Below are 288,358 nucleotides of genomic sequence, written 5' to 3'. Positions count from 1 at the left end.
AGCCACTGACACCCCTGGCAGAAGCGAACCAAAACCAGCTCGGAGGATGTCCCTCAGCCTAGGTCTGACAGGAGTCTTTTCTTAGTATATATATTTTAGTAAGTAAACTATTTGCATGATTAAAAACCATTTAAAAGGCTGTGGTGGTATAGGTTCCGGCATACGGACTAGAGGGGGGTAGAAAGTAGGAGATGGATTCCAGAGATTTTGGAGGGATAACCAATAGGCTTTGATGACTGATTTGGAGGGGGTAAGTGAAGGATGACTTCTGGCCTCTAACTTGCAAACCTGAGTGAAATCACCTTGCCCTTGACTGAAAGGGCACAGAGGAGCAGCCACAGGTCTGTAGGGTTAGGGAGTTTGCTCAGCTTGGCATGTGTTGAGTTGGAGTCCCCTGTAGAGGATCCACACCCATCAGCAGGGAGCCTATTCCAGTCTGGAGCTGCAGATAAAACCTCGAATGCTGTCCTTGTATGTAAATGAAATTCTAGCCATAGCAATGGATTAAAAGGCCCAGGAGGCATATAGAGTGACACAGGCGTGGGACAGAGCCTGAAGAACAACAGCTTTAAGAGGATGATGGGTGGAGAAACAGGCCAGACAACTCTAGGGTCACAGAGGCTAAACGTCAGTAAATATCAAGTGCAAGTGGTATTGACAGAGGTCAACAGCCAGTTTCCTTCAGTCATCCTCACACAAAGCACCGCTTGTCCAAACACTCCAACACTGCTGAGCCACACCCCTGCTCAGTCTTCATTCATGAGAGAACAAATAAACTTAAGGCACCCAACACAGCAACGCGGTATTTGCACAGTTGACCACACTTACTTGGGACATTTATTTGTCTTCTTTCTTGGTGTCGTATTTCACTATTTCAGTAAAACAATATGCAGAGCAGAAGTTGCATATGAGAGCAATAAATCCTCTACACTAGGAAATGCTCTGATATGATCTCCTCTCAACCCACTAAAATGAGAACCCCTGGTTTATCTAAACGATAAACTGTATAATGGTGTTTTCTCCAAGGAGACCGTCGGGGATCCAGAGACTCAGAGGCTCTCGCTGCTGGTCTCACTGGTGTCTGTCCTAGATGCATCACACATTCTTCACCACTGACTGGCTCAGTTCAAATGCTGGGCTACCAAATTTGGGGTCAAGAAACTAGTTAGTCCATGTCTCATTCTGTAGCTGTGTCTTGGCTACTTCCCTTTGTACTTGATGTGTGACTTCTGCCTGTTACTCAGCCTTCTCAGATTTGGCTGCTATCACAAACCTTTCCTTGAGCATTTCAGCCTATGGATCTTTCACCTTCCTGTGAACTCTTACCACATTTTCTGTCACTCACCTGGTTCTTGCTAATGTCTGGTTTGAAATTAACTTCACTGGATCTTATATTTCCTCTGTGTTATTTGCTGTCATTAGGAATGGTGTTGAAAGACTCGACACCTTTTATTCATTCCCCTGGAAGCTCAGACCCTCCTTTATCCTTGGCATGGGTATTACTAACAACTAAAACTAACTACTAGTTATATATAAAATATGGACATATCTATAATCACATATAAGCCTGATTATGGCATGGTTCATTGTGAAATGATTCATTAGTTATTGCGGACCAGAGATGAGGGAGGCATAGAATAAGCTAGGATCATGTCTAGGCTAGGTACAATACAAGTGATTCATTTATTTCATATTGACTTATTTTAATTTTAATGTTAAAATTGAGTGAATCAAAAACTGTATGTTATAGAATGAGAGTGTGTCAGTTACTGATCCGTTGCTTCTCATCTCCAAGTCTGCCCGTCATTGCCAGTGTGTCACGCTAAAACCAGAGCTGGCTCTGTAACCATTCCTCTTCACCTGGTGGCATCGCTAAGCTTTGTCAGTAGAGGGTTCTGGAGGGCACTGCAGGCCAGCAGGAGAAAGGGAGTTATCTTCCAGTCCTGGTGTGCTTCTTACCCCCATGGCTTTTCTGCGGCAGAGGACAAGCTGGGGGACACACTCACCTCAAGCGAGTTTCACCCACGCCCCACAGGCAGCCTCTGTGGAGTCCGCAAGCATCTGTGCTGCTTCCAGTGAGACCAGCAGGGCTCCCGCGGGCAACTTCTCAACAACTCTTTCCAACGCCCTGGTGGATGACTCCCAGCTTGCCAGTCCCAGCCTGCAACCCCTCCGAGAATTTTTGTACCATTCATGGAGTCATGGTTGTAAGGTCTTTGTTTCAGTCTTGGGGGCAGGGGCTCTTTGAATTGGTCCCTTCCTTGAGCTTTCTGTCTCAGCCCTAGGGTAGGCCCTAGGCTGCTATACCTGCTATTCCAATATTCTTCAGAGTTCACATTACCCCTGAGCAGTCAGTGCTCTGTTATCAATTCCAAATGCTGGGTGGTTTCTCCTATTTGGACCCTGAATAATACAGACAGAATGAAATGAGATCATTTCATCCAACTTCCTTACTTTAGAGCTGAGGAGGTTGGGCCAGAGAGACCAGGAGAGGGACCAGGAAAGGAAATGCCTTTTCCAAGCCACAGTGTTACAGAAAACAACACAGCCACTTTTGGGTGTATGGAGTGGAACTTTATTTTAAGTGTGCGGACCCAGAGGAGTCAATATCCAAATTCTGGGCCCTGAGCATCAGGGGAGCAGTTATTTTTATAGAGCAAGGGAGGGCCCATCCTTCAGGCCGTTACTTCTGGCGCGAAAGCAGGAGGCAGTTACAGAAGCAGAAGGAGCAGTGCGTTATCTCTGGCATGCAGACGATAAGCAGTCCAAAAAAGCCAAAAGAAAAACAAGCCACTGGGCTGCAAAATAACTGGGCTGCAAAAACAAATCACTCTGTAGTCGCTGTGTTGTATCTTAAAGTAGCTATCAATTTCCCCCAACAACAGTTGGTGAGCAGTGGAGTTAGAGGTGGAAGTCACATCACCTACTGGTCATTTTAAGTAGTGATTGCACTATATTAACCCTGGATGATACATAGGTGTTGAAAGAATGGATTAATGACTGTAGGCTCTGAAAGCAGGGCTTCACTGGGAAGGCCCAGGAGTCTTTGAGAGTGGTGATGAAAGTTGTCACAGAGAGTAGAAAAGCACACAGTTAGGAGAGGCCAAGACCTCTTAGCCAACTAAAGAAATTGCCAACTATATCACAATGAAACAGGCTAAACCAATAGCTCAACTTCAGCCCTCAGATGGCATCTCCCCCACAGGTTGGGGAGATGGGGGGTAACATCTAGTAGCATTTGCTTTCCAGGTGCCTGAGCCTTGAGCATCTTTGACCAGAAAACATGTCTGTGTATCCCAGTGCCCACCCACCGACACTTCAGATCACCCAGGCTGCCCAAATATTCACCAGATGGTGGCAGCTTGTCTGGAAGGGTCCCAGTGTAATTGTGGCCTCCAGAGGAGGGAGCTCTTTGTTGTGGCTGAAAACTAATGGCAGTGGAGAGGACGCCTCCTAAACAACCCCCATCACCCACCCACATTCATGAAAGTCCCACAACCCACAAAGCAATGGTTTGGATTTTGTAATTAATAGCTTTTCTTTTACTAGGATGGTTTTGGCACATGGGGCGCCAATATACAGTCTCTTTGAAGCGCTGGCCTGGGCCCAGCAGTTGCTTCTGATTTCTAATTAGGGCATGTTTACATAGCACGAGGAGAAAGGCCAGTCTAGCTGTAGGGATTAGAAGTAGAAAGACGGTGGGTGGTTAGCCTCAGGCAAACCCACTTTAGACAAGTTCATTAATGGAGAGGGAATTTTAGCCACCGAAGATAGAGTAGAAAGAATACTTTCTACTTGAAGTCCAGCACCCAGAGGTCAAGTCCAGCTCTGCTACCAGTAGTTGTTATGATTCTGGACCCCAGTAATGACATTCCAAGAGTTGGGGAAGGAACTAGGAAAGCACCTCTCCTCCTTGCCCACTGCTCCCTTCAAGAAATTGACTCCTATATGTTTCAGAAAAAAAATATTATTCTTTAAAAGAATGGGGGTTTCACTTTGTACCTCTCTGGGGACAAATGGCCCAAAGTGCATTTCTGCGCACCTTCCAGGTCTGACAGAAACAGCCTAGCCCGGCCGTCTTTCAAGGGCCTTCCTCTGCGGGGCTTCCCCGCTCGCTGGCACACCTGAACTCCTTTCAACTAATTTCACAATTACTCCTACAACCGGTAGACCTTAGCCAATAAGTTGTTACTTTATTTCATAAGACTTACTCTCAGAGACTTAATTCATTAATCCATTAACCTGTTTCTTGCCCATAGATTTATAGGCAAATCTACCAATTTGCTGTGTCTCTATAACCAGGCTGTGGGCTCTCAAGGGTAGGAACTGGCCCTTACACTTTGTACCTCCCACAGATTCAAGTACACTGTCCTGCACATGTTCATGTTCCATTAATGATCCTTAATCCATTGGCCCATTAGCACTGTGGTTGTACAAAGGCATGGAAGTGAACGTTCTTGTCCTCAGGAAGGATTCAATCTGAATGAGGGATGCAATCCAACTTAAAGAGTTAAGGGGCAATGTAAGAAGTAGCCCTGACCTGTGATTCACTGTAAGTAAACGCAATAAGCCAGTGGGTCCCAAACTTTGGGCCTTGGGTCCTTTCTTGTCCATGAGTTGTACTAAGTATCACAAATCCTTATATCTATAGGATGACTCAGCCAATCCCAGAAGATGCATATACTTATTTTTCAAATGTATATTGTGAACTCCACTTAAAAGCCTAGGAGTTCATGCTTTTCTTTGATCATCATGAAATTTTAAAATAGGTACTAAAAAATAATTATGTCATGTGGGTTCTGTGAACATTTTTTGAAGTTAAAAATTATCATAATCAAATAGGGTTATTCAAACAGCTGGCATAAACAGCTAAAAGTAGAAAAGAAAGTAAACACTTTAGCCTAGATAAGCCAAAGGATTTTTTTTTTCCTTAAAGAGATCAGATTTGAATTGAGCTTTGAGTAATAAGTTCTTAACAGCCAGTCAGATCTGCAGTTCAACTCATTTCAGGTGTTTCAATGTATTTGACAGGACAAAGGCCGCAAGACTCATACCTTCATGCCAGCATTCTCTCCGTGAAGTGTCACGATATTTCAAAAGCAGACGGTACGCAGATGAATTGGGGCACAGGTGGAAGGAATCCTCAGGTTAATTAGCTTCCTTCACAAGCATCCAGGTTATTCGCAAAGACTTGAGAAACCATTCACCCTACGAATGTGTACCAATCAGTCGAGAGACTCTGAAACTTATTTGATCCGTTTTTCTTAATGTCTTCTGAACACTACATCAACTGTGAACATCTGCCATGCCCTCAAAACTGAGCAAAACGTGTGTCTAAGCATGCATGTGTACGAGGAATCATGTATGTGAGCACTGTGCGTTCAGATGACGTGCAATGGTTTTTACTTGTCACATGACGTGGATGGAGATGTGGACATTAGTCCAAGATGGGCCACACACTCGCCCGACACAACTTCTTGGGCAAGTCGCTTAATTTTTTTCTAGGCTTTGATCAGGAAATAAGGAGTTGGAGCAAAAGAATGCGTAAGGTCTCCTCTACTGGCATGTTTCTGCTTTATGGATGGTTGCTGTGGTGGGAGGAGCCCCACCTCTGACCCCACCCAGGGGCCTGGCTGGTACCGCAGCTCAGCCCTCTGACCCAGGGGCCGGGGGAGAGCGGAGGGAAAGCGGATGACTTCCCCAGTGGATCTAGAAAAAGTCCCGACAGGTTGTCGTTCCTGAAACCCTTCTGCAAAAGTAACAACTCTGCAGAGAGGTGGCGCTTCACTCTCTCTCTGGTTCTGACCTTTTCCTTTAGGCTCAAATTTGTCAGTGAATCAAGTTGCTGTCTTTCTTTGAACTTGAATTCACTCACATAAAAACCGCTGCCTATGCACTCCACTGTGCTGCCTGGGAGAGATCGTGTAAGATGTAGGTGGCAAACACACGGCCCTGTGGGCTGAATCTGGCCCTCCACCTCGTTTTATCTGGCCCAGCACCTTGTTTCTACCCGTTGGCAGCGTCCATCTCCTTGCCCCTAGTTAGGGAGTAATTACATTTATATAATCCGAAAATTACATTTGGCCCTTTGGAGGCAACCGCAAGGCTGATGTGGCCCCCAGTGAACATGAGTTTGACACCCCTGATAAGATGACACAGCTCCTTTGCATAAACATTTTGGCATGGAGGATCACAATGCTTCAAAAGATTCATACCCTTTTATCTTATAATTTCTTCCAGAAATCTACCTTAAGGAAGTAATTCTAACCATTTAAAACTCAGTCATAAAGATGTTCACCTTCAAGTTATATAGTTTATAATTGCAAAAAATGGAAGCAAACTAAATGCCTGAAATAAGGGAATGGTTAAGTAAGTCATAGTGTATGAAAACAGTGAAATGTTGTGTTAACAAATGGCCTTAAAGAGTTTGAAATAACAACTTGGAGACTGCTTAGTTTATAAAATGATAAATAGAGATACAAAGCTGGTTAACAAAATATAAATTGAAAACTATTGAAAAGCAATACAGTAAAATGTTAACAGTGATATTTCTGAATGCTGGGATCCTTTGTTGCTCATGTTCCTCTATTTTTATTGATAAGCTTTTATTATTATCAAAATAAAAATATGGTTTAGATATAAAGGAACACACCTGAACAAAACATTAACAATAGAACCTCTCTCTGAAGGAACACAAATGTTATTTTCTTCTTTATGTTTTTCTTCATTTTCCAAATGATGTACTATTTATATAACCAAAGCAAACAATTTCAGGAAGCCCACAGTTCAGGAGATCATACCAGGACAACTGTCATGGGTTTCCCATGCACCCCTGCCCCCGGGTGGCCCTGATGAGTTGGTGCAGCTCAGTAGCCTGCCAATGTGACCCAGTCCAACGGTGCTCTACTGTGTTTGCTGCTAAATTTAGACTACAGGTGGCAGGAGGAAGGAGAATAATCCAGGGGGCAGTTGCCTAGGACATCTTGGGAATTCCAATCCGGGTTGTACTATTGAATGCTAACACCACCTTTAAATGTCCTAAGCAGCCATCGCTGCACTGTTTGTCCTGAGAACTGAGGGCACACTCATTTGTCCCCACAAATGCTCAGCCCATGCACCACCAGCAGGAGATAGTCGGGGCAGGGAGCCAACTGAGCAGGTGACCGCACTAGAGGCTTCAGGGTGTGGTCCACTGCCTCCCTCTGCTGCCCCAAAGGCTGGCAGACTCCAGCTGCTGGGAGGTCAGATTCTAGCAGATTGCAGGCTGGAAAAATCCCAGGAAACAACTAGGAGTCCTTCCCTTCATCTCAAACATTTGGCCGTGAGACGAAGCATGAGAATAACATTGTCTTCCAGCTCTTCCACTCACCAGCTGAGGAGCCTTGGACAAGCTGCTTGACCTGTGCCTCAGTTTCCCCATTTAGCATTGCTCATAGGACATGGGTGCTGGATACATGGTGTTGAATGAAGGGCAAAGATCAGGATGAGGAGGGTTTCACGAAGCATGCCCAGGAAGGCTCACAGGGACTTGTCCCCTTTGGGAAGAAACAAGTGGTACCCCCTCCCCTCCCATGCCCCACTTATCTAAGACAAACTGACTTCTGCCTAGTGCAGGCTTTTCCTTGCTTTCCTCCTGGTTGGGGACACAAATCCAGTCCACAATTAGGCATTACTCAGTCTCATCTCTAATTCGAGACAATTTCATTCAATGTCTGTTTAAATGCTTGTTAAAGAAATCGGTAATATCTGCCCTTCCGTTCTAAGTGAGAGCTTTGCTGGGTAGAGCAATCTTGGATGTAGGTCCTTGCCTTTCATGACTTATAATACTTCTTTCCAGCCCCTTCTTCCCTGTAAGGTTTCCCCATTATATGAAATGTTAAATGGACTTATCTAAGAAAAAGAAGGTCAAAACTATGAACAGTAAAATGACAGCAAACTCACAGCTATTAACAACTGAACCTAAAAATAACAAAAACAAACTAAGCAAACAACTGGAACAGGAACAGAATCATAGATATGGAGATCACATGGAGGGTTATCAGTGGGGAGTGGGAGGAGGAAAGAGGGGGAGAATGTGCAGGGAATAAGTAGCATAATATAGGTAGAAAATAGGGGGAGGTTTAGAGTAGTATAAGAAATGAAGAAGCCAAAGAACTTATATGTACAACCCATGGACATGAACTAAATATAAAGCAGGGGAAAGCGGGTGTGAGGGGTGTGCAGAGCAGAGAGGAATGAGGAGGGTGGGGAAATGGGACAACTGTAATAGCATAATCAATAAAATATTTTAAAAAAAGAAATAGGTAATAAGTGGAGCTAGAAACAGACATTGAAGACCAAGTTCACTGTTAAGCCAGACAAGAGAGAACTGGTTGTGATTCAAAACGCTAGATGTCAAGTAGAAATCTGTATCAAGTGCTTCCTGGGGCCTCAGATTAGGGAGCCCAGGGAAAAGATGGGGAGGGTGAGGCAAATCTTCACCTTTGAACTGATGCTGAGGAGGAACAACTTGCCTGATGGATGGTAGGTGTTTGGAGTTGAATGAGAGCCGAAGAGAGAACAGGTGCCCAGGCTTCAGAGGAAGGGGTGAGTCTGCTGCATCTGAGAAATGGGAAAGTGGGTCCTGGCTGGTATAGCTCAGTGAATTGAGTGGGGGCCTGTGAACCACACGATCACGGTTCGATTCCCAGTCAGGGCACATGCCTGGGTTGCAGGCCAGTTCCCAGCAGGGGACACAAGAGGCAACCATACATTGATATGTCTCTCTCCTTCCCTTCCCCTCTAAAGATAAGTAAATAAAAATTTTTAAAAAAGAAATGGGAAAGTGAAAAGATGTGGGGGTAGGATCAGAGGCTCCTCAAAGTCAGCAGGAGAGTGTGTTCAGCAGGAGAGTGTGTGGTGGGTGGGAAGGGGAATCCTGGGAACAGCGCCTGCCCAGGAGATCGGCGCCCCACCCAGCTCCTTATCGCAGAGATGCTGTTCGGAGTGATGGAGGGCTGAGCTTAGCCTCTGTGCTGCCATGGGTTAAACTGAGACACAAGACAAGAAGGACTGCAGGTGCTGGGAACAGCAGCAATCTGTGGGAAATCAGCCCCTGGACTGGAGAAATCACAGAGGGCGCGTTGTCACACAGGCGGGGATGGGGTGGGTGGGTAGGGTGTTAAGGGCTAAGCCGGGGAGTGCCTAGTAGCAGCGTCCCACCATTGGCTGGTGGGGTAGTGGGAGCCGCTTTCTCCGTCTGTCTCACAGTCGAGCTTCCTCTAACATATTTCTATATTAGTCTTAACCATGATTGTATATTATCTTTAAAAATACGGAAAAGCCGCGACCCCCCATTTCCCAGCACCCTGCTGCACTGCTGTGGTCACACACAGTGGAGTCCAGGCTGGAGCCCAGCATAGCCAGCCCGCAAGGGTCGAGGGCGCCCCAGGAGAATCTCAAACATAAAAGGGAAAATAACAGCGCATCAAGGCACTCCCAAAGGGCCAGCCAAGTGAATGTTGAAGCCCACGCACACTCCTCTTAATGCTGAGAGGGAGGAAGAGCTGCCCGTGGGTGGGTCCCGGGGAAAGATAAACAAAGGAAAGTCGGCTTTCAGAGGAGAGGGGGAGAATGGAGGCCCCCAAGTGCAGCTAGTGTGAGTACCAGTGCAAAACAGGGTTTGATCGGCCCAACTGCTGCTCCCACAGCTGGGGACTTGGGGTGTCCTCTGAGAGGCCAGGGGAGCTAATTTAAGTCATCTGTCTGCTGGAACTTATTTGAAATGGGGTTTTAGTAGGATTCTTCCTGTGGGTACTGTGGTTAAACAGAAATTCCTTTTAAATGATGCCTGAAGAGTGAGTCAAAATGAAGCCAGGAAGCTCGACATGAGTAACTCCGGGCTGGAGCACGCAGGAGCTGGGCTGAGAGTGGATTTACCGAAGCGCAGGAGCGCCCAGGGGAGAAGCCTTCAGAGGGACAGGCTGCTTCCCCAGCTCTGGACTCTCACCCTGGGCGTGGCCCTCCAGCTCCTCCCATCTCACCTGGGTTTTAGGAGGAGCAGCTTTTCCTTACAGAATTCTTTAGCATTATTGAACTTCAAGAAACATAGTCAACCCCACTTTATTTTTTCAAAATAAAGTTTCTTTTATTGCTTTTTCTTATTAAAAAGCACCACTGTTCATTACAGGAAAACTAGTATATATAGGTCAGTACAAAGAACAAATAGCAAAATATTCATAATCTCATCTACTTTATAGAATCACTGCTAACATCATGTTAGATCATTAAAATACCTTCCTAAGTAAATGTATATTTATTATAAACAATATATTATACATAATAGAACACACATGATACCTATCATATATATTACATATACACAAATGTACCTTTCTTCAAACAAAAATGGGTACTCCTGTATATATCTTGTGATTTCTTTCCTTCTTTTTCTGTGGCTTTGGCTACATTTCTCAACATCATTTTGAGGCCTGCATAACCATCCTATTACCCGAAGTACTAAGTTTATTTAACCAGTCCCCTGTTGCTGGGCACTTAGGTTATTACAACTTTTTCTCTGTTAATAATAGTGTTGGAATGAACATCCATGCAGCTAAGTAATTGCATGAATTCTTAACGCTTTTTTGGTGGGGATACATTCCCAGAAGCCAAATGGCTTGCAGTTTCTTGATTTTCAGGTGTTAGGAAAATGAACTCCAGAGACTGGCGCGAGGACTACGCAGACAGTAAAAGTTGGTGGGGCAGGGGAATGGACAGCCCGCAGCCAGACCCCAGGCCTGCTGGCTGAGGTGCAGTGCTCCTTGCATTGTGCAAGGCGAGGAAGGGACTCACCAGACTCTCTGACCATTGGAAACACCAGCTGTGAATATGGGAGTCACAATTATAATACAACTTCTTGTCAAAGCCAGGACTCTTAGGTCAAAGTCATCTATGAGAGTTACTCATGTCCTGGAGCTTCACGTCTGGGGCACAACTGGAGCACGTGCTGCATGCATCAGCCCTGTTGGTGAGAGTACCTGTCTTTAGCATGCTTGGACATTGCTTGTCTATGCCTCTCTCTTCTCCCGGCCACAGGTGAATTGGTATATAAATGTTTTTTGAAGTTCTATAAGAATGTCCCAGACCATTATTACATGGTGCTTACTTCTCACTTAACATCTCTACCCTGAGCACTTTTGGAGAACATTCCAAAGGCCTCAGAAGAGAAACACAAATTGCTGTATTTATTAGAAAGCAGGGCAGAACTGCACCCACCCACCATGCCCCACCCTGTAGTACCATTTAAATTCAGCCACCTAGTGGCTGAATCTGTTTACTAATAATCTGCACCCAAGGAGGTAGTGTCTGGATGGGGAAGGGGTGCTGGGACAGGCGATAGATTTATAGAGGAATACAAGTTGGGGGTGTAGAAGTAAGGGGAGGGTGTACAGTGAAGGTCAAAGCATGTTGGCCTGGGAGTAAGGAGACTGGGCTCCAGCTGTGCCACTGTGCTGTTTGGTTTTGAGGAAGTTGCTCTCCTACTCTGGTCCTGTTTCTTCATCAGTTAGTCAGGGCACCAAACCAGATGAGCTCCGCTGTCTCTTTCTACCTCCACTGCCCTGCTGTTTGCCTCACTCATTTGATAAGTTCATTGTGTAACACGGTTCAGAGCATTCTTTTTGTGACTTTTGATACTCTTTTTTGCTTTTTTGAGTATTATAGACAAGTTGCCCATAATTGATGCTATGTTAATGCCTTAAAAAACCCTCTAAGGCAAGTTTTGATGTGCCCATCGACACATCAAAGGCTTTGATGTTTCACCAGTGTCAAAGGCTTTCAGTCACCTCCTCCGTAGCAACAAGCTCTCGTTTATAGTTGTCCATGCCACTTGTGTTTTTTTAAGCCCTCTGTTTTTTAAAAAATTATTTTTAATTACAGTTAATATACAATACTATATTAGCTTCAGGTGTCCAACCCAGTGATTAGACATTACATAACTTACAATGTGATCACCCAAAAATCTGGTACCCATATGGCACCATACACAGTTATTACATTATCATTGACTATATTCCCTAGGCTGAACTTTACATCTCCGTGACTGTTCCAAAACTGCCAACTTAATCCTTTCACTTTTTTTAGCCATCCTTCCCAACCTTCCTCCCATCTGGAAACCATCAATAAGTTCTCTGTATCTAGGAGTCTGTTTCTGTTTTGCTTGTTTGTTTATTTTGTTCTTTAGATTATACATATAAGTGAAATCATATGGTATTTGTCTTTCTTCATCTGACTTATTTCATTCAGCATCCACTAGGTCCATTCATGTTGTTGCCAATGGCAAGATTTCTTTCATTTTATGGCTGAGTCGTATTCTGTTGTACATTTGTACCACTTCTTCTTTATCCATTTGTCTATTGATGGACACTTAAATTACTTCATTATCTTGGCTATTGTAAATAATGCTGAAATGAACATATGGATGCATATGTCTTTTTGATTTAATGTTCTGATTTCTTCAAATATATACCCAGAAATGGAATTGTTGTGTTATTTTCTGTTTTTTTTTTGTTACAGCCTTTGTTTTGCTACCCCAGCTTTCTTTGTTGTTTTGATCTTAATGAAATAGCTTTTTCCATTCCTTTACTTTTAATTTGTGTGTGTCTTTCAGTCTGAAGTGAGTCCCTTGTAGACAACAAATACATATGGGTTCTGTTTTTTAAAAAATCCACACAACCACTCTGTCTTTTGACTGGAGCATTTAATCCATTTATATTTAAAGTAATTTTTGATAGAGATGTAATTATTGCCATTTTATTATTTATATTTTTTATCTTTTTTCTTCTTCTTAAAGATGACCCTTTAACATTTTTTGTAATTCTGATTTAGTGATGATAAACTCCTTTAGCTTTTTCTTGTATGGGAAGCTCTTTATCTCTCCTTTGATTTTAAATAATAGCTTTGCTGGAGAGTAATATTGGTTGTGGGTCCTTGCTTTTCATCACTTTGAATATTTCATGCCAATCCTTTCTGGACTGCAAAGTTTTTGTTGAGAAATCAATTAGTAGTCTTATGGGAGCTCCCTTGTAGGTAACTAACTGCTTTCCTCTTGCTGCCTTTAGGATTCTCTCTTTGTCTTTAACCTTGGCATTTTAATTGTGATGTATGTTGGTGTGAGCCTCTTTAGATTCATCTTGTTTGGGACTCTGAGCTTCCTGCCCTTGTGTGTCTATTTCTTTTGCCAGGTTGTAACTTTTCTGACATTATTTTTTTCAAATAAGTTTTCAATTCCTTGCTCCCTCTCTTCTTCTGGCACCTCACTGATGTGAATGTTTGTACATTTGGTACTATCCCAGATGCCACTTAAACTATCCCCATTTTTGTGAATTCTATTCTCTTTTTGCTGTTCTGATTGGGTATTTTCTGCTACCATCTAAATCACTGGTTTGATCATCTACTTCACCTAATGTACTGTTGATTTATTCTAGTGTATTCTTCATCACAGTTATTCATTTCTGACTGGCCCCCTTTTTTAAGGTTTCTGTATTTATTTTTATGTTTCCTATCTCTTTATTGAAGTTCTCACTGAGTTGATCTGTTCCTTTTCTAAGTTTATTGAGCATCCTTAAAACCAGTGTTTTAAACTCTGGTAGATAACTTGTTTCCATTTTGTTTAAATTCTTTTTTCAGTTGGGACATGTTTTTATCTCCTTATTTTGGCTGCTTCCCTGCTTCTGTGTATTGGGTAGAGCTCCTACATCTCCCAGTCTTGGTAGAGTGTCCTTACTTAGTGACTGTCCTGTGGAACCCAGTGGCACAGCCTCCCTAGACACCCAAGAGGGATGATCCAGGTGCATTGTTCCCCCCACACACTGGTGTGGGCTGTGTGCATACTCCTACTGTAGTTGAGCCTTGACTGCTATTGGCATATCACTGAGAAAGATAAACCCTCAGGCCCATCAACTTGAGGACTAGCTGAGACAATAGTAGAGGAGCTGCAGGGGCCCACCCCATGGAGCAGGAATCAGTTCAGTGAGGCTCTGGTGCCTACTGAGTCTACCTCTTGAGTGTGTTGCTCATAGAGAAGGTTGGGTGGTGCTTCCACATGGTCTGTAGCTGTCCAGGCCAGTGCTCTGGGGCCTCCTGAGAGGTGCAGGAAAAGTAAGCTGCTGCCTGTGCCCTGCCCAGGGCCAGCCAGTATGAGCTACAGAGCTATCTGCATATGGTTGCCTCTTGTCCTGGGCTTGGAGATGCCCAGGAGGGCATGCTGAGTCCAGGTGCTTTTTGTTTATGACTTTGGGGCCTTTGAGAAATTGTTAGGAAAGTCCAAAGCATGAGCCAAGACAGGCCTTTTGTATGGGAATGGTACTGGAAGTGGCTTGGGAGGGCTTGAAATTTGGGTGGGGCAGGGTCTCAGAGAATCACTAAGGCTGGGTGAATGGTGTTAGCCAGGTTGATGGAGACTCAGATACGGTGACCACCTGTGCCAGAAATGGGAGGGCTCATCAATGGGACAATAGCCTCTGCCAGCGCTTCTCTCTGAGAAGAAAGCTGCCCCCCAGCTCTCACCCTGATGCCAGACAATTCAGTTTTTCCCCGTATATCTCTAGTTCCTTTCAAGCTGCTGCCCCAGTGCTGAAGCTCAGGGCAAGTGAGTCTCAGTAAGTCTGTGCATGGGCCCTTTAAGAGGAATGCCTGGAACTCCAGAAGCCCTTTGTCTCAGTTAGCCTCATTCCTGGTTGGTTTTCACAATCAGAAGTTTTGGGAACTTCTCTTGCTAATATTGGAATCCTGGGATGGGGAACTAGTGTGGGGTTTGGACCAGTCACTCTTCAAGGGAGACCTCTGCAGCCCAGATATTCCTCCTGATTTTTAACCACACCATGTGGGTGTGGGCCCAGCTTATTCCCATCGCTGCCCCTCCTACCAGTTACCACATGGCTTCTTCTGTTATATCCTTAGCTATAGGACTTCTGTTCAGCTAGACTTCATGTGGTTCTCAATGATGGTTGCTTTTTAACTTAGTTGTGATTTTCATGTGCTTGTAGGAAGAGGTGAGTAGTGCATTTGCCTTCTCTGCCCTCTGATCAGAAGCCCATGCCCCATTGTATTTGAAGCCTAGAAGACAGAGGCCTCCAGTAGCCAGGAATGCCCAGCTCATACATGCCTGGAACATTCTGCATTTCTGCCTCCTCCTCGTAGGTCTTTGGGTCAGCAGGGACTACAGAGTGGGCAGGGAGATTTTGTCCAGCATGCCAGCCTAATGCCAGCCCAAGTGATGGTAGCTGCCTCGAGGGTTATAGTAAAAAGGACTCTAGGCCACTGCCATTCTCAACCAGAAAGAGTGTCATGCTTACCACAAGCAAGAAATGTGGGACAGCATCACCATTTCTCACTCTCTGTGGCCCACACTATGAGAATCAAGATGTTTGCTCTAGTTCCAGCTTTCCAATGGGTTCTTATGCACAAGGGTAGTGATACAGAAAATCAGCTCTCTCCAGGAAGATGAGTCAGGGTAGAAGGAGCTGCATCTCACTTCAAACCTTACAGCAGCGTGGAGGCAGGGCGTCTCCTGTCATTCATACACAGGAGCTCCTCAGATTGCATTCTCCTCTCAGGTGGTAGCTTATCCTCTCCAAGACTTTTCTTGACATGAACTTTAAATTTTCTCCTGTAACACATTTTTGTTTGGAGGGGGTACACTGGGTACTTACAGGGAAATTATCGCTGGGCCTTGCACTGGCCGGGTGGCTGAGCTGGTTGGAGTGCCATCCTGTACACCAAAAGGATGCAGGTTCAATTCCCGGGCAGGGCACCTGTCTAGGTTGTGGGTTCAATCTCTGGTCATGGCGTGTGCAGGAGGCAACCAGTCAATGTTTCTCTTTCATGTTGATGTTTCTCTCCCTTCCTTCCTCTCTCTCTAAAATCAATAAGCATATCTTTGGATGAGGACTAAAAAATCAGCTCTGGGCCTCTGTTTTCCATCAGGAGAACGCTGACTGGCTTATTTATGGGTTGGAAGTGGGAACTTCAAAGAGAATCCACTATCTTCTAGCAACAAGAGACTTAGAAACCAGCACCCAGGGAAATAGTTGATGTTTCTCCTCATTCTTTTCAAGTGAATGCAAAATACAGCAAGTTTAAAATGGTCATTAGTGGAACTGTAAGGTGGGGGATAGCAAACCCCAGAAGAGTTTTAAAAGCAGGCTTCCTAGAACTGGGGGGGACAGCACGCAACTCTGTCTGTGGCAGTATGGTCTCCTGGAGGAGGCAGGATCTGGAATCAGGAAGCTGGAGCTCTGCTTTCAGCCTTATCACTCACTGGGAAATCACTTCTCCTCTCTGGGCCTCAGTTTCCCCACCTGTTACCTGCCCTGCCCACCAAGAAAGGATTTGGGGATAATCCAATGAGAGAAAGATGTGAATATACCTTGAAAAGAAGTCTCAAGAGCTGTGTAAATGGAAGGAATGATTGTTTGTTTTCATAAGTGGAGCTGTCTCTTTGCCATCGCTGCTGGAGAGGCTGTTTGGACAGTAAGTATTTGCCCTCTGAACTTTCACTCTGGACGGGAGCAGCTGTGGGTGGCAGGAATGCGGGGCGGGAGGAAATATCAGAGCTAGCAAGCGTGGGCCTGAGTCTCAGAACTGGCCAGGTTTCTAGGGGGAAAAAAAAACTCAAGTAGCTCTTTGTGGTCATGAAGAATACACTTATGTGATTATTTTGAATGTTTCAGAGTCTGAAGAAAAGCTTTAAGGGACACATCACAACGGATAACAACAGAGTTACCTGTTCAACTTAGGCTGCACAAATCTACAAGAAGTGGAGAATAAATAATTCAACATCCCTCCTCCTTTCTCACATGAACACCCACACACGTACACACCGAATCATCCAGTGATTCAGATACTGGTTTCAATTCTCCTCTCTCTGTACCTAAGTAGAGCCTTTCCGATCTTCAAAGTTCTTCCCAGTTCCTTTGTCATTTTACACTCAGTGCTAGGCATAGTATCTGGCTCCTAATAGATACTCAGGAAGGTTCTGATCGATGAAATACCACCTAATCTGGAGTATACTGTTATAGAAATGGCTGCACATGAATCATGCTTTTGTGTATCCATGTCCTTGTACAGCCCCTTTCACGTTGACTCTGGACTTGTCACATTTGCTTTGGCTAAAGGGACCTTAGCAGGGGCTTGAAAACCACTTCAGACCATGTACTCCATACATAGTCACCTGGGCCAGCCTGCTGAAGACTGTGATATAGTCAACAGCCAACTCCGCCTGCCAGTCACTGGAGTGACGTCATTTTAGCCCTTCTAGCCCCTTCAAGCCACCCAGTGACTGCAGCCAGCCAAAGTCAGCAGAATTGTCCAACTTAGCTCAGCCCAACCTATTGGCCCATGGAATCATGAAAAAATGTAATTGTAGTTTTAAGCCACTGAACTTTGGGTTGACATGTTATACAGTAATAGATCATTGAGATTCTACTCCTTTTTAAAAAAATGTGTAGACTCCTTTAGTCCAGGAATAACAAATATGTTACATTTTGTCTGTCAACTTTAATTGATTGGCAGAGTCCTCCTGGGAAGCTGTGTTGAAAAGAATCTGGACGTCACATTAATGGAAAAGAAAGCCATAATTCGTCAGTACTGTATGCAGAGAACATGGGTAGGAATAGTGGCAATATGTTGCCTTATATTTGCCATCCTTTCTTCCATCTTATCAATTAGGGGTCAATGAACAAGAAAAGCAGAATCATTAAATGTTAAATGAGCCAGTTGGTGAACGGGTTTTCCCAAGAGTTAGGTGACATTTCCCAGGAAAAAATATAGTGAGGGAAAGAACTCCTTCGGTGAACTCAACCAGCCATTATTCATGTCCCTGGGGAGCACAGTCCTGGGACTGAGGAATCCTACAACTTAGAACTCCAGTTGGCTCCCCAGGCTCATACGAGACAGTGCCCAGTGGGCTTGCTGTGGTCACAGATCTGGCCTTCAGCTTCATAGGTCGAGAAGCCCAGTGCGGTTGGTGCACCCAGAGCCGACTGGGCTCTCGGGAATGGATGTACGAGAGCCACATTCATGAGATACTGACAGCAAAATAAGATCTGAGGGCTGTCCAAGGATACAGCCAGTCTTATCTGCTCCCTAGACTAACTTCGTCATTAAAAAGCCTTAATCCCGTGAAGAGGATGGAATAAAAGGAAAGGAAGTAGAAAGGTTCAGAAAGAATATTTTACGCGAGTCGGAAAAGGCAGATAAAAACTCTCTGTCTGACAACAGTGCCCTCTCTCCAGGAACCCCTGACCTCAGGCCCAGCACATGTCTCCCTTGGGGAGAACTTGAGGCCCACTGACCACTAATGGACATCGATTCTTCTTCTAACGTCCCTGCCAAACCCATTTCTTCTAGGAGATGTGCTTCCTCGGATACATTAATATAATTGATTAGGCCATTGTTACTTTTCTGCTCAGATGCACTCCTGGGGATTTCACCTTAATAAGAGTTTGTTTCCCCAAGCTCCTGACTGTCCATTACCACTTGACTTACACGACATTTTATCCTTTCAAAGATTTCTACACAACGTATTGATGTCTATCCACCCATCTACCACCCACCCACCTACCCATCCACCATTTCACCTATTTATTCTGTAAATACCTATTCACTCAGTTGGTGCTAGCAGACACAAAGAGAAATAAGGCATGGGTTCCGTCCTTAAGGAGGCTCAAAAGTAAGAAAGGAGATAAGATTCCAAGTGGGAAACCAGCCCTAGACACGTCTGGGGAAGAAATAAGAGGGCTCTGACTAAGGTTGAACAGAGGTGTTGGGGAAGAAGGGGTAGATATCAGAGCAAGAGACTATTAAAGAAATAAAACGGACTATGATTGCCTATTGGGTGGGTAGTCAGGGAGAAGGAGGAGACCAGGATAGGAAAACGACCATTAGCTAATATTCATTAGTGTCCTCATCATTTTTACTAATAGCTGGCATTTACTGAGCACACCCACCATGTCAGTATTATTCCAAGCCCTTTGTATGCCTGAATTCATTTCATTCTCAAAACCCAGAATGTCTGATACTGCCATTATACTAATATTTCAGGTGAGGAAGTGAAGACACAGAGAGATAAGTAACGTCCAAGGTGACACAGCTAGGGAGTGACAAGAGTTGATTGATCCTCAGGTGTCCAGTTCAGTGTCTAAGTTGGTGCCTCCCACAAAGATGGGAAATGTAGAAGAAAGATACACAGCACAGTTTTAGAACTGTACAATTTGAGGTGCCTGGGACCATCCCAGGAGACCACCCCAGGAGACCACCTCAGGGGACCACTCCAGTGGGAGCTTCAGGAGGGAGCTGTAGGTATGGGACGGAGGCCAAGGAGAATGCCCATGCTGGAAACATCGGCTTAGACCCCACCGTGTCCATAGGTGGTGGTGAGAGCCACAGGCCTGGTGTGGAAGGTCAAGGGCAGGACCAAGGTCAGGACCTGGGAGAAGACCCAAGAGTGAGGGGCATTTGGAGAAAGAGGAGCCACTTAAGGAGTATAGAAATGAGTGATTTGGAGAGGTAGGAGCCGGGAGCACGTGTCACAGAGGGTCTCACAAAGGGGGCTGCTCTGGTGGGAGCGTCCCACATACCACCAAAGGGAGCAAATGAACGAGACCTACAAGCAGCCACTTGGGAAGTAGACATTCGGGAAGTTTGACAACCAGAGACTTTGACAAGCACAGTGTGGGTGGCATGAACTCCCGCTCCCAAAGTGCCTGGGTCAGTGGTTCTCAGACCCTGATGCAGAAGAATCTCTGATAGTTTATTAAAATATAGGTCCCTGGAACTGCCTCCAGGACCAGCGTGATAAAGCCTGAGTTGGGGCCCAGAAACCTGAATTTTTAACAAGCCCCCTCTTCACTCACGTGATTCTGATGCAGGCGGTTCACAAACTATGTTATGATAAGCAATGCCCTGAAGACACGAGCATTTCCTTTCCCACTTGCCCCGGGTTCTGGTTCCCTGTTACGTGATCCACAACCTCCTGTGGGAAATCAACACGGTGAGTGACCAACCTTTCCAGTCTCCCGTCCTGCCTCTGGCCCTGGTGATTCAATCATATTTTAATACAATTAGTAAAACGTTCATATAGGCCACACACACCATGTACCCACAGAATAGGAGAGAAAGCCATTCATCCCAGAGAGAAACCCCAGAAGAATAATATAAATGCACATGACTAATTCAGTAAGGGAAAAAAAGACTAGAATAATACAAAAGAAGGCAACGCACAGAGTGGGTCAAATAGCACTGGAGAGAGCACGTAAGTGAGGTTCTGAACCATGAAGAGTAAATATAAATACACTGTATTTACCCTAAGGAAAAAAGTACAAAGGAACACAGAGGAAGGAGTAACCAATTCAGGTTTGAGGCATCGGTGAAGGCATCCCCCAGAAAGTTATGTCAGAGACATTCACATAAGAGTTCCCCGAGGTGGAGAAAGGGAAAAGAGGAGCCGCAGTGTCAGAGTGCAGAGGCGCAGGAGCCCAGTGTTTCCAGGACCGAGGAGACGTGTAGCGGGACTGGTACAGAGGAAGTGGGGTGGAGGGAGGTGGTAGCAGATGGAATAACGGCTTGGAGAGCTGCCTCGGGGAGTCGCTGATGCATGTGGAGGGATTTGGACTTGTTCCTGAAGCAGTAGAGCCAGTGTGGGCTTTGAGTGTGGGCTGCGGCGTCTTCTGTTTCAGGGAGCCCAGGATGGGACAGTGGGGAAGCTGGCAGGTCGCTTCCCCTCAATGACACAGCACCCCGGAGACTGGGAACCTTCAGCAGAGACAGACCCTGAATGCACTTGGTGTTTGCAGACACAGCTTTTGAGATTTTCTTCTAAGCTGTGGGAGCTGAAGACTGTCATTTGGGAACTTAGCCACACGGAATGAGTGGGGAGAGGGAGAGGGAGAGATGACGCTCAAATGAACGAAGGGGTGTAACATCTCCCTGTCTCAACATGGATTTAAAACAGGTACAAAAAATCAAGTTTTGTTTTTGCAGGGTGGACTAGGGGAAGAGAACCAAAACCCACCAAAGGACAACAAAGGAGAGAAAACAGCGTTGGAGAAAAGAATAGAAAAACAGGAAGTCAGCAGGCAGCAGTTCCCCATGAGGTCACTGGCAAATAATGCCCCAGGGGCCGATTCTTTGCAGGTCATGGGGGTGGGGGAGGGAGAGCTGGGGAACAGCCCTGGGCACTAGCAGGAGGTCAATGCCAGGAACTTCGGAAATGGTTTCTATGTGGGATTGGGAGGGGCTGGGCTGCCCAGCAGGACCCTGGGGGCGAAGTACCATGCAGCAGCTAATTCTGAGGCCTGCTTCTGGGTCTGTGCGACTCTGCCCAACAGCCTCTGCCTCTCCGGGCCTGTTTGCTCATGTGGGATTTGGTGCTGTTGGCCAGGCCTCCGTGCCTGCGTGGCCAAGGGGAACATCAACGTCCAGCTGTGCACTCTGGCACGAGTGGTGACCAGGAAGAAAGAATGCTTTATTTTTCAAATTTTCACCAGAATATTTTTCTGCCAGCCAAACCCAGAGCCCACAGGACCATGACCTCTTAGAGAGGTGCATTTTTCTTATCCATACACAGGAGCTCCATGGGCTAACGGGGGGCCTTGTAGGGGGACTATGGCAGTGCGGTGGACTAGGTTGAAAAAATAGGCTTAGGCCGCCCCATGGAGAGTCTTGGATGCTAAGTTAAGGAACCTGGACTTGACCTTGAAGGAAATGGAAAGTCAGACACACTTGAGCCCACTTGCTTCCCCCCATGCTCTTGTCCTGGACCTGCCCAATGGAGAGCCTCCACGGCCCTGCTGCCCCCCTCCTGACACAGCAGGCTGTCTCAGCCGCCCTGGGGAGAGTGCTGACTTTGGCACGACCTTTATTATGCCCCTGTGGTCAGAGGGACTGAAACAGCTCTGGCACCTGCGTCCAACCCAACCTGGACCCACTGAGGCTGGCCCCGTTGCTGCCCCGAGAGCCCAGATACACCCAGAAGTATGAGGGAGTACATGTCCCACGGGGTGAATGTTGACCGACTTCACTTCCCCTTTCTCTCTCTGTCACTGCCCCAGGACTGACTTCGCCTCCCATTTGGCTTGCCTCTTGTTTTTTAGGGAGGCGGGGCTAAGACAGAGTGTTCTCAGTAACAACTGACTCTGGCCATCCTGCCGACTCTGGCAAGTGAGAGCTCACCACATTGGTAAAAGGACTTTTCTTGCCTTGGCCAGAGTGACTCTGTTGGTTGGGTGTTGTTCTGCAGACCAAAAGGTCACAGGTTCGATTCCTGGTCAGGGCACATGCCTGGTTTGCAGGTTCTGTCCCCATCTGGGGCACGTGCAGGAGGCAACTGATCAATGGTTCTCTCTCACATTGATGTTTTTCTCCCTCTCCTTTTCCTCCCCTTCCCTTCTTTCTAGAATCAATAAAAAATTTTTTTTAATTAAAAAGGATTTTCTTGCTCCTGAGTGTGTTGGAACAAACTTATCCTTGCCAGAGACATTTGGGCAATGGGATCAAGAGGGCATGGAGTCATACAGGCCAGGGCTCAAATCATGACCCCCATCCCTCACTGGCTGGGGGAACCTGGCCAATGACTTGACTTCGCAACGTCTTGGTGTCCACTGTGAGATAGCGATAGTAAAACTTACTTTGTGGAGTTGGTGATGATGGAATGAAATGAGATGATGTATGCAGAAGAGTTAGCAGATTTCTGGACACACAGGATGAACTCAGACAATGCCGTTTTGTTGTGATGATTAGGAGAAATGAAGAGTCGGCACCTGGGAGGCCTTTGAGTCAGCGCCTTGTAACGGCATCTGCAGAGAGGAGACATCAGCGGCCCGTGGGAGGGGCCGGTCTGGAAAATGGCCTGGGCTAGATTGTGAGCACGGAGAGGGCCATGGACACTAGCCCAGCCCCTGCCCTGTGCCCCAGTCATTCATTCCGCCCCCAGGCCACACGGACCCACACCATTCAGACCCGCAGTCTGCTCTCAGCCCAGACCTGCCCACCACCCACTCACAAGTGCTCTGTCCACTGTTGCTCCTGCCCCCATTTCATCCGCAGAAAGGGCAGGCTTCCTGCCTGGCTCCTTTCCATTCTGGCCTTGTCTTGAAGACTGAAGGTGAGATCTGGCAGGAGGTGAGGCCCAGGGCAAAGTAGAACAGAGGCTATCACTGCCCACAGCCACAGCAGCCTGCGGAAGACTCTGATGCCAGCTCAGATGTCAGCCACCTGACCTCAAGGCCATTGTTGCATTCCCACCGCAGGCTGGGGCTGGGGCCCTGGGGTTACTTCCACTGCTCCACTTCTGAGCGATAACAGACCACTGGCAGGGCAGGCTGGAGAAAAGGGGGGAAGCGGCTCCTGACTCCTTCTCATCCCCTGGGTTTCTACCCTGCACCGTATCTGAAGCTGAGCCCTTGGGTAGGAGGCAACGGAGGCAGGCTTGAAAATGTGCTACTTGGGTCTCACAGAGGCTTCAGTTTGTTCTGTTTCACTTTTGATGATGAGGGAGGGAGAGAGAGAGGGAGATAGAGAGGGGGGAAAGCTGGTAGAACAAAGACCCAGAGGCAGGCTGGGAAGGAGGTGGAAGGCTGTGGAATCCAGGACACAGGTGAGGAGATTCTGGTCTCTCTATGACTGGGACACCTCCACTCTCTAACATCGGCGAGAGGGTGCGGTGGCAGCAGACAAGAGTTTGTAGAAGGGATCCTGGAAGTTGAGGGATTTCATGCTGTGAGCTCTCAATGTCCCCTGGGACCTAGGAGGCACAGCCGCTTGTCGAGAGGGGAGTTGAACTGAAGATGGAATTAGAGAGCAGTGGTGAAGACAGCCACCATGGGGAAGGGACAAGATGCTCTCTAGAGATATGGCAAAGGATGGCCCACAGGCACCAAGGACTGTGACTTTATGATTTCCTCTTTAGCAGTTCCCAGCTCTAAAGACCCGGGGACCGAGAGAGCAGAGGTGGGTTAGTCCAGAGTTACTCCCTATGCATGGGACTAAAGCACATCGTTATGGGAAGCATCTTGCCCAACGCCTGGAGTCCAAATAGTTATTAAGTCCAGATCGGCCCTGTCCCTCTCCTGAGATCAGTCAAAAGATAGGTGGCTCAGAGATACTTTGGTCATCATCAGATCATCCTAACCTCACCCTGTGTGTCCTCTCCTCCTCACCTCTAGGGTCAAGTGACCAGCCTTAGGGACAGCCCAGGTGCAATGGGGCAGATGGCCAGGTAGGTGCCCTGCCTCTCTGGCAATGATTGATCTCCCCATGCCGAGGGTTTCATGGACAGCACACAGCTAAGACAGGGTAGGACTCTGATGTCCAGGGTTCACCGGGGCCAGTGTACCCTAGATCTCAGCCCATCAGTCAAAAACTGCTCGTCAGCTGTCACTCTGCCTTTTCTCCTAGGACCCAACGGACAGACAAGAAATCCCTCTCACCTTTCCTGGTGCCCAGGCCTTTTTTTTTTAAAAAAAAGAGGCTGTTCTCAGGTCTCACTATAACCAACTCTGTGTTTCCATAGATTAGCTGTTTTCCCACATTCCCCATTGTGGGTTCGAAGAGCCAGAGACCAGCATGACCTAGAAATATGTTTTTCGGCAGAGGATTTATGGGCGGAGCAACCACATTGGCACCAATTATTGTCCTTGTGTGTAAAATAGCTTAGTGCTCAGCCCTGGCCTACCTCCCTGAGAAGCACACAGATATCAACCCAAAGGCCTAGCCTTCTAGGAGAGAGATGAGCCAAGCATCTGACCTTTTTTCTAAACCACTTTCAGTTTTGTTGATCCACTTACATAAAAGGATAGAGGACCAAAAAGCAACAACCAAAAAAAAAAAAAAAACCCCAAAACTTCCACTTAGACTACATCTTTTATCTCCAGGTTCAAGTTCTCATCCCTTCCCATTTCAGCAGTCAAGATTTTGTTCTATAGTGATGCTTGGTGTGTCGCCATCTTGTGGTAGAAGAGGATAACTGCCTATTTACACTCTGGGATTGTACTCATTATTTCAGTAAGCATTGTTTTGTTGAGGGTCCACTACTGTATGGTCACCGTACTCATCTATGGTAGAAATCTGCCCCTGGGATTGGTGGCAACTGCCATTCCAGACCTTCCATAGCAGCCATGTCATAGGGATCCAATAGCCTCACTCTCCAGTCTCTGAGGTTACACCCAGAATCGTAAGGTGCTGAAGGAGCCTGATGGAATAAGGATGCCTGGGGCTGCAGAATTCACTTCGGGCACAACCAAATGTGACCCTGTCCAGCTGTGGTAATTCCCCATCCCTCACATCAATCGCTCTTGGCCCTAGCTGCGTGTTAGAGTCACCTAGCAGGGGTTGCCAACCTTTTGGCGACTCTGGACCACACCGGAAGAAGAAGCGTTGTCTTGGGCCAATCTTAGTACATACATTGTGACATGTATGTATTTCATAATGTTTTAAGTAAATTTACTATTTTGTGCTGGGCCACATTCATAGCCATCCTGGGCGATGTGTGGCCTGTGGGCCACAGGTTGGACACCCCTGAATCCTATAGGCTTTTAAAAACAATAATGCCAGATCTCACCCCCAGCGTCTGATTTAATGGTTCAGAGATGAGGCACTGAAAACTTAAACCTCTCCAGGAGATTCTAACGTGCTGTCAGGATTGGGAGATGCTGTAAAAACTGGCAAGCATGGGCCAGACCTTGCCCTCTTTATTGCTATTCTAACTGGAAGGATTTCTCCCTCACAGTCACACACACCCACACTCAGACAGAAGCTGACGCGCAGCATGGCCCCATCGTCTAAGAACTTCGTCTGTTACAAGGAATATCTTCCAAGTTTCCAGGGGTCTTTGAGAAGCTCCACGGGCTACTGTTAAAGGGTCTATGACCCATAGGCTCCTTTCTGGTGCTCCTCCAGACTGGGAGCACCGTGAAAGTAGAACGGGTGGGAGAAGGGCTGAGCAAAGGAACATGTTCTGGTCAGAATGTAAAGTAAAACTCCAAGGAGCGGCCTTGCAAAGTATAAGAAGTTAGAGGGTGAATGAGTCTGTTTTGTTTTCTTCCTAAGGGTATAAAGTTGGTCTGTACTATCTCTGGGGACTCAAGTTTGTCACCGACAAATTAAAGTGTGTCAACTCTTAGTCCATGGGTATCCGGAAGACTAAAGAGGTCTGTTTTCAGTTCACAGAGGAGGGGCACCTGAAACAGGACCAGATCTGGGGCCCCCACACTCCCCACAGCTTACCTGGCTCAGAAGGACTTGGACAGCTCAAGTCCATCTCGGACCATTTGTGGAGACATTTGGGGAGGAATAATTAAGACTTGGCTGAATGAACGTCTGGGGAGTTGGTGGGGGTGGGGAATTCTCGTGTGGCAGGCCAGTGCCTATGGGTGGGAGATGGAGTTTCTCAAACACAGCGGGGCAGCGGGGATGTCCGTCCCAGAGCCATGGGCTGGCAGGGGACAGGGTGGGGGACGGATTGAAGGCTGCTGTCCAGGAGGAAGCAGAGGGGAGGTCAAGGGAACATGATTAGGTTCGGGAAAGCACCCACCTGAAGAGGTTCCTCCTGTGAAACCTAATTTCTTTAATATTTTCCCACATCTTAGATGTTTTCCAAGGAAAATGATACCTTGTGGCCCTTTAAATTTTTCTCTCTTATATATTGTAACTTTAATGTTTCAGTCTTTAGTAAAATCTGATACATTTATTTGCATTATGTTGACAACTTTGTGAGGAGGAAGACAAGCAGTTGCCCGGCCTTCCCCTGAACGGAGCCCGTGACTCAGGAAGCCGTGATGCTGGGCTGCCTGCCCCGGTCAAACTGAGTCTCGGCCACGGAGCCCAGAGCCACCAGGAGGAGGACAAAACTCAGAGGACGGAAGCCAGGAAAACCCAGACACAGGGGAGGGTGGCAATCCCCACTTCTCTCCCAAATTTAGAGGAAGGGGACCCGTATGAAGGAGGGGGATACTGTCATTTGGATTATACCAAATATCCTCCCTTTTTAAAAAAATATTTTATTTATTTATATTTAGAGGGGAAGGGAAGGAGAGAGGGAGAGAAATATCAATGTATGGCTGCCTCTCGTGAGTCCCCTGCTGGGAACTGGCCTGCAACCCAGGCATGTGCCCCAACTGGGAATCGAACTGCGGTCGTGTGGTTCGCAGGCTCACGCTCAATCCACTGAGCTACACCAGCCAGGGCTATCCTCCCTTTTTTTAAATGACAAAACTTTTTTGGTCATTTGAAATTTTTTGTCATTTGTCATTTAAAATTTATTGAAAATGAATTTTAATGGACTCTTCAGTCTACCACCCGCAGTCACACTTACTGTTTTCCTTACACAACCGTGAGAACACTGACTCTGGCCTATCCCCCCGCTTTTTCGTGCATTTTCCCCATTACCTTTATCCCCCCACAGCCTCTTCCCACTCTACCCACTTCCTCCCCACCCCACAATCCTCACACTGTTGTCTGTGTCCAGGAGCTCTTTCTCTTTCTCTTCTGTCTTTTTTCGCTGTATCCCTCCACCCCCAAGCCCCACCCCCAGAGCTCTCGGCATGCTCTCTGGGAGTCTGTCTCTGTTTCCCCTGTTAATCCAGTTTATTTGTTACATTCCACTTATGAGTGAAATCATGTGGTGTTTGTCTTTCTCTGACTGGCTGATTTCACTTCGCATAATGTCCTCCAGGTCCATCCATACTGTCACAAAGGGTAAAATTTTCTTCTTTTTTATGGCCGAGTAGTATTCCATTGTGTAAATATCCCATAGTTGTTTTATCTATTCACCTACTGATGCACACTTGGGCTGCTTCCAAATCTTGGGTTACACCATATACCCCTTCATTGCTGAAATGAAGGGGAAAGAGAAAGTTGGGCGACTGAGAGAGCTGAGCTAGAGATGGAATTTTTACTTCATTAGTCTGGGGTAGCAGCCGGACGTTCAGGTAGAGACCTCCCCTAGGCATGGGGTCATATATGGTAAAGACAAAGTGAAAAATGTAAGACTAAAGGTGAGAATTGGGAAGTCTAAGCTCTATGAAAACCGTCTGGGTGTAACAGGTTTTGGAGACACAGAGAATCTTAGCCCTCAACTTCCTGCATGAGGAGACTGAGACCCCAAGGGAGACCAGGGTTGCCCCTGTGCCCACGGCCATGGAGCTCTTGGGCTCTGCCTCTCCTGACTCCCAGTGAGGGCTCATTTGCATTTTCTCGTTCCCCAGGTGTCATCGTGACCCTGGTCATCTGAACATCAACAATGGCGGACACACAAAGGCACAGGTGGGACGTTGTGGGGAGCTCACCGACCTGTTCTCTTTCACTGGGTTTTGTGGTGCTGATCGAGGGTGAATTTAATTTCAATTTTCTAGAAATCTGTTTTTGTTGTGCTTTGTTTTTAGTAGAGTAATTACCCGAGTTTGTGTGGGCAGGGAGTCAAATACCCGGGCCAGCACTCTCCCTTTTGTTTTTGGGACACTCAGACTTTAGAACTGCATGGGCCAAGTGCACCGAATGGTTTTCATTTACAGGGGAACTTGAACTTGAGCCACAGGGCTTGGCTGCAGTCCCCAGGCTAAGTGGTTCCAACGAGGGCAGGCCTAACACTTTTGGAGAGGAGACACTTGCCCATGACGGGGACTCTGAAGAGAAAACAAGAAAACAAGAAACACCTTAGGAACCCAGTGAGCTTAGGAACTCCTTGAGTGAGAATTGGCTACCCTGGGACAGCGAAAAGGGGGAGGTCCATGATCCTTAGAACTCAGACTTAACAAATTCTCTCTCCCTCTCTCTTTCTCATGGGTGCGTGCACACATACAGAGAGCATTAATGTCCATATAGTCATTTTGTCACCTGGACTTGGGGGTTTGGGTTGGGATTTTTGCTCCCAGTCAGAAAGAGGGTCCACAAACAGAGACCTGTAGTAGCCCTCAAGTATCTTTTTTTCTGCATTAAATGAGAAACCCCCTCAAGTGGTGACTCACAGGCCTCCCAACAGCCTTGACCACCCTCATTTTCTGAGGCCCGAGGCGCTAGCCCTTCCCGTGATGGGCTGTTCTCCATGGTTGAGCCCCCTTGTCCGTGAGGCATTGGGACGGCACCGAAAGTAGTTCCGGGGGTTGTTCACACTTGCCCAGGCCTCCCGAGCGCCATGTTCATAGAGACAGGACCCAAGCCTTGAGCTGGAGGAAGCTGGCAGTGAGGTGTGCGTGATCTGAATTGGGTAATTCTCTGCCCAGGACCCTCTAAAAGCCTGCAGACACACTCGTTTATTTTGAGGCAGAAGGCCAACAAAATACTTTGGAAGAAGCCCTGCCCCTCCATCATTGAAGCCAGCCAGACGGAAATTCTCTCTAACCACAAGACCACACCACATTTTAAAAGCAAACTGATCTCTTGTTCCTATCCATCCTCAGTTTTAGTAAAATGTTCTAATTATCTGGACCTCTCTTCTCAAGGTATGATTACTCTTCTCTTTAACTAATCATTTTTTTTAAAAAACTGCAAAAGCCCTTTTCCGTAATTCATTGTTAGACATCCATTCTCCACCGGACAGCCAGGATGATTTTGAAGAAGTACAGGACCCTTCCCAACTGTGTCTGTGGCTCTGCCTGGGCTGCCTGCCCTTCTCCCTGCCTTCACTGTGCCTCCCCCAGCGATCAGCTTCCAACGCACGGCCTCGGGCTGTTCACCAAGCAGGTGGCCTGTGAGACACCGAAAAGGAAGAATCAGGCTGCAGACACGGTTGCCACCACTCCCCATCAGTCAGTTTTACTACTTTTTAAAAGTTTTAGTGCCATGGACTTCACTTTTGTTGTTGTGTAGTCCTATGAGGTTTAATAGTTCCGTGTAATCACTACTGTAAACGGGACACAAAATGACTCCAGTGTCCAAAAGAATTCCCTCCTGCTGCCCAGTTTAATCTGTTCCTGTCCCCACGCCTGGACCCCACGGATCTGTCCCTGTAGTTTTGCCTTTTGTAGACAGTCACGTGAAGTGAATGATACAGTAGCTAACCTTTTGAAACTGGCTTCTTTCACTTTGTGTAATGCTTTTCAGAGCCATCCACGTTGTTCTATGTGACAATAGCCCATTCCTTTTTGTTGCTGAGTAGTGCTCCATTTTGTGGATGACCCACAGCTTTTTGCCCTGGCTGGCATAGCCCAGTGGATTGAGCGTGGGCCTGCGAACCAAAGGATTGCGGTTCGATTCCCAGTCAGGGCACATGCCTGGGTTGCAGGCCAGTTCCCAGCAGGGGACTCACGAGAGGCAGCCATACATTGATATTTCTCTCCCTCTCTCCTTCCCTTCCCCTCTAAAGATAAATAAATAAAATATTTTAAAAAGCTTTTTAAATCCATTTACTCATGGAAGAATATTTAAATTTTTTATATTGGAGGAAATTATGAATAATGCTGCTATTTAAACATTCGTGTATAGGTTTTTGTGTGAACACGTTTTCACTTCTCAATAGTATGTACAGGTAAGATTGCTGGGCCAAACAGTAATTATGCATTTAACTTTGTAAGGAAATATTAAACTGTTCTCTGGAGTGCCTGTCTGATCCCACACTGCATTTCCACCAGTCCCCTGCAAGGTTCCAACTGCCCCATATCCTTGTCAGCGCTTCGTATTATCAGATTTTTTTAAAACTCCTCATAGTTTATTACTTTAGCACATGAAGTGTGTAGATAAGCAGTTCAAGGCTGGTATGGTGGACGTGGCTCCTCATAGTTCTTAGGGAGCCAGTCATTTCTCTTCGTTTTCTTCTTTACAGGGTCACCTCTAGCCTCACATGGCATGTTCTCTTCTCACTCTGGCCGTCATGACCCCTTACCAGTCATTAGAACAGAAGAGGAAACTGAGGGTGTATGCGCCAAGGCTTCTTAAAGAAAGTTCCCAGCCACTGTCATTCATCATTTCTGCTTTCATTCCATTGGCCAGAACTTGATCACATGACCCTACCCTCGGGCAAGGGAAAGGAAGCATGTAAGCTGTATTCTGGGCAGCTGTCAGACCAGCTGGGACTTGGAGATTCTATAGCAAAGAGTAACCAGAGAGAGAATGGGTATTGGTAACCATTTTTGCCTGGGGCCAATCATCTAAATGTCTCTCCTGCCTCCTAGTCTCTCCTCTTATCTTTCTCATGGCCCTACTTTCTTTTTTATTAAATTAAATTATATTGTATTGATTATGCCACTACAGCTGTCCCAATTTTTCCCCCCTCCACCCAGCAACCCCCACTCTCTCAGGCAATCCCCACACCATTGTTCATGTCCATAGGTCATGGGTAGAAGTTCTTTGGCTACTCCACTTCCTACACTGTACTTTACATCCCCATGGCTTTTCCGTAACTACCTATTTGTACTTAATCCCCTCACTTCACCCGTTCCATCCCGCACCCCTCCCATCTGGCCACCATCAAAACTCTCTCCATATCCATGATTCTGTCTCTGTTTTTCTTGTTTGCTTAGTTTTTTAGGTTCAATTGATGATAGATGTTTTTATTGCCATTTTATTGTTCAGAGTTTTGATCTTCTTTTTCTTGAATAAGTCCCTTTAACATTTCATGTAATAACGCCCTGGTGATGATGAACTCCTTTAGATTTATCTTGTCTGGGAAGCACTTTATCTGCCGTTCAACTCTAAATGACATCTCTGCTGGAGAGAGCAATCTGGGCTGTAGGTTCCTGCTTTTCCTATTTCTTGCCAATCCCTTCTAGCATGCAGTTTCTTTTGAGAAATCAGCTGACAGTCTTATAGGAACTCCCCCATAGGTAACTAACTGCTTTTCTCTTGATGCTTTTAAGGTCCTCTCTTTGCTGTGGCTGGTATGGCTCAGAGGATTGAGTGCAGGCCTGCAAACCAAAGGGTCACTGGTTTGATTCTTAGTCAGGGCACATGCATGGTTTGCAGGCCAGGTCACCAGTAGGGAGGTGTGGGAGGCAACCACACATTGATGTTTCATTCCCTCTCTTTTTCCTTCCTTTCCCCTCTCTCTAAAAATAAATAAATAAAATCTTCTTTAAAAAGATTCCCTCTTTATTTTTAAGCGTTAGCATTTTAATTATGATGTGTCTTGGAGTGGGCCTCTTTCCATCAGTCTTAAAGGGGACTCTCTGTGCTTCCTGGAATTGCATGTCTATTTCCTTTAGAAATCAGCAAAAGTTTTATTTCATAATTTTTTTCCAATAGATTTGCAACTTTTTGTTCTTTCTCTTCCCTTCTTGTACCCCTATGATACAAATGTTAGAACACTTGAAGTTGTCCCAGAGGCTGCTTACACTATCCCTTTTTTAAAAATTCTTTTATCTTCTTGTTGTTTTGATTGGTTGTTTTTTGCTTCCTTCTGTTCCAAATTATTGATTTGGTTCTTGGCTTCATCCACTCTACTGTTCTTTCCCTGTAAATTGTTCTTTATTTCAATGAGTGTATCCTTCATTTCTGACTGGATCTTTTTGTGCTGTTGAGGTCCTCACTACATTCCTTGAATATCCTTATAGCTAGTGTTTTGAACTCTGCATCTCATAGATTGATCATCTCCATTTTGTTTAGGTCTTTTTCTGGAGCTTTGATATGTTCTTTCATTTGGGCCATTGGAGGGTAAGTGGAGGCAGTCTGGCTTCCTCCCCCATGTGTCCGGGTAGCTAAGGGGAGCAGTGTTCCCATAGCCCTGGAGGGACCTGATAACTAGTGTTTTCATAGCCCTGAGACTGGGTCCATTAAACTGTTCCCATAACATGAAGTGGGCTTGTACAAACAGAATTATGTTAATGTTATGTAATGTTTTCATAGCTTGCTGGTTTCATTGCCCTCTAGTACTTAAACAAGGAGGGACTCCCTGCTGGGGGCAATGACAGGAGATGCACCAGGGGACAGGTGCCACGCTGGATGACATGGTGGGGACCAAGGGCCATGATGTGTGACATGCAGGGAGACATGCAGCTTGTAGTGTATGTGGCTAGCCAACCCATGAATAAAGGCACGCCAGACATCCCAACGGCTCCGTGAATATTATTCTGTCTGAAAGAATACCATGGACCTGCCCGGCCTTGAAGGGTCGCCACAACACAGCCATATTTCCTTGTCTCCTCATTTTGGCAGTTTCCCTGTGTTTGTTTCTATGTATTAGGTAGAGCTGCAATGATCCCCTGTCTTGGTTGTGTGGCCTCCTAATATGGTAGGTACCTTGTAGGGTCCAGTGGCACAGCCTCCCCTATCACCCAAGCTGGGTACTGGAGGTGTGCCCTTTGTGTGGGCTGAGTATACCCTCCTCTTGTAATTGAGTCTCGGTTGCTGTTGGGAAATCAATGGGAGGGATTTACCCAGGCCAGTCAGCTGGGAGGACTGGCTGTGACCACTCACCACAAACCTCCATCGTCCATGGAGGGTCAGCTGTGCAGGGGCAGGTTGGTGATGCTCCAACATGGTCTGTAGCTATCCACTGGGTGCACAGATCTTGGGGTTTCCTGGGTGGTGCAGGCCAAGGTCAGCCCCAACCTGTATTCTGCTCAGGGCCACCCTGCATGAGCTATAAAGCAATCTGAGATGCTGCTACTTGTGCTGGGCTTGGAGATTCCCAGGCGAAGCCAAGCTGTGAATCTAGGCTGGCTGCTGCTAGTGTCAGGCCTGGGGACACTTAGCAAGAAGTATGAGGGGATGGGAGCTTACTCTGGCCTGCTGTTGCTTGTTTGGTAGGATTTAGGAAGTTGTGAATCATGAACCAAAATTAGCTATTCATATGGAAAAGGAGCTGAGGTGGACCCAGAAGTTGGGTGGGACAGAATTTCTGGGGATCTTCACGTCAACGAAGAGTGTTAGCCAGAGGCTTGGCTGGTGTAGCTCAGTGGACTGAGCACGGGCCTGCGAACCAAACAACCACAGTTTGGTTCCCAGTCAGGGCACATGCCTGGGTTGCAGGCCAGTTCCCAGCAGGGGAAGCACAAGAGGCAACCATTCACTGATGTTTCTCTCTCCCTCTCTCCTTCTCTTCCCCTCTAAAGATAAATAAACCTCTTTAAAAAAGAGTGTTAGCCAGGTTGATGGAGTCTCAGACATAGCACCAGCCTGACAGCCCTGTGATCTGTGGGGGGGAGAGTTCATAAGAGAGACAATAGCTTCTGCTTGCCTTTCTGTCTGAAAGAAAGCTCTCCCCCAGCTCTCACCTTGATGCCAGACACTTCAGTTCCTCCCTGTATGTCCCTGGTGCGTTTTAAGATGCTATCCCACTTCTGGAGCTCAGAGGGAATGAGTCTGAGTAAGTCCATGTGAGGATTCTTTAAATTGCCTGGGGCTCCAGAAGTTTCTTCCATCAACTCAATCCTTGCTGGGTTTTGTAGCCAGAACTTACGGGGACTTATTTTCTTGGCACTGGAACCCTGGGCTAGGATCTTGGTCTGGAAATGGGACTCCTCACGCCTGAGATATCCCTTACAAATTTTTATTCACCACATGTGGATGTGAAACCAGCCTGTTCCACATCTCTACCCCTCCTACCAATCTGGATGGATATAGTTTCATTCATTCTGTAGTTGTCAGACTTCCATTCAACTCAATTTCTGACAGTTCTGAGTGATGGTTGTTTATATTTCAGTTGTAATTTTGATGTGGTTGTGTGAGGAGAAATGTGGTGTTTACCTGTGCTGCCATCTTGACCAGAAGTCAGAATTTTTTGTATTAGCTATTCTAATAGGTATGTAATGATATCTTATTCTGACTTTTAATTTGCAACTCCCTGGTGACTAATGATGTGAACAGCTATTCATATGTGTATTTGCCATCTGTGTATTTTCTTTGGGAGGTATGTGTTCAAGTCTTTTGCCCATTAAGAAAAATCAGGACAGGAGCAAGTATAAAAGACAAATGGACAAAAACTAGGGGGGGTGGAAATGGGAGGGGGGGAGGGCTGGGGGGGTGGGCTGGGATGGGAGTAAAAGACAGAAAACTGTACTTGAACAATAATTTTAAAAATTGGGTTGCTTGCTTTCTTGTTGTGAGTTGTGTATATATACATATTCCAAACTCAAGTCCTTTGTTGTATATGTGATATGAAAATATTTTCTTCCAGTCTGTGGTTTTTTTCATTCTCTTAGTGTCTTTCAGAGAGAAAAAGTTCTTAATGCAGTGAATTCCAATTTATCAGTTTTTTAAAGGATTTTGTTTTGTGATCCAATAGCACAAGATTTTTCTCTGATTTTTTAATCTGAGGGTTATTTTTTAAAATTTCACAATTAGGTCTGTGACTGATTTTTATTTAGTTTTTGCATTTGATTCGAGGTATAGGTTGAGGTTCCAACTTTGTATGTGAATATTCAATTGTTCCACCACCATTTGTTGACAGTTTGTCGAATTGCTCTCATACTTTTGTCGAAACTTTGAGTGGATACTTCATAAAAGACGTTATGTAAATGGCAAATATGCACACGAAAGCGTGTTCAACTAAGGAAAAGATCTTCAGTGTTAGAGAAATGCAAGTTAAAACCACAATGAGTTATCCTCACACACCTTTTAGACTGGCTAAAAGTAAGTGTTGCTGAAGGTGTGTCAAAGTTGCAACTCCCAGACACTGCGGATGGGAACATAAAATGGTACAAACAGCTTGACAACAGTTTGACAATATCTTTAAAATTAAACACACAATTACCGCTTCATCCAACCATTCTAGTCCTAGGGATTTACTAGACAGGAATGAAAACATATGTCCATACACATGTCCAAATCTCATACGTGAATGCTCTCGGCAGCTGTGTGTGTGATAGCCAAAACATGATACAACCTGAATTATAAGTTATAAAAGAATTACAAAATATGATAAAGACCACATTAAAAATAAAATTATACAAACAGCCAAAATCTAATCACCTGAACTCACTGTTTTAATTTAGGGTCTTTTTCTTTCATCTTTCAGAAAACATTTTTATTACACTAGAACAGTTGAAAAGAGCATAGCTTGGTAAAGTGTCATAAAGTGAACTCATCTGTGAACTTACCACGCTGGCACTCCAGGGGTTTTTCTTATTTTCACATCCATCATCAAGTCTGTGGATAAGCAAATGGATACAGTAGAGTACTGCACAGCAATAAAAAAGAATGGACTATTAACCCTGGCTGGTATAGCTCAGTGGATTGAGCATGGGCCTGCAAACCACATGATCACGGTTCGATTCCCAGTCAGGGCACATGCCTGGGTTGCAAGCCAGTTCCCAGCAGGGGACTCACGAGAGGCAACCATACATTGATATTTCTCTCCCTCTCTCCGTCCCTTCCTCTCTAAAGATACATAAATTAAAAGTCTTAAAAAAAAAGAATGAACTATTGATACATGCTACAGCATGGATCATTCTCAAAATAATTATGTCAAATTCAAGAAGCAAGACAACAAAGTACCTCTGTATGGGTCTATGAATATTAGGTTTCAAGAAATGTAAACTAACATAAATGATAAAAAGTACATCAGTGATTGCCAGGAGATAAAATAGGTAGGTGGTGAGGAGCGGGAAGACAGGATCACCAAAAGACAAAAGGAAACCTTGGGGAGAATGGATATGTTTACTATCTTGATTTAGGTGTTGGTTTTATAAATGTATACTTATGTCAAAATTTATCATCTGCACACTTTCATATGTGCAGTTTGTTGTAAGTCCGTTATACCTCAACCAAACACTTTAAAATTGACTATATTTTATGGATATTGTTCTGGAGTCTCTATGCTGTTCCACTTAATCCATGTGTCTATTTTTTCGTCCATACCACCCTGTTTTTATCGCTGCAGTTCTATTTTATAGTATATATTAAAATCAGGAAGTGTGAGTCTTACAACTTGTGTTTCAAAATTGTTCTGGGTGTCCTAGTTCCTTGACATGTAAATTTTGTCATGAGTTCACCTGTATCTACAAAGAGGCACAGTGGGATTTGCATGGGATTGCCTTTAATCTACAAATCAACTGGGTGACTTTGACATTTTAACTATAGAGAGAATATTCTCATACACAAACAGAATATGTCTCCTCATTTATTTAGATTTTCTTTGATTTCTTTTATCAGTGATTCGTAGCGTTCACCATTTACCTCCTGCGTATATTTCATTAAAATTATAGCGAAGTATATCATATTCTTTTTGGAGCTATTACAAATAGTAACAGTTTTTGACTTTCAGTTTCCAATCAATGGAGCATTTGTAGGTTTAGAAAAACAATTGATTTTTGGATGTTGACCTGTTCCGTGACCTTGTTGTCCACACTTAGTTCTGGAGCTTTTTTTTTGGTAGCTTCCCAGGGATTTTCTACGTGTCATCCACAATGGAGGCATTTTATTCCTTCCTAATCTTTGAAGCCTTTTCTATCTTCTCTAATTATACTTGCTAGGATACTTACTGCAATTTTGAAGAGTAAGAGTCTGAGCCAACATTCTCCACAGACCACTCTTTTTTTAAGTGTATTTTATTGATTATGCTATTACAGTTGTCCCATTTTTTTCTCTCCTTTATCTCCCTCTGCCAGATACCCCCATTCCCTCTACCATTTCCCCTGCTTCATGTCCATGAGTCATACATATAAGTTCTTGGGCTTCTCCATTTCCTACACTATTTTTAACCTCCCCCCATCTATTTTGTACCTACCAATTACGCTTCTCATTCCCTGTGCATTTTCCCCCATTCTCCCCTAACCACCTCCCCACTGATGACCCTCCATGTGATCCCCATTTCTGTGATTCTGTTCCTGTTCTAGTTGTTTGCTTAGTTTGTTTTTGTTTAGGTTCAGTTGTCGATAGTTGTGAGTTTATTGTCATTTTACCGTTCACGGTTTTGATCTTTTTCTTAAATAAGTCTTTTTAACATTTCATATAGTAAAGCCTTGGTTGTGGTGAACTCCTTGAACTATACCTTATTTGGGAAGCACTTTATCTGCCCTTCCATTCTAAGTGATAGCTTTGATGGACAGAGCAATCTTGGATGCGTAGGTCCTTGCCTTTCATGACTTCAAACACTTCTTTCCAGCCCCTTCTTGCCTGCAAGGTTTGTTTTGAGAAATCACCTGATAATCTAATGGGCACTCCTTTGTAGGTAACGGTCTCCTTTTCTCTTGCTGCTTTTAAGATTCTCTCTTTGTCTTTAACCTTAGGTAATTTAATTATGATGTGTCTTGGTGTGTTCCTCCTTGGATCCAACTTCTTTGGGACTCTCTGAGCTTCCTGGACTTCCTGGAAGTCTATTTCCTTTGCCAGATTGGGGAAGTTCTCCTTCATTATTTTTTCAAATAAATTTTTAATTTCTTGTTCTTCTTCTTTTCCTTCTGGTACCCCTACGATTTGGATGTTGGAATGTTTAAAGTTATCCCAGAGGTTCCTAAGTCTCTCCTCATTTTCTTGAATTCTTTTTGTTCATTCTGTTCTGGTTGAAAGTTTATTTCTTTATTTTGTTCCAGATCATTGATTTAAATCCTGGTTTCCTTCCCTTCACTGTTGGTTTCCTGCATATCTTTCTTTATTTCCCTTTGCATAGCTTTCACTTCTTCCTTTGTTTTGTGGCCATACTCAATCATTTCTGTGAGCATCTTGATTACCAGTGTTTTGAATTTTGCATCTGATAGGTTGGCTATCTCCTTATTGCTTAGTTCTCTTCCTGGAGAACTAAGAACTCTCTTCCTGGAGTTTTGATTTATTCTTTCAATTAGGCCATATTTCTTTGCCTTGGTACACCTGTTACATTGTAAAGGGTGAAGCCTTAGGTTTCTGCCAGGGTGGGGCAACCCATTTCCCAGAGCTGTAGTTCTGTATGTGGGGGAGGGGTCAGAGAGGGGACAATGCCTCTTATTCCCCTTTCAGTCACTTCCCTGCTTCTTACCAGCGAATTATGCCCTTTTACATGCTATTCCAGTGCTGATTCCCAGATGGGCGGGTTTGTGTACATTCTAGGATCCCATGGACATCCTCCAGTGGACTCTCCTGTGAGACTGGCAGTTTCTCCCACTGCCACAACCCCCACAGGTTTTTATAGCCAGAGGCTTTGAGGTTTTATTTTCTTGCACTGGAAACCCTGGGTTGCGTGGCTGCCTTGCTACCCAGTTGTTCCTCCTGGCTTATCTGCATATGAATGTGGGATTGCCCCATCCACCAGCCACTGCTTTGCCACAGAAAACTAACATTTCAGTATAGTATTTTAAAAAATAAAAATTAATGGAAAAATTCACGACGCACTAAATGTCAACATTTTAAGTAATGGCAGGATCACTATGACTGATTTTTCCTTTGCGTCAGGCTCCATTAGGGCTGTGCACTATTCCTGAACTCAACCTGTTATGAAATGATCATTTTACAGAAAACATGGGGATAGAAGAAATGTTGAACGGATCCAGTATGTGAGAAACCACAGAACAATGACAAGCTTCTTCAGTAAATAAGAAAAACCCCTGAGTGCCAGAGTTGTAAGTTCACAGATGCATTCACTTTATGATGCTTTAGCAAGCCACACCCTTTTCAACTGTTCTAATGTAATAAAAATGTTTTCTAAAAAGATGGAAGAAAAAGCACCTAAATCAAAACAGTTAATTAGTTCAGGTGATTAGGTTTTGGCTGTTTGTATAATTTTATTCTTAATGTTTTATAATGTTTGGTAATTCTTTTATAATTCATCGTTTTATAATGATGTGTTATATAATTCATATAACTATAATTACTATTAAATGTCTGGTTATACTGTCATATAATTTATAGTTTTATAATTTATACAATATAACTTAATGAATCATAAATGTAAGCAAAAGTTTTAAAAATGCTTCTCTAGCCCATAAGTATTAGAGATGCATACTGATGTTTGTAGGGGTGAATTGAATAAACAATGGGATCTATTTTTAAATATTTTAGCAATTAAGTCCAGAAAATTTGCCCTAAAAATTACCAAAAAACCTGCCTGAGCCAGTGTAGCTCAGTTGGTTGGGCATTGTCCCGAAAATTGAAAGGTTGCCAGTTGGATTCTGGGTCAGGACACATACCTGACTTGCACATCGAATCCCCAGTAAAGGCACATACAGTCAGGGCACGTACAAGATGCAACCAATTGATATTTCTCTCTTTCATGGCATTCCTCTCCATCTCCATTCCCCGCCCCCCCCCCCCACTTCCTCTCTGTCTAGAAGCAATGAAAAAAATTTTCCTCCAGTAAGGGGGAAAGAAAACAGAAGGAAGGAAGGAAGGAAGGAGGGAAGGAAGGAAGGAAGGAAGGAAGGAAGGAAGGAAGGAAGGGAGGGTTGGTTCTAATGAAGTGAATGTGGGAAAAATGGAGAATTGTTGAGTCTGGAGAACATATTAACGTTTCTTATGCTCTCTACTTTTGGGTTTGCTTGAAATTTTTTATCATAGAATTAAAAATAAGTAAAATAACCTTTCAGCCCCTCCCCCCCGCTGTCATTTTCTACCTTATTACAGTGTTTTGTTTCTTTTAAACTATCATCTGATATTGTCTTGTGTATGGGTGTGTTACCGGCCTCCTCCACAAGAGCAGGAGGTATGTACCTGAGTCTTGTTCGTTTCTTTATACCCAGCAAGGAAAAGAGTTAAAACAATGAAATTCATCAGCATCTTACATCTAACACAATTTCTCAAACAGGTAATGTGTCTTAGTTGATGGGCATTTTGTTTTTTATGTGATTTAAAGAATTAAATCTCAGTATGGCCTCACCTTTTCTCTCAAAGGGACCCCAGCCCCTCACATAGGTGCCCCGGATTCTTTTTCTCTGGAAGATCAGTAAGGTCTTGATGGACACAGAACTAAATCCCCTCCCAGAGTGCTTCGCAATTATTTCCCAGCCCTGGAATCTGGTCGTTTTCCGTCTGTAAGGACTACAAGGCCCAGCACTTTCATTTGACCTACTGTTAAGTTCCGCTGTGAAGCCATTCATTTCCAAGAACTCTGGGGTTTTATAGAACCCATCTTCCTTCAATTACTGCAAGTACCAATTTTTAGAAAGGTTTCAATGTCAAAGTCAGCTCCCCTGTCTTTGAAGAGGCTGTATGTCTCTGAATAAGCACGCTTCTCTTCCAAAATTTAGCTCCTTAAAAGTAAAAACAGTTGAAATTTCTAAGGTGATGTTTCTTGTATTTAAAAACAGAACATCCTTGAACAAGAATTAAATAATTTAAAAAAAACACAGAACAAATCTACCTGTCTTTCTTGTTTATTTTCTGTTCTTCATTGTGGGTTTGTAGACTTAAGATATTAGTAGAATCACTTTAGGATAATAAAATAAAGAAATAAAATATTTATTTATGCTTGTTCTTCTTCTGAAGTCTGCCCTATGGTCATTTGAGATGACATTTTGCAGGGGTGTCCAGCCTTTTGGCATCTCTGGGCCACCCTGGAAGAAGAGTTGTCTTGGGCCACACACATTAAATATACAAACTAACAAAAACTGATGAGGGGAAGAAAAGAGGTTTTAAGTAAATTTACAATTTTGTATTAAGTCGCATTCATAGACATCCTGGCCACATGTGGCCTGTGGGTGGTGGGTTGGACACCTGTGCTACAGCCTCAAGTACATTTGTGCAATTGAATTCATCTGGGTACCTGTTAATTGAGTTGATCCTTCAGAGCAGGGGTGTCAAACTTATTTTCACTGGGGGCCACATCAGCCTTGTGGTCACCTTCAGAGGGCTGAAATAATTTTAAGGCTGTATAAATGTAACTACTCCTTAACTATTAAGAAGTTAACATTACATTTGGCCCTTTGAAAGCAACCATGGGGCTGATGTGGCCCCCAGTGAAAATGAGTTTGACACCCCTGCTTCAGAGTATATTCCAAGTGCTTCAGGATGGGACTGTTACAGGACAGGGACTGGGCTGGGAGTGGGTCTGCCTCCGACTGGCCTGTAGTGAGTGTTCTTGACTCTATGCAGGAAAGATCTCGCAACTCGAGCCCAGGTGATTTTTAGAGTACGTTTGTTAAAGCTAGGAACAGAGTAACAAGGAAGGGGTTAGGGATAGAAAAGGCAATGGAAGAGAGCCCAGGTGGGCCTGCTTTGCCTCACTGAGAAATGGGAGTCACAGAAAAGGAAGTGCACTCACTGGGAAGTGAGCAAAAGGAGGCCTTGGAGACAAGTCCAGGGGTGAGCCCAGCGCGAGCTGCCGCCGCCCACTGCTTCCCTGGTTGCAAGTCGCACAGGTTCTCTCAGAGTTCAGGAGAAAGAGAGCAGAGACACAAGGTGTAGGTGTGTTCTAGCAAGAATGCATCGTGGGTCCTTTGTCTTGAGGCTTTTTGTCTTTTTTTTTAAGCTGGTTGGAATTTTAGGGGAGTTCTCAGGGGAGGTCTTAACAGAATATGCATTACCTTTCCAGGTGTGTCCTTCAATATGCTGACTCATCAAAATGTGTGTTTGGGAGTCAGGGTTATTTTCTGCTTAGTTTCATTTTTTAAAGAATATTATTGGAAAGCAACTGGGACTGAAGCTATTCTGTCTTGGAACATTCTGGCATATGTAAATCATTTGCTCCTAAGTGTCCTTGGTTAGGGAAGATACAAACTGATGAATGATTGGTTGGCTGTAAATTGCCCAAATTGTTCGGCCTTGTTTAGCTTCTTACTGTGCTGCCTCAGGACCATCAGCGGCCTCTCAGTGCAGACCTGGCTCCATCCCTTCGTTCCTCCCATCTCCCCTGGGAACTCACACTCCTTTTCAGATTCCTCGGGCACCAGAGCTCAGGAGTCCCCCTCCCAGGCTTAATAACACAGAATATCCTTTTCCATACATTACTATGGGAAGTTACAGATGCTCCAAGGTGCTTTCCAGGGCCAGATTGTTTCAGACAAGAGTTTTCACGAAGCCATTGGAATGTGTGTGGCCTCTGAGAGGGTCTGCTTATGTGTTTGGAACCACTGAATTTATACTACACTGTAAAAGTACACTGCATAGCATAGTGGGCTGTATAATGTGGTGCACTGTATAGCATAGTGCACTGCGCTGTATAGTGTAGTGCACTGTATGGTATAGTGTATGTGTTGTATAGTATATGTGCTGTCTAGTGTAGTGCACTGTCTAGTGTACACTGTATAGTACAGTATGCTGTATAGCACAGTGCACTGTATTTGTAAAGGTGAGGAAGACAAATTTTTATTCAGGATCCATGAAAAACGTACTCCCTGATCTCTAGCCATGGGTCAGACTTAGATGGGTTGAGATACCTCGCATCTCATAATCCAGCAAAGAAATGGTGCAGGAGTAATTGATTACAGTGCAAAGTGATTAGTGCGCTAAATAAGTCTGTTCTGTACTTCTCAGGATGAGTTTATGGATGAGAGTTTTAATAATGACATGTGGGGTTTTTTTTGAGCAATTTCTTTAAGGTAGTATTTTGTGTAGTATTTTCCATACATTACCCTCTTTAAAACTTACTAGAACACTGATGTGTAGGTATATACCATCATTTTAAAGCTTTGAGAGGTGGGACAGGACTCATAGTATGACAAATAATGACATGTGGGGGGTTTTTTTGAGCAATTTCTTTAAGGTAGTATTTTGTGTAGTATTTTCCATACATTATCCTCTTTAAAACTTACTAGAACACTGATGTGTAGGTATATACCATCATTTTACAGCTTTGAGAGGTGGGACAGGACTCATAGTATGACAAATAGTGCTTCACAAATCATGAAGCAGGAATTTCATCATCCACCTGGAATTTAGACTGTTTCTTATTCCCCAACTCATGAAAGTGTAAATTGGACTCTATGCAGGGGTCGGATTGTAGTCCATTTAGATTGGGTTATGTCACACGTTGGACACTAGAGGGCGCAAAGAGAGCAAACCAGTGAGAGGAATTTGCCTCCAGGGTCTACCAGTCCGAGAAGCTCTAACAAATTGACTTTCTCAAATCCATCTTTGAAAGTGAGTCAATTATAAGCTCATTGTTGAAAAACCAGGTCTGAATCTACTGCACATTCCAGTTACAGATAAGGGAAAGGATCACTCAGGCTACATCTTTCAACCAAAGCACTTCAGCCCGCTGTTTTTCCCCCATAGCATAGAATGCCTAAGGATCTTAATTAGATGTCTGTGTACAGTAACAAGACACAGGTCTCTCTTGCTTCTGCTCTTCCCATAGCTGATTTCAAATCAGGAGTGTTGTGCACACAGCTGCTCAACTTGAAACTGGTCCAGGTGAAAATTGCTCAGCTTACCCCGTTGGGCTGCACGCACGCCCCAGACGTGACCCCACCGCCCTTGTTTCTGCTCCCAGAGCAACAAGGTCCCAGCCTGACTCCTGCTGCACTGATGATGTCACAAAGGACTGCCCATCGCCCATCGCTGTGAGGGGTGCTTCCTGTGGTGAAGTACTCAGGCTCTGGCCTACAGGATCATGTTTCTATTAGGCAGTGGGCATGCACCAGGGTGGAAGGTGGTGCTGGGAGCCAGAAGTCAGCATTCCCTAGCATTCCCTCCTTTCTTCCTAGAGCATTGCCGTTACTCTGGGCGCTTTGCCATCTTCTTTACCACTCACCGGGATAGACTGTGCAGCTGAGTACTGTTGGGAAAAGTGAGTTTGCATTTTGGGGGAAGCAGTCAAAAATAATCCGTGACCAACGTGTTTTCAAAGAGTCCTTTCTCGTGTGTTTCAGCCTGTGTCGCAGAAAGAAAACAGAGCCCTTTGCAGCCCGGGCACACCCTGGAGTGATGCAATGGCAAAGGACACACAGGCAGGGACATGCTTCTGGATCAGCTGAGCTCACGTTCAGAGGGCCTTCCCCTGACGATGTGCAGCACGGGGCATCAGGGCAGCCTGGCCCTTATTCTGTGTTTAGGGAAGGGGCAGCCAGCAAGTTTTTTTTACTAAGAAAGTTATGAGAACAAAATGTAAGATGGGTTTGGGGGAATTATGAGGGAGGTTAAAGGGCACAAGAAACTGGAAGGTCTTGGGAGAAGGGTGTAAGGACTTGGGGGGGAGGGAGCACGTAAGAAACATTCCAGGGACAGAACCAACAGCTCTGAGTCATCCACTGAAGTTGGAAAATGGTGAAGGAAAAGGAATAAATATGAGACCCTCACATTCTCTGAGTGTCCGCCATGTGCAAGTCAGTGAGCATTTTAGATAGTAACTCACTGAATAATCACAAATCATGAAGCAGGAATTTCATCATCCACCTTTAGGGGAGAGGAAATGGAGACACAGAGAGGCTAAGCCACGTGTCAAAGGTCATAGGACTTGAACCTGGTGATTGACCCCCCAAATCTGCATTCTTCATATATGCCATACAATCTCTTTTCCAGTCCAGGGACATGAAGGACAGTGACTCCCTGGCTGGGTTGGGAAGTCAGGAGGCACAGGCTGTGTGTGTGGGGGTGGGTGTGGGTGTGTGTGTAAGGCGGGGTTGGAAGAGGGCATTTGGACATGTGTGTGTGGAGTTTGAATGTTCTGCCAGCACCTCATGGGGAGATATCCAGCAAGTTTTGGGTCCCGATATGGAGAAAAAGCTGGTTTTAATTAAAAACAATGAAACATCTGTAAAAATACTGTTGGCTGAGTTTCCCAGTCAAGTTATTCAAGAAAGTCCTGCTCTGCTAATAAACAGGAAGCCCACGCTCCTGACGAAGGGTTGGCCAGAGCTTCAGAAAGATCGGGTTCTTCAGCCAGGTGCTCAGCGTCTCTGGGGGTAGAGGTCTGCAAGGTCTACAAAGGCCGAGCCTTGACAGGGGAGCAGGGGATGGACGTGTGGAAGGCCCCTCGATCGTTCAGAGTGCCCTCCTCACTCTAACGCGTCAGTGCTTCTCAGAACTAATTGAATCAGACTGTCTCAGGGCAGATGCAGGCCATTTTGAAGAGCTCTCTAGGGGATGCTAATGCGAGGCTGGGGTGAGCACAGGGAAGAGGACTAGGAGAGAAGAGGGCAATGACTAACATCTCCAAAGGACCTTTCGGTTCACGAAGCACTTGCCCATACATGGCCTTGATAAGGAGCACCTTATTATTGTCCGCTGGTTGGGTGGGGAAACTCTGAATCACAAAGAGAGGTGACTTGCTCAAGGTCAAACAGTTACTTACTGGAACAGCTAGAGCCCGTATCTGCTGGGTTAATTTAGGGGTACTTCATAAGGTCATACAGGGCAATGTTACAAACAGAAGGCCAAGGTCATCTGCATTCACATAGAAAGGTGAGGGTATAGGTATTTTTCAAAGAAAGTATGACCCACAGGATTGAATCTAAAAATAGAGCTGTAGCTTGTGAACATAAAGGAGTGGAAGAATCTGAAGGTCACCAGGCCAGGCGCTGCTGAAGTCCAGAGGGCTGTGGCCAGGAGCAGGCAGGCGAGTGGAGGCAGAGTCAAGAGGTGAAGCTCAGAGAGGCCTGGAGTGGGCTGGGCGCCGCCCAGGGTCAAGCAGCTGCTGTGCCACCTACACCTGGCAGTGGTGGAAATGGCAGATCTGAGTAATTCCTGGAGGCATTTACCGATTTGTAGGACTTCTTCTGGGTCTTCAAAGGAACGTGCTGTCTTACTAACCAGATAAGAACCACCCATTAACTGGTGTAGAGCTGTGTCATTTAAAAGGCACTGTCTTCTCCCACTTTCGTAATGGTGCCACACAGCCCCGCCCCGCAGCTCCCTGGGTAAAATGGGCATAACAACACCTCACGGGGAACTGAGAGGAAAACCCGAAGAATGTTACTAGTGAAATTTCTAGCACGTAGGAGGTGCTGAATAAATATGCACACCTTTTGTGGGTTTTATTTTTAATGTGGATGGCGAGGTTCAGCGATGCTAGGTCCCTCCTGGCGGTGAGAGGGTGGGCTCTGGAGGCATACTGCTGGGCTCAAGGCAGCTCCAGCTGTCCGGACGGGCCAGTTACTTCCCCACATAGTGTTTCCACCGGTGTATAACAGAGGCGGCACCCAAGCCTTTCTTGTGCGACTGCTGGGAAAATTAAATGAGATAATGCATGGAAAACTCTTAGCATAGTTCCTGGCACCTAATCAGTATTCAATAATTATTAACAAAATCCATGAAGTGACTTGCCTCGAATCTCTCCAACTAGCAAATGGAGAAGCCAACACTGAAATCTTGGCCAGTGCTCGTTCTGTGACATCAAAGCGGCTTCTACTGATAATGGACATTAACCCCAGGAAAAGGAGCTACCACTTATGAAGGGCCAACTGCATTTCAGACACTGACATTAAGACAAAGCACCTTGCAGGGATACAATGAGGCTGGGCGGGGCTCCGAACTGTCCTAAGGTCACAGAGCTAGGCAGTGGGGTCTGGGACGTGGGAGTTGCTCTGTGTGACATCTAGTCCCACAGCTTTGTTCTCAGAATCACCAGGCTGGCTTGTGAAAATACAGATTCCAGGCCCTTCTCCCAGAGTTTCTGATTCAGTGGGCCCGAGCATTTGCATTTCTAACAGGTCCCCAGGTGATGTCACCGCTGTGGGTCAGGGCGCACACTGGGGACCTTACTCTGCACTGAGCTCTCTCCTGCTCTGTGACTCACTGTGATGACAGGTGTGGCGCTCTAACATCTGCACAAATTCTGCCCTCCTCAGGCAGTCGGGAGCCCTGGGGCTGCCCTGGGGCACATTCAAGAAATGTGTTTTGGTTAAGTTCCCCAGGGCCTCATGACACGCTAACCCCAGCTGCATTGGACTGGCAGACTTTCGTCAAGCGCGCAGTCTATAACTTCAGAGCCAGCACTCCCAGTTGGGTGTTTTATTATTTATTCACTCGACAGGAAACATACATTAGGTCCTGGGAGATATCATGCTACGGGCTTAAAGTAGTTGCCACTGCACGAATTCCTCTGCGCGCCCGGGAAGCCCCGGCACAGCCAACTGAGGACCGCGAAGTTACCGCAGAGAGCAGGCCCGCTGCAGACTGGCTCTGGGGAGCCCCGCCCCACAGCCGCACTGGGCGGTGACTTTCGCACACACTGGGCGGAGTCAGAGCAGCGGGCACGCCGGGAGGAGGGGCGTCCTGAACTAGAAGAGGGTCTTAAAACCAGAGCGTACCAGACAGTTCATATACATTACAAATATATAAATTAAGAGGTTTATATGTGTACAAATATCTCTGAAAGGGGACTTCCTTTCATTCTACGTCATGCCAGGTATTTGTCAGAACCTTGAAGACGGAGGCAGTTTGTAATGGAGCTGGTATCAAAAATAGAAGGCATTTATTTATACGTGGGCCCTGCTCCTCTCATGTCCAGCATGGAATCCTCTGGTGTTGTCGGGGCCTCGGGGCAACCTCAGCACGCCCACAGGTAACCCATCTGCAGTCTGCATCTTCCGAGACAGCAGGGGACTCGCCCGGGGGCTCCTCTCCTGCGTCCCCATCTCGGCTTGGCGGCGCCTCCGGATCCAGGGGCTGCCAGAGGGAGTGACGCTGCTGTCGGAGGAGTAGTCTGTGCACTTTCGAAAGACCTCGGGGCTGGTGCTCGAATTCAGCCTGCCTTCCTCGGCCAGTGGGGATTTTCTGGAAACGCCTTTGCGTTGAGCCAAGGGGCTGCTCCAAGGACTTGAGCACGGGGAGGCATTCGGGCTCAGAAAGAGGTTCTGGTGGCCAGAAGGGCTGAGCTTGCTGGCCCCCGCATGCCGCCGACCAGCCATAGGGGACGTGGGATTGCTCTCGGGGTCGGAGGAGCTGTTAGCGGAAGACTCGTCACCCATGTACTGAAGCTCCTCAACTCTCTTGTTCAGGGATTTGCTCCAGGGGATGCTGGCACTGTGCTCCTCGTCCTGGTTCTTGTCTTTGGGAGGCTTCTTTTTGGGTGGCTTCATACCGATCAGGACCGCTTTCATGTTCTCCTTGCCCTGAGATTCCATGACCATGAATTCGTGGGCTTTGATGGCTGCTTCCACCTCCTCGAATTCCACGATGGCACACTCTTGGGTCCCCACCTGGCTGTACCGGCTACTGATCCTCCGGATATCAGGGGGCAGCTCTCTCCCAGGCTTGAGGATCCGTACCGAGGAGATGACGCCAAAGGTCCCGAAGAGCTTGAGCAGCTGTTCCATCACCTTCTCCTGCACCCTCCCGTTCTTCTGGGGGCTGCCCAGGGCCCACAGCCTGGGGGACAAGTAGAGATCATAGACCAGGAGCATCTTGCTGGGGAGGTTCTCATTGGGGAAGACTGGGACAGGGGTGGTCCTCCTCACTTTCCGGTGGTCCTCGTTCAACTCCAGGGCCACCGAGTACTTCAAGGCATGTGCTGTGGTTCTCCAGTCCCGTGTAAGGTGTTTCACCTGAAGAACACAAAGCAAATCTGAAGTGGTACCTCATGCCTCCGTCCACCCGTGTCCCCTGTAATCTCCCTCCCACCTTTCCTTACTCCGGAACACTGGTATCTAGAATCATACCTGGTGCGGACAGGCCCTCGAAAACCTAGTGAATGACTGAGTGAACACACACACTTCATACGAAGTCAAGGGAGGCAGCAGATTAAAGTTGTGCAGTCAGCCCCACAGAACGTTCCATGGTGCAGCAGATATTCGATCCTGCACAAGTTCAGAGGCCAAACCTGCAGGCTTCGGGCCAAGGCCCTATTCAGCGGCTCAGTGCCCCGATTTCCTCATCTGTGACATGGAGATGTTAATACGCCTACCCCACAAAGCAGGTCAGAGGATTAAATGAATAAATACATATGTATGTACATATGTACATCCAGACACACACACACATACACACACAACTTAAAATAGGGCCTGGCTCTCAGTGACTACTCAATAAATATTAGATGCTGTCATTATTTCAAATGTTACATGCTATAGTTTTGACAGGACTCAGAGAATTTAACATTCCAGTGCCTCCCCCAAGTTGTATTTCTGCGTGTACATATTTGCTACACAGGAGGCTCCAAAAGATGTTCATATTTCACTGCAATATCTCCTGGAAATAACGTGTCCTGTTTCAACCTGGAATTAAATCCAACTTGGGCCTCACGGAGCATGAGGAAATAGATCCCTCCCCACTTAGTGGAAATCGTGTGTATCAGGGTTGCCGTACGTGAAAGCTGTATTGATATCATAAAGCAGTAATTTTCATGAGGCCCACTTCCAGTGAAGGGAATGGCAGGGAGAATGAGTCACCCCGAAGAGGTGGACGAGGCGGGTGGGGTAGGGGGCCTGATCCAACAATGGCGAGATCACCCCGAGTCCTCCCAGGCCAGACCAGGGCAGCTGCTCTGCAGAGGAACCCTGAGACCAAACCAGACGCTCCCCAGGACCCAAGAAGGGAATGCTCCCTCCCAGGGCAGTGCCATCCGTCGTACAGGCCACTCCGGGAGAGAGGACACTGTCCACTCTAGCCTACAGCCTCCGGATGATGTGGCCCCAATCTAGGCTTTGAGTGTGGGAACCACACAGAGACTCAGTGTGCTGATCACCATGACCCAGACGAAGGGCAGAGAGAAGTGGGTGCGGGGAAACGGCTGGACTTGGGCTGAACTGACACAGTTCGGGATCCAGGAAGGGTGAAGACCGCAGATCGGTGCCAGGCTGCGGGAGGGCCGAGCAGAGGTTCTCCAGGGGGCAGAACCTGGGGGCCTTCTCCAAGCCTGGTCAGCGAGGGAGCACTCAGGAGAGAGGGCCATTCCACTGCCTGAGCCGGAGCCTGAAGCCCGAGACAGGTGTCTAGGCCGGGGCAGGGAGGTGGGGCTGCCTTACTCACAGGGCTGCGGAGGCTGAGGGGGTGGGGCACGTCCAGTCAAGAGAAAAGTGGGCTGTGGCCGGGACCCAGCAGCCCCCCAGCAGCCCCCTGCAGCCAGGCCCACTGGGGGGGTCTCAGTCTGAGTGTGGAGGCCTGTGCCCGTGAGCTTCAGAAGGAGCACATGCATAGGTACCAGCTAAGAAGAGGAACCAGGGCGCTGTGGGCTTTGTTTTACTACAAGAAGTTGGTGACATTTTCAGAAACTGTCACTTCCCTGTTTGTTACCTCTGTCATACAGGTTTCCCATTGCGATTACCAGGAAACCCTTTAAAAAGAAAGGGTCCCTGCTGTCACTCTGGAGGGACTGGACAGTCTGTGTCCACTCTGAAACCGGCGTGCAGCAAAGAAGACCCCTCCTAAACAGACCCATAAGTGAGAGCTTGAAAAGGAGTGAAAATCAGGGTGACTCCTCGGGTCCCTGGGGAGGGAAGAGAAGAGCATAAGATGATTCCCCGAGCTACAACATTTTGGGGTCCCCCACAGCCACTTTGCATGTGAGGGCTTGCTCACTGTCCTCTGCACATGTGCGATATTGTGATTTATAAAAAGAAATATATATATTTGGTCTTCGCCCCCATTCCCGGCACTGAGTTCCCCAAACCTTTGTAAATTCCTTGGGGACAAGAGCACCAGGGGCATCTTTTGTTCTGATGAGGTGACTCTGGGCAGGCTCCGAAGGCTCCTGGAATAGCTCTGGTCACCAGAAAGACCAAGCCATGGTCAGTAGCTTGGACTTTCACCAGCCCCCATGTCCTCCAGAGAGGGGAAAGAGGGTGGAAATGAAGTTAATAATTGATCATGTCTATGTGAAGAAGCCTCCAAAAACCCCACAGTAGTGGGGTCTCGGAAAGCTGGCAGGTGGGTGAACACACCACCTACCTGGTGGACGGGGCACCCCACCTCCACTGGGACAGAAGTTCCTGTGCTGGGAACCCTTCCTGTCCTTGGTCTGTGCACCTCTTCACCTGGCTGTCCATCTGCATCTTTTATTATGCCCTTTAATGATCTGGTAAATGTAAACATTCCCCCGAGTTCTATGAGCCATTTAGCAAACAATTGAATGCAAGGGGAAGAGGTCACAGAAACCTCTGACTTGCAGCCAAGTTGGACAGAAGCTGTGGGTAACCTGGGACCTACTACTTGTGACTGTCATCTGAAGTGGGGCAGTCTCATGGGGCGGAGCCCTAACCCCGTGAGGTCTGATGCCGTCTCCACGTAGACAGTGTCAGGGCTGAGTCAGACTGTAGGGCACCCAGCTGGCATCGGAAATGCCCGGTGAGGGAGTCCCCGCCTCACACCTGGCAGCAGCAGTGTCACTGAGGCAACAGCGTGACATAAAGGAGACCCAGAGGAAGGGTTGGTTTTTCCCTTTGTAACATGAAATGCCCTCCCCACTCCTGTGCCTTGAAAACTCCTGCTCATCCTCCAAGATCCAACTTGAGTGCCCTCACTTCTGGGAAGACCTCAGCTCTCCAGGCAGGGTGAGTTGCTCCAACCAACTCACCCCAGCAGCGCTTTGTCCTCTCTTTGGTGCTGCTGCAGATGGCCACACTGTAATTCTCCACTGATCTCTCTCCTTCAGTGGACTCGGGAAAGGCAGGGGGACACCCAATTCCTTTGCATTCCTGGGCTAACACAGTACTCGGCATTGATGAATGAATACGAGAAAGAGAGCAGCAGGAGAGGGCAGAGAACCCCCGGAGGTGAGGCCAGGAAGAGCTCTGGGAGAAAGCTCCCCCACTCCGTGCTCCCTGACAGTGTGGCCACGACCCACTCGTCACACATCTCATTACACAACAGGCACGTCATGCTTTCCATTCTACAAACACACTTCCCCCAGGAGGCACAGACTTCTCAGGCCAACTGGTCTGCAAGCTCTTTGAGAAGCAGCAGGCACACAATCCAGCCGCCAGATGTGCATGCGGTGGGGTCACGCGGCCTGCTGCCCGGACAGCAGCCCCAGGGAGACACCCCACGCCTCACCCCGACAAGGGTGCTGGCACTGTACAACCAAGGCTGCTGAAGTCCTGGAGGAGACCCATCTCCCGGAGGTCTGAGCATTCCGTCCTCTTCTTTACTCAGCTGGACAAAACACTTGAATTTCATATAACTCTAGGCCTAGTAGGAGTCTCACAAGACCATTGCTGAGATATGTCCCAAACACCCAGGACCTTTTATGGGAGTGGGACAATATTTCTAGTAACAATTCTAAATTCCTTCTCTGGATCGTTTTCCTCTTTTCACCCCTGAGAGGAAGTAAAAAATCACTAGTCATTGGGTTTCAAAAGCGTAAACAATATTTAGACCTATAACCCACAGTGCCCTTGAAATCCCGGAGGCAGCCCTGCCGAGGAAGCCTCACCTTTTTGAAGGATGTAAGTAGTTTGACGCTCACGTAACCCAGCTTGTTCCTCCTCACGTGCTTCAGTAGGAAGGCGTCCTTCTCCAGATTCTCATCAGAAAAGTAGAATTCAATCTGATCCACCAGCTTCTTGATTAACTCCTCATCTGGGGGCTTCCACTCCTGCTCCAGGTCCTCACGCTCATTCTCGCCCCCACTCGTCCTGGCGCCACTGCGACCGGAAGGACACACTGGGTGTTACGAGCTGAACTGTTTCCCCTGCCCGCCCCCCCCCGCCCTCACCACCACCCCCAACCCTGAACTCTCATGTTCAAGTCCCAGAATGCGAGCTTATTTGGAAAGGGTGTTATAGGTGCCATTAGGTGAAGATAGGGCCGCACTCGAGTAGGAAGGTCCCTGATCTAGCAGGGCCAGTGTCTTGAAAAGGGAATCTGGACGCATGCATACAGGGAGAAGGCCTTGTGAAGGTGAAGGCGGAGACGGGGATGTGGAAGGCGGGGTACAGTGGAGACTGCCAGCAAACCGCCAGGAATGAGGGGAGAGGCCACAGCGGCGGATCCTTCCACCACACCTTGAGAGGGAGCAGGCCCCTTGACACCTGGACTGTGGACATCTGGCCTCCAGAACTATGAGGCCATCCATTTTTGCTGCTCTGGGACCTCTGGTTTGTGGTGCTTGCTTCCAGCGGCCCCTGGACACTGCACTGGGTCATGCCGGGCTCCCCAGAGGTGCTGGTCACATGGCCACACGGGAATTGATTTTGCTTCCAAAGAGCTAAGAAAGCACAGTTTTGTTTTTAAAAAGGAGGGAGGATCATTAAAACACCCTCAACTAACCTTTATGGGCTGCTCTGCCATCCCAGGGTTTCCACAGTCTTTCTATTCTTCCCTCCCCACTTCCCCCCACAAATCGCGATTTCCACAGGACTGTGCAGTGGAGTAGCTGAGAGTCCCAGTTCTAGAGGTGGACCGCCTGAGTTTGAAGCTTGACACCACCATTTATGAACTGCGTCCGCTCTGGCTGGGAGCCCCACAGCCACGCCGAAGTCTGCTGTCCCTGAATCGGGATGTCACTCTCCTGTCACAACTCCCCAGGCTGGTTGTGCAGATTAAACGAATTAAGACATGCCATACCCAGAAGAGTTCCTGGCAAACCCTTAGAGCTCAGTGGCAGACACACTCACTTGCACACTCAAAAGAGGCAGATCTCGGATTCAAACTCAAACTTTGTGGCTCACACACAGAGCCAACACACACACTACCTTCCAGGGTTTGTTGAGTGGGAGCCTGTCATGGAATCCGGAAAATAATCCTGTTCACCGGGGCCTCCTGAATGAAACAAACCTGCACCCAGCTCTGCCTGGATGGCCTTCCCCTTCCCGAGAATATTGGGACAGGAGAACAAGCCGAAGAAATCCTGGGGAACGCTTCTTTAGGGAGGCCGACCTTTCGCGAAGAGATTGTTAAAAACTTCAAAGCCATATGTAATTAGGAAACCTGTGATTATCTACATCACAGTGAACACCATTATTAGAAGCCATCAAAGGTGATTCTCCTTTGTATATGTATTACCAAATTAAATTATGTACTGCAAATTATACAATGAAAAGGATTAGTTAAAAATTACTTCCAGAAGAAAATAACTGCTTTCCTCTGTGGTAGTGCGACGTCTCACAACATGCCCAGCAGACGCGGAGCCGGCACGGACAGGTCCCCAGCAGGCAGCGCTCCTCCCGGCACAGATACGCGCACCTCAGGGGCCCACGGCCGCAGGCCGCAGCGAGCTCCGCTCTGCGGGGAAGACTCGCCTGGCTCCCAAAGTGCACAGCCCAAAGGCGAAGCAACTCAAGAGTCCGCTGATGGATAAATGGATTAATAAGCTGCGGTACGTATATACAGTGAAATATATTTCAGCCCCAGAAAGAACATTCTGACACCTGTTACAACACGGATGAACCTTGAGGACATTACGCTAAGTGAAGTAGGCCCGTCACAAAATGACAAATGCTGTATGATATCACTCGTATGAGGTCCCCAGAATAATCAAATTCATAGAGACAGAAAGTAGACTGGTGGGGGAGGGGGAGGGGGAATGGGTTGGTGGGAGTTACTGTTTAATGGACACAGTTTCTGCTGGAAAAGAGAAAAGTTCTGGAGATGGAAGGTAGTGACGGCTGCACAATGTGAATGTGTTTAATGCCACTTAAAAAGGGTTAAAATGATAAATTTTGTTATGTGTATTTTACAATTAGTTTTTTTTAAAGGAGGCCTCCAACACAAAGAAGCATGAGTGTTTACATGCACATTATATTTCCTTTACAAAGAAGCGAACAGTTAACATTTCCTTTGGGTCAGGATTAAGTTCTTAAATAATCAACCAACGAGAAAAGGGGGGTGGGACCGAAACTAAAAGAACTGTCACCCATTACTGTGACAGTTTAAAGCTGTCCTTCGACTCTAAGTTTTCACTGGCTCTCACGGGGAAAGCAACCATGGAAGAGTCAAAATGAGAATAAAATTGGAATATTCTGTCAGTGGAAGAAAAATTAAATCCATCTCGCAATTTTTCAAATTCGGAAATTAGAATTAGCATAAAGATAGGCATTGGTTCATTTTGAAAATGAAGAGTTTAGTTATTTGCCTGTAGAAAATCTGGGAGTGGTTCCCTAAAATACCCCCCTACTGTCCCGAGACAAATGTGTATGAAGGAAAAAAAACTTCCTGGGAGACTAACCTTAAAAATATCCTTTAAAAAATGTCTTTTAAAAATGAAATGATAAACAAGGAAATGTATTAATGCAACTCCTAGGAATAACGGGTCAAATGCAACTTAAACACTAGATAAGCTGACTATTCTAGAAGTCTGTAAGGGGAAGCCATGACAGACCCTAGTCTGACTCACCCAACACCTAGCAGCAGAATCTTCCCCACTTGCTTTCCGTTACAATGCAGGGGTGTCCAACCTTTTGGCGTCTCTGCGCCACACTAGAAGAAGAAGAGTTGTCTTGGGCCACACATTCAATACACAAACACTAAGGAAAAGAAAAAAATCTCATAATGTTTTAAGTAAAGTTATGATTTTGTGTTGGGCCACATTCATAGCCATTCTAGGCTGCATGTGGCCAGTAGGCTGTGGGTGGGACACCCAGAGGTTATAAAAAAATATATACATTTTCCCAGCTTCTCTTACAGGTAGTAGCCATTTGTCACGTTATGGCCAATGACACACAGTGCACATTTTTGGCCCCGCCCCTTCCGCTTTTCTCTGTGTGATGCATGGATGTGGTGGTTGGAATTTATTTAGCAAGCCTTTTACTGCCATAAGGAAAAGACCAAAAGAGTTGGCTTCGTCTGACTTATTGATACGTTCCTGAGTTCCTGAGTTCCTGAGTTGCTGAACCAATGCCTATAACTACCTACCTGAATAATTACGTGAGAAAGATAATATCTTATTTATTTATTCACTTGTTAGTTGGGTTTTCTATTGCTTATAGCCAAATTTTAGGGTAGTAACACTGCAGTGAGAAAGGAGGTCTTCCAAACGTGCCAAAGAAAAATGGCAGTGGGACCATCAGCAGAATGAAAAAGGAAACGCAAGATGGACAGAACAAATTTTCACTTTCTCGGAGAAAATGTATATACCAAGTAGTAGTTAAAACAGATAGGCTAATTATACGAGATAAAATGACTACAAATGCACAGGAAATTCTAAGTGCCACTGACAAGGGATGAGGTGAGATGTGTGATGATGATCAACGAAGAATTCTGGGTAGGCTCAGGGGTTTTAGCAAATGGTCTAAGTCACTCTAAGTGGCTAGTATACCAGAGGTGACCAGATCATTGAGGGGACTTACAAACCAGAGCAGGGGACTTAAATCCTACTCCCAAACCAGAGCAGTTGATGCTCTTATAAAAACTGCACTGGTAAACAAAGCATAATGGAAGGAAGGCGATGTAGGTTTTCAATTTCTCCATTCTAGAGTCTCCTGTCCTTCCCAAGGTCTCCCCTGGGAAGACCTTATTCACTGTGGATGACCTTTTGGGGGCTCAGTTGAGAAGATGGAGTGCATCCGATCAGACTTGCCCAGACCTCCCTTGAGCCATGCCTTCCCACCCCCAAGTCTGTTCTGAGTCTGGACATCCACCCCAAACCCCATCTGCCATGTCCAGGTGGCCTCTCTCCACCCTGGTCTTCGTGCTCTGAGGCAGGTTGGTGCACTGCTGAGCACCTTCTTGCTACTCTTCCCCTTGGGCTTAAATGACNTGATGATCAACGAAGAATTCTGGGTAGGCTCAGGGGTATTAGCAAATGGTCTAAGTCACTCTAAGTGGCTAGTATACCAGAGGTGACCAGATCATTGAGGGGACTTACAAACCAGTAAATCCTACTCCCAAACCAGAGCAGTTGATGCTCTTATAAAAACTGTACTGGTAAACAAAACATAATGGAAGGAAGGCGATGTAGGTTTTCAATTTCTCCAGTGGCCATTCGAGAGTCTCCTGTCCTTCCCCAGGTCTCCCCTGGGAAGACCTTACTCACTGTGGATGACCTTTTGGGGGCTCATTTGAGAAGACGGAGTGCATCCGATCAGACTTGCCCAGACCTCCCTTGAGCCATGCCTTCCCACCCCCAAGTCTGTTCTGAGTCTGGACATCCACCCCAAACCCCATCTGCCATGTCCAGGTGGCCTCTCTCCACCCTGGTCCTCGTGCTCTGAGGCAGGTTGGTGCACTGCTGAGCACCTTCTTGCTACTCTTCCCCTTGGGCTTAAATGACTGGTTCTTTTCTAATTCTTCTCATCCCTTTAATTGCCCCGCCCCCAATCTCCTCTTTCTTCTCCCATTCCTGAATGTACGTATTCCCCAAGGATCTGTCCTTCACTCTTTACCCCTCAGCAGCCTGTACACTTCTGCCCCTGGTTGCTCATCCAATTCAGATCAGCCTTCCCCCATGCCTCTGTCCTCCTCCCACTCCTGAGCCCCAGTCCTCAATTCCTACCTACGTGCCTAACAGTTCCACTTAGAGAGCCCAATACTGCTTCCAATACGGCAAGTCCAGGATCGAACTATCACCTTCTATAGAACTCAGTCTCAGGTAGGATTGAAGCCTGGACCTATCATGAGACATTCTGCCTGGGAAGCTCACCTTCCTTTCACAGTCTCACGGTACACAATTCACACTGTGTTCAGGGATAACTGCATCAGTTACTTGCACCCAGGGAGAGGACGCAGGTAGGCGAGATTCTGAATAGGTGGGCAGTCCTGGGGAGGTGTATAAAACACCTGTGCTGGTGCAGAGGTGAGTTTCTTGCAAACAGGAGCCCTCCTTCTGCACGGGTACTCTCAGCAGCGGCTGTGTTTCTCCAGAGGGGCATCTTGGAAGAACAGGATGGCCTGTTTTATATCTGGAAGTACACGCACTGTTTCCTGGTTCATGCAACAACCTTTTAACAGAAAAGCCCCTGGCACTGGCTGGTGTGGCTCAGTTGGCTGGAGCATCATCCCGTGCATGGAAAGGTCACGGGTTCGACTCCCCGTCAGGGCACGTGCCTAGACTGCGGGTTCTGTCCCTGGTTGGGTGGGTACTGGAGGCAACTGATGGATATTTCTCTTGCATCAGTGTTTCTCTCCCCCCTCTCTCTACCTTCCTCTTTCTCTAGAATCAATAAATATGTCCTCAGATGAGGATTAAAAAGTAAAAAAAAATTAAAAGAACCTATATCCTTTATGAACATTAAAAACATTCATATCCTTCAAATATGAATATTGGCAACTTTTTGTCAATTACAGCCTCCTTGTAAAAACCATATATTGTCTCTCCCCAAAAGTCCCACCAACTACTCTGCCTATTCACTCTTCTCTGCATTAGGGGCCAAGTGTTGGTTTTGTTCCACAGTGTCTCCCATCTGCTCTCTTTTCCATTCCAACTGTCCTTGAAGAATATTAATAGCTTATCAAAAATAACTCTTAAAAATTAGAAAAATACATATGCATAGTGAAAACAAAAATAAAATAGTAGAGAATTTGTACAAGCAACAATTTCCTGCTCCACTTCTTCTCCCCAGAGGCAAGTTCTCTCAGTAAAATCATTTAGTTCTTTTGACAGTTCCCTTATAAGTCAATAAAATTGCTCACAGCTCTATTTCTCACTTGTCAATTACAGACATTCTCCATTTACGTCCTATTATATAAGGCGAGGGTTTGAGGTTGCTCAGCTCCCAAAGCCTCTTCTTCCAATTTTAAAAATTTTATATTATTTTTATTTTTCTACTTGTGTTTTTAAATTGTGCACTTAAAATTCTGTTTCTAACTCTATCAACCTTAAATATTATTTCTCAATTGCTCACTCCATGGTGTGTATATTACCCTACCTTTCCTATTACCTCTCCTTCCATTTCCAGCCATCCTAACTCTCTCCAATGTACCTTTATTTCATTTTGTCGTGGTTCATACTGTTTACATTCTATTCTGTAACTGCTTTTCCATGTTCTGTCTATAGATGGATAAAGGTAAAAGTTATATGTATTTTGTGCTTATGTAAGCATGGGCAAGGCGTTTGCTGAGGTCACTTCTGTTTTTGGAAGTCCTGGTGGCTGGCCGGTCACCTGGGCTGACCCTCTGCCTGTCTCTTCTCTCATGCCGTCTGTCTGTACCTTCGTTTTTGATTCACATGGTAAGAGATTTCTTTGTCTTTACCTTCCAACCTTTCCCAGTAAGTGTTTTAATTTCAGTAATTATTTACTTATTCTCTAAGAACTCTTCTGTATCTTCAGATTTTTCCTTTTTCAGAGCATCTCATTCTTGTTTTTTGGGGTGCAATATTTTAAATTCCCTCTCAGGGTACTACCTGGAGTGTATCTTTTTAGTCTTTTTGTTTCCAAAAATGTCATTCCTGTATCCTCTGGAGTCGGTTTTTCCATTTAACTTTCACATCATTGATTTTCTTCATGTGACTGGCAAACCAGTCATCTTTTTCTTTATAAACATTTTTAAACTAAATTTATTTTGGAATAGTTTTAGATTTATAGAAAATTTGTGAATATAGTAGAGTTCCCATATACCCTACAGCAGGCTGCTTCTATTATTAATAGATTACATTACTAATGTACATTTAATGAATATTGATACATCACTATTAGCTAAGGTCCATACTTTATTCAGATTGCCTTGGTTTTGACCTAATGTCCTTTTTCTGTGGCAGGATCCCATCTGGGATACCATGTTACCTCTAGTCGTCATGTCTCCCCAGGTGCCTCTGGGCTGTGACAGTTTCTCACTCTCCTTGTTTGTGATGACCTTGACAGTGTTGAAGAGGGCTGCTCAGTGAGTTGTAGAGTGTCCCTCTTCGTGACTTATCTGGTATTTTTCCCATGATTGGGCCAGGAGTGTGTATTTGGGGAGGACAGCAGCAGTTACTTCCATTCTCTCACTTTACATCAAGGGTGTGTATTGTCAATGTGACTGGTCACTGTAGGGGTTGACCCTGATCACCTGGCTAAGGTAGTTTGTTTCTGCTGCAAAGTGACTCCTTTTCCCTGCTTCCCATACTATACACTGTGGAAGGTAGTCACTGAACACAGCTCACACTTGAGGAGTGGAGAGTTAGCCTGCACTGCTATTCATTTGGAGGAGTGAAGGTATGGATTGCTTTTTCTTGGTGGGTTGTGGGGATTCCCCCTACAGATGTATACTTTTCGAAAAAAATTTTTACTTATTTATTTTTAGAGAGAGGGGAAGGGAGGGAGAAAGAGAGGGAGAGAAACATCAATGTGTGGTTGCCTCTCAAGTGTCCTCTACTGGGGATCGGGGCCACAACCCAGACATGTGCCCTGACTGGGAATCGAACCGATGACCCTTTGGTTCGCAGGCCAGCACTCAATCCACTGAGCCACATCGGCCAGGGTGAGCAGTATACTCTTACTGGTTTTCCTCTTAGGTGGCTGTATATGCATGGGTGGGGCATGCCAACTTTACTTTAAGGGGAACAGGCAGGGAATCATTACTTAAGGGCTTTCTATGGAGAAAGCTCTACACTGCAGGTGCTGGCTTTACTTCAGCAGCCCCAGATCACCAGTTAGTTCATTTGATATCCTTTAGAAAATAGTTTTGGTTCTTCTTTTCCCCCCTGGAAATAAACAGTATGTTGTCCTCTACTTTTCAGTGTCAGGGAGAGGGCCTGGGCAGTTGTTCTACAGGGAGAATTTAAATGACCTCTCAGATATTAGCATCCTTCACATATTTCCTAAGCACAGTCTTTCCAGGGTTCTGTCTTCCCACCTCCTGCCACCTGCCCTGGCCCCCTTCCCCACTCCAGCTGTATTTTGGGTTAAGCCTCTTCCACTCTGTGCCTTATTACATGTTTGGAAGAACAGCTATGTCACTGGTCTAATGATGATGTAAAAACAACAATAATGTTTTCTACTCTATATGAAACAAAACCCAAAGTCCTTATTAGCTTTTTATTGAGATTCATTACAAATCTGGCTATAACCAGCTTCCAAACTTATTTCTATATATTTCTTTTCAGATCCTTTGCTCCAAGCAAATAAGAGACTTATAGTTCCTTGTAAGGGTCACAGGTTTCTGGACTCTCTGCCTTTCAGCATGCTATTCCCACCTCCTAGCTACATCTCGCCATCCATCTCCAATGCAATGCTCCCAGGAAGGAAATCACTTCAACTTTCAACTAACATTTGTCTGTACTTGTATCAGAGCTGCTCGTGTGCACATCTCTTGATGCCTTGAAACCCTAACTGTCTGGAGAGCAGGATTCATATTGGTTTCTCTCACTCTAGCGTCAACCCAGAGCCTTGCACACAGTAGGAATTTAAAGGGTACCACCAACGTGAAGCGAATCACTTTGGTGAGGGCAAATCATGCCTATCAGGATTCTTTGAGACTAAAAGTATGGTTACTGGTGAATATCTTGTTAGTGGCCTTTCAAAAGGACTTCGAAAAAGTTTTATGTTTACACTAGTGTTTAATATTAAATAACGCATTGCACTTGGGAGTGGTGATACATTTTTTGGTTGCAGCTGTAAACCTGCTGGAAATGGAAACAGGGTAGAAATAAGGGGGCGCATTTCAAAATAGATGACCAGGCTCCAAAAGCCAGTATTGAAATTTTTATCATGTTTGTAAATAATTTGGAGAAACAAGTGCAGCACAAAACCTCTAAGGCTTTTATTATAAAATCTCAAGCTAATTTGGATATGTTAATTGAGTAATTAATCAAATGATACCTTACAGAAGGAAACTATCCTCACTGAAATGGTGGAGTAATGAGCTCCCTCACTGTGGCTTTGCACACAGGAAAGATTTCCTGGACTCATCTATCTTTGCAGACAGTCTAATATGGCACTTTGACCACCAAGACCAGGAAAATGCTGGACAGCAACAAGAAGAGTATTGAGAAAATATCATTTATGAAAAACACTAGGGTTCAGTCCCATCCGTGTGAAGTTTCTTCTGCTTTGCCTCCAGAAAAAGATAATGAATCTGAAAAGGTCCAAAAAGGTAACCAAATTGATGACACAATATAAAAACTTGAGGACATCCCTGACCAGGTGGCTCAGTTGGTTGGAACGTCATCCTGTACACTCTCCCCAGTCCCTCTCTCCCCCTCCCCCCGACTCTCTCTCTAAAATAAAAAAAAAACATATCCCTGGGCAAGGATAAAAAAAAATGAGGGCAGAATCAAAAGATAAAGGTTCTTCATGGAGACGGATTGATAATATACAAGTATGTTTCCAACTTGGGAAAAGGCACTTTGGGAACAACTTTGGATGCCGCTAGCAGAGGCCACATCCTGTGTTTGGTATGGCCACACGTTCTTATATATTTATTAGAGATCATGACCTGTCTTCAGACATGATGTTCTGATATGTTTCTCAGTGCCTGGGAAAAGGGTACAAGTAGCGGATGTCTCTGCTGACTGAATAATACTTTGTGACGTGGAGCAGAGAGGAGGTATACAAAGTTCTTAGCTCCATGTCTGGCACAAGCCGGCACTGATAGAGGCGTTCATTATCACCATCCAGAACAGGTGAATGACAGCTGCAGCAATGTCCCTCAACATCACGGAGAGAAGGAAACCCAGCTGCTGCTTTTGCTAAATGAAAAGCAGTTGTGCTCAGTGGTTTATTACTTATACTAATATTCAGTATTATGATTTTAAGTCATTTTATACGATGTAAGACAAAGCAAACAAGTAAACAGGTTAATGTTATTAGAAATGGAGACTTTATTGTAAAAATAAAAGCAGCGAAGCATAGCCTATAATATTAAATTTGAATTAGCAATATAAAATTTTTAAAAATACCTTTCCTAGTTCTGTCCATTGAAAGGACCTAAAAGCATAACGCCCCCGTAGAAATCAGCACTCTTCATACAAGCCTTGGTTTCTAAATACCTTTCCACTAGTAGCTGAAAACCCAGGGACTCCTGTGGAAATAGCTGGGTCCCATGACTGAAATAGGAAACATACAAATTAAGCCTAGAATATCTAGTATCAGAAAACAAGGAAGAGCTCAAAGAAAGGGGAAATAATTGACTTTTTCTGCTTGCTTCTTAGTGGGGAATTCTTGTTCAACCCCAGGTGATGAAGCAAAACTCTCTTTTACAGCAGAATGCTGGCTAATAAATGTACTATGGTTAATAAAATTAAGAAATCAGCCCTGGCTGGTGTAGCTCAGTGGATTGAGTGCAGGCCTGCGAACCAGAGGATCGTGGTACGATTCCCAGTCGGGGCACATGCCTGGGTTGCAGGCCAGTTCCCACCAGGGGACGAACAAGAGGCAACCATACACTGATATTTCTTTCCCTCTCTCCTTCCCTTCCCCTCTAAAGATAAATAAATAAAAATCTTTAAAAAATCACCAATTTGTAATGCCCAATAAACTGACTAAAGCAAGGATCATCAATGAATGCTAAAGCCATTACCGGAAAATCTTCGGTGAATGAATATCCACAAGAAAGCCACCTATTACTTGTTCACGGCAATGGAGAGACCACCTTAACCAACAGGTTAAATTTAGCATCACTAACGGTGGATTCTGTCTAAGGTGATGCAATGAAAACTCCACAGCGTTGCTTATGAAGTGTTCTTCCCAACAAGTTTAATCTGAATCTAATCAAGCCTTTAGCTCCCACTTCCAGTTTCCGGGAAACACACGGCACAAAGGAGAAAGTTAAACCAGATGATGAGAACAGAACCCGAATAATTCAAACTGTGAAACATTCAATACGACATCTGGCCTCTTAGTTCCAAACCAGAAAAGCATTAAAAAAATGGTAATGTTCTAAATTAAAATATTCTCAAGAGACATCACAGGCAAGTGCCTCAAACTGGATTGGATTCTGGTGAAGGGGGGAAATAAACAGCTATAACAGACAATATGGACCAACTGGGGGAATCCTAAATATGGAACTTGACTATTAGAACATTTTAGGGATTATACTGGGAAATTGTTCATTTTCAAAGTTGCAATAATAGTATTATGGTTTTATAAGAGAATGGCATTATTAAGAGCTTTAAAATAACGTACAAAGCGAGTAGGTCTTATGTAACAGATATTTTCAAGTGCTTTAGGAAAAACCACATGCACTGTATTTCCATCAAATAAATATGGCAAAATATTTACAACTGTCCTGTTTGTTCACATTTATGTTTGAAATTTTTATGTTAAAATAAAATAGTGATCAAGCTGTGAGAAGAAGGCTAATGAATATGTGGAGGTGACAAAGATTTTTCCTTACTTCCACTTTTCCCTTGTCCCCCTGGGATAAGCCAGGTACCGGGCTAGGTACAGGAGATACGGAGAGGGCTCAGGCAAGATCATAGCCTTCAAGGGATCTCACCGTCTGGTGGAGGAGAAATACAAACATTTCAGCTCCATAGAGTGAGTGTGATGACAGAGGCATGCATTCATTCAGCAAATATTTAGAAAGCACTCTGCATGAGCCAGGTGCTGGGCATACAACGAGAACAGGGCAAGCAGGTGAGTCCCCAGAATTCATGGAGCTCATATTCCGGTCAGGGAGACAGAATCTACCATTGTAATTGTGGGTAAGTGCATAAAACAGACAGAGGGTACAGCAACACAAAGGCAAGGAACCAAATCCAGGGATGGGGGTGCTTGGGAAAGAGGCAGTGAAGTTTTCCAGCTGACTGAAATCAACCAATCAGAGGGACCTTGACGTGTGACTTCAAAGGCCTGTAGACTAAAACTACACCCTGTATTCAGGGACCGGAGGGGTCAGTTCTGTGGGAGCGTGAACTGCTGGTCGGGCTGGAAAGGAGGCAATGGGCTGAGGGAAGAGGTGGGTGTGTGCCACACCTCCCCGAGCAGATTTAGGAACCAGGACTGTCTGCTGCAGGCTCTGGGAGCTCAGAGTGCTCTCTCAGTGTGGCAGCTGCTCCCGTGCCAGGCTGGGCCCAAACCAGGGACAGTGTGGATTTTGTTCTTGGCTACATCTCCTTGTGCTCGATGTCTGTCTGCTGGGCTCTGAAGGCTCCAGTACCCCGAGGAGCCCCAGTGGGCAGCAGGAAACACTTCTGACTGAATGCTCCATGAGACTCAAGCCCCTGGCACTGGGAGAAAAGGGTGGCTTTGAAGAGACAGTGTTGAGGATGAGGGCAGGACGCCTACCAGAACCAAGGACTGTGTTCTCCAAAGTCTAATAGGGGATCTTTCCAGGCCCAAGAAATAAGTAGGGCTTTAATCTCTGCTAATGGTACTATCTCAAAACTTGGCCTGTGTGGCTCAGTTGGTTGGAGCATCCTCCTGTAACTGAAAGGTTGCCAGTGTGATTCCGTCTTGACTGAGGCTCAGTCCCTGGCTGGGGCGTGCAGGAGGCAGCTGACTTGTATTTCTCTCTCTCTCTCTCTCTCTCTCCCTAGCCCTCTCTCTCTAAGGAGAATAAACTGAAACTTAAAAACAAAAACTTAGCCCCAGGATAGGGGACAGCTTATTGCCAGTCACAGGCAAAAAAAGTCAGAAGAATAAACCACTCAGGACTATTATACATGGTCTCTGAAATTATTTGACTAGGTAACTGCCTTCTCCTCAAGACTGTGAACTGCCAGTGATGATGGAGTCATTATCTTTATGTTCGCAGTACTCAGCGCAGCTGAATGAATGAATCAGACTTTACAGTATGTACGGTGCTGATGGACCCTCTGCTGGGACCCGGCTCTCCTTATCTATATTGCTGGGCTCGTCTTTCCTCCTCAAATTCGCCTGTCTCCACTGAACTGTTCCGATTCTCTCGGACCCTAAATCCAGACTTTCTCCACTAGGAAAGGGTCAGCCAGTGACGGGGAAGGGGTTTGGCCTCAGCCTCCTTATGCCCTGGAGTTGACTATTCTCCCAATGAAGGAGATATAAGCCTGCCACAGAATAACCCTACAGAGCCCTGACAGCTAAAAGCATGTGCACAGAGTCCCAGAAGAGGGATCTTAGTAAGTGCATGTTGGTATTTCCCAGATTGTGCAAATTCTGCTGTTGCCCTATTCTCATTTCAATGGGTACTCCATATTGCATCTCCTTTAAACGGCACAAACAAACAAACAAACAAACAACAGTCCTCAAAGGCCTAGGCATTAGTTGGACACAAGACTAAGATCACCAGCTGATGACAACGCTCAGGGCCCCGAGGCAAGGTTAGACAGGTGATTTCTTGTGTCGCGCCACCTCCAGGCCACCCATCAGCCAGGAACCCAACGCTAAGGCACAAGATGATGATGCAAGCGTAGATGCCAGGTGGGGGAGGCTGCGCGAACACGGGAATCCCCCAGCAAGGGAGGATGCAGGCAGCAAGCCCTAAACTGATCCCGACTCAGGGCAAGAGAGCTCTCTACACATTACATCACCCATCCTGGGATCCCATGGCAGCACTTGTCAGCTGCGCCTGGCCGGCCCTCACCCAGAGACTGAGGGAAGCCATTTGGACGGATAAGCAGAGAGGGCAGTGAGGGCTTGCTGGAACCACAGGGAAACGGTCGGGGAGGGCGGTGCGCCTGTAGGGTTAGGACCGAGCTGGGATGAGCTTCCTAGAGGGTCTTTGGGCGAGTTCATGGAGAGAGAAGCTCCTGGAGCCCGCAGGGCGAGGACGGCCCAGGAGAGACTTCCTCCAAGGACCCCAGAGCAAGCCGCTGAGCAGACCTTTCAGACCCCCACCGCCAGCCCCGGGAGGAAGCCTTGGCGGGGTTTACAGAACCGCGGACCAGGGCTCCAACAACCGTCACGAGCCTGTTCTGACAACGTGCGACAGCCCAGAGCAGCGTCTCCGGGGGCAGCCTTGATTCAAACCCCTGTGCCCGCCGAGTTGTCTCCAAACTCCCGTGCGCCGGGACCCCGGTCAGCAGCTCCCACTCCGACCTGGCACGCCGCCGCGCCTACCTGTGCCCGCGACTCGGCTCCTCCTCGCTGGCACTGCCCCAACCCGGGCTGAGATACCGAGCCGGGTCCCCCGCGCCCCGCGCCTCCGCGCTCTCCTCCTCGTCCTCCAGGTCCTCCGCGTCCTCGGCCTCCTGGATGGCTACGCGGATCTGCACCGCGGTCTCCGGCCCCGGCAGAGTCTCCTCGCCGGGCTGGGCCATGGCTCCGGGCTGGCCGGGATGCGGCGCCGCCGGACCCCCGCGCCTCGAGGCCGAGCCAGCCGGGAGACAGCTCCTGCGACTAGCGAGCAGGGGTGGCCTGGGAGGGACGGGGGTCGCGGCGCCCCGCCCCACGCCGCAGCCGCCACCGCCCCGGACGCAGACTGGAAGCCAGCGCAGGCGGGCCGCGAAGAGGGAGGGCGACTTCCTCTGCCCTCCTCCCAGAGAGGCCTGTCCGGGAACGAACGCCTGGACCCCCGAGGCTTCCAGTGCTCGCCTCTGCTCGTGGACTCCAAACCCGAGAGGAGGAGCCTGGGCCCCGGGTTCTAGTCGGTTCCTTTCACGGCTGCCCCGGGGAGGGGCGCAGTGCGTCTGACTTCTCAGTTTGTAGATGACGCTAGGGGTGGCAGGCACGCACAGTAGCTTTCTGCGTGTCTCGGCCACTGACCTGCCGAGAGGGCTGCAGCCTCCGCAGTTGGTCCCTTTGGCAGAACCAAACAACACCGTTGGCATAACCACCCTAAACTGCCCATCCTGCGAGGTCAGTGGCTTGGTGCCCACGATGACCTATGCCAGTGGTTCTCAAGGCCCCTACACCAGCAGCGCCAGCCTTACATGGGAATTGGTTAGAAATGCAAATTCTCAGGGCCGATCCAGCCCTGAATAAAAATCTGTGATTCAGAACTTTGTCTCTTAACAAGACTTCTAAGTCATGCTGAAGTTCACTCGAGTTTGGAAGCCACTGTTCCTTAGAATATGTCCTGCATATAGTCAGCATTCAAATATTTGTTGAATGAATAAAGGGAGCTATTGAAATGGCAGCGTGTTCGAAAACCTTGCACCTTTCCACATTTCACTTTAATGTGTTCCATCTCAACCCTTCAAATGTGACCCAGAAACGAGGGACAAAGGCGTAGAAATTAATAAAACCCAAATCTGCTTCAGGAAGCTCTTAATAGAGTGCCTTAAATAGGATTTATCACATCAATTTGCCAAACTAGGGCACCGAAAAAACAGCACCCATGACCAATACATTTTAATACAGTGAATCAAGTCAGGAGAGGTTCAGGAAATGGGGTCTCTTGGAAAGCAGTGTGACCTTGTAAAAGAACACCATGCATGGGCCCTGGGTGTCTGGCCTGGGGCCAGGAGGGGTGCAGGAAAAACAGCCTTTATTTTTAAGGTCTGACTGCAACCTGTGTCCCTTTCTTTGTCAGCTCTCTCTCTTGGTAAGAGAGGCCTTGGAATGAATAAGTGAGGGAAGAGCAAGACCTTGGAGCTCTGCACCAGCCTAGCGCAGGGCCCAGGTTCTGAGCTACTGAGAGGCAAAAAGTGGAGAGGATCTTTTCCGTGTCAGCTGGCCTTTCTCCAGGGCTGTGGAGCTTATAGAACCGCTACCCACTCAGTCCCCTGCCTGCTGTGAGGATGAGGAAGAGAGAGAGTTGCAGCCCCTTCCGTGCCTTCAGATCAGATATCTTTAATTTGTGAATTTCACAAAGCAATGTATATTCTTTCACGTAAACCATCTTGTGTGGCAAAGACAGCAAGGATCACGGCCCTTCCCCACAAAAGTGGCTCACACATGCACTGATTTCACAGTTTATGGAGAGTTCATGAGTACCCTATCTCAGGGTTTCCAACTGCCTGGTAGTGAGTCCTCTGAGGGCTTTTCTGAAAAGGCAGACTCCTGGGTCCCTGTAGTTTGAGAACTTGCTGTTGGTGAATGAGTCTGGTCACAGAAGTATTTTATTTGGTTGGAGTTTTGAAAAATAAATTGAATTTATATGGCTTTAAGTTCAAATATGTTTGCCTATACTGATTCTAATAGTATTTACTCCTGACTCTTCATAAAAGAATTTTGGATAAGAAAGGATATCAGATATCATGGACCCTAAGATCTTCCTGTGAAGGAATGAGTGACCCCAAGAGTGCAAAGCCCCTTTATTGCAGGGCTCCACTGAGAGGAAAGATTATATAGATATAGGTATAGATATAGATACGTAGATAGAGATGTAGGGAGAAGGATGCGGAGATAGAGATACATAGGCAAAAGTATATAGATATGCACACACAATTTGGAGTATGCTGTGGAATCAAATGCAAAAGTTGATGGCGTTTTTAACGCAACTCCACATTTGATTTGAGTAGCCCTACTCCCCACCCACCCCGTCACTGGTGTCACTGGTGAAGGAACCAGTCCTTTTAAAGGACCACTTCTGGTTTCCAGCTCCTTCCTTTGCAGAGCTGTGGGTGGAGACTGAGGCCAGTCCCACCCGGGGCCCGCGTCCAGCATCATTGCAGGGAGTTTGCATCAGCATGGAGACGACTAGCAAAGCTTCTTTCAACAAAATTACGACCTCAGTCTGGAGCTGGCACCTGTCGCTTTCCCTGGAAGCTTGAGAGCTCATTTTTATACTAAAATCAATGTGGGAAATAGCTTTTTTCATTGCTTCTGAGAATGAAACAAAGGGAAACATGTTGACAAGGCATCAGGATAGATTGAAGTTAGGTTGTTTTGGACTCAACTGAAAATATGTTTGGATGTCCCTGGTGCTACAGCTGGAAACTAAGAACTTAAGATACTAACGTAGGGAAAATGAGGGCGGGCTAAGTGTGGAAGGCGAGAATTGATAATACAATAACACGGGGTAGGGGCTCAGGAAAGGGTCTGGTTTCAACTGTAGGTGAAGGGAAAATTTTATTTACTCATTTGATCACCTGTTTAAGCATGTGGCAAACTCTGGGCCTGGTGCTGGCCTCAGTTTTGTGAAGCGACGAAGATACGCACAGTCCACAAATACCGGGAGGTGGAGGGAGGCGGGGAAAGATAGCCTTTTACGATAACACCTGCAGCAAATGCTGCAGCAAACACTACAGCAGACAGCTGCATGGAGAGGCACAGCCAGTGAAGACATGACCAAGGACACCTGCAAGCTTACGAGAAAAGCTCCCACACCAGCAGCAGAGTATAGTGGGGAAAGCCCTCGATCTAGAATCAGATAGACCTGGATTCGGACACCAGCCTTGCCACATCTCAGCTGCATAAGCTCTCTGCTGTTTTTCTTGCCTAAAATGGTCCAAATGGTCTTCACCACATCAAGCTGGGGATGGAGATCAGGCTAGATCATTTGTGGAGAATATCCAGCACAGCCACTGACCCAGAGTAGATGCTCGGTCGATGCTAGTATATACTGCGGTGTGGTCTTCCAAGGGCTGCACACCAGGAAACTCTTCAATGGGGAACACAAACATAGTCATTATTGATATGTATTTTCTTCCACTGGAAATTAAGAAATTGGTATTTCTTTCGTCCATTTGCCAAACTCTTATAAGTTAAGGCAGCTTTCAGAGCCAATTTAATTCTGAACACATTGAGAAAACAGAGGACCTCTCCAGGCAGGAAATTCGTGTCTTCCTATAGTTCACTTTTGGCTTCCATGAGTGAGTATAAGGTACTCATCCATAAGTATGAGTTGTTTTATGAGACTTGTCCATCCATGTGTATTTCTCCTTGTTTAATAATATCAGTCACCAGTTTCAAATGAATATATAGCCATCAAATTTCGGATTACATTTCCAAGCATGCTGTGCATATTGTTATAACCATGTGACTAAATTCTGGCCAATAACATGGGAGCAAAATGTGAACAATCCACTTCTGGATTATGATTCTGGGAACTTGGGTGATCTTCCAGGCCTTTTTCCTCTCCCTTTTGGCCAGAGCAGCTAACTTGAACCCAAGGATGGAAGCCACGTGTTACAGGTGGCACAGCCAACAAACAGGCTTTGGAGTTATTTAGTGAACCATCATCTGGAACATCATTGGAGAAAAAAGACACTCACACCTGTTTCATTCTGTGTTTTGAGATATCATTCTTACAGCAGCTTAGCGTCTGTCTGAACTAAAACCTGAGGGTTTGGTGAATTTGAATGAAATGACCTATGGAAACACTTAGTTCAGGGCCTAGGACAAAGTAGCCACTCAGTAAATTGGTGTTGGATTTTATTTTTTAAAACTTGACAACTCAATAACATTTATGGCATGACAAAAGTATGTAGTTATGTGCTGAGAATGATACAGGATTCAAAAAGGAGTGGAATATGCTCTTTTTCTAGGAACTTATGTTCTAATGGGCCAGTTGGACTCTGTATTCCTCCTTCTAATCCTCTACAAGAATAACATTACCAACATTATCAGTGGAAGGCCAACCATTGCTGCAAGTGGCAGAAACAGTGGGGACTTCCACAAAGGCTGCTATCTCCCACGCCCCTAATTTTGAAGTTTCCCTTGCCAAAAAAGTAACAGTATCCCAACTTGGGCTCCTACCATTTAAAAATCACCCTTCACTGTTATAATATAAATTCTTTGTGGCATATTAGCAAATTGTGTTGGCACATACTTCAGAGAGAGTACTTAAGCTTTGTCTGCCCCTTATGCCTTGTGGAAAACTAGTTTACCAAACTGATGGGGAGTGTTCACACATTGCAAACAAGTGGGTTTTATTTGCGAGGAGGGAAGTTAGAAGAGGGCTATGTCTAGGAGAGTGTTGCACCACTTCTCAGCAGGAACAGACTGCAAAACAAGCTGCTGCAAATTGTATGCAAGGTCTGCACAGCAAAGGGATGCTTGGCAAAGTGGAAGGGGGTCTGAAATTACAGCCTACACTCTGCTCACTGGGTTGTCACGCTGGCCTTGGGCTTGGTGCAACTAAAAGGGGAAGAGATGCCTATTTCTGACTCTCAGAAAGGAGCTGAAGGGCCAATAGTGTCCCTTGTTCAAGCCTGCCTGAGGTAGAGGCAAAGGGAGAATAAAGAACCATCTGTATCAGAATTACCTGGGATCTTATTAAAATACAGGTTCTTGGGCTCTCACCTCAGACCTAATGAATCTGATCTCTGGGGATGAGACCAAAAAATCTGTGTTTAACAATATCCCAAGTGGTTTCCATCAAGCTGAAGTTGGGTGACCATTGGCCCAGAGTATGCGATGGTCTTTCAAATGAAAATAAATTGAGCGCCTTCTACACGCCAGGCCCATGCTACCTTTCAGGAAATGAGAGTGAATAAGACGCCATCCTTTCCTCAGGCATCCTGAGCCAGTGGGGGATACAGATAAAAAGTGCGGTCCCAGGAGCCCAGGCTCTGAGACCCCTGCTGGGGTTCAGATGTGTCTGGCACATTCACAGAGAGCCAGCGAACAGACCCAGAGATCTCTGCAGGAGGGACTGAAGCCCCTCCCAGGAGAAAAGTCCTCGAAGGGAAGTAGGAGCCAGGCACCACACGCCCAACCCACTAACAAAGCCTCCACTGTTAGAAAGGAGGAACGATTCGGGCGACAGCTTGGTGTCTGACACGTGTTTGTTTGTGGGCCAAAGCCCCAAGACCCAACCCCTGTCTTCATCCTGAGGTTCTATATCTGAGTCCCCGGGAAAGCTGGGGGGTGTGCACCGAATGGTGTTTCTCTGGAACCCATATAAACTATTTGGGCAGAAGGAATGTGACTTTGGGACACCACTAATTGAGTGTACATGCAAAGGGGAGCCATTCTTTGCCACTGCACAAAACAGCAGCTCACAATGTCAGCACCTCCTGCACTCCTCCTCAGTTGCATGGGGGGGGCGGGGGCGGACTGTGGTGCCCAGTGGACACAACTGTGCCCAGGGCAGAGGACACTGTCTAACAGAGAATTGCTGGGGCAGCGAGCCAAGGACAACCTGCAGGCACCATGTGGGGACTAGCTAGGCTTGTCTGGGAATACACGTGAGACACCCTAGGATACACCCACAGATACTTCAGCAGCGTTTGGGGGTGGCTCAGGTCAGATACAAATGGCATTAGTGGGCGAGAGGGGGACGGTGGCAGGAGCCCTAACAACCTGAGTAACAGACCTGGAAGACTCGGCTTCTCTTCATTCGTCATCCCTGTTGTAGAAAGAACTTGGTGCCTAAGCAGAATAGCTTCTGACGTGTAGCCAAGACCAAGCACTAGGAGAGGCCCTGAGGCATGGGTGCTGGGGTGCAGCAGGGCATTGACAGGAAAGGACCCTGGAGTTCCTGAGGGGGAAGAAGCAAGGGTCATTTCCTCTGCTGGGTTTGGAAGGTCTAACACGTTCTGGTCCCTGCCCATCTTTTGCCCTCGGCCCATGTCACCTTCCTGCACCTTCCATGTCACCTGTCTCTGCACCGGCCATGTGGAACTTCTCTCAGTTTACTCTAAGGTGCTCCTCTCTATAGCTTTCCGTCCTTTGCATACGCTGTTTGGAATGCTTGAAATTCTTCTTCTCCCCTTTCACCTGGCCAACTCTCACTCATCCTTCAGGTTGCAGCCAAAGTGTCGCTCACTCGAGTGGACCTTTCTGATGGACCAGTTTGGTGTGTAGGACATTAAATGCAGTCCATAAACTCAGCTGAGGAGAAAATGTAACTCTTTGAGGTGATGGAAATTGAATCTCACTTTAGTTTGGCCTCAACCAGTAACTTGGACTTGGATCGAAATTCCAGGCATCTGGTGACTAGTCATCTGTCTACCCGGGGATCTCTCTGTTGAGATGTCAGGGACTCTCTTGGCTATTCCAATGCCAAGTCTGGGGCAAGGGGATCTTTGCTAGACTCTCTGTGATCCCACGTGCGTGGAACAACACCGCTGACATGCAATCATTTTCCTCCTTTTCCCTCTTGCTCCCATTCTGGAGGAATCAGTTTCTGGTTCAGGAAACTGAAGGTTTTTCTGGTTCAGCAGCTGAAGTTGCTATCATCTCAAACCCTATTCCGCTCAGTGGTCGTTGATTTCTTTCTTAAATTTTTATTATGCCCATGGATACAGAAATAATAAAATGAGCATCCTTGTAAACTCTACTGAATAAAAAATCGTTAAACTTTTGCCGTCACTGTTTCCTCACCTCTAAGTCTTTTCAGATAAGGGTTTCCACCTACATAACCACAACACCATAGCCCCATTTAACAAAATTACCTGTAGTTCCCTCCAATCATCTAATACTTACATTTTGAATCCCCCAAATGTTCCATTCCAATCTTTTTTTTTTTTTTTTTTTGCTTAGAAACACAAACCAGGATCCAATCAAGCATCACATACCGCCCCATTTCTTTGCATCCTGGGAGCCTAGGTTGATTCAGAGCACCTCCACCTTTTCATGTCATCATCATGGCTGCTTCGTGATGTTGGTGTTTTTAGGGATTCATGTCCGTTATCCTCAAACTCCAGGTTTGGAAACAAAAGCCAAAGAACTCTGCTCCCAGCCTTCCCTCAGGCAAAAAGTTTAACCAATCCATTCTGGTCTCCTCAGGATTGAAGGTTTTCTCTGAGCAGGGGAAGTTTAGTGCCCAAATCAAGAACGCCCTGGATAAACCACGACACTCTGGTTACCCTCAGCAATGGAGACACAGACGGGCTATTCGCTTGGATGGTTGCAAGGCAAAGGGCAGGGGTGACAAACTCACTCTCACCGGGGGGCTGCATCCGCCCCGTGGTTGCCTTCAAAGGGCCGCATGTGATTTCAACTCCTGAGCAATTGAGGAGTGGTTACTTTTATGCAGCCCTAAAATTATTTCGGCCCTTTGAAGGCAACCTCAAGGCTGATGTGGCTCCCGGTGAAAATGAGTTTGACACCCTTGGCATAGGGTAAAACCCTAAAAATGACAGTCACCCAACATCACACAGCTGTACTTGATTGAGAGATACTGTCATAGCGTTCCATGGTTACACTTTTGCGACACTCAACATGTTTTTGACTCTGCTTATTGTCTGCATTTCCCAGTACATAGTAAACTCCATGAAGGCAAGGGTGTGTGTGTCTTTATAAATTCTCGAATCCCACTGTATCTCCATAGTTCTCCTACATATCAAATGTTAATTCAATATTTGTTGATTAAAGAAATGATCGAATGATGGCAAAGTATTTCAGAATTGAATGCATGAAGTAGAATTTAGCACTTATTTTCTGAATGCCGAGCTAAAAAAAAAATTTAAACAGTGACACTGTGAACCTGGTTGGTAGTCTTCATACCTGTAATCAACGACTATTAGAAGGTTACACTGCCGGCATGCAGATCTTAACAAGTATCCTGTGCCATTGTCCTGGCCATGCAGGTGAGACTGTGGAAGTTTAAGTGATCTTCGAGATCAAATTCAGACCTTAGCTTCCAAGTCCTCAGAGGCTTTGTGCAATGAGGGGCTAGATGGGGGTGAGGCGTGACTGGAATCTGGAGACATGCAACCTAAGCAGCACCGGCCCATGCACCAGGCTCCTAAGGAAATTAATCACACTGTAAGAAAATTCAGTTAAATCAGGTTGAAGTCCAAATAATAATCCTACATTATTTTAAATTTAAAATAATAATTCTATCTTGCCCCTTCTCCAGATTTCAACCCCTCAGGGCTATTAAATAACTGGTCTCTGAAAGGCCAAACAGGAGGGGGTGGGCTGGGGTTAGGGAGTCCGTTGATATGCGGTGTAATTCTGGACCTGGCCTGAACTTCAGATTGGCTCAAGGTCAAGTCTGGCTTTTGGGAAGTCTTCTGAACTGGGGATCTGGTGATAGACTTGAGCTAGCATTGGGTACCTCATTGTAGATAATTCATTTGAACCTGATCCCGCCTGGAGTCTTGAAGGGCCCAGTGCCCGGGACTGGTAAGGTCTGAGAGGCAGACACCACGTCTCAGTGCTTCCTCTCCTGTTCTCTTCTCCCTCCCTAGAGGAAGACCTGCCTGGGACCCAGGCTAAGTCAAGAAGGGTTGGTCTCATGGAGGATATACTTTGTTCAGATACTCACCAAAGACGGAGGTGTTCGGGTCACTATGAAGTACCAAAGAAAGACTTGATTTACAAGAACTTTTAGAGGAGACCAGAATTGTTTAACTGTGAAGAAATTGTGAAATACACAATGAGATTTTGGTTTTTTTAATCCTGAGCATCAAGAGAGTACTTTTTACGTGTCCCTCACACTGGTGTGGGGGACTGAGGTACTGAGAAGACAACAAAGTATTGTAAAGGTGATAAAGGAGGTGACCACTCATGACGCAATCACTGTTTCCTAGCCACGTGACTTCACATCATCCTGGCAGCAGTCCCAGTGAAGTGTTGTTTGGGGAAACTGAGGTTTAGCAAAATTAAGTGACTTGCTAAACTTCATATGGCTGGGAAGTGGTGGAGCATGAACATTTACTATATCTGTGCTGTCTGACTACAAATCCACAGTTCCCCCACTATAGCACACTGCATTCTTCTGGAGATGCAATGGAACAAGGCCTAAATAGCCTCAGAAGGGGGGGGGGGGGCATTATTAATCCAGATGAAGAACACACTCATCGCTGCCGTGCTATTGAAGGACCCTGGAAATACGTGTTGGCTACCCCATCTTCTCTCCAGCACCTACCTCACTGTCAGAAGTCCTGGCACGAGTTGTCCTTTCAGATGAATATTGGGGTCACGCCTCTCAGAGCCTTTCTAACTGGGGCAAGGTCCTCTGCACTCCTCTCTGTTACCTCCATTCTGATGCATTCCAGATGCTCCAGCAGCTTTATTTCTCGGTATTAACTGTGAACTTGAGAGCAGTGTGTGTTTCCTGTCCCTTCGGCTTGATTGTTTTTCATTCCTGGGGGAGGAGGAACAGTGCAGATAGCCTGGAGGGTGGCCAGATTTTTCATTTTGCAATCTCCAGCCACAGCTGCTAGAGACAACTTATAATGTGTTTTATTCAGTGGAGAAAACATGTTTTGCTTTGCACTCTTGCATAACCATGAAACATCTGGGGTACATTAGCTTAAAACTTCCCTCTAGTGTCACATTTGGGCTAAGTGACAAAGAAAAATGTTCACCTTGACTAGTGCGTGTTTGTATACACACCCTGCAGGGAGTCATCTAGGAGTTACAACTGGGACCCACTGCCTTTCTCCCACATCACATTGTTCCTTGTGAATGGTCAGAGCCCAGAAAATGGTATTTGGACCATCAAAGCAGGGAAATACTTGGGAGGCATTCAAAAAGATCTTTAACGCTTTCATCTGGGGTCTCTCTGACTTTAGTGGGCTTAAAAGCACCTGGGAGACTTGTTAAAACTCAGACTTGCTCCTATGCCCACAGTTTCTGATTCACTAAGTCTAGGACAAAGTACAAGATTTTGCATTTCTGATAAGTTCCGGAGTGATGCTGATGCTACTGGTTGAGGGTGGGGCCTATTTTGAAAATCTCAGCTTTAAACTTTGCACAGCCAACATGAGAAAATGAACACGATACATAGGATTGGTAGAAACTGTACACAGCTGTGTATAGTGGCAGTGTTCAGTCTTCTACCTTATTTTGTTACTGAACAGGAAAGAATTGGTGCTAAAATGAGTTAACCACATTTAATCATAGCTGGTGGGAGGATACTTTGGCACAAACTTTCTAGAAAACTTATTGGCAGTCAATAAATATTTATAGACATTAACCTAGTAATCCTACCATCTATGTATCTCTAAGGAAATAATTAGAAATACACACAAAGATTAAGATACATGAATATTTCTTGATGCTTTATTTAAAATGGTAGACACTTGGAAATCAATAAATATCAATAGTTAATAAATTATAATAATACCCATATAATGGAATATTATGCCACCATCAAAGAACTTCGAGAAAAATTTTAGTGATGACAGGACATGCACATGATACACTAGTACATGAAAAGCCCAAAGCACAGAGCTACTGTGAATCTTGGGGTGGGGGAAAGACACCTACTAAGAAGGGCTCCTGGTGGCTCACAGGGCTCAAATTTAAAAAGCAGAAGCCTAGCAGCCTTTTCTGCACAGGAGCCTCTCACACAAATTGCACTTCAGGGAGTGGCCTCTCTGCTAAACTGCCTGCCTGCACTGTATTTCTGTCATCTGAGCCAGCCCTTATTAAGGGTTCCTGGAATCCTATTTTAACCAATAGGATTGAGGCTCATCCAATCAGAGCTGCCCAGCTGTGATCAATCAGAGTACCTCTATGCTGACCAATCAGGAGAGTGCTTTTGGACAAATCAGATTGTGAGGATTCGGAGTCTTAATTTGCATGAGGGTGGAACAATCAGGAATTGGGGGCAGAGACTTCTGTTCAGATAAGCCACCTCTCCTCTGGTTCAAAGATGGCACTTTCCTTTTCCACTGAAGGCAGAAGACTGCATCTCCCTGGCTGAGCTGAAAGAGTGATGTCTCCATGTCTTGCCAGAGCAAAGTGAAGCAGACCCATGAGGAGCAGAGCTACCTGGTCAGCGGCTGGGTCCTAGGGACACCTGGCCCCACAACTCTTCCACGGCTGTACTCTTTTCACAGCTGGACTGCAGCCCTGTTGACCTATTTGCCCTGAATAACGTTTTCTTCTTCATCGCACCCAGATTGGCTATTCCTTTTGGTGTTGAATTGGTGCCAATGACCATTGGTTGACACTACTTATATAGTACATCAAACAAATTATATGTACAAGGTCTGTCTAGAAATAGTTCAGCAATTGTTAATAAAATGAGAACGACTTGCACCACATTGACATAACCTGCCAGCCAAGGAGAGTGGACTGGAATGTGTAGTGAACAATGATGACTTCACTGTACTAGTCAGTGGGGCGGTAGATGCCACTTTGTGAGCGTGTGTACTGTGTGGCCATCACATTCAAAATGACTGAGCAAGTACAGAAATGAATCTGCATCAAATTTTTTATTAAGCTGAATTCTGGCCAAGATGGAGGTGTACGTAGAAATACTTTGCTTCCCTGCACAACCAAAAGGAGGATAATACCAATTTAAAAATAATAAACAACCAGAAGTGCCAGAAAATCAAACTACATGGAATGCTGTAGACTGATAGGTGGGGCAGAGATGGGCAGCTGTGGTGGAGAGGACACATGACAAGGTGGTGGACTGTGAGGGTGAGGTGGGCCTGGATGCACAGAAAACTAAAGACACAAAGCTAGTTGTAAACTATTGTGGGGGTTGCCATGGTGGGAGAAACTCCCAGTCTCACGCTATAGAGTTTGTTGGAAAGTGTGGCTAGAGCAGAACAAGCTTGGTTCCCTCCCTGACTCCTCCCCCACAGACAGCGACATAATTCAGCAAAGAAAGTTGCTTTGCCCCAGTGAATACCCAAGGCCCTGCCCCCTTACAACATAACAGGAGCACTGAGACAAAGAAATATGGCCTGAATGAAAGAATAGATCAAAACTCTAGAAAAAGAGCTAAGTGATGAGAAGATAGCCAACCTATCTGACACAGAGTTCAAAACACTGGTAATCAAGAGGCTCACAGAATTGACTGAGTTTGGTCAAAACTGAAGGAACAAATGCAGGCTATACAAAGTGAAATAAAGCAAAACATACAGGGAACCAACAGTGAAGGGAAGGAAACCAGGACTGAAATCAATGATCTGGAACAAAAGGAAGAAATAAACATGCAACTGAAGCAGAATGAAGAAACAAGAATTCAAAAAAATGAGGAGAGGCTTAGGAAACTCTGGGACAACTTTAAATGCTCTAACATCAGAATGATAGGGGTGCCAGAGGGAGAAGAACAAGAACAAGAAGTTGAAAACTTATTTGAATGAATAATGAAGGAAAACTTGCCCAATCTGGCAAAGAAAATAGACTTCCAGGAAGTCCAGGAAACCCAGAGAATCCCAAAGAAATTGGACCAAATAGGAACACGCCAAGGCACCTCATGATTAAGTTACCCAAGATTAAAGATAAAGAGAGGATCTTAAAAGCAGCAAGAGAAATGGAGACAGTTACCTACAAAGGCGTTCCCATTAGACTATCAGCTGATTTCTCAAAATAAACCTTACAGGCAAGAAGGGGCTGGAAAGAAGTATTTGAAGTCATGAAAGGCAAGGATGTACATCCAAGATTACTCTACCCAGCAAAGCTATTGTTTAGAATGGAAGGGCAGATAAAGTGTTTCTCAGATAAGGTAAAGTTAAAGGAATTCATCATTACCAAGCCCTTATATGAAATGTTAAAGGGACTTATCTAAGAAATAGAAGATCAAAAACTATGAATAGTAAAATGACATCAAACTCACAGCTACCAATAACTGAACCTAAAAAAAACAAAAGCAAAAACTAAACCAACAACTAGAACAGGAACAGAATCAGAGAAATGGACATTACATGGAGGGTTTTCAGTGGGGGGGAGGGGAAGAACAGGAGGGGAGGTTCAGGGGATAAGGAGCATAATTGGTTGACATAAAATAGATGGGGAGAGGCAAAGAATGGCATAGGAAACAGAGAAGTCTAAGAACTTACATGTACAACCCATGGACATGAACTAAGCAGGGGAGTGCTAGAGGGTTGGGGGGGTAGAGGGCAAAGGGTGGTAAATGAGGAAAAATTGGAAAACTGTAATAGCATAATCAATAAATTATACTTAAAATTTTTTTTTTTGCTTAAGCTTGTGCATTCCTCTGTAGAAACTATTCATTTGGATGATTCAGAGGGCTGTAGCTATGGACAACCAGGGATTGCCAGCTTCATCATGACAACACACCTGCTCGTGCAAAAACTCTCATGGAGAATTCTTTGGTTAAACATCAAGTCACCAGGTAACTCAGTCCCCCTATAGCCCAGATTTGGTGTCCTGCAACTTCTGGGTTTTCCCAAAATGAAAATTTCCTTTGAAAGGGAATCGATTTCAGACCATCGATGTGATTCAGGAAAATATGATGAGGTGGCTGATGGCAATTGGGAGAACTGTGTGACATCCCAAGGTGCCTATTTTAAAGAAGACTGAGGCATCATTGTCCTATGTACAATGTTTCTTATTTCTACTTCAATAAATGTCTCTATTTTTTCATAGTACATGGCTGGGTACATTCTGGAAAGACCTTGTGCACACTTCTATAAATAGCATATCATCCAAGGAAACACTGAAATAATAGCAGCAATGGGTTCTTTAGTGACATTACATTTGTGTTATAGACATCAGTCATTTCCTCTAACTTGACATTCTAAAATAAAGTATCACACTCATAGTCCCACCCTTCCAAATTCAAAGGGGAGTTTTAGGCTGACATATTTACAACAAGTGATGTACCCTCCCAGTGATGGGTGACTGGATCCCCTAAGTCTCTCATAACCTATGAGAGACTCCATCACAAAATTGGACTACTAAAGTCAGAAACTGTGGTTGGACAGCTGTAGAATATGTGTTGACTTAGAGCTGGTGACCATGTTGGGTTGTATGCATGCAAAGGAGCCTGGTGCAAATGCAAAGCTCTGTTGGTTATCGTAGCTTCAGTAGCTAAGCAGCACCTGCAGGTGCTCAGGCACACACAAACTTTCCCTAGAAAGAATGGTGAGGAAATGTCATAAATACCAAACTGCAATCCTTTTGTCTCTGCTGTGTTTCCAACAATCAGTCTTTTTTGCCTCGAGATATTATAGTTGGAGAGGGTTTCTCTTCCTTGCAATTGTGTCTTAAATTAGCAGGTGACTTTTATTTGTTTATTCACATATGTTTGTTTTTTTCTTAATCTCCAACACTAAAGGCATTGTTGCTTTTATTAACAGGAAAATAACACTAAAATTAAAACACTGAGCTGCAGCTGAGAAAAATAATTATTTACTGGAAAGTTTCCTGGTTGATTACTGGCTCTTACTCCAAAACTTCCTATTTTTTACAGTCTTTTAAAAATATATTTTATTGATTATCCTATTACAGTTGTTCCAGTTTCTCCCCTTTGCCCCCGTCCTCCTGATACCTGCATTCTGTCCATCAATCCCTCCCCCTTAGCTCATGTCCATGGGTCATATATATATGTTCTTTGGCCACTCCATTTCCTATACTGTTCTTAACATCCCTTTGCTTATTTCGTACCCACCAATTTGCACTCTCAATCGCTGCACTTTTTCCACCACTCTCCCCTTTCCCTTCCCAACTGATAACCCTCCAAAAGATCTGCATATCTATGATTCTATTTCTGTTCTGCTTGTTTGCTTAGTTTGTTTTTTAGATTCAATCATTGATAGCAGTGAATTTATTGCTATTGTAATGTTCATAGTTTTGGTATTTTTCTTAAATAAGTCCCTTTAACATTTCATGCAATGATGGCTTGGTGATGATGAACTCCTTTAACTTGACCTTATCTGAGAAGCACTTTATCTGCCCTTCGATTCTCATTGACCACTTTGATGAATAGAGTAATCTAGGCTGTAGATTCTTGCTTTTCATCACTATGAATACTTCTTGCCAGCCCCACCTAGCCTGCACAGTTTCTTTTGAGAAATCAGCTGACAGTCTTATGGGAACTACCCTATGGGTAACTCTCTGCTTTTCTATTGCTGCTTTTAAGATTTCTCTCTATGGCATTTTAATTATGATGTGTCTTGGAGTGGTCCTCCTTTTGTCCATCTTGTTTAGGATTCTCTGTCCTTCCTGGACTTGTATGTTTATTTCCTTCACCAAATTAGGACAGTTTTCTTTCATTATTTTTTCAAATAAGTTTTCTTGCTCTTTTTCTTCTCCTTCCTGCACCCCTATGTTGGTATGTTTGAAGTTGTCCCAGCCTTGATTTTTGGATTCTTTTTTTCTTCTTCTTGTTCTGATTGAATTTTTTTTCTTTTTTCTTTTTTAAAATATATTTTATTGATTATACCATTACAGTTGTTCTATTCCCCCCTTCATTCCCCTCCACCCGCACACTCCCTCCCCCACCCTTCTCCCCCCTTAGTTTATAACCACGTGTCTCAACTTCTTTAGATTCTATATTTCCCCCACTATTCTCGCCCTCCCCCCTATCTATTTTCTACCTACCATCTATGCTATTTTCTGTGCCTTCTCCCCCCTTCTCCTCCTCCCACCCCCCTGTTTCTAACCCTCCATGTGTTCTTCATTTCTATGGTTCCACTCCTGATCTAGCTGTCCTCTTGGTTTGCTTTTGTTTTAGGTGTGGTTGTTAATAACTGTGTGTTTGCTGTCCTTTCACTGTTCATATTTTTCATCTTCTTTTTCTTATATAAGTCCCTTTAGCATTTCATATAATAAGGGCTTGGTGATGATGAACTCCTTGAACTTGACCTTATCTGAGAAGCACTTTATCTGTCCTTCCATTCTAAATGAAAGTTTTGCTGGATAAAGCAATCTTGGCTGTAGGTCTTTGGATTTCATGACTTGGAATACTTCTTTCCAGCCCCTTCTTGCCTGTAAGGTCTCTTTTGAGAAATCCGCTGACAGTCTGATGGGTACTCCTTTGTAGGTGACTGTCCCCTTATCCCTTGCTGCTTCTAGGATTCTCTCCTTCATTTTAGTCTTGGCTAATGTAATTATGATGTGCCTTGGTGTGTTCCTTCTTGGGTCCAACTTCTTTGGGACTCTCTGAGCTTCCTGGATTTCCTGGAAGTCTATTTCCTTTGCCAGACTGGGGAAGTTCTCCTTTATTATTTGTTCAAATACGTTTTCCACTCGTGGCTGTTTCTTTCCCCCTTCTGGTACCCCTATAATCCCCCTTCTGGTACCCCTATAATCCGGATGTTGGAACGTTTCAAGATGTCCTGGAGGTTCCTAAGCCTCTTCTCATTTTTTTGAATTCTCATTTCTTCATTCCTTTCTGGTGGGATGTTTTGTTCTTCCTTCTGGTCCATTCCATTGATTTGAGTCCCAGTTTCCTTTCCATCGCTATTGGTTTCCTGGACATCTCCCTTCATTTCAATTAGTTTAGCCTTCATATGTTCCTCTAATTTGTGACTATAATCAACCAGTTCTGTGAGCATCCTGATAAATAGTGTCTTGAATTGTGCTTCTGAGAGGCTGGCAATTTCTCGGTCACTTAGAGTTATTGGCTCTGGGACTTTGAGTTCTTCTTGAGCCATCCTTTGGGCTGTTCGTGCCTGTTAAGTAGCGGGAACAGAGAGCCCTAGGTTTTCACCAGAGCAGGGCAACTCAGTGGCTGGGTTGTGACGTCGTATGTGGGGGCGGGGTCAAAGAGGGACAATGGCTTCCCTCCGCTGCGACCCCCACCAGCACTGCAGCCACCACCGTCACCAGGGCCGCGCGCCCCGCTCCACTGCACGTGAGTGTGCCACCGCTGTCAGCCCTCCACCACTGGGTTTGCCCCCTGAGGCCTGTGTGGTCTGTCTCACTGTGCGCGAATGTGCGACCTTGGTCAGTCTGTCCCGCACCCTGACTAGGTCCGGGCTGCCTGCGCTCCTAGGTCTGTCTTTCCCGACCCTGCTCCGCTGCTGGCTTTGCCTCTCTTACCGTCCCCGTTGAACGGTTTGTAGCTGTCAGACTTCCGTATAATTCGGTTTTCTGGCCTCTGGGTGTGTGTTAGTTCCCAAAACTTTTGTTGTATCCAAACTTGGTTGTGGGAGAAGGCACAGTGTTTCCACCTATGCCTCCATGTTGGCGGAAGTCCTGAATTTTTTTTCTTTATGTTCTAAATAATTGATTTGATTCTTGGATTCATCCACTCCACTATTAGTTCCCTGCAAATTTTTCTTTATTTCACTTAGTGTACCTTCCATTGCTGCCTGGAAAGTCGAAGTACCCAATGAGTTTCTCGAGCATCCTGATAATAAGTGTTTTGAACTTTGCATCTGATAGTCTGATAGATTGTTTATCTCCATTTGTTTAGTTATTTTTCTGAAGTTTTGTTCTGTTTTTTTTTTTCATTTGGGCCATATTTCTTTCTCTCCTTAATTGGGCAGCTTCCCTGCATTTGTTTCTATGTATTAGGTAGAGCTGCTTTGACTCCCTATATTAGTAGCATGACTTATTGTAGAAAACAGGTAAGTTAGATGTGACAGAGCCTTAAGTAATCACCAGGGCTGGGCCACCTGTGTGAACCAGATTGATGGAGTCTCTGATATGGTGTCACTGCTCTGTGGCTCTGTGTGGCAGAGTGCTCAGAAAGGGGACAATGCTGTTGCATGGCCTCTGGAGTTTCATCTGAAAGGAAGATATCCATCAGCACTCATCCCAATGCCAGAACCTTCAGTTTCTTCTGTACATGACTCTGGCCCTTTGGCAGCTTCCCTGGTGCTGGAGCCCAGAGGGAATGAGTCTGTGTATGTCCTAAGTCTGTTGCTGGCCCTTTAAGATGAGATAGCTGAGAATCCAGCATTTCTTCTGCTTCCCCAACTCCCACTGGGTTTTACAGCCAGATGTCATGGAGACTTGCCTTCCTGGCACTGGCACGCTGGACTGGGTGGTCTGGTGTGGGGCTGGGTTCCCTCACTCCCAAAGTGCCCTTCCTGATTTGTACACATCACATGTGCATGTGGGACTTCCAAGTCCATGTCTCTGGGTCTTCACCCCTCCTACCAGTCTGGATGAATGTGACCTCTTTAATTCCTTGGTTGTTGGGCTTCCATACAGCTCAATTTTCTGACAATTCCGGGTAACAGTTGTTTTGTAGTGTAGTTGCAGTTTTTGCTGTAGTTGTGAGAGAAGGCAAACCATGTTTACCTACATCTCCATCTTGGCCAGAAGTCTTACATGTGTTCTGTATTTTACATTCTGAGTTTCAGAAAATGAAGCAGTGTGGTTGAGAATCCGGAGGAGAGTTTGAGTTTGGAAAGTGTCCGTGCCAAAGTCTTGTCATGTACTAAGCCAACCAAGCCTTATCATTTCCCACAGCAACCCTGTACGGGCTCCGGCAGCAAAGGCTGATGGCAAATAAAATGCAGAGTTTTTGCCATTGATTTATAGACTGGAAAATTGGAATGGTGACTCATCAGCAATATAAATTCAGAAAGACTGCTGCATAGCAGGCCACTTTGCATAAACATTCTGCTTCAATATCACACTAGGTCAACTTTGGCTTTTTATTTTTAGAAATATGAGCGAATGCCATAGAGTCCGTTACCACTTTTTATGATATGTCTAATTCAAGTAAAGTTGCATAAACTCCAAAGAGTAATACATTTCAGGATAGGGTTATTTGGAAAAGCCTATTAGGTAATCTTATCCTGCTCAAGGTCATCATCTCAACCTCTTCCCTTTGGGGAACCAAATTCTGATTAAAGAAAGATTGGAATTGGTTTTGAGAATTTTAAAATATGACATAAGATCTTCATGGGAAAGGCTGGTTCTGTCACATTTGATTTTCTACTCAGTTTCTTGAATGAGTAAAAAAACATTCATATTGTATAAAGAGATGAAACTGGGGGGTGAGTACTGGGAAGTAACCTTCCAAGGTGTTCAATTTGAGGGGCCAGATTTGTGGTGCAGAAGCCTGGGATGATGTTGGGAGTAAAATGGTGATACAGTTTGGTAGATACAATTTCTCCAAAGATTTGTGTTCTAAAATAATTTAAAAATTTTTCCAAGAGAAAGAAAATTATTGCCACTTTAATAAAAGAGGAATTTAGACCAGAAAAATTCCCTAAGCAGAATCTAAGACAGCTGTCACATCCATGAGGAGAGTGATTTGGGTCTGAAAGCATGTGGTGGATCTGTGTATAGAGCAAAAGAGGACCTTATTTCCCAAGAGATCCCAAAACCTGTGAGAGAAATGACTCACGGAGACTTCTCTCAATGATGAAGTCAAGCAGAAGTAACTTGAGTCTAAACCTGCATTTGACTCAATTTTATTAAGTGTGTTCTGCAATGCCATCACTGAGGTAAAATATCATGGGCAGTTACAATGGCTAACTAAACCTATTATGATAAAATAAAAGGATGAGGGTGAAGTAGAGAAGGAAACACGAAAATACTAATTGCTCCCCATCCCGTTCCATTGATATGTCTGTTTTTATGCCAGTACCATGCTGTTTTGATTACTATGGCCTTATAATATAGTCTCATATTAGGTAGGGTGACCCCCTCCAACTTTGTTTTTCTTTCTCAGGATCGCTGTTGCTATACGGGGCCTTTTGTGGTTCCATATAAATTTTTGAAATATTTGTTCTGTTTCCATTAAATACATCATTGGAATCTTGATAAGAATTGAATTGAATCTTTAGATTGCTTTGGGTAGCATGGGCATTTTAATGATGTTAATTCTTCCTATCCACGAACACGTTATGTGCTTCCGCTTATTTGTATGTTCTTCCTGCTTCAATGTCTTATGATTTTCCTAGTACAGGTCTTTCACATCTTTGGTTAGGTTTATTCCTAGGTATTTTATTCTTTTTGTAGCAATTGTGAATGGGATTATTTTATGAATTATTTATTATTAGCGTATAAAAATATAACTGATTTCTGGATATTAATTTTGTATTCTGCTGCTTTATTGAATTCATTTACCAGTTCTTGTAGTTTTTTGGTGAAACCTCTGGGGTTTTCTACATACAGAATTATGTCATCTTCCAATAACGACAGTTTTACTTCCTCCTTTCCAATTTGGATGCTTTTTATTCCTACTTCTTGTCTGATTGAGGTGGCTGGGACTTTCACTACTATGTTGAATAAGGACAGTGAAAGCAGACATCCTCCTCTTATTCCCAATCTTAAGGGGAGTGCTTGTAGTTTTAGCCCACTGAGTATGATGTTGGCAGTGGGCTTGTCGTATACGGCCTTTTTTATGTTTAGGTATATTCCCTCCATTCCCACTTTGCTGAAAAATTTCCAAGAATAGCAAGAGAATAAGCCCGGTGCTCCAGTACTTTCAAAGCCTCAGCCAGCATCATCTTTGCTAATGTCCCATTGGTGAAAGTGAGACATATGGCCAAACCAGATTCGAACAGTGAACAAACAGATTTCACCTCCATATGGGAGTGGAATTTATGGGCATTTACAAAACCACTAGAACTAGATAGCAAGGTTGGTGAATAAATAAACCAATAAGTCCTCAGAACTAAAGAGAAAAGGATGGGATATCAAGGAGACAGTTCTTGGCTATAAAAATTATTTATTTCCTAGGTGGCGTTAGCAAAACTGTGCCTGATGTCACTTAGTCCAACCAGGGAATGTTCTACTTAGGGACTGCTGTGGGTTATGCTATCTTGAAGTCACTTTTGAGAATCTGAGTAGAACAGCAAGCACCCTGTTGGAGTAATCTTGGTGTCCTAGACGTTGGGATCCACGTTCTGGAACCACGGAGACAGGGATGACATGTGAGCATTTCAACACCTACCTCTGCTGGTTCAAGGAAAAGAGAACCTACCTTTTCCTCTCGGGAGCAGGGACTAAGAGCTAGGAGGTGCCAAGGGTGAGATGAATGAGTAGCAAAGGGGAGGTTAGTTGTTGGAGCTGGAATCAGGACAAAAATATGGAGGTGGATGGCAAGTTTGCTCCCCGAAATAANTTCTGGAACCACGGAGACAGGGATGACATGTGAGCATTTGAACACTTACCTCTGCTGGTTCAAGGAAAAGAGAACCTACCTTTTCCTCTCGGGAGCAGGGACTAAGAGCTAGGAGGTGCCAAGGGTGAGATGAATGAGTAGCAAAGGGGAGGTTAGTTGTTGGAGCTGGAATCAGGACAAAAATATGGAGGTGGATGGCAAGTTTGCTCCCAGAAATAAGGCATCCACATTAATAATAAGCATGAGAACACGACCTGGAGAGAAGGTCAGGGAGCATTTAAAGGACAGGTGGAAGACACGCAATAGTCTCCTGAAGCGGTCTGAGTTTTTTGTAAAGATGACGAGCCCGCTCTGCCAGTAACCAGGCTTCATCTACAACAGAGAAATTTTACAAATATAGTTTTTAAAAATTATGTATTTATCAATTACATTTCCTATAACATTAAAACTTTATATATAGTTGGAGATGACAGAATGTATTTATACACAAATCAAAACCAATCATTGTGGACAAATTGCCTCTTTCAGTTTTCTCTGACAAAATGAGAGATTTTGATTGGATAGTTTTCCTGAAGTTCTTTCCAGCTCTAACATCTTCATGGAAGCTGGGAAAAGAAGTAACGGATTAGTATATGTGTGAAAGGAATGAGGCTGTGTTACTTAGGCAGAATCCTCTTCAGAGAGTGTTAGAACCAGCACTGAGGAAGATGTGGAATCTTTAGAGCAGGGGTGTCAGACTCGTTATCACCGGGGGCCACATCAGCCTCGTGGTTGCCTTTAAAGGGCCGAATGTAATTTCAACTCCTTAACAGTTAAGGAGTAGTTACATTTATATAGTCCTAAAATTACATTTGGCCCTTTGAAAGCAACGGCTAGGCTGATGTGACCCCTGAAGAAAATGAGTTTGACACCCTCACTCTAGAGTTTTACAAACATGATAGGTCACTACCATACANAGTGTTAGAACCAGCACTGAGGAAGATGTGGAATCTTTAGAGGAGGGGTGTCAGACTCATTTTCACCAGGGGCCACATCAGCCTCGTGGTTGCCTTTAAAGGGCCGAATGTAATTTCAACTCCTTAACAGTTAAGGAGTAGTTACATTTATATAGTCCTAAAATTACATTTGGCCCTTTGAAAGCAACGGCTAGGCTGATGTGACCCCTGAAGAAAATGAGTTTGACACCCTCACTCTAGAGTTTTACAAACATGATAGGTCACTACCATACACTCAACAAATATTAACAGAGTAGCTACTAGATGCCGACAGAGGAGTCAGTGAATGGCAGCAGCTTGCTCCAGAACCAATGGCAGTTACAGAATCGTTGGGGCTTGTTCAAATAATTTTAGAGAAAAGTAGAATTTGTAAGCACATGCAGCTTTATTATTGTTTGCCATAAAAGGGGATTCTGGATTGCTGAGACAATTGCAGGCAGAAATCACCTTTCTCTGATCTTGAGTTTCTTTATATGCAAAATTAAAAAGCAAGATTAGATCATCCCCAAAGTCTCATTCTGCTCCAAAATTGTGGTTTGGCTGCCTTGCAGTTCTTAGTTCTTTAGCTCAGCAACCCCCTCTAGTGTCTCTGTGAACTTCGGAAACCTCCCGTAGTCTCCTACTGGAGACTGATGAAAGGCGCTGGAGACAAGTGTAACTGCAGACCGGCCTGAGAATCAAGAGAGCAGAGCAAGCGGTTGGGGGGATTACAACTCACACCGACATAATGATGCCTGCGTGTCAGACACTGTTCTAAGTGACTAATATTCATTTAATTTTCACAACACACCTATGATAAAAGATACAAATAATACTCTTACTTTGCACATGAGGAAATGGCACAGAAAGATAAAGTAACTGACCTACTAAGTGGCAGAGACAGAAATCAAGCCTCCAGATCCATTCTCTAAAACCACCACCCTGTTCAGAGATTTCTGCATATGGTACTTCACTTAATCCTCACAGCAAAAATATGATTATATGATCTGGTTACTAAAATGACAATTTTTCACATGAGAAGTCTTAGGCCCAGAGAGATGAAGTAACTCGTCTAGGCTCAAGTAGCTGATAAACGGTGGAGACTGGATTCGAACTTCAGTATTCAGCCAGGGTGAAAGGAGAAAACCAAAAGACGCCTCCAGGATATTTTCATCTCTCTCTATTTTTGCCTCCCACTTTCCCAAATGTCATCGCTTCGTTATTCTTGGTACAGAAAGGGATGATGCAGCATAAAATGCCAGAGTTTTTGGTAGGTTGGGGTTTATTTGTTTTATTTTTTGCCAATTATCTGAATTCGTTAGTTCAACTAATGGATAATGCACGCTTGTGTGCATTTTTCTTGGTTCCTTCTGCTTCTCATTTTGGAGCAATGTCGCCAGGGAAGTAATGAAGACCTGAAGCGCTATAGAAGGTTTACAAGCTCTCCCTCAGGGAACTTCCACTGTGGTTCTAACTATCACTTTTATGGAATGCCTCCCACGCGACCTCAGCATGCCTCACCACTGTAACCGCCTGAGAGAGGCGTCTGCTTTGCTGTTCCATTACCCTGTCAAACCCACACTCAGGATTCATTTAGCAAATGCTTATAAGCACTTACCATGTGCCAAGCACATATGCAAAACCCTTAGGCCCTTAGAACTGTGCTCGGTGGACATAAGCGCGATCGAAAGACAGTCCTTACTTCCAAGTTTTACAAGAGTCTGGTAGGGGAGATTGGTAAACATCCCCTTGCAACACACGGTGATAAATGCTATATGGGCTAAGTGTGACAGCTTTGGTATATGCAGGGACATTTAATCCAATCCTAAAAGAGAGGTGAGAATAAGATCAGGGCAGGCTCTGGAGACAAGTGACTTCTTTCTTGCTCCCCAAATTGGCTTCCTCTTCATTCTACTAGTTGTACTGTTATTTTTAGTTACCCAGGCTTAAAAACTCAGTCACTGTGTACTCTTTGGAAATTAATCATCATGTTCAGTCAATTCTTCCTCCTCAATATCTCTTGCATTCGCTACGTTTCCCTACTCCAGTTCAATGTCCTATCTTGCCAACTCTGGATTATTGCAAAAGTCTATGATCTTAACCATAACGATCCTCTCTTTTCCAATTCTCCCTGCACCGTGTGCCAGATCATTTGTCTAGCATACGTTCCTGCCCCCAAATCTCAAAACCTCATTTAGTACCCCAAAATGGAAGACCGGTCTCCTGGCTCTGGCAGCATTCTTCCTCTAGGTTTCTCTTCCTCCTCCATCGAAAACACCCACAATTCCCTTGTAAGAACCTCTGCCTTCGACCTGAAGATACCACCATCCCTTTAACCCACTCACACTCACTCTCTGCTCTTTCTGCATTCGTGCCTGTGTTGACTTTTTCTTTGCCTTCAGTTTCTTTTTAAAAAAAATTTAGTGTGTCTATATCCTATTGCTTCTTAAAGAGCCAATACAACTTTGCCTCTTCTGTGAAGCTTACCTTAAAAAACTGTAGAATTTATCATTTGTACTGGTCATTTGACAATCAGCCTGTATTGCCTTTTGCTTTACTCAGCTGTATAAAGGTGTAATTTACCGTAACTTCAACTGTATGCACAAATGTAACCACCATTACATCAGGGCATAAAACATTCCCATCACCTGCAGTGTTTTCTTCTGCCCCTCTACACATCGTATTCCCTGCCCCAGCCCAAGGCGACCACTGATTTCCTTTGTTACTATGGATTAGTTTTCTCTTTTCTAGAATTTTATGCAAATAAAAATATAGGGAAAAAAGAAAATATGGAGTATGTACTACTATTCAACTCTGGATTTTTTCACTCGGCATAATGGATTAAAGACTCATTCATGTAGTTTCATAAATATTTGTTCTGTTTTATTGCTGAAAGGATTGCAGTGGTTTGTTTTTTAATATATTTTATTGATTATGCTATTACAGTTGTCCCATTTCCCCCCTTCATTCCCCTACAGCCTGCACATCCCCTCCCCCACCCACATTCCCCTCCTTTAGTTCATGTCCATGTGTCATAAGTTCTTTAGCTTCTACATTTCCCACCCTACTCTTGCCCTCCCCCTATTTTCTCCCTACTGTCTATGATACTTACTCTCTGTACCTTCTCTTCCCCCAACTCCCCTGTTGCTAACCCTCTATGTGATCCCCATTTCTATGTTTCTGCTCCCGAACTAACTGTCCTCTTAGTTTGCTTTTGTTTTAGGTGTGGTTAATAACTGTGAGTTTTCTGTCCTTCCACTGTTCATATTTTTTATTTTCTTTTTCTTAAATAAGTCCCTTTAACATTTCATATAATAAGGGCTTGATTATGATAAACTCCTTTAACTTGACCTTATCTGAGAAGCACTTTATCTGCCCTTCCATTCTAAATGAAAGCTTGGCTGGATAGAGCAATCTTGGTCCTTGACTTCCATGACTTGGAATACTTCTTTCCAGCCCCTTCTTGCCTGTAAGGTTTCTTTTGAGAAATCAGATGACAGTCTGATGGGAACTCCTTTGTAAGTGACTGTCCCCTTATCTCTTGCTGCTTCTAGAATTCTCTCCTTCATTTTAATTTTGGGTGATGTAATTATGATGTGCCTTGGTGTGTTCCTCCTTGGGTCTAACTTCTTTGGGACTCTCTGAGATTCCTAGACTTCCTGGAAGTCTATTTTCTTTGCCAGATTGAAGAAGTTCTTCTTTATTATTTGTTCAAATAAGTTTTCCACTTATTGCTCTCCCTCTTCCCCTTCTGGTACCCCTATAATTTGGATGTTGGAACATTTAAAGATGTCCTGGAGGTTCCTAAGCCACTCCTCATTTTTTGAATTCTTATTTCTTCATTCTTTTCTGTTTGATTGTTTCTTTCTTCCTTCTGGTCCACTCCATTGATTTGAGTCTCAGTTTACTTTCCATCACTATTGGTTCCCCATGCATTTTTCTTCATTTCACTTAGTGTACCCTTCATTTTTTCATCTAATTTGTGACCAAATCAACCAGTTCTCTGAGCATCCTGATCACCAGTGTTTGTGCATCTGATAGATTGGCTATCTCTTAGTCACTTAAAAGTATTGGCTCTGAGGTTTTGATTTGTTCTTTTGTTTGAGCCATAGTGATTAGGTTGGTTCCTGCCTGTTGTGTAGTGAGGGGTGGAGCCTTAGGTGTTTACCAGGATGGGGCAACCCATGCTACTGGGTTGTGATGCTGTATGTGGGGGTGGGGTCAGGGAGGGAACAATGATACTTGCTCTGCTCTCTGTCGGATTTCAGTCTTTTCTGCCACTTCCCACAAGCAAACTGGGCCCTTCTGGTGCTGGTTCCCAGGTGGGTGGGCTTGTGTACTATTCTAGGACCCTGTAGGTCTCTCTAACAAACTCTCCCGTGAGGCTGGGAGTCTCTCCTGGCACCTCAACTCCCACAAGTGTTTTCGATCCGTGCTTTTTTAGGCTTTATTTTCTGGCGCTGGGGCCCTGGGTTTCGAGGTCTGTCTCACTCCCCGTTTTTGCCTGGTTTATCTGTGTGCAAATGTGGGACTGTGGTTTGCCGGCAGCCTTGTGTGCCTCACTGGGTCTGCTTGTTGTCTCCCCGCGTCCAGGGTCTGCTAGCCACCACTTTTTCCTGCTGCAACACTTGTCTGCCGGCCGCCTACTCTGCCCCTCTTATTGGTCTGGTTGAATGGTTGTCGGACTTCTGTACAGTTCAGTTTTTTGTCTTTGGTTGTTTTTTTTATTTCTAAATTTTCTGTTGTCTCTAATTTTTGTTGTGCAAGGAGGCACAGTGTGTCCACCTATGCCTCCATCTTGGCCAGAAGTTGTTTTTTAATTATTATTATTTTTCTAAATTTGGTATTAGTTTCAACTCCATGTCTACAATATTACTTGCTTATTCATTCACCTGTTGATGGACATTTGGGTTGTTTTCAGATTTTGGCTCTTATGGACATTTGTGTAAAAGTCTTTTTGTGGACATCGAGGTCTGTCCAGAAGGTATGGAGCCATGTACTACGAAAAAATGAGACATTTATTGAAAAGATACAAGAAATATTGCACACAGGACCATGATGCCTCAGTCCTCTTCAAAATAGGCACCTTGGGACCTCACACAATTCTCCTAATCACTATCTGCTGCCCCATTGTATTTTCCTCAATCTCATCCATCATCTGAAATCTTTTTCCTTTTAAAGATGATTTTAGTTTTGGGAAGAGCCAGAAGTCGCAGGGTACCAGAGGGCTGTAGAGGGACTGAGTCACCTGGGTGATTTAATGTTTTGCCAAAAAACTCTGCAATGGGACATGATACATGAATGGGATGTTGTAGTGATGAAGCTACCAGTCACCAGTTGGCCCATAGCTGCAGCCTTCTAAATCATCTGAACAGTTTCCACAGAGAAATGATCAAGCTTAATGCAAAAATTTGATGAAGATTCATCGCTCTACTCGCTCAGTCATTTTGAATGTGACCTCCACACAGTGCACATATTCACTCAATGGCATCTACCACCCTCACTGACTAGTACTGTGAAGTCATTATTGTTTGCACATGTGCATCCCAGTCCACTCTCCTTGGCTGCCAGGTTACATCAATGTGGTGCAAACCATTCTTGTTGTATTAACCATGGCTGGACTTTTTCCAGACAGACCTTTTATATTTTAACATCTTTTGGATAACTACCTAGGAGTAGAATTACTTGGTTGAATGGTGTGGGTCTCCTAGTTTCACACAATTTTCCAAACTGTTTTCCAAAGTGCTTACCCCATATCACATTCCCATCAAACATGTGTGAATTCCAGTTGTTCTTTCTTTCTCTAACACTTGGTTATTCCAAATCTTTTGCGTTTCTTTATTGTAAATGGTATTGCTTTTTACTTCACTTTCCAATTCTTTCTAGTAATAAAAATACAGCTGATTTTTCTACATTGACTTTACTAAGCTCACTTATTGGTTCTAGGAGATTTTGTAGATTCCATAGGCATTCTTTGTATGTGATCATGTTATCTATAAAAATGACAGTTTTATATCTTCCTTTTAAACTTCTGTGCACTTCTTGCCTTTATTACACCCATTAGGATTTCCAGTGCAATGTTGAATAGAAGTATGGAAGAATGGACACCCTTACTTTGTTCTTAATCTTAGATAGAAAGCTTTCAGGCCTTGAATATTAACTATGATATAATTGGAATATACTTTATGGTCGCAATTCATCAGGTTGAGAAAGTAAGTCCCTTCTATTCCTACTTTGCTGAAAATTCTTATAATGAATGAACATTGATTTTTGTCAACTGTTCTTTCTAAATCTAACGAGATGATCATAAGATTTGTCTCCTTGCTGCTTTTAGTGTCCATTCTTTCATATATTTTTAAATTTAAAGTCAACCTTGCATTACTGAGTGAAACTATACTTGGACATAATGTGTTATTCTTCTCATATGTTGCAGAATATGTTTGCTAATAGTTTGTTAAGGATATTGGCATCTACTTTCACAAGGGTTATTGGTTTGTAATTTATTTTCTCATAATGTCTTTGCATAGTTTTGGTAATAAGATAATGCTCAACTCATAACATGATATGGAAAATCATGGGGACCAGTTTGTTTAAGTCTGGCAAATGTGACTCAGCTCTGCATGGAAAACCTACAGAAGTGAAGTGATGGGCAGGAGCCAGACCTTCAAACTGAGTTTTCCCATGGGAATCAAGCCTAGAAAATGCATGCAGACTGTTATGGCTTGCTCTTGCTAAAACTCCATCACCTGGTCTAAAACAACAAATGTGTATTTTCTATCTTCAAGGTAATTTCCAAAGCCTGTATGAGTTTTCCCAAGAATGGAGCTAATCAGCTCATCGCTATTCCCCTCTGCATGTTATTTTCACTTTCTTGATTATACCTAAAATGTAGACAATAATATTCTATGTGATAGGTAATAAATCCTTCTCTGATGTAAGACCTGAGGAAAACAATAAAAGCCTGTCTAGGGAAGGGTCGAGGTGCTCCCCTCTTGAGGGAGTGGCCAAGGCATCCATAGGCACTCTCCCCTTGAGAGAGTAGTCCTGCTGTTCCCTTTTTCTTCACAGGATTGTTGTTGCCTGTGCATTCATCCTCATTGTCAGCCACAACAGGTGGACTCTGCTGGCTGGAGTCCACCACAGAAAATGTTCCCTAGTCCTTTTGTCTTAAAACAGCTGTGTACCATTGCCATTTTTAAATGTGTTTGATACAATTTGTAAGTGAAGTTATTTGGGTCTAGAATTTTTTTTGTGAGAGAATAATTACAAATTCAATTCCTAATGAGTATAGAACTACGTATTTAGATTTTCTGTGTTTTCTTGTGTCCGTTTTGATAGCTTGTCTTTTTTTCAGTTCTAGAATTTCCACTTGGCTCATTTTTAGTTTCTTTCCTTCCTTCCTTTCTTCCTTCCTTCCTCCCTCCCCCCCCCCTCTCTTTCTTTCCTGAGATTCTTCACCTCTTCTTTCCTTACTGGTGCATTTTCCATTTTGAACATACCTATAATAGCTCCTTTGAAGTTCCTTCCTGATAACTCCAACTTCTGATCATCTTGGGGTTGGTTTCTTTTGATTCCTTTTGGTCTTGTTTATGGGTCATATTTTTCAACTTCCCCACATAACTAATAGTCTTTAATTTTATACCGGACATTTTGGAAGATGAATTCTGCTATCTTCTTCCAAAGAGTGATGGGTTTTGTTCTAGCAGCCAGTTAGCTTGGCTGGATTCAAACTCTAAATTCTGTTTCCACTATGACGGGTAGCAGCCAAGCTAAGGCTTCCAGCTGCTGCTTCTGCTGGGCCCCTTACATCTCTCCACACAACACATGTGGAGCTCAGTGATTAGTCAAAGTTTGGGGTGGAGTTTATAAACAGATTTTGGAGTTCCTCTGAAGTGGCTTCCACTTTTCCATGATTTGCCCCATCACTTTTCATTCTGGCAGCCTTATTTTCACCTCTGGCTTCACAGGCCGGTAAAAATTCAGCTCTCTGCTCGAGTTCTAGCTGTCCTTCATGGTGTGGGATGGGAGGGCATCCAGGTGGAAAGGCGCAGAAAGGCCCACTCATCCAGTGCAGTCACCACTTTCAAGGTTGACCCTCTGTTTCTGATGCTCCCTCAGAGTTGTTCAGTATATTTTCCCCAATTTATATGTGTTAACCAGGGGAGTGATAATATTATATAAGTTTTCTTACTTCTAACAGAATAGGAACTTCTGTTTTCTTGGGGACACTAAAAAAGGAAAAAAGATATCTCCCAGACTGGAAAAAGCTAGCTGAGTTCAACAGCACTAAATCAGTAATACAAGAAAAGTTAAAGATACTTCTTTAAGAAGAATAAAGGAAAAAGTAAAATAAAAATATGAATAATAAAATGGCAATAAGTACATAACTATCAATAATCACTTTAAATGTAAATGGATTAAATGTTCAATCAAAAGACAGCATAACTGAATGAATAAGAAAAAGACCCATACACTGTCTACAAGAGACCTACTTTGAATAGAAAGACGCACATACTGGAAGTAAAGAGATGGAAAAAAATATTTCATGCAAATGGAAACAAAAAAAGGTGGGGTAGCAATGCTTATATCAGACAAAACAGACTTTAAAACAAGGGCTATAATCTGAGACAAAGAAGAGCATTATGTAATGATTAAGGGATCAATCCAACAAGAGAATATAATCCTTGTAAATATTTAAGCACCCAACTAGGAGCACCTAAACATACAAAGCAAATCCTGATCTTTCCTTTTATAAGGAAAGATCAACAGTAATACAGTCATAGAAGAGGATTTTAACACCCCATTTCCATCAATGGGTAGATCTTCCAGACAGAAAATCAACAAAGAAACAGCAGACTTAAATGACACATTAAACCAGATGGCTTTAATTAACATTTTTGAACATTTTACTCAAAAGCAGCAAAATATACATTCTTTTCAAGTGCACTTTTCTGATGTATCTCCTAGAGCAAGGATAATAAAAGAAAGAACAAAGGACACTACATCAAACTGAAAAGTTTTTGCACCGCAAAGGAAAAAAATCAACAAAACAAAAACACAACTTACTGACTGGAAGAAGATATTTGCCCATGATACATCCGATAAGGGGTTAATCATCAAAATTTATAAATTCATACAACTCAACACCAAAAGACTAATAATACAAATAAAAATGAGCAGAGGACCTAAATAGACAATTCTTCAAAAAGGACATATGGATGGGCAAGAGACATATAAAGACATTCAATGTCACTAATCATCAAAGAAAAACTACAAAGGCTATAAGAGACAAAGAAGATATCACCTCATACCTGTCAGAATAGCTATTATCAATAAATAAAAAGAAGTGTTAGTGAGAACGTGGAGAAAAGGGATGCCTCATGCACTATTGGTGGGAATGCAGATTGGTGTAGCCACTATGGAAAACAGTATGGAGGTTCCTCAAAAAATTAAAATAGAACTACCTCACCGACTCAGTTGGTTGGAGCATCATCCCAAACACCAAAAGGTGGCAGATTTGATTTCCACTCAGGGCACATACCTAGGTTGTGGCTTCGATACCTGGTCAGGGTGCATATGGGAGGCAAGTGATTGATGTTTCTTTCCCTGTCCCCCTTTTTCTCTCGAAAATCAATAAATACATTCTCGGGTACAGATTAAAAAAATAGAAATACCACATGACATAGCAATTCCACTCTCGGGTATTTATCCAGAGAATTTCAAAGTACTAATTCAAAAAGATATATACACCACTGTGTTTATTGAAGCATTATTTACAATAGCCAAGAGATGGAATGAACTTAAGTCTCTATCAATAGATGAGTGGATAAAGACAATGTGATACATATACAATGGAATGTGACTAAGTCATTAAAAAAAGAATGAAATCTTACCATTTGCAAGACATGGCTGGAAATAAAAAGTATTATGCTAAGTGAAATAAGTCAGACAGAGAAAGAGAAAGAGAAGTAACATGTTATTTCATTTATATGTGGAATCTAAAGAACAAAATAAACGAACAAAATTGAAACAGACTCGTAGGTACAGAAAACGGAATGATGGCTGCCAGAAGGGAGGTAGATTGGGGAGCTGGGCAAAAAAGTGAAGGCATTAAGAAATACAAATTGGCAGTTACAATTTAGTCACAGGATGTAAAGTAGAATATATAAAATATAGTCAATAATATTGTAATACTTATATACGGTGCCAGGTGGGTAGTAGACACATGGGGGATGGATCACTCCACAAATTGTACAGATGTTTAAACACTATGCTGTACACCTGAAACTAATGTAAAGTAATATTGAATGTTAACTGTAATTGAAAAAGAAAAAGAAGAAAATGATACCGTAACCACCATCATCTCTCCAGAATCCCAGAGAATATTTTTAATGAAACAAGCTTTACATTCACATATACTTTTTCACTGTTGTTCAAGTATAGTTGTCTACATTCCCCTCAACCCCAGCCACCCCACTCCCCACCCTTGATCTTACCCCTTTTTGGTTTTGCTCATGTGTCCTTTATACATGTTCCTGAAAACCCTTCCCCTGTTCCCCCTATTAGCTTCTTTCACCTCCCCTCTGGTTACTGTCAGTTTGTTCTTAATTTTCAAGTCTCTGATTATATCTTGCATGCTTGTTTTGTTGATTATGTTCCACTTATAGGTGTGATCATATGGTATTTGTCTTTTACCACCTGGCTTATTTCACTCAGCATAATGCTCTCCAGGTCCATCCATACTGTTGCAAAGGGTAGGAGCTCTTTCTTTCTGCTGCATAGAATTCCATTGTGTAAATGTATATTCATATACTCTTAAGATGTCTGTTTTCTTTCACCTAAAGCCCAACGATATCCAATTAAGTTTAAGTATAAAAAATAAATACTGACAGATAAGCCATCCATAGGATAAATTTAAAATACAATTTAAACCTAGAGTAAAATAAATATTCTTGATTGGACCTCAAATGCCTTACACGGTCTAGTTTTGTAAGCCACTCCAATGTCATCTCTTATTCTCTGCCTAGTTCATTATCTTCAGCTACCCTAGCTTTATGCTCTGCTTAAATACTGGAACACCTGTTGTTCCTAACATCTGGAATGCCCTTCTCTCAGATAATTAATTACATGGTTGGTCCTTCTGACCACTCAGGTCTCTGATCACATATCACCTCCTCAGAGAGGCCTTTTCTGATTAACCTATGTTAAAAAGCAAACCCTCTCACCCACCCCAACTATGCTCTATCATCTTACTCTGCTTTACTTTCTTTAGACCACTAATCACAATCTCAAATTATTCATTCAATGTCCGCCTCATTGTCTGGATCCCCACTAAAAGGTAAGTGTCAAGAGGACAGAATCTTCCTCTGCCTTATTTGCCAATGTTGCCAAGTGTCTTGCATAGTTGTCAGGCACAGAATCAGTTTAATAAATAATAAATAAATGAAGAATGACATGAGCAGTGTTGAGGTAGATCCAACTTCCCCCACTAAACATATGTCAGTAAAAGAAATTAATCGAAAATATGTATGTAGTCGGTAGATACACTTTGCCTCCTCACATAACCAGAAAATGGACAATGGCAAATTCAAAAACAAAAAATAACCAGAACTGCCAGAAAATCAAACTGTAGAGAAGTCTGACAACAAAGGAGTTAAAGAAGAAACATTCATCCAGACTGGTCGGAGGGGTGGGGATGGGCAGCCGGGGTGGTAAGGACTTGCAACAAGGTGGCAGATGGTAGACCAGGTGGTCCAACATTTGAATGGGGATAAACTGGGAGGAACAAATGGGGGGGCGAGACAGACAATGCAACCCAAGGTTCCAGCATGGGAAAATAAATCCTCAAAATCTTTGACTGAAAAAAACCTGTGGGGGTTGAGGCAGCAGGAGAAACTCCCAGCCTCACAGGAGAGTTCTTTGGAGAGACCCATAGGGTCCCAGAACTTGCAGGAATCAGCACTAGAAGGCTGGTCAGCAAATCAGCCCAATTTGCTTGTGGGTAGTGGGAGAAGTGATTGAAAGCTGAGTAAGTGGCATTGTTCCCTATCATGAGCCCTCCCCCATATACGTCTCCATAATGCAGTGAAGTGAGTGGCCCCACCCTGGCAAATACCTAAGGCTCAGAATGTATCAGGCGCACGATACAAAAAAAATAAATGGTCCAAATGAAAGAACAGATCAAAGCTCCCAAAAGAGAACTAAGTGACGAAGAGATAGCCAACCTATCAAATGCAGAGTTCGAAACACTGGTAATTAGGATGCTTACAGAAATGGTTGAGTATGGTCTCAAAATAGAGGAAGAAGTGAAGGCTATGTGTCTTGTGACCATTCAAAGACATACAGGTTCACATAATTAGGACAGATGGAAGAATATCCATGGAGCTGTTGGAATGTCTGACACACCTTTATTCAAGGGTGGGCGAGCCACCCATGCAGTAAGCTGCATGTCCCCCTGCATGTCTCTGTGTGGCATCTGTCCCCTTGAGTGGCACATGTCATGGCACCCAGATGGGAGTCCCTACCTTCTTATGTACTAGAGACAAACAAAGCTGGAAGAGTGCCAACAGGTCTTATGCAACAGAGCTTCATAGTACACATGGGAGCCCATTCAGGGCTATGGGAACAGTTTATCGGACCCTGTCTCAAGGCCATGAGAACACTACTTATCAAACCCACTCAAGGTTATGGGAAAACTGTTTCCCTTAGTTACCAAGACACCTGGATGAGGTAGCCAGACTGCCTCCATTTAATCTACACTATGAAAAAGGAAAATGTACAGGGAACCAACAGTGATGGGAAGAAAACCAGGACCCAAATCAATGATTTGGACCAGAAGGAAGAAATAAACATTCAACCAGAACAGAATGAAGAAACAAGAATTCAAAAAAATGAGGACAGGCTTAGGAACCAATGGGGAAACTTTAAAGTACCAACATCTGAATCATAGGGGTGCCAGAAGGAGAATAGGAAGAGCAAGACATTGAAAACTTATTTGAATAAATAATGAAGGGGAACTTTCCCAACCTGGCAAAGGAAATAAACTTCCAGGAAATCCAGGAAGCTCAGAGAGTCCCAAAGAATTTGGACCCAAGGAACCACACACCAAAGCACATCATAATTACATTACCCAATGTGTTGCGACTGTTCAAGATTGGGTAGGTCCATGGTATTCACACACACAGAATAATATTCACAGAGCTGTTGGGATGTCTGGCATGCCTTTATTCATGGGTGGGTGAATCATGCATGCTGCAAGCTGCATGTTTCCCTGTGTGTCACACGCTGTGACTCTTGCTCCCCAGGATGGCACCCATCATGGCACCTGTCCCCTTGCGAGTGTCTCCATCACACCCAGCAGGGCGTCCCTACCTTTTTAAGTACTAGAGGAGAACAAAGCCGGCAAGATGCCAGTACATTACATAGCATAACATAATTCTGCCCATGTGAGCCCACTTGATGTTATAAGAACAGTTTATGGGACTCAGTCTCAAGGTTATGAGAACACTACTTATTAGTCTCCTCCAAGGCAATGGGAACACTGCTTCCCTTTGTTACCCAGACACCTGAGTGAGGAAGCCAGACTGCCTCCACTTAACCTACATCCAAGATTAAAGATAAGGAGAGAATCTTAAAAACAAGAGAAAGGAGACAGTTACCCACAGAGGAGTGCCCATAAGACTATCAGCTGATTTCTCAAAAGAAACCTTACAGGCAAGAAGGGACTGGCAAAACATATTCAAAATCATGAAAGGCAAGGACCTACATTCAAGATTGCTCTATCCAGCAAAGCTATCATTTAGAATGGAAGGGCAGATAAAGTGCTTCCCAGATAAGGTCAAGTTAAAGGAGTTCATTATCACCAAGCCCCTATTATATGAAGTGTTAAAGGGACTTACCTAAGAAAAAGAACATGATCAAAAACATGAACAGTAAAATGACAACAAACTCACAACTATCAACAACTGAAGCTAAAACGAAAACAAAGGAAACAACTAGAACAAGAATAGAATCACAGAAATGGAGATCATATCAAGGGTTACCAGTGGGGAGGGAATGGAGGGAGAATGAGGGAAAAGGTACAGGGAATAGGAAGCATAAGATAGAGAGGAGAGGTTAAGAATAGCATGGGAAATGGAGAAGCCAAAGAACTTATATGTACGACCCATGGACATGAACTAAGGGGGTGGTGGGCGGGTTGTGCTGGAAGGACTGCTGGTGGGAGGGACTGTGCAGGGTTGAGGGGGGAAGGGGAGAAAAAATGGGACAACTGTAATAGCATAATCAAAAAATATATTTAAAAAATATAAAAATATGCAAAAAGTAAACAGTATTACATAAAAAGTAAGTTCCCAGTGTTACTTTAAATATAGCCAGTATTTTGTTTTACTTTGTTGCCTGAAACATTACACAAAATATTATAAAATCATGTGAATCAACACACTAAATATATATTCTCTATTTGTATGAAGAAACAAAACGTATTCAAATAGTAAAAAAAAGAAATAAAGTCCTGTCATGGCTGTCAAAGTTGTTTAACACATAGAAATGAAACAAACTCATGACAGTGAAATCTCACAGTGAATGGGCCTACAACGTTCATTGTGGTTTGAATTAAGGAATAAGGCTATTTCACAGCTTAAGGCACATGGGTACTGACTGACAGTATTTAGCTTCAGGAGATTTACATGCTTAATTTTTTAAACATAAGGCTCTCTTAAAACATAAAATAGTTGTCTTAAGTTCAAGCCAAAGCAACAATAATTATCATGCTATGTTTTTACATAATGGTTGTTCAGGCTCACAACTTCTATTAATTTTTGTTTATTTCATTACTTTTATTAAAATTAAATTAATCATGTATGAAATTAGCTTTGGAAGACAATCACTTTGGTGCATTATTTAAACTTTAGAGGATAAAATGCACGTAGATTGCCAATCTAAGAAGACATGGGAGGTGCAAAAGGGACATTTACTTTTACTTTTAAAAAAATCAGAGTTATAAGAAGTTTCTCAGAAACCATTGTAACAAATTACTTCATGATACAAAATCGCCATAAACTTTCCTGCTGAATAGCAGATGGGGCAGCCTAGTCTCACATCTGCATTTCCCAAATGTAGAATTCAATAGGGTGGGACTGATGGAGGAAAACCTAATTCCTAAAATGCAGATATGTTATGAATGTAATACTTTTCTTTGCATGACATTAATAATTTCATTCTAAATTAATCAAGCTAATTTGTTGTAATAGGAACTGATGCAAATGGATTTCATTCACAAGGTAATCTAAGTATATGAAACTCTATCTCTGTTTAAATTGGTTCCCTTAGAAAATTTTCTGTAAGAGGCATTCAACAGAAATGCTCACAGGGACTATCCATAATTCTAATGGCATTACAAATGGGCAAACAAATAAATAACATAGACAATAATAATCAAGCGTAAGTGCCCTGGCTTTACCCCAAATCATTTAACAGTATCAGACTTGGTTGTGTTCGTTATCATTGTTCTTCATTTAAAATAGTGACATTGTAACTCATGAATGTCAAAGAAGGCCCATATGAGTTTTGCTTCTGCACTAAGCTTAAATATTCAGTGCTTAATTTTGATCTGGAAATGTTGCTATTGTGGTTTTGTATTTTCCACTGAAAATATTTTTAAAAAGAAGGCGAAAGAGGGATGGGGGTTGCGGGAAGGACTATCTTCATTACCTTGGCAAGCAGGTAAAATTTTGCCTAGAGCTAAGCAAATTTTTCTGATAATTCAACTGTCAAATTATCTGGAAGTGGGAGATTTACAAGAGCTAAAAGATGATTATGTGAGTGAAGATTTGAAAACCATTTGTTGTGTTTTTAACAGGTCTCTTCTTTCAGTTGCATGGCTATGTAAGACAACTCACTCTGTTCATTCTTTTCTTTTTAAAGATGTTATTTATTTATGTTTAGAGAGAGGGGAAGGGTGGGAGAAAGAGAGGGAGAGAAACATGGATGTGTGAGAGAGACATCAATCGGTTGCCTCTCCTGTGCACCCTAGGGACTGAACCTGCAACCCAGGCCTGTATCCTGACCTGGAATTCACTCCGAGATCTTGCGCTTTGCAGAAGGACGCCTAAACAAGCCACACCAGTCAGGGCATACACACTCTGTTTCCTCTCGATGTACCAGTTTGAATCTGTTTCTGAGTCAATGAAGTAAATGTCAGAGACAGAGGAAGTTCTAGCCCATAACTCATCAGTCTGAATAGCTGTAGGACACCGCAGTCACACAAACACTTTCGCTGTGGCCTGAGTACCTGAAGAGAACAATCACTATTACCTATGAGTTAGATTTTACTTTTCACTAGTCTTTCATAAACAGAAGATCAATTCGCTTGATCAATCAATTGAAGAGTCAAAACAAACCCACATGACCATGAAGGTGCCTTACAGAGAAATTTGTGTACTTTTATGTGCTTGGGCTTCTTTGCAGTGAGTAGCTACCGAAGTGACCTCATTAGATAGATTATCAGCATAGACTTGTATTTGTGTAATATCATTTTCAAATACAATCTAAAAGTGTAAATCACGTGAAAATTGTATCAAAAGGAAACCTATCTCACACAGTTCTATCTTTCCAAAAGTTACAAATGATAAAAGACTATAGATAACATTTTTCAAGGTCACATTAGGAAGGCTGGAGTTTGAACCCAGGTAAACTGACTTCATAGTCCAAGTTCTGAAGATCTCTGGCACACTATTCTTTACTCTTTCTAAATCATAAATTGTTTAGCATTCTGGTCAAGCAGAAGTCTAAAGCTATTACACTCTTTGCATATAACCCATTATTTTTTTCTAAATCAGCAGCTGCCTGAGATAATACTACTAGCATTAAATTATTGGACGTCATCACAGTAGCACTGTTCTAGAAAATCCAATCATCAGTCCTTTATACATACAGAGAAATACTCAATAAGACAATGAGACTAGCTTTAGCATTTTTATGTTTTCCTGAGGAAAAATTATGATGTGAAATGGAAACTTTGATTTGTGGGGGAAGAGATGGAAAGAAGGAGGATTTGGATGCTTAGAAAATAACATAAGAATGAGTATCTAGAAATTATGTAGAAGAGGCTAAAAAAAAGATATCTTAAAAATATAAGAGGGCCTAAAAGAAAAAAATAAGATGTTACAGGAAAATAAAAATAAAATTACAGTGCTTTGTAATTTTACTTACAGTCCTGGTAGTGGCAAATGCCTCCAGACCACGGAAAAAATATTTCAACAAACATCTTTCATCATTGTAATGAAAGATGTAACGACAGGCTATTAGCACCCAGGTTAAAGAAACTTTGTCAAGAAACTTTTGTGAAGAATTCTTTGTAACATGAATAATTACATCTGATATCATTGAAGACTTAAAAATGTGTCTCATCTTTTTTTGTGTTTATAAAATTATGACTAATTTCCACTGGCTGCATCTATGTTTAAGCCAAGCATTTTAAAGTCTAGAATAGGACTTCCGCCAAGATGGAGGCATAGGTGGAAACACTGTGCCTTCTCCCACAACCAAGTTTGAATACAACAAAGATTTGGAGAAACAAAGACACAACCAAAGGACAGAAAATTGAATTATANATGACCACTTCACTGTTCTAGACATTGGGGGCAGTAGACACCATTTAGTGGACATGTGTACTGTGAGGTCATCGCATTCAAAATGACTGAGCCAGTAGATCGATGAATATGCTTCAAATTTTGTGTTGAGCTTGAACATTCCTCCATTGCGGGTGTGTCCAATTTGTGGCCCATGGGCTCCATGCAGCCCAAGACATCATTGTAAATTTACTTAAAACCTTTTTTTTGCCCATCAGTTTCCACTGGTATTTTCGTATTTAATGTGTGGCCCAAGACAACTCTTCTTCTTCCAGTGTGGCCCAGAGACACCAAAAGGTTGGTCATCCCTGTTCCATGGGAACCCTTGGGATGATTCAGGAGGCCACAGCTATGGGCAACTGGTGATTGGCAGCTTCATGACGAGAACGCACCCGCTCATACGTCAGGTATCATGCAGAGTTTTTTGTCAAAATATTGAATCACCCAGGCGATTCAGCCCCCCTCCAGCCCAGATTTAGTGCCCTGCTTCTTCTGGCTTTTCTCCAAACTAAAATCACCTTCAAAAGGTAAGAAATTTCAGACCATTGAGATTCAGGAAAATATTACAGGGCAGTGGGTGGCGACTGGGAGAACTGTGTGAGGTCCCAAGGTGCCTACTTGGAGGGCGACTGAGGTGTCATTGTCCTATGTACAATGTTTCTTATATCCTGTATCTTCTTCAATAAATGTCTCTATTCTTCATAGTGCATGGCTGAATACTTTCTGGACAGCCCTCGTCAATCTTTACAAAACAGATACATACCTGATAAAATGGAATTTTAGTAATTTAATCAGATTTTGAAAATAACTTTTGCTCAATATGTAAGAACACATTTTATCACCGAGAAAATTCATACCATACAGAGAAGCAAAAAACACTTAAAAATTGGCCATAATCTCATCATGCATAGTTAACAACTTTACAGTTTTTGGTATACTTTTTCTTTTTCTATGCACTTAGAAAATTTGGGATCATATGTTTTATGATCTATTATATTTTCCCCTTTACTTCATTATGTTGCTATGTTGTTAAATGCTATCTATTATAATTTTATGGCTGAAAACACTTTATTATGCAAATATACTGTAATTTATTAGAACCATGTTACTGGAAATCTTTAAGCATAAATCTTTGTGTATATATCTCATTACTTCTTCATATTAAAAGGTTAAGAAGCAGAATTTCTAGGAATGTATTACTTAACGAGGACATGAGTCAAAAGAAAATATTTAGAGTGAGGCAGAGAGAGACAAAAGGATGGAAAATATAGGAAAGATCATAAAAGAAATAACAGATAAGATGCAAATGTATAATATATAATACTAACTCTAGTCCCAGAGAAAATGGCACAGAAGCAATATTTGAACTGCATAACAAAATTTACCAAAATTCTCAGATGATACTTATTAAAATGAAATTTATTTATCAAAATAAAAACAAAAATCATAACTATTTATGTTATTGTAAAAGTAAAAACCAAAAAGAAAAACTTAGGGCCAGCCAGAGGAAAAAAGATACATTTCCATCAAAGGGGCAACCATAAGACAGAGTAATGCCTAAACTCTTAGGGTACAGAAAAACTGAAAGTAAAAAGATGTGAATATATGTACGATGCCAACATCAACCTAAAGAAAGCTGGAGTCACTACATTGGTACTCTGTAACTAATAACATAGCTTCAAAATATAGAATGCAAAAATTGTTAGGATTATAAGACAAAATATTGTCAATTCAGAATCACAGAGGAATATTTTGAACATACATCTCTCAGTAACTAATACAATAAGTAGACATCCATAAGGATATAGGATATTCAAACGTGATTGACAGACATACAGAGCACTGTATCCGACATACATACCTGTCAAGTGCATGTAGGACATTCATGAAAGCCAACCTATGTTAAGCCTAACACGAGTTTCATGAATTTCAAAGATTAAACTCATACGTGGTATATTCTCTGGCCACAATGTAATTGGTCTAGAAATCTATAACAAAATATAACCACAAAAGGCCTGTATGTTTGGAAATTTTTAAATATACTTCTAAATGACCCACGAGCAAAAGATAAAATTATGGTAGAAATTAGAGAAGATACTTTGCACTAAATAACAATAACAATATTCTATATGTAACACTTGTAAGATTCAGTGCCTGATTAGAAGGAAATTTATAGTCTTAGCTGCACATAATTGCATAGAAAATTGTCTAGCTCGACTAATTGAGATTAGAACCATTAACGCCATGCAAAAGTGTGTTACCCCCAATTTTTCCAACAAGTCCCTATTTCAGGGTCGGTTTGCCTCCACCAGCCCCGCTCTACTGAATTCTGCATCTGGAAAGGAAGCGTGTGAGACGACTGCACCATCTGCAATTCACTATGAAAATTAGGAAAATGATCTACTTTAATTTCTAAGTTAAGGCAGAATAGTAAATCAACATTTAAAAAGCAGAGGACCAAGGGTGAACTACGATACAAAGGATGGGCTCTGCATGATGGTGTGTGTCTGTGGGTTTGCCAACTGTAACAAATGTACCACGGTGTGCAGGGCCTTGGTGATGGGGGAGGCTGTGCGTGTGTGAGGCTGTGCATGTGTGAGATCTGGGGCTATGTGGGAAGTCTCCCTACTTGCCCTCAGTTTTGTTGTGACCCTAAAACTATTCTTACAAGTTAGTTTTACAAGTAACTTTAAAATATTGGAAATGTTTTTTTAAAATATAAGCCGTTGGGCAAAATTGGAAATATTCGGTAATTTAATGTCTTGTCTTCACGTAGGCACATTAGTTATCCTTAAGTCATTCTTTGTGTGAGATACCTCATCCTAATATGTAAAGATAAGCTAGTGTTTAAGTTTTCTCTTTTAAACAAGCTTGATTAATGAAAAAAAAAACAGATATGAATAGGTCTGTTAATCATTTAGCTCAGTAATACATAAATGTAACCAATCAATTAAAAAATCAAAGGTAAAATAAATTAGTGGAAAGGAAATAATAGAAATAAATGAAAAAGAAAAAAACAGAGAAAACTAACAAAGAAAAGTTTATTCTTTGAAAAAACTAATGAAAATGGGTAAACATCTGGTGAAGCAGATTACGGGAAAAAACAGAATGAAAAAGCAAAATTTACTATAGATCATAATTTTAAAGATAAGAGATTATCATGAACAATTTTTTCAACATATCTGAAAATTTAAACTGACAAATTTAAAGATAAATATAATTTCTCAAAACACAAAAGTAAACAGAAAACTCTGGACATTGAATCCACCATTAAAAATCTTCCCACAAGGAAACTCCATGACTATGTATCATTATCAGTGAATTCTACCAATTAGTACTATATTTCTTAGTGAATGTATGATGCCAATTTATAGAAACTTTTCCAGAGAATGATAAAAACTTTTCCAGAGAATGATCAGGGGGACAATTCCAAATTAACATAATCTTGGTACTGTAACCTGCTTTGCTCATGAACACAGGTACAGAAATCCTAAATAAAATATTAGCAAATCAAATTTAACAATATATAAAAAGAATAATAAACCTTGGCCAGATTGGAGTTGCCTCAGCCATGCAAGTTTGTGTATTTCCAAACCAGACAGGGAAGGGATACACTATGTTCATGGACTGAGAGAATCACTATTGTCAATATGTCCTTCCTCTCCACATTCATGTATAAATTCAATGCAATCCCCATCCAATTTCCACCTTGTGGAAATTGATGAGCGAATTCTTAAACATACACGTAAAGGGCTCCAAATAGCCAAGATGTCCATGAAGACGAATAAAGTAGAAGAATTAATCGTGAACATTAATTCTTACTATAAGCTATAGTATTTATGGCACTGTGATAATGGTACAAGGACAAGCAAACTGATAAATGGGACAGAGTTTTAAAATGTGGAAACAGACTTACGTGTATAAACTTGATTTATGACAAAGTTGACAGTGCAGAGCAATGAGGAAATGCTAGTCTTTTCAACAAATGACCCTAAATCTACATGGGAAAAATGGAACTTAAACCCCATCGAACGTACACCATTCACAAAAATCAATTCTGAATGGGTTACAAATCTGCATGTAAAAAGTAAAAACAATACGCATATATAAAACAGCATAGTAAAATGTTTTAAACATTAAGCATACAGAATAAAGTAAGTTGGTAAGTTGCTATATATTAAAATTAAAACCATAGTACATCAAAAGACACTATTAAGAGTAAAAAGGTAAGCCACAGTGGGAGAAGATATTTAAAACATATTTAATTGCAAAATTAACAGTTAAGGAAAAACAATAATCATAGCTTTGTGCAGCAAATTATCACACACTGTATAGTGTTCCCCAGAGCCTCTTTTCTCTTTTTTCTCAAGCTGCCTAAAGAGACAACATTCATACTTACATATCCCTACATTTAGGACCAAGAACCCAGAACAGTGCCTACAATAGCTCTCCAATCACTGCTATAGGATGGTGGTCAGTCGGTTTTGGAATCGGCAAGCAAAACAGTGAGTGGGGGTCAAGTCAAAGGTGACACAAGCAAACTTCCTTAGCAGTGTTCTTGAGGTTCTCAACCCAGACCAATCTAAAAATTTATTACTATAAACTCCAAATAAGCCTTTTTAAAAACCTTATATACTTTTAAAGTAACTATTATTAAAATCTGTATACAGTTTCCTAATAACTCTGTAAGTATATTAATGCCATATGGATTGTTAGAAATGTTGGCTGGGTGTAGTTATTAATTGAAAAATAATTTTGGTAACTCCTTTGGATTTCTCAATAGTTAGCCTTTGTTATATTACAAAATATTTGGTTGTTTCATTAGCTTGGCTTTCTCTCCCAACTTTTGATTAGGTGGTATTATTATGGGGAAGAAAAATGGTGTAAGAGTGTGTGACACAGGTTTAATTAACTCTTTTACTATATATTTATATATATCTATACACATATGTACATAAATGTGCTTGGGTAAAGTGCCAGGTAAGGACAGATGTCTTGCATGGCATATAGCTTGGTGAGAAGGGAAGCTGGCAGAGAATTGAAAATTCTATTATAGTACACAAATTGTTCTTATAGTCACATAATCATTCTATAAATATTTATTGAATGTCTTAAATTTGCAAAATATTGTTCTAGGTACTTGCAATACCATAATGAACAAATCTGATATGATCCCTGCTCTCATGGAGCTCACAATGAATGTGAGAGATGAACATTAAGCAAACTACACAATTATTTCATGACAATTGTGATGAGTGCCATTGAAGGATATAACATATAATGAATGGGAGCCTATCATTAGGGAATCAAAGGGGAAGGATGCTTGAGCTGGTTTTTAAATAAAAGGACTTAATTGATAAATAATTGAAAAAATAAAAGACCTTAATAAGAGGACTCCCCCCTTTTTTTACAGCACCCAGGCAGCACTTGGAACATCAACACCCTTTTTGGTAGCCAGTCATTACTTTTGACACAGCTCAGGGTGTGTCCCATTCCTTCCTGTCCCCCTTAGCCCTTCCCTGTTATGGAGTCCTGTCCTGCAGGATGAGCACACAGGATCAGGTAGCCAGATGTCTCCAACTTTAAGTTCAGGTCCCTCTGCCTGTGCCTGTTAGTTTCCCATCTTACCCCTACTGTACGTAGTGCTATCAGCCATCTTGCCCCTGTCCCCAAGTAGCTGGAGTCCAGCCCCTGTGCTGTCCCCTTCCCAGTGCCTGGACCCCCATGTCAACCCGGGGATGTCCTCATACCCCCTCACCTGAAAGGGCTTTCTCCATGAGGTGGCAGACTGTGCACCATGAGGGAGAGAGGACACCTGAGGTCAGAGACAGAGGGGCATTCTGAATAAGTCATCCTTCAACCCTGATGGGGAATGGGAGGGGCGTAATTCCAAGGTATTACATGAAACAATTGAGGAGATCAGCCAGAGTTGTGCCATGAGCAACAAGGGCAGTGGTCTTGGATTGAACTGGTGTGGTAGGCAGGGACAAAAAAGCATGCAAGAACTTATAGATTGGGTTAATAATGTTGTTCTTTATCCTAATATTGGGTTGGTTGAGAAATCCATGTGGTTTTTTTCCATAAAATAAGACACATTTTTCATTTTCACCAATAACTTTATTGATTTGGACATTTTGAGTATGTCAGCTATCTCCCACATGGTATAACATTGATTGTTCTCAATCAATGTCTCCATTTGATCACTATCAACTTCAAGTAGTCTACCCCACCACGGAGCATCATCCAGTGAGAAATCTCCAGCATGAAACTTCGCAAACCACTTTGACATGTTTGATCAGTCACACACCTTCTCCATACATTGAACAATTTTTCTGTTTCAGTTGCATTTTTACCTTTGTTGAAATGAATAAAGCATAATATGCCAAAAAATGTGTATTTTTCCATCTTCAGTATTAAAATGGCTACATAAAAATTCACCAATTTTGATGTTTTTTAATGCACAGTGATACGAGAGCTGTCACAATACAATCTAACGAAATTATTTTAAATGAAGTTAAAGACAACTAAGAGCTATTAGAGTCATTTTATGGAAAAAACCAAACAGATTTTTGGCTAACCCAACAATTACAGGATGCCATTAAAGGGTCTTAATCAACCACTCCCATGTAGGAGCAGGTTGGTATTGATTGCATAGAGTTTTGGTCTGGTAATCAAACCCACAGCAAGGATTATAGGCCTTTGAGGAAATCATTAGCCTCCTGGAATGGCTTCCTCATGCAAATTGTGAATTTGGACTAGACGAGCACTATGGTTTCCTTCAGCTCTAAAATTCTGTGACTACTTCTGTATATCCAAAGTCAAGTGTCACTTACAGGTGACCTTATTAAAAAATTAAAATTATAGTTGACATACAATGTTATATTGCTTTCAGTTGTACCACCCCATAAGTCTAGTACCCATCAGACACAAAAGACAGATGTGGGTGAACTCTTCCCATTTGTAGAAATGAGTGATGTTTAGATTCAATTGAGTCATAATTTTACCCATGTAATGGTGACAGACAGGGCTGAAGTTTATTCCCAAAGGCTGGGAAGTCTTTAAGATGGAAAATGAGGAAGGTGGTAGGGACCAGATGCAAAATGAGTGTAACCAGTGCTTATAAGGATAGACAACAAGCAGATGCAGGCAAGATGGGGGAAATTCAGCTTACTAGGATCATTTAACTTAAAGGCAGGTAGTGGCAAAGGAAAGTTTAACAGTGGGAAGGGATTATTTATCAACAACTTCCTTTTCCCACTATTTTGACATGTATAACTGACATTTCCTCAAGCTTGTGTCTTGCGTACTGTTTTGCAAAAAGAGTTTCAAGCACCCCATTCCTTGAGATTTGCTCAAGTAACATCCCTATTTAAAAACTCTCAAGGGGTGGTGAGGGTGACTTTATATAATCTGAAGAACAATTGAGTGGGTTTGGGGGGAGGGGTAGGTAATAAGGAACTGCAATTCCAAAGTGTTAATGCTAAATAGGATCTTGGTGATCGCCTTTGAAGCGCATTCCCAATTTTACAGAGGAAACCTTTGGGGTGACCTTTACAACGAAGCCCTTCCCAAGGTATCAGTAAAAAGAGCCTCAGCCCTCTTCCTGGTCCAGGGGAGCGTACTGGAGGCTGGGTGCTGGGCGGCCTCTGAATGCCTGACGGTCTGGGGCTCTCCTCCTTTTCAGGCTCGCCTCCTTTTCAGGCTCGCCCGTTTGGTCTCCCTCTTGTTCCCCCGCAGGTGCTGGGGAGGACATTTGCTGCAGAGTGGGCATGGTGCCCGCCGCGAGCCTCAGGTGCTGGGAGAAGCGCAGGTTCTTCTGGATCACCCAAGAGACGTCAAAATTGCCCAGAGCCAATCACCAATCGGTCACTGCGCCCGTACCAGTCGGCGCAGCGGCCCCACACGAAGCTGTCCCACAGCCGCCACAGGGCCTGGTCCTTGGGGGAGGAGCAACAGCGACTTGCCGAACTCGGTGGTGAGGCTGCTAGGGGTGTCCACGCCGCGGACGAGCGCCGAGGCGGCCTTAGTTACGAGGGAGGCGGGGCCTGCTGTTCACCGCGGGCAGGAAGATGCGTCCTGTCTGTTTCCTTCTCACACCTGCGGGCACCAGAAGGACTGCATTGGGGCCCTGCATCACCCCCCAAGTCCGGGGGGTTCCTGGGTCTTGGCTATCTTGCTCTTCCTACCGGCAGTCCTCCACTGAAATCAGACGGCCACTGGCAGAGGGATACAAATTTCGCGGGTACGGAGCTAAGGTGGGCGGTAAATAGGCACGGACCGGAAGTGGTGGTTGTCATAGCTACCGATGTGGCCAGCCTTGTCTCAGCTCCCACAAAAATAACTAGACGCTCTAAAGGCTGTTTTAGCCACTTGATTTGGGAGAGGACCAGACCGGAAATCGCTGTTTCCATGGTGACCCCTTAGCGGGTTGCCTGGTACTTGACCCATTTCGGTCTGTTTGAATCTCTGCTGCAGCGTGATTTCTAACAGATTCTGGACTGTCTGCTGCCATGATTCCTGGGAAATACCGCTCAGTTTCTGGCCGGGCTACGAACAACGTAGGTTGGGTCTTTTACTTGCCCTTTCTTTCCATTCGTATTGTCTTTTCTGGCTGGCGTCTTTGTCCTAGGTGATGTATTGTTACGCCCACGACTGCTGAGTCTGCTTAAGCTATTGTGTGACGGAGGCTTGAGATTCGTGGAATGGACCAAGGCACTTTGAGGGCATTAATTTTGTATGATGGGAGGTCAGTCTTGTCCCAGATCTGGGTTTCCTAGAAGGTGGAGCTGGGCTGCTGTGAAAGGCTAAGGTTCATTTACATTCCTTTAGTCAGTTTTTTTTAATTAAGAAAATAATTTATTATTAACAGACACCCCCCTCTCCTTCACCTGTTCCGTTAAGATATTTACTTAAGCCTGAAATGTCAGATGTCAAAATCCTGCGGTGCTAAGTAGGAGGTTAAATTGCTGCAGACATTTTAGAAAATAAAACACAGTGAAAGCTTTAATTCTTAATTGTGATTATATTGTTTTCAGCAAATTCTCGGAACATGACTCAATGCCAGAATCAAACAGAAAGCAAGCATTCTGTTTGTTATATCTTTATTTGTACCATTTTGGGGAGGAGTATGTGTGTATGTTTAAGTTGAGAATATATTTTATGGTTTAATTTTTACGTTTCAGGTGAACTGTGGGCTTCATCTGGTTATTCAAACATCGTCTCTTCCTGAAAAAAACAAAGTAAGAAATAGCAGCATGATTTAAAGTGTAGACTCTGAACTGGAAATTTTAAGTACATTTATTTTAGTCTCCCATTTAAATGTAATTTTTATTTTCTTCCTACATAAAATAAAACAAAACAGAACAAACCTCTTTTAAAAACTGAATCACATTTCACCAATTGCAAAAGGTAAGATTTTTTAAAAAAACATTTAGACATTTCTTAAATCAGAATCCTTCCTAAAATTGATGGCACATTGTTGTTGTCATTCATTTGGGAAAGTGTTTTCTTTCTAAGTAATGGGTAAAATGATGGTGTGCCCTATTACTAATGGAATCTTGTCCTGGATAAAATATGATAATATGGGGTAACATACCTGTACATTTCAGTTAAAATAAGGGGAGAAAAATAGATTATTGATGGAAATAAATTGGGCTTAATGCTACTGAGAAATTAAGATATGAAGAGGAAATGCTTCCCATATCTCTGGTATTTCCATAATCTCTGGCTTCTCATTTGATTTTTGAGGTACATGTGTTTTTCTTTCCTTCTCGTCACACCTCAGTACTCAAACACATCCACTTCCCACACAGTTGTCTCAAGACAATATAATTTTTCTCCTTTAACAAGGTTGTACATCTCAAACCCTCCCAATTCACTTTTAAAAAAATGAATAAAATGTTTAGTAGATGTCACTGGAGGAATTCTAAAGAGAAGGGTAGACTTTACAGAAAATAGTAAGAGAAGGGTGAGTGGGGGTGTGAGGAGGATGGAGAGGAGGACGAAAGTCGAGGAGGCAGCATTTCACTATGTTCTGGATATGAAAACGAACACTTGTGAACTAGACCATTTGATCATCTTGAATACATAGCAGTTAGCTAGATTAAATGAAAATATTCTTTATTATAACTGGTCATAGTAGGTTTCGTCCAAAGCTTTGTTAATTGATTTCCCTGGACATATCCTATTCTAGCATTACATTGTGTTTCTAGGAATGATGTGCCTTATCCGTATTCCCTCTAAACAATTTGTTTTCCCTTGTGTGGACATAGGTTTTGAGAAAATACCTTTAGTTCATATAATTCATGAGAAGTCAATATAAATGCCATTACAGTGTTTATAGTATGGATGAATCAAAAGCATTGTAATTTTCCAAAAATACATATTTAGGTTTTTTTGAGGCTAATCATGAGAGGTTATTTGATTTTATTTTTTTCAGTTCTATCAAATAATTTAAAAGAGAAATCCTTTCTTACAAGGTTTAGGTATACAGTCTTTATATGTTATAATTAGACTCAAAGGAATTCCAATGATGAAACAGTGATTTTTTTCTAGCAGAATTTAGTTTTTGTATGTTTTTGCTTTTGTTTTTGAGAAAATGATTCTTTTAAGCCTTGTATTCGTGGTGAGGGTTTGCAGGAATTGAAAGTGCCTCAGACTGGAGCATGGTTTCATCTGATCTCATGGAATTGACTCTGATTCTGTGCGTACGTTAAAATACCCACAACATAAAATTGATCATTTTAATCACTTTGAATTGTGCAAATCAGTGGTATTAAATACATGGACAATGTGGTGCAGCCGTCACTACTGTCTCCTTCCAGAACCTAAGGCACCCGTTCCGCAGCACTTCTCGGGTCTCCCACCCCAGCCAACCTGAAGCCACGAATCTGCTTTCTGTCTCTATAGATGTTTTATTCTTAGTATTTCATAAATGGAATTAGGCAATGTGTGGCATTTTGTGTCTGAATTCTTTGACTTAGCATGATGCTTTGAAGGTTCATCAGTATATTGTAGCATGTGCCAGGTGTATGTTATTCTATGATGATTTTTATGACTAATTGTTATGTTCTTATCCAATTTTTTTAAAATAATTTTTTTAGGTTGAATTAAGGCTAAATAAAGAAACAGCATCCTTCCCTGGCCGACTCTTACAACATGATCTTGAAAGAAACTACTCAAGTAGGCAAGGTATTATCAGTGAGTAGAGATCAGATATGGTTTATCTTCTTTGACTATTGTTTAATAATACTGACTTTGTATATCCAAATAGACTTGAATTAAAAATGAAATGGTAAATTGGTTACCAAATTGGTTTGGTATTTGTTTAAATCAGAATTTATTTTCTGTCCACAGCATAGTAGATTATTTCCAACACAGAAAAGATACTGTATTTTAGTTTGGGGGTAGGTCGTATATGAGAGAATGGGAAAGAATCTTCCAAATACTGTATTAGAACTAGGAAAAATGGCTAATTAGTGAAAATAAGAGTATGGGCACACATCTTTAGGAAATAAAACAATAGGAAGAGTAGAAAGTTAGGAGTGGAAAAGAAATTACCTCCCTTAAAATGCATATAATTATAGATATTTTATATGAAGGGCCTTAAACTCTAGGGTGCATCACCCGAGATCTTGTTAGAAATGCGGATTTTTAGTGTTTCCTTTGCCCTTTTCCCCTTTCCCCATCCTTATTTATTTAAATGTGCATTTTAATAAATGATTCAAAGGATTCTGAAGGAGTGGTTTATGGGTCACACTTTGAAAAATACTGTCTTATATGATCTGGTTGTATATATGAAATGCACTTTTCAACTTAAGGAGAAATTTCCTTTAGTACAATAATACAGTTGGGTTTTTAGTTGGTCACTGACAACTGTTAGCATTGGTAATGTGCACTGCAGGCTCCTTACGTATGGTACCATCCCCACCTCCTAGGATTCTGGATGAGAGGGCTGATCGGTATAGGCCTCTTTTTGTTCATCTCATTGCTGCATGAATATTTGATTAGTTTCCTTTTTTGTTTCATTACTTTTGGAACCTATTCATGGGTCCTTCTAATCTGCCATGATTTTTCTCTATCCTGTACCCTACACTCCTACCTTGGCTGACTACTGGGCTTGCCATCAACCTCACCACAGTTCCATAGTGCAGGAAACATCTGTCTTGCTTTCTTTGGTTCAGATGAATACATGTTTACTGAGTGTGTTATGTGCTAGACAATGAATTAGGCACAAAGTTACAGCTATAAAAAACCTGGAAGATCTCCAGTAGGGTTTTTTTATGTTAGCATTGTGAATTTCCTTCATAGTTTTCATAACACCATCTTAAATTATTTTTCAAATTATGAGTCAAAATTAAATACTTTTCCCAAGCTAGTCTCAAGTTAGAGGAGGAAGTTGGTATACAGGTTTGTGAATGCCTGGCCACGTAAATTTCTCTAAATCATAAAGTTTTCCTAGATGTTCGCTAATGAGGAAGCAGAATGGAGGCACTGAATTTTGTGAGACTGAGAGATGGATAGTCTTATGTGTAAATAATGACCCATAAGACACAAATTAATTCTTTAGGAAAAATAAACCTATTTATTTTTTATTAAAAGATTTCATTCAAAATCATTTTCTGGGACAAACTACTCATTTGTACCTGTTGTTTTCCAAATGTGCCTTCTCCACAGTGTCAGGCAGTTTCCTGCAAAGAAATCCACAGAGTACGTAGCTGTCTCCTTGACTTTTGCTCACAATTCTGCCTCCCAAAACATAAAACTTTGGAAAAATTATAAGTAGCACTGTACCAGGAAAAGTTTGGGGACCTCTGTTTAATAAACTATATCCTGATACCTAATTGTATTAACTGATTTCACTCCATTTTTTCTCCATTTTTCAAAATTAATCGAACTTGTATAAGTTGGCCCTTGAACAATACTGGTTTGCACTGTGTGGATCCACTAATACATGGATTTTTTTCAATAAATATGCAGTGGGCACATTGTATCCCTGGGTTATGCATTCATGGATTCAGCCAACCCTGGATGAAAAACCGTATTTTCTGTCCAGGGTGAGGGGTCTGCTGATGCCGACGGTCAGCTGTGTACATTGTACTGTGCCGCTTTATATGAGGGACTTGAGCATCCACATTCTGCTGTCTGCCGGGGCGGGGTCCTGATCCAGTCCCCCGTGGACACCGAGGGATGACTGAGGGTTTGGGGGGAGTCGGAAGTTCTATTTTCAACTGCATGGGGGTTGATGGTGCCCATTACCCTCATGTTGTTCAGCATGAATTAACCGAATGGACTCTCAGTCCTAAGTAAAGAAACTGTGTTTTAATTAGGCTGGTTTTTCAAATGCTTGGTATATGATTTCTTTTAGGCTTTTTATAATACTATTAAGAGTTAACCCCTGTATCCTTGAAATTTTGTTAAGAGATATTTCAGGGACTACTATACAGTAAAATCTCAGTTAAATAAACCTTAATTGATCAAATTTCTTAATTAAGAATTCTGAAGTGTGTATATAGAGAGGAAGAGGCAATGCTTAACGTTTAAGATCATGATAAATCACTGGAAAATCTAGAATCAGGATTCTGGCTACTAAACACGCGCAAAGATAAGGCTGAATGGACACACTTGTATGACCATATACTATATCATTCAGCCAGTCAGTCAGCCACCCACCATCTGCTCATCCATCTATCTGCTCACCCATTCGTGGTCCATCCATCCGTCCATGTATTTAGGGTGAGATGAAGTGAAGATTCTTATTAATGTTGATCTTATGCCTCTAAACAACTGTGAGATCCTAATTATGAAAGAATTCATTCAACAATTTTACACACAAATGTAAGAATTTCTTATTTTAACAGTAGTACTATATACAAACTAGATTTCCTATTAACTCTTAGTAAATTGGAAAATCAGTTAATTTACTGATTTCCTACTGAATTTAGATTAAATGAATATAAAGAATATATAATGAGGTCTGTCTCTCAAGTAGCTTGTACATTTAATTGGGAATAGAAAGGCTACATATCTGGTAAATTAAATAGTGATATATGAAATAAACAATAATAGGAAGTATTTCAATTAAAATTTTGTCGCATAATAATGCAGTTTATGTATAGGATGAAACATCACACACATATATGTGGATTTTTGATACACACGTATACATATGTTGGTGTTTACATATCCACATATTGAAGTGGATGCTTCAACTACAGATCACTCTGATTCCAGTCATTTAGAGGATGTTGTGTGTGGATTTTGAGGCTTTGCTACTCCATCATTCTCATCTCTTGCTATTTATTGTAAGATACATACCACTCCAATTGTGATAGTTGGTAGGGATCGTGATTATGATAGGAGTGGGAAAGTGTGAAGGTAAAATTCTTTTATTCACTGAGTGTAAATAAAATTTACTGTTCAATTACTGTCTCTCCATCACAGTTCTTACAGAGTTTAAATCTGCATCTTAAATTGAGGATTGGCTTGGAGTCTTTACAAAAGAACTTTAAAAATCTCACTCTGATGCTAATAAGAGAAATCAGGGTTGGCTATTGTTTGGAGTTTTTCTTTTATCTGACCAGTTAATCCTTAGTCAGTTAATCCTTAGGCTAGTTTTAGTTTGTTTTTATTTCCAAATCAGTTTGCTAAATGATGGTTACTTGGGTACCCTGCTAGCAGCTGGTCATGTCACCAGGCCATTTCGTTGATCAACATTCAGTTCTGAATGCCCGTGATATTTCATGATATTCAGAAAAGTGGGATGTGAGCATTGATTGTTTTGTTCAAGAAGCTAGGTGCATGATTCTTTGGTTTATACCTTTTACACCTGAAGGAGCTAGCAAATACCATTGCTTTCTAGCTCTTTAATACAGTCTGTATGGAACTAATTTTAAGCTGCCATCGTGTTGTCTGATGGCCTCCCAAAGAGTAATTAACCTCCTACACTTAGTTTTATCTTTTCTCCTTACTGGTCGGTTTAAGCAGTAGAAGTTTGTGGTAATCCTAGCTTCTATTTTACTGCTTATCACTCCCCTCAACATCAATTGCTGCTTTCAGGAAATTTTCTTTTCATAGAAGAAAATACAGTAGAATTCCTCTGGTGTCATACTGTCACATTTGATCCATTACTCAAATCTTCCCTCATTTCTCTTACTTCCCAGCATCTCTGCTCACCTGTCCTACATTCTTCTAGGTCTTTAATATCCACCTCCCCCTACACCCATCTGTAACCACCTTCTTTAAGTGAAAAATAACAAGACATACTTATGTGTGAGTATATCATTAGGTATCATTTTATATTCTGCATTTTGTGCATGTTCTATATAGTTTGTTAATTTCATATGGGTTTGCCCACTAGATTGAAAGCTCCCTAATGGGAGAGACAACATCTAACCAAGAACCTATAAATGTCATGGGGTGTCAGTCTCACCACTGTAAGTGTATAGGATTTGTTGACATCCACTTTGGTCCTGCAGTACTGTCTATGGTGGTAGCTGAGCATGGCAAAAAAAGTGATGATGTGAGGTTTACATTTGCTATCAAAACTACTTTCTCTGTATTTCCTGTCGCAAAGTCATGTATTGTGTAGCTTTGTGATAAACTTTTTGATATTTTGAAGGAGATGGAAGAGTAATAAGCCCTTCGCCTCGTAATAAGTCATCATGCATCTCATCCACAACAAACGTGACAGAACTATATGGGCTGGACATGAAAACTGCCATGAGCTCCTTTTCAGCATTTGGAGATTCTTCCATTCAGATACCTTCCAAGTCCAGAATGCGGCAGGGCTGTCATAGTGCTGGCCCCAATGTACCTGGTAATGAGGGACTATCGTCTCAGTTATAAGAGAGTTCAAATTTAGTACTAGGTGTCAGCATTACAAAGGGATAAAGGTAGCACTAGACTGTGTAGCATGCACAGTACACATAGTTTAGGTTTGAGGAGGAAAGAAACAAACTCAAACTTAGTAATTAATTTCAAATATGGGGAGCTGTGGAAACTATACTTTCTAGAAAAGATATTTGTAGGTACCAAAGTTCTCCAAATATAAGGTGTCTTTAGTTTTAAGATTTTAAAGGTTTTTCTTAATCAGGTAATTTGTCATTTTCAATAGGTGATCATATTAATTTGGTGAGCTCATCAATGCCATCATTTCCCATTCTCCAGCGCTCTTCCGAAGAGAAAATTCTTTACTCAGACAGGTTGACCCTAGAAAGGTGAGGACAATATATTTTATTTTAATTGATTGACTAGATAATACATAGACTTGGTATAAGACTTGAAAGGCACAAAAGTCTCCCTCAGCTTGTTCTCCAACTATCCAGCTCTCCTACCGCTGTTAGCAATTTTGTATTTATCCTTTGAGGAGTATCAGGAGGAATTGTGTATCTACGTGATGTGAAAAGCTTGACCATACTCTAAAAGAGTACTAAGTAATTGTAGAATATGACTAGTGAAAATGGATTTTAGGGTAGAAAAAGCTTTGCAATATAGTCCTCACACCGGCTTCTGGGCCCTGGTCGGTGGGATTCCCTGTCACCTCACTAGGTTCACTGCCTCCTGACCTCTCCTCCACTCACTCTGCCTCCTGGAATACGCCAAGCTTACATTTCAGGGCTTTTGCACTTACTGTTCCCACGTGTCTGTAGGCTCATTTCCTTTCCTCCTTTAGGTTTTTACTCACGTGTCTGTATCTCAGGGATGACCTTCCCTGGCCACCCCCTCCAGAGTTGCCACCCTTTCCACCCCGGTGGTCCGCAGCTCCTTCTCGGCTTCATTTTTCTTCTTAGTGCTTATCACCTTCTAACATATTAAATATTTTTCTTACCAAGTTTATTATTTGTCTTCTCCTACGAAAATATAAGTTCCACAAACACCTGGAGTTTTATTCAGTTCTGTGTCCTCAGCACCTAGAACAGAGCTTGGGACAAAAGACCCTCTCAATAAGATTTTCATTTTAATGAAATTGTATTTTAATTAAAAGCAAAGAATGAAGAAAACAAGTCATACCACGGACAATTATACTTAGATCAATTGGAAGATATTATTTCGTTGTCTTCGGGCTTCTTTTTTTATGAAAATAAGCCATTTGTCATTCCTTTGCATTCAGTTGGTCTTCATCTTTGCTTTTAAGACTTTTTTTTTTCTGTTATTTGCTCTGCTATTTTACCAGGCCATGTCTAACTGTGGGTTTTCTTTCTCTTTTTTTTAGATCATTTTTTTAATTTAATTATTGTTCCAGTACAGTTTTTTGACTTTTACTCCTATTCCAGCACCCTCCCGTGCTCCCCACCTCCCTCCCATTTCCACCCCCCCTTAGTTGTTGTCCATGTGTCCTTTATACTAGTTCCTCAATAAGATTTTTTTTTGAGTGAGTGACTGTATTTAGGACTTGATCCCTACCTTTAAGTCCAGGAAGTTATCTGCAGGAGGAAGGTGGGTGCAGGGTCCCAGCCCTGCCTTACCAGTGCGTGTCTGACCGCAGATGGTTAAGCAGACTTCTGAGCGCAGCAGTGCACACCTGACAGCGGATGTCACAGAGCATTTGTACTTGGGAGAAAGCTCTCCGGAGGGTGTGGCATGTTGTTCTGTAGCAAAGTAACATTTGAGGGCAGTTACTCTCCTGACATCTTTGTGGTAGTGTTGCTTTTTGAAGTTCTAATGCTATCATCTAATACAACTTCCATAATATTTTAATGTTTTGATGTATTTTGTGCTAATTTTTAATGCCGGTCTTTAAAAATCCAGACAAAATAGTGCCCCAGCCCTTTAGTTTCATGTTACTCAAGACTGACAGGAGCCAGTATTTTTAAGGTAGTGACATAAGGTAGGCACTCGTGTTGTAGCTTGGGGTGACTCGGGCAGTTGCGAAGCTGGTCTTCGGCACGTGGGCCCCTAGGGTATGAAGCAAACTTTGATCAGGTGGAGACTTGTTTACCTAGGATAGTCAGGCCCAAGGGAATTGACTCAGCTTCAAAAGCCAGTTATGAAATGGCAGGACCACAGAGATGTCATAGGCCTAATTAGCACCAGGCCTGATCAGTACCACGATGTGTGTCACAAAAGCTGGGCTAGCAGCAAGGTACTTGGGGATCATTATTTGAGAGCCATGGGTAACAGCAGTGATTTTTAAAGGAAGATCCGCACTACTGCGCTGTTTCTTAGTCCAGAGACGAAGGGATTGAGAGTGGAGTCCAGCCCTGAGAAGAGATGCATGGAAGAGCTAGGCTCTAACTCTCCTGGAGTTAGGGTAGGCCTGGAGTACCAGGCATGCAGCTTAGTAGCACCAAGTAGAAAATCAGAGGCACAAGCATAATCCAATAGATACCTCAGTGATGGAGTAGGAGGTATAGCAATTCAGGGATTTTGTAGGCGTAACAGGCTCTCTTGAAGACCACTGGGTAATAACCCAGTGTGTGTGTGTTTGCTGGTTGCTGGATAACAGGGACTTACAGGGTTAAGGGGCAGGCAGGTGAGCCTTGGAGTTGGGACTTAGTCACTGGATTTGAAATCTGAGAAAGTGATTATTTCCTGTTGCAGAGGCACATGTCAGAGGTGGGTCAATGTGTGTGTGTGTGTTTTTATTTTAGTGATACTCAAGAATAGGATGAACTAGAAGCTGAGATATCAGTAAATTTAACTATGAGAAATGAAGGGAGACTGAAGCAGGAAAAATGAGACAGTATATGTTTTTTGTTAAACTGGTGCACAAAGTTACAAATTTTAAACCAGAGTACTTATAATTTATAAAACAGAAGTACCAAATGAGGTAGTATAATTGAGTGCATGAAATGAATTCTAAATACTAAACACATGAAAAGAATTAAACTACTACCTAACTTTTTTTCTTCAATTTTAAACCAATTTCTTCAGGGTCTTTATTTTTATGTATTTATTTATAATGTATTTGATTGATTATGCTATTCAGTTGTCCCATTTTTCTCTCTCCTTCATTCTCCTCTACCTGCACCCCCCTCCCAACAGCATCCCTCCCTCTTAGTTCCTGTCCATGGGTCGTACATGTAAGTTCTTTGGCTTCTCCATTCCCTATACTATTCTCAATCTTTCTCGTAGGGTCTGTATTTTTAAACACCATATCTTTGTCAATCAGTACCATTCAGTAATTACCTGGTGTTAATCAATTTTTTCTTTCCATGTGGAGGATTCTGATCACTCGTAGAGTTTCACTTGTGCTTATACTACTATGATTCACTTGCTTTAAAGGTTCCACTAACGTGATTTTACTGAAAGGAAATATTTCTAATTAACTTTCCTATTAGAGTTGTTCACACTTTGATCAATAGAACTACATATTCCTTGAAGACTGTTGAAAATCTCAGAGTAGAATCATTTCTCTCTGGTCATTTAATTACCTTAGTAGAGTTCTTTGTTTTTTATTTTTTAATTTTTATTTATTTATTTTTTATTGTTGTTCAAGTAGAGTTGTCTCCATTTTCCCACCATGACTTTCCACCACCCCACCCACCCCCACCTCCCACTCTCAGTCCTACCCCACTTTGGCTTTGTCCAGGTGTCCTTTGTACATGTTCCTTGACAGCTCTTACCTTCTTTCCCCCATTATTTCCCTCCCCCCTCCTCTCTGGTTACTGTCAGTTTGTTCTTTATTTCCGTGTCTCTGGTTATGTTTTTCTTGCTTGTTTGTTTTGTTGATTAGGTTCCACTTAAAGGTGAGATCATAAGGTATTTGTCTTTCACCACCTGGCTTATTTCACTCAGCATAATGCTCTCCAGTTCCATCCATGCTGTCAGTTTCTTAAAGGGCCTGGCACATAATAACTTCACATGTAGTACATTATAACTTTTTTGTATAATGGAGGTTTACTCTCTTAAATATAGCTTAAGACATATATTGGTAAGGTTTCATCCTACCCAATAGCATTTTAAACATTCTGCAAAGTTCAGAGTTAGTGTTGAGCATGTGAACATATACTTAAAATTTTACGTATCTGCAGAAATGTTCAATAAAGGATGGAATTGCTTTATCAAAGTGAACTGTAGATGACTGCATTTCTTGCTCTTCCTGCTATTGTCCAGCTCAAGAGTCTACCATTCTATGAGACACCCTTTTTTATGTTTTCCTTTTTTTCCTGAAGACTTAGTTACCCCTGGGTAGTCTTTCTATCAGTTGATTGATGGCAAGGGCATTTCTCTGGTTATATGTTGTGGTTCTTTTAACCATTGTAAACCTCTATTGCATAAGGCATTTACATTGAGTGTTTTCTGATATTAAGTCAATTTTATGTGAAATAATTTATAGTGGAATTTTAAAAATATAGTGAGAGCTTAGACTTCATTTTAATAATTACCATTGTCAATGTCTATTGGCTTTTATAGGGATGATTTACAATTTGATCTAAGAGGCTTAGTTCATGGAGGCAAGAAGTGGTTCTATTTATCTTTTTCTCCTTATAACATGGGAGCACAAAGATACTAATAATATTTGTAAGAGGAGGCAGGTTGCCAACTCAGAGTCTTATTAACTTTTTAAATGTTTCTTAGGCAAAAGCTGACTGTATGTCCTATTATCGATGGAGAAGAACACCTTCGTTTGTTGAACTTTCAACACAATTTTATAACTCGAATCCAAAACATTTCTAATCTACGGAGGCTAATATTCTTGGACTTATACGATAACCAGATTGAAGAAATTAGTGGGCTTTCTACTCTAAGATCCCTCCGTGTCCTCTTGTTGGGGAAAAACAGGTAATCTTTGTGGAGCAGTTTGTTCATTTTATTTCAGGCTAATGTTGAGTCCTGTGGTGTTTAGATGACAAGTCAGAATTAAAAAATAGTTAAAAACCTACTAAGACTAAATGTTTTGAAAGATTTTTAAAATATATTTTATTGATTATGCTATCACAGTTGTCCCATTTTCCCTTTATTCACCTCCCCCCTGCACAGCCCCTCCCACCCTAGTTCCTTCCCTACCCGACTTAGTTCATGTCCCTGGGTCATACATTTAAGTTCTTTGGCTTCTACATTTCTTATACTAGTCTTAACTTCCCCCTGTCTACTTTCTATTTACCATTTATGTTACTTATTCCCTGTACCTTTTCCCCTGTTCTCCTTCCTCCCCTTCCCTGCTAATAACCTTCCCTGTGATCTCCATTTCTGTCATTCTGTTCCTGTTCTGGTTGTTTGCTTAGGTTTTTTTTTTAGGTTCAGTTGTTGATAGTTGTGAATTTGTTGTCATTTTGCTGTTCATGTTTTTTATCTTCTTCTTAATTAAGTCCCTTTAACATTTCATATACTAAGGGCTCGGTGATGATGGACACCTTTAACTTGACCTTCTCTTGGAAGCACTTTTTCTGCCCTTTTATTATAAATGATAACTTTTCTGGATAGAGCAATCTTGGATGTAGGTCCTTGCCTTTCATCTCTTTGAATACTTCTTTTCAGCCCCTTCTTGCCTGTAAGGTTTCTTTTGAGAAATCAGCTGATAGTCTCATGGGAACTCCCTTGTAGGTAACTGTCTCCTTTTCTCTTGCTGCTTTTGAAATTCTCCCCTTATCTTTAACCTGGGTAATATAATTATGATGTGCCTTGGTGTGTGCTTTCTTGGGTCCAACTTCTTTGGGACTCTGAGCTTCCTGGACTTTCTGGAAGTCTATTTCCTTTACCAAATTGGGGAATTTCTTCTTCATTATGTTTTCAAATAAGTTTTCAATTCCTTGCTCTTCCTTTTCTCCTTCTGACACCCCTATGATTTGGATTTTGAAATGTTTAAGGTTGTCTTATAGGTTCCTAAGCCTCTCGTCATTTTTTTTTTTTTGAATTCTTGTTTCTTCATTATGTTCTGGTTGAATGTTTCTTCTTTCTGGTCCAAATTGTTGATTTGAGTCCTGGTTTTCTTCCCTTCACTGTTGGTTCACCGTACATTTTCCTTTATTTCACTTTTCATAGCCTTTACTTTTTCCTCTATTTGCAACCATTATCAACCAGTTCTGTGAGCATCCTGATTACCAGTGTTTTGAACTGTGCATCTGATAGGTTGGCTGTCTCTTCATAACTTAGTTGTATTTTTTTCTGGGGATTTGATCTGTTCTTTCATTTGGTCCATATTTTTTTCTTGGCATGTCTATTATGTAGTAAGGATGGGGCCTTAGATATTTGCTGGAGTGAGGTAACCTAGTTCACCCTGTTGTGCTATATGTGGGGGAGGGGTGTGAGAGGGAACAGTGCTGCTTACTCGGCTCTCAGCTGGTTTTCAGTCACTTCCTGCTACCCACAAGCAAATTGGGCCCTTCTGGTGCTGATTCCTGTGTGAGTGGGTTTGTGTACATTGTAGGACCCTGTGGGTCTCTCCAATGATCTCTCCTGTGAGGCTGGGGGTTTCTCTTGCCACCTCAACCCCCACAGATTTTTTCAGTCAGAGATTTTGAGGCTTTATTTCCCCCCCACACTGAAACTCTTGGTCCCGTGGTCTGTCTCACTCCCCAGTTATTCCTCCCAGTTTATCTGTACACGAATGTGGGACTGCCCGCTCCACCAGCTGCCACTTTGTCACACGTTTTCTTTGCTGGGCTGTTCATCTCTGCCCCTCCTACCAATCTGGAGGAATGTTTATTTTTTAACTCCTTGGTTGTGGGACTTCCATATAGTTTTATTTTCTGTCAGTTCTGGTTGTTTTTTTTTGTTTTTAAATTGGTCGTTACCCTTCTCTGGTTGTGTGAGGAGGCGCAGTGTGTCTACCTATGCCTCTATCTTGGCTGGAAGTCCTCTTGAAAGATTTTTTGAATGGATTAAGATTCAGTCATAATTTGTTTTGTGAGATTCAGTCTGAAAGTTTAAGCAAGTAACATTTATGGAGTGTGCATTGCATTCCAGTGCCATAGCTTATGTGGAAATAGATAGTAGATTTGGCCTTTATGTTTTCTTAGGCCATATTTTAAGCATGTGTATTCACTTTAGGCATATGTATTTCACTAGCAATTCTTCTTAGTGCTTAACTGAGGGTAGACACTTGATATTCTATGATTGTCAAATTACTGATTGATTCTTGTGAGGTTGTATTTTCAGTATCCATGTAAGATCACATACTGTGTGAATGTCCCCAGTTCTTATAAGCGTGTATTGTGTGGTGCAGATACACAATTTATGACTGATTGCCTTGAGATTCATTCATGACTTTTCTTTATATTCATTCTGCTTCAATGGATAGCTTTTGCAATGCCTAGAAAGAAGACCTATTGGGCAAAGTTCAAAATAGTTTTTATATTATCAAATGATAAAGTTTAGATACAGCATTATATCCAAGCTTGGGCCCCCTCCCCCCATCTTTTTTACCCCACAACATGGATCTTGAATTACCTCTTTATTTTCACTACCCAATGGTAATATGAGATAATTTTTCCAACATCATATCCCAGAGTTACAGAGTCTCATCTGTTCTCAGCAGTTTCTTGAAAGTTCCCAGTGCTGTAGTCTGTCACTTGCTTTTTGGTCAAGTGTTAATCTCAGCATTATAGTACCATCAGGGAATTGGGAGAATTATAGGATTATAGTCTTGAATTAGACTATAATTCAATCTATAGGATTAGAGCTTGAATTGACCTCAGAAATTAGCGCTCTTATTTCACAGATGGAGAAGTGGAGAGGAAAGGTAGTTTTTGCAAGGTTGGAGATGTACAAACTATATACAGTAGGAGTATGTCACCAGAGCAGTTCACTGAGGAAAGTGAGGAGTTAATTTTTTGTATGTTTAAGCCATTCCCTTCTAAAGGTGCTCTGTTATCTCTCCCAGAGATTTCTTTACCAGTTCTCAACCTTGGATTTACTGATTTTTTCCTCTGGCTTCCATTCATTCCCTAGTACCATTGCCTTTGGGTGCTCCTTGTAGTCCTTGAGTAAGGTGTTTTCCAGTGACATTTAAAATCTCCTTTTTTAGTTTTAAACATAGTATCTAGAGCTACTCCTGGCTCCTAATGTTTTAAATCATTTCTCAATCTATTCTCTTTTCCTGTGCCTCAAAGACACCAGTGTGTTCGACATTTTTACCTTTTTAAAGGTCTCTTTGCTCCTCCAGCTGTCTACTGCCCTTTTCTATAGCCTTACCATTGTCAAGTAAAAGCAGTTTAATGCAGTCTCTTCTTCCTCTTTCTACTCCTCCATCTTTTTGTTTGTATGCTTTGGGTCATTTTTCCCCATAAAGAAAATAGCAGTTATTCAAGTTCTAGACCTGTGAGTGTTCTTGAATAAAAAAGAAAATGAGTCATAAGACAATTTTCCATATTCTCCTAAATTGCATTATTTCAGAAGTATCAGTGCAATGAAAATCTCATCCCTAAAACATGCCTAATCCTCTTTAGCTAATTGACTTTGTCACAGCAAGGGACCTCTGAGTCTTAAAGATGCAAATCTAAGAACAACAATAAAAATTTTTTAAAAAGAATACAAATTTACCCTGAGGCAGTTCGTCAGTGATCATTAGGCAAACCTGGCTGAGGACTGTGGAGAAGAGAGATGCACCTTTGCCGCTCTGTACCCTCATGTTTGCCTTGGGTGACTTGTTGCCCCTTGCTGCTCAAAAGTCCGTAAGGTTTTCTCCCTCCACACTGTGAAGCACTGCGTAGTCGTTTAGTCCAAGGCCGTGGAACCAGATATGAACATCTAGGGCAACCAGATGCCTCTGAGTTCAAGCAGCTCCAATAAATATTTCTGCTAAGCCAGAAGGACCCTGCTCAGATGCTGTTTGTGAAGTTTACATCGCCACTAATGAACTCGCCACCCCTCTGTGTGACTTCGCTATTGGAATTCTTGCTGGCTCACTCTCCTGCTTTCTGAATCCCCTCTTTATCCTTATGAGATCTTTTGGTGCTCTCATAACCACAGGGTAATGAACAGAACTTCCCTGCATTTTCTTCTCATCACCAAGGACCCTGTATAAAACTTTCTGCCAGATCCTGGGATTCCATATGCCTTTCCCTTTGATTATTTGAAGGTTCCCACTTCCAGATTTGTCTCTGACACCCCAAAAGCCTAGCCTTCCCACAGATCCTGCCCTCAATAACATAATGCGACCTGCGGGAACAGGCCGTCAGACATCCCTGGAAGTCTGTGGCAACTGAAGTGGTAGGTGAACCTTGTCCTTTTGTAGTTTCAGTTTTGTTTAATGGGAGAAGTTAAAAAAATAACCTTCAGGTCACATTGTGTTAATGTAAAAATCTTCAGTTATTTGGGAACTGACTACGATTCTGAATTCTTCATCAGTACCTAATCTAACCATGGCTTCCTAGGTTAACCGATCCCTTCATCCACCTCTGAATTCTTCAGAGTTCTGTTTTAATGTCATTTCAGGTCCTGGGATTGGGGAGAGAGTCTATGGCAAAGACAATTCATGAGAACAGGATGTGTAGTTGTTTTTGAGTTTAATTGACTGACTTGCCTATTTTTCTTCCTATTCACCTGGGCAATCAGAATCTGAAGTCAGAGTCACAAAGTCACTAGGTGTCAAAGCTGAGAGAATGCTTGAAATCACAACAGATAAGGAGTGTTTTATTGGGTAGCTGAACGGCAGGTGAGGGCTTGGTGGAGTGCTGTGGGCGGATCGAAGACGTGTGGTGCATTTGGGTTTCTGCAGCAGAACTGCTTCAGTTGTGCCCAGGGTTTCTGTTTAATATAGAAGCCGATTTTACTAATCCTCCAAATCAGAGAAATTTGGGCTGGGACAATCTCCATCCCTTGTGTATAATTTCCAAAATGTTAAAAAAGTATAATTCTCAGAGAAATAGATATTAACTCCAGGCCAATTTTTAATTAAATGGTTAAGGAGGAAACCAGTAGGACGACAAAGGTGGTTCAAAGGAGAATAAGAGAAACTAATGAAAATGAAGAATGCTGGAATAAGATTGTTAGTTACAAAACAGGTTAATGGTCTCCAGAGCAATAGAAACATTGCGTTATCAGTTTCCTATAAGTTAGTATAAAACTTTACAGAATTTGGCCTCTGATTCAGAGTAAACAGTCAGGTGATTCTTAGGTAGTCTTTTTTAAAAAAGTTATTTTGTTGTTATTCAAGTACAGTTGTCTGCATTTACCTGCCATCCCTCCCCTGATTTCATCCCCCCCTTGGTTTTGTCTATGTGTCCTTCTAGTTGTTCCTGAAAACTCTCCCCCTGTCCCCCCATTACTCCCTCCCTCTCCCCTCTGCTTACTGTCAGATTGTTCTTTATTTCCATGTCTCTGGTTATAATTTGCTTGCTTGTTTGTTTTGTTGATTAGATTCCACTTAAAGGTGAGATCATATGGTATTTGTCCGTCACCGCCTGGCTTATTTCACTTAGCATAATTCTCTCTAGTTCCATTCATGCTGTTGCAAAGGGTAAGAGCTTTAGGTGGGCTTGTTGACAGTGCTCTGAAGTGACATTGAAGGGACATGCAGTTATCCCTTTGCCTTCTTTTCAAGATATGGTTAGCAACACTGAGTGGTGCCCTTTTTTCTACATTCACATATCATAGTTTCATAAAATTGTTTTTATATTGTAGTGTGTTTAAATTGTACTTGCATATTTATATTTTATTATTTATGTTTTCCCATGTCATTAAATATTCTTTGAAAATATAATTTTAAGAGCTTCATAATCTGTGTGAGTATATATGTAATAATTTAATATTTTCTTTTTTTGATAGACATTTACATTGTATACTTTTTCTATGATAACTCTGTGGTGTATATTCTTGTCCATTCATCTTTGTCTGCATCTCTGATTATTTCCTCTAGAATAGGCTTTAATATTTTCAGTTAGGTAGGTGAGTTTACCCCACAAAGCTTATATGAGGGGGAGTTGAGATTTGATAAGAAGAAGGCCTGTATTTTAGGAAGTGACTTCTTAAAATGTGGTCCTTAGACCAGCAGCATTAGCATGGCCCAAGAACTTATTAGAAATGCAGATTTGTGGATCCTAACCTGGAAAGTCTGTAGGTGGGGCTCAGCAAGCTATGTTTTATCCCGATGTCCCAGATGATTCTGATACACACAGAGGTTGGGGTATTTTAGAGACAAAATTCTGTGCTTTGTATTTTATTTTTTAAAGATTTTATTTGTTTACTTTTAGACAGAGGGGAAAGCAGGGAGAAAGAAAGGGAGAGACACATCAGTGTGTGGTTGCCTCTTGTATGCCCCTTACTGGGGACCTGGCCCACAGCCCAGGCATGTGCCCTGACTGGGAATTGAACCAGCCACCCTTTGGTTCGCAGGCCCGCGCTCAGTCTACTGAGCCATACCACCCAAGCTGTGCTTTTTAATTTATAGCAACATTTCAGTTTTTCAAAAGATGGCAAATTAAAACTTCCAAATGAATATTCAGAAACTGAGTGAGTCCAGTAGAAAGCATTTAGGTGGTGTTCATTTTTGTCTCTGTGGTAAAGAATCCTGTTACAAATATCCCTGTACATAACACTCATCCTTTTAGTTCTGTCTTCATTTATTCATTCAACAAATACTTTCTGTGTGCCTACTTGGTGCCAGGTACTGTCATGAGTCCTGGAGATAGAGTAGAGAACATATTGAAGTTTATGACCTCTTCAAGCTCACATTTTGGTTAGAAGGAGAGTGTAAAAAAGGAAACACGTAAATAATATAAATTCAGGCAAGGATAAGCACATTGAAGTCAATGAAAGCAGGCAAAGGAAAGAGTGGTGGGGATGGGAAAGAAAAGCTATTCTTGATAGGGTCATCTGGAAAGGCCATTCTGAGCAGATACTTGAGGTGAGACCTGGATTATGTGAAGGTGTGAACTGTGTGAAATCCTGGGGAAAAACATTAAGGAAGAAGCAATAGCAGGCTTCTTCCAAGCAGAAATGAATTTGTGAGGCTAGAGATGGCAAGAAAGCCCCTGAGGCTGGAGCAGAACGAGCAGATGAGCCTAAGCTAGGGAGGAGATAAGGCTGGAGGAAGTCAGCAGCAGATGAGTTAGTTCCTTGGGGATTGAGGTAAGAAGTTTGGGTCATATTCTGAGGTGAGGGGAAGTGCTTTGAATAAGTGCCTTGCCTAAGATTCTTAGAAGAATTGCTTTCTTCTAAAGATACAACTTTTAAGTGAGTGGACATGTCCTCTAATAGGACTAATTATTTAACAATATAATTAAATTAATGGAAATATGTTTTTATTTAATATAGTTATATATAAATTATATATTTATATAGACAGATATAGCTATTTCCATGTCTATATTTGATTTATAGGGAATAAATTAAAATGAGTCATGCCTTAATATATTTTGATTTACAATACTTATGATACAACCACATTTCTATTCTTATTCCGATTTTCAGAATCAAGAAAATCTCAAATCTGGAGAATCTAAAAAATTTAGATGTCTTGGACCTTCATGGAAATCAGGTATTATAAAAACGTTTCATTTCTTTCTTCTTTGAATAAAAGTCCAGAAAATTTGACATTGTAAAAGTTTTAATACTTCCATTATGTTGAATTTTTAAGAGTTACTTTACACCCTGGATGGTATAGCTCAGTGGATTGAGCGCGGGCCTGGGAACCACACGATCGTGGTTCGATTCCCAGTCAGGGCACATGCCAGTTCCCAGCAGGGGACACATGAGAGGCAACCATACATTGATATTTCTCTCCCTCTCTCCTTCCCTTCCCCTCTAAAGAAATAAATAAAATCTTTAAAAAAAAGTCTTAAAAAAAGAGTTACTTTACCATTTAACTGAAATACTAAGCCTATTTGTATAAGATTTGGTGATTTGTCACAGTAGATGATACATAAAGCATGAAAAATATTAACAGTGAAAGGACAGCAAACTCACAGTTATTAACAACCACACCTAAAACAAAAGCAAACCAAGAGGACAGCTAAATCAGGAGTGGAACCATAGAAATGAAGAACACATGGAGGGTTAGCAACATGGGGGTGGGAGGAGGAGAAGGGGGGAGAAGGCACAGAAAATAGCATAGATGGTAGGTAGAAAATAGATAGGGGGGAGGGCGAGAATAGTGGGGGAAATATAGAATCTAAAGAACTTGAGACACGTGGTTATAAACTAAGGGGGGGAGAATGGTGGGGGAGGGAGTGTGTGGGTGGAGGGGAATGAAGGGGGGGAATAGAACAACTGTAATGGTATAATCAATAAAATATATATTTTTTAAAAAATTCCTAGTTATGGTAATTTTGTTCCTTATTTGTTTTTTATTAACTTATCTTTAAGATATGCATTATCCGACCCCCACCCAAGAACTAGAACATGGCTACTGATTGCCTTCTACCTAGGCATGCCGCCTTTATTTCGAAATAGCCACTCTTTGGGGTTTGCATTTATCATTCCTTTATGAGTTATTTGTAGTTGGTTTTATTACATATATGTATGCCTAAATAATATATCATTTAGTCACACTGTCTTTTAATTAAAAAAAAGGTATCAGTGTTGTCATCTAGTTTTTGCTTTTCAGATACAATATTATATTACTGGAATTTACCTTATTTTTAAAAGATTTTATTTATCTATTTATTTTAGATGGAGGGGATTGGAGGGAGAAAAAGAGGGAGAGAAACATCAATGTGTGGTTGCCTCTTGTTGCACCCCCCGACTGGGGACCTGGCCTGTAACCCAGGCATGTGCCCAGTCCCTGGTTCGACTGGGAATCGAACCAGGGACCCTTTGTTTTGCAGGTCAGCACTTAATCTACTGAGCCCCACCAGCCAGGGCTGGCATTCATCTCTTTGATTCAGTAGCTGTAGTTTATTAATTTGTTGTATGTTCCATGATGTGGTTAAACAAAAGCTGTTTATCCAATTTATTATTAATAGACATTTGGGTTGTTTCCTTTTTTTGTTTTGCTTTGTTTCCTACTGGGAATAGTACTTTTAAGCATGTTCATGCTTAAAAGTACTTGTACATGCTTCTTCCATATACCATATGTGCTCTACAGTATACTCTAGAAGTAAAATTGATGGGTGAGGTTATTTAAATGTCTAACTTTAAAAGATAATGCCAAACCGATTTCCAAAGTGGTTGTGCCAGTTTATACTCCCACTAGTATTACATAAAGGTCCTGTTACTTCACATTCTTTTCAGCACTTGGGATTGTCAGGCTTCTTAATTTTTGCCCATTCAATTTTTATAGTGACTCCTTGTGGTTTCAATTTACATTTTCCTGATAACTATGTGGTCTGGCTCATTATTCTTCTCTTCAGTCAGTCGGTTGTCTGCCCCGTGTCTGTGTCACGTCTTTATCTGGTCTGTTTTGTTCCCCTCCTTGTTCTCATATCCCAGAGCATCTTGGCCTTGTGTTAAGCCTTTGCTCTTCCATTTAATTTTTAATCTTTGAAATGTGAGTATTTACCGAGGCATAGTTACCTGAGCAGAAGGCAAGGCCTCTCCTAAGGTGGTGAGCACGCATTCTGGGATGATGCAGGAGAACCTGCCTGTTGATGAGCGAGATCTGCCACAGCCATTTGCAGTCAAGCAAGCGCCGACCTCAGTGTGATCTCTCCGGGCTTTCTGACAGCTGTTACTCCCGATCATTTTGGTGAAAAGCTAATGTCATTTTAAAAGACCTTGATAGATGTAGATTCTTCCCATCTGCCAGGTTCTAATCTTGTACGGCCACATTGGGTGTCTGTCCGAGTGTGCACCTTACAGCACCGCGCTGGTGGCCTGCTCTGCAGGGTGGTTAGTGTCCCTCTGGCCGAGGGCAAGTTACCCAGTTAGGTGGTGGGGAAGGGGCAGAGGAATTAAAGAGTTTTGTAAGTAGAAGAAAATAATATGCAAAAGAACTGGGACTAAAAGCAAAATGGTATTTTTTTTTTACTGTTTGAGATTGTAGCAGGTATTGAGGAACTTTGAAAGATAGGATGAGGTAAGTCAGGTAGGCCAGAGGTCTTTTATCTTGTGCCCAGGGGTCCCCATCGCCTGGGCCATGGGCTCATACCAGTTCAGGCTGGGCTGCACAGCAGGAGGTGAACGGTGCACAAGCAAAAGAAGCTTCATTCGTGTTTACAGCCACTCCCCATGCCCACCTCTTGTCAGAGCAGGCCACATTAGATGCTCATAGGAGCATAAACTCTGCTGTGAATTGCGCATGCAAGGGCGGTAGGTCACATGGTCCTTAAGAGAATCTAATGCCTGATGGTCTGAGGTGGAGCTGGGTGGTGATGCTGGCACTGGGGAGCGGCTGCAAGTACAATTATCACTAGCAGAGAGGTTTGACTGCACAGAGACTGTAATAAGTCAGTTGCTTGCAGACTCATATCAAAACCCTATTGGTGAGGGGCAAGTGACAATTGAGCTATGTCTGGTGGCAGACTATAATGCTGTCCTCCCCACGACCTCGTGTATGGAAAAATTGTCTTCCATGAAATCAGTCTCTGATGCTAGAAAAGTTGGGGACCACTATTGTAGCCCACTATTTTAAAAACTATCCATGGCTACAAGTGAAACATTTTATGGTAGCAATGTTTTGTTAAGTTTATGTAAAAATGTATATGTGAGAAATAAATATGTGATTTTAACAATTCATGGGCATTGCCCAAGATCTGTAAGAGCACCTGATAGATGTGTAACGTGTCATTTCACCTGTATGTTATGTCTGCGAATTACTTACCAGCCATTATGTAGGTGGAAAATTCTTTGTTCCTTGTTAGATGACCTGTCTTATGTTCCTTATAATTTCAGCATATGTTTGGGATAGTCTGTGTATTAAGATTAAATATCCAAACCACTCAAATTATTTCTCAAGGATCTATAATAAGAAGAAGGAAGTTTTAATGAAAATTTGTGTTTTGTTTCAAAATATCTAAATCCAATAAACAAATATTTGGAGTATTTTGAAGCAAAGAACGGTCTTGGTGAACTTAGGTTTTTAAAAAGTCGGAAGATAAACTATTCAAGATGAAACAATGTCCAGCTCTATAAAAAATAAGGTCAGGTAGTTTAAAAAACTAAAAGAAAATGACATGTATAATTTTTGTCTTTTGAAAATAATTCCATTGGAAATTAAAATGATACTCATTGTACTTGTGAAAATGCATTTGATTTATGGATGTGAAAGTGTTCTGAGAAGTAGACTGGGGAGTGGAACGAGGTGGAGGGAGCTGAAACTGGAGACGAGCAGTTGACAGTCTTATCTGGTAATCTTGGTGAGAAGAGATAATGGCTGGATCTGCAGTAGTAGCAGTAGGGACATGATAAGGGGGCAGACTGATAAATATTTAAAAGGTAGAAACATTAAGATTTAGCAGTGATTATATGTGAGAAGTGAAGAATGCAAAGGGATTGAGAGTTTGAACCTCAATTTCTGACCTAGATTTTGTCTGTTCTACTAGAATGTGTTCTCTTGGTGGGTGTCTTCTTTAACACGGACACAGATAAGCTTCAAGAAGAATCTCTTCTTTCAGTGACATCTTTTCCTGCAGGGAGAGCTTGCCCTTTCTGTGCCTGCTTGCCTGAAAGCATTTATCCTTTTGGTATTGCTGAGTAGGAAGATTGTTTTTATCCGGAAAGAGCAGTCTGGATTACTCTTATTCAGAAACAAAGACTGGAGTGTTGAGCTCTTGGAAGGGCAGATAAAGTGCTTCCCAGATAAGGTCAAGTTAAAGGAGTTCATCATCACTAAGCCCTTACTTATTATGTGAAATGTTAAAGGACTTATCTAAGATAAAGAAGATCAAAACTACGAACAGTGAAATAACAAACTCACAACTGTCAATAACTGAACCTAAAAAAAACAAAAACAAACTAAGCAAACAAGTATAATAGGAACAGAATCACAGAAATGGAGATCACATGGAGGGTTATCGTGGGGAGGAAAAAGGGAGAGAGTAGGGGGAAAGGTACAGGGAATAAGAAACATAATTGGTAGGTATAAAATAGACAGGAGGTGGTTAAGAATAGTATAGGAAATGGAGAAGCCAAAGAACTTATATGGACATGAACTAGGAGGAGGGAATTCTGGAGGGAGTGGGGGTACCAGGCAGAGGGGAATAATGGGGGGAAAAAGGAATGGGACAACTGTAATAGCATAGTCAATAAAATATACTTAAAAAAAAAGAAGCTCTATAGTCTGTCTTGGGATCCTCTCTCTGATCAGTGTGACCCCTAATTGGGCATTTTACATTCCTATCATCTCTTCTTGCTGCAAAGTTTATTAACCAATGAAGAACTATGCTCTCACCCTGTAACACCCTTTGCCTGAAGTTTCAATCATTGACTATGCTTGTGACTTTGTGCACGACTGTAATGAGTAATAGACTAAAAGAATCACCCTAGGATTACTAACAGAAGGGGGAAGACACCCTATGCAGGTCACACAGCAAGTACATCCCTTCATTCTGTATATTTATGTCTCTCTTGAACTCAGAATAGTTCTATTTTATATATTTAAATATTGCTTTCTCAATTATGTTTGTTATATCTATGTTGTCTGTCTTCTATACCCTCATCTTATCTTTTATTCTTCCTATCTCTATTTTTCTTAGTATCTTAGGATAATATCTCCAGCTCATGCTGACATGAACTGATTTTCTACAGTGTTGATTTTGCTTTTTGCTGATTTTATTCATTCCTAATTCTGTTACATATTTATTTTTGAAAGACTTTTTTCTAAGTTTTATTATCTGGTTCTATCATCTGCAAATATTGTGATAACTTTGTTGCTTCTTTTATAATTTTGTCTATTTTCATTTTACATTAGCTAGACCAACAATCTTAGACAAATTTTAAAGCATGATTGAATGTTACCTTTAATTATTGAATTTAACATAAACATATATGGGTTTCTCCTCAAACCTGAATGGAACTAGATTATATTTCTTGAATGTAAGAGAAATAACAACATAGAAATTGCATTATAAATTGAAAACATTTTTTAGCTAACATCTGCTTTGAAGTATTAAATAAAAATATTAAATAATGCTGTGATGGCAGTACAGATGAGAAAATTAATCTCTGGTGATTGTGAAATTTGTTTTTTAATGTTCCGAAGAAAAGTGTTATGTACAGGACTCATTGTTTTTGAACTATGTTACATTGAAAGATTGATAAAGTCCCCACAAGGACCCTGCTTACTTCTGTGTCATGCCCAGCCTCAACCCATTGTGCTGTGCTTGTGATAGATTCTACCATAGTATGGCTTCAAATCACGTTGTGCTCTCACCATCTCATGGGTAGTTTTTATTTACCCTCACCTTACTGGGCCGCTCGGACACCTCTGCCACAGTTCAGTGCTTGTGTGCACCTGCATACTCTGTGATTCTGACCCTCTTGCTCTAATCTAAACAATTAGTGTCCGCTGATTTCATCCTGACTAAACATTGTTTCCTCTCCCAAGCACTTCCACTAATAAAGAATATGCGTCCTCACCCTCCACTGGGGATTCTACTTAGTTGAATCCTTTCCAGTCTCTTGACTGCTCTCAGGATGCTTCAGTATCAATCAAATTAGCAAGGTAACTTGGTATCATTTTTTTCCTTGCTTTTTTCTTTCACAGGGCAGTCTTCCTGGGTCAAAACATTGTGAGCTAATGACGTGGGCTCACAGTAAGTTTCTATTTGGCAGGTAGTACATATACTTTTTGTCACTTTCATGGGACCAGGCACAGTGTTAGGCTCTTAGGGATGCCCCAAATGATGGACTTATTATTTGATAAAATTGACTTCACATATTTTCTGTGTTCCTTTAGTTAATTTTCTCAAGTTAAATTACTTCATATTATCTACAACAGAAGAAATTAAAAATAGATTTTTATTTTTTAACTGAAGCCAGCTTTATTTTTTTAAATTAAATTTATTGGGAAGAGATTGGATAATAAGATTATATAGGCTTCAAGTTTACATTTCTGTGAAACATGACCTGTATATTTTATTGTGTGCCCACCAACTAAAGTCACATCATCTTCTGTCACCCTATATTTGTCTCCTTTTACTCTTTAGTAGCAACCCCTCACCTCCCTTCTCTCTGGTAACCACCCTACTGTTGTCTGTGCCAGAGTTTCAGTTTTATGTCCCACATATGAGTGAAATCATATGGCCCTTAGCTTTTCCTGACTAATTTCCCTTAACATAATATTCTCAAGGTCCATTCATGTTGTTGCCAATGGCGGTATGTCATCTTTTTTATGGCTGAGTAGTACTCCATAGTATATATGTACCGCATCTTCTTTATCCAGTTATCTATCAAAGGAGACTTTGGTTGTCTCCATGTCTTGGTTACCTTATATAATGCTGCAGTAGACATGGGAGTACATATATCTTTGCAAATGAATGTTTTTAATTTTGGGGGGTAGATACCCAGAAGAAAGATTGTTGGGTCATATGGTAACTCTATTCTTAATTTTTTGAGGAACCTCCATACTGTTTTCTATAGTGGCCGTACCAGTTTACATTCTCACCAGCAGTGAAGAAGGGCTCCTTTTTCTCCACAATACTTTCAACAGTTGTTATTACTTGTCTTGTTGATAATGGCCATTCTAACTGGTATGAGGTGGTATCTCATTATATTTTCGACTTGCATTTCCCTACTAGCTAGTGAAGTTGCGCATCTTTGCCAACATCTGTTGGCCGGTTGCAGATCTTCTTGGCAGAGGTGTTTGTTCGTGTTCTCTGTCCGTTTTTTAATTGGGTTGTTTGTTTGGTGTTGAGATTTTTCTGAATGTATTTTGGATATTAACCCCTTGTCAGAGCCATTATTTGCAAATATCTTCTCCCATTAGTTTGGTTGCCTTTTTGTCTTGTTGGAAATTTCTTTTGTCGTGCAGAAGCTTTTAGTTTGATATAGTCCCATTTATTTATTTTTGTCTTTACTTCCCTTGTCTTTGTGGTCAAATTCATAAAATGTTTTCTATGATCGTGGTCCAGAAGTTTAGTATGTATGTTTTCTTCTGTGTATTTTATTGTTTCAGATCTTATATTTAGTTCTTCAACTTATTTTGAATTAATTTTTGTACATGGGGGCAAGTTGTAGTCTAGTTTTATTGTTTTGCATATAGCTTTCCAATTTTCCCAGCACCATTTATTGAAGAGGCTTTCTTTTCTCCATTGTATGTTTTTGGCTCCATTGTTAGAAATTATTTGCCCGTATATATGTGGGTTTATTTCTAGGCTCTCAATTTTGTTTCTTTGATCTGTGGTCTGTTTTTCTGCCAGTACCATGCTATTTTGATTATCATTGTTCTGTAGCATAATTTGAAGTCACGTAGTGTGATACCATCAGCTTTGTTCTTTTTTCTGGGGATCACTTTGGCTATTTAGGGTCTTTTGTGGTTCCATATAAGTCTTGTGACTTTTTTCTATTTCTTTTAAAAATGCCATTGGGATTTTGATGGAGTTTGCATTAAATCTGTATATTGCTTTGGGCAATATGGACATTTTAATTCTTCCAAGCCATGAATGTGGATTATGTTCCCATTTCCTTGTGTTTTTTTCAATCTCTTTTAGTAATTCTTTATAGTTTCCTGTATACAGGTCCTTCATATCCTTTGTTAAGTTTATTCCTACATATTTTATTTTTGTTGCAATTGCAAAAGAGATTTTTTTCACTTGAAGTTTCATTGTAAGTATACAGGAATGCAATGGATTTTTGTATACTGATTTTGTACAAATCCTGCAAGTTTACCATATTCGTTTATTTTTTCTAGTTTTTTGGTGCAGTCTTTAGGGTGTTCTATATAAAGAATGAGGGTGTTCTATATAAAGAAGTAAACTGCAAAAAGTGACACTTTTACTTCTTCATTCTCAATTTGGATGCCTTTTATTTCTTTCTCTTGCCTGACTGCTTTGGCTAGGACTTCCAGAACTATGTGGAGTAAGAGTGGTGAGAGTGAACAGATTTGTCTTGTTCCCGATTTTAGAGGAAAAGCTTTCCGTTTTTGACCATTGAGTATGATACTGGCTGAGGTTTATTAATATATGACCTTTTGTTATGTTGAGATACTTTTCCTTCTGTAAGCATCTTTATTGAGTGTTTTAATTATAAATGGATGTTGTACCTTATCAGATGCTTTTTCTGCATCTGTTGATAAGGTCATGTGATTTTTATCTTTTGTTTTGTTAATGTGTGTATTACATTTATTGATTTGCATATGTTGAACCATCCTTATGCCCCTGGAATGAACCCCACTCGATTGTGATGCATTATTTTTTAATGTATTGTTGTATTTATTTGCTAGCCTTTTGCTTAGGATTTTTGCATCTGTATTCATCAGAGATACTGGTTTATAGTTTTCATTTTTACCTTCATCTTTGCCAGGTCTTGGTATCAGGGTTATGTTTGTCACAGAAGAAGCATTAGGACACATTGCCTCTTCAAATTTTTTGGAAGAGTTTGAGAAGGATAGGTATCAAACATTCATTGAGTGTTGGTAGAATTTACTAGTGAAGCCATCTGGTCCTGGACTTTTATTTGGGGGGAAGGTTTTTGATGGTTGTTTCAATTTCTTCACTGTTTATCAGTCTATTTAGATTTTCCATTTCTTCATGATTCAGTTTAGGAAGGTTATATATTTCTAGAGACTCTTCCATTTCTTCTAGGTTATTGAATTTAATGGCATATGATCCTTCATAGTACTCCAGTATGATCCTCTGTATATCTGTGATTCTGTGGGAACTTATCCTCTTTCATTTCTGATTTTGTTCGTGTGAGGCTTTTCTCATTTTTCCCTAGTCAGTCTAGTCAGGGGCTTGTCAATTTTATTACTCTTTCAAAGATTCAGCTCTTGTTATATTAAATTTTTGTATAGTCTTTTTCTCTATTTCATTCAGTTCTCTTCTAAATTTTATTCTTCCTTTATTCTGCTGACTTTGGGTAGCTTCTGTTCTTCATTTTCTAGTTCTTTAAGATGCAATGTTAGATTATTTAGTTGAAATTTCTCTTGTTTCCTGAGCTGGGTCTATAATGGTATAAACTTTCCTCTTATTACTGCTTTCACTGCATCCCAGAAATTTTGATACGTCATATTGTCATTCTCATTTGTCTCTATATATCTTTGATCTCAACTTTTATTTCTCCTTTGATTCAGTCATTTTTAGTAGTATGCTGTTTAATCACCACATATTTGTGTTTTTAATTTCCTTTTTGTATTGACTTCTAATTTCAAAGTGTTGTGGTCAGAGAATATGCTTGGTGTGATTTCAGTCTTGAATTTGTTTAGGCTAGTTTTGTGACTACACATATGGTCTATCCTTGCAAATATTCCATGTGCACTGGAGAAGAATGTATAATTTGATGTTATAGAAAGGCTCTGTAAATGTCAGCTGTGTCCATATGATCTAATGTGTCACTTAAGGCCAATATGTCTTTATTGATTGTCTGTTTGGATGGTCTGTCTAGAGCTGTCAATGGAGTATTTATTTCCCCTAGTCTGATTGTGTTTTTGTCAGTTTCTCCTTTTAGTTCTGTTAGTAGTTGCTTTATGTGTTTCGGTGCTCCCTGATTGGGTGCATATATATTGAGGAGTGTCAGGTCTTTTTGATGTAGTGTCCCTTTTATCCTTATAAAATGTCCATCTTTTTCACTTCTTACCTGTGTTATCTTGAAATGTATTCTGTCAAATATCAGTATGGCTACACCTGCTTTTCTGTGGATGCTATTTGCTTGGAGAATCATTTTTCTCCCTTTCACTTTGAGTCTGTCTTTGTCTTTGTGGTTTAAACGTGTCTCCTGAAGGCAGACAATGTTTTGTGTGTGTGTTTTTTTTAAACCCAGTCTGCTACTCTGTGCTTCTTTCATGGTGAATTTGGTCCATTGACATTTAGGGTGATTACTGGTGTGTGAGGGTTTCCTGTAGCCACTTTATCCTTTGTTTTCTGGTATTTCTGTGCCTCCATGGGTTCCTTATCTCTGTGTTTTTGTCTGCTGCTTTTGTTTTTTGGTACTTTCTCTGTTTCATTTTTTTGAAGTTATGTCTCAGTTTTTTTTTTTTGGATGTGTTTACCATTAGTTTTATAAAAAAGAAAGTTTTCCTGGCTGGCGTAGCTCAGTGGATTGAGTGTGGACATATGAACCAAAGGACTGCGGTTCGATTCCCAGTCATGGCACATGCCCAGGTTGCAGGCCAGTTCCCAGCAGGGGACTCATGAGGGGCAATCATACATTGATATTTCTCTTCTTCTCTTCACCTCTAAAGATAAATAAATAAATTAATTAATTAAAAAGTTTTTAAAATTTAAAAAATGTTAAAAAGAAAGCTTTATATGTGTGTGTGTGTATATATATATATATATATATATATGTCCTTTTTTTTAATGTGTCTGATTCCCACCCTCCTTCACAAATTCAGACTTTTTCTCTCCTCTCCTTTTATGTTTTATAGTCACAAATTATTCCTGTTATGCTGTAAGTTTGTTGGTGATCTTACTTATAGTTTTGTTACTTTTTGTTATTTGTTTCAAGTAGAATAACCCCCCTGAGTATCTTCTGCAGCGGAGGTTTTCTGGTGATGAATGCCCTCAGTTTCTGCATGTCTGGGAAAGTCTTTATTTCTCCTTTATATTTAGAGGATAACTTTTCTGGATATTTATTCTTGGCTGGTAATTTCTCTCTTCCAATTTATGGAGTTTCTGCTGAGAAGTCCAATGATAACCTAGTGTACTCTCTTTCCTTCATAGATTACTTTCTTCTTTTCCCTGGCTGCCTTGAGAATTCTTTCTTTCTTTCTTTTTTTTTACTGTTTTTTTTAATATATTTTATTGATTATACCATTACAGTTGTTCTATTCCCCCCTTCATTCCCCTCCACCCTCATACTCCCTCCCCCACCATTCTCCCCCCCTTAGTTTATAACCACGTGTCTCAAGTTCTTTAGATTCTATATTTCCCCCACTATTCTCGCCCTCCCCCCTATCTATTTTCTACCTACCATCTATGCTATTTTCTGTGCCTTCTCCCCCCTTCTCCTCCTCCCACTCCCCTGTTTCTAGCCCTCCATGTGTTCTTCATTTCTATGGTTCCACTCCTGATCTAGCTGTCCTCTTGGTTTGCTTTTGTTTTAGGTGTGGTTGTTAATAACTGTGTGTTTGCTGTCCTTTCACTGTTCATATTTTTCATCTTCTTTTTCTTATATAAGTCCCTTTAGCATTTCATATAATAAGGGCTTGGTGATGATGAACTCCTTGAACTTGACCTTATCTGAGAAGCACTTTATCTGTCCTTCCATTCTAAATGAAAGTTTTGCTGGATAAAGCAATCTTGGCTGTAGGTCTTTGGATTTCATGACTTGGAATACTTCTTTCCAGCCCCTTCTTGCCTGTAAGGTCTCTTTTGAGAAATCCGCTGACAGTCTGATGGGTACTCCTTTGTAGGTGACTGTCCCCTTATCCCTTGCTGCTTCTAGGATTCTCTCCTTCATTTTGGTCTTGGCTAATGTAATTATGATGTGCCTTGGTGTGTTCCTTCTTGGGTCCAACTTCTTTGGCACTCTCTGAGCTTCCTGGATTTCCTGGAAGTCTATTTCCTTTGCCAGACTGGGGAAGTTCTCCTTTATTATTTGTTCAAATACGTTTTCCACTCGTGGCTGTTTCTTTCCCCCTTCTGGTACCCCTATAATCCGGATGTTGGAACGTTTAAAGATGTCCTGGAGGTTCCTAAGCCTCTCCTCATTTTTTTGAATTCTCATTTCTTCATTCCTTTCTGGTGGGATGTTTTGTTCTTCCTTCTGGTCCATTCCATTGATTTGAGTCCCAGTTTCCTTTCCATCACTATTGGTTTCCTGTGCATCTCCCTTCATTTCAATTAGTTTAGCCTTCATATGTTCCTCTAATTTGTGACTATGTTCCTCTAATTTGTGACTATAACCTACCAGTTCTGTGAGCATCCTGATAAATAGTGTCTTGAATTGTGCTTCTGAGAGGCTGGCAATTTCTCGGTCGCTTAGAGTTATTGGCTTTGGGACTTTGAGTTCTTCTTGCACCATCTTTTGGGCTGTTTGTGCCTGTTCCGTAGCAGGATCAGAGCCCTAAAGTGTTCACTAGAACAGGGCAACTAAGTCGCTGGGTTGTGATGTTGTATGTGGGGGCGGGGTCAAAGAGGGACAATGGCTTCCTATCTGCCACCTGCCGCCGCGGCCCCAGCGCTGCAGCCACCACCGTCACCAGGCCCACGCGTTTCGTTCCACTGCACTGGAGTGTGCCACCGCCATCAGCCCTCCACCACTGGGTTTGCCCCCTAGGGCCTGTGTGGTCCATCTCACTGTGCGAGAATGTGCGACCGAGGTCAGTCTGCCCCACACGCCCACTGGTTCCGGGCTGCCTGCTTGCCTAGGTCGGGGGATCTGTCCTGCCCGACCCTGCTCCGCTGCTGGCTCCACCCCTCTTACCGTCCCGTTTGTCGTTGTCGGGAATTCCGTATCATTCAGTTTTCTGGTCTTTGGGTGTGTCTTTGTTCTCCAAACCTTTGTTGTATTCAAACTTGGTTGTGGGAGAAGGCACAGTGTTTCCACCTATGCCTCCATCTTGGCGGAAGTCCTGAGAATTTTTTATCATTAATTTTTTACCGTTCTAATATAGTGTGCCTTGGAGAAGGTTGTTTTGGATTGAGGTAATTAGGTGGTCTTTTTGCTTCTTGGATTCAAGGATCTAGTTCTTTCCATATGTTTGGGAAGTTCTCATCAACTGTTTGTTTAAACAGCTCTCTGTTTACTTCTCCCTTTCTTTTTCTTCTGGTATGTCTGTTATCCTTATATTGTGCTTTCTGATGGGGTCAGATAGTTCTTGTAGAGTTCTTTCATTTTTAATGCTGAAGTGTTTCTCTTCTTCCTCCACCTGGTCAGCTCTATGTCCTGTGCTCACTAGTTCATTCTTGATCTCTTTTATTGGGTTCTTCACCTCCAGAATTTCTATGTGGTTCTTTATTAAAGTTTCAGGGTTTTTTGTAAAGTATTCTTTTTGTTCATTGATTTGGTTTCAGAGTTCATTAAACTGCCTCAGTATTTTCTTGCATCTCAGGTTGAATTTTTCAGAACTGCAATCTTGAATCCTCTGTCATTTAAATCACATATTTCTATGTCTTCACGTTTATTTTCTGGAAAATTTTCATTTTCTTTCTGAGCTGCCTCATTACCTTGGTTTAAATCATGGTATTTGATGGATTCTTTTTCTGTCTAGGCATCTGTGTGTGAATGGAACTTCTCTAATAGATCAATAAGAGGTCTCTATTGTTTTCCAGTAGGTAGCACTGAATCAGAAGGTTTTGTTTGTTTGTTTTTTAGCTCTCTTGCATTTCCCTAGCATTTCAGATCTCTGCAGATTGGTAGAAAATGGCTTGTGTTCCTTGGGAACATGGACGCCTCCCCTGTGAAGCGGTCATCAGGTCCCAGGGGACCAACCCTGCAGGGGAACCTGGTAGGTGATAGGGCTTCAAATCTGTGATATCCCAGTGCTGTCCCCTGCAGCCAAATGCTGTCAAAGTGCAGCTTTAATGTGTGGTGGTAGGGTGAGCTGGGGGAACCTGGATGCCTCCTTTTTTGTTTTGTCCTTCCAGAAAGGACCACCTTGGACTTCTGTGGTGCACCCCAGTGCCTCCACTAGATTCTGGGATTAGTCACTGAGTTCTCCTGTGGCTCAGGGAAAGTGTTTCTGTAGCACTCCTTCTCAGGTTTGCAGATTAGTGTATTGTACTCTGCAGCTGGACATGAAGGGTTAGGAGAGGTGAACTCTGAGAGGTTAAAGGAAGTCGGCTTTGTGCAACCACGGCTGCATCTCTGTGCTTTGTTACTGCAGGTCACTGCTCAGCTGCAAGTCATACTGTCCATTTTTGCAGGAATGCTCTCTAAATCTCTTTTCCCCTTCGGGCTGAAGGAAGTGCCAACCACAACCTGATTCCTCTTCACTGTAGGCTGAGCCCCACAGTGAGCTCTGGGATGCAGGGCGGTATCTATGGCTCCTTTGAGCTGTTTTTCTTTCATGTCTCCCCAGTTTGGTTCACTCCCCCTTGCCCATCTTTAGATGTTCAATGCATGGATCTCTCAGACTTGTTTGTATATTGAGCAGGGAATCCTTTGTTGAATTATAGCTGTTCAAACTTAAAGGAGAGAGACCAAGGGTATCTCTAACAACCACCATTTCTCTGATGTCACTGAGATGAGAAATGGGTTTTTCAATGTGCTCATATAAACTTGTCCCTTAGTCCAATGGCTGCATATTTTATTTGGGGGTTTTTATAACATACATGTCTGAGATTTGTGCCTGCTAATCATCCCTTCCTCATTTTTAACAGATTACCAAAATCGAAAATGTCAATCATTTATGTGATTTGAGAGTTTTAAACCTTGCCAGGAACCTTTTAAGTCATGTTGATAACCTTAATGGGCTGAATTCACTAACTGAACTTAACCTGCGACACAATCAAATCACTTTTGTGGTGAGTATTGAAATGGAATCAATGTGTGTTTCCTGGCTTTTCTTTTAAGGGAATGAAGTAAATGTTATAGCATTGCTTTTTGCAAAGTAAGCAGCTAAGGTAATTCTGATTTCTTTCCTGAATTTAAATTGTGGATATAATCATTAAGTTTTATAATTTTTTGATTTGGGAAGTATTAGAGTGTTTTCATTTTAAAAAGGTAAATATAAAATTAAAAACAGAATACACATATTATTAGTAAATTAATTAGCTTATATAAATGTATACTGAATCATTTCCTGTTTTGTCCTGAGTATAGAATTAATAAGAAGAAGGTTATTAGTGATTGAAAGTTGATGAATTATTGCACCAAGAAGGAAAAACTTAGGAGGTTTACGGCTATGCAGACATGCATAAGCATCACATCCTTTGCAGTTTTTAAAGAGGCACCTCGGTATGGTAGAACGAACACTGCATAGGGTATCAGAGCCTAGTTCTAGTCTTAGCTTCATCTCTCATCACCTGTGTGACCTTGGGTAAATCACTTTAACTGTGTAAGCCTCAGCTTACTTTTCTCTAAAATAAAGGCATAGGGCTAGATTATTTCTGGGGTCCTTTTTGGCTTGCTGACTCTGAAGAAAGACCTAAAGATGGAAAAGAACTGGCATGTGAGTGGGAGGAAAAGGTTAGCACTATTGGGACAAAAACTGCAGAAAGGTGAGCCTGGAACTCTGAAGATAAACTTTGTCAGATTTAGAGTTTTATTCAGGTTCAGCAACAGCTAACACTCAGGTATTTTGTATTGGGTGTATGGGAAGAGCCCTAGAAATATGGCTTTCAGCTGTATAATATGATACAGGCCAAGTAGACTTCTAATGATTAATAAAAATATTATTTGTCCTTTTAACAAGTTTCCTTTGTTTAAATGCAATAGAAAAACTATGTTAGGTTCTCTGTGGATATCATTTAAGCTCTTTCAAAGACAAAACCTAACTTAACTTTTTCAAGACACTGAGTTCCTTCATAAATAAATAATCGTATCATAAGTGGTACACTTGAAAAAGCTGAGGACAGATGATATCTTATCTCTAGGCCTCATTGTACAGAATGATTTCATTTTAAAGTTTTCCCAGAAGATCTGAGCCAGGTAATGCTCATATCTCTTGAGATAATTTCAGGGGCCTTCTCCAGAACCTGTATTCTGCCCTCCCCAGATTGGATTTAAATACTGGCTGACCTTCAAAGACAGGCAGATTGAGTTTATCTGTTACATTGCTGAGTCTCTAGGAACTGCTCAGGTTGGACTTAATGTGTCCTCAAGATATTGGTTATATATGGGAAGAATCCAAAAAGTTTTGGTATAGTAGGGTACAGAAACCTATTGGTCCTAGCGTTTCCTGGCCTATATGATGTCTTTCTCTTAGAAAGTGCATTATGCATATCCAGGAAACTGCTTACCAAGTTTCTTACTGAGTGTCGTGTCTAATCATCACTGTTACAGCTTAAGCAGCAATGAACATCTTAGTGAAAGTGAAATTATAGTAACTTCTAAAAGTTGAAAGCATTATGTGTATGGCATCATTGTCATGATAGTGACCGTATATGCATATTAATTTATAGGAAATTGTGAATATACATGTAAGGATAAATGAACTTTATCCAACTTTTATTTTTTCTTTTTCAAAGCATTATTTTTCTAATCTAAAAAAACTAAGAGACCTTTAAATATTAGGATTTCTTTTTTTCCTCATTATCTCTTCTCCAGGGTCAGTTATCACACTTAATTATTTTTGCTTTTTTATTTCCTTTCATGATTCATATTTTTTTCAATGGCTGGTAATTCTTTTTTTTTTTTTAGGTTAAATTGGTTATTTCTTCTTTTTTAATTGTTGTTCAAGTACAGTTTTCTGTCTTTTACTCCCATCCCAACCCACCCCCTCAGTGCTCTCCACCTCCCTCCCATTTCTACCCCCTTTAGTTTTTGTCCATGTGTCCTTTATATTTGTTCCTGTAAGTCCTTCCCCTTTTCCCCTGAAATTCCCTCCCCTCCTCCTTTTGGTCACTGTCGGCCTGTTCTCTATTTCAGTTTCTTTGGTTATATTTTGTTTGCTTGTTTGTTTTGTTGTTTAGGTTCCTGTTAAGGGTGAGATCATATGGTATTTGTCTTTTACCTCCTAACTTATTTCACTCAGCATAATGTTTTCCTGTTCCATCCATGCTGCTGCAAAGGGTAGGAGCTCCTTCTTTGTTTATACTGCATAGAATTCCATTGTGTAAATGTACCATAGTTTTTTGATCCATTTATTTACTGATGGGCACCTAGGTTGCTTACAGCGCTTGGCTATTATAAATTGTGCTGCAATGAACATTGGGATGCATAGGTTCTTTTGGCTTGGTGTTTCAGGATTCTTAGGATATAATCCTAGCAGTGGAATTGCTGGGTCAAAAGGCAGATCATTTTTAGTTTTCTTAGAAATTTCCATACTATTATCCATAGAAGTTGTACCAGTCTGCAACCCTACCTAGTGCACTAGGGTCCCCTTTTCTCCACAACCTCTCCAACACTTGTTGTTTGTTGCTTTGTTTATGATGGCCATTCTGACTGGTGTTAAGTGGTATCTCATTGTGGTTTTAATTTGCATCTCTCTGATAGCTACTGATATCGAGCATCTTTTCATGTGTCTCTGGATCCTCTGTGTGTCCTCCTTGGAGAAGTGTCTGTTCCAAGTCCATTGCCCATTTTTAATTGGGTTGCTTATCTTCTTAGAGTGGAGTTGTATAAGTTCTTTGTATATTTTGGAGATTAAACTCTTGTCTGAGGTATCATTGGCAAATATAAACCAACCCCAAGGGAAAAAACCCAAAACACTCAAAATTGTGGAGATTGAATAGCATGCTATTAAACAATGAATGGGTCAAGAATGAAATTAGAGAAGAAATTGAAAAGTTTCTGGAAACAAATGAAAATGAACTCACAACAACCCAAAACTTACAGGACACAGTGAAGGCAGTCCTGAGAGGGAAGTTCATAGCAATACAAGTCTGTCTAAAAAAGATAGAAACATTTCAAACAAACAACCTAACCCTACTCCTACAAGAACTCAAGGAACAACAACAAAGACAGCCCAGAGCAAGTAGAAGGAAGGAAATAACTAAGATCAGAGCAGAATTAAATGACATAGAGACTAAAAGCACAATTCTAAGGATCAATGAATCCAGGAGCTAGTTTTTTGAAAAGATAAACAAAATCAACAAGCCTTTAAGCAGGCATCAAGAAAAAAAAAGAGAGAGGACCCAAATAAACACAATCAGAAATGAAAGAGGAGAGATTACAACTGACACCACAGAAATGCAAAGGATTGTAAGAAATTACTGTGAAGAACTGTATGCGAAGAAATTTGAAAACCTGGGTGAGATGGACAAATTTCTAGAAAAATATAATCTTCCAAAACTCAGGAAGAATCAGAAAGCCTGAACAGGCCAAAAACAGCAGATGAAATTGAAGCAGTAATCAAAAAACTCCTGACACACAGAAGCCCTGGACCAGATGGTTTCATAGGAGAATTCTACAAAGCTTTTAAGGAAGAGCTAACCCCTATTCTTCACAGACTATTCCAAAAAATCCAAAATGATGGAAGACTCCCCAACACTTTTTATGAAGCCAGTATCACCCTAATTCCAAAGCCAGATAGAGACACAACAAAGAAAGAAAATTACAGGCCAATATCGCTGATGAACATAGATGCTAAAATCCTCAATAAAATATTAGCAAATCGCATCCAACAATACATTAAAAAGATCATACACCATGACCCAGAGGGATTCATCCCAGGGATGCAAGGATGGTTCAATATTCACAAATCAGTAAATGTAATACATCACATAAACAAAAGCAAAGACAAAAATCATATGGTTATATCAATAGATGAGGCTGGTAATTCTTAAATGAAGATCACGTTAAGTAGTGGCTAGGTCGTGTTTGCAGCTGAATATGTCTTTTTAACATAGCATCTCTCCCTAGAATGATCACTAGATTTGTAAGTTGCCGAATCTCACACACTGGCAGCCTTTCCTCTGGAGTGAGTAGAAGAGAAAAGGCAATCTTACTCTGTAATTGCCAAAATTAGATAGACTGTTGTTGGTAGAAGGACTTTAGTATCTTTTGTGCCAGGAGAACTGCCATTCCTTTTTCCTTCTGCTCCTACCGTAACAGTTAGTAACCATCTCCACAGATAAAACGCCCACACTCTCCTTCCTTCCTGGACAGATACTTATTCTGTTTTGTTTAGAGACAGGTCCTAAGTCTCCAGCTGCTCTGTGTGTGGCTGTGTGTGTGTACCACTAGGGTAGGGGTAGGCTGGGGGTGGAGTGGGTGTGTTGGTATTCCAGGAATAGCTGTTGAGTAGACAGACCTTTAATTACACACCCACTTGACTAGTCACAGTCAACCACAGGTCACGCCTGCGCTTTACTGACTCGAAGCATGGAGTAGAATGGCATTGTGCCCCAAAGGATTGCTGCCTTTGCGATGCAGCATCACCTCTGCAACACAGCATCACCTTTGCAGTGCAGCATCTCTTCTTGCGAGTTCTGAGCTGCAGTTTTCTCTGTTCAGGGTTATCTCTGAATTCATCCTGTCTGCTTTCTGGCTCCCTGAAATTTATCAAATGTTGATCTTTAATGATAACTCTTGTTTTTTATCATTTCCATGGATTTACTCATTTTGTGGTTATTTTGTTTTGTTTTGTGTTTGCTTCACCCATTGAATCTTGGGAAGGACATGAAACAAATGTACTGCCTTTTTCACCATCTAATAAGAAATGTTCTCATTTTTTTGATGTAGAAAAGTTATTCTTTGTTTATTGTAGTTAAATTCATTGATCTTTTCTTGGAAATTTTATAAGATTTAAAACACATGTCTTTTTAGTTTACTTGATATCTTTCCCTTTTAAAAAGATCATAAAATATTTCAGGCATTTCCAAAAGAATTTGCATCCACCAATCTATCTTAATAAATAAAAATGTTTCAGTATTATTGAGGCCTTCTCTGTAACCCTCCCCTAACACATTCCCTCCCTCCTTTGCAGAAGTACCACAGGTCTGAATTTGGTGTGTATTCCCAGGCATGTCTGTTTTTTCCCCATCTATCTTTGCATCCCTAAACAATATGAAGTAATTGTTTTACATGCTTTTAAATGTTCTCTGAATGGTGTCATCATACTGTATATATCTTCTTAACATTTAATCTCCTTATATCCTCTTCAGCCCCTTAATCATCTCACTGTTGCCGAAGTCCATGAGTCTTTTTCCTTTTTGCTCAATCCCTCCACCCCTTCACTTCCCCCCAAATAGCTGTCATCCTGTTCTCTATATAGGAGTCTGTCCCTATGTGCTTGTTAGTTCAGTTTGTTCATTAGATTCTATATATAAGTGCAATCATATGGTATATGTCTTTCTCTGATTGGCTTATTTCACCCAGCATAATGTCATCCAGGTCCCTCCATGATGTCACAAGGGGTAAAATTTTCCTCTTTTTTACAGTCGAGTAGTGCTTTTTTGTGTAATGTCCCATAATTGTTTTACCCGCTCATCTGCTGATGGACACTTACTTGGGCTGTGTCCATATCTTGGCAATTTTAAGTAACACTGCAATGAACACAGTGGAGTTTATAGTCTTTCAAATTAGTTTCGAATATATCCTTCAGTTATATTCTCAGAAGTGGGGTCACTGGGTCCAAAGGCAGGCCCATTTTTAATTTTTTGAGGTACTTCCATACTGCTTTGCACAGTGGCTGTACCAATCTGCATTCCCACCAACAGAGCAGAAGGTTCCCCTTTCTCCACATCCTCATCAGCATTTGTTGTTTGTTGATTTATTAATGAGGGCCATTCTGGCAGGTGTGGGCAATAGGTCATTATGGTTTTAATTTGCATTTTTCTGATGATTAGTGATATTGAGCAACTTTTCATACGTCTGTTGGCCATCTCTCTGTATATGTCCTTTTTGAAGAAGTATCTACTCAGGTTCTTTGCCAATTTTTTAACTGAATTGTTTGTTTTTTTGGTGTTGAGTTTTGTAAGTTCTTCGTAAATTTTGAACATTAACCCCTTAAGAGATGTATTGGCAAATATGTTCTCCCATTCTATGGGTTAGCTTTTAATTTTTTTGATGGTTTCCTTTGCTGTGTAAAAACTTTTTAGTTTGATATAGCCCCATTTATTTATTTTTTCTTTTGTTTTCCTTGCCTGGGAAGCTATATCTGACAAAACACTTATATGAGCATTGTCTGAGATTTTGCTGCCTATGTTTTCTTCTAGGATTTTTATGGTTTAGGGGCTAACATTTAAGTCTTTAATCCATTTAAAATTTATTCTTTTTAAAAAAAGATTATTTATTTATTTTTAGAGAGGGGAAGGGAGGGAGAAAGAGAGGGAGAGAAACAGCAATGCGTGGTTGCCTCTCACATGGCTCTCACTAGGGACCTGGCCCACAACCCAGGCATGTGCCCCAACTGGGAATCAAACCACTGACCCATTGGTTCGCAGCCTGCGCTCAATCCACTGAGCTACATCAGCCAGGGCTAAAATTTATTCTTTTGTGTGGTGTAAGGACATGGTCTAATTCTGATTTTCTGCACCACTTTTTCCAACACTGTTCATTGAATAAAGGGTCTTAAGGCCATTGTATGTACTTGCTTCCTCTGCTGAATATTAATTGACTGTACAGGTGTAGGTTTATTTCTGGGCTCTCTGTTCTGCTCCATAAATCTATGTGTCTGTTTTTATGCCAGTACCATGCTGTTTTGGTTACCACGGCCTTATAGTATAGTCTGATATTAGGTAGTGTGATTCCTCCAACTTTTCATCTTCTTTCTCAGGATCACTATTGCTATGCAAGGCCTTTTGTGGTTCCAAATAAATTTCTGAAATACTTGTTCTAGTTCTGTGAAATATGACATTAGAATCTTGATAAGAATTGCATTTAATTTATAGATTACTTTGGGTAGCATGGACATTTAATGATGTTAATTCTTCCTATTCGTGAACACATTATGTGCTTCTACTTATTTGTATCTTCTTCAGTTTCTCTTTTCAGTGTCTTACAGTTTTTGAGTACAGGTCTTTTAATCCCTGGTTAGGTTTATTCCTAGGTGTTTTATCCTAATCCTAGGTATTTTTGAAGCAACTGTGAATGGGATTGTCTCATTAATTTCCCTTTCTGTTACTTCATTATCAGCATATAAAAGTGTAACTGATTTCTGGATATTAATTTTGTATCCTGCTATTTTCCTGAATTCATTTATCAGTTCTAGTGGTTTCTTGGTAGAATCTTTGTTTTTTTTTTTTTTTATGTACAGTATCATGTCATCTGCAAATAAAGATAGTTTTACTTCTTCCTTTCCAATTTGGATGCCTTTTATTTCTTCTTCTTGTCTGATTGCTGTGGCTAGGACTTCACTACTATGTTGAATAAGAGAGGTGAAAGCAGACGTTCCTGTCTTGTTCCCAACCTTAAGGGGAACGCTTGTAGTTTTTCCCTGTTGAATATGATGCTAGCAGTGGGTTTGTCATATATGGCCTTTCTTATGTTTGGGTATGTTCTTCCTATTCCCACTTTGCTGAGAGGTTTTTTTAAAATCCTAAATGGGTGCTGGATTTTATCAAATGTCTTTTCTGCATCTATTGATATTGTCATGTGGTTTTTACCTTTCATTTTGTTAATGTGGGGAATCACATTTACTGATTTATGAATCTTGTTCCAAACTTGCATTACCAGGATAAACCCCACTTAATTATGGCATATGATCTTTTAAATGCACTGCTGTATTAAGTTTGCTAAAATTTTGTTGAGGATTTTAGCATCTATGTTTATCAGGGATGTTGGCCTATAATATTCTTTCTTTGTAGTGTCTTTTTCTGGTTTTAGAATTAAGATAGTTCTGACCTTGTAAAATGAGCTTGAGAGCCTTCCCTCCTCTGTCATTTTTTTTGAAATAGATTGAGAAGAAAAGGTATTAGTTCTTCTTGGAATGTTTGGTAAAATTTGTTTGTTGGGAGTTTTTTGATTATTGCTTCAATTTCACTAGGTGTAATCTGTCTGTTTAGAATCTCTGATTCTTCCTGATTTAGTTTAGGAAGATTGTATGTTTCTAGGAATTTATCCATTTCATCCATGTTGTCTAGTTCTTTGGCATATAGTTTTTCACAATATTTTCTTACAGTCGTTTGTATTTCTTTGGTGTCAGTTATTTCTCTTCTTTCATTTCTGATTTTATTTATTTGGGTCCTCTCTTTTTTTCTTAATGAGTCTGGTTAAAGGTTTGTCAATATTGTTTATCTTTTCAAAGAACCAGCTCTTAATATTCATTGATCTTTAGTATGGTTTTTTTAGACTCTATTTCATTTCTGCTCTTGTTTTTATTATTTCCTTTCTTCTAATCACTTTGAGCTTTTGTTTGTTGTTCTTTTTCATGTTCCTTTAAGTATGAGATGACATTGTTTATTTGAGGTTTTTCTTGTTTTTAGGGAATAAAAAAAAGAAAAAGGCCTATTGTTTATAGGCCTGTAACGCTATGAATTCCTCTCTTAGGATTGATTTCCCAGTGCCCCACAGATTTTAATTGTATCTGCATTTTCATTTGTTTCAAGGTATCTTTTGATTATTTCCTTGATCTCATTGTTGACCTATTCATTGTTTAATAACATTTTTTTAAGCTTTCATGTCTTTGTATGCTTTTCAGTATTCTTCTTGTGATTGATTTCTAGTTTCATAGTATGGTGGTCAGAGAAGATGCTTAATTTGATTTTAAACTTTGTAAATCTTTTGAGACTTGTTTTGTGTTCTAACATGTGGTCTATCCTAGAAAATGTCCCATGTGCACTTGAAAAGTCTGTATATTCTGCTGCTCTGGGGTGAAATGCTCTGAAGATATCAATTAGATCCATTACTCTACTGTGTCATTTAAGGTCATTGTCTCCTTGTTGATTTTCTGTTGGGAAGATCTATCCATTGATGTCAATGGGGTGTTAATATCCCTGACTTTGACTGTATTTCTGTCATTTTCTCCCTGTATGTTCTTCAAGATTTGCTTCACATATTTAGGAGCTCCTGTGTTGGGTGTGTAATTGTTTAATAGAATTATAAGCTCTTGTTGGATTGTTCCCCTTTTTATTATGTTATGTCCTTCTTTGTCTCGTAAACCATTTACATTTAAGGGGATTATCAATAGATGCACATTTAGTGCCATTTTATTATTAGATAAAATGTTTTCCTGTTTTTTTCTCATCTTCTTAAATTAAGCCCTTTAACATGTATTGCAGTACTGCTTTTCTGTTAATAAACACTTCGCTTTTTCCTGTCTAGGAAGCTTCTTATTTCTCCTTGGATTTTAAATGATAGCCTTGCTGGGTAAAGCAGCCTTGGTTGTAGTTCCTTGCTTTTCATCATCTTGACTATTTCACACCACTTTCTTCTGGGATGAAATGTTTCTGTTGAGAAATCAGATGACAGTCTGATGGGTGCTCTCTTGTATGTAACCACCTTCTTTTCTCTTGCAGGTTTTAGGATTCTCTCTTCGTCTATAAGCCTTGTCATTTTAATTATGATGTGTCTTGATGTAGGCCTCTTTGGGCCAACTTGTTCAGGACTCTCCGTGTTTCCTGGACTTGTGTGTTATTTTCCTTCACTAGATTAGGGAAGTGTTTGGTCATTATATCTTCAAATAGGTTCTCAATAACTTGCTTACTCTCTTCTTCTGGTACTCCCATGATGAGATGTTTTTATGATTCATGTTGTCCAAAATGTTCTTAAGCTCTCCTCATATATTAAAATTATTTTTTTCTTGTTGATGTTCTGCCTGGGTGTTTTTTTTCTGCCTTGTCTTCCAAATCACTGATTTGATCCTTTGCTTCACCTAACCTACTGTTTATTCCTTCCAGTGTATACTTTATTTCAGATATTGCATTATTTATTTCTTACTTGTGCTTTTTTGTGAAATCTATGTCTTCTTTCATGCTGTTGGATATCCTTATAATCATTACTTTAAACTCTCTATCTAATAAGTTGCTTGCCTCCCTTTCATCTCGCCCTTCTTCTGGAGAAGTCTCTTGTTCTTTAATTGGGGGTCTGTTTCTTTGTCTTCACATTTTTGACTGCTTCTTTGTGTTTGTTTCTGTGCATTAGGTAGATCTGCAAAGACTCTGGTATAGATGTTTGTCAGAGGCTGATTGTGACTGGCACTGGGCAGCCTGTTTGGAGCCATCAGGAATGCATAGCTTGTGGCTCCCTCTGATGAGCCTGTGTACAGAAAGAATCAGGCCTCACACCAAGGGCAGATTTTACCAGCATGGGGCTTGAGGGAGGGTCAGCTATAGCTGTGAATCTCCCAGAGATCTATCTGCCTTAGTCGTTAGTCAGTGATATAGCCTCCAGCTGTACTCAACAGCGTAGCTTGAGCTCCACAGGGTGGGGCAGAGTAGTTCCTGTGGGTAGGGCTATTGCTTTCCCTCAGGCTGATGCCTCTTGGAGGGGAGTGTTCTGCCTCAGAAAGCTGGCTCCTGCAGTATGGAGAATGACTCAGCACAGAGGTCCTGGCAGCTGTTAATTTCAGTTCTGTCCACAGAGCCACCAGCCCCAGACTCTTCTCATGCATCTCTAGTCCACTCTGCCCTTCTTTTATCGGCGCCCAGGGTAAGTGGCTACAAACAGAATTTTGTACATTGGTCCTTTTTGAGGTTCTCTGTGTCCCCAGCAGACAGAAACCGAGACTGCTTTTCACAGGTGGATGTTATCTGGGTTTCTTTCCCAGCTCTGGTACTTTAGGCTGGGGAGCCCAGCTTATGGTTTAGACCCCGTACTTCACAAGGGCAACCACCCAACTGGTGCGATGTCCCTCTGGGACTCCAGCTGCCTGCTGTGGGAGCCCAGCCAGCCCTCTCTTGCCTCCGCTCTCCTTTCTAGTCATGTTGTGGTAAAGTGGTTTGTTCTATTGGTCAGTGGTTGTGAGGCTTCTTCTCAGCTAGTGTCCAGTTGGTTATTCAGGGTGATTTCTCTACACTGCGGTTCTAATGCAAGATTGGTCCTGGGAGAAAGTGTAGCTTGCACTTACTCCTCTGCTGTCTTGTGTCCTGCACACATCTTCTGTAAGTTGCTTTTATTAACATTACACTTGGAGATTTATGTGTGTCGATACCTATAGATGTGGTTCGCTAATTTTCATTGTAATATAGTATTATATCATATAATTATAACTGAATATTCATTCTTCTATTTATGGGCAGTAATATTTCTTATTTTTTGTTATTAAGAGTGGCATAAATAACTTTTTTACATGTCTTTTATGCATATATATAATAATTTCTCTAGGTCAGTGACTTTCAAACATTTTTAGTCATAATCTATGGTAATAAAATTTATACAGAAACCCAATTATTAAATACATATTTATATGAGTACATTATGAATAATGTAAACAAGCATTTTTAAAAAAACTGTACTTACCCTTACTGTAATTCATTCTGGTATATCCTATTTGATTCTATTGTATCTCATTTAAAAATATTGGTCTCAAAAAAGATGTTGGTGCCCTGGCTGGTGTAGCTCAGTGGATTGAGCACGGGCCTGCGAACCACACGATCGCGGTTCGATTCCCAGTCAGGGCACATGCCTGGGTTGCAGGCCAGTTCCCAGTAGGGGACTCACGAGAGGCAACCACACATTGATGTTTCTCTCCTTCTCTCCTTCCCTTCCTCTCTAAAGATAAATAAATAAAATCTTTAAAAAAAAAAAGATGTTGGTGTCAACCTGAGTTGATTTCTTGAACAATGCAAAATTGGTTGCAGCTGCATTTGAACCATAATGCTCAGTGGTGGGTACTTGGGAGAGGCTTGCTGTGTGCCAGGATTGTGCACATTGTTTCTCTTTATCAGGTACATCCAAGTTTTTCCCAAGGTGGTGATACCAAATTACATTCCCATCAGCAGAACCTGAGAATTCCTTTAACTTCACATCTTTGGTGACACTTGGTGTTGTCAGAATTTTTTATTTTTGCCAGTCTTTTAACTATGACATTATATTGCATTGAGGTTTTATTTTGAATTTCCAATGAGTTTGAATGCCTTTCATCTTATTTTCTTTTTTGATATTGAGATTGCCTCTATTTTGAGTAGCTCTATTCTTTGCCCATTGTAATAACATTTTTTCTTTCCCAGTTGATAAAGAAACAAATTTCTTTTGGTTTTGCTGTCTTTTGAGGAACAGCAGTGAAAATCATCAAAAGTTTTCTTTATTGTTTTGGGTTTTGTTTGTTTGTTTGTTTGAAAAATCATTCTTTTATAAGCTTCAAACATAAAGAGATTTTTCTATATTGTCCAACAAAAGTTTGAAACTTGTTTTTCACATTTAGAAAATGGAATTTTCTATTCCATTTGGAATTGATTTTTAGCTGTAATGTGATGTTGAAATCCAATTTCATTTTTTTTCATTTATTTAAAAGTGACTTTTTTCTATATTTTCCTCTCCCCTTGGTAGTGTCTTCCTTTAACAAAATAAATATCTACTTATGAATGATTGGTGCCTGACCTCCTGGCCTGTTTAACTGGTATATATCCATGTTTCAGTGTAACAACACTCCCTTCATAATTGTAACTTTCTGTTTTGTTCTAGGAGCTAGTAGAAGAAGGCCCCCAATCTTCCCTTTTCTTCCCTTTCCTTCCTTTCCCAAGCTGGCTTCCTTCCTTATTTTTAAAAATCATCTTGGTCCTTTCTTCTGTACACATTCTAGAAATTGGTACATTTTCATGCATAATCCTACTGTTCTGTTTGTGTGAAATATCTTTGAATTTGAAAACAATTTTTTGTGATGTTGAGCCTTCAGTATCATAATGTGAACATGTCATTAATATGAATAACATAATGTTAAGACAGCGCATGTCTCAGTTTATTTAGGTCTAATTATGATTTTATGCTTTTCTCCATAGAAAACTTAATTGTTTTTTTGTTTCATTTTGTTTAGATTTCTTTTTTTATTTATATAGTTTATTGATGATGCTATTACAGTTGTCCCATTCCCCCTCCCTTTATTCCCTTCTTCCCCGTGCACCCTCTCCCACCCACATCCCCCCCCCTTTAGTTTATGTCCATGTGTCATACATATAAGTTCTTTGGCTTCTACATTTCCCATACTATTCTTAACCTTCCCCTGTCTATTTCCTACCTACCATTTATGCTACTTATTCTCTGTACCTTTTCCCCCCCTCTCTCCCTCTCATTCCCCTGTTGGTAACCCTCCATGTGATCTCCACTTCTGTGATTCTGTTCCTGTTCTAGTTGTTGGCTTAGTTTTTGCTTTTGTTTTTTTTAGGTTCAGTTATTGATAGCTGTGAGTTTGATGTCATTTTACTGTTCATAGTTTTGATCATCTTCTTTTTGTTAGATAAGTCCCTTTAACATTTCATATAATAAAGGCTTGGCGATGATGAACTCCTTTACCTTGAACTTATCTGGGAAGCCCTTTATCTGTCCTTCATTCTAAATGAAAGCTTTGCTGGATAGAGCAATCTTGGATGTAGGTCCTTGTCTTTCATGACTTGGAATACTTCTTTCCAGTTCCTTCTTGCCTTCAAGGTCTCTTTTGAGAAAGCAGTTGACAGTCTGATGGGAACTCCTTGGTAGGTAATTGTCTTCTTTTTTCTTGCTGCTTCTAGGATTTTCTCCTTATCTTTAATCTTGGGTAGTATAAGTATGATGTGTCTTGGTGTGTTCCTCCTTGGGTCCAACTTCTTTGGGACTCTCTGAGCTTCCTGGACTTCCTGGAAGTCTATTTCCTTTGCCAGATTGGGGACGTTCTCCTTCATTATTTGTTCAAATAAGTATTCAATTTCTTGCTCTTCCTCTTCTTCTTCTGGCACCCCAATGATTCAGATGTTGGAACATTTAAAGATGTCCTGGAGGTTCCTAAGCCTGTCCTTATTTTTTCAAATTGTTTATTCATTCTGTTCTGGTTGGATGTTTCTTTCTTCTTTCTGGTCCACACCATTGATTTGAGTCCCAGTTTCCTTCCCATCACTGTTGGTTCCCTGTACATTTTCTTTTATTTCACTTAGCATAGCCTTCATTTTTTCATCTAATTTGTGATCATATTCAACCAATCCTGCGAGCACCCTGATAACCAGTGATTTGAAGTGTGAATCTGATAGGTTGATTATCTCTTCATCACTTAATTATATTTTTTCTGGTCCTTTTGTTTGGGCCATTTTTTTTGGTCTCAGCAGCCCAGTACGTAGTTAGGGGTGGAGCCTTAGGTGTTCAGCAGGGCAGAGCAACCCTCATGGCTGGGTTGTGATGCTATAAGTGGGGTAAGGGTCCCAGAGGGGACAATAGCACTTGCTCCACTGCCCGCCTATTTTCAGTCACTTCTCCCACTACCCACAATCAAATTGGGCTCTTCTGGTGCTGATTGCTGGGTGGGTGGGCTTGTGTATGTTCTAGGACCCTGTGGGTCTCTCCAATGAACTCTCCTGTGAGGCTGGGAGTTTCTCCCACTGCTGCCTTAACCCCACAGGTGTTTTCTATCAGAGGTTTGAGGCTTTATTTCCCCACACTGAAACTCTGGGTCTCGAGGTCTGTCTCACTCCCCAGTTGCTCCTCCCAGTTTATCTGTACCCAGTCCGCAGTCTGCTGCCTCCCCGGGTCCACCAACCACAGCCTTGCCCTCCTTATCCCCCAGCTGCCACTTCCTCTCGAGCCCTCTCCTCCTGGCTGCCAGTCTCTGTCCCTCCTACGGGTCTGGATGAATGTTTCTTCTTTTCCTCCATGGTTGTCAGACTTCCATACAGTTTGATTTTCTGTCAGTTCTGGTTGTTTCTTATTTTTAAATTTGTCATTGTCCTTCTTTGGTTGTGTGAGGAGGCACAGTATGTCTATGCACACCTCCATCTTGGCCAGAAGTTGAGACCATTTTGTGTAGATTTCTTCCCAGATACCTTATAGTTTTGTTGTTATTGTAATTTTATTTTGGTCAGAAATAGATTTCTTACCATTACTAGTATATGGAACCCTGATGTTGGTTCATTGATCTAATATGTAACAACCTTGCTCTAACATTTAGTAATTCTAATACTATATCTGCAGATTACCTTAGTTTTTTTTTTTATTTAGACACATAACTTTTTGCAAACAATGATAATTTTTTTCTAATCATTTTAGATTTTGTTTCTTGTTTGACTGAACTTTCAGTTTGACTGAATCCCCAATACAAAGTTGGCAAAAGAAGTAGAAGAGTCTTGTTTTTTATTTATTAAAGAAATTTTAAAAAAGATTTTATTTACTTTTAAACAGAGGGAAGGGAGGGAAAGAAGCATAATGTATGGTTGCCTCTTGAGCGCCCCCTACTGGGGAACCTGGCCCACAACCTAGATGTGTCCTAGACTGGGAATTGGACCAGCACCCCTTGAGTTCACAGGGTGGCGTTCAATCCACTGAACCACACCAGCCAGGTTCTGTTTTTCATTTTGAAGAGAACACATCTTTGCCTATATTTGGTAAATGCCATTTATTAGTCTGGAAAAATTATTCTTTATTTTTAGTTTGCTTAGAGTTTATATTATGAATGGTCGTTGGGTGTTATTAAATGATTGTTCTATAATTCTTAGATTGATTATGTGGATTCTTATTTGACAATTAAATTTGTAAATTATAGTATAAGATTTGATAGTGATAAGTTATTCTAGCATTTTTGGTCAGTATGTATATTATAGGCTATGGTTTATATACATTCCTGATTTTGCTTGTTAATATTTTATTTACAATATTTATTTATTTATTTATTGGATACTGGTTACTTTATTTTTGTATCCATAACATAGTACCTAATACATTTCAGTAAACATTTGCTATTTTTGTTCCATACATTTGGCTTTAAAGGAAATTGCATGTCATTGTTATATATTGACAATGCTTATCTTTCCTTTATTTATTTATTTTTAAAATTGCTTTATTGTTGTTCAATTATAGTTTTTGTGTTTTCCCCACCACTCCCCCCGTCACCCCAGCCAAATTCACCTCCCTCTCTTGCTTCCACCCTCCCCCAATATTTATATCCATGTTAATAAAATAGATTGGCCTGTAATTTCTTTTTATTGGTCTTTTCTGCTATGAAGTTCATACTAGCCTCATAAAATACATTGTGGGTGCTTCCTACTTCTATATTTTAGGACTCCCTATTTTGATTCCTTATTTATTATAAATCTCAATTTATATGAGGTAAAGAAGATCTGGTCCTTAAATATGTATAGAGCTTATCTGTTAAATAGTCTGGGGAGTTTTAAACTATTGAGCTCAATAGTAACAGTGGACATTGGTTCTGATATGTCTGATTTCTTTCATCAAATTTCACTTTCTTTTTCCAGCTTCTCTATTTGTACTCATATCCTCCATCACTTCTGATAATTTATTTATTGGATACTGGTACTGGGATCAGTATTTTTTTTTTTTTGGATCAGTATTACCTGAAGGTTGTTTATTTTACTAGTAGTTTTAAAGAACTAGCTTTTGGCTTCATTGAACCTCTCTTATAGCTTATTATTCTGTGGATTTTTGTTCTTATCTCTTATTTCCTCTATTTCTTTCTAGTTTTGTGCTGGATACTTTATACATTAGTTTTCAGTCTTCATTATTTTCTAATATAAGCTCTTAAGTCTTTAAATTTCCCTCTGAGAACCACTATAGTTTCTTCCCAGAAGTTTTAAAATTTAGCGTTTTTATTATCAGTTAGTTCTAAATACTTTCTGGGTTACATTATGATTTCTTCTCTGACCCATGTGCTGTTAAGTATATTTAAAGTTTTTGATACAGATCAAGAAAAGGTTTTTTTTTTTTTTTGCCATTCTTCTCTTATCTATTGCATTGCGACCAGTCAATGTGGATTATATGTAATTGGTTCTTTGACATTTGTTGAACTTTACTTTATTGCCTTGTTAATATTTATAGTCAATACTTACTATTTGCTTAGTATGTGACCAGCAATAGCTTCAAAAAACAGCATTGAAGCTATTTTTCTAGGTGTGCATAAACATATAATTGATGCATCTTCCTGGGAAGTTTCTCCTTTCATCATGTGTGTTACACATCTTTATTGCTCACTCCTCCACTGAGCAAGTGTTTCAGGAGCAGGGCCATGTACCAGGCACTGTTCTAGGTGTGTAGGTGTGTATCAGGAAGCTAATAGTAGTTCTTGCCTTAACATTTATTTAGTGTATTGTTAATACTAGCTTTCTTTTGGTTCCTTTTCCCTGGTATATCTCTTTTACTCCTTAACCTTTTACAATTTTTAAATTTTTACATCATCTCAGAAAATGTTGCAATGGTATAAAGAATTTCCACTACCTGTTAGTCAGATTTCCTAAATGATACAACAAGATATTGTTTAAAAAAATTGAAGACTTGACTTCTTCTCTAACCTGGAATCTGAGAATATAACTTCTAAGCAGAGAATTTGGTCTATTATACTAGTTGTGATTACTCATATGTTTAGATTTATCACTTCCGTATTTCTCATGCTTTTTATTTGTCCTGTGTTTCCTCTGTTTTTTTGCTCTTGTGCCTTATTTCAGGTTAATGACATTTTCACTCTTCTTTCTTATTCATTTTAATGTTTATTCTTAACATTCTAAAATACACCCTTGACTTAAATTATACAAGTTAGTTAATACACATACATACCATTTTCTCAAATAAGGACTCTAGGATCATTTAATCCAATATACGCATCCCACTTTACATGTTTTTGTTGACTAGTATTTTCTTTTTATGTTTTTACTCTCAAAATTAGATGTTTCAGTTGCTGGTATTTTCAGTCAGTGCTTATTTGGACTCACCCACATGTTAATTTGGGCTTACCACTCCTCCCAAAATATATAATTTAGATAAAGGTCCTTTAAGATGACTTTGGTGGTAATCAACTCTCTCAGTTTTTGTCTAATAATATGTTTATTTTGTTTTTAATCATGATTTATGGTTTGACATGGTTGACAGTTATTTTTCTCTCAGATGTTTGAAGCTTTTAATTGCATTGTCTTTGGTCTTCTATTATTGTAATTAAACTGTCTGCTATCATTATTGTAGACAGTCTTCTTTGTCTTCCTTTAGTTGCATTTAAGAGTATAGGATTTCTTTTTTAATTCCTTCAGACTGACTGTTGTGTATAGATGTGGAACTACCGTATTTCACCAATTTAAGACACATTTTGCCATATTTCAACAACTCTGAAATCTGGGAATGTCTTACCATCCATGGCATCTTTTTTCTAATCCTCCCCTGAGGATATGTTTATTGATTTTTAGGGAGAGAGGAAGGGAGGGAGAGAGATAGAAAAAGTGATGTGCGAGAGAAACATCAATCGGCTGCCTCTTATACATGCCCCAACCTGGGATCGAATAGAAAACTGAGGTATGTGCCCTGACTGGGGGGTGGAACCTGCAGCCTTTTGGTGCACAGTATGATGCCCAGCCAACCGAGCTACCGTGCCAGGGCCAGTTTGTGGCATATTAAAGTCACTATTGGATAGGCTACAGCAATTTCATTGCATAAGTATGTGTGAACTTGGTTATAACTGTTTACACTGTTGTCATTTCAATTGTTAGTACATGTTTTGAATTTAATCACTGTTCAAAATGTATCTAAAGGATTACATCATGATTTGGCTTTGAAATGAAACTGTTGTCTATTAAAAATGACATGAAACTAGAATAGCAAAGTATACATTTGATATTAGTAAAGATTTTTTATTGGAGAAATGACTGCAATTTTGAATTTTCTTGCTAATTAGTGTAATAAAATACTTTCAAAGGAAGATAACCAAGTATGGCAAAACTGTTATATCCTGTTGCCGAGATAGGCTCAGATAATTTGTTTATCACATGTCATATAATGCAGCCGAAGGCAGGAGAAATTGAGCAAACTCCTTGGAATAGATGAAGAAATTTTGAAGTAACAAGAGGCTGTCTTAATAATTCATGGTGGTGTGTTAGCACATTCATACTGCTATAAGAAAATATGACTGCCCAGGTGCTTATAAACAAGAGAAATTTATTTCTCACAGCTCTGGAGTCTAAGAAGTCTAAGATTAAGGTGGTAGCATGGTTGCATTCTGGTAAGAACCCTCTTCCTGGTCCGTAGTTGGTACCTTTTAACTGTCTTCACATAGTGGAAGAGGCTAGAGGTCTCTGCGGGGTATTGTTTATAAGGCACCACGTCCTATTCATGAGGCTCCATCTCATGACTTAGGCATGTCTTGAAGTCCCCACCTCCTAAGACCACCATCTTTGGGGGTTTGGATTTCAACATATGAACTTGGGGAGACACAAACATGTAGACACAGTAATGGTGTTTCTTTATCACTATCAAAACATACAGAATGGGATCAGCTTGGAAGAAAGCCTTGTAGACAATAATAGAGCACACTTTCAGCGTGTGCTGCAGCACCAATGCGTGTGATGGCACAGAAGACAGTACTGTCTGAACAGCGTGGACGTTAATGGTTACATAGTATTTCATAGGTGGACTCTAAACATGAGGATTGTTTCTCCATAATTTATCGGGGTATGATCGAGATACAGTAAAATGAACAAATTTTAATTGTATAGTTTATTTTTAAATATGTAAATATTTTCAGGTGACTGCCACCCAGATCGAGAGAGAAAACTTTGTATCACCCCAGAAAGTTCTCCTGGGCCTCCTTCTAGTCACACTGTCTTTCTCTGCCCCAGAACCTTCCTGACTTCTGTTTTCATGGAGTAGTTGTGCCTGTTTTTGAGCTCTTTGTGTGTGTATGTGTGTAGTCTATTGTGTACTAAACAAGTGTTTTGATATTCATCCATTTTATTGTATTTATCAGTAGTTTTTTTAGTTGATGAATTGTATTTACTGTCTAAATGTAATGCCATTTGCTTTTTCATTCTTCTGTTCACAGGCATCTTGGTTATTTCCAATTTTTGATTCTTACAAAGAAAACTGCTATAAATATTTGTATAGTATTTTATTTATATATTTGTTTTGCTGAACATATGCCCTCATTTCTCTTAGGTGAATACACAGGAGTGCCATTACTGAGCCATAAGGGATGGACGTCTAACTTGGTAGAAAGTGCCAGTCACATGAAGCGACTATCCCGTATGGCACTCCCAGCAATAGTGAATGAGAGTTCTGATTGCTCTACATCCTTGCCAGTGTTTGACCCCGACAGTCTTTATATTTTAGTGATTCTGTGGTTCTCACTGTGGTTTTATTTTGTAGTTTCTTGATGATTAAGGATGTTGAGCATCTTTCATGTATTTATTGGCTATTCTGACATACCCTTTTGTGAAGTATCAGTAAAAGCCTTTTGCCCATTAAAAAAATGGGTGATTTATCATTTTATCATTGAGTTGTAGTAGATCTTTATTCTAGATTCAGGTTCTTTATTTGATAATTATATCGAGTGTATTTTCTGCATGGGTTATCCTTTTGCTTTCTTAACAATGTTTTTGCTAGGTCAAAGCTTTAAATGTTTGTGAAGTGTAATCTGTTTGTTTCCTTTCATCATTACTGCCTTTGGTCTTGTCCAAAAAGTCTTTGCCTTGTCCCCATATCACAATATGTTCTGCTAGGTTTTCTTCCAAATGTTTCATAGTTTTACCTTTCACTTTAGGTCTCTGATTCACCTTTAATCACATTTTAGGTACAGTATGAGGTAGAGGTGATGGTTCACTTTGCCCACATAGGGACAGCTATTTGTACCATCCACTTTTATTGAAAACATTACTTTCCCCATTGAATTAAATGGATATCTTTGTTGAAAATTGAGTTATAAGCAAATGAGTCTTTTTATGGACCTTCTTTTCTATCCCATCTATTTGTCTACTCTGTTGCCAAAACTACGCTGCCTTATAGCAAGTCAAGATACTTTGGGAATTTATTTATTTAATTTATTTATTTTGCTTAATTTTTACATGTGCATAAGAATGATATTTGGTTAAAAACATATGGTTCAGTAAATCTGTCAGAACTCTTCCAGTAATAATGATATAAAAATTTTAAGTGATAGATTATTTTATTACTGGTTAATTATAAGTTAATTTTCACCAAGTGTTATGTATAATATTTATAAGATGGTATCTTAGATATGACTTTCTAAAGTATATTTTATTAGTAGTGCTATTACAGTTGACACATTTTTTTCCTCTCTATTGCCCTCTGCCCTGCACCCTACCTTCCACCAGGATTCCTCCCCCTTGGTTCATGTCTGTGGGTTATACATGTAAGTTCCTTGGCTTCTCCATTTCCCATACTATTCTTAACCTCCCCCTGACTATTTTCTACCTACCATTTATACTACTTATTCCCTGTACCTTTTCCTCCATTCTCCCCCTTCCTCCTTCCCCACTGATGACCCTCCATGTGATCTCTAGTTTTGTGATTCTGTTCCTGTTCTAGTTGTTTGCTTAGTTTTTTTATCAAGTATTACCATACTTGATATAATTAAGTATGGTAATTTTTTAGTTTCAGTTGTTGGTAGTTGTGAGTTTTTGGTCATTTTACTGTTTATAGTTTTGATCTTCGTTTTCTTAGATAAGCCCCTTTAACATTTCATATAATAAGGTCTGGGTGATGAAGAACTGCTTTTTAACTTGATCTTATCTGGGAAGCACTTTATCTGCCCTTCCATTCTAAATGATAGCTTTGCTGGATAGAGTCAACTTGGATGTAGGTCCTCGCCTTTTATGACTTGGAATATGTCTTTCCAGCCTCTTGCCTGCAAGGTTTCTTTTGAGAAATCAACTGGTAGTCTTTTGGGCACTCCTTTGTAGGTAACTGTCTCCTTTTCTCTTGCTGCTTTTAAGATTCTTTCCTTACCTTTAATCTTGGCTAATATAATTATGATGTCCTTGGTGTGTTCCTCCTTGGGTCTAACTTCTTTGGGACTCTCTGAGCTTCCTGGATTTCCTGGAAGTCTGCTTCCTTTGCCAGATTGGGGAAGTTCTCCATTACTTTTTCAAATAAGTTTTCCATTTCTTGCTCTTCCTCTTCTCTGTCATCCCTCTGATTTAGATGTTGGAAAGTTTAAAGTTGTCCCAGAGTTTCCTAAGCCTCTCCTCATTTTTTTTTGAATTTTTGTTTCTTCATTCTCTTCTAGTTGAATGTTTATTTCTTCCTTCTATCCAAATAATTGATTTGAGTTCTGGTTTCCTTCTCTTCATTATTGGTTCCCTGCATTTTTTTAAATTTCATTTTGCATAACCTTCACTTCTTCCTCTATTTTGTGTCCATACTCAGCAATTTCTGTGAGCACCCTGATTACCAGTGTTTTGTACTTTGCATCTGATAAATTGTCTAGCTCCTCATTGCTTAGTTGTTTTTCCGGAGTTTTTGTCTTTCATTTGGGCCATATTTTTTTATCTTGGAGTACCAGTCTGGTGAACATTTGTTCCTTAACTTCTTGGCTGTGGGACTCCCATGCAGTTTGATTTTCTGGAAGTTCTGGTTGTTTTTCTTTTAAATTTGTTGTTGTCCTTCTTTTGGTTTTGAGGGAGCAAAGCATATCCACCTATACCTGTATCTTGGCTGAAGTCTCACATTGATATAATTAAGTATGGTAATTTTATTGGCATACCTAATATTTGTGTTTCCTGAATCTGCAGATTCATATCTTTTATTAATTATGGAAAAATTTGAGCCTTTTGTATTTTCAAATATTACTTCCTCCTGTTTCCTCTTTCTGTGTTTTAAATATCTGTAAGCATAGTGTGGATCATCTTGGTCTATTTTTAAATTTCTATCATTTCCATTCATCTGTGGTACTTTTTTGCATGTTTTACTACTTCTTTAAACATTTTTTATTTATTTATTTTTAGGGAAAGAGAAGGAGAGGGGGAGAATCATCATTGTGCAAGAGAAATATCAATCTGCTGCCTCTCACATGCCCCTAACTGGGGAGCTGGCCCACAACCCAGGCATGTGCCCTGACCAGGAATCAAACCAGTGACCTTTTGGTTCACAGGCTGGTGCCCAATCCACCTGGCTGGGCTACCAGCCAGGGCTTTACTACTTCTTTAGTGCTGTTTTTTAGGTCATTAACTGTCTCCTCAGTTTTGTGTAATCCAATTTTCAGTCCATCCCTTGAATTTTTAGCCATGACCATTATTTTTTGTTTCTAGAAGTTCAGCTTGGGTTTTTTTAGATGAACATTCAGATTGTTTTATTTGTAGTAATCATATTTTGTCATGTTTTGATTTGTTTAATTTCTATAGTAGTTTTTCTTTTTATATATTTGTAAGATTTTATTTATTGTTAGAGAAGGGCAAGGGAAGGAGGAAGAGAGGGAGAAACACTCATGGTTGTCTCTTGCAGCCCACATTCCAGGCATGTGTCCTGACAGGAATTGAACTGGTGGCTTTTCACTTTGCAGAACAGTGTCCAACCGAGTCACAGTGGTCTGGGCTCTATAATAATTTCAAACATAGATATTCCAGTTCTACAGTTGCTTCCTGGAGTTTCTGCTGACTCTTGCTCATGCTAATTATATATTTTTCATAGGTTAAGCAGTTCAGGATAGTCAGAATTTTGCAAAGTTTGAGTTGAATTTGTGTCTTTTCAGAGAGTTTTGCCAAGAGTGCTAGAGCCACTAATGCGAGGGACCGCTTTTTATGAGGAGTCTTGTTAGGTCATGCGTGGGATGTGACTTTGAACCACAAATTTAAGTGAGGAGAGGCCTGTGGTTATGAAAGTGAAGCTTCTCTTTCTTTTCATAACTATTAAATCTATCTCTTCTAGATTATTAAAACTAGAAATCTCTGTAGTCAGAGTATCAGTGCCTGCTTACTGGTCTCATTTCCAGTTCTCTTTTATTTTTCTTTGTGTGGGGAAATTCCAACAGTGCATAGAAGAAAACCAGACTGGAAGAGTGCTTGCAGTTAGATGGCCTGAGATTTGTTGCCATGTAATGGGTAGTAAACCAATATTAAAAGTAGATGCGCATATTAATGCCTTTGGGTAACAGAGCAAGGTAACGGACTTTTTCATTGGCATTTAGATATCTGATTAGAGTCATTGATATGATGACTTACACATTTTATTCCTCATATAATATGTGTCTGTGTCACAAAGTGATGGCTGAAGCATGTGGTCATTTTGGAATTAATAAATTTCTATGAAAATACTACTTTTTTTGTTTTTTTCAAACTTATTCAATGCTTTGTTCGTATGTATGTTTCCAGTTCTGAAAATGAAAGTAAGTACCCGTATATGATTTTACTCCGACTACTTTTATGTGAGAGAATAAGTAGCAAGGTGAGAGGAGCTGAGATTTTGTCAGAGTCATCTTTGTCCTGTGTGATGCACGCCAGAGCCCTGTCTTCTCGCCTTTCTTCTTCCTTATTCCTCTGCAGGAAGCCATTCTAAAAATAGTTCCAGTAATAGATGTCAGGTACAGGGTCAGGTTGCTGAATCACTTAGTCCTTTTTTGAAGTTTAGGAATGTGGGAAACAGTGAGCAGAGTAGGGTAAGGATATTTACTAAATGGCAAGTTATTATACTTTTGAAAAATAAAGAATATAATTCTCTTACTAATCGTGTAGTAGCTTTATTTAAATATATCTTAAAAGGATTATATTTTTAAATATGTAAAATGAGTTTAAATCTTCAAGAAAGCTTCAAGTGTGATTCTCAGGATTGTGTTTTGTTAAATATAACAAATTTGAGACTGTGCGCCCATCAATTATTGCTTCTTGGCAGTAGTTTTCTGCCTGTGATATTATTGTCTTCAGAATAGAGTAGTTGGGAGGGTTTATTGCCTGACAATGCAATAAATATACTGACTTTTGCTCAGAGCTGTGAGCATTTAGCTTACTTATGTCATCCTTAGACCCTATTTCTCCTTTCCCCATCACTCCAAAACAGTGATACTTGTTGTGTGAGCAGTTTGCTGAATGCTGCTTCCCCCAGACACCACCAGGACCACATGTCTGTTAGAATGCTATGGATTCGTTACACAGCATACCTCAGAATTGCCAGCAAAATTAAAGAAAAGTTATAATTTTCTTTGAAAAATGAAATTTGGAACAACAAAAATGGTTGTATAATTATTTTGCTTTTTAAGTTTCTGGAAAGACTGTCTATTAAAGTGGTTATAAGGATATATATCATTGAGTTCTGGTTTTTAGTTTTTTATTTGTTGTGAATATTTTTCATAGCTCAATGAGGTCATGGCAGTTACTGATTTTGAAAATACAGACTTCTGTTAAAAGTTCGTTTTATAAATGAAGATAAATATAAAACATTATAATTTAATCAAATGAATGTTAAAAAGATCTTTCTCACAAATTATCTCCTGGTGTAATTTGACTTTTTGAATGGTGTCTGCAGTCTCTGGAGGTGGTGGGATGGACCTCAAAGAGACACATGTATTTTTTTAAGGTGCCTCGATTCGGAGGAGATCCAGGCTACTGCTTCTCAGTTTCTCCCAGTTAGATGTCAGCAAACAGTGCTTCTACCCAGAAACGTCTCAGGTGGATTCCAGGAAGAATCCAGGAGAAGAGATTCCCCAAGATTGAGAGGCCTTTCAGTGGGGTGCGACTCTGTGCTTCTGGAGGGCAGATAGGAAGCAGGCTACCATTTCCTTTGGAAAACAGAGCCCTAGAATAACGTGAGCCCTCCCACTACCTTGTTGCTCTTTCCTCACCCCACTTACCTCTCGTTTCTGGGAATATCAGAGACGTAGCTGGTAGAGCTGGTTCAAGAACTTTGTCAAGCCCTGGCTGGTGTAGCTCAGTGGATTGAGCGCGGGCCTGCGACTCAGACAATCGCGGTTCGATTCCCAGTCAGGGCACATGCCTGGGTTGCAGGCCAGCTCCCTGCAGGCCAGCTCCCAGCAGGGAACCCTCGAAAGGCAACCATACATTGATGTTTCTCTCCCTCTCTCCTTCCCTTCCCCTCTAAAGATAAATAAATAAAATCTTTTTTAAAAAAAAAAGAGCTTTGTCAAGTGTGGAGCCTATCACCACTGAGGGGACTTTGGCTGCCTTCCTGTTTTATGCAGAGTTATTCCTTGCCCATGGTTGATAAACCCTAAAAAATCACTCACAGCTATGGAGCAGACTTTTCAGGGCTGGGCCTCAGAATGGTAATGCCACATGAATGGTGTACATAGCCAGTGAACTGGTCACTGCAGTTACATTCATTTCATACTGTTTAGGGTCCGAGGGGTTGAGAGAAGGTTGGATTTGATTTGGCCTAAATATTGGTCACAATCATATGCAACTTATATACATTTATATTAGCATTCTTCAAACTTATGTAGCTAGAAATTGTTGTAATTATATTGCCTTAAAAATAACAACCGTTTTATGGGGAAAATGCCAGTGTGCAGTGTTTTAAAGAGCAGAGTAATAGAAGCCACGATCACTGGAAACTTGTCCTGCCTCAGACTCCAGGACGGTTTCTAACCCTGGGTCACCTTCCCCTCCTCCACGCTGCCCCTGCAGCAGCCTCAGCTGTCTGCTTTTCTCCTGTGAGTGATGAGGTTGTAGACTGAGCTTCCTCTTAAGATTCTTACTCCAGTATGTCGTACTTCTCAGAAGGTTTGTGTCTTTTCACTTAATGAAACTGGGCAGCTTTATTTATATTTTGTGATTTTAAAAAATCATATGGCCAAAGATTTCAAAATTTCTGAGTTATAACTACTTTTAAATAAATGGTAGAGGTTTGCTTCTGGGTGCTGTACCTAAACAGAGCAGGGTAGCTTTCCATGACAAGAACCTCCAGTTCTTGCTTAGGTTGGAAATTGCCCTTAAGGTGCCCTTCAGTGACACTTGGTATGATCTGCTTTTAGTTTTATGGGAGGATCATTTGTGTTTTGGTTCATTTGTAACTGAGTGGCATATTTCCATGGGTTTGAGAACAGTGAGGTAAATTGGCTTTGAAATTCACAGTACTGTTTGGAAAGCTAATTGCATAAATTTAAAATTTGAAGCATTTGAACAGCTCCCTTTTAAAAATGATTTTTAACAAATGCTTGCTCTTACTACATTTGTGCTACAGTTCAAATGCTGAAGAAGCATTTTGGCTCCTTTCCCAAAAGAGGCTAGCAGCAGCATCTCTCGCTGCTCTCCTCCGAGCTTTTTACCGTGTGAGTGGTGCAGCTTGTTCTGCGGATGTACTGAAACCCTCCCATTTAATCTGCAGTGGAGAAGAATGGAGCTCAGCGTCCAGTAGAAATCACTGGTCTAGCAAGGTTGCAGTAAATAGAAATGACTGTGAATTTCAACAGCTGAGCAAGAAGACATGTATAATATTTCTTTTGCTGTCAGCTGATAAATTTTCGCTTTCTGTTTCCTTCTAGAGGGATGTGGATAATTTGCCCTGCCTCCAGCGTCTCTTTCTCAGCTTCAACAACATAGCTAAGTAAGTGGAAACTCCCAACTCGTCACTTACTAACAGCTTGATTGTGTGGGTTTAGTGCTTTAAAATAAGATTGCGCGTGCCTTGGGGAAGTTATTGACATGTGAGATTTTAAATTGGATAATGATAGGGCGGTCTGTGACAGAGTTCTTGGTGGAAAACAGTGAAGCTCTGATGTGTATTAGTGCTTCTAATACTAAAATGATGAAGTTAGTATATAACATGTGCTTTTTATTTAATTATACTTTAGAGATGCTGTGTTGAAAAATGTGGAAATTTCAGTATTCATTTTGCTCTCCTTTGTTTGACATTTCCTGCACTAGTCAAATTAGAATTTCTTTGATAAATTATCTACAATCTGTGTAGCTGCCAAACAGTTTTGATGTAGCGGGCTCAGAGACACTTGCTAGTTAGGCTATAACTTCCAACTTGGTATCCGTACTTAGGACCAATGCTGCTAAGGGATGGAGTATTAAATATATAAATGTATAAATGTTGTTACAAAGATTTGAAGCATATTGTCCTTTGTGTCATGATAAAGTCTTACTCAGTGTCAATGTGGCAGATTTCAGAACTGGAGCTGAGACAAGCTGTCAGACCTTTCAGCGTGGAGGGACCTCTGTTCCTTCCCTAATTTCTTCCTTCTCTTCCCCCCTAGCCACTTGGTTTGAACTCAGCTTTGTAACAGACTACCCCTAAGTTTTTTAGTTTTCCTTCAGGGCTGTGCTTTGAACCTGCTTTTATAACATGGTAAGAATGAAGTATAAAAGAGTTTAGAGCGTGTCTCTTCCTGGCCTCTAGTTCCGTGCTTCTGATTATTCAAAACTGAATAATCAGTTTGGTTTTTATGCACTTTCTGTTTGCACCCTTTTCCCGCATCAGACTTGGGTCACCCATATCCTTGTACTGTGTGTATATCTAAAGATTAGAGACAGGATCCAGATGGTGAACTTTGCAAATAGGTATTATTTCTAAGAAAATACCCTGAATCTCTCTTTTTCTTCTGTGGAAAAACATTCAAGTTTTCTGGAGTATTTTCTCTCTGTTTTTTTTCCATTTTATGTTGAATGCTCTTCTAGCTGCCTTCTCGCTGAGGAGGTAGAATTTATTTTTCAATGGCAGCATAAGGGACACTCAGTTTTCTTTAGGGAATTTCTACCTACAGGCTATTAACAACGGTTTTGAGAGGGTATTTCTCATCCTCACAATATGTTGTTTCTCATATCTCACAATATTGACTGTTTAAGGTGCTATAAACCTTTAGATTCCCCCAACCTGTAGTGGAACTCATTACTGTGTTTCCTGTCTGGTTTGGGGGGAGTAATTTAAAGAGAGATATAAATTTGGGAGTAGGGGTTATGATGTCCCAGGTCCCCAGGATCTCTGAACAACTGGCGTCACTGCAGAACCAGCTCAGAATGGTGCTGTCCTGTTTCTAGAAAGACCTGGAACCAAAGTTTATGAGTAACACTTGTGAATACCACTCACAGGTAACACTGTGCACCCTCAACTGCTCCCTTCATGGAACCAAAGGACCGGGACAGGATCAGAACCTGAACACTTGGAACCCTTTCAGAAGCGAAGGGTCCATTGTCCAGGAACAGTTGGTGGTGACACCACCTAATCTGGCCCCTGACCCTGGGTTGGGAAGGCAGATTGGAGCCTGCCTCCTGTCTCCTAGTCAGTTGACTTGCAAATAAAAGCCTATTCTTTTCTCAAAGCCGGTGCCATGTTGGCTACCGTGTATGTTCGTAACAGGCCCCTGCTTGTAGCGCTGGGTATGTGGGGAGTTGGTTTTAATTGCTTGTATTTATTGCCTATAAATGAGTTTCACCCACCCATATCTGTATTGAAATAAAGATGATTAATGGGATGAATATTTATAACTTTCTTAAAAAATGTCTTGCATGATTTTGCAAGAAATTGCAATAGAAGTGAGTCAACAATTTCAGGGCTTTCATTTTCTTCTTAATTGCTTTCTCTGTGTTTGAGCACGGACCTAGCCCTTTGCTTTCCTCTACTGCTTCCTGCCGATGTACTTTGAGGCTAAGTACATTTTCTGCTTTGTTCCTGTTAATGCACATGGCCCAGGAGATAGTATGTAGTGAATATAGTGGGTCTGAGGAGAAAAAATCAGAGTTGAAGCATTGAAAACATTCCTGTAAACTTTACCTAGGACACAAATATTTCAGATAGCTGGGCCATTAGGCGATCTGTAGTGACACCTCTAGTATCTTTTCAGGGCCCAAGTGCCCAGCTATAGTCCTGGCACAACAGACTTGCCTGGTTTTACAAGGAGGAACCCCCCAAACCTCCTGGAATTGTCTTCTGGAGGGCAGGCCCCTTGTAGCACAGGCTTCTCCCTGCCACAGGTGAGTGTTTTAGGAGCCCATCTGTACCCGTGTGCCAGCTGGTGTTGTTGTGAGAGGCTGTTCGGCTTCAGTGAGTTTTTTTGGAAAATTCTTTCAACGTGTTTGCCCATTTCATGATGGGTGATTTACAAGCACACCTGCCTGCACCAAGATGAGTGTTCAGCAGTTTTTGACCAAAAACAGCATGACCCCTGTGCCCTACCCTCCCCATCTACCTGATCTCACCCTGAGTGACTTTTTTTTGTTTCCTGGGATGAAAAAAATCCTTAAAGGGAAACGTTTTGCTGATGTGGAAGAGGTGAAACAAAAAGTGGCAGAAACACTAAAAGGCATCCGAATTGATGAGTTCAAAAACTGTTCTGAGCAGTGGAAAAAACATCTGGAGAGGTATATTGCATCAAGTGGAGAGTGCTTTGAAGGTGACTGAAGTTTAAACATGCAAGAATAAATACATTCCATTTTGTAAATAAATTCCATTGTGGGGGGTCCCCCTTCATACAGTGCAGTGGCCAGAGGTCCCAGGGGTCCGGAAGAGCAGAAACAGCAGGGTAAAGCTGCAAGTCAGCACCTTTTGGGTCTTGTGGAAAATTCTCGGGTAGTGTTTCACAAATGAAAATATCCAAACATATCTCCATTTTGGGGAGACAAAAATGCTTTGAATGTTACGTACTGGGGCTTCTAGGTTTTAACCAAGTTACTGGATTCTTAAATGACCACTTGCATAAATTATTAGGTAATAATAATTACCTAATAATTATCTTTCAGGTGGCAATTCAGGAAGTTCCAAAATGTGATGTTACCCTATTGAATTCAGGGAATTACAGCGTGGGTTGAATGGTGAGCTTTGTGGACAGAACACTTTTTGTGTGTTTTCCTGAAGATACTAGAACAGTGCATTTAGTTCTACCGTGAGACCTGCAAGCTATACTTAGAGAATGAATGACAAATAGTCATGTCTGTGTATCTGAATAGAATTAGTGCTTCTGGTTAACTTATCCCTCAGAGCATGAGGAATATAGGGACACAAATTCGGTAGTTATAATTCAGTGAGTTAAACTTAGTTGTGGTGACATGCAGGGATATTGGGAAATGTAAATCAGCCTGGAAGTGGAGGAAGCCTTCTCAGAGGTAGATGGCACCTGAGTTGAGCTCTATCTAAGTGCAGAGCTGGCCTTAGTAAAGTAGGGGTACTGGGACCCTAAAGGTACAGGGCACACTTGGGCAGAGTTGATGGAGAGGCTCAGGGTGGACTCGCTAGGTTTGCTTTCTGGGGATCCTCAGTGAGACCCTTGCTCTCCCCTGTTAGCTTCCCCCCATCCCCACTCATGCTGTGTCTGGACCTTCCCGCAGCCCAGAGAATGCTGCAGGGGCCTGCCAAAGCACATTTTATGTTGCTCACCTCTAGAGAGATATTTTGTGGTCAATCAAAATAATCTGTTAAATTCCATTATTCACCTCTTCTTCTTGGGTATTGGTTGTCCGGTTGATTCATTTTGTTTTTCTTGGCTCTCATACTTTTAATTTTTAAGTAGTGATTGTATTTTTTTCCTAGTGGTTTGTCCTTATTTTATGAATGCAAGTTTTCTTTGATTTTTAGAATTTACTTCTTTCCCTTGGAGTTAATACCTGTATTTGTTTTCTGAACAAAACGAAAAAGCTCTTTCTTTTTTTTGTGTTTTTTTTTTTACATTCATGATTTTTGGATGGTAGTTTTATTTATAAATGAGAGTCTAGATGGAGTTGCGTCCTCAGCTTAAATTTTAAAAAATCACTGTGAACGCACATTGTGAGTACAGGGTGTATGTCTGCAGAGGATGTAGGTGGGAGGAGTGCGTCATCTACCCCGTTGGATTTCCCTTTAGGATGTTTGCAGAAACTTGCCTTCTGGGAGTGGGGACTCCCTTGTCAGTGCTGCGACCAGAACTTACTCAGAACACTGCCCTTTTCTCTCTTCACTGTCAGGCCACTCTGAGAGTGAGAGGCTGGCATATTGTTTCCAAACCCTTCAGTAATTACTGGGCAGCTGACCCATGTCTGTTGCCAACACTTGCTGCCTCTGCTTTGGGACTGGTATGAGGCTCTGCTGGCAATACTTACCAACTTACAGTGTAATGATCCTGTTCGGTGGAGGCTCTTTAGCAATTTTGGGTTTTACTAATTCCACTTGCTGTATATCTTCCAGAAATTTCTTAGTGTTCTGGTCTGCTGGTGAAACTCCTCCTGATTTTTTGTACTGCTATAGATATTTCATACTTTTATATTCAGTCATTTCAAAGATATTTGGAGAGGGTTAGGGAATCAGGGGTGTCCAGCCTTTTGGCCTCTCTGGCCAAACTGGAAGAAGAGTTGTCTTGGGCTACACATTAAGTACTTTGCAACACCTAATCACACAAAAAAATCTTGTAATGTTTTAAGTAAATTTATGATGTTGCGTTGGGCTGCATTCATAGCTGCCCTGGCCTGCATGTGGCCCGCGGGCCACAGGTTGGACACGCCTGTAGGGTGGGCGCTCGGGCAGTCTTTGGTGTACCTGTCCTTCCCTTGAGTGATTTCTTATTCAAATAGGATACATATCCTGTTCGAATAAGATACATATGAAGGTATCTTTGGAAGGTTTGAAGATAAATATTATCCAGCACTGGTTCACTGCTGGGTAACCTGCCCCAGGAGATTTGCAGTGGGCCAGGGCTCTGGCCTTTTCTAAGGCCTTTCGGAGGATTCTAGTGGGCAATTGAATGCTGGATTTGAGAACCGCTGAGTTATGATACCCCAAAATGAGAATACTTGCTAACTTACAGATTACTGTTTTATGTAAGATTTCCCTTCATCTTTTTGTTCAACAAGGAAGAGCTTTTTAAACAAAAATATTTGTCGAGGACAAATTCTATGCTACCCTCTGAAGGCAGTTCGTGCTCTGCAGCCGGAGAGTGGGGTGCCTCGTCTGTTTCATCTCTTCTTCCCCTGAGACAGTTGCAGAGTCACAGGGTTGAGTTGTAATCGATTCTTCTCTTCAGTCTCTCTCTTCTTTCATTCTCTAAATGTAGACAGTTTTTATAAGCTTTTTTTAAAACAAGAGAAACAGAAGGAAGAAGGGTTTATAATTCCAGTGCCTTGATTGCTTAAAATGGAATGGTTATTGCTTGTAGAACTAAGGGGAATTCAGTATCATGGGAAAGGGGTCAGATACTAGTTAAGCTCAGGACTCTTGGGCTCATGTAGTCTTTTTTTAAGTTGTGGTAAAATACACAGAAAGGCACCATCTTAACCATTTCAAAATATATAGTGCAGTAGTGCTAAATACATTCCCATTGTTGTGCAGCGAATCTCTAGAATTTTCATCTTGCAAAACTTAAATGCCACCGTCCTCCATGCCTCCCTCCCCTGGGCCCCGGCCACCACCATCCCGCTTTTTGTTTTGATGAGCTGGACTACACAGGGTGCCTCACCCAGTGTAAGCATACAGTATTTGTCTTCTCGTGACAGGCTCTTTGCTTATTGGCATAATGTCCTCAAATATCTCCATATTGTAACATGTAAAAATTCCCTTCCTTATCAGGCTGAATACTCACGTATTATTCTTGAGGAGGTATGAAAGGGACTGTAAGAGAGAGCTTGCAGAAGGAGCCATGCCTACTTCTCCATCCTCACTGCCTTCCCATTATGCCATAGACTCCTCTGGCACTGGACTTCCTTAAACATGTCTATCATGCTCCCCACTGCCCGCTCGGTGTATCTCCTGTGGCTTCCGGCAATAACATTTTTCTAACCTCTCTCTCTCTGAGCAACCCCTGAGCTTCCTCTTGTTTCAGAATAAATAACACCAAGCATTTTCAAATTTTGATACAGTCCAGACAGCTTGCTTTCTGGAACCCATCTTTCAGGGATTCTAATTCAGTACATTTAAGTGGGGCTCAGGAATTTGTATCTTTAGCAAGTGATGCAGCTGACTTAAAATGCCACTGGCCTCTGTTTTTCAGACTTCAAGTAAAAACCTGTATGGGGATCCTAAAATCAATTTAGTGGGTCAAGACCAGAAGACTAACACCAAATAGAAAATATCAGAGTTAGTCACATATTTAAGGGCAAATAATGTTTTGTGAAAGATTTTCAGTTTTAATTATGTGTGATGTATTATGCATGCACTTGTGTGTGTATTATTTTACTACAGATATGTGGGAACTAGGTGATAAAGTAAATATATTTCTCATTTTAAATTGGGTTTTAAAAGTTCAAAAATACTGTTGGGTCTTGGTGTATTCTTTCAGAACTTCCTGTATCTCCACTATTATCACAGTGTTCATAGTTTGTTGTATTTTAAATTGTTCTCCCTGCTAGACTGTGAATTGGACAAAGTCAGGGGAGTATGTCTGCTTTATGCACTATAGTCTCTTGCTGCATCTAGCATGTGTAAGCTCTCAGTAAAAATATTACTATCAACAAAATTTTCAAAAAGAATTGAGTCCCTCAGATGGAGAGGTTATTCTGTGTGGTCTAAGAAGCTGCTTTGGTGGGCCTCCTATGTCAACACTAAGTCCTTTGGACAGTGTTTAATACCTAGACATGTGAGGTTTAAGGGTAAACAGTCAATTCCCCTGGCAATTGCTTCTGGCTTCCAGGTAAATACTGATATGTCAGTAAGCATCTTGCTCAGAACTTCCAGAGACAAGAAAAACCCATGGGAACTGAACCTTCCCGTGACTGCGGTGTGCCCCGGGGTCCAGGCAGTAAGGCGCAGCAGTGTCTTTAGGGCCTTTAACAGCAATGACAGAACTGCCAAATAGAAGTGTCCTTTGTATGGTCTCCATGCCCTGGAAATTCTACACAATGTCAGGGACCAAATATTCCTCCCTGACAGTGTGGACCCCTCATACCTCCTTCCTTCACTTAGTGAGATAATGCTTTTTGGACTCTGCTTTCTCTTTTTGATATCATGAAAGTTTTAAATGAAGTTTCCATTTTTTGAGGAAGGAATGCTGTTACAAGCTCTCCAATGACCTCTTTTATTAATTACAGTATGCCTAAAAGTCTCTAAGACTCCAGGCTTTGGGGTTTAACTTTTCTTTCATTATAAGGAAATATTATCCTCCAGGCCCTTTACAAAATTCACTAAAAATGGCTCACAATTATACCAGTATCAGGAAGTCATTCTTCTCAAGCCGTATTTCATCTGGAGAAACAAAAGTGCCCTTGTATGAATTATGTATCCAGAGAAGAAGCCATTTCTATTTTAGAACATTGGAGAAACTGTGGCTGCCCTGCAGTTGTCTCTCGTAGTACTGGTTGCTATTTTAAGGGGAAATTAGTTTCCTGACCTTCAGAATGTATTGATAATTGTTGTGAACTCAGGTTGTTTCATAAAGTGTTCCCATGGTTGAGCTATGGGGCTTTGCTATCGTAATTCCTAGGACTGGAAGTGTTGCTTATGTCCTTTTGGCTGGAAGGAAATTACTTTCCCTTAGTTCTAGTATCCACAAACTGTTAAAATAGCTTTACTTTTCCCCCCAATTTGTGGCTCCAGTTAACAGATAACCAACAATATGCTAATCCTCTTACTAACTGAATAAAACAGAAGAACTCAACTATTGCCAGATCTTTTCTGATTACCTACTAAGAAAAGTTTTATTTAATTTATTTAATCCTCACCTGAGGACATTTTTTTCATTGCTTTTAGAGAGGAGGAAGAGGGAGGAGAAAGAGTGACATTGATCAATTGCCTCTCATTCCCCGCCCGCACCCCGCCCCCCATCAGTTGCTGCACATTCTTTCCCTGGTGGGTTGGAACCATAATCTGGGTGTGTGCCCTGACCTGGAATCAAACTTGAAACATTTCATTCTCCAGGATGACACCAGCCAGATGTACTAAGAAAAGTCTTAAAATTTAAGAAATGATTACTGTACTTGTGGAGGAAATTTTATCATTAGTACCCATTTAGCTACTTAATTCCTTTTGAGGTCTTTACCTAGAGGCTGCCATGTGATTCACCATCAGACAAACATTTAATTGCCTTTTTAAAAGGGCCAACAAAAACAAGTTCTAAAAATAGGGCTCCCCTCTCCATCCATTGTCACTTTACTCCTTTGCAGTGAGCAAAAGCCTGTGTATGCTCAGGCACAGTCCCTTAGGCCTGACAGTTAATCCTAGCCGCAGCTTTTAAATTCTTTCAGGAGGAAAATAGGAAGAAAGATATGCCCACAACCAATGATAGAGTTGTTTTCTACGATAAACTAAGGATTATACAGTTTAGTTAATTTCCTGTGTTTTATTTTTGTAGTAAAAAGGAGTTTTTAAACATTTCTGTTAGTCTTTTTTCCACATTTTTATTGTATTTTTCCATTACCATTTAACACCCTATATCCAGCTCTGTCTTCAGTGACCTCATTGTTGTCTGTGTTGCATTCACCAACCGCGAGAACAAATGTCAGAGACTTTCGGGGTTCCAAAGATGTTACTTTATTGGCCAATTTTAACCTGCGCAGGGGCGAACTCTCCAAAGTGTCCGGAGACATGGTGCCTGCAAGGGCTGCAGATGAGAGTCACGCCAAACGCTTACAGGCTTAGGGTTTTATGGAGGCGCGAAAGCAAGCTGGATACAGAAGCAGATGTGGCGGTTAGCGGTTGGCTCAGGGGCACAATAGGGTTACTGATTATTGGTGAGTTAACTCGTGCACTGGCTCGTGCTCCTTTACCTGATTGGTCAGTTGAGCTCATGCACAGGGGCTGCACTGACTCGTGCTCCTTTACCTGATTGGTCAGTTGAGCTCGTGCACAGGGGCAAAATTTCCCTCCCTAGTGACTGTCCAGATGGCTATCTGCCTGACTAACCTTTGCTCTTAAACCACGTCCTGGAACACACCCTGCTCTTTGGGCGTGTCTCGGAGCCTCTTTGCGTTAGTTAGTAAAACACCTTTTGCTTCCTTACAGCTATGTTCTGGCTAGTTCCCCTTGCCCTCAACAGTCTGTGCTCCATCCATCCACCCCTCACCTCCCTCCACCCAGTAGCCATCATCCTGTTCTCTACATGTGAGTCTGTTTCTATTTTGCTTGTTAGTTCAGTTTGTTCATTAGATTCTATGTGTAAGTGCAATCGTATGGTATCTGTCTTTCTCTGATTGGCTTATTTCACCTAGCATAATGTCATCCAGGTCCCTCCATGATGTCACAAGGGGTAAAATTTTCCTCTTTTTTACAGTCGAGTAGTGTTCTTTTGTGTAATGTCCCATAATTGTTTTACCCACTCATCTGTTGATAGACACTTGGGCTGTGTCCATATCTTGGTGATTGTAAATAATGCTGCAGTGAAGTAAGGGTGCTTACTGTTGGGAACAAGAACAATGGCCTCAGCCCCAAGGAGCCTGAAACCCTAGCAGACACCCTGTAAGTTGATTGCCATCTGTTTAGTTTCAAAATTTCCCTTTCAGTTGGGTCAGACCCCACCCTTTTTTCTCGCGTGTGGGCCCTGTAAGCCAATAATCTGCCTCTGTGCAAAAACGCCTGCTTGATGACCTATATATAAGGACTTAGCTGTAAGCGCTAGGCGCGAATCCCGGACGAGCCCCCAGTGGGCACAGTATCTCTGGAGGGATCGCCCCTGCGCAGGTTAAACTTGGCCAATAAATTAACATCTTTGAATCCCTGAAAGTCTCTGACATTTGTTCTCACGGTTGGTGGATCTAACACTTACGTTCTTTCAAATTAGTTTCAAATATATCCTTCGGATATATTCTCAGAAGTGGGGTCACTGAGTCCAAAGGCAGGCCCATTTTTAATTTTTTGAGGTGTCACATACTGTTTTCCGCAGGAGCTGCACCAGCCTGCATTCCAACTGACAGAGCAGAAGGTTCTCCCTTCTCCATATCCTCGCCAGCACTTATTTGTTGATTTGTCGATGGTAGACATTCTGACAGCCATGAGATGACATCTCATTGTGGTTTTAATTTGCATTTCTCTGAGGATTAGTGATGTTGAGCATCTTTTCATGTCTATGGGCCCTCTATATGTCCTCTTTGGAGAAGTGTCTTTTCAGGTCCCTTGCCCATGTTTTAATTGGATTGTTTGGGGGTTTTTTTGGTGTCAGTTTAAGTACTTTGTAAATTTCTGATATTAACCCCTAATTAGATGTATTGGCAAATATGTTCTCCCATTCTGTGGGTTGTCTTTATTTTGTTGATGTTTTCCTGTGCAAAAACTTTTTACTTTGATGTAGACCCATTTGCTATTTTTTCTTTTGTTTCCATTGCCTGGGCAGTTATATCACATAAAATATTTCTATGAGCAATGTCCAAGATTCTGCTGCTTATGTTTTCTTCTAGGATTTTTATGGTTTAGGGTCTAACATTTAAGTCTTTAATCCATTTAAAATTCATTCTTGTGTGTGGTATAAGAAGGCGGTCTAGTTTCATTTTTCTGCACGTGTAGGAGAGTGTAGCCACGGGGCCCCCCAAAGAAGGATTTGTAATGGGGTCCAGAACTCAGGGTGCTCAGGAAATATTAAAAATATGGGATGTCCTCACCCCTACAAGTCTGAACTGAGGAGCTGGACACATGGAGCAGGGCCACTGAGTTGTTTTGCATAGCAACAGTTTCACAGATAACCTCTGGAATGGTCATTTAACATATCTATAACCTTTAACTGGTTTCATAGATATGTTAAATAGCTGTGGCCCTGCTTTGAGCAAGGGAGAAGGGAGTGACTTCTACCCAAGATGTAGGAAGATGTAGGTAACTGGGAGGCAACTACATGAGAGCTTGGAGATGATTGGCTCCAGGCCATGGGGCCACACCTGCCCAAACCCACTATGGCAGCCCAGGAAAACTGAAAGGATATGAGAGAGCTGGCAAGTGTAGCCGATTGTGGGAGGAGTCGGAAATGGGGCTGCAGAGGAAGACTGGTGCAGGGATTTAAACCCAGATGAGGCAGCCATTGCAGGGAGAGCCGTGTGCTTTTGGCAGAGCGGGGACCCTCGCAGGCTTGGTGAAGGAGAGCCACGGGGCTTTGGCCAGGGTCAGGACCCCTGCAGCCACGAGAAGAATCACCATGTGGCTTTTTATTTCTTTTCCTGAGATATCATACCTCAGACTGGGCAAAGGGGAGAAAGAAGGACTGTGTGTGTTTGTGGGTGTTTTAAGGGACTTTGGGATTTTGATGAAGACATGAAGTCATTACTCTTAAGTCTGTATAACTTGAATAAATAATTCCTTTCCTCTTCACCAGTCTCTGACATGGAGAGCTATAATTCTCTGGCGAAGGGAAAGGCGAACCTAGTACAGGGGGACCCCAGGAGAAGGGAGGGTCAACTAGGTAACATTGTGGGATCCCCTTCCTTGGCGGCCAATCTGGGAAAACCATGGGAGACCACACGTGCAGTAGCTTTAAAGTAATATAACTACTTGTACATGTGCAGGAAAAGCCTGCCAAAACTGGTCAGGAAGGATCCGTCCTATAAGAATAGAGTCCCTCCAGCCCATGAGGTCAATCTCTGCTTGGAGTTGGCTTGCTTCCATGTTCTCTGCTATAAACTCTGGGTGTTCGGTTCAATTCTTTGTCCTGATCACCAAGAACCTGGTTACCTGTGCCCACCTGTGACACACATATCTGTCCAATTTTCCCAACACTGTTTATTGACTAGAAAATCTTTAGCCCATTGTATGTGCTTGCTTCCTCTGTCAAATATTAATTAATTGACAATACAGGTGTGGGTTTATTTCTGGGATTTCTATTCTGTTCCATCTGTGTGTCTATTTTTATGCCAGTACCATGCTGATTTGATTTCTATGCCTTTATTGTATAGTTTAATATAAGTAGCATAATTCCTCCAACTTTGTTCTTTCTCAGGATCACTTTTGCTATGTGGGCCTTTTGTGGTTCCAAATACATTTTTGAAATGTTTGTTCTAGTTTTGTGAAATACAACATTGGAATCTTGATAGGAATTGAGTTGAATCTATGGATTGCTTTGGGTAGCATGGACATTTTAATAACGTTAATTCTTTCTATCCATGAGCACGGTATATGCTTCCACTTATTTGTACCTTCTTCAACTTTTTTCTTTATTGTCTTAAAATTTTCTGAGTACAGGTCTTTTACATCCTCGATTAGGTTTATTCCTAGGTATTTTATTCTTTTTGGAGCAATTATACATGGGATTGTTTTCTTAATTTCCCTTTCTGTTAATTCATTATTGGCATATAAAAATGCAACTGATTTCTGGATATTAATTTTGTGTCCTGCTGCTTCTCTGAATTCATTTATCAATTCTAATAGTTTCTTGGTGGAATATTGAGGTTATGTATAATACCATGTCATCTGCAAATAATGAGTTTTATTTCTTTCCAATTTGGATGCCTTTTGTTTCTTGTCTGATTGCTGTGGCTAGGACTTTCAGTGCTATTGGAATAAGAGAGGTAAAAGTGAACATTTTGATCCCAATCTTAGGGAACGCTTGTAGTCTTTGCCCATTGAGTAGGATGCTGGCGGTGGGTTTGTCATATATGGCCTTTCTTATGATTGGGTGTACGCCCTCTATTCCCGCTTTGCTGAGAATTTTTGTGTCATGAATGGGTACTGGATTTTACCAAATGCTTTTCCTACATCTGTAGATATGATCATATGGCTTTTATCCTTCATTATGTTTATGTGTGTTAGTCTTAGTTATTTATTGATCTTATGCTAGGCAGATCACGGACTATGGAGACAGATGGAACGTGACCACCATGGTAACACGTCCTGTCAAGTGGCAGTTAATGGAGACCTTGGAGATGTGCTTCTGATTTAAGGCAAATAGCATTGCTGCCATTCAAATGGTAGAACTTTGAAATTGTTAACTTTATTCTGTTAATGTTCTGTGGTTAAGGAACATTAGAAACCAGCTTCTTTATACTGTTAACATTAAACATCTTTATAGTATTTTGTAGTTATAAATTCTACAAAATCTTGCTCGAAGCTGGGATTTTAAAGTGAATGAGTACATTTGCTTTCTATCTTCTGCTTTACTAAGTTGTGTCTAGAATTTACTGCTAAGAGAAAATTATTTAGGTGACACAAATAGAAGTTAAAAACATCCTTTAAATGTGTTGCCATGAGCACCTGAAAAGCAGGTGGGGACTCTCCAGTTGAAGCAGGGCCAGGTCTTTTATAGGATATGGGAAAGTCCACCATGTGACCTTGAGGTTTGGCCACGTGCAGTTTTCAGCTTGAACCTCCATGAGCAGCTACAACTCCTCCAGGTGTTGTTTCTTTTTCATTCCTCTTGCTTGAGGACTCAGTAACCAGTCAGAATGGTATTTTCTGAGGACTGTTTTTGCAAGCTTTGTAGTTTACTACTGAAGGGTCAGAGTTCATAGGGCAGGGGTGGTAGATAGTAAAGAACAAGAAAAGAGGACAAAGGTATAAGGCAGTGGGAAAACGCAGAACCTCTGTCGTGTTTGTTTTACTCTTTTTGCATTACCTTTGGAGGAGAGCAAGGCAGAAGAAAATCTGTCAGGTAGCAGTTACTTTTTGTTACTGTATGACTGACTTTATTATCCTCCTCCTTTTTAAGAGCATGTGTAGTCATTTAAAACATCAATTCTGTAGATACAAAAATACACACAAATGCTGCCATGGCTTTTATTTATAACATTGTGGAGAAACTTCCCAGGAGTTTTCCAGATACTCTTACTGGTTCACTTTTGTTAGTGTAAGAGTAATTTATTCGTGCATGTATGTGTAGGAGTTTTTATAGGAAGGGTCATTGAACCAAAATTAAACAAAGGCCCTGTGAACAGGCTGTTCACACACCTCATCTCAGACTGGGTTCACACCCACGTAGTTGACAGGATGACAGCTATTTGTGGAAGTCAGTTAACATTTCTAAAAGCATTGCTATATCAAAGACCCTTTGGGGTTTTGCTAATGTGAAGGTTCTAGAAGTTGTAGGAAAATTTTTGCTGCATACTACTAAGGGAAATTTTGAGTCTTAAAATTACTCTTGACTACATATCATATTGGGGGTAGTCATTTCTGGGTTCAGAAACAAGTATGGCACATGGAGACTGATATGTGTTCTATGAGTTTCTTTTTTTCTGCATATACGGGGAAATCCAAAATATATTCATAAACAAACTTAAGGTATGAGTAGATTAAACCCAAATGCATATAAAAATAAACTGAAGGTATGTAAGTAGCTTCTGCAGTGCTATTCCTTGTACTTACACTGTAGAAAATACTTCCAAAAGGGGCTTGAAGTAGTTTACAATAAAAATCCCCAATACATAAACATTTAAGCATAAACATGTGAAACGAAGGTAAATGGACAGATATTGAAAAGACCGCACAAACCGATGAGTTACTCTCAGGGAGAAAAGTAAACAAGCTCAAAATCAGTCGTACCCGGAACCCCGGTGTGTGCTTCCTCCTGCAGAACCTTCAGGCTCCGTCCATTGGAGGAAGTGCTGTTCATCCTTTAGGATGTAATCCAAACCCCAGACAAGTAGAATTACTTCCTTTTTCTAAACCTCTACTGTATTTCTCAAAATACTCTAATACCCATGTTTATATATGTCCGTTTAAGTTGTGTTTAACTTATAGAATCTGGCACACCTGGCACATAGTGAACACAATTATTACCGTTTCAGTTAATGCATAGATAAAGCCAACCTTTAAAGCTGATGTTTTTCAGTAGTCCTAGATAATTCTTTTTTAAAAATTATTTTACTGCTGTTCAAGTACAGTTGTCTACATTTGCTCCCCACGACTCCCCACTTCCCTCCTCTGCTTCCACCTCCCTCGCCCCCTTCTACCTGTTTTTGTCCATGTGTCCTTTATAGTTGTTCCTGAAAACTCTTCCCCCCCCCCCCGCCATTATCCCCTCCCACCCCACCCCTCTCTGGTTATTGTCAGATTGTTCTTAATTTCAATGTCTCTGGTTATATTTTGCTTGCTTAATTAATTAATTAATTAATTGTTGTTCAAGTACAGTTTTCTGTCTTATATTCCCAGCCCTGCCCATCCCCCCCCCAGTGCTCCCCACCTCCCTCCCATTTCCACCCCCATCTTAGTTATTGTCCATGTGTTCTTTATGCTTGTTCCTGTGAATCCTTCCCCTTTTCCCCTGTGATTCTCTTCACTCTCTCCTCTGGTCCCTGTCAGCCTGTTCTGTATTTCAGTGTCTTTGGTCATATTTTGCTTGGTTGTTTATTTTGTTGTTTAGGTTCCTGTTAAAGGTGAGATCATATGGTATTTGTCTTTCACCGCCTGCCTTATTTCACTCAGCATAATGCTTTCCAGTTCCATCCATGATGTTGCAAAAGGTAGGAGCTCCTTCTTTCTTTCTGCTGCGTAGAATTCCATTGTGTAAATGTACCATAGTTTTTTGATCCATTCATTTACTGACGGGCATCTAGGTTGCTTCCAACTCTTGGCTATTATAAATTGTGCTGCAATGAACATTGGTGTTTCAAGGTTCTTAGGATATACTCCTAAAAGTGGAATTGCTGGGTCAAAAGGCATGTTCATTTTTAGTTTTCTTAGAAAATTCTGTACTGATTTCCATAGTGGTTGTACCAGTCTGCAATCCCACCAACAGTGTACTAGGGTCCCCTTTTCCCCCACAACCTCTGCAACATTTGTTGTTTCTTGCTTTGTTTATGATGGCCATTCTGACTGGTTTAAAGTGGTATCTCATTGTGGTTTTAATTTGCATCTCTCTGATAGCTAGTGACATTGAGCATCTTTTCATGTGTCTCTGGATCCTCTGTATGTCCTCCTTGGAGAAGTGTCTGTTCAAGTCCTTTGCCCATTTTTTTAATTGGGTTGCTTGTCTTCTTAGAGTGGAGTCGTGTAAGTTCTTTGTATATTTTGGAGATTAAACCTTTGTCTGAGGCATCATTGGCAAATATGTTTTCCCAAACAGTTGCTTCTCTTTTTACCTTAATACTGTTTTCCTTAGCCATGCAGAAGCTTTTAATTTTGATGAGATCCCATTTGTTTATTCTTTCCTTTATGTCCCTTGCTCTAGGGGACATAGCAGTAAAAATATTGCTGCATGGAATATCTGAGATTTTCCTGCCAATGTTGTCCTCTAGGACTTTAATGGTTTCACGGCTTATATTTAAGTCTTTTATCCACCTTGAATTCATTTTGGTGTATGGTGCTTAATTCTTAACAGTCTTATTCAACATGTTATTGTATTTAGTTGCCTGAGAATTCAGTTTGCAGGTAATTTATCATGGCTGTTCCTGGTATAAACTGCTAAAAAAGTAAATAAGGCAAAGCCAAATTAGGATTCTTTTATGGTACAGTTGGATTATTAGTAACACCTGTCACAAGACCTTCCAGAGCAAAGGCTGTCTTCAGTGATTGGAAATTTCAGTGTGTACTTTTTGAGTGGATTTAAAGTTGTCTCTTGGAGAAAAACTTGAGACTTTTTTCCTCTAGGCAGCTCCTAAATCATGGGGTACAGATAAGATAGCCCTTGGCTTGAGTAGAAATATCTGACTGATTGTCTTCTAATTTCAACATCCGTGTCATCTCTGGGACTGTTTCTATTCACTTTTTTTCCTCTATGATAGTACTTTTTTTGTTTGTTTCTCTTGTCCTGCAATTTTTATTGTATTCTGAGCATTATGAACATTATATTGTTGAGAATATGGGTTTTCTTGCCTTTTATTCAGATAATAATAAGAGTTTATTTATGCCAGTTTCAAGTGTCCATTTCTGTGGTACATGATGGACCACAGAATGGCGTTGTGTGCCCACCACCCAAAGTCAAAAATCATCCTCGGTCACCCTATATTTGTCTCCCTTTACCCTTTAGTACCCCCCACCTCCCTTCCCTCTGGTAACCACCCCTCTGTTGTCTGTGTCTGTGAGTTTGTGTCTGTGAGTTTCTGTTTTATATTCTGTAGAGACTGTTGAGTTTTGTTCTGTAAGATAGTTAACCTATTGGAGAAACAGCTTAATTGGGTTGAGGCTTATTTTTAGACTTTTTAAGGGCAGGTCTAAAGTAATGCTTATTCTATAACTAGAGTAATAAGTTTTTATATCTATATCTATTTTTTCCTGACAGTAAACCTGAGGTTCTGGATCAGAGGCCGACTGACTCTGCAGATCTGGCATTGATTGTCCTCACTTCATTTTCCTCAGGGGTTATATGAGGGCATATGTCACCCCACATGGACAGGGTTGGGCATTTCTAGTACATGAGAGGAATTCAAAGTTATTAATCTTGGAGCTTAAAAGGGAGGAGCTACTTGCATAGTTGAACATCTGCCCCTCTAGAGAAGACGAGAGGAGAGGAGAGGAGGGTGGGGAAGAGAGCAGGGAAGAGGGGGGTGAAATTATCCTTTGGAATGTAAACAAATGGCTCCAGGTTTTGTTACCTTTTGACATGCAAACACATACTCTGGGAGATAAATGTCTGTATCATTCCAGAAGACTCTGTGTAATCACCATTTAATCAGATGCCATTTTCCCTTGCTCAGAAAGCCTGGCTCATGCAGAAACATGACTGCCTTCATATTGTTTATAGACACAGAGTAGCCCTACCCCTAAGGCATGACCTTTCTTGGGGCCTCAGCCGTGTAGCTGGAGAGTTCAGTGAGGTCTCTTCACCGTATTGAGTTGGAACTCCAATGTCTCCTAGCCCCCGTGGCCTCTAGGGTCTCTTTCATCCTACAGCCCCTATGTAGTTACATTTCGCTAGGCTTCCTGCAGCCTCACCCTGTGTTGTTGGTGCATCCAAACATTCAGACAGATACCCAAGTGCAGATTTCTAGAGTTTCTCCTCTGCACAGCTCCCTGGGCAGACCTCAGCTCGGACCTTATGTTTCCTCCACTTGGTGAGAGCCTTCAGACTCCTGTCTGCTGCTGACCTTCAGACTCCACCCTGTGCTGTGACCTGGAGAGTGCCTGGTTCGGAGCTTTTCCATTTGGGGGAGCGAGTCTGATGCACTTTCATAACTGAAGGTGCAGACTCCTTCTGCTAGCTCTCCAAATCATTGTTATACATCACCTCTGCCATCTACTTGCCTGGTACTTAAAGAATATGAATTTCTTTTAAATCAACAATACTGTATTCCTGTATCTGAGAGCCAGCAATTTAAACTAACCCCGAATTGATAAATGTACAGTTTCTGTCCAAATCCATCCTAATATTTAAAATAGTTTAGAAATGTGCTAACACCTATTATTTAGATTCTTTAAACTTTACTCCTGTATTATATTATTTGTCCAGAAAACTTCATGCTTTGTCTTTATTACTTTATCTCTTATAGAAATACCTTCAAAACTATGATTTAATATGTTCTTATCTTTATTAAAGAGGTTGAAGAATTAATTAAACTGGAAAACACTGGCTACTAAAAGATGGTATAGTTGAGTACATATTTTTCAGAGATTAAATTATCAGTATCCTTTTTCATATGCACACAGTAAATATGTCTGCATGGATTCATTTTTGAGTCCATGGCCAAGATTGAAGGATTGTCTTATTCTCAAAAGGAAAATACTTTTTTCTGTTTGTGATAGAAAAATACCTATAATCTAAGAGCTGTGTTAAATCATTTAGGAATAATTGTATAAGGATTATACAATTATTAATAATTATCTCAATTATTAGTCTATAGAAGCTGCTAATTTTTGATGTTTGAGGAGGTGATTGATAATCATACCCTTTCTTTTGTGCTCTAACTTTTTATTTCATTGAAAGATACAGAAATCAGACAAATAGAATACAGAGTAGAATGCAGTTTAGAAATGCACCTACAATCAGGCTTTCTAGTAAGTCTCTCCTGAACTGGACTTTCAGCTTGCCGGCAGAGGACCTGGACCTGGAAAACGGAGAGCTATCTCTCTGGGAGGGGTGGAGTTGGAGAGAACACGCCCACCCTGGGCGCTGGGTGGCCTGAAAGATAAACCGCGTCTAGGATCCTTCTGCATGCGCTCCTCCTTTAGGGAGTTTTCTGTCCAGGAATTGTGTGCGTGTGTGTAAATAAGTCATTAGGTGGGTTGAATTAGTTACTTTCTCTGTATTGATTTTTAGTATTAAAGATGACATTTTTAGCCCTGGCTGGCGTAGCTCAGTGGATTGAGCACAGGCCTGTGAACCAGAGGATCGCGGTTCAATTCCCAGTCAGGGCACATGCCTGGGTTGCAGGCCAGTTCCCTGCAGGCCAACTCCCAGCAGGGAACGCACAAAAGGCAACCATACATTGATGTTTCTCTCCTTCCCCTCTAAAGATAAATAAATAAATAAGGTCTTTTTTTAAAAAAAAGATGACATTTTTAAAGGGATAAAACTTAACTTGGTCAAGAAGGAAAATTATTGACTGATCTTAAAAGTCACTAGACTTTTAATCAGGCCTTGGTTGAAAGAGGAGGCTTTTTCCCCTTTAAAAAATCTTGCTTAAATCCAGGTGAGGAAGTTAGGAGTTGGGATTCTCTGTCAGTCGGGAGGATACTTCTGGGTTATTGTCTTAAAAGGGGAAGTGAATTAGGGAGACTTTCTTCCTGGGAAGATATCACAGTGACTTAATGATACTCTTCCAGAATAGTTTCCAGTGTATTCCAAGCTGTTGACTAGTCTCTGGAAATTGTTTTTTTCTTTTAAAAATAACATTTCCTTCTCTTGTCTTTAAAAGAAATTGACAATTTCTTTTGTAGTTGACGTGTTAGAGACCATACTGTTTAGGTTAGGACTGTCCGGGGAAGCACTGAATAAATCTGTAAACCAGATTAATAATATTTCTCTGTAGTTCCTTTAATCCTGTATTTGGAGGTTATTTTTGCACTTTGGGGGCATTGGTTTGTGATTCTCCGTAATGACCAGTGTGAGGGATTGTGAGAGTGACACCGTGTGTCCTAGCTGCATCAGGTCAACGTGAAGGGCTGTCTCTGGGGTATTCGGAGGGTCGTAGCGAGTCACTGATCCTCCTCCTTCACATCCCTGACCACTTCATTAAAATATCTTCTCCACCTCCTTCATGGGAAGGGTTAAAATTTTCTTTCCAATTGGTTGTAGAACATTGATTATGCATCTTTGTATGTAAATCACCAATGACACCATTGAGGGAGTGATAAATAAACAGCCTCTGTTTTCTTTGTGTGTGTAATCTAATGACACACAAAGACATGAGTGACAGAAACAGAACAAGCCAAACTGTAGCTTGTAGAAAAGCCACCGGCCCCTAAAATCAGGTCTGTCAGCTTAGCTACTCTGAAGAACAGCACTTCCTCTCTGCTGACCCTGCCAGCAGGAAGTGCCTGAAGAGCATTGATATTCGAGATTGTGACACTGGACCAGCAGCATCGGCATCACCAGAGACCTTATTAGAAATCCAGAGTCTCAAGCCTGCCCTCTCCCTGCTAGGTCAGAGTTACCATTTTTAAAAGCTCCCCGGGTGAGGCAAATGTACATTGCAGGCTGGCAGGCACCGCTGTGGAGGATTCGGACTCTGTATTTAGGTCAGGTACCCCAACCCCCCAGCTGGAACCAGTCATCTGGCCAGGGACATACAGGGCACACTGAATGTGCAAGCCTGGGACAAATGTCCCTACCCCCTAGGACAATGGGGGTGGGATCTGTTTGTGGATTGGGCTTGCTGCAGAAGTGTTCTGTTACCAGGGAAAGGTGGCTGAGCAGGAGATAGTGATGGATATCCAACAAACTGACTTTCTCTTTCATGTCTTAGCTCACATTAATGTTAGGGCTGCCTGTTGTTCACCAGCCCTTTTACTTTGGGTCATCTCATCCCACTTCCTGGTGTGCGTGTTTGTGTGTCCTACTCCCCGTCTCCCTCACCTCACAATGCCATCTGTCTGCCTGACCTAGATATCAGAGGCTCTTGCTTCTTCCACAGCATGGTTCTTCTGTTGCTTTTCTGAGAGTTATCTTTCACGAATGATAAAAGGATAAGCACACGCATGTCTGTGTCTAAGTCTGACTTCACTTCCTTGCACTCTCCGTAGAGCAGCTGTGCCTCACCCACTGCCTTTATTCTGCCACAAAGGCATTAATCCTTGGAGTCATGCCTTTTCAAGCTGTGAACTGCTGAAAATGCATCTGCATATACTAGAGGGAGTCATATTTTAGCCTTCAATAGTTATAACTCCTAGCGACTACATTACAGACTTTTATGTACAGGGAAAGAGAAGCTTGTAATCCTTTACTACTTTTTATTTTGATGCTCAAATTTTCCTGAATTTGTCAAACTAGCTCACATGGCCTTCCTCATCATTCCTTGAACACTTCCTCATCTTCTGGCACAAGATGGTCCAGGTTTATTTTTTTTATTATTGTTCAAGTACAGGTGACTCCATTATCCCCTCACCACTCTCTGCCACCCCACTCTTGGTTTTACCCCCTTTTGGCTTTGTCCATGTGTCCTTTATACATGTTCCTTGACAACCCTTCCTCTTTTTCCCGTGTTATTCCCCTCTTCCTCCCCTGTGGTTACTGTCAGTTTGTTCTTTATTTCAATATCTCTGGTTGTATTTTGCTTGCTCATTTGTTTTGTTGATTACATTCCACTTACAGGTGAGATCATATGGTACTTGTCTTTCACCGCCTGCCTTATTTCACCTAGTATAATGCTCTTCAGTTCCATCCATGCTGTCATGAATGATAGGAGCTTCTTCTTTTTTTTTGCTGTGTAGTATTCCCTTTTGTAAACGTACCATGGTTTTTTGATCCATTCATTTACTGATGGGCACTTAAGTTGCTTCCAGCCCTTGGCTGTTGTAAATTGTGCTGCTATGAATATTGGGGTGCATAAGTTCTTTTGAATTGGTGTTTCAGCGTTCTTAGGGTAAATCCCAGTAGTGGAATTCCTGGGTCAAAAGGCAGTCCATTTTTAGTTTTTTGAGGAAATTCCATATTGTTTTCCACAGTGGTTGCACCAGTCTGCATTCCCACCAACCGTGCACTAGGGTTCCCTTTCATCCAACACTTGTTGTTTGTTTTGTGTATAATATGGCCATTCTGACCAGTGTGAAGTGGTATCTCATAGTCCCAGGATCATCTTTTGCAGTTCTGATCTTTTTAGTGAAAAATGATGTTTAGAAACCAAGATTCTAGTTCTAGGTAGGCTGGGGTATCATTGCTTCTTGGCCTTTTCAATGGCTAAAATTAGGAAATTTGTGTGTATTATACCTCTTTATCTATCTGTCTGTCTGTATATACTAAAAACCTTCATGAATTAAATCATAAAACTACCAGTTACAACCCAACACTACATGACTTTATTTTAGGCATTCACCACAATCCATTTTTATATTTATGATTATTTTTAGTGGCATAGACTCACCATTACATGAAATATATTTACTCAATTCTTAAATATAAAGAAAATAATTTTAGAATTGCTGACTATACTTCTGTGGAAAGGAAAAAAACTACTAACCCAGGTTAAATACTTATTTACACTGTGTTTTATCCTTAGCCTAAGGTATATTATCAAAGAAGTGTATTCAAAAGTTGCTTGGGTCAGTTTCTCCACTATTTTCAGTGTGATTACATTATTCATTTGAACAGTAAGATTTATCAGTTTCTGTTTGTGTTTCCTTTTTTATTTTGCCCCTTGGTATTATTTGATATATTTATTTTTCAGTCCTATAGCAATAACATGGGTCTAAAACTCTGAACTACACAAAACGGTATTCCTCAGAGATCTGTCACTTTCCCATTCCTTCTGCCCCATTCCCAACCCCACTCCTTTCCATTCCGTTTTCACCCTTTCCTCTACATAACCAGCCCTGTAAGTTTCTGGCTTATCCTCCTGTGTGTTTTTGTTTTGTTTTGCTGCACACATCAGACGATAACATGTGCTAGAGAGGAATTCACATGTTTTTGCATGGCTTCAATTTTTACATTAGAACCCTACTTGGAGGAATTTTCTCTTTTTTGTGTGTAGAATAGATAGCATTTGGTCAAAGTGTATAATTCTCTTAATATGGTATTGAATTTTGTTTCCTAATATTTTACTTAAAACTTTGGAAATAATACCTGCAAGTGACTTTCATCTGTCATTTTCTCTTTTTTTAAAGTATTATTTTCATTAGGTTTAGGTGTCAATGTTATACTTGCTTCATAAAAAGATCAGCAAGTTTTCCTTAATTTTCAGTGCTCTGAAACAATTTATGAAGCATTGCTACTATTCTGGTCTTTGCAGGTTTGGTAGAATTTCCCTGTGAACCCCTATGTGTGTTCAGATTGGCATTGTATCCCTGATTCTTTACAGACCAAGTGGGCTCTTTTCCAACTACTTAACTCTGCTTTTGCAGCACGAAAGCAGAAAAGTCAGTACATAAATGAATGAGCTGGGTTGTGTTCTAATAAAACTTCATTAATGGACATTGAAATATGGATTTTATATCATTTTTACATGGCATGATGCTATTCTTTAGAGTTTTTACAACCACTCAAAAGCATAGAGACTTTTTTTAGCTTATGGGCCATATAAAACATGTAATAGATCATATTTGGCTGATGGGGTATAGTGTGCCAACGACTGGTCTTTCTGAACACTTTATTTTAGGCATCTCTCTTCTATACTGCATACCATAGGGTCTTGCTTTGTCAGCCAAACTGAAAATCTTTTAGACTTCCAGCCAAGATGGAGACGTACGTAGATAACACTCTGCCTCCTCACACAACCAAAATAAGGACAACAAAAAACTTAAGACCCCAAAACCCCAGAACCACCAGAAAATCAAATTGTATGGAAGTCCGTCTCAACCTTCAAGGAGTTAAAGAAGAAACATTCATCCAGACAGTAGGAAGGGTGGAGATGGGCAGCCTCTATGGAGAGGACTCATGGCAAGGCGGTGGCTGGGAACCAGGAGGTCCCCTGTGCGTGCAGATAAACTGGAAGGAAGAACTGGGGAGCAAGACACATTGCGCAACCTAGAGTTCCAAGGGAAATAAAGACTCAAAATCTCTGATTGTAAAAATCTGTGGGGGTTGCTGCGGTGGGAGAAACTTCCAGCCTCACAAGAGAGTTCGACCCACAAGGTCCTAGAACATACACAAACTCAACTACCCAGGAATCAGCACCAGAATGGACCAGTTTGCTTTTGGACAGTGGGAGAAGTGACTAAAAGCCAGCTGGGAAGCATTGCTCCTTTTTGGCCCCATCCCCACATACAGCACCACAAGCAGGGACCTGGGTTGCCCCACCCTGGCAAATACCTAAAGGTCCAATGCAGGCCACCAGAGACAAAAAAACAAATATGGCCCAAACAAAAGAACTGATCAAAGCTCCAAGAAAAGTAGGACTAAGCAGTGAAGAGCTAGCCATCCTATCAAAGCAGAGCTCAAATCACTGGTAATCGGGATGCTCACAGAAATGGTCAAGTATGGTAGCAATATAGAGGAAAAAGGGAAGGCTATGCAAAGTGAAATATGGAAAAATATACAGGGAACAAACAGTGGAGGGAAGGAAACCAGGACTGAAATCAACAATTTGGAAGAGAAAGAAGAAGTAAACATTCAAACAGAACATAATGAAGAAACAAGAATTCAAAAAAAAATGAGAGGCTTAGAAACCTCCAGGACAACTTTAAATGCTCCAACATCTGAATTATAGGGGTACCAGAAATTATTGGGGAAAAGGAAGAGCAAGAAATTGAATACTTATTTGAACAAATAATGAAGGAGAACTTCCCTAATCTGGTGAAGGAAATAGACTTTCAGGAAGTCCAGGAAGCTCAGAGAGTCCCAAAGAAGTTGGACCCAAGAAGGAACACACCAAAGCACATCATAATTACATTATCCAAGATTAAAGATAGAATCTTAAAAGCAGCAAGAGAAAAGGAGACAGTTACCTACAAAGGAATTCCCACAACACTATCAGCTGATTTCTCAAAAGCAACCTTACAGGCAGGAAGAGGCTGGAAAGAAGTATTCCAAGTCATGAAAGGCAAGGACCTACATCCAAGATTGCTCTATCCAGCAAAGCTGTCATTTAGAATGGGAGGGCAGATAAAGTCTTCCCAGAAAAGGTCAAGTTAAAGGCTTTCATCATCACCAAACTCTCATTATATTAAGTGTTAAAGAGACTTATCTAAGAAAAAGAAGATGTTCAAAACTACATACAGTAAAATGACAACAAACACACAGCTATCATCAACTAAACCCAAAACAAAACAAACTAAGCAAACAACTAGAATAGGAACAGAATCACAGAAATGGAGATCACATGGAGGGTTATCAGTGGGGAGGAGGGAGAATGGGGAAAAGGTACAGGAAATAAGAAGCATAAATGGTAGGTACAAATAGACAGGGAGATTAAGAATAGTATGGGAAATGGAGAAGCCAAAGAACTTATATGTACAACACATGGACATGAACTAAGGGGGAGGGATTCTGGAGGGAGGGATGGTGCAGAGCAGAGGGGGGGTAAAGGGACAAAAAATGGGACAACTGTAATAGCATAAGCAATAAAATATACTTAAAAATCTTTTGAATAGCCAAGTTAAGCAAATTTATATTTATTCATGTGACTTCAACTCTGTCATATAATCTTACAATTCTAATATGTATTTTATTTTTACTTGCTACAATTTTTATTTGACATGTTTTCTTTGCTTTTTGAAATTTCTTTTGGTATTTGGGTAGTTTGTGTTTTTGTTCTATTGGTTACTTTTTACTTAATATCATCTTAGTGTCCTTAATCCTCTGTTTCTTTTTCAGTTGAGTCAATTGACATATAATATTGTATTAAATTTAAGGTACACAGTGTTTTTATTAGATACACTTATGTATTGCAAAATGATTACCACAATAACATTAGCTACCACATCACATAATTACCTTTTGTGTGTGTGTGTGTGGTAGAGAACAGTTAAAACCTTGCCTCTTTAGCATTTTGGAGTTTAAATGTTGACTATAAGCACTATGTTGTGCATTGGAGCTCCAGTCCTATTTTCTTATTTTCTCCTCTACTATCATGTCCGTTGTAGTGGGATGTTTTGACTCTTTGTATTGCCTACACAACGACCATGAGCTAATATACTCTCCTCCTTCCTTCTCCCACCTTCCACTTTTTAGCTTTATTGTTTCTGTTCTTCTGCACATAAAACACATTATATATAACACATAACATGTTGTTCCTCCACTTAGGTTCCTGCCATTTAGTCTTACATCTACAGTGAATCGTTGAATGCTCATCAGTAGTCCTTTTGCTCAGTGTCCTCAGTCGTCTCTTAGTGGGTGGAGCGCATCCAGTTATGTTCTTCAAGAAGGGATCATGGGAACAGAATATTCAGATCCCTTGCGTGTTTAAAAGTTGTTCTGTACCTTGATACTTGAAGAACAGCTTGTCTAAATAGGAAATTCCAAGTTCACTGATTCTTTCCTTGAGTTGTTGTCATTGTTGTTGGTTGCTTGGTGATACGGCTCCATTGTTACTGCATTATCATCTGTGTGTAGGGCACGTGATACCAGGGTCAATTTCAGTTTTGATCTTGGTGATTACAGGTCTTTACGGTTTTTCTTTTCTTTTCTTTTTCAGGGCTAATAGTTGTATTAGGATATGTTTTCAAATTGATTATTCTGCTTAAGTTTTGTAGTTCCCTCTTGGACCTTTTCAATATGTATACCTTAATCTTATTTACAGAAAGTTTTCTTAGGATATAATTTTAAGCATTCTGTTTGATTGTTTTTGTCTTTAGGACCTCTTATTATGCATACTAGCTTTCTTGGTTGGCCTTCTTTTATTTTTGGCCACTTTACTTGTGATCCACTTTATTTCTTGGCCTCACTTTCATTCTCGTGGTGCTTCTCTGGCTTTCTTCAGTGTTTCTTAGTGAGGTTTTATTGGATCTGTTTTCCCCTGGGGCTTTGTAATTTAATCTTGGATTCTGCAGTAGTTTTGCCTTTTTCTTGCACATCTTTCCTATCTTCAATCTACTCTTTTTATTCCTTCCCATTTATTGTCAATTTCTCCCTTTAATTTATGGATTTCTTAGTCAAGGTGATTTTTATATCTCCAGATGCTTACTTGAGGATATTTAATTCAGTGTGGAATGTTCTGTTGCAGTTTTCTTGTTCATGTTTCTTTCTGAGGGGGGATTTTCATCAACTTGATTGGATTTGATTTTCTATCCATGAAATACTTTGTATAAATTTAGTGTGTTTTTGCCAATTTATTTTATGGGTTTGGGTGGTTTACAAGAATCTTAGTTCAAGGGTGCCTTCTCTTGTCAACATAGCCAAGTACTGTGTGTGTGTGTGTGTGTGTTTATGTGTGTGTGGAAGAAAGGGTTGTCTGTATCTTTTTAGTCTTTATTTTTTTAGTTCTCTTCAGTTTTACAAGACTTTACATTTCCCTCTTTTGCCTCTGCGCACATTTTCGTCTTCATCATTCAAACTCCTGAAAAGTCCTGTACCTTCCTTTCAGCCTTCTCAAAAGCAGTAACTTTTTGGAGACTGCCTCCTGCACCATGTGCTCTTAAACGTGCCTTCCTTGTAGGAGGTGCTCTGGTCTGTTGGTGCTCTCCCAGTGTTTTTATAGGTGGTGTGGACTTCCTCTTACGGGTGGTGATTTTACTTTGGTTTTAGACCTACCAATAGTTCGCCTTTTCTCTCTTCTACACAGTTTTTTTTTCAAATTGCCCCCCTATGCCACCTGCTTATAGATAATTTAATACTTGGGCATTCTCTGTCTTTTAGTTGTGTTGTTGGTACTGATTTTATGTAAGTTGTTTGTTCTTCTTATAGTTCTGTATTGTTTTTTTGGAAGACTGTTTGGGAAATTCAGTTTATGTGTCTGCATCTGGCTCACAGGTATGTGTAGCATGCCATTAGTATGTATAATACATGCATTTGTCTCTATACATACATACATATACAGATCATATCTCTTCTACCAGAACATAATTTCCTTGAGAGTAATAATTGAATTGTACTCATCTTTCTGTCTTTAGTAATAATTTAGTGCCTATTATATACAGTGCCCTTTAAACATTCCTTTTTCCCATTAATGATGAAAACAAAGTTGCAATGCAACATGTTACTCTGTTAATAAATTATTTCTTTTCAAAAAGCTGCAGATAGCTAAAGGATTGTAACATTAAGTTAAACTCTCCAAACTATGCAATATGCCCTTATAGGCTGGATACGTAGCACTTGGGAGTTCTTATTTGAGGACTTGAATGTATAGAAATGGCCGCGTTGCTCCTGAGTGCAGGAACGTGATATATACAGGAGTGTCAAAACGTGATGCCACACGACTAACTCAGAAGAACAACCATGTGAAGATGGCGAAAATAGCCATCGCAAACCAGGGACAGAGGCCTCAGAAGAAATCAACCCTGCTGACACCTCGATCTTGGAATTTGGACTCCAGAACTATGAAAAAAATCACATTTTTGTTTAAATTATTCAGTTTGTGGTACTTTGTTGACAGCTCTAGCAAACTGATACTATAGGGATATTCATCACAGAATTTTTAAGTAGCAGTTCAAAGTAGAAACAGCCAGTGTCCAGTAATGGGGACATAGTTATCCTCCCATCTACCTGACCTACCTGCTCTGGCAGTCTCTTTGATGGCAGCAAAGGATGACGAGAGTAGTTAAGGATACAGGCCGCCGCCATTGTAACTGACATGAACCAACTCATGAAACTTGCCAGTTCAATAGGTTTCATTGTCTATGGTTTCCTCTAAGCAGTAGGTGAAATAGCAAGGTACCATGGATTAAGGTGTTATACCAATCAAGAACATCCAGAGAGAAAAAGAAGGCAAGCACTGTGCCTGGACACTTAAGCGCACAGGCTCGGTATACCTCTTTTCTTCAAAATGATTCCGTTCTTTTTTTCCTATGTAAATTCCCTCCAGAGCCTCATTTGAAATAGTATTTAAAATGCTCAGTTTGTTCTTCCGTATTATCTCTAATTACTATGCGAATGCCAAGATATACTTGTTTACATCTTATTAAATATTTCTGGTTTTGCCAACCAAGTATAGTCCCAAATTCCATTATTACAAACAAAATCTCTTTCAAGGTTTAGTTGTCATATACATTATTTATCATAACTTTTCCACATTTAATGTAATAAATTTCTTCCATAAATGACTAGAATTCAATAGATTAAATAAATTAGGGTATTCACAAAACATTGAAATTATATGCAATCATAAAATAATAATGTACAAATAATTAATGTCATGGAACAGTGTTGGTGGAATGTTAAGGAAGCAGTAAACAAAGCTATTTCATATAATATGATCTACATTTTGTTAAAATATATATAAACTGGTATATCTTTAGGAGAAGAGATTTCACATGGTTTTATTTTTTCCAAAAATTTTCCACATTTTCTTTGTACCTTTCTGAATTTTCTTAATGATTATGTATTATTTTTATAATGGGGGGTGGGAGAGGAAGACACAAAGGACCAGCTATGGGGAAGGCTGCTGATACAATTCACTCCACATTTACGAGTTTTGTTGCATAATTTTAGACAAGATAAGGTTTTACAAAATACTGTTCTTTTAATCCCATGCTTATGATGAAGGTAAGGTAGAAAGAGAATGTGCCACTCCCTGGCCCCCAGTCTCAGTCATAAAAGTAGAGTTGTGTTGAGAGTTTTATATTTTTAGTAAGCCTCACAAATGCTTCTGATGCCCAGCCAGTATTAGAAGCCACTGACATATAGAAAAATTAATATTTTAAAAGAGAACCAGATTGTATGATTTGTCACAGTCAGACATATATGGTAAGTATTGGTGAAGGTGTAGAGCTGAGGTAGCTCCCGTACCTGCTGATGGGAATGCAGATCGACAAAATCATGTTGTAAAACTTGGGCGGTATCTATTCGGCTGAACTTAAGAGCATATTTTATGACTCAGCAATTCCACTCTTAGGGGTGTGTGTGTGTGTGTGTGTCTGTACACTCCACAGAAGTACTCCATAGAAGTGCTTAATGTGTTCATCTCAGTGCTCTGAGCGGCACTATTAAAATAACCCAAACTAAAAACAGCTAAATGTGCTCCAATAGTAGAATAAAACAAATTTAGTGCAATTTTTGTATAACAGAATACTACTCAGCAACAAGAATCACGAAACTGCAACTAATACAACATGGATGAATCTCAAGAAACAAAATATGGGTTCTGGCCAGATGGAGGCATAGACAGAAACACTTCGCTTCCACACACAACCAAAAGAAGGGTAACAACCAATTTAAAAGCAAAACACAACCAGAACTTTCAAACTGCTTAGAAGTCCAACAACCAAGGAGTTGAAGAAACATACATCGAGATGGATAGGAGGGACAGAGACGAGGACAGAGAGGATGTGTGGCAAGGCACGGCGGCAGACCAGGGGGCTAAGGTGTTCCCACACACGCACACCGGGAGGAACAATGGGGGATTGAGACAGACCACTGAAACTTTCAGCGCTGGCCACTGAAGACTCAAAACCTCTGGCTATAAAAATCTCTGAGGGTTGTGGCAGTAGGAGAAACCACCAGTCTCACAGGAGAGGCCCACAGGGTCCTAGAATGTACACAAACCCAACCACTTGAGACTCAGCACCTGAAAGGGCACAATCCACTTGTAGGAAGCAAGGAAAGTGATGGAAAGAGGGGCAAGAGCCTAGTAAGCAGCATTGTTTACCCTCTGACCCCTTCCCAACAGAAAGCGCCACAATGCAGCAAAGAGGGTTGCCCTGCTCTGGCAAATAACTAAGACTCCACCCCTTACAACATAATAAGGTGTGCTGAGACAAAGAAATATGACCCAAATGAAAGAACAGATCAAAACTCCAGAAAGAGAACTAAGCGATGAGGAGATAGGTAACCTATCTGATACAGAGTTCAAAGCACTGGTAATCAGGATGCTCACAGAATTGATTGAGCTCAGCTGCAAAATGAAGGCAACACAAAGTGAAATAAAGGAAAATAACAGGGAACCAACAGTGAAGGGAAGGAAACTGGGACTCAAATCAACAATTTGGAATAAAAGGAAGAAATAAACATCCAACCAGAACACAAAGAAGAAACAATTCAAAAAATGAGGAGAGGCTTGGGAACCTCTGGGAAAACTTTAAATGTTCCAACATCTGAATTATAGGAGTGCCAGAGGAAGAAGAGGAAGAGCGAGAAATGGAAAACTTATTTGAACAAATAATGAAGGAGAATTTCCCCAATCTGGTGAAGGAAATAGACTTCTAGGAAGTCCAGGAAGCTCAGAGTTCTGAGGAAGTGGAACCCAAGGTGCATCACTAAGATGCATCATAATTAAATTATCCAAGATTAAAGATAAAGAGAATCTTAAAAGCAGCAAGAAGAGGCAGTTACCTACAAAGGAGTTCCCATCAGACTGTCAGTTGATTTCTCAAAAGCAACTTTACAGGCAAGAAGGGGCTGGAAAGAAGTATTTCAAGTCATGAAAGGCAAAGACCTACATTCAAGATTATTCTATCCAGTAAAGCTTTCATTTAGAATGGAAGGGCAGATAAAGTGTTTCCCAGATAAGGTCAAGTTCAAGGATTTCATCATCGCCAAACCCTTATTATATAAAATGTTTAAGGAACTTATCTAAGAAATAGAGGAAAATCAAAAACTATGAACAGTAAAATGACAACAAACTCACAGCTATCAACAACTGAACCTAAAAAACAAAAACAAAAACTAAGCAAACAACTAGGACTTCCGCCAAGATGGAGGCATAGGTGGAAACACTGTGCCTTCTCCCACAACCAAGTTTGAATACAACAAAGTTTTGGAGAACAAAGACAGCCAAAGAACAGAAAATTGAATTATACAGAAGTCCCACAACAACGAACCGTTCAACCGGTAATAGGGGCAGAGCCAGCAGCGGAGCAGGGTCAGGCAGGAAAGATCCCCAGACCTAGGCGCGCAAGTAGCCCGGACCCAGTCAGGGTGTGGGGCAGACTGACCGCAGTCGCACATTCGCGCACAGTGAGACGGACCACGCAGGCCCCAGGGGGCGAACCCAGTGGTGGAGGGCTGACCGAGGTGGCACACTCGCGTGCATTGGGACTAAACTCGCGGGCCCTGGTGACGGTGGCAGCTGCCACACCTGTGGGGGCTGAGGAGGGAGGTGGCAGACGGGACGCCATTGCTCCTCTTTGACCCTGTCCCCACATACAGCATCACAACCCAGCGACTGAGTTGCCCTGCTCTGGTGAACACCTAGGGCTCTGATCCTGCTATGGAACAGGCACGAACAGTCCAAAATATGGCGCAAGGAGAACTCAAAGTCCCAGAACTCAAAGGCTGATAACTAAGTGACCAAGAGATTGCCAGCCTATCAGAAGCACAGTTCAAGACACTGTTTATCAGGATGCTCACAGAACTGGTTGAATTTAGTCACAAATTAGAGGAATAAATGAAGGCTAAACTAATTGAAATGAAGGGAAATGCACAGGAAACCAATAGTGATGGAAAGGAAACTGGGACTCAAATCAATGGAATGGACCAGAAGGAAGAACAAAACATCCAACCAGAAAGGAATGAAGAAATGAGAATTCAAAAAAATGAGGAGAGGCTTAGGAACCTCCAGGACATCTTTAAACGTTCCAACATCTGAATTATAGGGGTACCAGAAGGGGAAAAGAAACAGCCACGAGTGGAAAACGTATTTGAACAAATAATAAAGGAGAACTTCCCCAGTCTGGCAAAGAACATAGACTTCCAGGAAATCCAGGAAGCTCAGAGAGTGCCAAAGAAGTTGGACCCAAGAAGGAACACACCAAGGCACATCATAATCACATTAGCCAAGATTAAAATGAAGGAGAGAATCCTAGAAGCAGCAAGGGATAAGGGGACAGTCACCTACAAAGGAGTACCCATCAGACTGTCAGCGGATTTCTCAAAAGAGACCTTACAGGCAAGAAGGGGCTGGAAAGAAGTATTCCAAGTCATGAAATCCAAAGACCTACAGCCAAGATTGCTTTATCCAGNTGAATAGGAATATATATCAATTAGAATTAGACAGGCATAAAAACAGAAGAAGCTGGTTAGCTATTACTAACTAAGCACTTAGAAACAACTACCAAGGAGTCAGAGTCCTCAGTATACAAAAAACATTTTAGACAGCAAGATAGATAGCTAAGTTAGATATTACAAAGGCTTATAGTATATTTCCTAACCTCTGCTTGGTCTAGCGTACCTGTTGCCAATGACAATTTCTGAGAACTTTAATAAACAATAAGACATTCAAACTGTATACATAGAACTATTTCAAATTGTCTGATTAATGGTTTTCCTGGTCAAAATAATTTTTGTTTAACATAACTGAAACTATGGAAACTTTCGTACTTTTCCTGGTTACTGTTGTATTGATTTTTTCTGCTTAACTGATCATGCTATACACCTGTAAATGTTAATCTATGCCAAAAATGAAAATATAAAAAATCAGCTTGTACTTGCAATAAACGGAACAGTGCTTCACCTGCCTTTGAGCTGTGTAGTTGCCTGTTACCCAACGCCGACGCCTACTCTCACCTGAGGACCCTTAGATGGGCTGTGGCTGGACCACGGCAGATGTGTTCAGTTTGTGCAAAGTTGAGCTGTGCACTTAATGATTTGTGCACTTTTCTGTATGGGATATGTTGATTAAAAGCTCAAATAAAACTGTAAAGCCATCATCAATAGGAGGAAGTTCCTCCAAATAACAAAATAGTTTCAAGACGGAATGTCCTTCCATTAACTGTAAGAGAGGAATTTGGTTTGCAGAGGTGTGTGGAGCCTACTTGTACTGACTAGGTCAGTTTAGTGCAGGGGCCTCTCTCTGGTGGCTTGAGATGGACCAAGTGGGAATATTTACACTATGGAAAGTGTTTTCCCAGAGAGCAGCTGACCCTGTATCATACTGAATTTAGATCTCTTGGCTCACAGGATATTTGACTTGTTTCATAGCCAGTGTATTTATTAAAATTAAAGTTGAAAGTGGCTACAATGAGCCTGCTTTTTGGAGTTATCCTTACAACGGTTTGAGACTGCAGAGTCCTTTTTTGTTTCTGTAAATGTGAGGAGGCTTATTTGCATTCACATATCAATTCAGGAAGAGAAAAGATGTCATTAAGAACTTTATGAGGGAGGTAGAGGTTGAGGGGAATAAAGGGAAGAAAAAACAGGACAATAAATAGCATAATCAATAAAATATATTTTAAAAATAAAAAAAAAAAGCCCTGGCTGGTGTAGCTCAGCGGATTGAGTGCAGGCCTGCGAACCTCACGATCGCGGTTTGATTCCCAGTCAGGGCACATGCCTGGGTTGCGAGCCAGTTCCCAGCTGGGGACGCACGAGAGGCAACCATACATGGATATTTCTCTCCCTCTCTCCTTCCTTTCCCCTCTAAAGAGAAATAAATAAAATATTTTTAAAAGATTAAAAAAAGAACTTTCTGTATCATTTCAAATTTGGTACAGGGCTGTTCCATTTTTAAATAAAGTTCCCCATCTTTTCACCAAAATATTTTAGCAATCATTGATGATCATTATCTAGATCCATTATTTCATTAGGAATTACAAAATGGTTGTATTCTGTGATTCTTCAGGTTTATTTAAAATCGGAATTCTTCTGTAAAGAAAACCTTTATTTTTAGTTACTCCAAAGAACTGTTTGTACAGGAAGGGTGGTCTTGATTTCATTTATCTCCATGCATTGCCTTTAACTTTTTTAATTTTAATTGATTTTTTGTGATTAGAAGTTGTCTTTTAGAGTACTGATTTTTACTCATATTTTCAAACTTGTTTTATTTATTGAAATATGCTGTAGTACTTTTTATATTCGTGTTTGATAATCCCATTATATGAAGAAAGTTGAGCTAATCTGACCATGTCATCTGTTGTTTCTGCTAGCTGTTGACCAGAGTGCTTTATTTCCTTTTGAACTGTGAGCTGTTTTTGTTTTTTTTTCTTGGTGCCTTACTTTTGGAAATTCTTTGGAGGTTTTATAAAGGTAAATTCCTCCATAGAGAGGTTTCACATGTTTCTATCATGTGTCTATAGGAATAACTGGCCTGAGAGCTCTTCCAAAAAAAAGAGTCAGTTCTCCTATTGAAATATTTTAGATCATCCATTTAGTGTGGATTTAGGCTTCAGATTGTGTTTTGTGATTATCGATAATCAAGGAAGAATTTTCTTCCCCTGTACTTAGCCCCAGATTTTGAGATAGGCAATATTTGGGGGGTAGTAAGAAAGTTTTAAACTCACTCATCCTATGTTGAGAGTCTAGCCATTGTATCTCAGAGTTATGGACAAATCTCCAACTTGAGTGGCCCCTGTGAGTTGTTGTCTTTGGTCCTTTGGCCTTGAAGATCACTTAAGCCAAAGCTCAAGTCCATTAGGTTTTAGTAAACACCTTCAAAGCAGAAAGGTCAATTTCCACATTTTGCTTACCTCTCTGACTTCCCACATTTAGTTTTCTTTGTGGCCTATGTATTTCTCATCTTTGAGCAGGTTATTAATGCATTTAATTTTTAAAATGTATTTTATCTACCATTTTCAGTTGTTTTTAGCAAGGACCTCAGTTCACAAACTCAGCTTATTTTATCAAAAATAGAACACCATGCCCTGGCTGGTGTAGCTCAGTGGATTGAGTGGGGGCCTGCGAACCACATGATCATGGTTCGATTCCCAGTCAGGGCACATGCCTGGGTTGCAGGATAGTTCCCTGGTGGCTCACGAGAGGCAACCATACATTGATACTTCTCTCCTTCTCTCCTTCCCTTCCCCTCTAAAAATAAATAAATAAAATATAAAAAAATACAAACAGCATTATGTGCTCTTTTCTTTAACTATGTTTCATTCTTTAATACTGAAGTGTGTATTTCATAGATCTTTCTAATTATTTTGTGCTCGGCAGTTGTGTGTATTCCAGTCCTGTTGAGCACACTGGGTTCTGTTGCACTTCATTTCACTCAGTAACTCCAGTAAAATTTTCACTGATCTGTATAAAAATGCGAGCTGTTTATTAAGATTGTTTCTGAGTACATGGTAGTTTATTGATATGAAGAAATGAAACCCCATTTTCTAAAGTACCTAATTTACTTTTGAGGGAGGACGTCCCAAGTGGAGAAATTTGGCTAATATTTGGGAACTGTTAGTTAAATATCCATGTGGTATACATACATACATGGGCGTTTTATCTTTTCTCTGTGCTTTATCAAGTAAGCATAAAATGGTCTAAAAACACTTCCTTTCCCTTTGAGATGTGAGTTTGGTCAGGGGGGGTGGATTAGCCCTCTGTGGGTTCCGCAGCAGACCAGAAGCAGATACGGCCTGGGGAGGAGACCGCCAGGGGAGAATGGGTGTGTGAGTAATCTGGAAAAAGATTAAAGCTGAATTATGAGTTGAATGTCAGCCTTTGGCCCAAAGTTTTTCCATTCTTGGTATTCTGAAGAGGCAAGCAAGTGAGTGTTCTTAAAAAGAGAGAGAGACTGTTCTTAAAAGTAGTACTACTTCACTATGATTACTGCTCTACTTCCAGGGTTGTTTTTTTAATAATTTGATTTTGATTTTGTTTGGTTAGGCAGGCTATAACCCTTCATTTGGCTGTATTTATACTTTAAAAGCATTGTTTTGTTTGATTAGAGAATGTTTTTAAAATCATATGCATTTGTCAGTGTGTTTCAAGGAATGTCTGGCATGTTTATTGGTCAAATGTCTTGCAGGTGGAAATAAAATTTTGTGAGGAATCTCATGGATGAAATACAGATTTATTTTTACTTTAATAAAACTGTTCAGAGCATACAGACTTCAGTTGGGGTGTCAGTATCAGCAGCTGATCCGGGAAGAGTTGCCGGGATAGCGTCCGCTGAGGACGGCCACGGCTTGCCGGTTCCCGGCTCCTCCTGTGGTCGAGCTTGAACTATACAGTGGGTATGCACCAGATGGGCAGCCACAGGTCCTCTCGACCTCTGAAGTACTTCACACTTCACTGGGCATGCTATTTTATTCTGTATCCACAAATGTGCCTTTATCAGAATTCAGTGAAGATACTTTTTGGATTTGTTTTTATCCCTACCCAATTGCTAATGATTAGACTAATTCCACTCCCCAAAGGAATAGTTGAGACATAGGGTTGGGGACAGTTATAATCAATTCAAAGTTATACTTAGGAATAAGAAACAAATCATAGGTTGTAGTCTATCTTGTAAATAGGTAGTAAATAACAATAAAATTGGAATCTACTTACAATAAAGTTTTCTAGCTTTGCATTCTTTCTTTCTGGACATGTTATTTACACTTTTAAAATGTATCTACCTGACTTGGGACAGATAGCAGGTCATAATGATTCTTAAATAACATGATGTCTTTTCAATAACAATTCTAAGAAGAGTGTAAGAAAATTCATTTATTTTTTAAATCCATGATAAGCCCTTTGGAATCATTTCAGTAAACCATATTCTTTTGTTCATTCCCCAAGCTTTATTGAACAAGCTACTTAATACTAGCTACTAAGTCGAGGCATTGGTCACAGCACATTTCTAGCCCTCAAGAGCCTTCTGTTGAATTCTGTTCAGATATGCTAAGCCACTGGAAAAAAATTCACTTCATCATAGACCATCGATTTGCTCTATTGCCTGTGCTGCTCACATGAGTTAATATCTTAAGGTTGGAATTAGTTATCCCATCCTGTGGTTGTTGGAGGCCACCAGAATACAATAGGTGAACAGGTGATCTGTCAAATATTTATTTTTTACATTTTAAATCTTTATAAATCCATTTATTTAGATAAAATTTACATGTAATAAAATGCACCCATTTTAAATGTGAAATTAAATGAATTTTGACAAAGTATACACTGTCACCACCACCTCATTCTCCTGAGACAGAAACCTGGTTGTTACTCTAGATTCCTCCCTTCCTCATGTTCAAGTGACAACTCATTTCTGTCTGGGCTGCACTCTGGAACCCCACAGAGTGTACCCCTTCCTCTTCACTCTCATAGCTACTGCTTTAGTGTTCGACAGGCGCTTACTATTTTTCACCTCTATTACTTCATTCTGTTGATACTTTATAACTGGTTTTTGACTCATCTCTTTTTCTCCTTCATATCCTCCATAATGCTATTAAGTTCTGATTATTCTAATCACAGTATCTCCACTTGCTTAGAAACCTTTGAAGAGACTTGGCAGTTCCCATTATGAATCATCAGTTTCTGAGTAAGGATGGATTGGTTCACGGTGCAACTGACGTGATGATAATAATCATGTATCACTTAGCAGCTAGAATAGCAGACGTGTGGAATAGCAGACTTGTGGAGGGAAGGTGATGAGTTAGTTCACTTAACATTTGCCTTGTGTTTTAGTTTTGAAATGATCAGAATCATTTTTATTTGATTTAAGTTTTATGTTAACAACTAAAGGGCTGGAGAGAAGCATCTTTTAAACATGTATCTCAAACACCAGAAACTGTTCTGAGATGTTTGATATTGATGAAAAAATAATTTTATTAATGATAGGTGGGAAAAACATTACAGTGTTCATTGTATTTACATTTGACGAGATTAAGTTTAATGCATGAACTCTCATTTTTGTCTACATATATCAGCTTTTCAAAAATATATCCCTATAATTATTTCAGCATGTCTCAGAAACTACAATATACATATAAATCATGAGATTTACCTTTTAGATTGGTAAAGGTAAGCTCTGAGGTAAAATACTTGATTGCAGAATATTTCTTTACCTTGAATGGGAGCAAAACACACTAGAAATATTTTCAAACGACAATAAAAACTTCTTGTTAAAGACCTTGCCTCAATCTGAATTGTCGACACATAGGGTGTTTTCACTGGTACGCAGGACATTTTTTATACATAGGTAGGAAATCTCAACACAGGAAGAGGAGTTATTAAATATAGTGCCTGGGTAACGTATTTTTAGGCCTAAGTGTTACATTGGTGATTTGAATAGTCACTGAATGAGGATGACTCTAATAGAAGTGAGTTTACCACCCTGTTCTGGGGTATCAGTTAGAAAAGGGGTTATTCCCTTCTTTAAAAAACAGTGAATGTCTCAATCAAAATTGCAGCAAGTTACTTTGTAGATACCAACAAATGGATGCTGAAGTTTGTATGGAGAAGCTAAGACCTGATTAGCAACACAAAGAACAAAGTTGGAGGACTCACACTAACCTATTTCAAGACTTAGCATAAAGGTGCGGTGATCAGGACAGTGTGGTGTTAGTGAAAGAATAGACACATATCCGTGGAACGGAATAGAGGGCCCAGAAATAGACCCACACAAATGTAGTCAAGTGATCTTTGCCAGAAGAGCAAAGTGAGTTAAATAGAGAAAGAATAGTCTTCAATACATAGTACCAGAACAATTAAATATTCATATAAAAATGAATCTAGACACATACCTTTTACATAATTAACTCAAAATCCATCATAGACCTAAATGTAAAACAGAACTACACAACTTCTAAAAGAAAATCTAGAAAACCTTCGGTTTGGCAGAGTGTTGATAGTACCACACCAAAAGTGTGGTCCAAGAAAGAGAGAGGTGGTTAGTTGGACATCATGAAAATTAAAATCTGCCCTTTGAGAGACACTATTTAAAAAACGAAAAAGGCCCTGGTTGGCATGACTTAGTTGGTTGTGCATTGTCCCACAAAGCCAAAGATGGCCAGTTCGATTCCCACCCTGTCAGGGAACATGCCTGGGCTGTGGGCCGGCCCCTGGTTGGGACACATGAGGGGCAGCTGATCAGTGTTTCTTTCTCTCTTTCCCCCTCCCTTCCCCTCTCTCTAAAATTAAATAAATAAAATCTTTTTAAAAAGAATGAAAAGACAAGTCACAGACTGGGAGAAATATTTACACAACATATCTGACTGGAGTCTTATCCATTATATATACAAAACTCTTAAAATTCAACCACAAAAAACCAAGAAACCCATTAAAAATGGGCACAATACCTAAAAAAACAGAAAGGAGATGCACGGACGGAAGTACGCACATCTTTGTCTCTAATACCGTCTGCCGTGGAAGGAACATGGCTCCTCGGAGAGATGGCTGATGCCAGGTCTGGGGTAGGAAATACGAGTCTAGAGAATTTTGTGTAAGGAAGCACCTCTCAGATAAGGTCAAGTTAAAGGAGTTCATCATCACCAAGCCCTTATTATATGAAATGTTAAAGGGACTTATTTAAGAAAAAAAAGATAAAAAACATGAACAGTAAAAAGACAGCAAAGTCACAGTTATTAACAACCACACTTAAAACATAAGCAAACAACTAGAACAGGAACAGAACCACAGAAATGGAGATCACATGGAGGGTTATCAACAAGAGAGTGGGAGGAGGAGAGAGGGGGAAAAGGTACAGAGAATAAGTAGCATAGACGGTAGGTAGAAAATAGACAGGGGGAGGGTAAGAATAGTGTAGGAAATGTAGAAGCTAAGTAACTTATGACACATGGACATGAACTAAAGAGGGGGAATGGGAGGGAGGGGGTGTGCAGGAGGGAGGGGGTGTACAGGGAATGTGGAGGGGAATGAAGGGGGGAAATGGAACAACTGTAATAGCATAATCAATAAAATATATTTTAAAAAAGAAAGTAAGGAAGCACCCCCAAAAAAGTCTCCACATCCACCATAATGGTGGAAGTATGTCCAAAGGACACACTGAAAAAACTTCCAGTACCCAAACTGGAACAATTTAAGCAAAGTAGTATTGGACTATAACCCAAAGTATAAAATGAATATTCATGCAAATAAGTAGCAGGGGAAAAAAGCCCTCCTAGGATGAAGAATTTCAAATAATTTATGCAGATGCTGCCCTCAAGGAGGGGAAACTGAACTTCTCACCCTCTGAGTGTGGGCTGCCCATAATGACTTCCTTCCAAAGAATTCAGGGGAAGGAAGAGCAACTTTACACTGGAGAAGCCTAAAAAACACAGCCAGGCGATCAGGTTCAACATCAACAGTGATGTTATGTTGGTTACTAGTACGTACCTTAACCCTAGTCCAATCACTGGAAAAACATCAGACCGATCCCAGTTGAAGGGGGCCCTAAAAATAACTGATGAGGAAGCCCCAAAACTGCCCAGGTCATCAGTACCAAGGGAAGTCAGAGAAGCTGTCACAGCTAAAAGGAGCCCAATAAGATGTGACAGCTAAATGCAGTATGCTGTGCTGGATGGGATCCTGAAACGGAATAAGGAGTGTAGGTAAAAACTAAGGAAATCTGGATGAAATATGGACTTGAGTTAGTGAGAATGTATTGATATTAGTTCATTACTTGTAAAAATGTGCTATACTAATGCAAGATGTTAGTAATAGGGGAACTGGGTGGAGAGTGTGTGGGAACCCTACTATCATCTATTTTTCTGTAAATCTAAACTGTTCTGTTAAGCAAATCAAAGTGCTATTTGAAGGTCTCTAGATAACCCGGTGTTTTCTGTCTCTGTAGTTTTGAGAGTGTCTGCTGCCTCGCTGACTCTACGTCTCTCTCAGACATCACTTTTGATGGCAATCCTATAGCTCAAGAGTCATGGTACAAACATACCGTCCTTCAGAACATGCAGCAGCTGCGCCAGCTGGATATGAAGAGAGTCACGGTGAGAACGCTGCCTAGGGGCTCGCTAGGCTGCCGTCCTGACTGTGGACCGGGAAGCTGGGATGCGTCTGCTCTGCTTGACAGTGAGCTAGGGGTTATCATAAATGCCATGACGGTGTATTTCGTGATTATGATTATAGATTTTTTAACCACTCTCGACTGTCATTGAATAGGGCTCTTTAAATTCCTAACCTAATATTTAAATTCATCACTGTGCTCGTATTTTTATTCTTGCTTAATACCTAACTAATAATTTACTTTGGAATGGGTGAGAATTGCATTGATAATGGCTAAGAACATGGGTCCTGGAGCCAGAACACTTACGTCTGAATCCTGGCTTGACTATTTTCTAGGTCGTGGGACCGTCAGCAGTTTACTTAACCTTTCTAGACCCCATTTTCTCAAAGTGAAATGGGGATCATAATTGTATTATGTCATAGGGTTATTGTCAGGATCAAATGAAGTACTAAACCTAAGAACACGACTGCCAGTTTTGATATGAATTCTGAGTGATCAGCTGGGTTTATTCAGCTGCCAGTTAAGTCATGGCCGGTCCCCCGCTTCCCGATGTGTGCAGTTGGCATCTCTCCCTCGGCGACGTAGTAGGCAGCCAAGGGCGCTAGCAGGTAGTCAGGTCTTGGTTCCTTCCCGAAGACCAGGCCCTGGCAGGGCTCTGCCTCTCTCTTTGTTCCTGCTGGGAGGCACGGCTCTCTGACCTCTCCACTTGCTCAGACCTACGCCATCAGCACTGTTCACACTTCTCCCCTGGCCTCCGTGCCTCTCTTATGTGAGCCACGGTACTTCTCATTGCTCTTGCTGATAGGGTTGAGGTGAGTGGGGTAAGAGGTGAAGCTAACCTACTTATATAAATTAGTACTTAATTATGTATTGTTTCTTACAGTGAATTTATATGTCATACTTGTCTACCCAACCAGTGCCCTAATGGGCAGAAGCCATTCTTCCTTCTCCTCTCCTGACACCTGCAGATGTTCTGCCACCTCCCTTCTGTCTCCTCAGTGTTGACAGTGTAGTGATGTTTAGTAGAGACTTGGTTGGGTGAGATTTACCTACTTCTATGCCTTACATAAAGGAGAATAATACTGTACCTAGTCATTGTCCTTGTACAGTTGATACAGTGCGTTTGCCTGGTAAGGAAATGAGGGCAGAACCCCCGCGGGTAGGGAGTGGGGCCCGCTGTCCTGCTGAACGCAGAGCAGTGTCCTTCACATCTGTCCTCCCCTGTTTTCAACACTTAAAAAACTCCTCAGTGGAAGCAATCTCAATATTACAGAAAAGTTGTACATTCACTATAAAGAGCTTTTTTTTAAACCATTTGAGAGTGAGCTGCTGACTCAGTTTCCTAACAGCCCTGAACACTTTAGTGTATGTTTCTTGTAAACAAAGACATTATCCTGTACAAACACAATATAACCAGTGAAATCAGGAAGCGAATACTGAGTAATTACTTGTGTTGAATTCTCATATCACATTCAGTTTTACCAGTTACATCAAGAATATTTTATACAGCACAATGATCCAGTTTCAAATTACACATTTGCAAGGCCTAGTAAAATATAAATACTTTTCTTCCCACCTGTTAAGTTCTGCTCACTGGGCTAAAAACCAAATTAAAAAGATACAGGTTAATAGGAGAAAATAAAACTTTAATATACGTGCCTGGGGAATTCACATAGGCATGATAATTCCATGAAAATCCCAAAGACAGCGAGGCAACACTGGGGACATAAGATACTTTTGGGCAAAGGAGAAGGTGAGGATATGGGGTATCAGATCTCAGAAATGGGAATGGGCAGTTTGCACTCGTGTGCAGTTTGAAAAAGAGCAGGACACACTTGGCAGACAAGTCCTTGCGAGGTGACCCCGGGACGGCAGGGCACGCGTGTCCGCCTGGCGAGGCCTCTTGTTTCCAGCGCTGAGCTCCAGTTAGGCCAAGGCGACATCCTCAGGTCTCCTTCCTGCAGCAGGTTTCTCTGTCTGACGGCCAGTGGTTCTTCCCGAGTCTTTTGTTTCTTAATAAACAGCTTAAAGTCAATATTCAAAAAAGCAGCTTCTTGGCGGCAGAATCCTGGCCCCTCCGCATTGCGTACAGGCGCGCCCACATCCCTGTTGCCGCCATTTTGTGGGCACAGGCCCTCCGTTTTCCTTAACCTGCATGACTTTGGAGCTTAGGAAGATTACACATCAGTTATTTTGTGGAATGACCTCAACCTAGGTTGTTTTTATGTTTCTACAAGGTTAATTTTTAGCTATAGATCTTTGGTATAAATGTCACAGAAGTAATTTTGCATCTTCTTATTGTATCTGATGGTCAAGTGATGTGTAGTTTATATTTATCCCTTTATTGATGTTCAGTTAAGATGGTGTCTGCCAGGGCTCTCCATGTGAAGTTACTGCTTTCTCTTTGTAATCCCATTCCTCATAAGAATTTCACTTTATTCATTTGTTCATGTTGGAGTTGTTGCCTGTGGAAAGGAGGCCCTTCCATGGGGTCACAGGAAAGCATTCCAAGGGCCCACCCGTGGGAGACTGTGGAGTGGCAAGGAGTATCCAGGTGAAAATCGGCCCCTTGCTTTCCAGTGTCCCATATCCGTCCGTTGTGCCGTGGAAAGAGTCCAACTGTGTCCTCAGCAAGGCTGAAACCAAGGCCAGTGTCCAGAGTTTCCGTTTCATATTAAAGCTTAGTCCTTCGGAGCCCAGGCGGTCTGCTGTGGGCCCCATGGCTGCTAGACCCGCGTGGTTCTGTGTTCCCGGGTAAGGGAGGAACTCACGAACGAACGGGTGCATGCTGGTCACTGAGTGAGAGAGAGCGAGCTTCTTTGCCCCCCTTGGGTTATAACCAGGAGCTTTTTCAAAGTAACCAGTCAACTTCCCAAGCTTTTGCAGGCTTTTGGTGTGTCCACAGCCCCGTTAGACTGACCGGCCTCTGTGCCGCCTCCCTCTGCATGCCCCCGGCAACCAGGTCTGCAGGCAGGCAGTGCCCCCGGGGTTCCCTGTGCTCCAGGGATCCAGGTCCTCGGTGGCAGTCCCCTGGACTGTGTGAACGGGTCTGTAACGGCCAAGACTCTGGCTAAGCAAGCAGGCCATGCTCCCCAGTTTATTAAAGTCAGTCTCTAATTCCCTTTGTGCTCCGTCTTCTTACTATCTAGTTAACTACTTACAGTAACAGTATGGACCATCATATTTAGTTTCACTTTTTATTTATAATTTTTTAGCAGTTTTAGTGTGAATCAATATACCTTTATATAGACTTTCCGTAACTGGATTGGCAAAAAAGTTATATTGGAACACAGTTATGTTTATCCATTTATGTATTATCTACACCTGTTTTTATACTGCGTTAGTAGAATTGAGTTGTTGCTCAAGAAACTATATGGCTACAAGCATAAAATATTTTCCTTCTTGCTAGAAAAGTTTGTTGACTGACACCTGTTCTATCAGAATTTTTTCTGTTTAAAAGACTATCTCAGCTAAGTATGTAATTTACCCTGTAAACCTTCTAGCTAGAGTAGATTACACAAACATTTCGTGAACTTCTCTGAACTAGGGCTGTGATGCCCAAACTGCGTGCCAAAGATGTTGTAGTGAACTCACAGGGACACTGTGGAATGCTTTCTGTTTTTAAGGGAAATGCCATGATACTTGGTATCTGTGAGATACTGAAAAACTTCTAGTTCCAGGTATTTTACCATTTCAACATTAGATCACACTGTATTTTTCTCTGGCATCATATCTTTGCAAAGCTGAGTTTTCAGTGGTTATTGTGATAAAAACAAAAACCATGCCAATCAGTATGGGCCAGGAAACGATGGTGGCAGTGTCCAGTTGTTAAACTCTGCAGCCAGTCAGATACTAACAAAAGATAAGGGAGCCAGGCATCTAATTAAACTGGATTAACTAAGCAGTTACAGCTTCATGGACACCCCAGGGGACAGCCACGTCCACCATCAAAGGGACTTAATCCTGGAGCAGGCAGGGTTTCAGTTCTCCCTAAGGAGACTCCAGTCTGTTCCCATAGACTAATGGGGGGTGGGGGCGGGGAGAATCAGCAAGGGAAAAATTCCTCTGCTGGGACATGTGCAGTAGAAGCCAGGTGGTGGCGACTGTACAGAGAGGAGTCTAGCCTGAGGCAATCTGGGGAAAAGACTGGACAGGATGAGGTCTTGGAACCCAGAAGATCCAGGAGAGGGATTGGATAGGAGGAGGGTCCAGCACAAGCTCACAAAGGATTAGGAAGATTGGTTAGTTTGAAAGAAAGCCCCCTTTCTCCCCAGCCCAAGGTGATACAATCACAGGCCAACAAAGGCCCAGGCGTGTTCTCTTTCAGCAGCAGCCACGTGGGCCTGGGTGATGCAGCTCTGGGCGAAGAGGGCTGGACGGGAACAGAGACTGAGCTGGACTGCTAGAGCCCTGGATGATAGGCCACGGCAGCTCTGGGTCCTGGTCCTCCTCCTGGGCCCGGGAGGCTGGACGCGTGCAGCGGGACAGAGCTGAGCCACACGGTCGTGGATGAGGCAGTGCAGCAGCCTTTGCAGGGGCTTCGCCGCCCTACGCACCCTTCCATTGAGTGTTGCCACTGTTGTTCAGACTCTCCTGTGCGTGAGCCCCTGAAATTCTTTTGGGAACCCATTTCCAGACTGGTCCAGCAGACCCACCTTGGTCCCCGTCCGATCCAACAACACAACCTAATCACAGTGTGTGAGAAGTTGTGTAATGAATGCCACATAGGCACACATATTCCACTGGTGAGTAATCGTGGTTATTTAGAGTGGTACATTTTTTCTTTCAATTTATATGTATTATATTTTTCAAATGACTACTGAGTTGCTAGAGCATGAATACTTATTAAGTCATTTCTTAACTACAATAAACAGAGCTATAGCACATTTCTTTTGACCTAGAAGTACTGTGGAAAAATTCCTGAGACATTCATTCTTAGTCATGTTGAACTGAGAAGTTTTATTCTAGGGTCTGTATTAGATACTAGAGATGATAGAGCAGGATTTTAATTACGGTGTCATGCATAGGCAGTCACGCAGCCAGATTAGAACCCAGAATGACCAGGTAGATGAGATAGATTAATTGATAGTTATGTGTGTGTACACACACTCACACACATAGTGTGGCAAGAGATAATGTGGTGCTAAGAGAGAATATGAGTTGCTGGCTTCAATACCTGTTTAGCTTTTTTATTTTTTTGAGATTTTATTTATTTATCTTTAGAAGGGAAGGGAAGGAGAGAAGGAGAGAAATATCAATGTATGATTGCCTCTCATGAGTGCCCTGCTGAGAACTGGCCTGCAACCCAGGCATGTGCCCTGACTGGGAATTGAACCACGATCGTGTGGTTCACAGGCCTGCGCTCAATGCACTGAGCTACACTAGCCAGGGCTCCTGTTTAGCTTTTTAAATCTCTGTTAAGAAGAATGGATCTTAGTCTGTAAAGTGTAGAAATAAATATTAATAAGGTAAAAATGAAGCCTAGAATAGGTGAATCAGTAGGTTTGAATTCAGACCCATCCAGATCAGGGCCTGGCATACTTCTGTAAAAGGGCCTGATATAAATATTTTAGGCTTTGGGAGCTATACAGACTCCATTGAAAACTACTGTGTCAGTGAGGTGTGAAAGCAGGTTTGTACGATTCAATGAATGAGCATGGCTGTGTTCCAGTGAAACTTTGTTTACAAAAGCAGGTGGCAGACTGGATTTGGCCCGCGGGCTGACCTAGAGCACTGAATAGACAGCGAACGAATTGCCAAACCACGGAAAGCTGTTTCTGGGAGGCGGTGTTGAATAATAGAGCAGCTGAAAGGGAGAAAGAGTGTAAGTTCCACTACTTGTGACAATAAACTTAGTATCGATTATGAAAGAAAACTGAATTAGATTATCAAAAGATGGGTTGTGAGTATTTAAGGAATTGATCACTAGGAGGCAGCATGAGTTCACTAAGAACAATTCACACCAGTGATTTTTCCACTCTAGATGTTATAAATAGCCCCTCTCAGAAGAGTGCTGTAGATAGTGTTTTGGTACTTAAGCAAAGCATTTGACAAAGTCTTTTGTGAGACTGCTTCCAATTGGGTGAGAACATGGCTAAATGGATTTGTGGTGTAGATCAAATGGATCAGATCAACCGGTTGATGCCGGAACTGATGGATGGCGGCGGCAGAGGAGCCTGTGCCAGCGCACCGGGAGGCTTTGCCTGGGGCCCCTTCGATTCCACATTTTTGTTCAGTGACTAGATGACAATATTTATTTTATTCTGATAAAGTATGTGAATGACAGAAACCAGAGAAGATGGAGATCCTGATATGTTGGCTGATCAAATCGGAATCTAAAAGTAGCTCAGTGATCTAGAACAGGTTTAGCAAACTGGAGCCTGTGAGCCAAATCCATTCTGCAGCCTGTGTTTGTATCGCTTTCAAGTGCAGAATGGCTTTTATATTTTAAAGCATTGTTTTTAAGAAGAAAAGAAAAACAGAATATGCACTAGAGATCTTATGTGGTTCAGAAAGCCTCAAATATTCATTATCTAACCCTTAGAGAAAAAGTTTGCTAACCTCTAGTTTAATCAAATAAGTAGAATTTAGCAAGATAAAAAAATAGATAAATTAAACATTCTGCACTTGACTCCACAACATCAAGTAAAACATTTCTCACCCCAAATGCAGAGAGATGAGAAAGAAAACTAGCCTTGGGATTGGTATGTTCAAATTGAGTTGTGAGATATGATTGTTAGAAGTTAACATGGTTTGAAAAAAATTCATTTATAAAAATAGAGGATCCAAAAACAATGGAGACAGTAGTCTTTAATGATCAGACAATCTGGACTTTTCCAGAAAAGCTGGCATGACTTATTGACAAAGGAAAAAACATAAGGAAGATATTGCAGGTCTTCAGATATTTTCATGACTGTTCAGTAAGAAAAAAGACACATTTTTGAAAGCCTAACACAAGGACCATTGTATAGAAGACTCTGGGAGGCAGAATTTCCTCCTATTTATTTCTAAGGCAGTATTTTGTGAATGTAGGCAGTATGTCTGCAATTCCGAAACAGATACAGTGTCGAAAGTTTTCATGTGAAACCCACATTTAGTTGGTTTAATATGAGCTGATTTATAATTTGCTCTCTAAAAAGTGGAATAGCCTATTTGAAACAGAAATGGTGATGTGGTCACTATTACTAATGCTTACCTCCTTTTGACATGTGGGAAGATGGTATTTCCTTTCCTCTTGCAGTTAGGTGTGTTCATGCAATTTGCTTTTGCCAATGAAATGTGAGCAGAGTAATGTATATAATTTCCAGGTGGAAGCATTTAAAAACCAGTGTGTGATTCCCATGCCTTTCTTCCGTGGTCGCTGTGGAACACGTAATCGGTTGAAGATGCCATCAGATCACGACACGTGGGAACACTGAGCCACGGTGTGTAGGACAGGTGTAGTGCCCTCTGCGTGACCAAGAAGTGAACTTGCCTTACTGTAAGCTGGTGTGAGTTGTGAAGCTGTTGTAACAGCATGACCTAGCCCATCCTGGCTTCCCCCCTCAGTAGTTAACGGCTGATTTCCTGGGGCCAGTGGCAGTCAGGCAACAGGGGGGCCAGTGTTTCTGCACTCTGCCATGAACTGGGACCCCAGGAAAATCTGTTTTCTCTGTAAAACAAGATTGTTTGGATGAAAAATATGGACCATCTTCTCTAGACAAAAACTGTGATTTTAAAGTCTGTTTTAATACTTGTGACATAGTCAAAGAAAACAATGTATTTTCTGTCTGTTCTATTATTTTTAACTCTATGGTTAAAAGCCCACAATACCATTTACTTTTTTAATTCCACAGATTGCTGCGTATATTAGGATCATTTTGTTTAGTTTGGAACAAAACTTCTCATATAATATATGCATTGTTTTAAGGCCTTAATAATCTGCTAACAGATAATCCAGGTTATCAAAACACCTATTAAATCACTACACTTCTTAATTAATTTGAAATCATTCCTGTAATAGGTCTTCATGACAACCAAAATATGGAAAAAATTGATTTGTCCCAACTACATCCCTTTCATTTGCTATATAAAGGATATGGCTTTTATCCCAGAAATTGAACTATTAACATGAAGATGCCAGAATTTCTGTTTTTTACTTTTACCAACAGATTTATAGCTTATCTTTAAAATTAGAGGTATATTATTGTTTCTAAGTTTAGTCACTCTATATAATTATTTGGGCTGAAATACAGTCATCAGATATATAAATTCCTTAAAACACTCAGTGTTTGAATTGATGTGGCCTACATCCAGTTTTCCTAGGCTGGGCTTTCCTTTTAAAGTCTTACTGCCTTCAATAGAAGCTCAAATTCTTTTAGAAAATCTGATGGAATCACCTCTGAAGTATGTGTAGTGCGTGATCCATACAGTTTCCAGTACTGTTTGAAGTTGGCTCCTTCAATAACCAGCCTGTTTCTAGTTCACATTTTATAGATGAGTCAACAATTGAACATCAGTATAATTTGTTTTTTAAAAAGTTTGTTCTGAAATAGATTGTATTTAATAGGTAGCAAATCAGTATTTACTAAACAGAAGAATTTAATTATTAATCCAGCTACTTTATGAAGCTAGGAATAAAAGTTCTGAATTTTTTATTTAGTTTATTTTTCCTCATTACCTCTAGTCAGCCTCACATTAAGAAAAACTAAGTCCAAATTGTAAAAGACCTTTAAATTCACCAAAAATCACATTAAATTTCTGTTCCCTTCTAAACAACTGAATCATATGGCATATCACTACTGAATTTTTAACCTCAACCTTTTCAGCTCTGTAAAGTCAGTAAAATACATTTAGATATGCCCTTGTTATAAAAGAGACAACAAATTCCATTTCTGCTGGTCCTGTTCTGGTTTTGTAGCCATGTGACCTTGTGTAAATTGCTGAACTTCTCAGAGCGTCCATCTCCCTGTTCCTGAGATTGGAGACTGCCAGCGGATGCATTTTAGCTCCCTTTTAACTTTGTAATAGTTTCTCTTTGAGCATGTTCCATATATTTCTTTAGTCTAGGTCTGTCTTGGTCTTCAGAAGCATTTATAATGGCTTATCCTCCAGAATACATTTGACCTTCTTTAGTTCTAATGTAATAGATAATCACAGATGTACTGGTCACGATAGGGCAGATTGTGCTGCAATAATGACTTCTCTAGCCTCAGTGGAGTAAACTACCAAAGTTTACTTCATGCTCATACTAGTCTGCCCATAGGATGCAGCCTGGGAACCTCGCTGTGCATTGTCCTTATTCCAGGACCAAGGCCTTCCGAGTGCCCACCATCAGGAGCTTCGCAGAGTCTGTGGCAGAGGCCAGGGAGAGAATAGCTGTGTCATACATTGTCTTTGAAAGCTTCCACCTAGGAGTTAACACATGTCACTTTTGTTCATAGGGCATTGGCTGAAGCAAGTCAGTGACCACACCTGGCTTCAAGAGGGCACAAAGTAGTATCTTACAGTGTGGCCTGGATGTGGGGAGATAGCTCTTATGACTATTTATTATGTTCTAAGTAAAATGATGACTTCTGGTGAGGAGTATTAGTACTACCTTTATGGAGGGAAATTTGCAAACATATCAAAAGCCCTAGATAATATGTCATTTTATTTAGCAGTTCCAGTTATAGGTAATTAATGAACAAATATATAAATGTGTACATACAATAATTCATTCCTTAAATATATAATTATTAAATATCTACTGTGTGCCCGGAGTTGACATGGTCTGTACCTTTATGGAATATTTTGGGGTAGGAGAGGGGAGAAGTAGTGCCGGAGAGAATTCAGGTGAAACCAGTTCATCGTTGTGAGAGGGAGGTACAGGGGCTTTGGAAGCTTGCAGGAAGCTGCCTCTGACCTACCTTTCAGCCATTTGATTTTCTCTTCAGCGGTGTAAAATCTACTCTGTAAACCACCCCCCCCACTGAATTTTTCATTTCAGTTTTTATAAATTTCTATTCTTAAAAGAGTTTACCTTCAAATATGTTGAATCACTTTTTATAGTTTCCTGTCTCTTATGATGAAATTTTTCTCTCAAATCATGACGTAATTTCAAGTGCCCACAAATTTTTTGATAATAAAAATTGGAAGTTCCATGGTTATAATTTACTCTGCTAAAATTTTACAGTCTTCAGGGGGAAAGTTTGATCAAAACTGTGTGTACAGGTTGTAACTTGTAAAAATTTGTTCATGGTGAATATTTTAACATTATTTAGTTTCTTTTTCTTTGTTACCTTCCTTCATTCAGCCTTTCATAAGAATAACTATATTCCATACAGAAATGATAAGATTTGAGTAAGGGTGTTCAGATTAGGACTGATTTTTTAAAATTTTCTCAATTGTCAGCACTGGCTGGTGTGGCTCGGTGGATTGAGCACTGGCCAGGGGTCACCAGTTTGGTTCCCAGTCAGGGCACACGCCTGGGTTGAGGGCCAGGTCCTCAGTTGAGGGGCACTCGGCAGGCAACCACACATCGATGCTGCTCTCCCTCTCGTTCTCCCTCCCTTCCCCTCTGTCTCAAAATAAATGAAGTCTTTAAAAATTTTTTTCTAAACTATCTATAGTGTTATCTTATAGTTTTTAGAATTTAAGAAATTAGACTGGCCAAATCAATTTAAAAACAAAGTAATGATATTAATAGAGAATTGTCAATATCAACAGAGAGGTTTTAAAAGGCTTTCAGCTTTCACTCTTGTTTTATCATTTAAAAACTCTAATTTTCAATCATAAATCACATCAAAATTGCCCGAGTGTTATTTTGCTCCTTTTGATCGTCACCGTAGAAAGTTTAAGCCTTTCCGTGCGGCACTGCTGTGCTCCGTGCAGAGGAAACTCGCACACGCCTGCTTCCCTCTTTCTTCTTCTTGTCTCACTTTCTCTCTCTTGTGTTAGCTAGGTTTATCTCACCTCCAGAGGTAGGGGCAGATTGTTTACAATTAGGAAGAAAGAAGAAAATAAAGAAGAACGTGCTAATGTTTCTTTGAGGGTATAGTTTCTATTGGCTAAGTAGCATGTCTCTCACAAAGAAAATCAGACGTGTAGAACCAAAGATACTTAGCATAAGAAAAGGTTAAATACTTAATTCTTTTTAAAAATTTCTTTAGGAAGAAGAAAGGCGTATGGCGTCTGTTGTAGCAAAAAAGGAGGAAGAGAAGAAGCGGGAAAGTCATAAGCAATCCTTGCTTAAGGTACTCCCCTGCGGCCTGCTTGCGCGTGTGAGCCCGCCCCAAAGCTGGCCACTCGGCTGGAGCAGCGCTTTCCGCCTCTGAGGCTTTCGTTCTTGTCAATCGAACTGTTTTTATAAACACCCCCAAAACTTTTATAAGTTTACAACCTATAAAGAAACCTATACTCCTGAAATATGATATAATGTACATCACAAAACACATGCAGACGCTATTTTAAAAGGAAGATAAAATAAATATAACAGAGGTTGTAATTTGTTCCCACACAAGTGCATCAGCTGTATTTCCTCATGGCATTTAATGTTCTGAATCTGAAAGCTTTCAGTTGGCTTTTCTGACACAGAGATGGTGAAGATGATAGGGATGTATGGGTTGAAATTTGAGATGAACTGGTTTTAAGCGATTAGCATATCAGATATTTCTTTCCTTAAATGTTTTATTTTAAAATACTTTACATTAATATCACAAAGTATAGTAAAGATAACTCCAAGCTTATATCTTGTGCTTCATGTGTGCCCAGTCCCTCTCAGCTCAGGCTGCTACTTCAAAAGTAGTTAGAACCGTTACTCAGGTGCTACAATTTCCTGGCCTGCTGACTCCTCCCCACCCTTTGTTTCCCCTCGTTCCATTAATTAGGTGTGTCTAAGCCCTGTCTTGGCATCTGTACTTTTTGATGACTTAGCCAATAAGATTTCAGTTTTCCCAGTAATGGCATATCCCTAAGGGTTGGCCAAAAACATACTGGCTTATAGGAAATCTAGTTGTAGGCAGATTTTTAAAAATTCACAGGAACAAGCTTTACCATTGCCAGACAGTAGCACGGCAGACTTTCCGACTGATTCACTTAGACAAAGCCGTGTTTCTTACCACGCCGGTGCTGCCATCAGATGCATACGTGAGTGAATGAATGCATGAACAAAAAGTACATAAATAAGTAGACCAAAGCTCTTAGACCTAAAGAACACTTGTGTGAGCCCTGGAGCATGGAAAGGAAGAATAAGCAAAGAAACTCCATACACGGTTTAGCGCTGAGCTGCTCTGAGTAGAGCAGGCAACAGATTGCACGTGACAGCTTTGCACTGAAACTTTCTCGTTGTGTACCCGATTCAGCTGCTTGCTACTGTTGGCAGTTTTGAAAATGTGCCATTATAATTTTCGGCACGTCTGGTTTTTGTTTGGAAAATTTTTACAAAAACTTCAAAAATAGTGAATGCTTCTCTTGCAGTCACTAAATAGGACTTTTTAATTATGAGGGTAACTTAGTTTTTAAAATTCTTAATAAGAGAGAAAGAGTGGGAAGTCAGAAGACCTGGGTTCTAGCCCAAGCTCGGATTGGGAATCCCGACCCCAGAGACCTCGGTGTCTGCTGGGTACTGTGTCACGTGGCAGCAGGTGTGGGTCACTGAGAAAATGGGTGTCTGGTTGGGGGGGGACAGGGGGAGCACGTAGACGCCTCTTCTGCCTGGTTGCCTTTTATCTGCCCCCCTCCCAAGCTTGGGAATGAATGGAAATGAGAATCGTGGCATACACACGGGTGTGGCATTGCTTGGGCTATGAAGACTTAACTCAAGTGGCAGAGCTGAAGTTTGGCGTCCTCTGACATAATTGTCATTCTGACAGTTGTCACTCAGAATTAGTAATGTGTTGCCACCTGGCTTTGGAAACATGATGGAAACTGATATGCTGGGTGCATCTATGATAATTGAGCATCAAATTTTCTTTTGGGTACCTTTACCCCTTTTGCTTTGCATAATTTCTATCTTTTCATTTGCTTGTTTCCTGCTCTAGGTAACTAGTGGGATAGTACTAGTTACCTAGAAACATTTCAACCTATTACAGTTTTTTAGTAGTCCATATGTAATTATTAATTTTAAGACATTGTAGTTTATACTGTGAATCTTAGAACATTATACTGTGAATCTTAGAGCCCTGTGTGGCCCCTGGCAGCCAGTGATTCCCCCGAATCCCAGGCTGCACTCCTGTTTTAAAATATGTCTTCCCTATTCCTGGGCCCTGCTTTAAAAAAGTCATTCTGTTAGCCTGCTGTGTATCTGACTTTAATATCCCATGTAAAGGGTGCTTAACTGTGGGGTGGGTATTGGAAAGTGTTTACAGCTTCAGAGCACCTTGTTACAAGTTTAACATACTCAGTGGTATAAAGGTATTTTGCATCTTTTTTCTAAGCACTGCTGTATCTACCTCATTAAGGATATTTCTTTCTGCCAACTTCTAGTCAGCCAGAAGGCCAAGTGCACAGAGCCAACCTGATAGCCATCCTTCATTAACTCACTGTCCTTGCCTCTTTCAAAGTGGCCTTGGTAATAAATAAAAATAATGGCATTGCTTAGGTTAAGAATTGGATTGTCACACACAGTCTTCTGCAAATAACTGAAATAGAATTTTCTAAGGTAAGGTGCCTTTTTATTACAGATTTGGGGAAAACTACGGTAAAATAGCAGGTCTCTACTTGCTTTAGCTAAGGAGGACATACATAAAATGTCAGAAAGTCTCAGAAGTGTGTACATATCAAGTATAACCCATTTAACTATATAGGCAAATTTGAAATACCAATCAATAGGAAAAAATGCTAAAAACATCTCTAAAAACAGAAATAGAACTTCTTAAAAGTTTAATTAGTTTTGTCATTACTTTTTATTCCTATTCAGTGTCACTTCTACATGCTAAAACTTTAGATAGCCAGATACCGGCAAAGAAGAGGAACTAAAAATAATTATTTACATGTGTATGTGCACTGAGCAGATGGGCGGAGCGTCTTCCTAACATCCCCACGGCTCCTGAGGGAGCAGGCGAGGAGGAGGGTCGGCGTCGCCCACTGACGTTTCATCGGACGATTGTGCTCTTAGTGAGGAGGAAAGGACAAGTGTCTGTTTTCATCCTCTGCTCTTATTGACAGGACATATAATAGTAGTAACTTTTGATAATGTAGAATAGATTAGAATAGTGACTATTTCCCCAAATCCATTCCTGTATAAGTCAACTGGGAGCATTTCAGCCTGGTGTAGCTTTTTTCAGAGGTCTAGATCTGCTTTTTCGACACATTCCGGTGAGGGAGTGGAGCCCCGTGCCCTGCTCCGTGCTCCTGAAAGCGAGGTTGGTTAGCAACGCCTGGGGCTTTGTTAGAAATGCAGATTTGGGAGCCCTGCCTGGAACACGCTACATCAGAATGGGGCGAGAACAAGCAACCGGTGTTCTAAGCTCTCCATGTGATTTGAGGTACTCTGAAGTTTGAGGACCACTCCCCTAAGGCATCCATTGCACCTAATGAACTAAATTATTTTATATTTATCTAGGATAGTACTAGTTACCTAGAAACATTTCAACCTATTACAATTTTTTAGTAGTCCATATGTAATTATTAATATTAAGACATTGTAATTTATACTGTGAATCTTAGAACATTAATTAGTCCCTTTCCTTCTCTCCTCCTTGCCAAGATTATTTCATCACGTTAGTCCTAATTACTGGGTAGAGAATGAAAATATTACTCATTTTTTCAATCTATGTTTAAACACAAAGACATGTAAATTTATTTCAAATTAAATTTTCAGATAATACTTAAGTATATAAATTTTTGTTTAACTTCCAGGTACTGAATTTTCAGATCTCCAGTGGGAAGCAATTACTGTTTGTATATATATATATATATATATTTTTTTTTTTAAGGTTGATAGACCATTATTAAGATGTTTGAATGCAGAGGGGAATAAAGGCTGGTTATGTTTTGTTTTGGAATACAAATTTGTAGCTACTTTTAAGGAATAGACTCCTTTTTAAAGTGTGACTATGGTAGCACAAACAATGTGTTCTCAGAGACTCTCCTGCTACCAAAAGTGCCTTATGATCTTATTACAATGAACTCTTTCACAGGAGAAGAAAAGGTTGACAATTAACAACATAGCCCGGCAGTGGGACTTGCAACAACATCGAGTAACAGATATTGCTACAAGTCAAGACAGACAAGACTCTGACTCCCCCTCTCGGGACCCCTGTCAGATGGATAGAGGCACCATCTCTGCATTTCCAGAGGAAACCGGGTATGCAATGGTATATTCTTCCCAGACCCTAGTCTTTGGAGAACTGAATTTGAAGCAGAAATGGGAAGCCATCTCACATATAATTATTTAACAATAGTGTTTTTAGGAAAACCTACTGAAATGAGAAGTTTAAATTTAAAATTTGAGATGAAATTATTGTCAAAATACACTGATGCCTAGTTTTAAAACCATTCAGTGATTTTCTATTTGCCATAGGAAAAATGTAGATTAATTAATCCAGCCTGTGAGACCCACCTGCTACCCTTCCCAGTAACTATCTTGCCCTATACTTTTGCTGCAGCCTCAGTGATTTGCAGTCAGTCACTTCCACGCTCGCTCCTGCAAATAGGTGCATTCTCCCTGACACCACTGCCCACTCTGCTTCCTGTGCCTCCCCAGGCTTTGCCTCCAGCTCAACCTGGAGGCCTTAAATTTAGACTGAATTCATATGAAAACTTACTTCTTCAAGGCCCCTTCTCTATTTCTCAGAGACTACAGTAGATGAGATACTCCTTTTATCTCAGTACTCTGCACTTCGCCTTCTTAGCACTTCTCATTACCATAATTAAATAAGTAGTGGGTAATCGTTTCAGATCTGTTTTCCCCAATGGAATGTAAGTTTCAAGGAGAAAAGAATCCTGATTCTCTTGACCTATATCATATCCCCAGCAGCCAGCACAAAACCTTACTCCTTAACTAGTGTTATTAAGCATTTCAGCATAAAATCTGAATAATTATTTTAGTTATGTTCTAGTAAGGGTGTCACACCTGTGGCCTGTGGACTACATGTGGCCCAGGATGGCTATGAATGTGGCCCAACACAAAATTGTAAATTTACTTAAAACATTATGAGCTTTTGTTTTGATTACGTGTTGCAGTGTATTTGATGTGTGGCCCAAAACAACTCCTCCTCTTCCAGTGTGGCCCAGAGAGGTCAAAGGTCGGACACCCCCGCCGAGGATCTGCCCATTAGCATGGCTCAAAACCGAGTTTCTTCTATGACATGTGTGTCACATAACTCATGTTTCCTGGTTTATGAGGAAATTCTAATGCACTATCTAGACTGAATATTTTCCTCTCAAAAAAGCACATGGGAATCAAACAAATAAGAGGAATATGTGTATGTGTGTGTATATATATATATATATATATATATATATATATATATATAGTCTATCTAGAAGGTATCCAGCCATGTCATATGCAAAATAGAGACATTTACTGAAGAAGATACAAGATACAAGAAACATTGTACATAAGACAATGATGCCCCAGTCCCCTTCAAAGTATGCACTTTGGGACCTCACTCAGTTTCTCCCAGTCACCTTCAGCTGCCTTGTCATATTTTCTTGAATCTCATTGATGGAATGAAATCTCTCTCCGTTCAAAGGTAATATTTACATTGAGGGAAAGCCAGAAGTCGCAGGGCACCTAGTCTGGACTGTTAGAGGGGCTGAGTCACCTGGGTGATTTGATATTTCACCAAAATACTCTGCACGAGATGTGATACGTGAGTGCGTGCGTTGTTGTGATGAATCTGCCAATCACCAGTTGCCTGTAGCTATGGCCTTCTGAATCATCTGAATAGTTGTTTTTTTAAATTTTTATTTAATTCTTGTTCAAGTACAGTTTTCTGTCTTGTATTCCCAGCCCTGCCCACCCCCCCCCCAGTGCTCCCTACCTCCCTCCCACATCTGAATAGGTTTTTCAGAGGAATGTTCAAGCTTAATGCAAAATTTGATGCAGATTCCTTGCTTTACTCAGTCATTTTGAATGCAACAGCCACACAGTACACATTCGCACTCAACAGCATCTGCCCCACTGATTAGTACAGTGAAGTCATCATTGTTTATGCATGTGTATTCCAGTTTACTCTCCTTGGCAGGTAGATTATATCGATGTCATGCAAACATTTCTCATATTAATAATGGTTGGACTTTTTCCACAGACTAAATATATATAGTATATTTATATCTTAAAATATATATGTATATAATTTTATTTTTTAATTATATTTTATGCTGTGTTTATGCTGTGATTATGATTATGCTATTACAGTTGTCTGGATTTTTCCCCCTTTGCCCCCTGCCACAGAACACTGCCACTCCCTCGGGCTCTCCCCCCACCACTGTTCATGTCCATGAGCCATGCGTGTAAGTTCTTGGGCTGCTCCATTTCCTATTCTGTACTTTACATCCCTGTGGCTGTTCTGTAACTGGCTGTTTGTACTTCTTAATCCCCTCACCTCCTCACCCATCCCTGCATATCCCCCTCTCATCTGGCAACCATCAAAATGCTTTCCGTGTCCATGATTCTGTCTGTATTCTTCTTGTTTGCTTAGTTTGTTTTTTAGATTGAATTGTGGGTAGATATGTATTTATTTCCATTTTATTGTTCATAGTTTTGATCTTCTTCTTGTTGTTAAATAAGTCCCTTTAACATATATAATGGTTTGGTGATGATGAGCTCCTTCAGTTTTTTTTCTTGTCTGAGAAGCTCTTTATTGGTCCTTTGATTGTAAATGATAGCTTTCCTGGGTATCTCGGTTGAAGGTCACTGTTTTTTTATGACTTTAAATATTTCTTGTCAATCCTTTCTAGTATGCAAAGTTTCTTTTGAGAAATCAGCTGACAGTCTTAGGAGAACTCCCCTGTAGGTAACCAATTGCTTTTAACTTAGGGTTAAGATGGTGGCGTAGATAAACACAGCTCACCTCCCTGCACAGCCACATCTAAACTATAACTAAAGTATAGAGCAACCATTACTCAGAACTGTCAGAAATTGAGTTGAATGGAAGTCCGATAACTATGGGTTTAAAGAAACCACATCCATCCAGACTGATAGAAGGGGCGGAAACGTGGACTGGGCTGGTCTCACATCCACATATGGTGGATAAAAATTTGGGAGGGATATCTCATGTATGAGGAGTCCCAGCCCCACCCCAGGCCCCCTAGCCAGGGTTCCAGTGCCAAGAAGATAAATTGCATAACTTCTGGCTGCAAAAACCAGAAGGGTTTGAGTCGGTGGAAGAAACTGTTGGAGTCCCAAGCAGTTCCCTTTAAAGATCCCACATGCAGACTTTCTCAGACTCACACTCTCTGAGCTCTGGCACCAGGGTAGCAGCTTGAAAGTTACCAGTGGCGTACAGGGAGGAACTGAAGTGCCTGGCATTAAGGCAGGAACTAGAGGACAGTTTTCACTCAGAAAGCTGAGCAGAAGCCACTGTCCCCTTTCTGAGATCTCCCCCTACAGAGCCACAGGTTGGTGCCATATCTGAGACTCCATCAACCTGGTTGACATTGTTTGACCATCCCAGAGATTCCCTGATGCTCCATCCCACTCAATTTATGGGCCCACCCAAACTGTTAAAGGAGACTTTTCCATATGCATGGCTGGTCTTGGCTCATGCTTCACAGCTTCCTAAATCTTATCAAACAAGCAACAGCTGGCCTCAGTAAGCCCTCAGCCCACATACCTCTTGCTTAGTGGCCCTGGGCCCAGCAATAGCAGCATCCAGCCTAGAGTTACAGCTTGGTTTCATCTAGAAATCTCCAAGCCAAGCACAAGTAGCAGCCATCTCAGACTTCTCTATGACTCATGAAGGGTGGCCTTGGGCAGAACCTGACCTTGGCCTGCACCACCCTGGAAACCCCAGAGCCTGTGTACCCAGTGGACAGCTACAAACCATGTTGGAGCACCACTATCCTGCCCCTGTACAGGTGATCCTTCACAGATGGCAGAGGTTGGTGGGCAGTGGTCACAGCCAGCTCTTGCAGCTTAACTGGCCTGGATAAATCCTTTCTGTTGACTTGCCAGCAGCAATCAAGGCTCAACTACAAGAAGAGGGTGTACTCAGCCCACATGAAGGGTGCACCTCAAGTGCCAGTCTGCATGATAGGGGAGGCTGTGCCACTGTACCCTACAGGACACCTATTATATTAGGCCATGCTAACCAAGTCAGGGAGTCATAGCAGCCCTACCTAATACATAGAAACAAATACAGAGAGCTGCCAAAATGAGAAGATAAAGACACATGGCCCAAATGGAAGACAGAACAAAACTCTAGAAAAAGAGCCAAACGAAATGGAGGTAAGCAATCTATCAGATGCAGAGTTTGAAACACTGGTTATAAGGATGCTCAAGGGACTTAGTGAGGACCTCAGCAACATAAAAAAGGTCCAGTCAGAAACTGAGGACACACTAATTGAAATGAACAATTTACAGGGAAACAGCAGTAGAGTGGATGAAGCCAAGAATCAAATCAATGATTTGGAACATAAGGAAGCAAAAAACAACCAATCAGAACAACGAGAAGAAGACTTCCAGCCCAGGTGGAGGCGTAGTTGTACTTTGCCTACTCACAAAACCAAAAGAACAGCAACAACAAATTTAAAAACAAAAATAACCAGAACTGCCAGAAAATCAAACTGTATGGAAGTCTGATGACCAAGGAGTTGAAGACGAAACATTCATCCAGACTGGTAGGAGGGGCAGAGACAGGCAGCCAAGATGGAGAGGACTCATGGTGGCTGGAGGACTGGGGCGGGCAAGATGGTGGCTGGTGGACTGGGCAATGCTGGGTGGCTGGTGGAGTGGACTGTCCCACTGACCACTCTGTCCCACTGACCACTGTCCCACATTTGTGTGCAGATAAACCAGGAGGAACAACTGGGGAGAGAGAGACACCGAGCAACCCTGGGTTCCAGTGTGGGGAAATAAAGCCTCAAAGCCACTGACTGAAAACACCTGTGGGGCTTGAGGTGCCGGGAGAAACTTCAAGCCTCACAGGAGAGTCCTTGGAGAGACCACAGGGTCCTAGAACATATACAAGCCCACACACTCGGGAATCAGCACCAGAAGGGCCCAATTTGCCTGTAGGTAGTGGAGGAAGTGACTGAAAGCCTGCAGAGAGCTGAGCAAGTGGCATTGTTCCCTGGCGTACTCCTTCCCCACAAACAGTGCCACAGTGCAATAATGTGGGTAGTCCCACCCTGGCAAATACCTAAGGCTCCGCCCCATAGAACATAACAGGCACACCCAGACAAAAAAAATAATGGCCCAAATGAAAGAACAGATCAAAGCTCCAGAAAAAAAATACAACTAAGTGAGGAGAAGACAGTCAGTTCAAAACACTGGTAAACAGAATGCTCACAGAAAAGGCTGAGTATAGTCACAAAATAGAGGGAAAAGTGGAGGTTGTGAAAAATGAAATGAAAATGTACAGGGAAGGTTTAGGGAAGGTTTAGGGAAGGAAACTGGGACTCAAATCAGTGGTTTGGAGCAGAAGGAAGAAATAAATAGCTAGAACAGAATAAAGAAATAAGAATTCAAAAAAATGAGGAGAGGCTTAGAAATCTTCAGGAAAACTTTAAATGTTCCAACATCTGAATCATAGGGGTGCCAGAAGGAGAAGAGGAAGAGCAAAGAATTGAAAACTTACTTGAAATAGTGAAGGAGAACTTCCCCAATCTGGCAAAGGAAATAGACTTCCAGGATCTCCAGGATGCTCAGAGTGTCCCAAAGAAGTTGGGATGCCAGAAGAAGAGAAATAACAAGAAATTGGAAATATATTTGAAAAAATAATGAAAGAAAATTTCCCTGATTTGGTGAAGGAAGTGGACATGCAATTCTAAGAAGTACAGAGAGTCCCAAACAAGATGGATGCGAATAGGCCCACACAAAGACACATCATAATTAAAATGTTAAATGTTATAAATAAAGAGAATCCTAAATGTATACATAATTTTAAAATAAACCTAAAAATCAGATAGAATTTTATTTTTGTTTCAGATGATGAAGCACAGTTATCTAATTAACAAAATTCTGAATCACATTTCATACCAAATATGATATGGCTTTTTTACACTAAATTTTTAGCTACTATTCTTTAAGCTTTTAAAATACAGAGTACGTAATAAAGAAAGTAATTTAAAAAGCATTAGAATAATATTTTGGAAGTTTTCTAGAGTTAAAGAGTGATATATATTTAGACAAAGTTTAAAATTTTGAGTTATAGGATCAATGTGTTTTCTTCAGGTTTCTTGGGTATTCGCATGTAGATCTTAGCTCTTTCAGCTCAAAAATAATCAGTCAACAAGAATATAAATTCTAATTAAGTGATCATTTATATAACAAATATATCATGTTTATATTGCTCTAGAGTTATATTTGATATCATTTAAACATCAAAATATAATTTTACTTGGTAAGAACTATGATAGTTTATAAAATTAAAACTTTATATTATTGGTCTCTAGATTTATGACTTACTACATGGTATCTCTTTTTAAAAAATATTTTAATATTTTCTTTAGGATGTCATAGTTCCACGTTTGTTCAAATAATCTTGCAGATTTTTATCCTAAAATTTTAATAAGGTTTTAAAAATTAGTATATCAAACATATTTTAATATGGTACTAAGTAATAGTCTAACTTGATTTTATTTCAGTTGACTAGTCAGTTTGCTAATAATAGCAGTCATTAATTATTATTTGTATTTTTTTCTAAATGAGAATGCCATTTCCGTCTTATATTAAATCCCCCTATATATTTGGGTATATGTCTGGACTTTGTGTTTCATTTCACTGTTCTACTTAACTTGTTTTCCTGTCAATACCAGACTGTTTTGATTATAGTAATTTTGGAGGAGGTTTTAATGTCTGGGAAATCTGCTTTTACTGTTCATTTCAGTGTTTTGATTTTCATACTTTTTCTTGCATATGAACTTTAAAATTATTTAATTGCAACAGAAATGTTAGAATCTTATTCAAATGGCATTTAAGTTACTCATTTCAGAAGGATTGACATTCTTCAGGTAAAAAATCATCACTTTAAAAATCGTGGTCTCTCTCTTCATTTTGTTGGGTTTTGTTTGGTATTTGGTGGGAGCTAACTGGCAGAGTGTAGCAACTGCAGCTTGAATTATTGAGTGAGTATTCTGGAAACACATTGAAGCTAGGTGTCACCATAGTGAAGCTAAATGTCTGATAAAGAATAGGGGAATAAAAGATCATAGGTAAGTAATAAAAAATTTAAGCACAGTGACCAAAGAAAAAAATTATATACCGTATGTTCTAAGCTGGATTTTTAAGGAATTAAATACAGAAGTTTGCCAACAGACTGGAAGGAAATTTAGAATTGCTGGGACTGGAAGTCAATAATGACAAGTACATGAAGTAACAAGGTTAACAGTGAGCTAGAACAGGAGGAATTTATGGTCAGTAGGTTTTTAATTTGAACACTTCAAGGGTAGAATGTAGGTAAGTAATGAAAACACTAAGAGCAATTGGAGGCCATTGTTGCGGCCATGAGAGTGGGTTGAAGAGTAGAGGGGTCGATCGTCAGAGGAGAAACCAGTACTGAAGCTATTATTACAGACACTGAAGTTACCGAGGGTAGAGCTAGGTGTGGAACTAGGGTCACAGTGTTCAACAGGGACGAGTCACTGCAGCCTCAGCATGCATGCTGTGCCCGTGCTGTAGGGCTGCTTACGATTCACATTTTACATGTGTGGGCATCTGCAGGGGTGCAAGAGTGTCTTTGTTCATTAATTGCCTCTTTTACCTGGCAAAATTGTCTCTGATAGATGCATTCCAGGCTATTAATGTGACTTTCCTGACACTGAACTTTTTAAGCAGCTTATGGCCAAAAAATTATGTGACCATCTAAAAAAACTTAAAATTACAGAGTCTTCACTTTTATGACCTCAAAAACAAGCAATCAATTCCAAGAGGAAGTATCTGTTGTGAAAATTGTGCCTTATAGTTACTGCCAAGGGTTTCAGGATTTTTATTCGAGGTTTCACAAAGTCAGAGGCTTTTTAAGCAAGGAGCACAACAGAGGAGTTTGGGAACTGGGGCGGGGAGTGATGTATGTGTTCAATGAAGAAGATATGGAGAGCAGTAGTGAATCATTAGGAGAGGGAGCCACAATTTCTGGTAAAAGATTTGTTTTCTCCCAGTGTAAGTTCATAGTGCCATGGAGACTGCATTACATTATCTTGGCCTGACCCTTTTTAGTGTCCTGAAATCCGTTAAATTGGAGACAAAGATAATATTTATATATGAAGCCACAGAATAAAACTTTAGAGATACTGAATTATCGGTGGAGATTATAATGCAAACTCAGTTGCTAGATTTATAATTATTATTTTATGCATTTGTCTATTAAATCATAGTTGAAAAGTTACTAACCAAAAAACAGTACTACTGACTTTTGGGCTTGCCTATGTAATGATCTTTTCCAGTGTTCTTACATGGCTTTGAGTTACTGCCTGTCCAGTGTCATGTCATTTCAGTCCAAGGTGTGTTTCTTGTATGGCAGGTGTACTAACAATGAATTCTCACAGCTTTTGTTTATCTATGGGTATACTGATTTCACCTGTATTTTTCAAGTACAGTTTAGCTAGATACAGAATTCTTGATTGACAGATTTTTCCTTTCAGCATTCGATTGACAGCCATTCTGCCTCTGTGGTTGCTGATGAGAAATTGACTGTTAACCTATTGAGTATCCCTATATATAACCTGCAGTTTCCTTCTGCTGATTTCAAGATTTTTTTCCTTTGTTTTTCAACATTTGGAGGTGATTTGCCTAGGGTCTTCTCAGATCTTTAGATGCTCTCTAAATGTTCTTTAGAGTTCTCTGAGAACTCTGTTAGTGAAATTCAGCATTTTTTGAAGCTTTCCTCTAGTTATAATTTTCTTGCTAGATTTCAGAGTTCTGAAAAAGTTGATTCTGACAGTTCTTGCTAGCCTATTTGTTGCATTTAAGAAGGGATGGAGTTTTGGAGTTCCCTACTGTACCGCGTTCTCTGCTTTGTAACTTGAATAATTTTGCTATATTCTATGAGCTATACTTTTACATTTCAATATGTAAAAGATAGTGTACATTTGTTCTATAATCATGACATTTGTCAGTTGGTATGTTCTAAAGACTGAAAACTAGTAAGTACTGTTTAAATTTCTATGGTTATGTAACTATGATGTAACTATATTTCACGTGCAAGTTAGGTAGTCTACTATGATTATATCTCACTTCTTCTTCCTAAACCACTCAAGGAGACTGATCCTAGCATAATAACCCAAATAACCCCCTCTGAATTATACTTCAGAAGTTGTTCAAAACCATGTCACACTCTCATTTGCTTCATTTTTGAACCATGCCTTCCATACATACTTTGTTTTGTATTCTGGGGTTTCTTATTGCTTATCTTTTTCTTTTTTAATTGAACAACATTTGTGCTGCCTTTACTACATTCCAGTTTCTTTGAACTTCATGTTCATCTTTCTGAAGCCTACCCTCTCCCTGACCTAATTTAGTTTAATTATTTTCTTTGTCCTTATGTAGCATGTAACTAGTAGACTTTTTTCTTCCATTAGGTTTCATTCTCATAGCCTCAACTGCTTCTCGCCTATCCACTTCTAGGTGGTAGAGGAGCTTAGATTTGGGTCCTGGGCCCTCTTATCATTCTCTGTTTTCCACCTAAACAATTTGACATGTGGCTTTGACTTTAAATACAATTTCTATTTTGAAGATACCAATATTTATACCTTTTCTTTTATGGTTTACTCATTTAGATTGTGTTCAGGAAAAAAATCTGTACTACAATGAGATTATAAAAATACTGTTTCATTTTGTCTACCTAAAAGTTTAAAATTCAGCCTTTCATATTTTTGTATTTATTATACCTGAAATTGATTTCTAAGTTTGAGGTTGAAATCTGATTTGGTGGTTTGTCCCCTATAGGAATAGCCAGTTGCCCTAGCATTATTTATTGAGTATTCTTTCTTTTTCCTACTGATCTGCAATGCTGCTCTGCTTGGCTGTCTGATTGGCAGTGGGAGAAGTAGACAGTAGGGTTCTTGTGCAGATCTTCACTTAATGGCCCTGTGCTCAGTGTCACTTCTTCCTTCCATCTTCCCCATACCTGCTGTTTTTTCCTTTCCCGTCTCTATGGGCAGGTTGGCTGCCATCTTTGTTCTTGTCCCCACTGTGTATTCCAAGCTCTAGTTTTCTTCGTCCTTCTTCACTCAACCTTCTTCACTTTCCAGCTTCCAGAAATGTGATGAAACTCCTTTGTGCAGGTGCTTTGTGTGTGTTGTCGTTGTTGGTTTATACCATTTTAATTAAGAGGGTCTTGGAGAGGTTTCAAACACATGTGCTCAGTCTGGCTGCTGTTTTATCTGAAAGTACAAAGGGAAAGGTTTTCAATATTACAAGTCATATTATTACATTATCTCTGAGTCTTTAAGTATGTAATCACATTTCATCTTTCTGGAGTGACACAAGCCTGTCTCTTTCTGAAGGTAGGAAGCTAGTTAGAAGGCCGCAAGTTTCTTCCTTGGGGCTCTGATATGTTTTTTAATATTACATAGGTTTCCCACCTTTAACAGTCCCATTTATAGTCCTTAGTATTCCATAATGACAAAAAGGTGGCTAATTCTTGTGTTATAATATCTGTCACCTTTGGCTTATGGGTGTGTAACTAAATGCCTGGAAACACATATCCATGAAACAATTACAGGCACATATATAGAAGAAATTCCATAAAACTTTGCTATTTCCCATTAATGATTTTACGCTTCACTGTACCCGGGACTGCTCTACAGTCAAATGACACATTGCAGGTTTCTTTCCCCTGCCAGCAATGGGAAAGTACTCCGTGCGGTGTTTCCTTTGCTTACATTGGATGCGTGCAGTGAAGCTGGTTTATTTTTGGTCATTTCCTGTCTGTGAACACCGTGGTGTTTTAGCCAGTACTACTATAATAAAATATAATGCATAAAGTGAATTTCCACACCTACAAATGTTGCAGTAAAAATCCATAAAATACATTATTATAGGAATCAGCACCACTTATTCATTGGGAACAGAATCTTCTGAAATATTTTAAGTCTTTCTGTTCTAATCTGTTATAGATAGAGCCTAACGATGTTTTCAAAATATACCAAAAGAACACATAGTTTTCTGAAATTCTGTCTTTTTCCCCATTTAGCCATTTAAGAGTATATTTTCCATTTAACCTGCTTTTCAGGGACTCATTACTTTATTGCACCTCATAATCATCCCACACTTCATAAGGTATATAAATGTCTAATCACTGTGTTGTACACCTGACATTAATATATGGATAATATTGGATGTCAACTATAATTTAAAAATAAATTTAAAATACAGAGATATATAAATTAATCACCCTATCTTAGAGTCCTTTACTAATCAAAAAGGCATAGGATATTTTTCTGAAGTGTTCCCATATAAAGATTGAGTTGAATAAATGAATGTTTAGACTTGTAATTAACCACTAATGATCTTGAAGAGAATTATTATTTGATGGTTCACTGCCTGTTGTTATATAAATAATATTTGAGTTGGGACATATCCATGGGCATGTATTGGGCTTCGTGGGAAAACAAGTGATAAAGCATCGATCCCTCGTAGGAGAACACCTCATTCCTTAGAGCATGAATTTAGACTAGACAGGGGTGGACAACTGGACCAGGCGGCCCAGCCATCTGCTCTAAAGCATTTGAGTCACACTGGATTCCTCCTGCTTCTTCATTCCCCACAGTCAACCACTAAGGCCTGCTTTTTATGTTCTCTTAAACATCTAGTATATTTATGTTCTCTTTTGTTAATAATAATCACTAAAATGTATTGACCTAAGCATGGGGTACAGTTAGAATATCATTTCTAAGCTCCATAACAACTTTGAAAAAAAATAATGATCTCTATTTTACATATCAGAAAACTGAAACTACAAAGAAATTATATAACTTAAGTAAAACACCAAAATTATGTTTATCAGTGGCTACCTGGGATTTGAACTAAGGTCCGATTTTCTCGCCAGTGCCATTTCTACCATGTCACGCCATCTTTTGGTGTGTTTTCCTATGGCCTCGTTCACACTGTCGCACTGATCTTCCTACTAATCTGTTCATTGAGCCGCTCCCCCTCCTACTTCGTCCACAAACCTGACCAGTGTATCTGTCCCAAGTAGGTCCTTGAAGTCAGAGAAATACCTTATTCATCGTGGTATCCCCGGCACTAGCACCAATTCCACACATAGCACATTGGAGGTGCTTAAAAACTTACATTGAATATGGTCCTATTACTTTTTTAATTTAAAAATATTTTTCTGCTCTTCAAACTTACAGGATGAAACCTGACTTTTCAGCTGCTGTGTCAGCTATTGCGCCCTCCCATATGTCGCAGTGTTGCAGCCATATTGAAATTGGTCTTAACGGAGCATGTCATGCATAGTCTTTCTTTATTCTGTTTTTCTTACCTAAAGTGTGCTTCCTCCTTCTGCTGCTCATGTAATTCTGTTATTCATCTTTCAAGGACCAACTCAAATGCTACCTCCTTTTGAAACCTGACTTCTATCCTCTAGAAGAATTAGCCATTCCTTCCTCAGTATTCCCAAAGCATATCATTTAAAAATTCATGATTGACACTGAGTATACTATATTAAAGGTAATATATATATTTATCTTGCTCTCTGCCCTCTGTCCAGACTGGGCAATCTTGAGGGCAAGTATGTCTTAACTGGTTTTCTATCCCCAGTGCTCACACAATATCTAACACATAGCAAGCTCTCCAGGTTAACCTGTTAGTTTGATGAGGTTGAGGTCAGTTCTGTTGAGAAGTTATATCCCATGTGTTTATTAAATTAATTGCAGAGTATGATTAGAGTGTTTATTGTTCTGGGACCATAGCCCAATAAAAGTGAAGAAACATTTTAATATACCCAAAAGCTTGTGCATAATGTCCATATTGATTGTCCTTATCAATACAGATGATTTTTGTTTTGCTGTGAACCACTATATATAATGGGCTTTCCCTAAATATTTGGTGAATAAATGAATGAATGAATAAATGAATAACATTCTATGTTTGAATTAAAAGATGTGAACATATTATCAAGCATTCAAGAAAAACTGAGAGGACAGTCCCCAACATATAAACATTAGTTAGCAAATTTTTCTAAGGTATTTCTTATGGAAATCAGATCACATCTTGCCCAAGGTACAGGCTCCTCTGCTCTGTATTGGTGAGTTGCTAAACTGAAGCCTTATTTAGAGAGTAATTGATGTGGGTTAAGGAGTGTATGACTTATTTAACAGGTGCTCTAGTTCCTCCTGAGAAGGGCAAACCTGCCTACAGCCTAGGTCACTTGGCATTTGTTCTTACTGAATATCCATATCAGATCTATATAAATTGGAGGTTACATCTGTTTTGTTCTGTAATTATGTAAGTGTTCTGAATCTAGGCTTGCTTATTATTTCAGTTATTTTCCCAACAGTTTGCTTGACAAAACATTAAACAAAATAAATAATCCCTTTCTGATAATATACTTTTATTTTATAGTTTATATTCTTTTCTAAATTCCATATATAAACTGCTACCTATACTGTTTCTTTTAAATTGAAATAAACACAATAATCAAATAGTGCTCCAGACTTATGCTGTTCATGTGGAAGACGCAACGGAATGTACAACAGAGACTGCGCTACAGTAAGAAGCGCAAACTCCTATGGCAGTGGAGCAGCGAAAGCACAACTCTAGTTGTGTCTAAAATACAATTCCACCGTGCGTGTTCGACATGCATTTGGGACATGGTCTTAATATAAATGGGGCTGCTTTTCTATTTGAGCTATTTCTTAACCAAAGCAAAGTAACCTGAGTAATAAAAGTGTTAAAATACAGCATAGAGAAACAAAAACAGACTTTCTAATCTTAATTAGGAATATAAGTATGATGTTACCTTTTTAGTAATCCACAGTTATATTTAGGAAATCACACAAACATAGATTACTAATTTGTATGGAATGTGTAAATCTGTAGCAAAACTTTGTAGTTGCAAAGAAACCAAAATTACCGAAAGAGTGCACAAAATTGTTCATTCCACCTTTGTGTCTTATTCTTGATCTTTCACCAGTGTTACGTGAGGAAAGAAAAGCAAAACAAATGAAAACTAAAATTAAAATTACTAGTGTTACCAAATAGGGAAACAAATAAATTAAAATCCAGCAGCCCTAAGCAAGAACATGCAGGAGAAACAATGCTGTGAAACAAAACAAACTGCCAGAAGACCGTACGCATCATCCTCTTCCAAACCAGCAAAATGTGCTCTCGCATGCAATGGGACATAGAATTCTTTCTTGTAAGGTATAGAAATACAAGTTCTTCTTTTTTATAAAGGCATATTTTTTATGCCTCAAGTTTTTTCAACTGATTTGAGAGAGAGAAGAAAGGAGAGGGAGGAACATCAATTTATGGTTCCACTTATTTATGCATCTTTTGTTGATTCTTATATGTGCCCTGCCTGGAGATTGGACTAGCAGCCCTGGTGTATTGGGACAGCACTCCAGCCAGCTGAACTGCCTGGCCAGAATGAAATCCAAGTTCTTTTTTAATATTGTAGATGGGTGAGATATGTTTGTAATGCTAATTCTACTGAGCTATTACAGAGTGGTCCAGGAACACATTTATAAATCTTGGGGACAATGTGTACTGTAATTCTTTGATTAGGATAAGTGGACACTCTATCTAAAATTAAATAAAGAATTAACACAGAAGTACAGTACAAAGCCAAATGAGACTTTTGTATCTTAGCAACATTTTGATGAAATCAAATTTAAATGCAGCCCACTCTCCTTTCGGAGAAGCTTTGGTTCAGCTCCCAAATCTCAATGACACAGTCTCCCATGAGAATACGTAGAAGGTGTCTTCTTAAATGACAAACCGATTTTTAGTGGTGGAGCCCTCTTAGTAGCTGTGTCTGCAGGGCCCTGATAACCAATCGTCATCTCTGGAGGAAGTCCGAGCCTTTCCTTGGGTACCTCCTACATGTGCAACAGCTTCTGTTTTCACATTCAGTAGTCCGTATCGCTGTCTTACTTCCTTTGGCTCTAACATTAACGAAGGCTCCACATGCATCACCACTGTAGTCATCAAAAGATTCTCCAATAAGGCGCTGCAATGTCTCTAGCTAAGAGCACTCTAGGTCACTTTGTCCTCAGCATTTGTTCAATGTACTTCGCCATGACCCTCCTCCTCTGCTTTTCTCATCTTCCTGTATAGGCTCAATACCCTCCTTAGAAAGTGAGTACTCTCAGCCGGGCACTAAGTTACTAGACAACCGGGTATAGTTACGTAGAGCTCAAAAGTCTTCAACAGTTCCGGACTTAGAGATAAACCAAAGGTTTGCCTGTCGAGTTTTGCTTTTATCATTTTTTTAATCAGAGTGTCCATCTGTTCTGTATTAACAAACTTCTGGTTAACTTCTGTTTTCTTCTGTAGGTGGGATATTAGGAGCAGGAGTCATTTCCAGTTCCACAGTCGCCATCTTAGATTGATCTGTCATTATACTCTTTTCTTAAAAAATAATTTTATTCATTTATTTTTAGAGGGGAAGGAGAGAGGGAGAGAAATATTAATGTATGGTTGCCTCTCATGTGTCCCCCGCTGGGGGCTGGCCTGCAACCCAGGCATGTGCCCGGACTGGGAATTGAACCTTGATTGGCTGGTTTGCAGGCCCACGCTCAATCCACTGAGCTCTACACCAGCCAGAGCTCATTATAGTCTTTAACTTTTAATCCTATGGACAAAGGAAAGCAAGATACTTCCAAATATGTGATATAAAATACACCACTTCTCAAAGGGTTCATTCATGTTTTTGGTGTATAATTCTGACTCCCCAATATTTTTACATTAAAATAAACTTCTTTTGCTAGGTATCACAGCCTTCAGGCATCACTCCAACCTTTTTTTCCTGCCTTGACCTTGCTACTTTATCTCTCTCTGCCTCACCTGAGAGTATTTCTTGCTAACCCTGTTTATGTCTGTATCACTGATTCTGCCTCTTTGCTCAAACTACAGCTTGTGGTTGGGAATCCTTCATAAGAGTCAATAGATATTCATAAAAAACTTCATAAATGACTTTATTAACTCAAATATTATGGAGCATAGCATGTGTTGGGAGCTGTGCTGGATGTTCGTTCACTGACCGTGAATGAGTCCAAGCCCTCGGGGATCACCACGTTCTGTGATAGAGACGGACAAGTAGACGGTAATTGCTGTGCAAGGTGGGAGGTGCTGTCACGGGGCTGTGCGCTCTTCCCATCAAGCCTTCTTTATTTTAGTGGCAGTGAGATGCCACTCTTCCTTTATTATTTCAAAAATGATCACATGCTGTACATAGGTCAACACGGGTCTATCAGTCATCCAAAGCACGATATAAAGAACTCTTAACTCTCCTCTTATTTTTGTTTCTTGTCATCCTTTACCTTTATAGGATTATCATCTAAGATTATTCGTATACTACTGCTCACTGAATGTTTGATTATTGTCCTATGATAATCATTGTCTTCAGCAGTAGTCTCTCAGACATCCAGCCTTTCTGTTGCGTGTTTGCTTAGAGTTGACTCATGTTATTACTCAGCTTGTTGTCATGTAGACAAGTGTGCTGCAGATTAACTGGTTGTCCTGAAATAAGTTTATGTAAGTCTAATAAATCATGATAAACCAGCAGGGTGATGGTGATCAGCTCTGTCCCTCAATATCAGCATTGTAAAAAACTTGAAGATCTTTAATAATGCAATTATTCACTATATATTGTAAAAAGCCCGTTACTAGGCCCTAGGACAGCCAAAGATGAAAAAATATAATGTTTAGCCTCAAGGAACTCACTGTCTGACAGAGGAGGTGAGTTTGTAAACATGTCATTATGATAAAGTGTGAGGATTGACAGGCTGGAGGGGTGTGCAGACGCCCACAGGAGCACAAAGGAGAACAGGGAACTACATGAGTGAGGGCACTTACGAGAGCAAAAGTGCCAGAATGGAAACACGTGGAACAAAAGCCAAGCTTTGTTTGAGTTTTGAGATTGGGCAAAATCAGAAAATCTGAGTTGCTGTGAGCTGTTTCTTTTCGTCTCTGGCTATCATTTAGGTCACCTTTACAGAAGGTAACAACTATCATATTGAGTAGTGTATATGTGTATGTATATATTGTATAGAATAAATAGTGGATTATTTTTCATCATTCTTCAAAATGGGAAGGGAATTTTCATTAATTTCACTGCTTATAATTGTAGTATGCACATGCAAAATTTCAGACAAAATTAAAGTATTCAAAAGCAGAAAGCCAAAGTAATCCCTTAACCCAACATCTGAGAGATTAACTGTTCTTTTTTTAAAATATATTTTATTGATTATACCATTACAGTTGTTCTATTCCCTCCCTTCAATCCCCTCCACCCGCACACTCCTTCCCCCACCATTCTCCCCCCCTTAGTTTATAACCACGTGTCTCAAGTTCTTTGGATTCTATATTTCCCCCACTATTCTCGCCCTCTCCCCTATCTATTTTCTACGTACCATCTATGCTATTTTCTGTGCCTTCTCCCCCTCCCACCCCCCTGTTTCTAACCCTCCATGTGTTCTTCATTTCTATGGTTCCACTCCTGATCTAGCTGTCCTCTTGGTTTGCTTTTGTTTTAGGTGTGCTTGTTAATAACTGTGTGTTTGCTGTCCTTTCACTGTTAATATTTTTCATCTTCTTTTTCTTATATAAGTCCCTTTAGCATTTCATATAATAAGGGCTTGGTGATGATGAACTCCTTGAACTTGGCCTTATCTGAGAAGCACTTTATCTGTCCTTCCATTCTAAATGAAAGTTTTGCTGGATAAAGCAATCTTGGCTGTAGGTCTTTGGATTTCATGACTTGGAATACTTCTTTCCAGCCCCTTCTTGCCTGTAAGTTCTCTTTTGAGAAATCTGCTGACAGTCTGATGGGTACTCCTTTGTAGGTGACTGTCCCCTTATCCCTTGCTGCTTCTAGGATTCTCTCCTTCATTTTGGTCTTGGCTAATGTAATGATGATGTGCCTTGGTGTGTTCCTTCTTGGGTCCAACTTCTTTGGCACTCTCTGAGCTTCCTGGATTTCCTGGAAGTCTATTTCCTTTGCCAGACTGGGGAAGTTCTCCTTTATTATTTGTTCAAATACGTTTTCCACTCATGGCTGTTTCTTTCCCCCTTCTGGTACCCCTATAATCCGGATGTTGGAATGTTTAAAGATGTCCTGGAGGTTCCTAAGCCTGTCCTCATTTTTTTGAATTCTCATTTCTTCATTCCTTTTTGGTGGGATGTTTTGTTCTACCTTCTGGTCCATTCCATTGATTTGAGTCCCAGTTTCCTTTCCATCACTATTGGTTTCCTGTGCATCTCCCTTCATTTCAATTAGTTTAGCCTTCATATGTTCCTCTAATTTGTGACTTTGTTCCTCTAATTTGTGACTATAATCTACCAGTTCTGTGAGCATCCTGATAAATAGTGTCTTGAATTGTGCTTCTGAGAGGCTGGCAATTTCTTCGTCGCTTAGAGTTATTGGCTCTGGGACTTTGAGTTCTTCTTGCGCCATCTTTCGGGTTGTTCATGCCTGTTCCATAGCAGGATCAGAGCCCTAAAGTGTTCACTAGAACAGGGCAACTAAGTCGCTGGGTTGTGACGCTGTATGTGGGGGCGGGGTCAAAGAGGGACTATGGCGTCCTGTCCGCCGCCTGCCGCCACGGCCCTCACCGGTGCCACAGTTGCTGCCGTCACCGGGCCCACGTGTTTCGTCCCACTGCTCGCAAATGTGCCACCACCGTCAGCCCTCGCCCCCTGGGGCCTGCGTGGTCTGTCTTACTGTGCGTGAATATGTGCCCGAGGTCAGTCTGCCCCGCACCCCAACTGGTTCCCTTCTGCCTGCACGCCTGGGTCGGGGGGCCCTGTCCTGCCCGACCCTGCTCGCTGCTGGCTCCGCCCCTCTTACCGTCCCCGTTGAACGGTTAGATGTAGTCGGACTTCCGTATAATTCAATTTTCTGTCCTTTGGTTGTGTCTTTGTTTCTCCAAACCTTTGTTGTATTCAAACTTGGTTGTGGGAGAAGGCACAGTGTTTCCACCTATGCCTCCATCTTGGCGGAAGTCTCCTGAGAGATTAACTGTTAAGAGTTATTTTATGTCTTCCCAAGTATTTTGTAAACACTTGGGAGACATATTTTTGTATCATAGTTCTTGGTATAGAAATAATGTTTTTATAAAATATGTCTTTTTTCAGCTGGGCAGCGGAATACTTTATAGATTAGGAAAATCTATTTGTATTGACATAAAAACGTATCCATGATACATTAAGTAGATTGTTTTAAAGCTAAACAGAATATTAATTTGGATTTAAAGGTGGCATTTTTTATTTACAGGAGCCTCTTTTTGAATTAAAATATATGACTAGAAGAACACAAAACTTCCTGATATTCTATTGAAAATTAGTCTTTGGTGCTCTGAGTTTAATTATTGAAATGAAAAAGTGAATATAGATATTTAAATACATTTTCCAACAGGTCTTTGTATTCTGTTATTTACTTGCATGGTAAGACTATTAAACTCAGTTAAAGTTGTGTGTTGGGTTTTCCAGGTCTCTGGACCCAGTGCTCACCAGTGCTTTACAAGGCTTGTCTGCCACAGACACGCACCTCGTCGACGTGGATGGGGACACGCTTTCCCTGTACGGCTCAGGCGCTCTGGAGTGCTTGGACCGGAACTGGAGTGTTCAGACAGCAGGCATGGTGACAACAGTGTCCTTCACTTTCGTAGAATTTGATGAAATTGTCCAAGTGCTTCCCAAGTTGAAGATGAAGTTCCCTAATTCTCTGGTAAAATTTCCTTTTAGTGGGCTCAAATTATTCTCAATTGTGATTTGTACTTTTAGGCTAAACACCTGTTTTTAACTCTTATGCAATTTCTGTCTGACAGGGAGACTAAGTTTTTGTGTTGATTTTCTGGATCTGGGAATTTAAATCAGTATTCATAAATGCCCTTGCAGCTTTCTGTTAATATTAGGAATTATAAAGAAAATGATTTTTATGGAGTACAAAGGACTAATATAATTTTATTCAAGTTGTTCTTCTACTTGTAAAGCATTCATCAGGACCTCACCTAACCATGTATTATGTATTCATTCATGTTACTTGGTATTAATGGGAATTGTATGTTTTTACATAATTATCATAGTCCCCTAACAACATTTATAGTAATTTTAGTAGGTCATTAAAATTACTTTGACAATTAGCATTTTTAACTTATGGTATTATTATATTGTTTATTGGTATGTATTTGCAGAAACTGATTTCCATGAGTTCTTTTTTGAGTTATTGTTGTGTTTTTCTCTGTTAGCCAAGTGATATCTCTCACCTGCCCTGTTCTTTCTTCACATCATTCTCTCTAAATAAGATAGAGAGAAGTAGAGCCAGTACCTGTATAAAAGAACATCCATTTTCATAGACAGAACACTTACATTAGCATATCAGTTGTCATAACCTGATTTCCCTGGAGCCAGTTAAGTAGCCGACATAGTAATTGAAAAGGTATGAGTATAATGACTAACTAGTTCTCTCAGTCGCATTGTGAAGCCCTGAAAATTTTATTTTTACTTCTCCCTTTGCAGTTTTAATTTCAGCAAAAGTATATAAAACCATTGTAATGAGTTATTGTGTATTTATAATTTTTTAAATTTTATTGTATATTTATATAATTTTTAAGAAATTGAGTTTGTTAATAAATGAAGGGATGTCCTTTGCAGAATGTAAATTATTTTGAATTCAATACTGGAGGGATTAATGGATTTCCTCAGTGAGTATTAGGCGCATTAAATGTAGTCATACAAATCAAACGTTTTGTACATTCAGTTGACTTACTATAATTGAAAACATACTAGCTAAGCCTAAAGTTTACAGATTTACTGAGGAAATTATCAGTGAAATTTTAATGTTAGTATTTCAAGCTGCTTAAACTTAAGCTACTTTTGTGTGTTTTATCATTGTAGCACCTTAAATTCAAGGAAACGAATCTCGTAATGCTACAGCAATTTAATGCATTAGCACAACTCCGTCGCATTGACCAGTTGACAATTGATCCGCAAGGAAATCCTGTCGTCAATTTTACACTCTGGAAATACTATGTACTGTTCAGGCTGAGCCATTTCAGTGTGCAGAAAATAAATGGGACAGAGGTGAGCCAAGCACTGAGTCACGGTGGAGCAACAGTGTCCCTTCTTCAGGGGAAGAGGCATAAAAGTGGTCAGGCATTTAAATAACCACGTTGGAACTTTTGAGAAATGTTTTTTTAATCTTGACTGTTAAAATGTCAAAAAGCTAAAAATCTATTTATTCAAAAACTTCTAAAGCACTAGACAAATGTTGAAAATAAAATAGTAACTAGGTCATGCTAAATAGTATTTTTACTGTTGCTTGTAAGCATTCAGAGAAGTAAAAAGGTAGAATGACAATTTAGAAAAAAGAATACTTCTATAGGGAATCTGACCTTTGCGTTTTTAAAAGTGCTGTGCAGACTGCCTAGCATGCAGGAGGGGGTGGGGAAGTAATACCCAAATACCAACCAGTCAGGGTCCTGGTGGAGGAAGGGGAGAGCACAGTGGGAGGAAGAGAGTGTGCACGGAGGGGGGGGGAAAAGAGTGGTTACCGAAGAGAAGAGATGAGGGGGAGAAGTGAGCAAGGAGTGAAGGTGAAAGACGAGGAAGAAAAGCATGAGAGCAATAAAGGAAACCAAGCAAGCGTCCCCACTGCTTTGTGAGTCTCGTTTGTGAGAGCTGCCTGCCGCACGTCTGCACTGTGTGGCTCGGACCTGGGGCCTGAGTAACTGGAACACTAGTGATGGAAGTTGTTTTCCAGGTTGCTTCTGCCAGCTGGTCACAAGGTTCATCCTCCAGCTACTCAAAGACCATGTTCTCCTCCAATATTATTTAGGAAGATAAGAGAGAAATTATGCTTCTTTCTTTACTGTAGAACTCCTGAAGTGAATTTAAGTAGTCCTCCACGGGAAAAAATCTTTCATATGCTGTTAGTATTATTGTGATTATCTCTTAAAAGTCGGGAGACCTCCTATTGTGAGATGAGCTGTATTCACCTTGGGTGGTGTGGTGGCAAGAGCATCTGTGTTTCCCTGCAGCTGACACACTCCAGGTCACTTGGCCTAGAACCCCAAATCCAGCATAGAATGAGGAGACTTTCAGGGTATAAGAGCCATGTGGAATTTGTACCCACCAGAGTAGGCCCATAACCACAGTGTCAGCCATCTGTTAAAGATAAGGCCAAGTCTAGAACCTTGAGATAACTATTAATTTCTCCAGCTAGTTCTGAGATTTGGTTCAGTCTTGTGTGCTCTCCTCTGCCCCCTTCGTACCTCCCCAGACAGGCTGGGAATCCACGGTCAGACCTACCGTTAGTCCCAAAGGTTCCAAAGCTGCTTCCAGTCTCACCCTGGACCAGAAGTACAATGGCTGTTTTGGCCATGGATAGTTTTCCATCATTAACAGCCAAACTGTTACCCTGATTAACCCAAGGCAGTGGATTTACCAGGCAGGGACCCCTACTAGAGGTGCAATAATATAGAAGCAGGAAGGATTCGTATACTATAATTGTAGAAAGTAGAAAAGAACAGGAAAGAACCAGTATAATTGAATCTGATTTAAAGTTCCAAAAATGTCAATGCCAGAGCTATGTGACCCTCTAATAAATGACTTAAAACAAAGCTGCTTATCACATCCTTGACAGTATATAGTAATATATGATGGTATTTCTATTTCTCTTTGTGTAAGAGAGAGTGGTGGTGTTTGAGGTAGAGTTAAACTGAGCTGTGAACCAGAAGAGATGGAGTAGTGGCCTGCAGTGGCCACTAGGTGACTATATTAGACCACACAAGTTAATCGTCAGCTGAAGGAAGGATGTGTGGGAGCAGCAGCGTCATTAACTAGGAGAGTCTAGGGAAAGGAATGGGAAGAGTCAGTCTGCACTGATTCATGAGATGCTTGTGAATTATGGGTTTATTTTTTCAGAAAATGCCCATGCAGTGTACTACAGCTAGTGCGTAGAATGAACTTTCGAAAGATTCAAAGTTTAATTATGCCAGGGTTTCTCAACTTCGGCCCTGTTGTGGGATGTGTAGCCACAGTTCTGGCCTCTACCCTCTGCATGCCTGTAGCGCCCCTTCACCAGGTGTGGCAACCAAAATGCCTCCAGATTTTGTGTTCCGTAGGGAATAAAATGGCCCCCGGCTGGGAACCACTGAATTACATAAACAAACTAATAGTATTTAAAAAGCAAGCAACACTATTTCACATTAAAGAAAACATGCCCAAATATGAATCCAAGTCCTGCTTTCAGCATTTTCTTGGTTAACAGGAATGAACCCTCACGTGGAATACCTATGACAAGTTATTCTCTGTAGTGTTGAAAGGCAGTCACAGCTTCAGAATGCACAGGAGCACCCCTGCCAGTCCCGTGTCCCGTCTCTTCGGCAGGGATGGACTTACCTTAGAGGAGCAAGGTCTGAGCACCACCTTGTCCTTCCTTTGAAACATTATTAAAATGAACCCATGTCATTGACACTTGAGAATTTTCCTCCCGACATTGTTCTGCTCTAAAAAGCTAAAGGATTTCTGAAAATTTCATTAAGAATTTACGGTGCCTCTGTATAATTCTCAGCAAATATAGCTTCTCGGTCAGTGTGAACTCAACATCTAGTCATCCTCCATTACCATGAGCCGCACTCTCGTAAAGCTCAGGGGAGAATGGGAAGTATCAATGCGAACTCCCTTCTTAGAGCCCAGGAGAATGTTCTTCCCTGGATGACAAAGAAATTACTTAATCTGGACATTTATTTGGAACTGTGGTAGTTGTATCAAGCTAAGAGACAGTGTCATTTTTGACCCATCTCCGTTGTATCCCTTCAGGTGACACAGAATGATATGATAATGGCTGAAAGGCTCTTTGGAATCCTAGCACACGTAGCCTCTTCCGAGCTACCCCAGTACCGTGTGATCTCAATTCTGGGTGATGCCAGGTAACCCTTAATTTCTCTGGTTGTATAGAATCACTGTTGTACTAGAAAAGAGAATAAACTCCACACACCTCTTAACAGTGCTGTTTATACATCTCATACACAATGGTCCTAAATTTGCTCTGTAGTTGGCCCTATTCAAAGTGGGGATGTACATATGAACAGGGCAAAGTCTTCACTCTTTCATGACTTACAAGCTTATAGGTTAAAGATATAGATAAACAATTATAATAAAATCAGATGCTATAACAGGGCTATGGGAGCACAGGGGAGACTAAGAGCATTTTGGAAGAACACTGGGGAGGGTGTCACAGAAAGGTAACATTCATCTAGTTCTACAGGAATCAGTAGGAGTATTTCAGGTAGCAGGTATGAGAGAAAGAGATGTGCAGAGACGGTGTGCAGAGATGTGCAGGAATTGGAAGTAGCTCAATGTAATTGGATCATGGGGTAATTGTGAATAATGATAGGATATGGAGCTAGAAAGATTGATTGTGGTCTGATTTTGAGGAGCCTTGCAATCCATACAAAACAAAAGTGAACACTTGTGCCTCGTAATTAAGCACAATAGTCATGTGGTTAGATTTATGTTCTAGAAAGGCTGCTATTTGAGCTGACACAAATGGAAGGAATGGATACCAGTCAAGAGGCCAGTCTCTTAAGAGTTGACGAGGGCCTGAACTAAGACAGTGAGACTGGAGAAGAGGATAATTTGAAGACTATTTAGAGCACACTTATCGACAGGCTGTGGCATAGTTGGAGGGAGAGAAGTCAAGGATGGTCTGCTGTCATGATTTAATTATAATAGAATTCACCCTGGCTAAAGTAGAAACTTATTGATATACAAAGAATGAGTTATCTACAAAACCATTAGGAGGATTGGAGAAGCAGTCTCTGGATGGGGCCAGCCCACCAAGGAAACAGCCACCTTTGCTACAGTCAGGAGACTGTGGTCCCACCTGTGAGTTCCAGGGTCATACCCCTTTAACTACACCAGGGATCAGCGTTTCCCACTCCCTGCCCCAGAACCTAGTTCTGGACCCACGGAGCCCCGCTCTGACTTACTCCAACAAAACGGGTATCTCATGTGCTGCTCATTCTTCCCTACTTGGCTCAGTTCTGATTTCAGATCTTAATCCAAGTGTATCTAATTGGCGGAACCAAAATCCCATTGAAAACCTACAGAACCACTCTGAAAAATGAATACTGATGGAGGAAAGGTCACAAAATTAACAGTGAATGCAAGAAATAGGAAACAATGAATTTAAGAAATGATAAGGAAAGAAATCAGTAAAAATTATAGTTGTATCAAAATATTAATGCATGATATAAAACATTTTTAATAACCCGAAGATAAAAATCTAGGAGAAAGGAATCTCTTAGAAAATTCAAGGAGAAAGGAAGTTAAACTTGTCGAGTTTCTTTCCCTGTTTAGGAGAAATAATAGGCATTAATTAACATCAGAAATTGATGGGAAAATATATGTTTAACTATGTGTTTTAAAATTTTAAGAGCTACCATTAGGGGAAAAATTAGATGTATAATTTCTAAATCACTAAAAGGAAAAAACACTCATCAACAAAAAACAGGAAGGAAAGTTAAAAAAATATGCCAGTTATCACAGTAAATATTAATGAATAAAATTCTCCTATTAATAGATAGTAGCTCTCACAATGAGTTAAAATTGAGTTACATGGTATTTTGAGAGCTATCCTAAAGAGAGCAATAGATAAAGGTTGAAAATAAAGGAGTAAAAAATACATAACAGACAAATTCTGACTATAACAACAAACAAGTACAGGAATATTAATACCAGTGACACTAGAATTCATGACAACAAAAAGATAATAATGTGAAACTTAATTTCAAAGCTTCTAAATGTATTAATAAATGCAAGTATACACTGTGCAATTCACAGTTATTGTGATATTAACCTATTGATTCAGTAGTTCAAAGAAACCAAAATAAAAAGGAATTGAGGATTTGAATAACTCAGTTAACACACTTTATCAAATAAATATACAAGGTGGGGCAAAAGTTGGTTTACAGTTGTTAGTACATGAAAGTGAGAGTTTATTCTTCTATTATTATTTATCAGTTATTATATTATTTTTCCTTCAAACATCTGTAAATTTACTTTCTGCCCCACCCTGTATTTAGAATTTTGTTCCCAGAATTTCATTCCCAATTCATAAAAAAATCAAATAAACAAAAAAACCCTATTCAAATACCTAAAAAATGTTTCAGAAAAATTAAACATATATTAAGCTCAAAGAAAGTCTATGTACTTGTATAGCCAAAAAAGCATACTCATATAGATCACTTTCTCTAATTATAATATCATAAAATAATGAGCAAAAACTTAACCCAGTTCAAGTTGGAAAAACAAAGAAACCAGGTAAGCTAGTTCCCAGAAAACAAAATATAAATGCCTTTTAACTTTTAAAAAGCTATTAGCCTCAATCACATTTAGAGACAGGAAAGTTTTAAAACAATATGGTAACGGTGGGGAAAGACTTAAAGTTTGGTCATGTGCAGCATGGTGGAACAGGATTCATTATACCCTGCTAGTGTTAATGAACAGCGAGGCAACTTGTTCACAGCAGTCTAGCAGTACCTAACCGTTTTGTTAAGTATATGCCTTTGAGTTAGTGAACACTAACTTAATTCCTTTCACTTAAAGGAATTTTTTTAAGTTAAACTGCCCTTTATTCTTTTTTATAAAGATTTTATTTATTTATTTATAGAGAGGGGGAGGAAGGGAGAAAGAGAGGGTGAGAAACATCCATGTGCAGGACACACCGATCACACGCCCCCTACTGGGGACCCAACCCACAACCCACGCAAGTGCCATGACTTCGAATCAACCGAGTGACCTTTCACTTCTCTTCCCGGCACTCAGTCTACTGCACCACACCAGCCAGGTCACGAATAATAGTTTGTACATGGGCACAAATGTCTGTGTCCAAGGATTTTCAATGTAGCCAGGTGTTTATAATAAGAAAAATATGAAAACTCATTAAATGTCCATTAATAGAAGACCTATTACTTGTAGCCCTACAGACAGAGATTCTGATATGAAAGCCTTTCAGATGTCTTAGTATAAAATGTTGCAATGTGTGAGAAATGGGGCATGCATTTTAGAGATAACCCTGTGTAATTTAAATAGACTTTTTTATCTTTTTATTTTTTATTTATTTTATTATTGTTTAAGTACAGTTGTCTCCATTTTTCTCACCACCATTTTCCCCCACCCAGCTCACCCCCACCTCTCACCCTCAATCCTGCCCCCCTTTGGATTTTTCCATGAGTCCTTTATACAGGAATATGTATAATTAAATTGATTTTATCTGCTTCCCAGATAAAGTGAAATTAAAGGAGTTCATCATCACCAAGCTCTTATTATATGAAATGGTAAAGGGATTTACCTAAGGTAAATAAGACCAAAAACTATTAACAGTAAAATGACAACAAACTCACGACTATCAACAACCAAACCTAAAAACCAGAAACAAACTAAGCAAACAACTAGAACAGGAACAGAATCACAGAAATGGAGATCATATGGAGGGTTATCATAAGGGAGGGGAAGAGGGAGCAGGTTATGGTTCTTATTCCCTGTAAGGAAATAAATAGTGTAAACAGTAGGTAGAAAACAGACAGGGGGAGGTTAAGAATAGTATAGGAAATGTGGAAGCCAAAGAACTTATGTGTACAACCCATGGACAGGAGCTAAAGGGGGGGAATGTGGGTGGGAGATGGGTTTAGGCACAAGGGAATAAAGGGGGGAAATGGGACAACTGTAACAGTGTAAGTAATAAAAATACTTCATAAATAATAAAAATAATTTAAAAATTGATTTTAAATGAATGTCCTTAGGAGTTGAACTGTGGACCCTACAGTTTCAAACTGTATAGAAGCTTACTTTTCTTGTATGTCTGTATGTACTGCGCAAATTATCTTTTTGGCTTTATTTTGTTTTATTGTTTTTTGCTCTTGTTCTTTTTATTATAATTATTGTATTCCTTTAAAAAAGGATTTCAGAAAATAACATTTGGTGTTAAAGAATAAAATACAACTAAAGTTGTAAGCCACATATAAATGAAGTTAACAAAAATGCTCTATGTCAAAACCTGTAGGATATGGCTAAAACTATACTGAGATGGAACTATATATCTGTAATATGCTTATCAGAAAACAGAGGTTAGAAATTAATGAATGAGGCTTTTAATTCAAGAAGATAGAACATATCAAAATAAAGTAAAAGAAAATGGAGGAAAGCAATTCATAAAAATAACATGAACTTTTAAAGAAAGAAGAAATTAGTAAAAAGAACAGTTGTCTAGTAAAAGCAACACTTTTTATAAAAACTCATTTTCTAAGAAAAATCTAAGAGCTCAACTATTAAGCTTTTTAGAACTAGCCAAAATATACAAGAGGCCAGACACCACCTAAACATACAAAAATAATGAACATTTCTTCATTATAATAATAAACTATTGAAAATAGCATTAGAAAAACTATCCTATTTATAGGAGCAACAAAAGCTGTAAAACACCAGGAAATCCACCTGACACAAAGTAACCGTGAAGTAAACATTGGAATTAGGAAGGAAAGAGAAGTCTAATGAATGGAGAGACATGCACTATTAATGACTTCTGAGAATGAATAGTAAAAAGATGCAAATTTATTCAAACTAAACCACAAATTTACTAAATTCCCAATGAAAAACCCTAATGAGATTTCTCAGAAAACTGCGCAAGGTGAATTTGTATCTTAGGAAGGTTCATCATCCCAATTAAAAAAAAAAGATTCTACCATACCTTCTAATACTTCCATAAAGTTTGAGACATTTAACTCACCCAAATATAAAAGGTTTATGTGATAAAAGCTATAGTAAGGCCAAAAGACATAAGCAGACAGAAGGAATATATTTACAACCTATTTAACAAGTTTTTTAAAGAATTTTTAACAATTTTTTAAAGAATTTCTAACTACAAATTTAGTTAGAAAAAGACAGCATAATGGGAAATAAAATCAGTGTATAAATGAAGAACTCACAAGAATACAAATGGTCAAACAACATAAAAAAAGATCAAACTCATTGTAATTAGAGAAATAAAATTTAAAATAATGAGATGTCATTTTTTGCCAGTGAGACTGACTTAAAAATTATAAACCAATAATATCAAGGAGCGATTAGTGTTCAGAGAGACGTACACCCTGCACTGCTGAGGGCAGTGTGACTTGGAGGAGGCAGTTTGGCAGTGTCTGCCATAGTTCTGAATCCCGAAGTTCCAGTGCTAGGGATCTACCCAGTGACAGGCAGTTAATTAAATAAGGCATCAACTGTTTACACCATGACCCAGTATCATTATAAAAAGAAACAAAATAAGTGTGAGTGCACATAGAGGCATAAAAACAGAGCGAGAAGAAAAAGGCACCTAGAAGAGTATGGGGGTTGGAATGGTGGTATATTTGAAAAGTGATTTTCAAGTTTTACTCTGTGTCTGTCTGTACGATTTGAAACTTTCCATTGAGAATATATTGGACTTATTTTCTGAAAATATTGAGTTAGGTTGTTTTGACCATTGAAAACAACTAAAAATGCTGCATAAAAAATTTTAAAACTCTGAAGGTATTGAAGAGCTGACTATAGGTAACACAATTACTAGACCAGGGTCTATAGGAAAAAGAACACTGAGAAGGGGCACACACGTACTGGTTTGACCTGGAGGCGTTTCAGAGACTCTGTGGTTCTCTAGCCATAAAGAAGGGAGGCTCGAAACCATGGCCCAGGAGTCCATCTAAAATGGTGAACATCAACTGAGATCTTCCCAAGATTAAGCTGGAACCCAGCTGGCTTCACCATGAAGGTAAGGGTGTACCAGAAATAGACCTTCTTTCTCCCCACTCTCAGGATTTTCCAGAAAAGTTGCCTTGGTTTGAGCAGAAAAGAGGCAAAACCATCTGTAAGAAGTTAAATCCAAAAATCAGTCCTCTTATAGACATAGATTTGCAGCCTGAATTCATACTACACGAGCAGTTTAAAGTAATATCAAAGTTTAAGTGTTACTCTTTCTAGATACCTAGGAAAAGCAGTTGCACCTCCTTTCTGGAGGGAGTTACTTTCAACTTATTTCAAAGAATCCCCATGGGTAATTTTCAAGGACAGTCTCATGTGCACACACACACACACACACACACACACAAACACACAAATGACCAAGCACAAAAAGGAAATAAAGCACCATGTATAAGAACTAGCAGAAAAAAATAGACCATAGAAACAGACCAGTGAATGCTTTACATTTTGGCATTATCACTCATAGATTATATAATGATTATGCCTAGTATATGAGAGTATATAAAGCAAATCTTGATGGATATAAAGGGAGAGATTGACAGTAATATGGTCGTAGAAGGGGACTTTAACATCCCATTGACATCAATGGATAGACCTTCCAGACAGAAAATCAGCAAGGGAACAATAGCCTTAAATGACACGCTGGACCAGATGGATTTAATTGATATCTTCCGAGCATACAATGAAGAGCGGACACAAAACAAATCTGAATAAATTTAAGATTGAAATCATATCAGGAATCTTCTGTGACTGTAATGGTATGAAACTAGAAATCAAGCATAAGAATAAAACTGAAAACGCATACAAAGACATGGGAGCTAAATAACATGTTACTAAATGATGAATAGGTTATCAATGAGATCAAGGAAGAAATCAAGATACCTTGAAACAAATGAAAATAAGAACACAAAATTAATGGGTCACAGCAAAAGCAGCCCTGAGAGGGAAGAACATAGCGTTATAGGTCTATATCAATAAACAAGAAAAATCTCAAATAAACAATGTAACTTTTCACTTAAATGAACTAGAAAAACGACAAGTGAAGCTCAAAGTGAGTAGAACAAAGGAAGTAGCAAAAATCAGGGCAGAAATAAAATACTCTAAGAAGACAATAGTAAAGATCAGTGACACCAAGAGCTGGTACTTTGAACCCATAAACAAGATTGACAACATTAAACCAGGCTTATCCAGAAAAAAAAGATAGAGGACCCAGATAAATAAAATCAGAAATGAAAGAGAAGTAGCAACTGATTCCACAGAAATACAGGGGATTGATTGTAAGAAAATATTATAAACATGTATATGCCAGCAACTTGGGTAATCTGGATGAAATGGGTAAATTCAAGAAACATCCACTCTTCCAAAACCTCATCAGGAAGAATCAAAGAATCTGAACAGATTACAACTAGTGAAATTTAAGCAGTAGTCAAATTCCCAACACAAAAGCCCTGGACCAGATGACTTCACAGGAAACTTTTACCAAACATTCAAAGAAGAACTAACACCTATTCTCAAACTATCCCACAAAGTTTAGGAGGAAGGCTCCCCAGCTCAATTTATGTGGTCAGCATTATCCTAAATTCCTAAACCAGATAGACCCCACAAAAATGTAAATTATATTTCAATTTCCCTGATGAAAATAGATGCTACGATTCTCAACAAAATATTAGCAAACTGGATCCAGCAATATATTAAAAATATCTTTCACTATGAAGAATTGGAATTTATTGCTGGGGTGCAAGGATGGTACAATTCACAAATCAATAAATATAATACACCACATAAACAAAATAAAGGATAAAATCACATAATCATATCAATAGATATAGGAAAAGCATTTGCTAAAATCCAGCACCCATTAATGATAAAACTCTCAGAAAAGTGGGAATAGAGGGACCATATCTCAACACAGTAAAGGCCGTATCTGACACCCACAGCCAACGTCATACTCAACTGGGGCCAAACTAAAAGCGTTTCTCTTAAGATTGGAAACAAGACAGGGGTGTCCGCTCTCACCACTCTTACCCAACACAGTACTGGGAATCCTAGTCACCGCGATCACACAAGAAGAAAAAATAAAAGGCATCCAAATTAGAAGGGAAGAAGTAGTAAAATTGTCATTATTTACAGATGACATGTACTGTATTTTGCTTTGTATAATGCACACTTTTTTGCCCATGTTTTTTAGGAAAAAATAAGGATGCACATTATACATGGGTAGTACTAATTCCATATCTATGTAAATGTTTTTATTTTTTTATTTATGTTTACATGTTAAAAGGGTAACTGTAGAAAGCAATAATGATGCCCATATCCAAAATAATCCCCTGGAATATGATAATTGGTTTTGTTGAACTTAGAACAAAGTTGCAACAAAAGTAGTTTCAGGAACTGAATGAAAAGAGTAACATACTGTTATCCGCAGAATAACATAGATGACCAGTTGTTACCCACTTGATAAGATAGGGGATACCAACTCTATTACTATAGGGTGAACGGTGTGACATTTCTCTTCCTACACTTTAGGTAGGAGAAATTATTGAAAATGTCAAAATGGTTTTCGTATAATACAAGCTTTAAGCTAAACATTTGCCAAAAAGCATGGCAACACAGCTGCCGAGAGACACTTGGGACCTCCTCCCACAGACGGTGTCAGCAGATCATGGGGGCCACTAGAAGAAAAGCTTCCTCAGATGCCGAGACAGAGAAGGCAGTGGAGGGAAGCCTCTGAAGTGGCCGGAGGTGGAGCAGCAGGTGAAGACCCGGATTCTGGGGCAGCGTCACCTGGGATCTCCGTTTCGACCAGAATGACACAAGAAGAAGGTAAAGAATAGTGTGAGAAAAAACACTGGTGATTTCTCAGGGACGCCTGAACGGTGCTTCAACATTATGAAGAGAGAAGGTTTAAGCATGAGGATGTGAATGAAACTTGCTCCAAAACTTTCAGCAGCCTGTGACAATCAAGTTTTGGAATTTCGTTCGTATGTTACTGACCTTCGAAGGACTGACAACTCTGAGCCGTCCCAAGTCTCCGATATGGATGAGGCCCCACTCACATTGACGTGCCATCCGACAGAACTGTGGGTGTCAAAAGAGCAAGGACCGTGGCTGTTAGAACCAGTGGTCATGAGAAAACGCGTTTCACTGGTGTTCTAGCCGGTTGTGCAGATGGGACGAAGCTACCACCTGTGACCATCTTTAAAAGAAAAGCATTTCCGAAAGAAAAGATTCCAACTGGAGTTATTGTCCACGTGCATGAAGAAGGATGGATGAATGAGGAGGCATGAACATCTGGTTTAACAGAGTCTGGTCACGAAGGCCTGGAGGATTGTTTAAAAACAAGCTTTGCTTGTCTTTGATGACTTCAAAGCCCATGTTACACAAAGTGCAACAGCAACCGCAGCGGACTTGAACACCCGACCTGCTGCGATACCTGGTGGGCTAACCAGCCACCTGCCACCTCGTGACGTGTCAGTAAACAAGCCCTTTCAGGCCCTGATGGAGAAAGAGTGGACGTCAGGGGTGCTGTCAGCTGGCAATGATTTAACACCTGCAGGCAGGATCGAGGAAGCATCCATCGCCCAGGTCTGGGACTGGATCCAAAGGTCGTGGGACGGTGTCAAGAAGGAAGTGGTCGTGAAATCGTTTAAAAAATGCAGCATCGGCAACGGTCTGGATGGAACTGAGGTCGATGAAATTTACCGGGATAAGGACAGTCACTCTCCAGAAGACACCAGTAATGTAGAGATTGAAGAAGACGACACTTCTGGTGTTGACAGTGATGAAGAGTTCTTGGCCTTCTGTGATGCATAAATATTGTAAATTTGTTACCGGTAAATAAAATATCTTGTACCTGTTCTTGTGTTTTATAATTATTTGTTACATAAAAATTTTGTACCATAGTGTTTAAAAATAAATACTAAAATTCCTATATAATACAAAAAAAGTATCTAACTATAAATAGTTGAATTAAAAATTAAAACAGATATTTCCTGAAAGTTTGTGTCAAAAATGTGGGTGTCCATTGTACATGGCAAAATATGTTATATAGAGAACCCTAAAGATTCCACCAAAAATCTACTAGGACTGATAAATGAATTTAGTAAAGTAGCAGGACACAAAATAAATATCCAGAAATCATTTTCATTAAAATCACCAATAATGAACTATCAGGAAAACTAAGAGGACAATCTCATTTACAATTAAATCAAAAGTTAATGAAATACCTTGGAAAATGTAACCAAGGATGTAAAAGAACTGTATGCGGAAAATTATAAGACTCTGAATAAAGAAATTGAAGAAGATTCAAATGAATGGAAGCATATATCATATTCATGAATAGGAAGAATTAAAATAATTAAAATGTCCACACTACCCAAAGCAGTCTATACATTCAACACAATTGTTGCCTAAATATCAATGGAGTATTTCACAGAACTAGAACAAATGTTCCAAAAATTTATTTGGAGCCAGAAAAGACCCCAAATTGCCACAGCAATCTCGAGAAGATCAAAGTTGGAAGAGTCACGCTCCCTGTTATCAAACTACACTATAAGGCAAAGTTATCAAAACAGCCTGGTACTGGCATAAAAACAGACAGATAGATCAGTGGAACAGAATAGAGAGCCCAGAAACAAACCCACATCATGGTGGTCAGTCAGTATTTGATAAAGGAGCCAGGAACATACAATAGGGTAAAGATAGTCTATTCAATAAATGGTGTTGTGAAAATCGGACAGACAGATATGTGCAAAAAAAGACGAAACCAGATCACCTTCTTACATCATACATAAGAATAAACTTAAAATGGATTAAAGGCTTGCCCTGGCTGCTGTGGCTCAGTTGGTGGGGCATCATCCCATAAAACTAAAGTTCATGACTTCAGTACCTGGTAAGGACACACAGACGGGTTGTGGGTTCAGTCCCCATTCAGGGTGCACACAAAGGCAACCAGTCGATGTTCCTCACATCGATGTGCCCCTCTCTCTTTCCCTCCCCCTCTCTCAAAAGTCAATAAGTATGTCCTCAGGTGAGAATTTTTAAAAAATGGATTAAAGATTTAAATTTTAGGCTCAAAATCATAAAAATTCCTAGAAGAAAACATAGGCAGTAAAATCTCGGACATTTCTCATAGCAATATTTTTTGTCATTTATCCCCTCATCCAAGGGAAACAAGAAAAAATAAACTAATGGGATTACATCAAACTAAAAAGTTTTTGCACAGCAAAGGAAAACATCAACAAAATGAAAAACAACCCACCAAATGGGAGGACAGATTTGCCAATGATATATCTGATAAGGAGTTATTATCCTAAATTTATAAAGAGCTTATAAGTCTCACCACCCAAAGAACAAACAATCCAATTTAAAATAGACAAAGGACCTGAATAGACACTTCTCCAAAGAGGACATACAGATAAATATGCTGACTGGCACAAATCATCAGAGAAATGCAAATTAAAACCACAATGAGATATCACTTCACACCTGTCTGAGTGGCCATCATCAATACATCAACCTACGAAATGTTGTCAAGGGGGAACCCTCATTTACTGTTGGTGGGAATGCAGACTGGTGCAGTTACCATGGAAAACAGTATGGTGTCACCTCAAGAAACTAAAAACGGAACTGCCTTATGACCCAGCGATTCCACGTCTGGGAATACAGCCAAAGAAACTCGGAACACAAATTTGAAAGAACATACGTACCCCAAATGTTCATTGCATCACTACTTACCATAACCAAGATTTGCAGGAGCCCAAATGCCCATCAGTAAATGAGTGGGTAAAAGAAGCAGTGGGCTTTCGTGACAGCCTGGATGCGCCTAGATAGTCTAACGCTAAGTGAAGTAAGCCAGTCAGAGAAAGACAGATATCACATGATTTTATTGGGAAGTGGAAACCTGATGAACAAAATCAACTAACAAATAAAATAGACCCTTAGGCATGGAGAATAGACTGACAGATGTCAGAGGGGAGGGGAGAGGCAGCAGGGTGAAAAAGGGGAAAGGACTAAGCAAAAAAATAATTTTTTAAACCTCGTTGACAGCAGTATGGTGATCAGCAGAGGGAAAGGAAGGTGGGGGAGGGAGGAGAGTAAAGGGAGGATGAGTGATGAAGGAAACAACCTGGGGCGGTGACCACACAGTACGATGCACAGATGGTGCGATATAGAACCGTACACCTGAGACCTATAGAATTTTATTAACCAGTGTCACCCTAGTAAGTACAAAGTAAAATGAGTTATGTAAAAAAGTGATGTAAGTGTATGCTTACATTGCTCTTGTAATTAAAAATCAAAATAAATGCAGATAAAAGGCCTATGTTACTTTTCTCATTGTAGAAGTGAGAGTAGTGTGCCACCTTGATTAGGTATATTGTGATGTACATAACAATTTTTATATGTTCGTTAAAGTTACTGATTTTTAGTGACATGGATAAAGTTACTATATAACATTAAGTGAAAGTGGTATACAAAACTGGATGTTTAGGATGATCTTAACTTTTTAAAAGAATTTATAGAAAAAGCCTAGAAAGAAGTATGTCAAATTTGAACAATGTTGTAGATTTATATATATTTATGAGCTATATAGATTTGAACGACATTTATTTCTTTATGCTTGTTAAAATTTGTATTACTGACCCTGGCTGACGTAGCTCAGTGGATTGAGCACAGGCCTGTGAACCACACGATTGCAGTTCAATTCCTAGTCAGGGCACATGCCTGGGTTGCAGGCCAGTTCCCAGCAGGGGACTCACGAGAAGCAACCATACATTGATATTTCTCTCCTTCTCTCCTTCCCTTCCCCTCTAAAGATAAATAAATAAAATCTTTATAAAAATTTTGTATTACTTACAATTTCTAAAATGATTGAGTTATACTTTTAAATTGGAAAAAGGAAGACAGTTTAAAAGAAGAGTGCCTCTTCTCCCGATCTAAAGTTCGTGGTAAAGTAGTAATAATATTCATTCGTAGGCACTCTGAGCGGTGGAAACCAGAAAGCTGCTTTTGTGGACGATGAGTTGCAGTCCTCTGTAATTTTAGGCTTATGGGGTGTAAGTGATACAAAGAGCATTGTTTATATTCTTCTTTATAATCAAATGAGGCTTCTGTGTTATTATTTTCCTCCTACTAGAATCTAACCCTGATATGCTAACAGTTGGAAGTGCTTTTATTGATTTTTAGAGAGAAGGAAGAGAAGAGGAAAGGAGAGAAAGAGAAACATTGATGTGTTGTTTCACTTACATGCATTCATTGGTTGATTCTTACATGTGTCCTGACTGGGAATCGAACCCAAAACCTGGTGGGTGAGGATGACACTCCAACCAACCAAGCTACCCAGCCAGGGCCGTCTACCACATCTTTAATTAGGTTGTTTGGTGCTCTGTGATTACTTAATTTTTGTATTGTTTTTAAAGGTAGAGTTTTTTCTTTCACTTTAGTAATGCATGAGACATTTATATTGATGTTTGGTAGCTGTGAAATGGGAATCTGATTTGAATAGCCTAATTAAGTAGAAAGAGTGAGGTACTAAACTGAGCACAAGTAGATATTAAAATCAAACTCATGAAACAAATATTCAAAAGAATGTATGTTCTAAAAACTCTAACAAAAATGGATTCCCTCTAACAAAAAATGGATACATGTTAATAAATATGTTAAGTAACTCTAAATCTCTTTATTATCTTTGTGTAGGAAGAAGCAATTCCGGTATCTGCAAGAAACCAAGGGGAAGAAACCTGGTGTTGTCAATGAAGAAAATAACGATAGCAAAAGACTTGTAGGAGAAAACACAAACCGTGCTGTGTTAAATTACACCACAAGAGACTTTTATAACGAAAAGCTAGAGGTAAAACTACCGTTGGTTTTTGGAATCTAGTGCCCGGATATATCCCACATGGCCTATGACTTGGCAGTTGTGCATTTTTTTCCTTAATCGGTGAACCTTTTAACTGATTAACCTTTTCTTTGTTGTTCTGGAGTGTTAGCCAGCCTTAAATATGCAAAGGTGAGGACAGTAGGCACCAAGGCATTAGGAAGAAGTAAAGCCATGACTCCAATATCTTCACTTCAGCAGAAAAAATATCTGCAGAAGAAATATATGTGCCAAAAATCTAGACCAAGGTAGGACCAAAGATCCTAATCTCTCTAACATGAGAAAAGGGATATAGGTTTGGGGGAGTACTTAACTAGCCCATGGCAGACTGGCTGGGGACACATTTCTGTTCTCCTCACTTGAGTCCTGGATGTTTTAATTCACTTCCTCATATTCTGCACCATTAACTTCTGTATTCTTAATCATGTAACATAATTTTGACCTGTTAATGTTTCCACTGTAGCTACTTAGCCAAGGTGTTCAGAGGTCATTGGGTGGAAGTCAGTGTTAAGGTGCTGCATGAGCCACCAAGAAGAAAAGCTGTTTCTGCCTTGATGGAGCGCATAGAAAGCTGAAGAAACAACTCATCTGACAAAAGAATGTTAGATTGTGCAGGACATTTTGAGGGAACTAAAGGACAAAAGAATAAGACAGAGATGAGATGGTGTTGATTGAGCACCTGTGGCTGATGGGCAAAGCGCTGTATATAGATATGGATGTGTGTATATATAGGTATGTGAATATATATCCATCATAGATATAAAATTCAGACTGCAACAGGCCAGTAGTTTTCGATTTTTTTAAACAGAGTGGGGTTGTTCATTCAAACCATAGCGTAGCTGAGAACTCAGTACGTCAAAACCAAGCAGCACAGCAGAGCTGCTCTTGTTGGAGAGAAAAGTAGGGCTTCGGGGCTTCACTGGGTCTTCTGCTCTGTTCCTTCCCCTCACCTCACCCCAGTCCCCAGGTGTCTCTTTGGAACCAACAGGGCTTTGGGGATTACAGCTCAAAAATCACTTGAAAACTCCGTGTACGTAGCAATATTTTTATAGCATACTAAAGGAGATCCAAATTCTGCTTTCAATTCTGGTGCAGGAAAGGTCCCTGCTTCATGATGTAGCTGTGTACCATTGGACAACTCCACTTACGGAGAACTCGTTACCCAAATTAAATGGATAACTTTCACTTAATGGTTCTAGTACTGCTTTTCGTCAAAACTAGAACGAGTTTCTTTCTTAAAAAACTCTGCACATAGTTGAAGTCAGGTAATCTGCTGTCTCATCTTAATTCTCTCTAAATTTATACCCTTTCACTCATGCAAAAATCATATATAGTAAGCATCTCTCACACATAATACTTGGGCTCTGAGAAGTTCCTGCCCTCATCCTCATGGATCTTACATTCTAGTGGAGGAGACAGGCATGTACGGGGGTGATTACAAATCAGTTTGTCAAGGGAGTAGAGGAGGGGTAGCTAACCCAGGTCAAGGAAGGCCTTCTAGAGAAGAAACTTTCTGACATAAGTCTTTGGGGATCAAATAACTGCATGACAAGGGAGAAGGCAGTTCTGGCACATAGCACAGTGTAAATAAAAGGCAGAGAAGTATAAAAAAGACAGGGAGAAGGCGAGGAGCTCCGTGCGGGTCAGTGTTGCTGAAGCACGGAGACTGAGGTGCAGACAGAGTTAAAAGATGAGACGGGAAGGTAGTGAGAGGACTGTGAGAAGAGACTGAACGTAATCCTTGGGCCATTAGGGGCTTCCTGACTCTGTCACGAGAGGAAAATGAAAGCCCCGCTGGCGGGATTGCGAGTCCTTCTCTTTCAGAAGGCAGGTGCTTCTATGAGTCAAAAAATACAATTTCAAAAGAAGGCATTTAGAAAAAATGTCAAAGAGCTGCATTCAAACAAGAAAAGTTTCATAGAGGTGTCTACCGACTCTTTAAGGAACTGACAAGTCCAGTGATTTTTAAGTTGTTCAAAAGTACTGAGTAAGAAAGAAAACTTTTACATCTTTTCAAGGTTGACAGCATGACATTGATTTAAAATGTCATGTCAGGATTGCACATAAAAAGAAAAGCCAGACCAGATACCTAAGAATATTAGTGATACAAAGCCCTTTTAAAATGTTACCCATTGGAATACGGCAGAACACTAAATGAGTAATAAACATTCCAACCAAGTGCAGTTTATTCTAAGAATGTAAGGAAGATTCAGTATTAAGAAATTAATAGACCTACCTGAAGTGAAAACTTGTGATTATTTCTATAGATGCTGAAAGGGCATTTCACTTAGTGGGACACCCATTCTCAGTTTTCTTTAGCTACATGAAAAGGACAACTAGAAACTGGGGAGTAGACAATATGCACGGCTGGGAGGCCCTGGGAGCATTGGCCTTAGTGGTGGCAGAGTTCCGACTTAGGTGGGTGGCCCCCGTGGTTCCCAGGCCCCAGGATTCACGTTCTTGAATCATGTCCTCCCCTAAGTGCGGGTAAAACCTGTGTCTTGCTGCCAACCAGCGGAATATAACAGGGGTAAGGGAATTTTGCTGATAGAATTAAGATCCCTAATTAGTTGACTTTGAGTTAATAAAAATGGAGATTATCCTGGGTGAACCTGACTTCATCAGGCAAGTTTTTTAAACAAGGATTCAAGATTTCCTACTGAGAGGGTTTCCTTCCCACCAAAAGTGGGAAGCCACCGCCTTTGGAGACAGTGACAAGAGAAAGAGAGAACTATGAAGAGCTTCTAGAGAGCAGCTCCCTACTGACAGCCAGCGAGAAAGTGGGACCTCAGTTCCACAACTGCAAGGAAGGGAATTCCGCCAACCACCTCTTGAGCTGAGAAGAGGACTCCGGGCTTCAGAAAAGAGCACAGCCTGGCTAACACCTTGTGGAGCCCTGAGCAGAGCATTGAGCTCAGCCAAGCCTGGGCTGTGCATGGAAACAGTGAGATAACAGGTGTGTGTGGTTCTAAGCACCAAGTTTGGGGGGATTTGCGCAGAGCAATAAAACACCGATGCGTCACTGCAGTCAGTGCAGGACAAGGACGCCTGATACCACTGTCATTATTTATCAAAGCAAATGGCACAACTGGACAAGAGAAAGAGCTCATTGGTGACGTTAAAGAAGGGAGTGAACTTAGTGTTTGCAGCTCATGTTGTTGAATAACGGGGAATCCCAAGAGAAGTAATTGAGAAACTATAAAAAGCTATAAGAAAATTCAGGAATGGACCAAAAGTCAACAGCTTTCCTATATATAACTAACAACCAGAACAAATATAATGGAGGAAATACCCAGCTCACAGAAGCAACACAAAAAAATAAAATACCTAGTGAGAAAATAATAGGTATGCAAGAGCTATATGAATGGAGACAACTGTATTCGAACATCAGTTAAAAAGTAAAATTCACAAAGCACAGAAAAGATTTATGCAAATGGAAAAACTACCATGTTTTAGATAAGAATTGAAAGTGAAATGTTAGTTTTTCCTAAGTTAATTTGAAAATTTAATGATCCTAATAAAAATACAAAAAATTTTCACTGAGGTATTTTTTATTATTATTATTATTTTTAAGATTTTATTTATTTATATTTAGAGGGGAAGAGAAGGAGAGAAGTATCAATGTATGGTTGCCTCTCGTGAGTCCCCTGCTGGGAACTGACCTGCAACCCAGGCATGTGCCCTGACTGGGAATCAAACCACGATCATGTGGTTCACAGGCCCACACTCAATCCACTGAGCTACACCAGCCAGGGCTCACTGAGGTATTTTTTGAACAAGTTGATCCTACAGTACATGTGGGAAACGAACAGCCATAAAGACTCTGAAAAAGAAAACCAGCGCTGCCAGATATTACGGCATAGTGCACAGTCTTCTCAGTTCAGACAGGACGGGTATGAGGAGGTGGCCTAATAGAGTAGAATGGAAAGTCAGCTGTGCCTCTGGGCACAAGAGAATTTATTATATGATAAAAATAACTTCAAACCTTAGGTGGACTACCTGGTAAGTGATTTGAGAATGACTAGGGAACTGAGAAAAGGCAGTATTCAATCATTTTATCTTACACCAGCATAAATTCCAAATGCATCAGAGACTTTAAAGCTTCTGATGAAAGCATGAATTTTCTACAAGAAACTGTGGAGAATTGATGTGTAGCATTAGGAGGAGAAAGACCTTCAGGGAAGTAAATTAAGCAAAGACAAATAACAAACAAAAAAGAGTTTGCAGTAACCTCCTTAAATTATAAAGAGCTTTTCCGAAAGAAGTCAGTAATTCAATCTAGGTTGTATTAGTTATTCAAAAACTTATTTTAAATGATATACCATTTACTACAGTAACAAACATTATAGGCATGAATAATAAAATAGGTACAAGTCCTTCATGGAGGGCTCAATAAAATTGTGAAAATTTTCTTCACATTGAAGAAATACTAAATAGATATTAATGTTCATGGACAGAAACTTTCTACATGATACAGATGTCAGTTCTTCCTCAACCCATCTATAAATGTGAGGCAGTTTTAATCAAATTAAATATGAGCGTTGTTTGTGGAACTTCACCATTTGATCATAGATGTTATCTGACAGAGCAAAGGTTTTTTTTTTAGAGTTATCTGACAGACCCAAAATACACAGGAGTAAAAGTGGGAGAGCTTGCCTTACCAGACAGCGAGTAGTGAGTATCACCGTGAAGCACAGCAACAAAGGCAGTGCGGAATGGACACGGAGACCCAGGCGCCAAGCAGAGGGCCAGATCCCCGCCCTCTGAGGGTGGGGAGCTGTGCACATAGCAGGTGTTGCGGACTCTGTAGACAGACCCTACATGATAAACGGTACTGACGAAACCCTGCTTTATACCCTCCAGCAAAAATTAACTCCAGAGTAAACAAAAATCCAAGTACGAAAAGCAAAATTTTAAAGTTCTCATTTAATAAAAAAAGTATGACCTTGGTTGGGTAGGCTGTGATTTTCTAACATGCCAGGGGTACAGCCTAGAAAGGAAAAAATTGATCAAGTAGGCAACCAAGGTCATTGGTTTGTTATTTTTTTATCAGGAGTAGTTTCAGTGGAGTCACACAAGCAGAGTCTCTAAAGTGGTTTGAGCAGGAATAAGCAAGAAGTAACGACAGGGACTGTTGACTCCTGTTCTGAGAAATACCATAGAAAAAAGAGTGAACCTGAAGTCACGTAACGCTTTGCAGAGAACCTTAGGCCACTGAAAGGCTTGGTTTGGACTGGCACCCCTGATTCTGCCACTTGCTACCTGACAGACCTCGCCCTGGTCCCTGAATCACTCTCTCGTCCGAGGAGCCAGCATTCCTTCACTTACACCATGTTCCCCCGCCCCCCACTTGAAAAATACTTAAATCTCTGCAGCACAAAGTGCTCAGTCTCTCGGGCCTGTCCATCCTGTATTGTTGGGCAACGCATCGAAGTGAGTTTCTCACAAACCAGTGTAGGTAGGCCCTTTCATATACATAGGACATGTACAATTATACACATGACATGTACAATTCCGTTGCTCAGTAATTGTCCGTCCAGTCTCCTGATTCATTCTAAAAAAGATTTTCGATGGCTATAGAATCAGAGAACTGAAAGGGACTTCGGAACCCAATCCTGCTCTTAGATGGGGAAAACTGGAAACACAGGCGAACTCCTCAGGCCCCCGTGGGAAGTCACGCACCGGGCGGCCTGCAGAACGCAGACCTACGGAGTCCGGACCATGGACGCACCCGCGGTGTGTGCTGCTGCTTTCGGAAGTCTGCTGTGTCGCCCCCTTGTACAAGGGCTCTCTTCTCTGGACACTGTGTTTGCTGCTAAATATCTCTTCTTTACCGTTTAATTCTTTTAAGTTAGCTTTTCATAGGCTTAGGCCCTCTCTCCAGATAGATTGCAAGTTCCTAAAGGACTAGTTCAGAGTTGTCCCTAGGCAAGTGGTAGTACATGATGTCTAATCCCGAGCAAGTCTCTCAACTTCTATTGTCCTCAGTTTCCCATTTATAAAATGGAGATATGGATTAAATCCCATAATCATTATAGTTAAAATCACTTTACAACAAATCCCACCACTGCCTTACTTTTCTCCCCTAACCGTCTTCATGACAACAAAAATTAGTTCAATGAAATGACATAACCGGTTAGAGTTCATCTCACCAGGATTGTACTTGTAAAACACTTGCTTCATGATCCACATAGGTATATTGTAGGGCAGAAAAGCATCTGAAAGCATTTTGGAATGAGGAGAGCTTTATTCAAAGAGCACCAACAGTTGCTTAGGGGTCAGGGCACGAGAGGCGTGTCTGAGGCGCCCCTTCCCAGGGCCGTTCTGGGCAGGCAGAGCGGGCTGGGCTGGTAGCCACCCGACCGGCGTCGGAAAGTGCTGCAGAGACGCGGGGTCCCTGGCTCAGAGGAGAGGAGAAATAAAGAAGTAACAGCGCTTTGAAATGCAGTTACTGAGTTAACTGCTATTATAGCAGGCGCGTTTCTGTGTCAACGTGTTTATGAAGAAGTGATGGAAGAAACTAAAGCTGGAAATTTTAAATTACCAAAAAGTGCACTATGCCAATTATGAAGAGTTTATTTCTACTTGTACTATGTATAAATTATTTTATAAGTATGTCATTTGAAACTTCTTTATATATTTGTTATACCTATATTATAATAACATTTTCGTCTTACTGCTAGAACTTTATCTTTCTTAATTCATGTTTTTAAGAAACGTATAAATCTGCATTCACTAAAGGGGCTCTGTGCCTTGTACTTACATAACTGCATCGCTCCCTGTGAAATGTTGCATGTTTTAGTTACTGGTCTCTCCTCTTCCTTCCTGGTAGTTCCCGTGGGGACCAGACGTCCCAAGTGTCGAAAGGCAGCAGCTGAATGCTGCCCTCACCAACAAGCTGACTTAGTGCAGGCGGCTGAGTCCCAGACTCCGTCTCCGGGTTGGAGAGGCTGGGTTAGTCAGAGATCAGCCAGCTGGAACCATTTGTTATTTGTCACGCGTCAAAATCCGTGCAGGCCTTCATGGCAGGTCACCCAGTGGCCTGTCATCTGTAGCACGTGAGCCGAGTCGAATCAGCACGGTGGGCCTTGCACAAGGGGTGGTTATTTAGGAAAACCTTACGTGTCATAAGGAAGTTTCCAGAATATGCCTCTATTAGGGAAAGTTAGTGACAATTGATATAAACATCGTTAATTTACAGTAATTGCTCGAGAATGTAAAATATATTTTATTGTTTTACAAATTATTAAAATTTGGAAAAGGAAAAGAAATCGAAGAAAAGGAAAACTTTGTGGTCTCACAAGACGAAGACTGTCTTAGTGACACTCTCGTATATGTTGTCTGTGTATACACTTTCTGACTTTTTTGGTGGGAACTTCAAACATACAGCAGAGTTTACAGAATTTTACACTGGACACCCGTATACCCAAACCCAGGTCCCACTGTTAACCTTGTTCTTGCTTGGCCACGTCTCTCTCCATCTACCCTGTCCTCTATTAAAAATCCACCTTATTTTTAAAAACATGTTTAAAGTTATTGCAGATATTAGCATGCTTCTCGCTAAATAGTTCAGTATGCATATGATTAATTAGAGTTCAGTATCTCCTATAGTTTCTTCTTTTGAGGTAAAATTTACACACAACAAAATACAAACCTTGGGTGTATAATTGTAAGTTTTGAGAAATACATACACTAATATCACCCAACCTCTGTCAAATTTCATTTGTATTTTTCCTGTTATCACAAATATTGATAAGTGTAATTGTAATGGCAATATGTGTTGATATTTTAAATTTAACTCTTTAATTCATCTTGAAATTATTTTGGCATTTTGAGTTGGAGGCTTCAGGGGGTCCTTTTCAAGTCGTTACACCTGTTGCCGTGTGGACATTTGTTCTTTCCTTCTCCATTGATGTGGACTCATTCTGATTTATTAATTTCGGTGATTCTGATTTATCTGATCTGTTTCATTGAATTTTCCATATATATTGCCTTTCCATCACCATGCCTTTATTCTCCCCAAAAGTATTGATTTCCTAAATTAATGTTGAATTCTTGCATTAAACAAAGTGACTTTGTTTCAGCCTCTGGGATGAAAGTGGAGCCCAGTGCCTGAATCCCCTGGGGTTCAAAACTCCCACTGTTGTGTTTTGGACTGAGATTTTTAATTGTAGGTGGAGAGGGAACACTTTGTCTCAAAGGCCGGCATCTGGATCCCAGGCTTGTGTATATTTCCTCCTCTTCCCTGTATACTTTTCCCAACTTGTTTCGAATGGTACAAGCAAGTAATGCACACTACCTGCTTTCCTAGAGCGCAGAGTGAATTTAGAGTATGGCTGTTTGAAACATGTCTGTGGATGTTGACTGACCTCGTACGCACTGTTGTTGGCATCAGTACTCTGAGTCATTCGCCACTAGAAGCCACGTGTCTGTGCATTCAGCTCACTCACTGAGGGAGTGAGCCACCTGGACTGAGGAACGTGACCTCCTACCAGGGAGAAGCAGCATGACAATCCAGTGACTCCAAGAGAGGAACACAGTTCCTCACAGCGTTGTCCAGTGGCGGTGGGCGTCGGCTGGGGCGCCAGGGCTCCCTGTGGCCGTCTCTTCTCAGGCACACCTCTGTGAGCAGGCTGTTCGGGAAAGTGTCCCTGCTCTGGTGATGGGGTCAGGACAGATGATTTCAAGGTTCTCTGGTTCAGCTAGGTGTTGTGTTGGCTTTAGGAATAACTGTGATTCAGTGCCAATTTTTCTTTTTTTAACAGGAAACAAAGGAAAAAAAGAAATTCTGCAACATGTATATAGAGGACCTTGTAAAGGAGGCCACAGAAATCAACACGAAAAATGAGGCTTTGCAGAAGCTCTGGCCACAGATGTTCATCGAGCTTGTTAGGGATGCAGTCATAGAGACTCGCAAGAAGAACTCCTACATGAAGCTTTGCCTGCAGCAGATAACTGACCAGAAATAGAAATGGCTTATAGTCATTTAATGGCTCATAGTCACAGTTGATTTCAACAGTTTTCTGTTTTTGAAGGATGAAAATACGTAAGTTAAACATGCTGAGACAACAATACTGGCCTGCAAACAGGGACATAGCAAATCATTACCACCTACTGTTCTCACAGTGAAAGGTTAGGAAGGAAAGGAGGAAAGTGAGAAGCAGACTCGTCTTCTGCACATGGTGACCAAACAGCCCGAGGGGACCCAGCAGGGTTCACAGTTGCCGTGCACTTGGGATGGCACTGCGCCTTCTGCTTCTGCTTGGAACGGCGTCGCCGCCACGGCCCCAAGCACGCAGCATTCGCTCATGGTTGAGCCTGGGTTGCTTCTGCCTTCTTTCAACCGATAGTTTCCAGTTATTTGCTTTTTTAAGTTATGTCATGATTTCAAAGCCAAAACATGTTATTTTGTATAAGTTTATTATTAAATGTATTAATAAATAAGTAAACAAAAAGTGTGTTTGTCTCCTGGCAGTAAAATGAATTGTCATTTTACTGTATGTTCCTCTTTAGCCAGGTAGGAACCCCTCTTTATTTATCCAGGGAGAGGTGCACACCCTCAAGACACCACCAAGAGCCTGAGGGTCACTGTGGGCAGAAAATATGGGAATGAGTCCAACCTGGGGCAGGAAGAAATGCATTGTCTTAAGAGACCCTTAGTGAATGTAAAACGCAGTTACAAATCAGTATCAGCTTCTCTGAAAGGTGTTTCCTTCTGTTGTTAGGTGTTCTGGGGCTCTTTGTTTAAGCAGATGTGTGTACCTGTACCTCAAAAGTAGTAGGGATTTATGGGTGAAAGTTTCTAATTTTTCTAATTTCATTTAAAGATCAAACAGATAAATAGCAGGGGTGTGTCTTAGCTCATGCTGTTCAGGAGGTTGGTTGGAGTGCGTCACCATAGCTGGAGATGATGCAAAAGTCTTATAGGTCAGTAAATAGGGCTTCAGTTTGCTTGGATTTTAGTTAGTAACTCTTCACTGGCAGCAGGACCGCCAAGATATGAGAAAATGAGAATGAAATAGAACAAAGAAGCCATACAGAAATGCTCGGAAGGAAGCAAGGCGAGCTGCTTCCACAGTTCTAAGCAAGGCCCCACGACGGCCAGAGCTCTCAACCATCCCCCCAGAAGCAGCGCTCAGGTTTACGAAGGAGGCTCACGTTGGGGACCGTAGCCCATTAGGTCGCGCTGTCCTAGGCTTGCATCTCGCACTTGACTGCCTCCTTGGCAGCCTGCGGCCCATCTGAACCTCAGTTTCCCCTTAACAGTGCCTATCTCGTAAGATGGTTGTGAGGATCAAGCGAGATTAATGCATTTAATGCATTTAATATAATGCCTGGCACACAGTGAACACCCAATAAATGCAGCTGCTATTCTTCCAGATACAAGTGTTGGCCCACAGAATTAGTGCCCCAGGACAGGAAGAGGGATTAGTGTTTCTTTTTTTTTTTTAAGATTTTATTTATTTATCTTTAGAGGGGAAGGGAAAGAGAGAAGGAGAGAAATATCAACGTATGGTTGCCTCTCGTGAGTCTCCTGCTGGGAGCTGGCCTGCAACCCAGGCATGTGCCCTGACTGGGAATCGGACCATGATCATGTGGTTCGCAGGCCCGTGCTCAATCCACTGAGCTACACCAGCCAGGGCCTGAATTAGTGTTTCTTAATGATCCTTCAGTCTTTCTAAATTGAAACATGGACCATTTTTGTCTGATTAGTTAAGGGTGACAATGTTACCATAGGTAGGTAACTAGTTATTAATAAAGAAAGCAAAGGGAATTAGACATTGAGCTTAATAAACCTGGGAGTTGAAGCCTACTTGCTCAGCCAGGAAGCTGTGGCCTTTGCAGACTCATTCACACACTGCAGGGGACCACCACCAAAGAGACTTCCTTCATCTTCGGAGCAGAGGACATCCCAGGAGAACTGCTTGTCCTCTTATACTGGATTGTTGGGGGGCCCAGGGGGAGGGGCTTGACCATAGAGGCCTGTCGGTCTAACTAGGGAGTGAACCTATCAAAAGCCTGTGAAAGTTTGGGAGATTGGTGAGTTATTTAGAAAGAGCTGTTTATAACCCCAGGGGAACAAAGAAGCAGACCGCATGGGTTCCAAAGGACTAAACTTTAATATGAAACAAACTCTGGACACTGGCCTTTGTTTTGGCCTTGCTGAAGTCACGGTTGGACCTTTTCCATGGCGGGACAGTCGGAGATGGGACACAGGGACATCCTTCCACCCGAATAAACCTTACAACAAGACCACTCCTCCAACAATCTCTCCTGGCGCTTATATCTTGTTGGTGCAGAAATGAGATCCCCTCTTGAGGGTGGTATTGAGAAGAGAAATACCATGTTTGTGGTCTTCTAGTAAAAAGGAAAGGCAAGAACTTGTGGCTCCTCAGGAGTGCGGAGAGCTGTTGCTCATTCTAGGCCTTGCGTGGGAGTGGCCTGGCTGGTTAATGAATAATCCGTATGGCTTTCTGAATGTTGCCCCTCCTCCCTCCACCGTCTCCTCCCTGGGGCCGAAGGGACTTGATCCTCACATGTACATGCCTTCTTGGCCATCCTCCGTTGTTCTGGGAGTTTAAGGGACCCCAAGTCAGTACTCAGTGAGTGGGCAGCAAGCCCACAGGCACTGCTTCACCTACAGCCTCTGCTTCAGGCTTGGTAATGGGTTGCTGCCGTGTCCCTGAAACCAAACCTCCTGCGCCCCAGCTTTGGTCCCTTGGTCTCTCATGCCTTTGTGCCTAGTCTGCCCTCGTCTGCCCCCGGGCTGATTGGTTTCTACTTTTTGAATCTTGTTTTGTATGGTTCCAAACTCCCAAAGTCTGTGTCCTCCTACCTAGATTGTCCCCTTTGGCTCGGTTTCCTCCCACCCCGCTTTGCTGCAGTCACTAGTGAGAATAATCTCCAGATGAAAGGACACAGGGCACAGAGGTCTACTGGGAGGGGCAGCGAGTGAGGGCACCAGGCTGTTCACGGTTACCCCTGGAACAAGTTGTCTTCTCTGTATGAGTTTTCCCCCGGTCTTCAGGACGGGGGAGGGACACACATCTCACGGTCCGAAACTGTCCAGGCAAGTGCATGCTGACGGTTTGCTTTTTTCCAAAAGGAATCTTGAGCAGTAACAACGTACTCTCCAGTGTTCCTTGTGTCTTGGTGCAGTAGCTAGACAGTTAGATGGGCTGCTAGATCTGGGGATGGCTGCTAAGCGTGCCGTTGGCATTGAGGCTAGTTAACTGTGCAGCTGAATCTGAGGCAGGTGCTGGTATCAGCTCCCACTTCCTGAGCTTCGTGGAACTAACGGTCGAGCATGTGAGACAGTGAAGCCTTACCCTGCTCCCCATCTGTTCCTGACCAGGGAGGGCACGGATGACACTGTGATTCACACTCTCCTCCACTGAGTAAGAGTAGCCACATCAACAATTAGCGGTTACTGAGCAGTGCCTAGCGCCATTCAAAGCTTTTCACATGCCTTTTCTCTATCTTCTAACACGGTGGTGTGCCTATTACAGATAGCGCCACTTGAACCTTAGAAAACGAGTCATAGAGAAGTTAGACACTTCAGCCAATAAATTGTACAGAGAGCCTGCATTCATAACCACCACCAGTCTTAAGGACCTGGCGTTTAGTAAAGTAATGCAGGAATGAGAAGTAAGGAAGAGGGGAAGACAGGGAGGGTTTAAGGGAAGAACGAGGGAAAGAAGAACGGAGGGCTAGTTAGCAAGGCAAATGGAAAAGTAGAATACAGAGAGACTGTCTTCAGAGTAGAGTAGAGCAGACTAGCTCTGCTCAGGAAAATATTAAGTTTAAATTCTGAAGAACAAAGGTTAGTTTTTGTAACCTGATTTTATGGGTCAGCTGGAAGCTGGAACAGGTCCTGTTGCCAAGAAGTTCAGAGTCAAGTTTGAAACTTGATCACAGCAACTGTGGTTAACCAGTATTGATGAAATATTTGTTATCTTTGATCCTGATTTTCTACTTATGTTTATATTTTCCTGGACCATTCTATATGTCTTTTGTTGCAAGCTACCTTGACTCCTTTGTGGAAAGAGAATAAGGCTAAATAAATGAGCTAAGTTCCAAAGAATAAATACCTTCTATATTTCTTGGGCAGTGGGACAGTTTTCAGTCTCTCTTCAGGAGACACGAAACTATTAATTTCTTAAACCCGTCTCTCTAAGCTTGAATTGTCAGAGTTGACTTCTCTTTGTTTATGTTGAACTATTTCAACTTGCAGAATGCATGTAGAATAGTAGCTCAAATAAATAGCCTGCGTCCATTACGGAGCACAACAGACATAAATATTTTTCCCCATTTGCTTCAGATATTTAAAATAAAACATTACAAATAGAGACGGAGCTCCTCTGAACCTCTTCCTTTCCCTAGAGGTAACCACTATCTTGAATTCAATACTTATTATTCATACTATTTCTATTTATGCATACACTCATAGGGTGTTCGTTGAATTTTAAATTTTTTAAGTTTTATCAAAATAGTATCATGCAATGTATATATTTCTGAATCAGTTTTTTAATCCGCTATTCTGTTTCTGAGTAGCTCTGCTCAGAAACAACTCTGCTCCTTTCATTTTTACTGCTTGACACTCCGTGGTATGGGTGATGAACGATTTCTATGCCCGTGTTCATGTCGGTGCCTTCCGGTATGTAACCAGCACAGACCAGACTGCTTTGAATATAGCGTACTTGTTCGCATATGATTTCAGGGGGGCACACAGTCCATGGTGGTGTTGCTGGGTCACATGCACACATTCACCGGTTTTATCAACTTGTTGCGCTCCCACGAGCACCGCACACCAGTCCTGGCTGCTCTGCACACTCACTGACAGTTAGATTGCATTTTTACAGTACAGCGTGTGTTTTGGTTACCTTGCGTGTGTATTCAAGTATAGCTTTTCTGCAGATTGATCAAGGCTTTTTAAAGATTAAATTTATGTGCAGTGAAATGCACTTAAATGGCTAATTGAATGATTTTGAAAGTATCATCAACCTCCCATTTAAGATGTAAAACATTTTAATCACCTCAGAAAATGTCTTCTAGTTAATCCTTGCTCCTCCCTTATGAGCAACTTGCTTTTTTTGTTAGAGCAACTCAGCAAATTAAAACTCCAATTTATTGTTGGACAACATTGTTTCACACATAAACAGGCTAAAAAGTAAAAATAAACAGCAACTTTCTAGACAAAAAGAAAAAAAGAAACCTTTTATCTTGGCCTTTTTAACTATCTCACGAACTAACTGTAATACACCTAGATACATACACAAAAATAGTTACTGGAATGCTCAGAATAAGATTGCTTTATGGTTGTTGATTTTGCTCTTTTTTTACAAGACTTTTTTTCTCCTTTCAGATTACAATGCGCATGGTCACACCACCAGTAGTCAAAAGACAGGAACACTCCAAAGGGTAGTTGGGTCGTCCCACAATTGTGAAAAATGGCTGACTCCTAACAATAGGTACAAAAATACAGAATGCAAATAAAAGATGCCACAAATTTTTTAAATTACTTTTAAGAAAAAAAAAGCAGAGTCTTGGAAGTTTTTGGTTTTTTTCTCCCTGGTTGCACACTCACGTTCTGGTTGAGTGGTGGAGAGCTAGTGTGCCCTGCAGGGGGCGCTGCCCATGGTGTGGGCCGGCAAGCGGGCAGGACTCCCGTCTAGAAGGTGACCACATTCAGGTTCTGAGGAAGTAGGAGGGTGACTAGGTCCTGGTGGCCCATTTAAAAAAAATAACTTTTCCTTTTGGGCTGCCTAGCCATCCTCATTATTTTCAACTGCCCATTTGTTCCTAGCTTCCTCAGCTTCCTCATCTTCATCTCCATCCTCTCCCTCACCATCACTTTTTTCCTCCTCCTCCTCCTCTTCCTCCTCTTACTCCTTCGTCTACCTTATGGACAGCCTCCTGCCACCCATTTTCCTCATTAGTGTTCCCTTTAGCAGGTGAGTCTCCTCCATTTCCTGCCTCCTCCACAACTTCCTCCTTCTCCTTTGAGCTCTTGATCGTGATGTTGAGCTGAGGTCCACGGCTGCATCTGACAGGCTGGGGCATGCCAGTGACCTGGCAACCCAGTGCAGGTGATTTGGTGATCCAGTGACCGCACAATTCAGTCATCTCGTGATCTGGTGATCCCATAAATCTGGTGACCTAGTGATCTGGTGATCCTATCATCTAGTGATCTTGTGATCTGGTGATCTCACAAATCTGGTAATCCAGTGGTCTGGTGATCCCACCATCCAGTGGTCTGGTGATCCTGTGCAGTAGATTTTTTTTAAGTGAGAGTTTGAGGTCTGTGGTGAAAGAGCTGCTGGAGCCCGTGGGCTGGAGGTGGCTGC

At 41.1% G+C, this 288,358-nt stretch overlaps 3 protein-coding genes and 1 pseudogene across 11 annotated transcripts; 1 reads left to right on the top strand and 3 right to left on the bottom strand.

The window, feature by feature from the left end:
• Positions 1 to 47,688: 47,688 nt before the first annotated feature.
• Positions 47,689 to 67,947, bottom strand: LARP6 (La ribonucleoprotein 6, translational regulator). The gene is made up of 3 exons (XM_037047163.1): positions 67,458 to 67,947; positions 53,057 to 53,267; positions 47,689 to 49,232 (listed from the first exon to the last, which is right to left on the bottom strand). Exons 1-3 carry the CDS (start codon positions 67,655 to 67,657, stop codon positions 48,165 to 48,167), a joined length of 1,479 nt encoding a protein of 492 aa, XP_036903058.1. The 5' UTR covers positions 67,658 to 67,947; the 3' UTR covers positions 47,689 to 48,164.
• Positions 67,948 to 114,048: 46,101 nt separating this feature from the next.
• On the bottom strand, positions 114,049 to 115,491 carry THAP10 (THAP domain containing 10; the record flags this gene model as incomplete). The annotated part of the gene is given in 2 exon segments (XM_037046907.1): positions 114,049 to 115,308; positions 115,310 to 115,491. Coding segments are annotated over 2 exon segments (432 nt in total), but the record flags the coding sequence as incomplete, so codon positions are not given.
• On the top strand, positions 115,442 to 282,469 carry LRRC49 (leucine rich repeat containing 49). Of its 9 annotated transcripts, none has more exons than XM_037047154.1 (17): positions 115,442 to 115,722; positions 116,650 to 116,706; positions 118,570 to 118,657; positions 123,087 to 123,284; positions 123,582 to 123,684; positions 127,988 to 128,191; positions 135,761 to 135,827; positions 150,649 to 150,792; positions 178,143 to 178,204; positions 219,940 to 220,087; positions 231,234 to 231,317; positions 235,203 to 235,369; positions 254,831 to 255,068; positions 256,238 to 256,423; positions 259,163 to 259,272; positions 272,831 to 272,984; positions 281,777 to 282,469. In XM_037047154.1, exons 1-17 carry the CDS (start codon positions 115,537 to 115,539, stop codon positions 281,978 to 281,980), a joined length of 2,400 nt encoding a protein of 799 aa, XP_036903049.1. In that variant the 5' UTR covers positions 115,442 to 115,536; the 3' UTR covers positions 281,981 to 282,469. The 9 variants fall into 9 exon arrangements, with proteins under 9 accessions (XP_036903049.1, XP_036903048.1, XP_036903051.1 ...); XM_037047153.1 differs by having other exon boundaries at positions 118,570 to 118,666; XM_037047160.1 differs by having other exon boundaries at positions 115,677 to 115,709; positions 118,570 to 118,666.
• On the bottom strand, positions 250,106 to 250,721 carry LOC118987795 (eukaryotic translation initiation factor 4E-like; annotated as a pseudogene).
• Positions 282,470 to 288,358: the final 5,889 nt, after the last annotated feature.

Source organism: Sturnira hondurensis, unplaced genomic scaffold, assembly GCF_014824575.4.
Source record: "Sturnira hondurensis isolate 20B ecotype Veracruz unplaced genomic scaffold, ASM1482457v3 Scaffold0005329, whole genome shotgun sequence".
NCBI classification, from domain to species: Eukaryota; Metazoa; Chordata; class Mammalia; order Chiroptera; family Phyllostomidae; genus Sturnira; species Sturnira hondurensis.
The sequence above is the reverse complement of the archived record's forward strand: the minus strand, read 5'-3'. Positions and strand labels throughout refer to the sequence as shown.

What these genes read in the sequence shown, in the direction of transcription:
- LARP6 (XM_037047163.1), bottom strand. Translation starts at nt 67,657, where the DNA reads ATGGCCCAGCCCGGCGAGGAGACTCTGCCGGGGCCGGAGACCGCGGTG. An exon ending in GAGCCGAGTCGCGGGCACAG is followed by an intron (nt 53,268 to 67,457) that starts GTAGGCGCGGCG and finishes TTCCGGTCGCAG; the next exon opens with TGGCGCCAGGACGAGTGGGG. An exon ending in TACTTACATCCTTCAAAAAG is followed by an intron (nt 49,233 to 53,056) that starts GTGAGGCTTCCT and finishes TGTGTTCTTCAG; the next exon opens with GTGAAACACCTTACACGGGA.
- LRRC49 (XM_037047153.1), top strand. Translation starts at nt 115,537, where the DNA reads ATGCGTCCTGTCTGTTTCCTTCTCACACCTGCGGGCACCAGAAGGACT. An exon ending in CTCTTCCTGAAAAAAACAAA is followed by an intron (nt 116,707 to 118,569) that starts GTAAGAAATAGC and finishes TAATTTTTTTAG; the next exon opens with GTTGAATTAAGGCTAAATAA. An exon ending in GCATTTCCAGAGGAAACCGG is followed by an intron (nt 235,370 to 254,830) that starts GTATGCAATGGT and finishes TGGGTTTTCCAG; the next exon opens with GTCTCTGGACCCAGTGCTCA.